The 275,541-nt window shown below is 40.2% G+C and overlaps 4 protein-coding genes across 8 annotated transcripts; 3 read left to right on the forward strand and 1 right to left on the reverse strand.

The window, feature by feature from the left end:
- Positions 1 to 11,390: 11,390 nt before the first annotated feature.
- Positions 11,391 to 125,778, forward strand: FAM110B (family with sequence similarity 110 member B). 5 transcript variants are annotated; one of them, XM_071419776.1, is made up of 4 exons: positions 11,391 to 11,537; positions 41,634 to 41,745; positions 106,517 to 106,583; positions 121,997 to 125,778. In XM_071419776.1, the coding sequence occupies exon 4, from the start codon at positions 122,303 to 122,305 to the stop codon at positions 123,413 to 123,415; it is 1,113 nt and encodes a 370-aa protein (XP_071275877.1). In that variant the 5' UTR covers positions 11,391 to 11,537; positions 41,634 to 41,745; positions 106,517 to 106,583; positions 121,997 to 122,302; the 3' UTR covers positions 123,416 to 125,778. The 5 variants fall into 5 exon arrangements, with proteins under 5 accessions (XP_071275877.1, XP_071275892.1, XP_071275884.1 ...); XM_071419783.1 differs by lacking the exon at positions 11,391 to 11,537 and adding an exon at positions 12,039 to 12,056; XM_071419791.1 differs by lacking the exon at positions 41,634 to 41,745 and having other exon boundaries at positions 11,424 to 11,537.
- Positions 125,779 to 205,229: 79,451 nt separating this feature from the next.
- Positions 205,230 to 218,845, forward strand: UBXN2B (UBX domain protein 2B). The gene is made up of 9 exons (XM_071419813.1): positions 205,230 to 205,386; positions 207,822 to 207,922; positions 209,403 to 209,474; positions 210,968 to 211,127; positions 212,596 to 212,673; positions 214,026 to 214,135; positions 214,610 to 214,747; positions 214,877 to 215,038; positions 217,184 to 218,845. Exons 1-9 carry the CDS (start codon positions 205,261 to 205,263, stop codon positions 217,344 to 217,346), a joined length of 1,110 nt encoding a protein of 369 aa, XP_071275914.1. The 5' UTR covers positions 205,230 to 205,260; the 3' UTR covers positions 217,347 to 218,845.
- Positions 218,846 to 236,519: 17,674 nt separating this feature from the next.
- CYP7A1 (cytochrome P450 family 7 subfamily A member 1) lies at positions 236,520 to 242,601 on the reverse strand. The gene is made up of 6 exons (XM_071449164.1): positions 242,522 to 242,601; positions 240,992 to 241,232; positions 240,024 to 240,637; positions 238,581 to 238,711; positions 237,474 to 237,649; positions 236,520 to 236,819 (listed from the first exon to the last, which is right to left on the reverse strand). Exons 1-6 carry the CDS (start codon positions 242,599 to 242,601, stop codon positions 236,520 to 236,522), a joined length of 1,542 nt encoding a protein of 513 aa, XP_071305265.1.
- Positions 242,602 to 256,492: 13,891 nt separating this feature from the next.
- SDCBP (syndecan binding protein) lies at positions 256,493 to 271,911 on the forward strand. The gene is made up of 9 exons (XM_071419863.1): positions 256,493 to 256,651; positions 261,017 to 261,098; positions 263,964 to 264,042; positions 266,544 to 266,653; positions 266,968 to 267,126; positions 268,127 to 268,302; positions 269,519 to 269,690; positions 270,245 to 270,336; positions 271,197 to 271,911. Exons 2-9 carry the CDS (start codon positions 261,048 to 261,050, stop codon positions 271,249 to 271,251), a joined length of 894 nt encoding a protein of 297 aa, XP_071275964.1. The 5' UTR covers positions 256,493 to 256,651; positions 261,017 to 261,047; the 3' UTR covers positions 271,252 to 271,911.
- Positions 271,912 to 275,541: the final 3,630 nt, after the last annotated feature.

The raw sequence follows: 275,541 nt of genomic DNA on the forward strand, positions 1-275,541 counted from the left end.
AAACTGTTACATCCATATTGCTACACCAGGCGCTGCCTGGGTAAAAGGCACAATGACAACAGTTTCAGCTGTAGAAGTCTGTTTAGCATTAGAAATCTTGCTGGTAATTACAGACGTGACTCCCTTGAGGGCAGAGTCAGTTCATATCGGATTCACTGTATTCCTAGAGATGTTTGTTCTGTTCCTTTCCTCCAGAAAAGCTCAGGTGATATGCCAAGGCAGACCTGGGCTTGTGCAGGAAAATGTACTCTGTAGCCCATTTTGGTCAAGTGGGATTTAGCCCCTTCTTATGAGTGCACTTTATTCAGTTGGAGAGAGTTTGCATTACTCCTCCTACTAGTGACACATGTAATGACAAAAAACCTAATATTAAAATAGGGAATTTTTAAAGTTAGCAAGCATTCTTACACAGGCAATGTTGCAAAATATTTTCAAGTTTTAAAAAACAAAATCATTCAAAATGTCAAGATTGACACCTGGCAAGAAATTTGAGGGAATACACAAAGGGAATACATGCTTTTATTAAAAGTCACCGGAGGCCTAGGAAGATAGTTGTTTATAATACAAAATTTCTTATGAACAGTAGGAATTTGTAGCATAATGTAGGAGAGCAATTCAGACATGGGCAGTTTTTGAGATTGCATTTTGAACATTGGGGATTTTTAGCAAGGGTACACATTGAGTTTAACATGCTCCATATGTACGATACAAGAACAAAAAAAAAAAAAAAAGAAATAATAACATTTTAAAAAAAGAGGAAATCTTAGCTTATTGTCCATCTATTAAAATGTGTTTCATGCTTCTTATGAAGGGGACTAAGCACAATACACTCAACAGCTGTACAATCCTTCCTGCCTGGTATATTTAAATTACTTTCAGCAAAAGGAAGTAGATGTTGCTACAAGTCAAGCTCAACTTTAACAAAAAGGCAAAGGACAGCATGTGTTGCCTCCTCCATCCTTCACTCTGTGGGTACAAAACCAAGTTGTCCCTGGCTGGTTTAATGACCCTGCACAGCAATGCACAGAGTATGAAGGGAAACAGCTTGGCACCTGCAAACCTCATACACGAAAGCCCCAAAATGACAAGGGATTTTACAGAGATTAGATCTCCTTTTTTTTTTTTTTTGGCTTTTTTTGGTTTTTTGTTTGTTTGGTTGGTTTTTTTGGGGGATGTAAGAGCAGTTGCTTTCTGGAGATTTTTGTTACCTAAGGACCTAAGCTTGCTTCTGCATTATTGAAAATACATATTAGAGTACAGCAAACAAGCAATGATTTATTATGGAGTCAAGAGGATTAGCAACATGGCTTTGTCACTTTATTTTATGAATAAAACACATTAATAACAGCTTTGCAAAACCAAGTAAGGTAGAGCATAATATTCTGAGGCAGACAATAAATAAAAGTTGTAAACTTTAGTAGACAAGAATAGTCATTTATGTTTCTCCTTGAAATCAGCTGTATGCAGCCTTCTTAACTATTTTACATATCTCTGAAGAAACTCCATTTAATGTAGAACTCAACCTATTTGAAGCTGAATGCACGTCTTGAATATATGCTTGAATTTAAATCTGCAGCATTAAAAACAAATAAATATTTCTCTAAAGGTTGTTCTCCAAAGAGTGTTCTCTCCATGTTTCTTTAATAGATTATGAATATTAAATGTACCTGGTAAAAAATCAGGAAAATGCTTGTGTGGTAGTTGAAGTCTATTATTGAAAATGTGAACTAAGCACAAATTAAGTTGGAGGCATGCCTGGAAAAGGATGGTTCATGTTTCTGAACTCAGGTTGTGCTTTTTATCTTTATTAAACATTGTAAAATTAGGAGTTATGATTGCAAGTAAAATTCCACATATAGTTTGTGACAATATACCATTAAATATCTCACAATGGTTTTCTTGCAGTTGTGAATTGTATTATGCCTCTTTTAATGGGGTATAAAACACAAGAATCCAATCTTTCTTCACATGCACCAATAGTTCCCATCACTTCATTCACATAAAGTCTCCTTGTTGCTAGTGAAAAATGGCTGATGAGTAAAGTAGGATATATCCCAGTATATGGTACCTTTAATAAAACATCTGTCATTTGAACAACTGGGAATGAGTTCAGGAGAAATTTCTGAAATTTTGTAAAAGATAGAATAAGTAAAAATTTAAAAAAACCCAAAAAAACATTTATTTGAAGAATAAATAAAATTTTTGTTGCAAATTATATTTTCAGATTCTGTAACGTAATTATAATGCCACAGCATATCTTTGCAGTGTTCTGTTTTCATCACAAAGTACCCCAATCTTTTATCAGTATTTTGCACACCCTTTTAAAGATAAATTTAGAAGACATTGGCATTTTTACAAACATCTACAACATATCTGTTTGGTGTGAAATAAATACCTGCATTGCTGCACTCAGCAATCAAGTAAACAATATATAACTCCTTTAGTTAATCTATTAAATAATAAGGTACTACGTGCCTAGCTTTGTGTAGTGCCTTCCAGCCAAGATTCCCTGACAATTTACACACTTTATAATACCATTTTGCAGAGGGCCTGTGAAATGAGGAAATAACAAATATTCATTCTGTTCCTGGAACAGAAGCACAGGATGTTTTCAAAAGTGGCATCTCTGTTCCCAGCTGTGAAAGGCAAACATTTGGAGGCTGTTTAGCACCAGCGGCTGCTCTGGAAGTGGAGCTGAGTGCAGTCCCTACCCTGCCATACCCAGTCTTGGCTCCATCCCTTTTTAAAAGCTTAATGCATGGCTTTTCTGCTGCAACTAAGTCTTATAAACAGCCAAGTACAGAAAAAAGAGGCAGTTGATGCTCCACCTTCTTAATACAATATAAAAATCCTGTTGTTGTTATTTTTTTATGTGGATATACAATGTGTCTCTTCCACAATTAATGCCATTTAAACATGCTCATTTGCATACTTTTCCTGTTATTGGGTTCAGTAAATTGAAAACGTGTGCTGACTGATGTGAAGTTTTCTCTGACAACTCCTCTATGTTAAAATGCTGTTTGGGAGTGATAACAAGACCACCACCACATGGGTGCTGATACTCTGCTTCAGCCATTGACCCATTCTGGAAGCTCTGCATGTCTCTCTCTTCTGTTTTTCTGATGTAAAATATTTCCTTTTGGAAGATACTTCAATGACTTCAAAGATTTGTTCCCTACTAGATTTTACCTGCTCCTGCTTTCGAAGAAAATAATTGGCAGTGTTGAATAAAGCACTCAGGAAAAGTACATACCATCTTATAGCTTATTGGTCTCATTGTCATTTCCAGTCTACAGATAATTATCAAAGGAAAGCAAAAAGTTGAATGAAAATACAGTCATAGGCTTCACTGGAGTCTCTGAAAGAGCCCCATAAGTTCATTCAAATGTCTTCCCTGGAATAAGTCATTTCTTGCTGAAAAACTGCATTGTTCTTACAGGGGTTAATCATAATATTTGTTTTATGGTGTGACTTCATCACCATCCAAACTGCTTCTACACTACACATACCCATCATTCCTCCTGATCTTGCTTTATATTTTAAATACCTTTACAGAATCTTTTTTACTTGCAAACCAGTGTCTCACAATCAATGGGACCTCATTACATATCTGTTTTACCAAAACCACATTTATTTATTGGGGTGCTGAAGTCGTTATTGGTTGTGTATAGTAATTCAGATTGGAGTTTATAAACACTTTCTTCTTTTTTACTGACCTGTTACACTGTGATTCCTTTCATCTTCAATTTTTCTCCTCCTTTTTAGAAATTTTATATTCGTTTTGATCCATTTGTATGTCTTTATTCTCTCTTTTAATAATCCCATTCCTTTTTATCTTTATCAGCTTATTTCTGCTTGCTTTTTCTCCTTGTCATGGTTATTCATTTCTCTCCTCTGTATTTGCACTCATCCCCTTTGCTTCCTTTCAAGCTAACAGATGTAGACTGTATTTACAGACTGGATTTTTTTAAGAATAACATATCAAAGTCAGACTACAAATATTACTTATGCCTGATGTCAGTTATTCACTACCTGTCACTTCCAATGCACACATCACCAAAGAGCCTCCACTGACACTCTGGCCCAAAGTATAAAACCTCTACCATTATATTTCAAAAAATAACAAATCTTTTCATGTCTGAGCTGTCAAAAGAAGCTCTTGGAATAGCCAGCATAGACACAGTCACTACCCCCACACACAATAGAAGGATGATCAAATACCTGCTAGCAGCCAGAGCTGATAACTCTGGGGGGGTGGCAAACCCTTTCTGAGCAGCTCCAATGCAGCAACATGGATTGATTTTTTTCCCCCTTTTTTTTCCCCACAATCTGCCCTTGCCAGGGTATTTGATGCATTCCTCAAAGCAGGGTCTGGGAGTAGCAGTGCCTGGGATGCAGCTGCAGCTCCACTGGAGGAACGCTGTGGGTGAGTGCCAAGGTGGCATTGCACATTTGGGTTTAGACAATGTACAAGGCCACGTTGAGATGCCTGTTGTGCTGCTTGCTGAAACCACCAGTGAAAGAACAAACAAGGCTTGGAAAGTGGGGTGGTTTCATATTCTGCAGAGCTGCTTTAAATAACCCCTCTGTGACACCACACCACAGAGGGACATTGATGCCACTCAGCCTGTGCCCTGGTAGGATCCCACACCAGCTGAGGTGCAGAGGGAGGGAGAGAGCATTGCTGCCAGCTCTAAGCCAAAGGGGAAGTGAAACCTCTCATGCAACTTAAAACCATCAGTCTTCTGGACCCCTCTTGATGAGGACTGGGAAAAAAATGGGAAAGACCTGGTGATTCAGGGCAGCAATTCCTGCAGCTGAAGTTCTTGAGAAAGAGGCATCTGTTCCTTCAAGCAGAGAGCTTTACTGAAGAGGAGAAAAAAACATGCACATAACAGTAAAGGCATACAAGGTTTCATGTGATAACCTCATATTTCAGGTTTTGGCTAAGATTTTTGCTTGTCACATTAATGTGTATCTATAACTGCAAAGTACTTCAGTACAAGCAGACTGCTCTCATACTTATAAAATTCTACAGATACAATAGATACCATGAAATAAACATTTTCAGTAATTTATCTTTATTTTGATATATCACACTTGTTAAAACAAAAGGTTAATGATTTCTACATATAACTCAGTTCATGCTCATCTTTTAATATTCCTTCCTTTTTTCCTTAACTGTTCTCAAGATCCTTGAGCTAACCCTTTCTCTGAGGAAAACAACAAGTAACTAAATTTTCAAAAAAGGCTAAATCAAACTTTCTTTCAAACACCACTTTCTGGATTAATGATTTACCAATCCAAACCCTGTTTAGTCCTTGAGAACTTGGTATGTTGTTTTGCCATTTTCCTCCTGCTATTCTGAGCTAATTCTGTACCTCAAAGAACGCTTAAATAATGGAGAGACCCTGAAATCAGACCTCGCTGCTTTTTGGATTTATTTACACCCAAACATCCACACTGCAACTCACACTCAGCAATTTTTGACCCCTATCAAATTTCCTGGGTCCTGGGATTTAAGGGAGAAAGCCATGCAACAGGCAATGGCTCCTGGAATCACTCTCTCCTAGTGTTTGCTGTGTGCTGTAAGATCTGCTAGATCTTTCTCATCTCCCCTGCTGATCCAGACTTCCCTGATAACATCGCTTCCCATGCTGGCTTGATGAGATGAAGAGAAGAAACACCTGCCCCAGTGTTTGAGAGCTGAGCAACAGCCAGAGTGCTGCAGGCTGATGTGAGCACAGGAGCAGGGTGGGGGCTTTTTCCATGGACGAATTATGATCCACAGTTTAGTGTCATCACATTTGCTATCTATTACTGATTCTCATGTTAGTGCCATTCCCTAATGTGGTCATGAGTGTGTTCCTACATTACTCTGCTACAATACTGAGAAATGTGATGCTCTGTGGTTTTAGTTCCTGTAATGAGAACAAGGCAGTTCTACTCACACACAAAATTTGTAATTATACAAGGCTATATCGTGTTACTGGCAACTAATTAGAATTCTCTGTTGAAATGACATTATTATACATCATTAACATAAAATGTCAAAACTAGCATCATAGTTGCTTTCAAACAAAAAATGAGCCTACTTCTGTAAGTGAAAGCAACAAAATTACAGCAATTTTAGTATCAGTATTTTAATATATATTATAGTTTATGTAGTATGGTCAGAGGTTTTTCCATATAAAAATTACAAAAAAACTTTAAAAATGTCAGTGACTATCAATTTTGTCCTCTGCATTTATTATGCAGATTAAATAAAATTCAAAAAACATTAAACGTCAAAGCGTGCGTGCACCTTTGACATTTGCGGGGGGGGGGGGGTTTGAACTTATAGTATAAGTTCATATTTTGCTCTATATCCTTAGAGCACAGGGTACACACTACAACTAATTTACTCTCTTCCATTACTTCATAAGTGATGTTATTATCATATTGCATACAGTTAAACTGAGACAAGAAATTGAATTCCTTCTGGACAGACAGTAAGTAAAGTGCTGGTGCTGGGATGAGGACACAGGGCTCTTTGGAGCAGGCTGAATATCAGAACATCACATTTATTTCTCATTTACATGCTAGGTTTGAATATTTCTAAATGAGATAATAAGTAGGTTTTTCATCAGGGATCTGTAGGATACATTGGTGAAATCAAGCCACAGATGGGAAGGTACCTACCTGTTCCTTGACAATATTATGATTTTGGTAACATATAAAACTGATGAGAGGGTAACATTCCCTTGGCAGCACACTAAATATGCCACAAGACACATAACCAATGAGTATAATTTGCAAATGTGTATGGAGAATCAGTCTTGACAGTTTTGTTTACAAAGGCAGGCAGCTATTTGCTGATAAGAGATATGACATGCTATTCATCTTGCTGCTACTAAGCCAAAGGGATTGCAACTGTGATAACAAACTGTTAGATTTGATTGTTGGAATGCTTATGCAATGTTAGTAATAAAGGGTGTTTAAAAGCATATCTCATTTGTTCTTGGGCAATCATATGGCATTTCTTATAATAATTTTCCTGGGACTCTTAAAAGGACAAGCTAATTAAAGAAAAGATATCTGTCTGGCTCAGCTTTAATGGGTCTGTGTTCTCTAAGTAGGTGTATGTAGGAAACAGGACCAGACGTGTCTTTATTTCTCTGCTTGCATGGGTTGAGGCAGAATGTCAAGTGACACAGTCATGGCCTCACATCTTTCAGTTCCTTCATTTTGGCTGGCATTACCTCCACACACCTTCCAAAACTGGAAAATAAACAGTCCTAAAGACAGGACAAGGGTAATGGCCGTAAACTGAAAGAGGGTAGGTTTAGATTAGATAAGGAAGAAATTTTTCACTGTGAGGGTGGTGAAACACTGGAACAGGTTCCTATCCCTGAAAATTTTCAAGGCCAGGTTGGACTGGGTTCTGAGCAACCTTGTCTACGGGAAGGCGTCCCTGCTTATGGCAGTGGGGCTGGAACTCAAGGACCTTAAGGGTCTCTTCCAACATTAACCATTATATGATTCCAAGTAGTGCTGAGATCTTCATGAAGCTGAGGAGGAGATTTCTGGCTTGTTTCTCCCTCTTACTGAGCACCAGAAGAATGGGCCCGCATGACTAACACCTTTCCATTGTCATCAGCCCCCTGCTTCACACAGTACTGAGAAAACACTTTTCCAAGCACTCCTAAATACCTGCACCATTTATAGCCTGAGTAACATGTTGCTCACAAGTATTCTTACAAAGCTTATGATCTAAGTAAAAAAACCCCAAACTTATATAATACTATCCAGAGTAAATACAGGACTAGAGAACCCAGCCATGTTTTTTGTGAAATATTGCTCACTGAGCTTTGTTGAATGTGTGCATGCAACTCAGTAATGTGCAGACCAGGGCTGATCCAGCTGTGATGGCTAAAGCAGTGTTTTGTCTGGCCAGCTCACTCCCACCTCAGCAGGCACAGCTGAGGTGACGGCTGGAGAGTCTGAGCAGTCAGACCAGGTTGACCATCAGAGATCATGCACATGCCTCACTAATGGATTTAACCAATGCTGGGTACACTAAAATACTTTGTGAGGAGGGTGAAGGGGTAGCTGCTGCAGGTTACAGTTTGTAACCTGTTGTTGTAACAAGCTGAGCTTGTGGCTGACCCCAGCTCACACCTCCTGGTCGGGAGAGTGGAGAGAATATTTACAAGGATAAATGTCATCCACCCTTACAGGGGTAGGGGCAGCTAGGAAGGCTGCACCACTCTTGAATTGCTATGGCTTATTCAGCCTGAGTGCTGCAGTAATTCAGGCAGCAGTCTGCATTTTTTACTGTATTTGAGCATTACACATAAGTCTACACAAGGAAGACATATCAAAACCCCAAACTTTCCACAGCAGGGATTTTAGAGCTAACAAGTGGAAAATGAGTGGCTTTGTTCTCAGTCATTCTTACAGTTACAGGTGACTTTGTGAATAGCATATACTGTGCCAAACTAGAACTGAAATCCTCTTTGAATGCAAGCAGGCCTTAGGTTTAGCAGCAGCTGTAAGATGGAGACTTACTATTAATGGCAGATTCAAGCAGCGTGAACAATAATGAGGCTCTGTTTAAGGTGGACACAGCTTGTCTGCATTACAACTGGACCTTGAGAACCTTTGTTAATTAACACAATTTTAAGTGGTGTCAGCTGTTTCTGAGTAAACCAATTGATCAGAGCAATAAATGCTTTATTCTTGGTCTTACAAGAATATGGATTTTGGAAGAGAGTTATGATCAATAGGCGGGGTTTTAATTTTTTTATCTCAAAACCTTTCGAAAGTTGTGAAATATTTTAATGGACTGAGAGGATTATTTCATTTTTTAATAATCTGTTATTTGGAAAGCACAAAGAAGAAATCAGCCTGGAATGTGATAATTTTATGTTCATTTCCAGGGGTTCTTGACTTAGTTCCAGACAACACAACTTCTAATGTACAATTTTTACTCCTATTTAGCAGCTTTACTGACCAAGTTTAATTGGATACATGCCTGTTTATAAAATTAGTTTCCTGTCTTAGATATGATTTATAAATCCAGGGTTATAGTGCCTTAAAATACAAAGGTTTGTGTAGGAAGACAATCATTTAATGCAGCCTTAAATGTCATCTTAGGGCCAGGGTGCTGGTTTCATTAAAGGGATCTGGCACGTGACAAAGTCCATGGGCATTTATGATGAGCTCAAGGCTGCAGCTTGCCCTCGACTGGGAGGACCTCTCACCACTGCTTCAATGGGTTGGTCATCTGGCTGGGGCTTCTGTCACTAGTCTTGACAGTGAAAACAAAGATCATATTTTGGTAGCTATATTAAAAGGTGAGGCATTAATTGTATTATTCCATACTTCTTCCTAGAGGCAGCAGCTGCACAGTGTGGCATAATTTAATAAAGCTGTTCATCATCTGATTTCTGGGCATGAAAAGCTTACCAGGTAGTAGTGTAAGGAACAACTCCATAGTTCTTGTTTTGTCAGAAAGGGCAGAACAGAACTGCTATACATGCAGCTAGGCTTTAGCAAATGTCTGCATATTGATCCGAAGTTAAAATATTGATAAGCCACTGTTTTGACTAGGAATTGGGAAATTTTCTGGCCAGAACATGTCATCTAATTTCACATTACAGTTGCATTTACTTATTCCTCCCCTTACTACATACATCCAGCCTAAAGAATGAAGGGCACAATGCACATCCTGTAAAAGTTGGCTGCAAGAGGTGGGATGCCTGTGGACTGGACATGTGACAAATGACTATAGCATTGTGTGGCAGAGGCTCCATTCAGCACACACTGCAGGGCTGATGGTTGGCTTCTGGCCCTAGTGCATAATGCAGCAAACAGATCTCAATAGCACCTAGGATGTATCTTACATCTCTAGCACACTGGCTTTATTAATGTCTTAGGCAGGCTTCTTCATGCTTACTACACTGTTTTACATTTTCAGACTTTTCACCCCCAAGCACATAATTTTTTAATTTTAAGATAAAACAAAAAATTATTCCCCCCACAACACAGCTACAGGAGTAAAGGTTCAAATTCACATACTTTTCATTCCCTTTTTCTGATGCAGCTATGCTAACACATATAGGAAGCAGAAGGTCTGTGTGGGTAATGCAGAAAAGCTCACATGCCATGGGTTCCTCTCCTTCCTCACATACCTCATGGACCATGCAGAAAATTTCTAGCTAATTAGCTAGGGGAACTGATAAATCATCTGCTTCTTTGGAGCACAAAAATGCAACATGGCCTAGTACTAAACCTGAGGAGTGGGCTTAGCATCTAAAGCGCTGTGCTGCTCTGCCCCTCTCAGTCTGGGAAGCAGAACTCTGCATAGTGAGAGCTCCCAGGTGGGATCTTTTAACTGCTGGGGCTTAATGAACATTATGTGAAAAGACCTTTTAAAGGAGGCTGCTTAGAGTTTACTCCTGGTTATAACAACCCTAGGGTAGTCTACTTTTGTTGCTGCCTTCTTAAGAGTCCACTTGTGGCTATACAGTGACTGCTCATTCCACCTCTACGCAAAGGACTAAAGTCTAACTCTGTTTCAGAGAAGGCCTCGTAGAAGGGTATTGCTGTCAGTTTCTTCTAAGTTAGATGCGAATGAGGGGAAACTCTCCCACTTCTACTGTTTTAACTGGCGTGACAAAACTGCATGTGTTAACCTCAGGTACCTGAACTGAATGACTAAATCGGTAAGCTTGGAGGAGATTTATAGGATGAGCACTAAAATATGGTGTAAAAGAAAAAAAAAAAAAGCTTTAAGAAAGGTACGTTAATTGGACATGTAGGTCTATATGTGTGGCTATGTTTGAAAGATCTGTGACCTACCACAGACAATGGGGCAAAAGGTATATCTGAAATTCGTTTTTCAATGCTTCTTGGTTGCTGCCAAGCACAGGATACTAAGACAACAATCTTCGCGATGCCATCTACCCTGAGCAATAAACACCCCCCCCATAATTTACCAGGAGTCACCAGTCAGCTCCTGAGGCATAAACAGGCAGCTGAAGCACCGCGCGTAGGCTGACTTTAGTGCTGGATGCCGAGCAGCGCTTGGCACAGGTGGAGGAGTTTTCATCACAGACCCAAATTAACTCCAGTGAAGTTGGTCCGCGCCTGCCAGTGCCGGAGGAACAATCTCCGCGGGGGAGAAGCGCCCAGCGCGCCGCCTTCCCCTCCCGGCGCCGCTCGGCCGAACAAAGGCGGCAGCGCCGGGTCCCCTTTGTGCGCCGCGGGTCGGGCAAGGGGCGAGCCCAGCGCCCGCCCCGGGCTCCCGGCCCGGCCCGGCCCGGCTCGGTTCGGCAAGGCGTCGGGAGGAAGCGCCGGCTGCGCGGCTGGCGGGCGGCTGCCGGCGGCCTGGGCCCTCCCCGTCTCCTCCCCTCCGCCGCCGATCCCCCGCCCCCTCCGCCCTCTCCTCGCGGCGGCGGCGGCGGTGCCTTTCTCGGCCCCGGCTCCTCGCGGCTCTCCGCGGCTTCGCCTCGCTCCTCTCCGGGGGCTCCCGCGCCGCGCTGCCCAGGACGGTAAGGGCGAGGCGCGGCTCGGCTCGGGGCCGAAAGTGGCTCCGTCCCGCGGCTCCCCCGCTGGCTCGGGGCGGCCCCGGGAGGGGGCGGGCGGGACCCCGCGCTGCCAGCCCCGGCGGGTGTCTGGCCGAGGGGCTGCAGCGGAGCTGGGGCGCCGCGCTGCCCCGGGGGCGGGCGGGGGCTGGCCCCAGCCGGGGGCTGCAGCAGGAGCCGCCCAGCCCTGCCCTGTCCAGCCCAGCCACGCTGCCGGGGGTCGGCGGGCAGCTCCCGGTGGGGACGGAGCGCAGCCCCGTGCGGGGGGTGCCGCGGGCGCTGCCCCACCGGCCGAGCCGGCTGCGCCCCCCGCCTCCGGGGCGGCGGCTCCGACCCCCAGCCCGCGAGCGGGTTCGCGGCGGAGCGGGTAGGGCGGTTTGGCTTGTCTGAAACGCCTCGCTAAATGGCAGGGGAAGGCATATGGCCCAGGAGAAAGCCGCTGGAAGCGATAGCTGTTGGACTCCTCCGAGTTATTTCCCCGAGTCGGTGCGTAGTGGGAACTTCCTCCCGGGATGCCCTTTCGGGGGGATGCGGGGCTGAGCACATGGCTGCCTCCCCTGGGTCTGCCCCGCGTCTGTCACTGCACCGCCTGCCAAGGGGCCTGCTGGCGCCTGCTCTCCTTTCGGAGTGCTAATCTGACCCCAAGAAAACTTTAGCTGGGCGAGGGAAGGAGGCTGCTCCAAGAGGTAATTTACTTTAACGCGTTGGGTTTTTTCCCTGTTCGTCTTCCTTCCCTCGCTCAGGCCAGGCATCTGTGAAAAGGAGGGAAAGCAATGGGATTATCTGTGTCTAGGGGTCCAATACGTATGGCTGCTGATAGTGCAGAGAAGAAGGTTAAAACTTGCAAAGACTTGGCACTGGCAAATTAACATCTCCAGTGAATCGTAGTGTTAACTTTTTAAGCTTGAATTTTATGGTCCTTTGCTTGTTGATTGTTCCTCGTGTTTAAAGTCTCTAGATACTCAGGTATTTAAGGATGAAACATATTCTTTGCACTTGCAATGACAATGTTGTTGTGTTTTGTAAACATCAGGACAACTTTTATCCTTAATGTAGACCCTTTTATCACTCAGCTGTATTGAGCTGTACTAAATACTTGCACTGTTTGTAAATCTGGTGCCGATTTGTTAGGTGGCTTTGCAAAGGTCACTTCAGTTCATCCAATACAGGCATTTTTTGTAAAACGCCTGTATTGATTTAATGTGGTACAGGGTCAGACTTGGCGTTTATAAATTATTTCACATTTGTACTTGTGTGCTATAAGAGCCATGCTTTATAAAGCAGCTATTCCTTAGTTGTTCCTTAAAGCCTACTGGCAGATCTTGGTGTGTGGTGTACAGGAGGTATGCAGCTTTATGGGCATCTAATGGTAAGTGTCCTACTTACTTAAAAATGTTGAGAGCTCTAAAAGGGTCAGTGTAATCCATACCACACGTGTGTTCAACTGACCTAGAATTAACAGGATAAAACACTTTTAAGCGCTTCTGGAGCGAAAGGTCGGATGCTGTTTCCTTGTGCATGGCTAACAATGACTTGCTTTTTCAAGGTGTCCAGTGCCATGCTCCCCAGTTTGGAGGGTGGCAGAACACCTGGAAAGGCTTGGCTTAAGCTGGTGAGACTGGTCATGACAGCGGAAGGCGCCAGCAGCCTGGAGGTGCTCCACGGGGAGATGAACATGATGGTGTTGGCGACCAAGGGAGGTGGATGCAGAGACCACCATGAATCCTTCATGGATGGTGGGCAGCCCTGGCCATGCTGTGGGGCTGCTGGAGCTGACAAAACTGTGTGCCCTCTCAGGGCCCCCATTTCATGTGGGTTGGTAACTTAGCATTGCTATTTCATGCTGCGGTACTGAGTTTCCCCTCTGGCTTTCTTCAGGAGGCAGCAGGCAGTGTGCGCTGCCGTGTAGGTGCAGGCATACTGGGAATGTGGTGCTAAGTGTGATTTACTGCCTCGATGGGACTGATAGCCTGTGCCAGCAAGTTCACTCTGCTGCACAGAAGGCCTGGACTGCCTTCATGCCAGTGCATCCATGTTAAGCAAATTGTATCACAAGCTGAAGTTGAGAGTTAACCATGTTTTCCAGGTTCTTGTGGAGATCATTCACTGTCACTTTGCTGGAGAGGCTCTTTCTGTGTTGTGTTGTAGCAGTTGGCCACCTGCACCCTCCTTGTCTGCCCCTCTTAGGCTTGTGGTAACCATGCTGAAGAGCCAGCTGTTGCTGCATTTGATATAGGTGCAGTTTTCCACTGGATAGGAGATGGTTTTCTCTTAAAGGTTCCTGCTTCTCTTTCAAAATCTGGAGGTCTAAGGTTGATTTACTGAGTCAAATTGTAGGATGCAACTTTGCAAATAAATTTTGATTGCTCAAAGCTACAGAGCTCATTTTGGATAGTGTGCTAGTGTGTAAAGGGAAGGTGTTTCTCAAATGTGCTCTTGTAAGTATGTTTCCCAGTGCTGACTAGTTAAGTTAGATGTCAGTACACTGAATTATCATAGGGTAGATTTTGGCCATTAATTGTAGTGGAATGCAGAGTAAATGAAGGCTTATGTTTACAGCCTGCCCAGAACTAGAGGGTGTATCTTTGAATTCTGGAACATCTCTGGTCTCTCACTGGCTAACAGTATGTCTTGTTTTCTGCTGCTAGATTATGGCTCCCTTCCATAAGGCCTTAAGCACATGTGTTGATCAGCCACAAGTTAATAATTTTGAATTAAACTGGAGGGTAAGTATATGTCAACTACAAAGTGTTTTTCTTTCAAGGAAGCTTTATTTTAGTAGGGCAAGTTCTGAGAAGTTAGAAGAACTAGTTTGTGTTGTCCACAGAGCTAAAGGCCTGTAGGAGTTGGAGGTTTAAATTGAAAGAAAAAAAAAAAAAAAGCTTGGACTGTCTTAAGTGTAAGGTACAATAGCTGCTTGGAAACTGCATTTTAAGGAGAAGGAAAAGCTTGCCAAGTTGGGCTGGGGACCTTGCTGTGAGAATAAGATACTGCAAGTTACCAGAAAACCTAAAAGGAATGAAGTAAAGGAGGGGATTGATTGTTGGAGAGCAGAAACTGCAGGGATAGCATGTGAACTGCCAAAAGCTAGAGGATGAAGAAATTTAAGATGAAGAGAGGGAAAAAAAAAAGAAAAAGAGCAGAAGAGAATTTGGCTATGATGTTGTGAGGAGCAGGCTGTATGAAAAATGCTTGATACCTCTAAAATTAGCGCTTCTTGTTTTAGTTGTTTAGTTTTAGATATGCATGAGGATTTGAATATGGGAGAAAGATAGGGTGCCAAATGGAAATGACTGGAAAAAATGTCTTATGTCTACTCCCAGTCAAACTAAGTCTAAGGGTCTCTGCTTTTGTGCTCTGAAACAGGTGGGGCAGGGCACTGGAGCAAAGTTAAAAAATAGAATTGGGTGTTACTGGTTAGGCTGAAGGTAGCAGTTGTGATAGCAAGACAGCAAAAGATGTATAGTTCCATTTCTTTTACAAAGAGAAGAGAAGGATATCGTCACACCTTTTACTCTGGTCACAATAGAATTTAAGGATTTAGAAAAAATTTGGAATGGAAAAAGTAATTAAGTATATAAAGCTAAGTGGAAAACAGGATAAAGAGCTTCATGTATTTGCCACAATTAGGTCATGGGAGACTAAAGTCATATTATTACTGGCTAAATACTGAATGTCCTAGACAATAGGAGCAGAAGGCTTCAGTTCCATGTATATACACCAAAAATAACTAAATTGGAAGTGTGAGGCTTAGCTAAAGGTGTCTCCTGAAGGGGAAATTATGAGTTTGCCTGCCTGAATAAAGGAATTATTCATGCCCTCCCTGCATCTGTATTAGTGGGGAGCTGGTGTCTTTACTTCACCCTACTGGCTGAAATAACTGTATGAGAAGGACAATTGCTGGTGAGGCAAAGTTGGGAAATGTAGTCAGCACTGAGGTGGGTTGGATTATTGCACAGGAAGAATTGAATGTCTGTGATGACTGAAACAATAGGAATGTCAGGAAGTTGAATAGCTCTAAAAGCAGAGTTATTTACTGAGTGATTATTAACAACACATCTGCTATCAGGTGGCAAGTCATGCCTTAAAACAGGTTTGGAGGAAAAGGCCGGACCAACATAGTCAAACAGGGATGGTTCTTGTTTGATACTGACCATGAAATGGGAGGAAACGTGGTGCTCTGGAAGAGCTCTTCAGTGAAGATAGACAAGTCATTAGGCAAGGCATTAGGGTGACTTTGTGTCAAATACTGTACATAGTTCTGGGCACTTATGTACAGAAAATATTAAATCCTAGTGGAACATGTAGATGGACATCCAAGCTACAAAGATCATGTAGTGTGAACAGTCTGGAGTTAGATGAGAGATCAAATCTTAAACTGCTCCGGCTTTTGTGTCTTAGTAATGGCAGAGATGGGAGATAGCAGCTGCTTAGAAGTTCCCTGGGGCAAATTCTTGGAGGAGAGGAAGGGTCATAAACTGAAGATTCATCTGTGATTTTGGGTTAAAAACTTGATGTACAGAAGGGTAATTTGATGGATGAGTACAAGAATAATGCGCATGGGGAATTTGAAAGGAGTTTCCTTACTGTCAGATTTTGGATGCCTTCCTAGCTGTATGTATCCAGAGTCCCAGCTAAGTATTGAAGTGTGACTGTTCAGGAATGGAGCAGTTCAGGTAACTGAAACTGTTATATTTTATGCTTTGGTGTTCACAGTTAATCAACAGAAATAGTACTTACTTTACTTCAGTAAAGGAGGTGTGATGAGCAGAAGCACTTATTTTTGGGGAGCATGTGTTGTCTAGTCACATGATGGTGGATGGAATATATAGCAAGTAAAAACACTTATCTATGACATTAGTAGCTGTTTTGTTCTCTTTTTAGTGCATAATGGAGTGGAATGAAGCTTAACTCATAAAATATTTAAGATAATCACAAATTAATATATGTGGGACAGAAAATGCATAAATGGACATGCAGGCTGGAGGTCAGGTTGGCTGACTTGCGCCCATAAATAAATAAAAGGGTTCTCCTGTCGAATGAGTGCCTGTGTTTATCCTCTGCCTGATTTCATACGCTCTGGTCTTAGGAGTGTTTCATGGCACTGGCTGCATCCTCTTGCTGGGGACTGTGCTCCTGGGGGTAGGGGGCTCCCTGGGGAGAGGCTTGGGCAGAGCCTTATGGGGTAGATGAAGTGCAGAGCTGTTAAAAACCCATGGTGGGGGCTCTCAGCTGGGGGGACCTGTGCTTGTCTGCAGCTTTGTTTTGCAGTACCTGACCCAGGTGTTGGTGCTGAGCTATGCCAAGGCCAATGCAACCTAACCACTGGGAAGAAATTGGGGTATGAGGTGTGCCAGTTGAGACACATTTCCTCTAGTGACAGCGTTGAAGACTTCACCGTGAAGAGATGTGTGCCCCATTGGAAGTGTAAAGATGGCACGTATGGTTTGAAGGCTATGTTGACTTTGTTTGACCTTTGTCATAGTGTCAGTCTCTCTTGGTTTATAAACTGTCCTGTGGCTGGTCTGTGTATACCCAGTGAAACTTGTGGAAGCTTTGAGATGACTTCAAAAAGAAAAAAAAGAATATGTCACCTGTGTGAATGTATTCTGAGAAGAAGCATGGAAAAAATAAGGTGCTTTGAGTGTGTTTGTATATGAAAGCAAGATGAATATCTTGATATTGCTTTATGACTATTTGTTTTGAATTTATAAGGCGGGTGTCTTACTTCCTTAGAAATAATCCAGTGGTAAACTCCCTTCCAATGTAGTTTATTAAAAATCTGAACTATTGAATTTTAAGTTTGCTATTGAATTTTAAGTTTGCTCTAACTGCCTGTGTATTTTTTGCTTTAGAGAGGAGCTATATAATGAACTCAATGTGTCAGCATGCCCCATAGGAAGTAACTGTGAAAAGATTGTGTTGAGCCATCAGAAGAATAATTAGACAATCCTAGGGAAAATTGAACGCATTGTCCTGGTAGCTTTTAGCATGCATTATTAGGCTGTTTGCTTACTGTTATTTTTCATTTACTGCTATTGCCCTATTATGCAATAAAAGTATAGTTAAAAAAGATGAGATGAGGGCTGTGGTGGGCATTATAACATCTTTCATTTGACAGCCTTCAAGTCCCAGATATTAATGAATGTGGTGGAAAAGTTTTTTCACGTTTACAAGGGAGAGATTAAACCTAAATTCAAAGAGTCTTTAGCAAATCAAAGAGCAAAGCACTTGTCTCTTGATGCTTTGCTGTGTTCTTTAAAAACAAAAATCACTCAAATAATTTCCTGTTACAATTTGAGGTCTTGGAAAAGTCTGCATTAAAAAATGGGAGGAAATGTTTTAAGGCTTTACTGGACAGGGAAGATAATAATTGAGTTGAGTATTGTCTGAGTTGTCTTCTTCATCCAGTGCCTCTCCACAGTACTAGACAAGTCTGTTTTAAGTAACTACCCAAATTCATGAGTGGACCCAGACCTTTGGATTTGTAATGACCTTTGTATGTTGTCTCTCTCTATTTGACAAGTTAATCTGTGAGTGCTACTACTTGGGAGGTCAGGCAACCACAAGGAAGCTGTTCCTCATGTATGCATGTGCATATATAGATATATGCAGTTTGAATTAGGATGGAGGAGAATCATTTAAGTAATGCTTGGTTAGAACACTTTTGAGATGATGGTGATGATGATAATATGAATTTTATTTTACTTTATTTTATATATATAAAACTTAATGTTGCTGTGATATGTTTGTCAATCTGTTATTTGTTTTCCTGTCTAACTCCAGTGGGTTTGGACCATTTTTAAAATCCTGCTTAAGAACCTTTTGTCACTTTTGTCACATGCAGCCACATACTTCAAGATTATATTTTGAAAATTGCATATTTATTACTAACATTTGTAAATTGCTCGTGTAAGTACGATAAGTAATGTGACACGTTCCATGTGCATGTTGTATTTAATTGCATTTAATATTTAGATTCATATTATCTGTGTTGTTTTGCCTTTCTGAGCTGCAATGTTGCTGAATTTTATTACTGTTGGGTTGTTCCAGTGTGTTAGTTTGGGTGTTCAGTGATAATTGCAGTGAGTGTCAATCCTGAATGAATTTAAATGGTAGGCAGTGTGAATGGAACTTCATGGTTTTCTTTTGCTCCATTTGGATAGATGTTGTTTTGTCACTGAAGATCACTTGTGATAGTCTCTCTACATAGTAAAACTTGATACAATATGTAGGGACTTACTGATAAACCAGTTAATTTTATTAATTAATATCTGCTAATCAGAAACTGGAATCGCAGTTCCATGTGTGATTTTTGCAGTGTGTTTGTACAAATGCTTGGGGAGCATTGCAGATGGGAGGGCCTGCTTATTCAGACTTCCTGCAATGCCTTCATGCATGCTTTACTGAAGGATTTCAGGTGTTCTAGTTAATTTTGTCTTTATTTATTGCTGCTTTGCTGTCTTGCACTGTTTTCTGTGCAAGTTTGGGGTTTACTCCTGTTGTAATATTGGGTCCTATTCCCTGCAAATGAAATGATGCTTATTAGGCTGAGCTTCAGAACTTCTAGCTGAAGTGAATCCCCCAAATCTTTGTGTATTTAAAACTACAGATTTCAGGTCTTTCCCCCTTGTGCCCCTTTCTTTCTGTTTGATAGACTATGAGGAAAAAGAGACACTGACTCTAATGAAACATACCGTATAGGAGTACACAATGTTCTCTTTATTTTTGTTTTCCTCTGATCTTTGCTGTAGTCATTTGAGGTGTTCACTTGTGACTAAAATACATTTATTTATTTAAAAAATAAATTTTGATTTTTTTTCTGATGGCCTGTTTCTTATAGCAAGTTTGTGCTAGCACACAAATTTCTTTTAGGACTGAGAACTTTTTTTTCCCCCTGTTTAATTGAAAGATGATCAGTATCATTTCTCTCTTCCTTTCCTCTCAATCTCCCTTAAACCAAAACAAACCCTTCAGTCCTTAAACAAAAGTGTCTTTGTTTTTACATTTGTTTTATGAAATTGCTTGAATCCTTTGGGAAAAACTTTCCTCTCACAGGAAGAGAAGGAAAAAACCCCCCACCCTTCTAAAGCCAAAAAACAGCAAGCTTGCCACCAGACATTACTTTGTTTTGCTATCTGAATAGTGGCAGATTGCATAAAAAAAGCAATTTCTCATCTTAATGAATGAAAAGTGCAATTGCAGAAATGCACACAAATAGACAAATGGTTTTCACTCAGCGAATGTAAAATTAGTAGTATCCAGGGCAGTAATTTGCTGCACACCCTTCTGGAAGCTTCTTCACATTTGGAAGTGGAATTTTAAATGGGTATTTTGTAGTTCTAAGAGGTGGGACTATCAACTGCTCTTTGGCCTTTCTGATTTTATTTTTTGACACTGTTTATTCCTAAAAGTCTCTTGGTTGTACACCTTGGTGCTGTTCTGATGCTGTGGCCCCAGCTGTGGAGCCATCCATCCTGGCACACTAGGCAGTTGTGTGAAACACCATCTCCTGACCTAGAAACCTGGAAACTGGCAGCAAACATGAGTTAAATGAGAGATTGGGCCAGGAAGACAAAGAATTATGTGAAATATCACCCTGCTAGTTTGTCTGCATGGGCTTTATCCAGAATATATACTTAAGAACAGAGTGCTGATGGGCTAGAACAAGATTATTGCAGCAGACTTTCTGCCAAATGTAATAAAAATGCAAAATTGAGTCAGTGGCCTACTATTCTTGATCACCTGTATTATTATGCAGGCTGGAGGGATCAAGGATGAAGAAAAATTTTCTGAGTAAATGCTGCAGGTGAATGAAAAAATGAGGCAGCCTCCCTTAACACCAGGAGGTAAGGGCTTATCTGCTGAAGAGTGAGAAATCAGACACTGGGCTAAAAGCATTGGTACAGGACTGTCCTGGAAGACCCCTTTGTAAGCATTATATGGAGAATTAGGAGTATGGTGGCCTCCCTGGCTTCCACTGGCACCTCACATCTTAAGCAGCTCTTGAATTTTGCTTGACGTTCCCTCTGTTGGTGTCCTGCATTGCTATGTCCCACTTCTGTCCCCAAAGCCCATGCTGTGTCAACTTTATAGCTCATGCTGGGCTTCCATGTGTGTGCAGCTGTGAACAGCTGTGTCCTCATGACTGGCTTAGCCATAGTGTCCTGGTGAAACCTCCATGTCATTTCCTGGGCTTCCTTTTTATATCCTAACCTTGCAAGTACAGCTGCTTGTGCTTCCAGTGCCTGGGAAGAGAACTGTGTGCTCTGCAGTGTCTTGTGGAGTAGCATCCATACCTCTCATAAACAGGCATGTGCAGAGATGATTATATGGATGTTCATCTTATATCTGAAACATTTTTAAGTGCTCATCATGAAGACTAGACCAGAGAATTACAGGCTTTGGAGAGATAGAAGCTGAATTAACTTGTGCTTTGCTGGCTAAGCTGCATTAATGTTTTCATTACTTGCCCTAAAATGCAGTAGGCAAAAGCTGTAGGGAGAGGCCCTGTCCTCCATCTATGCTGAATTCAATAAAATATAGGATTTCTCCTTCTAAACATTCATTATCCAAGAACCTCTATGAATGTATCAAATGATGCTGTTTAGGTTGTTGCAGTCAACTAATTTGATTTCCATATTACTTCTGGGTGACTGTTGCTGAAAAGATTTTTTTACAAGGTGCCTTGCCCCAGTATGAAATCAGATCCTCACACTCCACCTCCTACGTATACATTGCCGGATTGTGTGGGCTGTGCTACTGAGCCAGAGAGCACAGAGGAGTATTTGCCTCCTGTGCTGTTGTTATGGTCAAGGCTAATCAAGTGCTACTAGTGACAGGAGGGCTTGCTTTTCTGATGAATAGCAGGATGGTGTTGTATATTTTGCTCAGAGGGGATCAGCATAGATGCTGAGTAGAGGAGCTGCCCACCTGACAGATCCATGCTCACTCTCTTTGTTCCAGTTTGCTGTGTGCCCAGAACACTTGCCCTGAAAATGCTGTTCCCTGTAGGTGCTGCAGCTGAGCTGGGACAGCAAGGTGAAGACTGGAAGGACAGAGACTGCTATCCAAAAAGTCCTTGCAGTGGAGATGGTTAGTATTGCAGCTCTGCAGGCCAGAGGCTGTCACATGTTGCTGCAGGTTCAAGGCTGAAGGAATTGCTGTGTGAGCTGGGCATGAAGGAAGGAGGCATCTTGTATTATGGTAGTTGGGATACAGGCACTGTCTAATGTGAAGCTGCCTGCTGTGAGGTTCCAGTCTTTCTCCTACGTCTTTCCCATGTCTTGAACTTTTACTAATTTAAAGCTGAACTTCTAATGAGAAGCAAAAAAACCTGTTCCTTAATCAGTGTGATTTGCTTTCATGGAATACTTCATTCAGCTTAGTGCAAATTGTGAAAGCCATGTTTTTATATTTGAGAATTATGTCAGCTGCTCTTGACATTGAACCAGGCAGAAGAGTGCTGACAATCCCCATGAAGTCTGGCTTTAATGAACTGTAATTTAGTACCATAACATACTGAGCTGAAAGAAGCAATAAAATAGTCCTCCGTGTATCCTTTTTGCATTATAGTTCTGGAGTTGCAACTATGTGTTTTCCATAGTTTCCTTAATACCTTTCTCTTCTTAATAGGCAGTATATAGAATGCCAAACTCCTAAAATTCACTTTAAGTGTTATTAGAATAACTCATATGTTGGGGTGGAGATAATGGCCTCTTGTTCTTCTGTAGAGCAGTCACATGGGCACAAGTTCTTTCTTTCTTTCCTTCTTTGAAGTTGTTTTGCAGAGTTTCGCAGAAGTGCAGGGATTTTTCCTAGGCTGGGATTTTTCTCAAGTCAGTGTCAGAACTCACTTTTTCATAATCGCTAAGATTGTGGCAACAAGATAAACTGACAACAAGATAAACAGAACTGAAGTGAGGTATATCTTGTTCACCAAGTTGATCAGCTCTTACAATTTTTTTCAATGATCAACTAACTCATTGACATGGCAGTTAATAGAAGTGTAAATGGGAATGTCAGAAACTCTGTGGTCACTGCCCTGTAAGCTTCACTGGCACCTACAGTGGGTGTTCTCCAAGGGTAAAGAAGAGGCAGAGCTTGGATCTGGAGGAGGGAATTACAATGCTAGAGTATGGCCGAGTTAATTGTGGCTTCTGTGCTTGGCACCTCTAAAGGCTTCTGACAGTGGAAGGAGTGTGCCATTGAGTTGTTGCCCAGTTTCTCTTTTTTTTTAAAATATTGTGATATCTCTGATCACAAATTCACAGACTTTGGGATCTTAAAGTGTAGGAGAACTTTCCTTGATGGGAAATAACAGAACATACCTGCTTATGTGTTCTGAATTACATGATGGTTTTTTTTAACCAATTCTATTCTGACTTGGGAAAAAAGGTGATACGTGCTCATGAAAAGAGATGTATTCTACATGGAAACCATGTACATAATTTTCAGATGATTTAAAAGCACATTTCAAGACAGATCAGAGTTACCTTGATTTATGTATTTGGTCTTCAGCCTGACTGTGTACAAAATGTAAAGTGAAATAAAATTAAGATGTCTGGTTTATTATGTTGTCTACTAATAAAATACATCTAAGTGTTCACAAGGGAAAATTTTATTGGGAAAAAGATTCAAATGAAGTACCGCCTTACTGTCTCTGTTGTTACTTTTCTGTTGTCTTAAATTTTTTTTAGTTGTTTTTTTTTTCCCCTCCTTCTAACAGTGCCTAGGATGTGTATTTGAGCTAACCATTAATGCTTCAATTTTGATGTCTGTTGTACTTTTACCTGTATGCTAATGTATGGAGATGAACAGGCCAGGACATGACCTATATAATACAAGTGCCTTAATTTACTCCTATGTACATTCCAGGGTGTGGATATTCAAGTAAAAAGGGAAAAGATGAGCTGGTACCTGGTACAGTAATTCTAGCTAGAGACTGGTACTTGTGATAGGTGGGTAGTTATCAAAATAGCCACCATCTGATGCCATTTTTTCCCATTCCTGCTGTGAAGGCAGCTCATGGAGACACATGTGCAGCCAGGCAGAGGCCAAGGGCCTGCTTGGGCAGAGTCATTCCTCAGTCCTCCTTTCCATCTTGAAGGCAGGATGCACGTGCTGGGCTTGTCCTGGCGGCAGGGTGCACCTTGCAGCTGTGCTTCCCAATGATCTTGGAAGAGGCAGCTCCTGGAAAGCACAGAGCCTCCCTGCTGTGCCCCAAGTTCAGGCTTCCTGCAGGAGCCCATGGGACATGGCCTGCCCTGCCTCTCTCCTGGATTAGGGCATGGCTGGCCTCTGAGTTGGAACACAGGATCTACCTGGCCATCCCTGCTGGATCATTTGGTGTCTCTAGTTCTGTGACAGGCTCTTAACAGGAGAATGACAGATGATTCCTTGGATGCTGTGCCAGGAATTCAGCCCTGCAGAGCACTCACAGGTCATAGTTGAGATTTTGCATCTTAGATAGAGAGAAATAATAAATCCTTCACATTAAACAGGATCAGAATACACAAAAAACGTTTTCAGGAAAGCATGCACGCGTGAGATGGGGAAAAGGAGTTGATCTGGTTTCTGACATGCTCCATTAACTCTGGGATCTGCAACATTCCTCAACAGTCGAGAAATGTTATGTGGATGTCTGCAGGTGATCTTGAGTCATCTTGGAGACAGAAGACTGAATCCTCCTCTCAATCCCTTGGAATTCATTCTGTAACAGGATGGTGTCCACATGCGTCCACACACAAATAATATTGTTGTTTTTTAAAGTCTTAAATGATCTAATTTTCTAGATGAGCTTTCCATTTATACAGCTGGTTTGGACTGAATCTGGGGAAGCAGTTCCAGTCCATGGTCTGCATCCAAAGGAGAAGCTTCTCTGAGGACTGTTAGCTATGGTAGGAATGTAGTCCTTAGCAGGTGGGCTGGGCTCAAACTCTTGCCCTGCCCTGTGCTTGGAGAGGTTGTCCATGGATTCTGAGCTGCAGCATTGCTCTCCCACATCTTCTGAAGGGTGCTGAACAGGCTGGTGACAAGGCAGACTGAGCTGGGCATCCAGTGAAACGTATTCCCAGGTCCTTCTCCCAGGTTCTCTCCTAAAATATCTGAAATGCTCTTACTTTTATCTTCCTATCAGTCCTCTTAGTTGGATTGTCTGGAAATAGTTACTTTCTTATAGATATTCTTGCTGGTGGTATAAGATAGCTTGGCAGCATCTATGAGAAAACAGTTATATGGGGAAGAGGTTGTTTTGAGATTTTTGTCTTAACTGGAAAAGTACCAAAAGCTGGGAAGTGCAAAATACATGTGTTGTTTTTTTTTTTTTCCCCTGAAATTTCACACCACTTTTCAAAATAAATTCTTCTGCCTTTAAGTGGGTGAGTCCTTTCTCAAAAGTAGTGATTCCCAAATGTTCATATTTGAGCCAAGAATAAAATCTCTTTTTATGCAATCTCTTCAGAGCCTGCCTTTGAGAAAGAAAGAAAGAATTTAGTCTTCTTTTAGAGACTTTATTCTCTTTATAGAACATAATGAGTTTGCTTTTCAAAGGAAAAAATGAGAATTGCAGTGTAGGGGCACTGTAGTATCTTGGCTTGATTTTATGCAGGATAAAGGTGTTTAGTATTTAATACAGTAAACGGTCTAAAAGGATAAGTTATATAATTACCATGAACTTTTAAATAACTATTAGTATTAGTACTTGATTGTCAGTCAAGGCTGTGGCTTTGTAAGTAGGAGAATGGTTGCAGATATAGTCAGAGCTTTTAAAGATATTTTTCCTTTCCTTTTTGTTTATCCTTATTTGCATATCTTAATTATGTCACCATAACTGTTTACAGTTTGAAACTGAAATGTTATTTTATTTCTCCAAGTACCTTTTGGTATCGGCTCAGTGACTTCCATTTTTAGGAGCTTGTTAACTTGCCTCTGACAGTTTCTTCATAGTCAGATATGGCAGCTGATGTCTGAGAGCTTTAGAATAATAATGAATGCCATAGAATTCTTTGTTTGCTTAGTGATGTGATCCTCTAGCTTGATTTCAAATGAACAAGCATCCATATGGTGTATGGGAATAAGTGAGTTGTCCCTTGCTGTGTGATACCTGTTTGTTGCTGGACTGCAGCTGACTCTTCAGGCAATAGAAGAGCCTGGTGGTAGAGTATGAAATGGTATGAAACCACTCCTGATTGCAATCAGCTTGTCCTGTATGCTTGAGGGAAAGGTCAGAAAGTAGCCTCCAGGCATTTCCACTTCACAGTGTTGAATTGTGGTTTTATTATTGTCAATATTTGGCTAATAATAGAGTAGGAGTTGAACCCAGTTTATGGGTATTGTTCACCAAATTCAGTTTTACTCCACTTCAAGAGAAACAGCACCAAATGTAAGCAAAATATCTCTTGCTTTGTTAATATTTAAACTTTTGTAACAAAATGACTTAGGACTGAAAGGAGTAGCTTCAATCTCAGAGGCAAACAGATGCTTCCCAAAGCTGCCACACTGGAAAGTATATTTGTCTCTGGTTCTCTTTTTATTGTACTCTATGCCAAATTTAGAATCACAGGATTTAGAAACCCCTCCCCCATGCACTTTTTTAGTAGTGACCCAACCTTTCTGTGATACAAAATGGATCTGTGGGCTGGAGAATGTTCATTTAGCTCCCAGGTGCACCAGAAGGGCTCCCAGATAGAGACAGCCGGAATTCCTGAGGTGCCAAGCCCAGCTGGAAGGTTCCTCCTGCAGCACCTAATGTAGCAGTACAAAAGTATCAGAAAAGGTTGTGTGAGGCAAAAGCAGATGATATTTAAAGATTAGCCTTGTTCTTTTACTAATTGTTTTGCAGCACCAGATAAATGATAATTTTATTTAATTGTAAGGGGAATTCCATTGTGTTTGAAGGATTCTTCCTCTGCTCCTCAGTTTGTTGAGGCCTTTACCAAGTGTGTAGACTTCATCAGTTAATACAGGAATTTACATAAAGGTGATGCAAAGTTCACAGAGTAGTAGTGTGGTATGGCTGTCAATTTAAACTGTTTAATATGTTCACAGCCAGGGGGTTTTTGGTTTTGGGTTTTTTTTGTCTTTTCTTGAGCTTTTTCTTACTGTCAAGTCAATCCCCAGGAATGATGAGTTGTGCATGTGTCACATCCAGGCTATCATTCTGGCAAAATCACTGACAAGCTGACGTGTGTGTGGTTATTGTTTGCCTTTGGAGAAGGCACCAAAAAACACCACTTCCTAATTCGAAGAGAAACTTTTCTCAGAGAAAACTTGATCTCTTTGTAAGTACTTTTAAATCCTGCCTGTGTATTGCAGGTGCATGCCTGGACCACATGCTGCCTGGTGACTGCTCCTTCTGTGAACACAAGGATTAGAATAAAGTTTCAGCCTTAATCCTGGGTTTCCTGCACTGATTCACTTTACAGCCTTATTCCTGTTTAGTTGCCTGTGTCTTAAAAAGCATGTTTTTATTTATACTTGCTGTCACAAAAAAAAAAAAGACTCTCACTGTGGTATTTTGGTTTTTATTGTTGATGAACTGTGTAAAGATTTATGCCTTCCCCCCACTCAGACTCTTCACAAGGTAGTAATTAGCCATGTGCTATGCAAATTCATGCAGAAAACAAATTGGTTATGTGTTAATTAAAACTAAATGACAGCAATTTTATATTTAGGTTACTTTAAAGTGCCTAAATTATTTTGGATTTGAAGTCTTAAGTGTTTTTCAATGCATGCCTTAGTCCCCTCTTTGTTACTTTCAAACACTATAGTAAATATATATGGTTTCTTATGTACAGAATTATATGCTATAATTTAAAAAAAAAAAGCAAACCAGTGTTTGTCTTCTTTAGGGCTTGACCTGACCTGCAGAATTTTGTGAAATGTGAAAAATAATTGTTCACTTTTTTAGTGGCCTTGCTTTTTGTACTTTTATGATCTTTGCAGTTTTAAATGTGGTGTGCAGAAATTGAACTGCATCTAAGATTTAATATTGGCCAGGACAAGATCTTGCAATGAAATTTGTTCAGCAATATGTTTAATTGACAAGTTGGTAAAAGACTGTTTTCTCGTTATGCAGTCTTTTGTTTATCCTTGAAAGTTTTGCATATAGGGAGCTATTTAAATCAGCTGTCTTTATAACTTAAATCAATAGCAAGCATGCAAGATGGTGTAAGCAACAGGAAAATAAGTTTCTTGGTGTTCTAACTGATTTAAAATAAATATTTTTGAATTGTGTAGTAATGGCATAGGATGGGTTTTTGATTAAAGAAAACATACTAGAAGCATGTGTTTGTGGTGGGTAATTTTTTTTTCTTTTTCAGGTTTTCATGTCTTAATTTGTTTCTGTACCAGCCTATTGCAAAACTGGACCCTGGTGGGTCCTGTGAGGGTTGTGTGAAAATATAAAGTCAAAATTTCAAGGGTTTAAAAACCGCTAAGTCAATAAGATGTTTGACAGGGAGTTAGTTTATATTTGGGGGCTACAAAAGTATAAATCTGTGGCTAAGGTGTACAGGAAAATGTATGGAGGTAAATAAAGTTGCAGGGGGCCACTGGGGAAAATTTCAGATGTTGACAATTTCACTGATGTGTTTCTGTGAAATGATTGCCAGTGTTTCCTCATTCTCAAAAAGGTGCTTAAGTGAAAATTAAGCCTGTTGGGAGGAAGTGCTGATTAACTCTTGTGTCCCATATGATGCAGTCAGGAGCTTGCCCCCCCTGCATGGGGAGGGAAGGGAGGATAGGGAATTCTTCCATCTCTGATCCATATATTTGTAATCTCCTGCTGTTATTTTTTCAGAGGCCTAAAAATATATTGGATTCTGCTTCAGAAAGAAGATTGAATACATGTTATTGTAGGAACAGTCTTTTAGGTAGTTTAGGCAAGAAAGCAGCTGTTGTGTTAAAATGTCTGTATAAGTGTAGAGTCTTCCTTTGAGACAAATAAATTCGTTTTCTATACAATTGAGTGCTGTTGGTTTAGTTTTTTTTTTTCCAATTCTTAATAGAAGCTCAGCAGTAAGCCTTGACCACAGAATAAATTCTTTATCCTGTGTGATTTGTGTGCATTTGTCTTTTAAATCTGTTTAACAAAGTAGTGCAACAAATTTGGGATTAGCAACATGGTAGTTAGCTTTTCTGGAGGAAGCTGGGACAGAAAAATGGGGAAAATAATGTTTTTTGCGTTAGGTATGATGAGCTGACACAAAGATTAGCTGTATTGTGCATTTCTTTTCAAATGGTTCCTGACCTCATGGGTGCAAGGAAGTTGTGATTCAGCTGTAGCAGGATAAATTTGGCAAAGAAAATAAGCATGGGTTTTGTGCTGATTTGTCTATTGGCAGAAAGATATTCTCAGCTCGTAGACTTTCATTTTACCTCTCACAAATTTAAAAATAAGGTTGATTTAGTGCCAAATGTCTTTTGAAACACATGCTCTTGTATTGTATTTTAGTTCTCTTTACCATTTGTAGTGCCTTTATTTTTTCTCTGGATCTGCTCTGTGTGATATGGAGGGCTGTAAATGCAAGTAAATCAGGTACTGCTCTCAAAAGTTTCTGATACGTTATGAAATACACTTTTTAAATTTCAGTAACATGAAATCTGGGCTGTAAAATCCTACTTTTAATCTAGGCTTATTTGGTTAGGCTATGTCAAATCCGCTCCTAAAAATACTCAAGCTTTTTTCTATTATTATTATTATTATTTTCATTCAAGATCAAATCTCTTTGAACTATGTAGACACGCACCTGTGCTCATTTTAATCCCTGTGTAGTTTTCATCAATTATCACAGCAGGCAAGAAGAAAATCAACTTGTAAAATGCTTTTGAAAAGTAAATACATGCAACTTGGGGTTCAGGTTTCTGTTTTAATCAAACATCATCTGTATTCACGTTCTTAAGACAAAGCTGGGTGAGGGAGGAGCACAAAAAGCCTTTTTTTGTTATCACTGTGAAATATCTGAAGTGCTCTGCTGTATGATGGGTGTAATATGTTTGTGTTTGTAGAGGAAGGCTGTGTTGTGTGTGTATATGCTTTTTTTTTTAAGCTGGAGAAAATCTAGGTCAAGAGATTTCATTCTTATTAATAACTTAAAGCTTTATTCCTCAAAAATTATCCTCCATAGCTAGAAAGCTCCTCACTGGGGAAGCACTGTTGCTCTCCAACATGGATGGGAGCATTTTCCTTTCCATCAGGCTGTAAAGATGTTCATCTGAGAATCACAGAGTCATTTAATTTTGAAAAGAACCTCCAAGGTCATTGAGTCCAGCCATTAACCTAGCACTGTCAACTGAGTCCGCCACTAATGTATGTCCCTGAGCACCACATCTACACAGGGGTATGGTCACTCCATCGCTTCTTTGGGCAGACTGTTCCAATGCTTGACAGCTCTTTGGGTGAAGAATTTTTTTCAATTATCCAATCTAAACCTTCCTTCACGCAGCTTGAGGCCATTTCCTCTTGTCCTGCTACTTGGTAGAGGAGACTGACCCTGACCTGGCTACAACCTCTTCTCAGTAGTTGTAAGCAGCAGTAAGGTCCCCCCTGGGCATTCTTTTCTCCAGACCAAACAGCCCCAGCTCCCTCAGCAGCTCCTCATAAGACTTGTGCTCCAGACCCTTCACCAGCATTGTTGGATGTGCTCCAGCACATCCTCCTCTGGATGTGCTCCAGCACCCCAATATCTTCCTTCCCCTGTGTCGTGTTGAGCACCACCGCAGAGCCTCACGGAAGCCTGAGCTTTGTGGGTTTGTCAGTGTGGGGCCAAGCTTGGGGCTGGGAGTCCTTGGCAGTTCCCCTTGCCTGCTGTCCAGCTCCAGGCCGTGTCCCCAGCCTCCTGAGCCATGTGTGACCACACTCTACCCAAAAGAGGTCTTGTGGTATTGATTTGACAAAATGGGCCACATGTTTTTGCTTTCCTGAAAACATACATCCCCATCAGCAAAATAAACAAATGAATATGGAAGCTTGCCAGTTCTTGTTATGGTTCATTGGGCGATGCTAAAACATGAAATCTCTCACTTGGCCTTGTCTAGGTTTCCTCTTCCTCAGCAGCTGCTGCCCTGTGTGTGTAGCTGCACAGCACCAGTGACTTGGCCTGCTATTACATATCTAAACTGGAAACACTGGGAAGAGTGCTGTTAAACTGGAGGAATAGACAAATTCTTGGCTCTTACAGGTTTAAACGGTTGTATTAGAGGTTTAAACAAACTTGGGGAAAATAATTGTCAGAAGCCTTTAATTTTGTCTTAATATTTTGTGTCACCGTAGACCTGAAAGCAAAGGTAGTTAAATTAGGATAATTAATCATGGAATAACATACACAGGAGAATGTAATGAATTTTCCATTAATTTGCAAGTTATGTAAATCAAGATAAGAGTCTTCTTATAAACATTCTGTTTGCAAGCTATGGACAAAAAAAAATTAGGTAAGTTTAGATGCCCTTTGTGTTGGCATTTTGAAGTTGTTTCTTGTTTAGCTCCTTCAAATATTAGGATTTAGAACTTTAGTTTGTGTTTTGATGTCTGGCACTGTATGAAAGAGGGCAGACTTGAGGGAGAAAAGGTAGTTTTTAGTTGAAATGTTCATGTTAAGGATTCCTGTGTTGACTTTCCCTTTCTCCTGTTCCTGCCCAAGACCTTGTGGATATAGGAGGAAACTGTTTATGTGCTGCTACAGGACCCACAAAACTGGGTTTGTGTAACAAGTCAAGAAATATATTTACTATTTTCAAGGGAAGTCTTTCAATATGTGGAGTTGCAGGTCCTAACTTCCTGAAGGGAGATGTACTGAATCCTCAGACATTGTAGTCAGCCCATGTGATTAATATAATTGCATCTTCTTTGTGAATAACTTCTGTAGATGTGAGGCAGACTTTGAAGCAAGTCAGTTGACACCCACACAGAACCAAATTATAACATCCTGATTAAATTGCTATGCACTGTAAATGCTCAAGTATTGTCAATACAAAGAAAGTTTGTTCCCAACAACTCTTAAAGTGTTGAAATTCACTTGAATTTTGCTGGATTAAAAAGCTAACTTGCACAGTTAGGTTATTTGCATGTAAGATGAGCAAAGATTATCACGATCATTAAAAACATAAAACACATGAAAGAATAATGTCAAATGTATTTTAGGAATACCTGTCAAATTCTGTCCACATCACACATATTTTACTTTAACTTTTTTTAGTTAGTGATCAAATGGTGACTTTTAGTACTGCTTTTTCTTGAAAATACAATAAAATAATTCTCTGGTATTAAATAAATACAGAAAACACAATAAAATAATTCTCTGGAAATCATTCAAGCAGATTGAAACATTCTTCTTGAATTGCATCGTATGAAACATTTTCTCAGCAGGGTCTGAGAAAGCGTACTTCTGAAAATGTATCTCTTTTTTTATGATCATAGAGCAGTGGTAGGTGCCACATCTCTGGAAGCATTCAGAGTCAGGTTGAATGTCTGAGCAATCTGATCTAGCTGAAAATGTCTTTGCTCATTGCAGAGAGGTGGCACTGGATGGCCTTTGAAGGTCTCTTCCACTGCAAACTCCTCTGATTCTCTGGTAATAACTGGTCTTTTAAATGCAATGTTTTTACACTGTGTGAATGTAGGAGTAGAAATTATAGTACTGCAATAAAAATTAAGATAGATACCTCTTTAGATGTTGGACTTATTTTCAAAGTTTGTTTCTTCTGTCTATAATGCTTTAGATGACTGATTAATTTTGTGTGCTGCACAAGCATCTCCTTAGATGCCTAATACTGACCTTCAGAATGTTCAAATTGGATGTTTGGGATTTAGTACTTGTTTGGATGCCTGTCTTCCTAAATAACTTGCACAGAATTTTCTGCAGGAACATCATATTGTCAACTTTCACAAGGAAGAATGCTACATCAACACTTTATTAGCCTGTTGGAATCATCAAAATGTGCATCTTTAGGGATATGTGGGTGCCTCCAGTGAAGAATACCTGTTCTGACGTAGAAAGATGTTGCCTTTTTTTTTTTTTGAGTTTTTTATTACTCTAATGACCAGCATAGTTTTCTTAGCTGTGCGTTCTTTTGAGATTCCAAAGGTTAACCAGTGTAAGTGTTAGCAGTCCATCTCATTATTTCAAAAGAATTGCTGGGTAGTTTCAGGATGAGTGACAGGATGGGACAATCTCTCAGTCGCCCTTTGGCTTCAGGGTAGAGCAGCATCCTTGCTGTATGGACTGATGACATGGACTCACCAGCTGCAAGCTCCCATGCACCTTTCCTTTTATGACTGGTGCTTTGGAGTAGCTATCTGCTTTGTGAATTCTGTTTCCATTTTGTAAAGCTGGGGCTTTTTTTTTTTAAATACTCTCTGCTCTTTCCTTCTTCCCTGGACTCAGTGCTGTTGAATGAGGGTCAGAGTTGTCAAAGGAAGACTATGCCTATGGCTGTCCATGGCTTTTTGTCCTGCATCTGGTGACATGATGTGACTGCTTGATCTTTTTAAAGTATAAGAAAAGCGTCAAAGTTCTCTGTTATCTAATGCTAAGCTGAGTTTTGTTTAATTCAGAACAGTATGAGAGTGTAGTCTCTTAAGTTTTACTCCTGTTTTGGCATTCGACAGTCGAGTGGCTCAAATCAAGCTAAAACCCATGGAGGTACTCTGCAACTGTTGCCCCTTTCATTCTTTTCCACAGTGACCTGATACAAGGTTGATAAATGTTTCTAAAAGAAGCAATAAGTGGCTGAGTCCTCAGAAAAGAAGCATAAAGCCTTCTGATTCAAACTGTTGATTTATGCTGCTCTTAGCAGTAGTGGTTGGTTTGGCTGCTTGCCCCTTGCTTGTTTGCCAGCTTCCTGCTACTTGGAGATGAACAGGTCCTGGATTTGCTTTCTTTGGGGTAGGGAAAGGCTTTGCCATTGCACTGAAATTCTGATTAGTAATGATTTGCATAAACAAGAACCAATTTTTTTATAACTAGCTTTAAACAAAGAAAAGTAATCAATTATGGCATCATATGTATTTTTTTCCTTCTGTACAGAATTGCCTCAAAGGGCCTGTCTCTAAGCTGGAGTTGCATCAGTAACTACATTGCTGTTTGCTTCTCTGATTCTCAAAATTATGGTGTGCAGGACAGAGATGTTATGATTAAATACCTCTGATGAAGGTAGGCTTTTGCAGAGCTGGCACATTACACTTAATTCCTGCTTTAGTATCCATCTGCTGAATAATCCTACATGCTGAGTCCATGGCCTGGAGATGGGCTTCACTCCTTGCTGTCCAGAGGGAAAGGCTTTTGGTAGGACATCCCTTTTCCATGGTATGCCAGGAATGATGCAAGGACTCTTTCCACAGCCTCATTAAAGTTAAATCATCGATATCTTATAGCCAGCACTTTTTGCCTGCAAGTGTGATACTCTTTTACTGTTCTATCAATGATGATAGTGTAGTATTGGAGCAGGTCACAAAGGGAAGCAACAAACTCCTTGTACTTTGTTATGGTCCAGTATTGGGTACATTTAATAAACAACAGTAATGGTTGAATGTAATTTCTAAGAAAAGTTTTTAATGTGTGTTCTCTGAGGTGTCTTGACTTGAGCCTTGCTGCATCCCCAGCTTGGTCAGTAGTGTGGGTCCTGGGGTACTCCCTGGTTGTATACTGTGCTGCTTTAAAACCTGGATGTGAGAGCCAAGTCCTCCATCCAGCTTGGCTGGGGACAGGGATTAGGTCTGACTGCTAGAGCAGGCAGCACATCTGTGACTGGCTGACATCTGCATGCCCTTGTACTTGCCTTTTTTTCAATGTTGATATGTTTTCATAAATACTTCCGTACTCGCTGTCTTGTCCTTTGGCAAGTAAGTTTTAGAAATAATGTCTGATTTATATCCTCTTTGTATTTTTGACCCTGTGGCCTGACCCCAAGTCAAAGCTTTGTATATCTTCTCATTCCCAGCAAAGTGGACTGTAGGGTTTTGTTTTGAAGCCCAGCTGTAGATTTAGTATTTCCTATCATGGGTAATGTGTCTGTTTCATGTCTCTTATTACTAACATTTCATTTGTTGATTGATTTAAAGTCAAAACTGAGGTCACCTGTTTGTATCTTTTGCTCCTCCAGCTGTAAAACATCCAAAGAGAAACAATTACAGTTGAATAATCAGGAACCAAGTTATTCTTCCTGGTTGTACTGAGTTGAGAAGAGAGAACTGACAGTCTGAGTAGGAAGCAGGGTAAGCAAGTGGATGTCCTCAAGCAGAGACAGAATAGAGATTAAAGCGAATTCTTGCTGCTCTGGGGTTTTAATAACTTGCTTGGAAAGTCTTTGCTTGGAAACTTGAACGTAGAAATGTGGGCAGGAGAGTCTTTCATGCCAGAGGAAAATTCATCTTTACAGGCTGTAATGTCCATCTGTGTTTCTGTCGTGTGTAACAAATTGATAAATCAATGACTGTTTACCTCAGCTGATTCCTCCTGCTAGTTGTCTCTTACTTTTTATGAAGTGTCTAACTTTTTTTGGCCTAACACTTTGAAGTGTTTTGTTTGAGGTTTTTTTGGTGGGAATTTCTTTTGGGTGGTTAGGGGGTGGGCTGGTGGGGTTTCCTCTGCATTTGCAGCTATCTCATTATTAATAATTGTGCTTGTTCTAGTTCTGAAGCTTATATAATACATTCAGCTCTTGTTGTGTTGGCCAGTGAGCAAACAAAGGTGACCTAAAACTCTTCCAAAATATGTACATGGCTTGGTGTTCTGGAGCCATTTGGCACTTTCTTACTTCCTGATTTCCCGTAGGCCTGATGAAGTGTTGTACTGCCTCTAGTCATTCAGGTACTTTGGAGAACCACTCTTGCAGTTCCCTGGCACCATTCCCTGGCAAAATTGCTTGGGCAGGTTTTGCTTCAGCATCTAACTGTGAGTTGAAAACCTCAAAGCTGCCTTGATCTGATTATTTGATGGAATTGGGTGTCACTTTTATTGCTTTGAATGTTGGTCACTGTCCCAAGGGAGAAGTAACACATCTCATATGGGGGTTCACTACCAGGAAGGGTTAGGATTCTCATATCTCTTGCACAGCTTATCTTATGCAGATCTGCCAAGATGATGGAAAGATTAGAGGCTACAGCAAATTTGTTTTATAGTTTGTATTAAAATCCTACTTCTTCTCCTGTGGCTGGATTTGCAACAAAAACAATAATGAGTCCAAATCTGAAGTCATTAAGGAACATTTGTGTAACTTTGATGTTGCAAAGACTTTTGAAAGTGTCTGTGTATTCCAGACTATCATTCTTAAAATGATAATGGCATCACTACTAAAAGCCGGAGAGAGGTGTCACCCATGTTAGATCTAAAGTCTGTCTCATGCATAGTTTTGCTTATATTTCCATGCTTTTCTTATGCTTAGTAGATTTCCAATTCTGCCCATTAAGTGCTACTGATTTTCAGAAAGTTTGTTTTTTGTTAGAATGCAGGCAGGCAGTGTAACATACGTGTTTCCCCTTTGAGCTGCAAATAATTAATTGCTGTCATGTACATTTGCATCAATGTCTTGTCTTCAGACTTTTCCAAATAGCAGGCAAAGATGGTGATAGCATATGGTTGCTTCTAATGTTTGTTCCAAAGTCAAACCAATTACTTAGCTTGCATCTTATGAACGACAAAGTGGTTATGATTTCATGGGGACTATGAAAAATGAATAAAGCTAAATGGCAAACTGAAAAGCAGCACAGTTCAGAATTTGGCTTATTTTGGGGTTATACCCAGGCTGTCATTCAGAAACCATTATATTTAGGAAATAACTTTGAGACAGAGTATACCGACATCTTCCCTGGATCATCAGTGAGGTCTCAGAGAGTACATTATTTTTTGAAAATTTCAAAATTTACTACTTTAATGATATCCTTTTTAGGAGCTTCAATGGCTTTTTTTCAACTGATAGAGAATTCACCAAAAACTCTTACAAAAGGTCTCTTATTTTGTCTTAATTTCAGTTTCTATTCCCTATTTTATGGTTCTCTGTAATGTTTGCAGTAATAAGGCACTGTGGCATTTTCCTATTCCCTTTCACAGTGAAAACTTAAGAAACCCAATTGTTTTGAATAAATTTCCTGGTCTTATTTACTTAAAATTAATCATGGTACCAGGCCCCTTCTTAAGCCTATCTTCTGGTGTCACTTTGTGCTGGTGTTGGCTGGGACAGAGTAAATTTTCTTCATAGTAGCTGGTCTGGAGACATGTTTTGGATTTGTGCTGAAATCAGTATTGATAATACAGAGATGTTTTTCTTATTCCTAAGCAGAGCTTGAACAGTGTCAAGGCCTTTTCTGCTTCTCACATCACCCCACTCTTGAATCATTATGCTTGCTTTTCATTGTGTGCCTCATTTTCCTTTCCTCTCCTCCTTTGTCATCATGTGCCTCATTTTCCTCTTTTTGCAGCCTTTCTTTGAACTCTTAGTTGGCTGTTGTCACCAAACCCAGGAACATTCACAAGTTTACAGGCTTTCTTCTTTCAAGTCCCTTGGCAAGAGTTGTATATTCACAAAGACTGAGGAGGGTGGGTAGGAAGTGGTTGGTACATTAGCATATAAACACAGTTCATAAATTCCCATAAACAAAGTTCATAAATTCCCAGTTGCAGTTTTTAGTTGGTACCCCTTGAACTGTGCTTTCAGGTTCCCACCTGTACTTATCATCTGCTGCTTTTCTGTGGAGTTTCTTGAAGGAATGGTTTTCTATAAGAATTGTGTTTATCCTCTTGATAGCCACCTGTCTTAGCAGACCTAATTCTGATTGCTTTTTTGTTGTCAGTTTGTTTGGCACCTGACAGTTGTTCCTTAGGTGCACAAAGAAAGTGACAGCATGGAAACCCATCAGGTCCATCCGTGCTGCTGCTTTGTTTAAGTACTGTAATTTCCCTGCCCTTCATTCTCCTCTACAAGAATTCCCTCCTCAAAAAACACACCATCTCTTTTTCTTCATCTTTGGAGCCCTGTTTTAGTAGGCTGCCCACTGATGCTTAAGCACTCTAATTACTCTGTCATGATGTCTATACATATTTCCATTTATTTTTTAACTTTGGAAAAACAAATCCTCTCCTGTAAAACCAGGTAATGGGCTGGCCAGAAAATCTGTTTTTCTGTGTTCTTTTTTTTGGTTCCTATTATATTTTAATAACTGATACAAACTGTAAATTAAACCCTTGGTGTTGGAGAGTAGAAAAGAGAGTAGCTGAGAATGTGGGCAGAAGACTAAGACCTGCTTTTTGTATCTTCTTGTGGATATATTTCTCAAAAACAAAACTATTAGTGTGTTGGACTTGGGGATCTGTTTCTAATTGAAGATTTGTTTCAGTATAATTAACATTTAGGAGATTAGTGCACTTTTATCCTTCTGCAAATGTACTGTGACTTTCCCTGACAGTGGCTAGATAGCTGTGCTGAACCAGTCTCCTAGTGAGATAGTCACGGCTGCAAGAATGGTGGTAGCAAAACCTTGAAAGTTTTAAAGATGTTGCTACCTTCCAGTTGTCCAGTGGATGTAACTCCTGCTTGGGAAAATTAGCAGTATTTTCATCAAACTTTGCAGGGAGTAAGGCTCCTCTTAGTATCTTATAGGTGTCTTACTTTGCAATGAAATTATTAGTCTTGTTGTGAATTGGGATGAATACTTCTAACAGCTGGGCACCAAGTCAGAAAACATGAATGTTTTTCCACCTCAGAAGTAAAACCTTCAGTACTGAAGATACTTTTTACTAGCCAACAAAAGTAATATAGAGTAATAATTAAAGTAGTGGTGTGTGAAGTATGAATGTACTAATTGTGGGAAGCGCCTGACCTGAGATTTTTCTGTGTATCTTTAATTTGATTCCTCCATCTTTTCAGGGGCTTAATACTGAATATGGGAACAGATTGAAACTTAGTTTTATTGTTGATGTAAATGAAAATAAGGCTGTCTGCACGAGTAGAAGCTGCCAGAGTTAGAGGATATGGACCCTTTCTAACAAAACTCCACTAATGTTTCTGAAAATTGTGTTCTCTAAATTGACTATACCTTTTAATTTATGCTTGATGTGAGATTTTTACTTGAAAATTATGGAGAAATGTTAGAGTAGTGAGTCTGTACCTGCTGCCTGTGGAAATGTAGGGTCTGCATTAAAAAGGTTGAATAGTTTTCAACAATACACATTGCTAGATATTCCCTTGTTTCTAATTGCGTACAAAACTGAGGTCTTCTCCACCTCTTCTGCTTTGTTAATTCTCTCAGAGAGGTTTGTCTGCAGAGAGCATTCATATATATTTTTTCTGACACAGAAAGTATATCTTACTTATTTGAGTAGCTGGATTCCTCCAGCTGCCTAGTTTCAGTTCCCTGACTTCTCCCCCGTGACAGAGGTTAAGGTAGCTCCTTATCAAAGCACCAAGTTATCAAATGCTTAATCATATGCTGCTGAGCTTCCACATCAGCTTATTTCTTTCTGAGGAAATCCTACATTTTTAAAGACTTTAGTTTGGATTATGGAAACCTCATGGTAGACTTGAGTCAGGTTTGAAGGTTTAGATTGATGCCTTTGGGATTATTAGAATAAGAGTGCCATTCATTCATTCATTCATTCATTCATGAATCCTTCTAAATTACATTTGGCTTCTCTTCCACAAGATGTATATTTTTTGTAAGTATTAAAACTTTGATTTTATACTTAGCAAGAGAGGAAGAACATAGTAATTGAGGATGAAAAGTCCTTTCAGAAAAAAAAGCCTAAAGACTTGTTGATACTGGACAGCAAAGCAGGAAACTACATGTGTCATAAAAGGCTCCAGTTTGTTGGAAAAGGCTGAAACTCAGGATGTAGTCTATAAATACAAAACAGGTTCATAAAAATATTTTTAAAGTGCAGTTCTGAGCACTTTAGAAAAGCTGACACATAACTGTTCAGCTGTTTAATATAAATATATTTGTGCAGATGCATATACACATTCAATACCATACTTTCATTTTTAAACATGAATATATTCAATTCAGTGATATTTATTTCCCTTATAAGACTGGTAACATTACTAACACCAGATATAAACTTGGGACCATATTTTTTTCAGATTTTTAAACCAGCAATTTAGTGGAGAAGCAAAGCAGAAGGAACTCTAATTTCAGCAGGCAGAAGGGAAGGAATTTGTGAAGCTGAATATTTACCTGCACAAAAAGTCACAACCTTTTTTTCCCTATAGTATTCTGTCACAAGTGTTTGATTTTAAGCAGTATGTCTGGCAGTCTTCTGGGGATTTTGGAGATGTCTTCTATCCTGACCAGTTAATAGCTGTTTAAATTTGTCACTCAACTTGGAAATAAAAGTGTTTGTACTTGAACTTGCTCAGGCTATTGGCCAAGCAACATGGCTGGAACAGATTTACTTGCTGCAGCTAATGACCATGTTCACTTTTTTCCCTTTGACTTGTCAAGTATGAACTTACAGGGATCCTTTTGCTACACAGTTGCTTTGGTTTTTAGACTGAAATGACCATCATTCAGAATTGCTGCTTAAATACAGTAATTTGTATATCAGAATAATTTGTAGTAGTACAAGAGTGTGTCTCTGGCTGATTATCTGTTGTTGTGCTCTGTTGTACTAAACAAGGCAAGGTTGAAAAACATTTTTTTTTTCTTGCCATGCTTTAAGTTTTTTTTATCTTTTACCAAATACCATAATAACACTACTACAGCAGGCTCATAATAGTTGTGTAGCTGTAATGCTGTGTCACTCTGAATATGCTTATGCCTTCATCTTCCTCTTGTTATTTTTTCTAATTCTAAGTATTTACATGCAGATACCAATCTGTCTGAAATCCCCCCATTGTTACTTGTTTCTGTTGCACAACTGTTTCAAAGGCAGTCTCCCAAGATGAGACTTCATCCACCCACCCAACACAAACAAACTCTTATCTTCAGTCTACTATTGTCAAGACCCAAACTCAGTCAGATTTGATGTCTAGACCCCCCCAAAAAAAGCAGGACTGTGAGTGAAGAAAAAGTAATTGATATCTGACTAATATTGCTGCCTGTTTGGTTTGTTAACAGTATGAGACCAAAAATGTTTTTCTTGAACTTGTGCTTAAGCTGTTTCTGCATGTATTTTTGAGGTTTTTGCTAAAGGAGCCCCATGTTTCATCTCATGGTCTGTTACTTGACTGCAGTCCTGTTTCTAGAGTGAATGGCTGATTAGAAAATTAAAGTAATTTGAAACCACTCAGAATTGTTAGCTTAAAGGAAGCTGCTGTGCCATCTGCTTGTGCCAGTAAGGGTGCTGGACCACATACTGTCAAATAAAACCAAACCACAGAAATCTCATGTACCCAAGTACATTTTCTGTGTGATTAGAGCTGGTCTTACCTCAGGTGGCATTTTGAGAAAAAGAATATAAACAGGGATTTAGGTCACAGCTTGTAAACTACCAAATTCTGTATGGTTGTTTTGCATGTAAAAAGCAGTGGTGAAATGCATTCATTTCAGTAAGGCAATGTGGTTATTCTTCCCTTCTGATGGTGGAATTTAAGGATTTTTATTTTTATTTTTTCTAAGCCTAAGACAGTGTTTTGGAGTGGACTTTTGACAAGGACTGCTTTGTCAGCTGGGTGGAGGTCATCTGCAGGGAAGCTAGATGGTGTTTCTTGCCTGCAGGGGCACAGGACTATATGAGTCCCTTAAGATGATGTGTCACACTTGTGCTCTTTGCCCTGAAGCATTTCCCTTGCATGTCTCTGAGCAGTTTCAATGTGGGGAAAATAATGACATGAGAGAAATTCAGAATTAATACCTGTAAATCACCTGTTAAATTTCAGAGCTTGGAGATTATGCTGTTGGGACTGGCAATATAAAGGCTAGAGACCATCTATAGCTGACTGAATGCTTGTCCAGTATTGCTAAACACATCTTTGCAGCCTCTAAGTCTCCAAAAGAAGATGTAGGGTTCTAATTTTGGAAATTTACATTGTTTAAACCAAGGTGCAGCTTTTAAGGACACTGTTCTCTTATCCATTCTAAAACTGTGACTTTGATGATGAAGCTAAATGCCTTCCCTGTTGCTGTGTCTCCAGGCATTGCTGCAGGGAGCCTCTGGGAGTTCCAGGGTGAAGAGATCTGCCTTGATCTGGAGACCTCCTAACAGGCCAGATAGCCTTAGCAGGAGTTCAGAAGTCTTACACCAAGGTAAAGTGATTCATTTTTCAAACAAATTGAATTGTGTGATACAATTCTCAAAATAAATATTTTTCTTCTTGTGAAATAAACACTCAAGTGCATCTCTGAGCTTTCTCCTTCTTTTGTGTGTATAGCTCCTTGCTACCTGATACAAATGTTGTAATAGCAAATTCTGTGGGAGGGGAGAGGAAAACAACATAATATGCACTGTAGGTTAGAGCCAGAAGTAATTCCTTAGATTATTAGGAGGAAGATACATCTACAGTTCTTTGTTGGCAAGGGAACAGGCTGTTTCTGAGCTCTACAGCATGCTCTGTTTTTAGAAACATATCCCACTTCAGAGCTTGCTTTGAGTGGCCACAAAAATATGGAAACACTCTCTGGTATCTTCAGCAATGGGAGAAGATTGAGGTTTGTATCTGATGATTTTCTGTTTATCAGCACTGTGGTAATTTCTTAGCATCCACAAGCCATTTTTGCTTGTACAGGATAAATACTGATGGAAGAAAAGGACATGTGACCCCAAGAACTTTGTTGAACTTACCAATGTTACAGTTACACACATTTAGAGAGATTTGACTATGGTTTTGCTATGGTTTTGTTTGCCAGAGTTTTGAATGTAGTGATGATATATGCAGGATTTTTCCTTTATACTGACAAGATTAATTGAACTAAATGTAGAGAGTTGGCTGAAAAAAGTGAGTAGTAGTGGAAATGTTTCCCACAGATTTATTTAGGATTGAATGTAGGTGCTTCTAAAGTTGTCAGCTACTCCATTTTTAAAAACTACCTGTTGTAAGGTGCTGACTTTGTTGTTGGAAAGCTTCTTAAGTGAATATTTCTTGATTCACCTGAGAAGAATTGCAGATTTTTCTAGTTAATCCTTTATTGATCTTAATTTAAACTGAAATTAGAGCTCTGAACTAGACCTGAGTTCATTGTCCTTCCATCCATGGAGTAACATAAAAATTGCTGTTAAGTTTTCCCATTAGTAGAATCAGTGCTTCAACTCATAACCTTCCCTCAGGGTCTGCTGTACACACTGGGGGTGAGTGCAGTAGGCACAGTTGGGCCCCCACATCCCTTTGCTGCACCATGGCCTCTCTCTTTGCTTCACATTTCTTGGATTTCAGCTGCACTCATGTTTCTCCAGTCCACTAGCAAGGTCATCTTGAACTACTGGGGACATTGTATTCAAACCCTGACAGAGCAGAAAAGCTGCTGCTGATGATTACAGAGTGATTTCAAACTGAAGGCAAAAAACCCATCCAGAAATACTTATCTCTGTAGTGTTTCACTTTGTTACATTTGCCTTAGGAGTACACAAAGCAATACAAGTTGAGATAACCATACGTTGCAAAGACACAGCATTTCTTCTGGGAGTTACTTAAACATTTATTTATTTTTGAAGTGCAATTTTATGCATTGAGAGAGTAAAGACTTCACAGAGGGTATCCTCATAATCCCATGGGGTGCATGGATGTATCTAGGTGGGGTGGTGGTTAAGTTTCAAACACAGCAGTGTTAGTGTAGTGTTGGGTTTTGGTAATGCAAGCATCCATGAGTGAAATGCAGCCTTGAACACTCTCACTGCTTCCAACAAGGCAGTTTGTTCTGTGCCTCTCTGTCTCGTTTCCCTTTGTTGGAGGGGTTTGTTGCTAACTAGAAACACATGATATGAGACAGCCAAATGTTCTGGTGAAAATCAAGGACACTTCATAGCTGTGAAGATTTTATATTTGCCCTAGATTCTTTTTTTTTTTTTTCCTTTTCCTCATTGATGCAGCTGTAACTGTTGTAAATTATATGAATAATTGATCAAGGAGTTCTTGTTACCTCAAATCACGTTATGGTAATTGCTTTTTAGAACTGTTTAGAACTGCTCTTTGTTGAACTACAGAATTGCTCCTATGCTGTTCTGTCTGTGTGGTTTTTATAGCCTTAAAGTTTTCTTCTGCTTCTGACCCTTTGCTCTTCCCATCTTTCCCCTCCTCTGAAAAAATGTCTTGTTTCTGCTTCAGTATATTCCCTGATCTAAGTGAAAAGCAGAGTCCTTTTTAATCAACATGCTTTAAAAGCCCTTCCCAGCCCTGGGAACTGTGCAGTGCACACATCTGGTTTCACATAAGCATGAATTGCTGGCTTCACAAACACGGAGCATGTAGTCCTTGCCACAGAGTTAGCTAAAGTGTTCTGTAACTTGAGACTCTATTTGAAATAAAAACAAAATTGTATAGCTTCTTTACCATGCTAATGGAAAATATTTAATTTGCTTTTTTCAAGCCAACCAAAAGTATGACGCAATGCTGCTCAGGCAGATTTACAGTGCCTTTTCTTCCCTAGAAATCAATACAGCTTGGAGGGGCTGCTCTGGGAGCTGGCTAGCTGACTGCAGTCCAGCTGCATTCAAATGTAAACTTCTGTACCACAAACCAGAACTGGTGAATTTGATTTATTCAGGCATCACTGTATCTCTGAGGTTGTGGTGTTGGGTTTTCTTCTTTGCTTTATTGCCATTAATACTAGATTGGATTTCAAAATAGCAGGTTCAGTGGGCTTGTGATATTTTTTTCATGAAATCATTCAGTGATTTTCTATGTTTCTTGAATTACAGTACTTAGGTCTGTGGTAGTGATATCAGCAACAGCAGATCTACATACATGGCCATGTGTTCCTTTCAGCAGAGTCCTTCCCCCCCCCCCCCCCCCCCCCCACTTAAAAACAAACAAAAGAAAGAGCAGCACCAAAAAGCTCAATGCTCATTCAGTGTGAGCATTAAGGGCTAGCATAAGCATTTTCTACTTTGCACAGAATAAGCCCTGAATATTACATGTTGTTTGATTTCTCTCCTGCTAGAAGAGGTAAAATGCAAGAGTTTTTTGTGAGCCCAAAAAAAGTTTTTAGAGGAGAACCATGGTGTTTTTTCGTAAGTGAAGCCAACACTGCAGATTTTCATTGTACACCAACTATTTTGCCTTTATTTTCTTTCTGATCCTTCACTGTCTCCACTAATAGCTTTGACTTTATTTAAACTCTCCACTGTAAGAAGCTGTTGATTTTCCTCTCCTTATTTTTTTTTCCTTAATGGGATTTCAGTCTTGCTTAAGAGCTTTACTTCTGGCAGAAGGTCTTCTCTTGAACAGCACTTAGGGATCCTTGACACTACTTTTCTCCCTGAATGCTGTGTTTCTTTGGGAAGTCTGTCACTGGTGGTCTGTGTCCTGGTCATACCAGACACAGTTCTACCAGAAGGAAAATCACAATTTGATTGGTAGCTTGCCAAAAGGGCATTTCATCTTCTTTTTTAAGAAGAAAAATTCTACTTCCATTTCTCATGCAACTGTGATCCAGGTTTTTTAATCCTCCAGCCATTTTTCTCTCATATACTTAACAATGTCATGATGAGTAAACAGCTTGAGAAGACAGTGTGGAGGAATTGAGGTCCTTTTTGCAGGGATAGCTCAGGATGTCATGGGTTAGCAAAGAGGTGCAGACACATTTTGGAAATACGTTTGGCCCATTGGTTTTCTGTTTGACCGTTCCAAAGTTCTTGTGAGCAGAAGGGTTTGTCATTATAGTTTTCCTTTTGCCATCTTCCCTGCACTAGCACTGGCAGTCCAGGCTGGAGGATGCCATAAAGACTTCTAAAGCCACACTTTGAATAAAGCTTACATTTACTACAGAATATTTGCTTTGCATGGTTACAGTACAAGCACTGTATTCCTGTGTAAACACTGTAATGAAGTTGTTAAGAAGAAAGGAAACGCTTACAGCATTTGCACTAAAGTTCATGGAGCATGAGATAGCTGTGCTTAGGATGCTGGTACTTTGAAGGGATTAAAAAAAGCTTTTCACAAATAAACACAAAAAAACGTTCTCAGACTAGCAAAACAGTTTGCAAGTGATGAGAAGAACGACACTAATTATTTTATAGAGAATAATCTGACTTGAAATGCCACAGTGGAATCCACTTTATGATCTGACCTTCCTACATATGAATTGAAAAGCAGGAAAAAGTTCAGGGCATGACCTAAAAATGGTAGTCTGAAAGCTTCTTTAGGTATGTTGGGTCTTATTTTTGTCTAGCCTGAAATATAGTTTTTCCTCTTGAGTCAAACCTGAATAAACTGGTTTGGGTGTTCATGTTGTCCTGATGGTTCCAGCTCTGCCAGACATAGCTACTTTATTTTAAGAATTGCTCTTACTTGGAATTTGAGTCCTACTGGAAACAGTATTGTCAGGAGGCTGCAGTCTTGCTGTTAAGAAACTTAAATAAGATAAGGCTAATCCTATTGTATGCTTCTACTTTCAGAGGTAGTGTAGAAACTTGCCTTTCGTAATAAGAGCTCCATACCAATCACTACCTGCTTTATGGGATTCCTCTTCCTTTTTTTTTTCTGAATTGCTGGCTTGGCTAGACATTATTATTCAAAATATTTCACACAGTTGTAGATGGCATTATACTGTGTCAACTTTCAGACTTACAGAAAAATAAACCAGCTCTTGTTTTCTACAAGTCGAAGAAGGTGAGAGAAAATAAATTTACCTATAGTCTCTTTGATTGTGGCAAATTTAGGTTTCTTTTGTACAGGATGTTTAAATTGTTTTATTTATGTATCAGTAGAGATAGAGTAAGGATTAGAATACTGAATACCTGTGAGCTTTTGCTGAGATGATTTATAAGTTTCAAAATCACAAACTCTTTGCACATAGTAAGAATTTTTGTATTGTCATTTTGGATTGGTGCTGAATCAAACTTCATTATCCTGCTTCAGGACGAGGTAGTATTGGCTATTAAAAAAACAAACAACAACAACCAAATCTAATAATTTTCCTCCAGGTGTAGGAGGATAATCTACTTCCAATATTTGTTCTTACCTTGATCTTTTGTAAGATTAAACTGAAAAATTACTTCAGAATGAGGTTATCTTTTGAGTTGTCTAAATCAACCTTAAGTTTCTTAAAACTTGCAGCATAACAGATGATTTGTAGAGAATTAGGCTGCTAGAGTATATGTTCTTGAAATAAGTTGGTTTAGAAAAGGCACACTTTTCAGGCTCTCCTAAAAATTAGTTACTCTGTAAATCATCTAATCTTAGGCAGTGGTTAGATGTCTGTGTGTGGGTAATTAGCAGTTGTCTCTGCTCCTTTTTTCTAAAGGACCTGAAACTTTTATCAGACCAGATAGTTATCAGTAGGTTTTGACTCACTGGGAAGACCTGGATTAAGAGCAGAAACTTTTTGTTGTTAAAACAGCAGCTGACTTGCTGTGTGCCCTTGGGCATGTCCTCTTGACTTCCTTGCACCACCTTACCATTGTATCCACTGCTGTTGTCACCACCATAAAGTTCTTTGTAAGCCTGTGATCAAAATACAGTTGAAGCTGTTTGTTATTCTGAGTGTACTCAACTTAATTTCCTATGCAGTTCTGCATATGGCAGTGTAAAGCACAGTGGAATTATGCAGTTTAGTCTATAAAGAACTTACACAAAATAAAACCACCTTGTGCAACCTGTATTATAGTAAAGCAGATTTGAAAAAAAAAAAACCAAAAAAACCACAGAGTTTTATTTTGGATTTACCAAAGTATAGAAATACTGCTAGTGGGGGATAAAGCTGTTTGGTTAAAAATGGGAATGCTCTGACTATAAAAGTTGAGAGGGGGGGGAAAAAAAAAAATCTGTCCTAGAAGGGCTACGTGGCAGTCTTAATTTGCCTGAGTCTTTAGCAGAGGTTTTCCACTTCTGTTTCTGCCAAGCAAATTAAATTTATGAAGAGAAGCTAAACTCCGGGGGTTGGACTGTTAGTATCTTTTGACAAGGTTAATGTGGTGAAGCAGAATATTGGTAATAATGGGCTGACATTTAACAGTGGACCAGCTGAGAGATCCTTGTGTTCCTACGTAACGTGAAGATTGAGTGTCCTGTAAGCTTATTGTTTTATGTTTTGTACTTGCTTTTGCATGCATGCCAGGACATGCTCTGGGAAGAGGCATAAACTTTTTTCCTTTTTTCTTTCACAAATACATTTCTTTCCTGTCTAGAGCTGGAAAAGAGGAGCACAAGAGGGGTTTTGTTAAATACAGAAAAATCTAATTACAGCTTGATTTAAAGCCACATTTACACAATGGCTGAGGGGTGAGTTCACTTCCACAAAAACAAACTTGTTGGCTTCCTACTGTGCATCGGGGAATGTGAAGATGCATGTCCTGGAGAGCAACTGCCTCCCTCTGCTGGCACCAGCTTTTCTTACGCTGTGCTACAGCTCTGCTACATGATATAAAAATACAGCTGTACTCCTATATGAAAGAATAGTGATGCATGAATTCATGGGTATGTGCTCATCTTAGCGGTTGTGCTGCAGGTAATATATGGGACATCACATGTTCCATGTGATAGGCCTGATGTCTGTTTTCCACGAGCTATAGAAACCTTGTTCCTCTAAAGGAATGGTTTTTTCCTCCAATATGTATCTTGAACAGTTATGTCCCTGGTGGTTCAAGGGGAAAATGCGGGTGAAAATTTTCTTGCCATTGTGGTTTACACTCAGAGCGTATCTCTGGAAAATGCAAGATCTCATTTTGTTTGCCTGCTGAAGTAGCTGAAAATGTGGTTTTCTTTCTTCAACTGGTTCAAGTGTTCTGCTGTTCTTTTAACTCACTTTCTCAGATGACAAGGCCGCACATCTCCACCTTAGTGAAAGTTCATCATTTGTAGTAGGTTTTTCACTTCCAGGGATACCTTTTGCTCAAGGGATACCTTTTGCTCAGGGATACCTTTTGCACCGCTGTCATGGGTGGTTTCATTACAGCAGCTCTTAGTTAAGACTATGGTCTTTCTTTATTCTTCCCTTGTTTCTGGCTGATGACTGCATTTTTAGCAGTTTTTTATTATTGAATTTGCACTTTATGCTGCTACTGCTTCTTCCATTTCTGCTGCTCTAGTTCATAAGAATTAGAATAGCAGAGTTTGGAGACTAAGTATATGCACTGCCACTCTAGAAAAATGAGGCTGAGTGGAGGTAGAAGGTGGCTGGTGGTGAGACTGAAGTTGCTGTGCTGCCCAGCAGCATTGCTGAGCCATGTTTGGAAGCTGCTTAGTGAAGAGATTTGTGTTACTGAGAGTCTGGGGTGAGCGGGTTGGTGTACATGGGAACTCTTGGGGAAGGAGGAACAGGCACAGGGGAGGTGGGGGAAGGAAGGAGTCACTGATATTCACAGACATCAAGGAGAGACAACAGAACTTGCCCAGAAGAAAGCATTGCAGACACACTGGTGGAGAGGCAAAAGTAGAGATGGAGGGCCTAGCATGGACAGCATGTGGATGGAAATTAGTGGAGGGAGATATGGCCCTATGAGCTGTGTCTTTGAAGTGGGGTTAGCATTGTGAAGTCCAGAAAATAAGACGGATGCAGATCTGTAGAGTGCTTGTGAGAGAAGCAATGAAATGATGAAATGAGAGAGTCTGGCAGGGTATTTCTGGCCATGAAAGAATCACCCAAAATTGTTGGTCCCATCAAGAGTTGGCATGCCAACATGTGAAGAAATGTAAAATTGCAAGAGGCAGAGAGAAGAGGGGATGAGATCCTGTAAGATTAATTGTTCTTTCACCACTAGATCTCCTTCTTTCTTTTGTTTGGTGTCAGCTCATTCCACACTTCTCAGAGTATTTCAAACCCAGCCATATTAGTGTGATTCTGGTGAACAGTATCTGAAGTTGATGAAGGAGAAAAAGAGGACCACAAAGCTTGCTGTGATACTGAGAGAGGTCAATGAATGAAACTCACATTTCACAGTGTGTAGCTCTATACAGTTGCACTCCAAAGACTACAAGAAAGTCTCTTTACCATGAAGTCATACCTGGGGAACTCTGTCCTTCTTAAGTCTTAGAATTTTATTCAGTTTACACAAACTTTTATAAACAGCAAATCACCATTTCTTGCTGCTTCTTGAGAGATTTCTGGGCTTTATTTGGTCCTTGCTGGAGTTCTGTTATTCAGCATTTTCCATTTTCTCTGAGAATTAGGTGAAAGTCATCAGCTGCAGAAAGAGAAATAAGTTATCTTTTTCAGCACTGTTTTGTCTGCATTGTGTGTCGGCTTCAAACCTTAAGGTGTCCCTAACTGCTAGGAGGATCCCCTTAGGACTTAGCCCTTTCCATCATATAATGTTGAAGTTAATGAAGTTAGTAGAAGGAAATGAGCATTCATCAAGATAAAAAAGCAGTCAGGTCTCACCTTACGATAGCCTCCAAGCCAATACGGTGAAGAAAATGCTGATGGGAAGGAGAATCTTTGAGCACGTTTATGAATATTCAGAGATCAGAGCCAATGTTTTGTTTGGCTGTCCACAGGAGAATAGTGGTATTCACACTGCAGTACAGTGTCCTGTGAAGTACTCATTGTCACAACCCATGTGGTCCCTGTTCTTTGTCTCCCAGGTGGCTCTGGGAGTCACTGCTGGAAACCACACAGATACCTAAAGGAGTTGTGTGGCTTTTGCATTGTCTCCTGTCAACCAGAAGTTCTGCAGTTGGCTTCTCAAGAGGAGATGACTTGAAGGGCAGAGGTGTATGGATCGCCTCTCACTTTTCTTCCGATTATTTTTTATTGATAAATGCTTTCAAAAAACCAAAGCCAACAATCAACAGCTCAATAATATCCCAGCTGTTAGTCAGTGTTGATATGCAGAAGTGACTTGGTATGAGTTGTAGGCTTTGTTCTTTTGGAAGCTTTTCTTTCAGCTGTGACAATTGTAAAGTTATTCTCCTAGGAGATGCTCAGATCTTCCACCCTCACCCCTAGTAACTGAACTGACTAGGTGTTCCTGCTGTTTCTTCAGTGGATACCTGTTCAGAGATAATGACATTTTCAGCTGTATTAATTACCAGACATACGCCATCAAAACACCAGGTATGTAATCTTATTACTTCCCTGAAAGAGCCATAAAACCTAAAAACAACCAAATTCTGGCCCTTGTAAAACTTCTATAAGGAAGATTAAACTTAAATTTATGAAGAAGCATATTCCAAAAACATGTAGCTTATGAGGGAGGTTGTTTTCTTTGTTCTAATTACATCAGATCTTTTCTCTATTTTAAAGAAATTTAACTCTGCGATGAATCTTATTTTTATTTAACCAGAAGTTTTTCTGGGGGCCCTGTCCAAGTGAGAAAGTTTACAGAATTGAGGCATTGGGTGGGATAACCCTCTGTTGCATCCGCTAGATATGGTTGCATAAGGGACTTGATGTACCAAATGTGGCCAGTAGATCAAAGTCATCAGCTGACTGCTGATCTTGAGTGTTGAGTGTGGATTATTCACTGAAGCCTGGTCAGTGCTGACCAGTAGTGATATGGGGCACTGAGCTGTTCAGAGGGCAGTAGCTACGTGTTTTCTGCACCAAGAACTCCTGCACCTCTCCTTCATGGAGGAAGCAGCTCTCTTTATCTGCAAGGTTGTGAGCTGTAAGTGAATTTCCAGTGGAGGACCTCAGTCCTGGAATTTCACTGCTGTCATTGCCCGTTCTGGAGTTGTCTCCCATCTCCCCAGAAGTTACATCATGGCACCAAATGCAGCTTTTCAAGATAGTCTTTATCCTTCCATAAGGGCAGCTTATGTCATGGTGGTGATAGTGGGTGATCCAGAATTACCTGCTCTGCAATAAAATTAAATGTTTCCACCTAGGCCTGTTTCTTAAAAGTTGTGTTGAATGAAAAGAACCCCTATTTATTTTTTCCAGAGGAACTGGTACTGGGCTTTGTGATCTCTTGAAGTCCGAATAGTACAAAGAATAGAAAATTAATTCTCTGTGAACTCTTTTGCGGCTGATTCTATTTTTCCACTGTTGTCCCTGAGTCCTCCTGCAATGATACAATGTAATGAGAAGAGCTTGTTACTCCCAACAATTAGCAAGTTTCTTATTAATAGACTTAAGTATAAATACTTGTGGTAGATAAATACACAATTTGGAAGCTAAGTCAGCCTTCCCTGATTTGTATGTGTTGACATCTTCAAAATAGTTTTCTGATCTGTAAAGTATTTTCCAGACAGAAACATGTTTTTGCATAGATCTGTTTAATACTGTTTAACCAAAAAAAAAAAAAAAAGTTAAAAAATAATATCCCTGTGTCTCTTTTATTGCTGCTGCCTGTTGCAGCCACAATTTGTAATTTATACTAGGTTAGGTGCTCTAAGCTTTCAAAGAAGGTGAAGTATTTTCTCCTATGTCATATAAACAGTATTTGCTCAGAAGCACCCAAGAGTGAGCCACTCAAATAAAGAAAGACCAAAATACATGACCTCAGCAAAAAACCGGTAATTTCAATGTGATTTAAGTTGTCTTTATCTGGAACTGTTTGGCATTAAAGTGTAATCAGTCCAATTTCCAAGCTTGCTATAATTGCATCAGTTGTAAATGAAGTCTTCTGTTGCCTGTGGATTATTCCTGTAGGGTTTTGTCTTCTGTAGAGCTTTCTGTTTGTCGTCTCTCTTCTCTTTCTGTGTTCTATTAACAAGAACAGGTTCAAAAAAATTAATAAAACTATATAAACAGTGCTTACTTTGTGAGTGTTTCAAGTTGCATCTTAACTCATTTCTACAACAACATCTTTTGCATTGCTCATTCACTTTTTTCACTGCAATAGGCAGCCTGTAATGAAAATGTTGACTCACCTGAATGATGTCTCTGTTTTCTTTATTCTCTAGATCAGATTGCAAGATAATTTTAAATTACAAGTATTAGATCACATTTCCTTGGACACTTGCTTTTGATTATACTAAGTTACTGCACTCACCTATTTAAGTTACAGTCAACATTTTAAATATCAGTGTTAAGGGAAGCAAGAGAAGGTGTCCTAAATGATGTTTGCTCCATATCTTCTTAACTTAGTATTTTGAGTCTCTTCACATTAATGGTACTCCTTGTATTAAAGAACGTTGTATAAAAAAGGCAATTGATTTATCTTGTAACAAAAAGTACAGGTAATCTTGGCAAGGGGGGGAGGGGCAGAAGGGATCTATGAGATGCAGCCTGGATATGCACATAGTGTAGTCTTTCATTATTTTATAGATTGCATGACACCAGCCTTTAATTTTTGAATGCTTTAATTCTAGTGCAAGTACTCAAATGACTCACCAGTTATCTAAAGCATCAGGTAACTATACCCATCTTTAGCTTTGTTCTATCTTCTTATCCTTGTTTCTATCTTCATTTTCTCAGTGGTAGGCTACAGTGAGTTTAATTAATGTTTAGAAAAACAAAAACCCAAAACAATGTGGGAAGTGTTCCCAAGTGTTCTCACGAATGCAGCCTCTGCAGGCTTTCACTTGGGATGGTCAAGACCTACGGAGGATAAGTTCTCCATCTCCTTTCACAGTACCTTCAAACACAACATAACTTGACCCCAACCTGCCAACAGGCTGCACTTCTCAGTTGGAGGTGATACTATTTTTAAGAAGAGATGTCTTCTCTCTGCTACCTGCAGCGGTGCCTTCATTTTGGTGGTTGGTCTTTGCCAAGGCATGACCCTGGCCTTAGCTACATTCCCCCTCCGCTGAGGGATTGCTGTGTGCCACAGAGCGTGGTATTTAACCATGGTGGGGGGTCAGCCCTTCCAGTTAATCCTATCAAAGTGCTGAATTGCAGGGGGTTAGACAAGAAATCAATACTCTTTTTCCATCTGATTGCCTCAAAGACTATGTAAATTAAATCTGTCTGTCTGTAAAAAAAGTTATGTCTACACTACAAGAAATACATTTGGCAAATATGAGCTGCTGCTTGTGTTGCTGCTGGGAAGGATTTTGCCTGGATAATTTTGTTTCCAAAGTAGTTATTGGTAAGTTCCCCTGAGCTTTGTAATAGTGAGATGCAAATAATCTATACAACAATGACAACTCTACTGTTTTCCTCACAAGTTGTGTAGATCTGCCTGCAGCAGGCTTTGCGAGTTGATGAGGTGAGCAAAGATATATTGCCACCTGGGAGGCATCCTTTGTTTTCTGCAGTTCTCTGCCTATTAATACCTTTTATGTGTATTTTTGTTGCCTTTTTCTTCTTTGACATGCTTTTTTGATTTCCTTTTGTTTTGTTGTGTTTAGGCTTTTTCTGACATAATGTACTTCTGAAGTGCAGACATGCATCTCCTTCACCACCAGCAGCTTCTACAGATTTTATTTTTTTAATATCCAGGCCAGATCATTTATCCCCAGTTAGTTAGTTTTGTATTTTTATTTACTTGAGGAAGTTACTGTAAGTTCTACCAAACATTAACTCAGACTCTGCTGCAGTAAGGCTGGAGGAGTGTCATGGGTTGGGAGACATAAGATGTTCTAATATATGATATAATTGGGAGGACTTTAACAAGTCTCTGGTCGTACTCCAATTTTTTTCTTCCACTAGTTTTGGGAATTGAAATAGTAAGAGACCCAAAAAATGATGTGAATACTGCAAAACATGATAGATAATTTTCAGACTTCTCTTTTATGCACTCTTAGGTCTGAGAAAGTAAATTTAAATCCAAGTTCTGAATGAATACAGACTTCTGAAAGAGTTTTTTGCTCCAACGTACAGTGTAGGATTTTAAAAGAGAAATAGTACATCTAATTTGGTTGGGTTTTAGTCTTGTTTTATTGAGGTGATGCAAAACAATAGTAGAAGCTACTTTTTACCTGATGTAATGTACTAGTTTACCATGAAAGTTTATTATATGTGGAGTACCCTAAGAGAAAATGAGCCTTCTAAATTCTTCCCAACATCAATATGTCAAAGCTGTTTCAGTTTGTTTTAAATGAAACAGATATGGAATTATATAAATGGGGGAGTTGTATGTACTCTGAACAGCTTGAATACTGTAAGTGAGATAAATGATTGGATTTTTGCAAGTTAGCTATGCAGATGCTGCAGCCTGTGTGCTGAACTGATCAGCATGAGAACTCAGTCCTGCATGCAGGGTTATCCACATTGCTTCCACTTGGTCCTTCCAAATAGGAATATTCATGCTAGTGAGTGGGATATGATGGAATTGCCAGCAGCAGACAACTGTGTATAGAAATTATGACATTTTTCAAGTTCTGCAATTTTTCATACTTAGGCAGTTTCTGTTAGAGGATACAAATAATGCATACAGTGAAGTCTGTGTTAAACACTTTGACAACTCTGAAATTTGCTAATGTTTCATTTTACTAGTGGCCCTTTTACTGTGGTTATGCTGCTTATGTTTTGACTACAGACTACTGGAATTTGCTTTGAAAATATCAGTGTGTTTTATTTGAGGATTACTTTTGGAGCAGCTTCTTCTATAAATCCTGATTCAGGCAAGAGACTTTCTTGGCTTATGCCAGTAAAGACTGCATTGTTGTAGAACATTCAGGAGATAAATATTTGAGACTGACTGAAATGTCCAATTCTGACTTCACTAAGTTTTGAGTGCTCACCTTTTGATCTTATCTTCCCCTGTTTGTGCCTACTTTCTGTAGGGACAAAAATGTTTCCTGCAATGCTATTAAGGTTATGTTGTATGGGATTACTGATTGCCCATCCTACCTCTGATATGTTTAGGACTTAAAGACTCACTGCTGAGAGCCATCCACTTGATGTAGTGGGAAGTCAATGATCTCAGAAATGCACTGAGCTTCACTCAGTACATTATTAGAAAAGCTGAGTTGTACTTGCTGTATGTTCATGCTCACAAATTGTATATGAGTTTACAGTGAAGACTAGGTTCAGGCCTGTAGCTGTTACCCTGATTTTCCTAATCTTATGTTGATATAAATTCTTGACAAAATAATAAATGCCCACTAATGTGATGTGTGTGCAAGCAGCGTTAAATTACAGTGCCTCTGAGATGAAGGCTGTTACTTATTTCCAATTTGCTTAATTTAAAACTAAAAATTCTAATGCTTGCACTTTTAGAAACTATTTCTGGAAGTGCAGTGGAGTTATATCTGGGACAAGTTCTGAAAGGTTCCATCTGGTTTGGGCACTTCATAAGAATTGCCACCTGAAGAAATTCTGGTAGTTGACACCAGTAGTATTACTGGTGGCTTATGTGAGGCTACTGTGTCATGCAAGTGTGTGCTTCTGGGAAATTGGGCACTTTTATTCCCTCCCAGGACTAGGAAACCAGGATGAAGAAAAGGCCTGCTGCTTTGCCCAAGAAAGGCAGAACAGAAAGTATTAATGTCCCTAGAGTGTGGCAGAATTCCCCTAGTGCACATTTCCTGTCTTCTTCATAGCACTTCTCAGTGCTCATGCTAGTTTTGGTAGGATCATCGCTCTCCCTTTCACCTTAGTTGGAGCACCACGCAGGGAGGGAAGTGTCTGCTCAAATGTTCAGAGAAGGATGGAAAGGAAGGGGTGGGAGCTACTTGGCTTGAGGAATGGCCACTCTTTTGTCTCCATTTATGCTAAGTTTTTATAGCCCTTCTTATGAGACTTTTGTGCTCATTTTGCATTAGAGGATTAGATATTAGCATCAAGCAGTTCTTGGAAGAAGGGTCAGAGGATCTTATCAGCTCAGCAAAATTTAACTTGCTAGGTGTACAAGCTGCCCAAGATGAAAGTATGCTCTTCTTTAGGAACATTATATGGAATAAGAGTCCTGATGACTCTTTCATAAAAGAGCTTTTTGGCTTGCTCTATTAAATAATTAAATCTCTTCCTGGAGAGGCTTTTCATCTGTGCCAGCAAAATGCTTCTGGCTTCTTGTAAGAAGACCGTGAGACTGGGTTCCAGTATGGTGAGGCACAGTTGCTGGTTTTATATGGACACAATTTCTAGAAATTTAATTATAATCTTTCTAAGATTAGAATCTAAATTTATTTTACTTTTGGCTAAAAGGGCTTGACATTTAATAGGCTGTCTTCAAACTCATTAGCCTTGATTTCTGAGGTAACCAAAGCCATTGCATAGTTTTCTTCTGGGATTCATTGTGCTAAATATCTTCAATTCTGGTGTAAAGTAATAAGATCTTAGAGTTGCTCTGAAACCCTGAATTATGGGTGTGGACTGGAGACTTGAAGTCTCAAAGGTTTGCAATCTCTGACCTCCCAGAGAGCTGCCTGGGAGCAAGGAGGATTTTGTGCAAGTGCCTGTATGCATTACTGTCTGCAAAGAACCACTTCATGTTCCAGCAGTCACACCTTGACTTGCTTTCTAGTTGCATCTTGCAGCTCAACATAAACACCTCCTTGCATAGAGAGATGTAAGAGAGTGAAAAACAGTCTTTGAAGAACAAAACAACAATGGGGTTTAGAGAGCCTGATGGGTCTTCATTGTCATCACAGAAGATCAAAGAAAACCTTAGGGCTGCTCTTTCTACTCAGAATTGGAAATAACATTCTTAATTACAGAACTGAGCAGGTCTGACAGAGTTTTTTCTTCAAAGGGAGGAATGCTATACTTCATCTTTCAGCTTTGCACTCTTTGCAGCATAGCATTTTTGAAAAATTACACCTGTCCTCTAATGGAAGACTTCTATTTAAAGTTTTCCCAGGCCAGTCTTATCTCAGCTGGATATACTCAGCATCAGGTTGTGTCACCCATTTCAGCAAGGTAATCATAGTGAGCACACTACCTAATTGAGAAGAGGAAAATGCCACCAGGGTGATGAAGATTATTAATGTGGAGGTGCTGGAAGTTTGCTTACTATATTGCAAGCTCTTTTTTCTGCCTTTCCACTAGGGAAATCAGTATTTCAGGGTTAGGTGATGCTCTCAGGGTCCCTATTTTCCACCAACAACTACAAAAAATGTTTCTCCACTTATGAAGCCCTTTTGTGGCTTGTTCCAGTGTAGTTTTACCCTCCTCTGTCCATGTTTTTAAGCAGTTAACTTTTGCTACCATTACATCTTGTGTTAGGACTTCAATATCTTACTTCAGTCATGGGGGCTGGTTTTGGTTTGGGGTTTTTTGTTTATTTTGGGGGTTTTTTTGTTGTTTTTTTTTTTTTATTGCACTCTTTTTTGTTCTGGTCTGCAAATGTGTCTTTCTCACATTTTTCTGTTTTCTCTTAACCATTTAGAAGCAGAGGCTGTTTTTTCTATAATACATTTTCCAATCTTTGACTTGCTAGGGTCACGATCATTGGTTCTGTGTGAGTCAGTCATGCATTTTATGGGGTCCATGGTCTTGATGCACTGTTTAAAGCTATTTCTGTGCTTATTGTAAACAGTGTGGTCCCTTTCTGTGGTTCACCAACTTTTGTGGCCATCTGGCTGCTCAGCCAGAGGCTGGGAAATGGTGGCTACAAGGGACACATGTTTTGGTCTTGGGAAGGCCTTGGTTGTGCTGGCAGGTGTTACTCCTTTTGAAATGGACAGTTCATACTGAGCCTCTGCTGGTAGCTGTGAGGAAAGGAAGTGGAGAGAAGAGTAAGTAAGGTGGAAATACAAGAGGGCACAAAGCATATCGGTGTAGTATGAGGTGACTGTTGAAATATGGTATAGATTTGAAGAAAACCTTGCACTGAAGGAAAAATGGATGGAACTTGAGGAGGAATGGAAAGTTGACATTGGTATGAAGATGTGTTAGGTGGCATGTTTCAGGGTGAAGTGAAGTCTTTTACATGACCTTTTGTTTGGGACTTGTGTGTTCTTAAGAATAGAGTAGACCTGTGTCATTATTCCACTTTTGGTTTTGTGTCTGAAGTGTAAGTGCTCAGCATAGCAAACGTCTTGCAGGCTTCATTTCAGATCCTTTTATGCCACATGCATCAGCAATGGGATGAAATACACCTCACTGACAGCTGAACTGCTCCTCTCCTGGCTCTCTGAGGTGCCAGTGATGGACTGGTGTCATCATTTCAGTCAGCTAGGGCTGCAGTGAAGATGCTGCTAGCATGTAGGTCTGTGGAGGTGAGGGATGGTAATGTACCTTGGAATGTGGGTGTGGGGGATTTTTTTGTTTGGTTTTACTATGATTCTGAGATAAAAGTGAGTAAGAATGCCATAGAAAATAGTTTGTAGGGATCAATCTTTGTGCCATCCTGCAGCGAGTCTCTGGCATTAATACAGAGACATCTCTGCCTGTTTTTAAGCTTACAGAGGAGTTATGTCTGGGGCCTTTATGGATATAATGAGCATACTTGGGGGAAAAAAAAAAAGCTTGAAGTTCCAGGTTATCTGTCCAACTTCAAAATATGATTGAGAGCATTGACAAATGCACACATGTGGACAGGTAACTGCGTGCTTACCAATCACAGTTGGGGTCGTCCAAGAAATGTCCTCGTGCTACACAAAATGAAAATAAGTTTGTTCACGCTGAGTGCCAACTTCAAGGCATTTGTGACTTCCAGAGAAAAGTTTATGCAGCAAACACTTGGACCATGTTTTATTTTCCTCCATAAATTATGATGATGAGTGATGAGTTTGCCACCAATTGGCAGACTTCCCATATACTTGCTAGGAAAGGAAAGAGCTCAGCAAATAGCTATTGTGAAATCAAAGGTTGTTTTCAGAAGAAAAAGAAAATAATGCTAGATAAATTTATTTGGGAAGGAAAACTGGAATGTAGAAAAAATAGTGGAAGAAAAAATTGTCCCCTTATCTTTTAAATTGTGTGAATGTCAGAAGTACCATCCAAAAATTGTAAACTTTGTTATTATGTAAACATAACCATGGGATGGTTTAATTTCTAAAAGTCTAATGAATGCATCAAGCCAAGTAAAATATTCATTAGAGTAATTGGTTCAGTTCAACCTCTCAAGGCTACAGCTTGGAAATATACACACTATTGCCTTTAGAAATGCAGCATGTTGATTCACCAGCCATTTTACTCAACTCATTTTCATTCCATATGCTTACTATACATTGCAAAATCTAATTAAGTAACTGAGGTAGCAGTTTGCAAGCAGTATTTGATACATTTTTAAGCCAAAGGTTATGTGATATCCCGAGTAAAACCTGTTCAGTTGCAAGACACATCAGAAATTTTTTAGATATTCTTGTATTAAAATAATTGGATATGTAAGTACTTACACAAGTGATAATAATATAGGAAAACGTCATTTGTTCCAAAATAGTAATCTGTTTGTTAATTCCCTTAGATATGCCTAAATGAAGTGTATAATTCATTAATGTGCTAGCTAGACAGTTTTCACTGTAGAAAGCTGGTTTTAGTGTCATATGATGAATTCATCATACCCTCATAGGTTTTCCTCTCTCCTCCCCTCTGTGATGGGCATCTGCCTCGGACCATATGGTTTTGGAAAATTTTAATTGAAATTCTTCTGTCAAGGAGCTGAGCTAGAGAAAGCCTAACTTGCTTATAATTGCTAAAAATGTTGTAGAGACCTTCTGTTTCCATGCGGAGGAGCGGGAGCTTGAAGCTTAGCACAGGCGGGTAGCTTGTGCCAGGGACAGGCTTTCGCTTTCGATGAAAGTCTGCCGAATATTGGCCAACTTGTGTACCTTTCACAATTTCTTCATTTCCAACAGAGACTTGCTGGAATCTCTTGTGACTGTGTCCTCATGAAACCTGTGTTCTCTGGGATCTGATGAGTCTCTTGTGACTGAGTCCTTACGAAACCTCTCTTGGCTTCTCTTGCTGGCGCATCTATAGATGGCTCTGTCCTGTCACAGGTCCAGTGAATGCTCCAGGTGCTCGTGTGCCATCACCACGGGTGGCAGGGCAGGCTGGTGGAGCTCTGCATCGGCCTCCGTTGGAGTTTTAGCCATCTGCCATTGCCAAATGTGGATTCTTGTGAATGACCACTGACCCTAAATGTTAGCCCCTCTCTGCAGTTCCCCATATCTTCCTGACCCAGCATAGCATCACAGTGATTAAAAGCAAGTGTAAAAATTGCCATAGACATCAGCACTCTTCTGGCTGATCTGCAAAGTCAAGCACAGAGGTTTAGTGAGTATTGATTCTGTTGCAGAGACAAATAGGTGTTTCTTGAAATGCAACTTTGCAGCTCTTTGTGGGTCCTTCAACTACTGCTGCTACCATGATGTTTTAAAAAAGAAAGCAACTCCTGGAATAAACAGCCTGCTGCAATGGTGTGTTGAGAGTGTGCTGCCAGGTCAGCCCTTGCTGGGGCTGTGGGTGAATGCCCTTGGAGGCAGCAGCTCTGTGGGAGGAGGCAGAGGCTGGCTGCTGGGAAGCCATGCTGGAGCTGAACAGGGTGAAGCAGCAAGAGCTTGGGGAGCTGCTGGGCAGAGGGGGGACACACATGTAGGCTTAGCAGCCTGCATGGGAGGGAGCCAAAACTGAGAGTCCCATGGCAGCTGAAGCCTGGTTGATTCCTGTTTCAGTTTTTCTGGTCATTTTTTGAAGTGTCATACGTGCCTTTGTGTGGTTTGTGAATGGGGATTAGATTAAAAGAATGGTTTGAGTCTCTTTGACTTTATTTTTTTGTTTGTGTTTATGACATTTTTTTTTTTCTTAGCATTCCAAATAATCAGAGGACTAGGGTAAAGACTTTTATTGGTCTTATTCCCCTGTTGCTGCCTTTGGCAAAATGTCATTAGAAAAATAACATTTTTGATCTGATCATCAAATCATTGTGCATTTTTTTCACATGCCTCTTGAACTCTTCCAATTAGGTTTTTAACCCCTGTATAACTGCCTCTCCTGCCTTTCTTCATTAAGTACATAGTTTCCTGGTTTCAAGGAGTATAGCTGAGAAACTTGAAATATTCCACAGTATTTTAAAGAAACACAGTTTATAAAAATTGATCAGCTTCTTGGATGATGTAATCTAAAAAGAGAGACTTAATAAAACAGCCTTCTTTTATCAAAACACAAAACTTCATTTTGACTGAACATTGAATCAAAGAGTGAAATGTCCCTATTCCTGCACTTCATTTTTATTTCCAGACATATATAGCTTTGAAAATATTATTCTTATAGCAATGAAGTTTACTTCTAACAGAGAGCAACCCTTTATGAGCAATTTTCACTGACAGATTAAGAAGGCTGTGACATAGCTATTTACATATTGCCAGTAAACATGGTCTTGCAGTGTTTCCACATTGAGATCTTGTTCCATTAGTAAAATTTTATATAATACCAAATATAATTTTTGTACTGAAGTAAGTACAATGGCTAGAAAGTGTTTATAGACAGCCTTTAATATCATGCTCTTGGACTGTGCCTGATACTGTATGGTGCTGGTGATAAGAGTAAAGAATTAGGAGAAATGCCAGTGTGGGCGCAGTGGAATTCATTATTGCAGTGGGCTTCAAGATCTTGCTAGTGTGATGTTTATGGGTATGGTTTATGTGTAACTTAGTGAAACATCTTAGAAATGCATTGTAGTTTGTATATGCATAATGCTGTAGCCTTATGATATTTTTGTAATATCAGTCATGAAAAATGTACTGTATCTCACAAGAGAGAGCTGGCACCACAACTGGTTTTTCTGATAGTCAGGCTATTTCCATCTTGTCACTGATGTTTGAAAACCTTTTGGTCAGTGTAGAGCTTAGGTGATTATATGAACCATGTGGGAACAGGAAACATCTGAAGAGTGTTTTTTTCTGTTTGTGCTAAACAGAGTGAGGATTCATTGAAGTGTATTACCAAGGAAGACTAAACAAGCGTCTGTATCTTTTTTTCATGATTATTTACCTGATTTTGTAAAAGCTCCCAGCATCTTTCAAATACACAATGTTCTCTCTTGGATCATAACATGCCTTTGTTTTGTGGACTTATTTATAGAATAAGCATAAGTAAGCATGTAGGACTTGGTTGTGTTAGTTCCCCATGCATCTAAGTAGTCTTTGCTCATGATAAGTATTTCCCAAATGACTTAGGTTGTTTTGTATAATGGCAAAAATTTCCTTGGCATTTGCACCCTAGCCTCGTGAAAGCTTAGCTAGGACTTTATGTGCCAATGCACACAGAAGCCCTCTGATCATCTGGGTGTCCGCCCACGGGTAAATGTAAAGGACAGAGGGGGTCCTGTTGACTTCTGTAGGGCTGCTGTGCACTGAAAGCATGTGTGTGGTGCCTCTCTGATCCGAGGTCCACGTTGTAGCCTGTGCAGTAATGCACAAAAGCTGAGATCTGCTCTGCATGGTGCTGGCAATGTGTACATTCAAAACAAGAATTCCTGCTGGTTGAACAAACATCTTCGTTTTATTGTCTCCTTAAAGCAGACCTAGCAAACTGCGAGTGGTCAGCTTCTCAAAGGGCACACCTAAACAGATCCTGCTTTTCAGAGATGGAGACAAACCCCCTCGTAGGTGAATCACTCAGCAAAACAACAACACCACCGCAAACACCCAGCCAGGGATTTGATGGTGACGCACCCAGACAAGCAGCAGTCCCAGACGCTGATGCTGCGGGCTGCAAGGCCGTGTTTGCGCGGGTGCCCGGGCAGCCCTGCGCTCCCTGGGCAGCGCTGCGCTCCCTCGGCAGCCCTGTGCTCGGCGAAGGGCTATAATTAGATTAGCAGCCTGCTCAGCAGCGGTGCCAGCCTGCGAGCCTCAGCGAGCATGTGCTGGATTCTGCATGTGCCTCCCGCTTATTGGCGGCCGGGGTTGCTGCCTGCCGGTTTGATAGGTTTCCCCAGTAATCTTTATGCTGCATTACAGACATAGATACAGAGAGGTACTGCGTGCATGCAACGGGAGAGGTGCTCAGCTTGTAGCGTAAAAGAAAGCCCACAGATGAAAGGCACTGGTCTTTGTTGCAAAGCATCAGTACTTAAGGACTGCTAGCCTGGGAGCGGAGAGGTCAGTGAAGGAGTTTTACTTGGTGGTAATTACTTTCAGGTCTTTATCTCTCCGGTAAAACAGTCATGCATGAAATGAATACTGTTAATCATGTCATCTGTTTAATTTGATCTTGCTTTCATTAATGTCATGTATAGTCCGGTGGGAGAGCCGTCAGATTACAAAACATATCATTGGAGTGGGTTCAGTTCAAAAATAGAGAGCATTTCTATGAGAATACTGCTTTCATCTGAAATTTTGAGCCTGTGCATGAGAGTGATTTTACTGGTTGCCTTTTGTTATGCTAATAGAAATATTTCTTTTATTGGAATGTTTTCTGCCGAGCAATTGAATTAGAGCATTTATAACTATTAGCATATGAAGATAAATCTGTAAATATTTATCAGTTTAAAGAATAATTTTGTGAAGTATTCTTTAATATGATCACAGCAATAACTATCTTGATGGTTCTCTTGCAACAAGGTAGAGGGATGGAGGAGTATTATGCTATTGTTCTTTCAACAAAGATGCTGGAGCCTTCATGTTTGGGTGGATTCTTTGTTTCATCTACTGGCTTTTATTTTAAGTGGCTTTCAAAATGAAACTGAAGCTATTCAGCCTGGTAGATTTCAATATATCTTTTGCTTGCACATACATGTATTTTGTATGTATTTATTGTTCTCAAAGGCTGAATTTTGGCCCATAGCCTTGTTTATTGTGAGAACTGCCTTCAGCAGTAGAAAGAAACAAGATATATATATGCCAATCTTTTAATCTGTGATTCTGACACTATTACAGTATTTGTCATAGTGTCATACTCATTTAAGTTTTTTCATACTTGACCTACGCATCAATTGATCACAACTTTTCCTATAAAAAGCATGCATAATTAATGAAAACATTCTACAGTGAAAGCTGTTCAGAACAAAAGAAAGCTAGCATAAAGTATTAAAAAAAAGTCTCATAATGTAGGCATGACTCATTTGATGAGTTCTGAATATTAAGGCTGACTGGTGAGACTCCAGAGTTTAATGCCCTTGTCTGTGTCAAACTCCAGAGCCCACATGAACTTGTATATTAAGTCACCAGTCATCTGGCTGGCTGGCTGCCACCATGCGTCCGAGGTACGAGTAGATTGTCTCAGCCAGGATCAGAAAGGTGTTAAGAACAGGAGCTATTTTGGTATTAGTCTTCATTCTTCCCTCTGCACTTATCCTTGAACAGGTTTTTTTCTGCTGTATAAACCAAAGTATAATTTAGGTTGTTCCCTTTTAAAGTATGTGTTGTGAAACTGTGTTACCTTCTGAGTAGATACCCTCAAATGTGAGCATTTATTCAGTTACCAATGTTATATGGCAGTGGGTACAGCAAAGACACATTCTTGATTATTTGTGATTGTATATTCAGACAGAAGAGTATTTGGGAGGTTTAATCACAGCTGGTACATAACAGTTGGTTTGAAGTTTTGCTGTTGACTAAAACAGGTAACTTGGTATCTATTTTAGTCAAGAGCAGGCTGTTTTTTCATATTCCAGGAGCTGTTTTTGAAATTGTTTTCCTTTAGGCAGACTTGGAAAATGGCATTTTTACATTGTGACAGTTAAACCTGGACAAGGAGGACTCAGGATGTGAAGGCATGTTATTTTTGAGCTGTTCCATATTCCCTCATTGCCCCAAGTTACCAATCAAAAGTGTTTTAAAGGTGCTCTCAGCTGATTTATGGCTTCTGCCTTTTTTTATAATTTATCTATGTTTTTATAACCTTTGCAGTGGCATCCCATGAAGGAGTAACTGAAATCAATGTTAGTAATAATTAAGTGTAGAAGGTAAATATCCTCATCTGAATCACATGTTTACCATATCCAGACGAGTGGGTTTATGAGAGAGGAGAGGCTGATGTTTTCTACTCCATGTATTAGGCTATTCTCATTTGTAAGCAGCATAAAGTATGTCTGGAAAAACACTGTAAAAGTTATTGTATTTTTGGTGGTGGATACAGGTAATACCACCACCCACTGGAACTGAAGTGATGCACCAGCAGCTATTCAGCTATTTCGCCTCCAGAAAGAGCTGTGATGATCTATGCAAACCTCACAAGAAAACGTGACAGAAGTGAAACTAGAACTGGTGACCTTGTGATTGAACTTTGCAATAGCTTAGCAGCCAGGAATATGCTACTTTGTTATTGCTTCATTTTGTAACAACCTCATTTTTCTTCTTGGTAAACTAAGAAAACAAGTAGAAGCAACAGTTTGTGATTGCTCTCTAAAAAGTTGACATCCTTGTTGCTATAAGCATATTTTAACTATAACCAGTGTATTGCTCCAGGAAATTTAACACACTTCAGATTATTATCAATGAGATATTGTATTCAAGCTTTGTCAGGGATTTTCTTGATGTAAAAGTTTTTAATTACTCTTTTGTTAGGAGATGTATTCATTGCAAGTTTGTTACGTACCTCTATGAGCTGTTGTCATTTCCGATGTGTTGCCTGTAATTAAATCTCAAAGTCCTTTGTTATGTGAAAAGGAAACTTTTTTCCCCAACAGGAATACAGTATGTATGTGTATATACAGATGTGTGGTAAAGACACAAAAGTATGCTGTGAAAATCAAGATCTCAAGTATTTAATTTATATATGCAGGTAAACATGTATAAATACATATATATTTTCTACCATATAACTCTAACATATGTTTGTGTAGAAAACACTTTCAACGTCATACCAGTATTGTCATAATAATCCAATAGAAATACTCTTGGAAGAGTAATGTTAGAATTACCAGATTTGGCTGCTGGCTGGAGATGGGATATATATGTAGTAAACTGAGTGGCTGTAATAAACACTGCTGCACTAGCTCTTCCCTTTTAAGATATTATGTCCTTGTACTGCTATGCATATAAGTAAATTTTGCATTACTTAAACCCTTACCAAGTCTAAAGGGGAAAGATGATACTTAAGGTTAATGCATTTTTTTTGTAGCCTGCTAGCAATGAAAGAGATACTCCAGAAAAAGTCGTAAGGATTTAAAGTATTACCACAGTGTTTATTTTGCAGGATTTGTACTTACATGCCTTACAGTTTTTAAGTCGAGTAGCAGCCAGTGATATATGCATAAAGGTTTATATTGGAATAAGAAAAGTGACATTGTGCCCTAAAGCTCCTTTTTGCTTTTCCTCTGTTTTTGGAGCCAACTCCAGTTATTACTTTGCTGATGAAATGACTGTCTGCTTAAATGGTTGGGACATTCAATAGCCCATCTCTAAATGCTTATTATAACACTTTGAGAGCTCACAGGAAATCAATAGCCTGTTTTCTGTATTTTGTTGAGTGAAGATCATTTCATTCTTCAAATATGAAGACTACTGGGCTGGGTGAAGATGCAGGATGAGTCCTCCTGGTGCATCAGCTTGGAATGGCCTTATTGTTGTGACACTCTTCCCTCACTGATGCAGCAGCACTGTTTAATGGGCTCCAAAATGTTCCTTGTATGCAGACAGCTGTTGCTCCAGTTCAGGGACATGTGGCCTCCCATGCCCTGGGACTGGGCACAGGGGAGCTGGTGTCAGGGAATGTCTGCCCTGCCCTGCCTTCCCCTCCTCCAGGGCTCTTTGCCTAGCACAAGTTACCCTGGGGACCAACCATGTGGATTTAGAAACTGGGTAAATGAAATATGTCTAGCTTTGGGCAGCTGTGTGTCAGACATTTGCAATGTTAAGAGTAGAACTGTGTTTTATGAAGCAGGAAGTGAAAGTGGCTCTTTTTTGCAGTTCTCACAATGGTATGGTGAATTAAAAGCAAAATGGATATTATTTTTTTTTACACTTAATCTCCTGTTGTGATTAATTTAAATTGTTCTTAAATATATTACCTGCAGTATTAAGTGTGACTTGATAGATTAAATGCAGAATACAGCCAGCAAATAGTAATCCTGGATGCTATTGTCTGCATAATCCTGGTAATGAGATTCCTGTCTTAGTTTCACGTTATCTTTCATGGATGTGCTTTGGCCACCTGTAGACACAAATATTTGCTGCATCTTTCCATGAAGCACCTGGGGCCTCCAAACCCAATCCTCACTTTGTATATATGTCAAATTTAAACATTATTGTCCGTTCCATAACAGATATTATTTGGGTTTGTGCCCTGTTGTGTAGCTGTTACATATTTCTGTAGTATATTGGTTTATTAGTTGAAACAATTTTTATACATTGATGATGATCCTATGGCCATCTACTTATTTGCCTGCTTATCTGTTGGGTATTGTAGAATAATTTTACTGTATCACCAATACTTTCCTGAATGTGTGTAATAGAAAAACCCCAATGAATGGCAAAGAAGGCTATTAATTTTTTTTAAGAGAGCTTAATATTATGAAAGTTGGTAGACTAAACCAAAGGCTATTTTACTTCCTGATTAGGAAGTCTATAAAAACAATGCTGTAAGAAAGTGATGCAATGTGTGAAAAGACTTGTGCATGTTATTAGTGCTGTTTAACTGGAGAGAAATGTGGATACCTAGATATGCACATTTTCACAAGTTTGTTAACATTTGGCTCTTTCATCTATTTTGGGTTCTCTTGAGTCCATGGATGTAAGTAGGTTTTTTTAAGGTCTGGTTTTGTATATAATGTTACTGAAGGAGAGATGTTAATACAATGTGGTGTGTTGGCTTATGATATAAAAGCACAATATGATACAGTGTCTATGCCAAAATGTTTCCTGCCTGGATAATCTAGGCAGAAAAAGGCTAGAGTGGAAGGGAGAAATGGAGACAATAAAGATGAATTATCTTTTATGTGACCACAAACTGTGGAGTTGCAAGGTAGACTGAACAGTCTGTGCTTTAGGATTATAAACCATCACTGCAAATGTCTTTACAAAGAGTGAAAAATATAAGATCGGTGTAACTATTCCTGTCTGTATAGCACAAACTTCCCAGGGTAAGGATGATTTCCTTCTGTCTCAATGTCATAATTGTCATTGGATATTTTGGGCATTGCAGTCATCTGGAAATGAGTGTGCAGCTTTGTATTTCTACTGTGACATTACAACAGCAGTCTAGTCAGAAGATGTATGAGGGATGTGATAAATTATATCCCTTCCTCTTCCATTATTGTTACATCAGCCCTACTGTAATCCATGGTTCTGTGCCATGTGGTGTCCCCTATTTTCCTTTACTATATTGTGTAAAGGAGTGCAGAGGTTGCTATTTTGGCCCCTAGCTCTCCAGGGAGTGGGTAAAGTCTGGCAGGATTTGTGCAATTACTGTAAATTTTCTGTGAAACACAGGTACCATGGAGGGTGCAGCAGAAGAGGACCTCCAAATATGATGATGTCATTACCCTCCAGTGTTCTGCTGCTTCTTGTTTCTCTTCACCACAATTCTCCTCTCCTTGCTGCCACCACCTTTCTAAATTTGTCTGCTCCATTTTCCCATTTAAATCTAATCTTCTCTTTTCCCCACTTTCTCCAGTCCCTCTTTCTGCGCTTCAGTTTTTACCTGTCATTCAACCTTAGGCTCTTTGACATCTTTGCAGCCACCCCCCCTGTTTGGGAGGTGAATATCTGTGCTGCTTTCTGCTGGGGTTGTTTAATTTCTTCCCAGTGGCTGGTATGGGGCTGTGTTTTGGATTTGTGCTAAACAGAGTTGATAATACAGAGATGTTTTTGTTACCACTGAGCAGGGCTTGCACAGAGCCAAGGCCTTTCCTGCTTTTTGTGCTGCCCCACTGGTGAGGGGGCTGGGGGTGCTTGGGAGGGTGGGAGGAGGCACAGCCAGGACAGGTGACCCCAGCTGACCAAAGGGATATTCCAGACTATGTGGCATCATGCTCAGTATAGAAAGTGGGGGAAGAAGGGGGAAGGGTGGATGTTTGGAGTGATGGTGTTTGTCTTCCCAAGTCACTGTTGGCTGAACATCTGCCTGCCCATGGGAAGCAGCAAAGTAATTCCTTGGTTTGTTTTCCCTATTTAACTGTCCTTAACTCATGAGTTTTCTAGCTTTTAGCCTTCCTATTCTCTCCCTGATCCTGCTGGTTGGGAGAGTAAGAAAGAGGTTGCTGACAGGAGTTAAGCCACAACAATATCCAAAAATATCACTTATGCAGAGGTGCCCAAGGACGGCACACAGGTGAAGAATGTAAGTTCTCTTACCAAAGAGCCTTGATTTTTTAAAGTTATTATGTATTTATTTGTTGGAGCAAGATGTCCTTGGCTCCTGCTTAGAAAGCTCATTCTGACAAATATAAATTGGGCCCCTGACCTTTTCAAATCTGACATATCTGCTTTTTTTCTCTCAGCCAGTTACCTCTTTACTGAAAGCAAGCATCTCTGTTCATCTTCCTGTCATCTCTAGATCAGGCCTTTCTCGAGTGATTTATGAGCTTTGCTGACCACTTTCTGCAAACAGGGCTCCTTTCTTGTCATGCCTTCATGCAGGTACCTCACACCAGCTGTTTCTGTAAAGCTTGACCCAAAGAGCTGCTTCTGCTCCTCCTTCTCTTCAGACGCATCTCAGACAGTTGTGGCACGTTTCTGACCTGAATTTTGACAGCTTCACTGGTGCCTCCAGGGCTCCAAGATGTGTGGGTACTTAACTGCCTTAAAGTCACATTTATTTTGCTCTTCTTCTTTTGCTGGCACTTGGCATGTTTGCCACACTGGGTGCCTAAAGGATCCTGCCACAGGCTGTCCACTGGGAGAAGGTTTTTCAGACTGCCTTCATTAAATCCTCACAGAAAAACAGCCAAGCAGATGATGCTCCTATCCTGTGCTAAAGTATGCAGGATTTGGGCTCTTCATCTGTAGTGTGACTTGATGAGAGCTATGGTATGTGTAGAAAAACTGGGATGCTTTTTTACTATCAACTCTGATTTTGAGCTCCCTAGAGAGACAGAGTTTTTGCAAGTATTTTCTCTTTCCTTATGCCACAAAACAACTTACACTTTCATATTTTATTTCAGCATGAAGTACTGAACCCTAAATTTGCAACTCTGAAGCCTAAATTTGCAACAAAACCATGTCTATAACTAACTCTTAAAACACATCCATTCTTAGAAAACATTACACATACAAATTCCATCTGGTGATGAATTACCATTGATTTTTTTATAACTACTCTTACTTCTGTGGAAAATAGTCCTGGAAGCATTAAGATCCTTAGGATCTTACACAGTGCTTTTTTTTATTTCCCCTGATTTTCACTAAAATTAATTATGGAATTTTCAGAGTGTATCAATACCTGATTGGGGGAGTAAAGAACATGGAGCCTTCTCAGTGGTTTCCCATGACAGGACCAGAAGCAGTGGGCACAAATTGAAATACAGGCAATTCCATAGCAAATGCTTTTATACTCTGAGGATAGTCAAAAGCTGGCAGAAGTTACATGAAGAGGTGGTGAAGTCTTCACCCTTGGAGATTTTCAGAACCCAGCTGAGATGTGGTCCTGGGCAGCCTGTTGCAGGTGGCCCTGTTGTCAACAAGGGCTTGAACTAGACAGGTTCCAGAGGTGCCGTCCAGCCTCAGCTGTTCTGGGATTCTGTAACTAGAAGTCTCCAAACAGCAGACCAAGCAGGCCTTGCAACTCTAGGCAACTTTTTTTTTAAATATATATATTAATTTTGCAATCCAAATAGTATAACATCTTATAGCTGTGTATACCCTAGGTATGAGTGTACATGTATAGGTATGTGTACATCTACCTATTTCTGTCTCCAGTGTAAACATACTTGGACAAGCTGGAGAATATCAGAGATGGAAAAGGCAGGAGTAGAATGTTTAAATATTTATTTTTTTTTAAATAATCTAATGTCATTTCACACATGCTTTATGCAATCATTGAAGGTTTTATTCCCTTCCCCATATATATCTGCTACGTCTGTATAGTAAAAAAATGCTGGATAAAATTGCTTTAAAGAAAGCTATTTTTATTAGATCACTTCTCTTGGGCACTACTTATACATAATTGCATCTTTGTTCTGGTGCACATGGAGTGGAAGTGGACACAAATCATCTAGGAGGAGATCTGGAGGAGACAAAGCAGAGAGCAAAAGGCTCTGGGTCAGAAGAGGGAGGTTCACCCTCATCTGGACTCCTCTTTCTCAAAAAGGTAGCTCCAAATTAAGCAGCAAACACATAAAAATTGGCCTGAGTTTGTGTCTATATAGAGTACTCAATACTTTGGATTTTTTCACTTTTTAGAGTCCTACATGTGCTTAATTATGGGTTTGCTGGTATATAGCCCTATTTCTGCAGCCCACAGCTGTGTCTGGGTGTCTTAGCATGTTCTTTAAAACTAGGAAGCTGGACAAGGCTGCTAAAATTACATGTAGTCTCTTGGCATAGAGGTGATCCTGGGGGGTAGTGTTGAAGGAAGCTGTCTGAGAGCATCCTTTGTAGCATGAATTGGATACCTTGTGGTGAAAAGGAGACACTTGCACAGTTCTTCATCATGTCCCTTCAAAGCTGTGAATCTTGCCTTATAGTATTAATGCATTTTCTTTCTCCTTTCCAACCCACATCAAAGTCAATCTTCCTTCCCCTTCTTTAAATGATGACCATTATGTTGTTTGGGGTGGAAGAGATTTTATTTGTTTATAACTTGGCCAAGATAGGTGACAAAGCATTCAGACTTGAGGTTTTATATATAAAGTTGTAAAAAACATTATCTTTCTTCCCATAAGCATTTGGATTTTTATTTAAGTAAATTGCAATGCCAAGTTCTCTCTTCTGACTTCTTGTGGTCAAATATGGTGTGGGGTTTAGTTTTTCCTGCTTGTTCATAGGTCTTGAAATAACTTCTTAAAATGCACTTGCAGAAATAACAACAGTAATAATAAAACCTATTTTGAAAATGAAAGAAAACCAAACTCTGGTACTAAGAGCTTGCTTAGCTCCGTGTTTAACCACCAGTTTCAATCACAGCTGCTAGAAAGTTTGGAAGTCTTTTTTTGCTGTTGAATTTTCAAAAATTAATCTGATAAACCTTTTTATGAACTGTACCATTCATTTTGGTTTAGCAGTTATGCCTTTTACACTTGAATAGATTACTTTCTTGGGCCAGTGCAGTTGTCTTCTGAAAATCATTTAGAGGTATCCACTGGTAGTGAAGTTGTCTTGTCAGGTATCACAAACATGCAGGAAGAATGAATGGGTTTGCACTGACAGCTCCAGTCTCTCTTCCCTGCTTTTCTTTACCTCCTTGCCTGTGTGTTTTTGATCATCCCTTCCTCTCTCTGTCCTCCAGCCCCTTTTTTTCCCAAATCTGTAGTGCTCATATTTGCTGTGATTTTCAATTTCAAGGACTGTTAGGCCATCTGAAGCAAGAAAAAGTCGTGTTCATATTTTAAAGTGTAAAACTCTCTTTTCATTTCCTTTTCATGATATATCTGGAAAAGTTCACATGTATGTGACATTCTTCAGTAGAAGTGGGACTGAAGCTGCCTGTGATTGAAGCTGTCCTGCAAGTCAGAGGCTGCCAGCAGTGAACAGGCACAGGCTGTCAGCAGTGTGACCACTGCCTTCTTGCATGGCTCTTCCCTTCCAAACTCCACAGGGAAGAGACAAAGGAATTGTCAGAAGTTCCTGTTCAGCTACTTGGAGCATTTCCATGGTGTTCCCTGAGGAAGGGTTTGCTTGGAGTTTACTGGGTTTTCTTTAGGAGCTTGGTATCAGACCTCCATAATGGGATTAGCAACAGTGCCTTCAGCATGCATCAGGGTGTGACTTTCCTGCTTTTCCTCACAGCTGGAAAGGAGGTTTCATTAAGTGTAAAGGTGTTGGATGAGCTCTGTTTTTAGGATGTTTCTTCCTGGGGCCTGCCAGTTTGAGGGTTCTGTCACACCAAGCCCAGTGGTGGTGAAACAACTGCAAGTTCCACCAAGCTAACCTTGCACCAGGGGCTTTTGTGTTGAGCACTGTGACAGAGGTGGGACTTCTTGAGATTTGGTTTCTTTCAGCCAGAGGTACCAATCAAAACATGACTCTGTACTTTGCACTACTGCACCAGTGCCCTTGCTCTGCTATGGAAAAATTTGGAAGCTCTGAGTGTTTTTGTGAAGAGGAGAGAAACCCAGCTATGGTGATGCCTTTGGGGACTCCATTTGAGTTTTGTCTTCAAAATGAAATTGTTTATTGCATTTAGAAAATAAGTAACTAGGACTAAGAAGCAGGTGGATAAGGTCAATTTTTATTACTTTATTTCAATTTTTACTGGTTTATTTCAATTTTTTACGCTTGTGGGAGAAGTCAGGTGGCCCAGATACTAATGCAGAACTGATACAGCCTCAAAAAAAGTAATTGCATTTTTCCTTCTCAAAGAGAAAAACCATACTAAGTGTAATTTTGTTTCAGTCCCTATTGTATCTAGCATGATTTTAGCTTGGTTTTGGAATCCAGGGAGATTTCCTTATTTCACATAAGCTGTCACCTGAGGTGATTCGTACTTCTTTAAATGTACTCTCCCTTGAAACTGAAGTCCTTAAATAGTCTACCTAAGTTTTGAATGCTTGTATTGCCTTTGATATAGTTAGATTAAAACTTTTATTTCTCTATAGATGTGGGGTTTGTCTGTATAATTTTTAAGTACATGAAAACAGGGTTAGCATTAATGTCCCTTTTAAGTTGTCCTCTGCTCAGCTGGAATCTTTAATTTGCTTTCAGAGCCTTTTAAACCCCTGAAGTGTCCAATATTTCTTGTCAATAAAGGTCACTTACCTTGTGTAGGAAGTGCAATTTCTGTCAAGTTAGTCTGCTGAGAGCCTTGTACCTTAAGGAGCTTTTGTGATGATCTTTCCAGACAAAGCAGCACTTAAACCACTTTCATAATTTCTCCATAAGGGGAAAATTCTGCAATCCTCTTGAATCAGAAATATCTTTTTCTTCCTGTCTTAAACATGTTAATCTTCTATAATAGTAATAATAATTATGAAAAATGGAGATGTAAACAAAAGCAGTCGTTGCCAGATACCATAGCGGTGAAGTAAAAACTGACCAATCCTTCCTACCCCTATTTTATTTCTTCCAAGGCCCTCACAAGCAGGGAAAGCCCATATATTGAAGATTTCCCTAGTATACCAGGATGTAGTGTACTAGGAAGATCCTGTTGCCACATGTGTGAGATGCAGGCTTCTCTATCTGCCCGTGCTATAAATCTGCCATCCGTGTGTCTCATCCTACTACTGAGGTACTCTGCTGTCACTTTCCTAGCCTGGATGAAAGCAGCCTTGTCCCACTTACATCAATTTTGAATATTGCTTGAAAAAACATTTGCCAGAGCCTGTGGCTTTGATCATATCACCTGGCTTTACATCTTTTGTTGGTTCCTTCTTCTCTGTTGTACCCAATATTGAAACTCTTGGTAAGATATTCTAACATTATCCATCATCTTCGACTTATTACCAAAATTTTTGGTTTGTTGTCTCCATAATGCCATCTTAAGTCACCTTATTGTTACACTTTCAAACAGTAATTTTTGTGCTTTGTTTTACATCCTTTGTTTTTTACATCCTTTTGTTTTACATCCTTTTCACTTGGGAAGAGCTAATACTGTTTAAATAAATTCAGTGTGCTCCACTGTTCTTTTAATTTACCTAGTATCAACAGGCAATCTTGCAAAATGAGTATAGTAACATTTGAATTAAGACCTAGGAAAAGATCTTTTCAGAAGGACCTATGTTTGTGTTTGCATTGCATCTGCAGAGTCATATCTGCTGGGAAGAGTTTTCTGTGAAGATGATAGGCAAAGGTTTGTAATGCAACAGAAAATTGCTGTGGTGTCACTGATTACAGAGAACAAGTCTAGTCTAGTGGCATTTCTAGGTGAATGGTTTTGTCTGCAGTGAGAAATACCATCAGTTACAAAAGTAAATTGTCCTGGGAAGGAAGATAAAGTGTAGCCTTAATACAAGATAAAGGAAATCTTAAAGAATAATGAAACAAAATACAATTTGTTATGGAGCTATTTGGTATTGAAGGTACTGAAGAATCTCAGTATGTGTTTTCTGGAGCTTCCCAAAATGGTTTGTGCATGTCTGGTGGCTGTGGGAGCAAAGGGAGACGTGTCATTTTGGAAGACTTGAGGGTTGCACTGTGGCCTAGCAGAGGGGATGCAACCTACCTTTAGGAGCCAGGAATTGCAATAATTATTGCACTTCTCTTCCACTGACTGAGTGCTTTTCTTTATGTACAAAACAGAAGTAACATGGTCAAACCCATGTCATGGTTCCAAGCATTAATCAACTCTCTTTAATACTGTTCTGGAAAACCAGTGGGGGTTTTATTGTTGGCCTCAGGTTTGGTGGTGGGGTTTTTTAAAAGATGCCTGAAAGTCTTAAGGCCAGTTTTGTTTGCCAGATTATTTAAAACTGTGCTGCATGCACTGGCTCCCAGTGGAGGCAATTGGCAATGGTACTGTGAGGCCACTCTGTTCACAAAAAGAGAACAATTACCAAAGGGAAAAAGAAAACCACCCACCACTAAAGAACCCTCAACCAAACTTACTTATTGAGGTCTTTGCCTCTGTTTCCAGTGTTCATCTGGAAAAACACCTGGAAGTACAGAGCTATTAAAATCAATGGGGCACTGATGAAAGGACTCAAAAAAGCTTCTGAACATTTACTGCTACCTGATGTTTAGGAGAGATTTGCTAACAGTGGTTTTTTTTAAGAATTAAGAAAGTATTATTTGGTTTTGTTATACCGAGAATTATGAGCGTAAAGAATGTAACAGGTCCCTCAGAGGTGCCAAGTGAGTTGTTTGTGAAATGCCATCACAGAGGTCCACTTGGTAGCACCACACTTTCATAAGTGAAAGTTGCTGGTGATAAATTAGGGCAGATAAATTTTCAAACAGAACTGAGTACTAGTGTAAAAGAGGGAACAAACATAGTAAAATTAAGGAATTTCCTGGATTGAAGTAAGTACAGGAAACAAGATGCATGTTGAAATTCAGATGGACTCTAAGCCTTTCTCTGTCTTAGAAACATGGTGGCCTATTTCTTCTGGGTTTACCACAGAGGCAACATTTTGTTGAAGTTATTTCAGTGTAAAGGTAACACATGAGAGAAGATCACAATTGCTTCCAAGGATCACAGAAAATGAACAAAACCGCAGGGGCCGGGCAATTCCCTACTCTAGCCTGGACTGCAGTGGGAGAAGCTGGAACAAGCAGGGGTTCTGAATGGCCCTTACAGCCCCTCACCTTGGGGACAGATCACCTCCAGGGTAGAATCCCTTTGACTGGGCTAAGCCAATCCTGTTCCACAGTGCCAGTGCTGTCAGTGAAGAGAAATGGGCAGGTGTGGGTATGGCTTCTCCAACCAGCTTGGGTGGTGGGGGGGTCCTTCTCCCCTTCCAGCTCTGGAAAGGACAGGATGCACGGCTTTTATGTGGCTGCAGCTTGTTGACTGCACTGCTGTACTTGGAAAGCTATTTCTGAACCTAACTCCTTTAGTGGTTACAAATGGTTTAATTTCCAGCATAAATTTTCACTTTTAGTTAGCAGTGTTTCCTATACTGATAATGTCAAACTTTTTGCCCTGCAGTGTGGTGTGGGGTTTTTTTCCCCTCCATATGTACACTCCTGTGGAGTGAAGCACTTTTTAAAAATAAGATGTTTTTCAAAAAATAAAATGTTTTTTTCCAGCATAGTTTGTATAGATTGTATGCATCTAGTAGCAGTTTACAAAAGAGTGATGGAAGAATCTTTGTTCCACATCAAAATCTGTGTGTGCTCACATGTATATATCTGTATCTAAATAGAAAGTTTTAAAATCTGAAAGCATTTGGCATGACAATGGTGTGTGATCACATAGGCCAAAGGTTTTGTGCAATTTGGCCAGTGCTTCCCACCGAAACTGATAACAGGTGTGGGAATTGCCTGCAATGGTCACTGCCTGTACAATTCGTGGTTTGGGAAGAAACCTGGTCTCTACCACAGGAGGGCAGGTTCAGGGACAGCTTTTCAATCTCAATTGCTTTTCAAGGCAGCCGTGGTTTGTCCGTGTGGTAACTGAGGAAAGGATGTAGCTGGAATCTTCGCCATTTCAAATCATCCCGTAACCGGCACGTGGGTGCTTGGCTGTGCCTCTCTGTGGTTCAGGGGCCTTTGGAATGTGTAAGAAAGCAGGAGGGACATGCTGCTGTTGGGGCTGGGGCCATCCTGGGGCTGAGCTGGTGTGTTCCTCATGTGTCTGTTTGCATGTTGAGAGGTGGGTGTGCCAGTCCATTGACTGAAATCTCATAAGGTTCCGTGCTAGTTGCTAAGCAACTGCAAAACACTTCAAAATGGGATTTTTTTTCCCTTACCCACAGACTGTTTTGCGGCAGGTAGAGGAGAGGGGGAGTGAGGAGCACTGTGGGGTGGCTGCCCAGAAGCCCCTCTCCTTCCTTCCGTGTCTGATGGCCAAGGAGATGGAGAAGGACCCAATCTTGTACTGTGCTCCCCTTGCAAATTCACAACTCTTCCACCCTGTTACAGCAGTTTCATTTTTTTGCCATGTACATAAAGATTGCTCTCAACAAGAAAAGATGCTGTATTTTAAACATTCCTCTGACAAACAGTGAAATTTTCCAGTAAAACTTTGGTGTTTTAAGGAAGACAATTGTGAAGGAAAGGGGCATAACATGATAGGTATGATGATAATGATGATGATCCTTTAAGAGTAAATGCTCTCAGTGTAGTCATCATAGAAAATAACTTAAGGTTTTACACAACCCCATCAGTTCCCACACTATAGAAACAACCAGGTGTGTGAATTGTTTTGGCAGTTGGCATCCCACCTATTAAGTCATAAGTTCTACAGTTGGTATTCCAAATTATTTCCTATAAATGATGTCTTATGTGTGAGGATTATGTTCAAGTGATTGCAGCTTGAAATTGGCTGGTGTCTCATGCATTTTTATCACCAAAATACAATGTCCTCGTTGGCAGTAGCTTAGTTTTGCTATTTGATTTATTTTCAAGCACCTTACTTTTACAAGTCATGTATTGTTTTTTTGGCAGAAAGGCAGCTGCTTGGCATTCAGAGCCACTAGTTTGCAGTAACAGTTGTTGATTCTGGTCTTTATTGGTTTTTCTTTCCAATTAAGATGCAGCTGTTATGACTTCTGGAGTGAGGGAGGATTATTTTATCTAATGATATAAATAGAAAAATCCTAAAGTAAGGATCTGTCCTTCAAAACAGCTGGGAAAAGACCAGGTTGTGAGGCCTCAATGTTTAGTGAGAAGTACCCCGGGCTGTGATTTTTGTGACAAACTGCGTAAAAAGATCTGGTGTTTCTTTTCTCATGTAAATGGAAGGGAATTAATGATTTGGAGAAGATTATCCTAAAGGATTTTTCACACTGCATCTTTTACAACATAATAGGGGAATGTACAATTGCTAATGCCTTTGAACTTGGTTTTTTTGTGACATTTGGAGCACTTGCAGATATAGTGCTTTTGTACTTTTTAGGGAGTGAAAATAAGATTGTGGTGTTTTTAACTTTTTTTGCTCAGGTATGTGTTCAGTGTTGTATATGAAAAATCCCTGAGCCTCCTTTTGTTTTAGCTGTAGCCTAAAAGCTGTAATCAGCAGAAGAGGAAGCCACACACACAAATCATTGCAGTGTATTGCAGACTGGACAATTGTGTTAAATAAGCCATTTAAAGTTAGGAAGTCAAGCAGGCTGAAGGTGAACAATGATTTGAGCTTTATGTGTAATTTCACTTTGGTGCCTCATTCATGCATATTTGTTTTTTGAAATGACTGTGGTACAGCCATTCCCCAAACTCCACCCATGTAGCAGAGTCACTCATACCTGAGTGCATCCCCACTGCAAATCACACAAGTTAAACTGTTGCACTGTATATACATACACGAGAGATTGTGTGTATGTGCATATATATGTATATATGCCACTACACACATACATATAGTATATGTTGACTGTTGTTCTCCTTTATAGCTTCCAGATGTAATTTTTTGGAAAGCTGGAGGTGGAGTGGGATGGGAATCCCATGGTACTCTCTCCATTACTGTTGTTTTATGGAGCAAAGGAAGACGAGGAGCAATTGTGGGCTCTTATAAGTCTTCTTGGAAGGATTTGTATAGTGTCTTTGGACACTGTTTCTTCCTTTTCCTCCAGCTTTCTGAATGGAATATAAATTATATCATGTTGTTTCAGTAGTTTAATCAAATATGCTTAGGCATTACCTCTCAACTATAAATGGCACTATCATATAGAAGAATAAAAACTAGTCAGCCAGGCCAAAAGCAGGGAAGATGGATATTTGATATATTCTCACACTAACAAAGGGAGTAAACATTCTTATTAATTTTCATAACAAAAGTGTATCTAACTTGATGAATTATTGAACTGAGATCAACTAAGAATATCAGTGCTATTGGCAAGTGATATTGTAAACCAATAAATCAAGCTCCTATTGACACAACCATAAATCAATGACTTTTATTTTCCTCTTTCATTTCAACACAACAAGAGTCAGAAATAAGTTCATATAATCTCAATATTTTTAAAATTTTTCTTTTTATAGACAGAAAAACCACAGGAATGCCCCAAGGATGTTGTTACAGTAGTCTTATGATACAAAAAATAGACAATTAAATACTATCTCTTTATAGAAAGTATCCAAAAACAAGTCTTCAGGATTTTAATTCAAATTCTTGATGCTGTTTGAATAAAGACCATTGCATGAAGAGTTGTTGGGTGGATGTGGCTCCTTGTCCACATGGGATCCTGTAGTGGCCCTTGTTGGTGAGGGTTGGCTGTACACAGAGCATTTATGGTGATGGTTTTCTTTGGGAAATACAAAGAAACTCATGTGTATAACAAATGTGGGTGAATGTAGGACAGATACTCTGGTCTGTGTGGATGTGATGACCGTGAAGATGATGTCTTTTGAACACTGAACTTTACATGAGAATGTTTTAAACTTGAGTATTCTCAGTTTGAAGATTGCCTGATCAAGGATGGCAGGTTGACTTTTAGGGCATCCAGTGCCATTTAACATGCCCCAGGGTATCAGAGACAGCACGTTGGGCAGGATCCTGGTGTGTAAGGAGCTCTGAGAGTGAGATGTTGTTGTGTTTTAAATAGTGTTGTGACAAGGAAAGAATGTCTTCTGTTTGTGAGCAGCCTGCAGAAGTAAAACCAGAGGTGGGGTGTTAAAACTTTGTATGCCTAGGAAATGAAACTATGACTACCCTTAGCAAGTCCTGAGAGCTGATTTTTTTTGCTGATGTTGGTGATACTATTTCTGTTATTTATTCCTGCTTGATAAAACAAATTCTTAACAATACTCTAAATAGGTGTAGGAATAGTGAATAGTAATAGTAAATATCATCCTAATAGGAATAGTATAAATAATCATAAAGTTAAAAGAACTAAATACAAACAAAGGAAAAAGCCTGATAAAACCCCAACCCCCCAAAAAGCAAGAGTTTTTATAACTTGCTTGGTCACTAACTTGATTATAGTGGCTGTATAAAAAGTGGTCCATTTTGGTAGTACATTGTGTTACCATGGTAACATTGACATACTAATTTAGAAACCCTTCAGGCTAGCTTTGAGAACACGAACATTGCACTAGTATACCAAAACATGAAAAGACTTATTGTGAAAGTAACTGCTAAATGTTTAGGATGAGCCCTTTAGATACATGTGGACTTTTTTCCTCCCCTCAAAATTTCTATTAGGATCCAGATTTGCTTATACTGTTAAAAATATCTGAACCAGATTTATCTTAATGGTTTTACAGCATTTCTCATTAAATGCTTTTGTTTTCTTCCTGGAATTGGACCTTGGGGTCCCATTGTGAAGGCCATGTTAGGTGCAGCTCCTTTGTCCCCCAGCTGCAGGGGGCTGTTATTAGGGGTACTTGCTTCATTCTCTTGGTACATGGACTGTAAATTGCACTTTGAGTCCTGGGGGTTACCAGGTCCTGCAATCATCTTACTTGTGTGTGGTCACAGATTTTTTCCAGTGGCATTGAATTGTGTCTGCTGGACCAGTGAGTTTGCTGCCATTTAACTGCGTATTAGAAAAAGAATAGTTATGTTGAAGTGCTATGTAGCTTGTACTATGATATTCAATTTATAAACAACCCAAAAAGTTGCCAGAAGTAGGGATCGTGCCTGTTACACTTCCTGTTGTGGGTGACTTCCTATGTGGTAGAGAAATTTGTAGGCTCAGTTCCTTGAACCTGTGCTCATAACACCCTCAAAGGCTGCCATGAGCCCTTGTTTCTGGCTGAGGTTGGCAGAACCTGGAGTTATGTGGGATTAGCAAGGCCTGAACATGCCTGGGGTGCTGCTAAGCTATGGTCTGGTTCATTACAGGGGATTTTTGGCAACAATTCTTCCCTCAGAGTGGAAAGTACCATGTTTTTTCTGTTTCAAATCAATATATACATGCACACAACTGGATTTGTGAGTTCTTTTACCCAACTCAGTTAAATTAAGCAAAACAATTCTTAGCATGGGAAATAAGCATTATTTATTAGATCTCGGATGAACTGATTCTGCAGTCTAAACTAAAGTCTAACTAAAGACTTTTGCATGAAAATAAGTGACAAAAAGATTGGAATATCAAGAAATAGAGTTAGAACAGAATTGGCTAAACAGTAATCTCCTTTACCAAGTCTGCTTTATGGCAACTTGCTGTACTTGTTGTTTCATGATAATTTCTTAAATCCCTTTTTGGGAGTGGAGGTAGGTTTTAATCTTAATTTTTAAGCAATACTGAATTGGCAGATCTGGAAATCAGCAGGCAGGATTAGGTTGTAACACCAGCTTGGGTAAAATGAGAATGTTCTGGATTCTGAGCTTTTATTTAAAAAAAAAAAAAAGGAAAAAAAGTGAAAGGTGATTTGAGCCCTTCTGGTCAGAAGGATTACTGTTAAATCTGCGAGCAGAATGCAGCTGACAGATTCTCAGGAGTCTCTGTGCTACAGAGATGGTTCACGTGCCACACCAGCCCAAGAGGTGTTGACTCTGGAGCAGAACAGCATCAGCCTGTATCTGCTGTTCTCACCTGAACATGCTGGGAGTGCTCCTGTGTGCAGGGCTCCTCTGCAGCTCCTGCACCCCAAACCAAAACAAGGTGGTGCTGCATTCGTGCCAGGATTTCAGGCTTTCCCATCGTGATTAATGCTGTGCAGGTATGAATTTATAAGGAGTAACCAGTGCTGTGAACAGGGCATGTCATATGTATTTCACAAAGTAGTTAAAATTAAAATTTTTAAAGAAAAACTGAACCAAGCTAACGGAGGTCATGTGTGTTTCTCACAGTTATAAATCTACTCACAATTGAGCTCAGCTACAAATTATGCTTTTCCTCCCTGTCGTCCCTACCTCCTTTTGAGGAGATGACATTAATTTTTTCCTGGATCACTTCTTTATCTTGATTTTGCTGTCCCTCTACAAGCAGTTGCACCAGTGTAACCCAAGGTTTTTTCAGAGGCGAGAGAAAGGTCTTGCTGCCACACAAGAGGCAGGCAAAGCCATGTTCCCAGTGCAGTACAGATCCCAGCAGCCTTATTAAATTTCAGAGAGTGCCTGCAGCCATCCTCATCACCAAGCCTTTTCTCTTGGTAGCCTGTCCCTGCCAGACACATGGTCTTCAGCATCCTGGGGATGTGCTGCTGGGCCAAAATGGTCTCCTTTTAGGTCAGAGAGGTAACTTACCAGTGCAGGAATGGTACCTAAGGAAGCTGGTCTCAGACTGGGATGGGCTCCTGACCAGATCTCATGGGGAGGTTGGGGCACACATCTGTGGGACCTTTCCAAGACACTGGAGGTAGCATGGAGAGGGAGGAGCGCTTCTCATCAGCATGGGTGACAGGTAGAGCATGTCTTAAGGCTGAGTTTGTGTGCTGGGTGGGGAGTGCAAGCTGGAGCTGCTGAGACCACAGCTGTGTGTTCCAGCCTGGCTCTGCTCCCCCTTCCTGCAGCCTGCTGGCCCAGCCAGAGGCCGTGGCGTGGGGGAGCACGTGGCAGCTCGTGCTGCTGAGTTATCCCAGCTGCGCTTCAGCTGCTCCCTTTCCCCTGCAAGAGTAAATAAATATTTAGAGTTTGAATTACATTATCAAGCAAGAACAATTTCCTTTTTGCATGTGCTTTTTTCATGTGCTTTGCTCCTTAGAGCTCGCTAGCAGCAGCAATGACATTGGGGAATTATCTAGAGACAAAAAAAAAAATTGTAAGTCTGTCTGGATTTAGCTACTAAAAATACATTTTGACAACAGTCATTTAGTTTAAGAATTTGTGTCCTGCCTGAGCACCCTGTTTTGTTTGTCCAGTTCTATATCCCTTTGCTACTAAATGTTTTTTTTTTCTGGATGTCTGAGAGGTTTTCTCACCTTCAGTTGCTAGAAAATCAGTATCTTATAGTTTTTCAAGCTTGAAATAGATTAGGGTGATTATTTTATAACCATAATTTAATTGATTTCAGAGGGCTTCTGGGGAAGTGGGGGGTACAGTGGTGGTGGTTTCCTTCTTTTTTTTTTCTTTTATTGTGTTGAGTCCTTGGGTTTGGTTTGGGGATTTTTGTTTGGGTTGTGGTTTTGGTTTGGGAGGGGTTTGGGTTTTGGAGGGTTAGTTATTTTATTTGTTTGTCTTGTTTTGTTTTCTCTAAAGTGTACTATTTGCCTACTTGCCAGATGAGGAAAAAATGCAGGGAGGCAAAGCTGAATCCCTCCAACAGCAGCAGCCACCCGCTGCCATGCTGCGGTACAGAATGTGAAAGCAGAGGCTGCTTTGTTTCTTTCCATGCCCCAGATCCAAACACCCACTTCCAGCATCCTGATGCAGGCTGTTTGTGGCCAGTTTGTGGACTGGCAGTACAGGACAGCCTTGTCCTCTCCTCATTCCTTCACCTGGAAGGAAGACGTGGGTGCATCACCACCTGGCTCTTGACATTTAAGTTTTGTGCTAGTGCAGTACAGACTGGTTGGATTTGTAGGAGAGTGTTCCAGACTTCTTTTCCAAGCACATTGAATGGAGATTTTTTTTTTGTTGTATGCTCTTTTGTGACAGTGTTCACAGGGTTTCTTGGATGAGGGGAGAGACGAGAATGTTGACTCCATGTTCAGAAGGCTTGATTTGTTATTTTATTTTTTATATATATATATATATATATATATATATATATATATATATATATATATATTACATGATAACTATACTAAAAAGAAATAGAAGGAAAGGTTTCCTCTCAGAAGGCTGGCTAAGAATAGAAAGGAATGAAAAACAAAGGTCTGTGGCTCAGACAGAGAGAGCCAGCTCTGCCGTGAGCAGTCACTAAATCCAAACATCCACACGAGACCACCTGTTGCATTCCACAGCAGCACCCAACCACCGTTTACATTTTGTCTCTGAGGCCTCTTAGCATCTCAGAAGAAAAAATCCTAAAGAAAAGGATTTTCACAAAAGATGTCTGCGACACTCTTCTTCAAAAGCTGCATGCTTCATCCTCACTCCAGGATTATTTTTGTTTGGTTTGCCCTACCTTCCCTGAACACCTTAGAAGTTGTTACTTCCTTGTGCACTCAGCAATGCTTCCCATCAGAAAAGAGGTGGCTTGCAGGGCTGGTCATTCAATTTTTGTTCCCAGTTCCAAGCTTTTATTTGCCTATATATTAATATTTGCCATGCCTGATGAGACTGGGCTGTGCTCCTGGTGTCAATGACACAAGTTGCACGTTTTCTCACAGTCTAGCAAAGGGATAGACAACAGAGCTGTTGTCACAACTGGAATTAACACACCATATGGTCCTTACATCACCTCTCTTTTCTATATTTGTCTATTGCAGAAAAATTATTGAAAACAATCCTCCATTTCCAAACTCAAGTCTTCAAACTGTTTCTTTTTCTTCCTCAGCTTCAGTATTTTGTTTGCAGAGGCACTGTTGCTGTTCTTAGACTAGCAAATGAAAAAAACTCCTCAGGTGCTAAAAATAACCTTGCTGTAACTCTGTAAAGAATTATTTTCTGCAATTTCTTACTTTTTAAGCAGCAATGTTATTTAGTATTCCCAGTAGGTGGGCATCTCTGTCATGTCTGTTTTTCTCTAATACAGCAATATAATCTCTGATCCATGGGTCTGTTACTGTTGTCTTCTCCTCTGTTTGCAACTTCCTATTGCTTTATTAAAGAAGTCAGCCTAAGCTTATATAACTTTAATTCTGGGTTGTCTGGTTTTTTTCCTTCAAAATAGGTTCTATTTCATTTCTGTCAGTATTTTAGGATTTCCAGTCAAAATTACTTCAGCAAAATAATCTGATGGGGAGTGTGATAAAACAGGATTTATCTGTGCATTTCTTTAGAAACTTGGTCCTGCTTTGTCTCTCCAAAAGGCTTAATTTTTGTCCTTTCTAAACTAAACTAATCATACAAAGAGGATTCAGATGGTGTATGAATGATATTTGAATTATGAAGAGCTGAAAATACGTGTCTGGACAAATATTCAAAGTTCAAAAGAACCTAAAGAGGTCAGAAACATAAAACAAAACGCAAAACTGCAATTAACTTAACAGAAGTGTATCCCAAGTGAAACTATTGCATGTTGTGGAGAAACTTCAAAAAGGGTAATGCCATAAAATACTTGGGAATAATACCAGGAAGGGCCTGAAATACAGTGGGATGGAGCCTCACAACGTTTAGCCATATAAAGATGCTCAACTGCAGGGGGGAGTAGTGGCTCTGAAGGTTTGATTCTCACCCCACTGAAGTTGGATCCCTGTTGATGTTGGTTAGCATTGCATCAAACTCTGTTTCTCCTGTGTGGACACCTCATCTAGGCAGTCAGTTGTAGATGCTTTATACCTTGGGGGATACTGTCAACAAAATTTGAAGTATTTCAGGAGAGAAAAGAGAAAATATGTGAAATGAAATTGAGGGCGAAATAAAATTGAAGTACAAAAGAAACTTTCAATATAGGTGATGTAAGAATAATCAGGAATTAACAGAGAAAAATGTAAAAGTGCTCATTTTGTAGATGCATATATCCAGAGAATGGACTGCTATAGAAACTGGGAAAAGGCTCTACCACCTGTGGTTTCTAGTTCTAGGTCTTACAAGCCATTAGCTGAGAGGTGGTACAGAATAATCTTCAATTGGTAGGATTGCAGAAAAGATCAGTCCCTTTTCCTAACAGCTATAATTCCTAATTGCTTATTAGTCTTTTAGATGTGTGAAAGTTATAAGAACAATGCCTGTCTCTGATTCTCCTGCAAATCTCCCACCAGTGAAAAAAAAATTGTACCCGTGAATGAACTTTACTGTTTCTCTAAAAACCTGTTAACTAAATTAGGCAATATGAACTTTACTTATTGTGACAGATCTGCTTTCTGTTGTCATAATACAGAGATGATACTGACTTTTCTTCCTTTTATAATTTTATTCTCAGCTCTTCCATGTAACCTGTCTCCATCTACATAAAGTGGGAGGGGTTCTTTCCCCCAAGTTGGATCTATTCTGGCACATCCTCTTTTTCTATTCTTTAAAACTGAGAATCAAATAATTTTTTAGGTTGGAAAGGACATACAGTGTCACCAAGTTCAACCCTTAACCCAGCACTGCTAAGGCCACCATTAAATCATGTCCCTAAGCACCACATCTCCACGTTTTACGTAACTCCACTCAACCCTTTCCATGGGTAGACTGTTCCAGTGCTTTCCATGCAAATTTTTCTCCTAGTGTCCAATCTCAACCTTCCATGTCACAACTTGAGGCCATTTGCTCTTGTCCTATTGCTTGTTACCTGGGAGAAGAGACTGACCCCACCTCACTACAAGATCTTTTCAGGTGGTTGTAGAGAGGGATAAGGTCTCACTCCCTTGAGCCTCCTTTTCTCCAGGATGAACAGCTCTCTCAGCTGCTCCTCATAATACTTGTGCTCCACACCCTTCACCAGCTCCTTTGCCCTTCTCTAGACATGCTCCAACATCTCAATGTTTTACTTGTAGTGAAGGGCCCCAAAACTGGACACAGGATTCAAAATTCAGCCTCACTAGTGCAGAGTACAGGAGATCACTGTTCTTGTCTTGCTGGCCACACTATTTCATCCTAAAACATCAGTAAACATGGGTAAAACATCAGTAACCCATGCATTTATCCAAAACTCATTAAAACAATGTTCCTCCTCCTACTAGAGCCTGTCCAGATTGGTTTTCCCCTTTGGGAGTCTTTTGCCGTGCCCAGTGACAAGCTTGGCTGCTGTATTTGCTAGTGGGTACTCAGTAAGTGTTGCTTCTCTGGTAGATCCCTCTGTTAATCTTTGTCTACACCTATAACCACTGGGCAAAGTTCCTTCCAGGTTACCTTCCTTTGGACTGCTCATGCTGCTTGTGCTTGAGGATGTCCACAGGGGCGTGTTGCAGTTTTGAACCTGTAGGATAAGAGTTAGGGGCAAGCTAAAATATCTCATATTGCTGCCCATTAAGCTTTTCCCCTTTGGATTCATGTGTAGTTAAACACCACAGCTGAGCAGGAACCATTCTTCTGTACTGTTGCCGCCGCTTGGGGCGTGGCGTCCCAGGTCGAAGACGGTTCAGTGGCGGCGCCTCTGCCACATGGGCCAAGCACATGCCTACACCAATGTGGTGGACAGTAACTGGCATTTATTAACGGTTAGGGAGGGTCTTTTATAACAGGGGGTAACGGTCAGTTAACAGTAAAAGGGGAGGGGTTCTGCGTGACCTCGCGATATCTCGAGACCTCGCGATATTTCCCCACACTGTACAAACAGTTGTTGTGTAATAAACTACTGGAATGCTCTTCCCAGGGGGGTGGTAGAATCACCATCTCTGGATGTCTTTACAAAAAGACTGGACCTGGCACTTGGTGCTATAATCTAGTTGAGGTGTTCGGGCATGGGTTGGACTCGATGATCTTAGAGGTCTCTTCCAACCTCATTGTTCTGTGATTCTGTGTTGTGCAAAGTGTATAATTTTTATTTTTTTTCAAGAACTACAGGAGAATAAACACAAATGTTGAGTCCAACAACTAGAAAGCGGTTTGAGTAGGTGTTGTTACAAAGGTGCAGTTGCAGCTTGCCCTGCCTCCTGCTCCAACCCTCCAGCAAATAGCAGAGCCCCAAGGGAAGAGAGCTGGAGCTTGCTCCCTTTCACCTTCCACTACCATGGCACCTGGCTACATTTCCCCCCTTCCTGCAGCAGGCAGCCACTTCCTCAAGGAGTTTTACTCTCCTGAATGTGGCGGGGTTGGCTCATTTGCAGCAAGGTGGGTGCTCTGCTGGTGTGAGAGCCTCAGTGCCCCAGGTGCCGCATTTATCATCGCCGGGCTCTGGCCTCGGCGCCGGCTCCCCCCAGCATTTGTCAGTGCTGAGTCGAGGCGCTGGCGCGGCAGCCAGCAGCCTCCAGCAGAGATAATTCTTATCGTGTGCGCTGCTGGCTCAGCTCTGCTTTGCCTCACATGGTGACAATTTCTGCCTGCCATCGGTCCCCCATTTGGATCCAGTCATGCAGGCAGCAAACACGGTCAAAGGATGTGTGTCGGTGCAGTTTTAGTGTTTGTGTCCTCAGTCTCCATCAGCAAACTTCGGGGAAGTGAACACTTCTTCCCAGTCACTTTGCCCCTTTCCTAGCATATTTGGCATTCAGTGACTTCTGTGCTGACCCTGTTCTTTAAATTTAAATTAAATTTAAACAAGACATTGGGACTTGTCTTGTTTGAGACGCAGGTCAGCAGGAGAACAGTCAAGTGTGGAAGAACACACCGTCGCTGTTCACTGGGGTCAGAGCACCACAAGTGACCTAAATTTGAAATGCTCCATACTCCGTGGCTGATCCAGCATCCTCAGGCTGCAGCCTGTCTGCTTACTGCAGTTGCTGATGAAGAAGTGATTTTTTTTTTTTTGTTCAGGAGCAAGATTTCCACCAATTTAATCTACTAAAATTTGGAGTTTGGAAATCTGGGGCAAAATCGAGGGGAAAACAGAAAGCAAGAGAAAGAAATGCAGAAAAAGACAAGTTGTAATTGAGAAACTTGAGTGAAACATAACATTTTGGTCATACAGAGGGGTGTGTTTTGGCAGTCCAATTTGTTAATTTTCTAGAACAGGCATGAAATCACTGTATTTATGTATATAGGAATTAATAATAGCTTACAAAAGCAACACATTAGCTTTTTTTGGGTGGGAGGAGAAACCAAGAGCTGCCTGAAGGCGAAACATATTTAATTCCCTTTTTTAACTTCTTTTTGTTTTAGTTTTTTTGAGAGAGCTCCTTTTTCTTTGTGTGCAGTGCTATTGCCCACACTGGTGCTGGAGGAGAGCATCTGTGCAGTCTGCATAAATTGATTCGGAGGGTGGCTGACCGTGCTTGGTACTTCCTTCAGGTCACGGCTGCCACGGTTTGGTTTGCCAGGGTCCTTTATGCGTGCATGAGCACAGGCAAACACATCCAAGATGTGGGAGTGCGAGTTTGAGGAGAGCTTGGCATCAGCCCCCACACACGCCGGCTGTGGTGCCTGCTCACAGAAAAACACAGCCCAGAAAAAGCCAGGGAGGTTTTCCTCTGTGAGGTGAAGCTTGTAGGAGCACGCCTGGCATTGCTTTTGTTGTTAAAAGCAGATATGTTTTTGCTGGTTTGCTTCTAGGCCACTTAATGCTCCTGACTTCTTTCCTGACCCCCAGTGATGGCACCAGTACCACAGGAAGGGAATCCTGTCGTTCCCTCTTGGGCAAGGGACAAGCCCTGGGTCAGTGGTGGTGACCCAGGAATACTTTAGACAACTAATGTGAAAAATCTGGGGGGTTTTGGTGGGGGTTTTGAACACAACAGGAGAGAGGGTTTGGGCTGGATCCCCTCCCACCCCTTTTTTTCCTTAATTATGAGACGTTTCTGAGTGATTGTGCTGGTTGAACCATCCAGAGGAAAACAGCAGCATTCCTGCAGGCAGGGGCTTGCAAGAATTTATACTGGGTTTTCGCTGACACCTATTTTTATATCAGAGATGGCAAAAACATACTGACATATCTAGTCTATCTGCTTGTGAATATATTTCATTTCCATATGCATCCAGCCTTGCAGTGTGTTTGATAAGCTGGGTTACTTGTTTTAGCTCATCTGTGCTTCTCCCTTCCCCTGGACCTAATCCAGAAAATGTCTTGAAAGAGAAGGTTTTGTGGGGGGGAGGAGGAGATTTAATTTGCATCATGAGGAAAATATGAAGAGTTTTCACAAGATATGATGACTATATTTGATATCCTGTAGCTTTTGTTAGTCTAGAAGTGATGGTTTTTTTTCTCCTCTCTCTGAATCTGAGTGATCTGGGAGGATGATGATCATCTATTCTTCAGTATTTTGATCTAGGCTACCCAGGGCAGTGGTGGGATCACCATTCCTGGTACTCTGGTGTGTAGATGTGGCACGTGGAGATATGACTTAGTGATAAACATGGTGGTGCTGGGTTAAAGGTTGGCTCAGTGATCTTAGAGGCCTTTTCCAACCTTAATGATTCTATAATCCTAATTATCTCTTCAGGTTTTAAGCTTTCTCCTGCAACACTGGTATTAATGGTGACATTTGACATTTCAGTTACTTGTTTTCTGCTGCTGATGAATGAAAGTATATAATTGAATTCAAGTGTGGGGGAAAAAAGGAGTTTGATAAGGATTAGTAAGGTAGTGTAAAAAAATTCATGATCTGATATAGAAGTTTTCACTATCAGCATGGTATATATTTATCTTTTCAGTGCATGCATGACATCACATTAAAAAGGTGTAACATTGAGAGAACGTGGTGCTTCACTGTGAAAATGCAGCACTTTCAGATTTATTTAGCAATTTTGTCTGGTTCTTACTCCAAGTTACTGTGCTTTTATGTACTTCAAGAGAAATGCAAATATGTATGCATGTAGATCTTACATATTTACTGACATAAATTTCTTCAGAAAGAGCAGTAGTTCACTTTGTGAACTGTGGAAATTAGGTAAATGTTCATACTTGTTAAATTTTATTTTTCGCTACTGAGAAGTAAACAAAAAAGATTTACCCAAAGATTGTGCCCAAAAATCAGAATACTCTATGTTTGTGCTGAAGTCCTGGAGCAATTACAAGAAACAAAGAGAATCTAAGAAGAAGGAATATGCAGTTATTTATTTTAAATACTGCCCAAATTGGTGGTTTTGACAGAGATTTCTTGTTGAGTATTGCCTCCCATACATTTTACAAGATAAAGCTTAAAATCCTGATTTTTTGATCTACCTATTCATTCCTGTTTTATCGTATCCTTTTGTTTTTATCCATGTATTTTAATCCAGAACTCATAATGAAATTCAGGCTTTCAGAACAGTTCACAAAATCAGCAATTTAATGCATGGTTTGTCACTTTTACTTTTGTAACAGCTGTAAGATAAATAAAATAATGAGATATTTACAGCACAAGGTCAGGCAGTTTTTGTGATAGCAGCTTTTCATATAAGATTACAGCTAAAAAGAGGGGAAGTGCTGAGTTACATAATTGACTAAGGTTTGACACTTAGAATTTGTGTTATAACAGCACTTCATAGGCTATAGATGGGGCCGTTTCCGTTTCAAGTTCTGTTGTAAATCTGACTTTACAAGGCTTTAATGTTCTGTAGGCTAATAAAAATCACTCTAGGATTGAATGTGTGAAATAAAAAAAAATTGTGTTTTTAATATTTTTTAATGCTCAGGGTATTTTGCCATCTTTGATTGTTTTTTGCCAAGATTGCATTGCTCTTGGATTTTTGAATAAATCTTAAAGCTTACCTTCATGTCTGAGGGAGGAGGGGCAAGAAAGAAAAGGAAAAAAATAAAAAGGCATCCCCAAAATAGAAGTCTTGCATTTGCACAGTAAAGTTTAAGGTATCAATGTGAGCTTTTGGCGCTGGAGAAAAGGGCATAAATATTGAGCATGAAATATAGTGTAATAATAAGTGATAGCATTTTCACACGGTTGAAGTATAAGCCTTCCAGGAGCTACAGAGGATAAACTGTAAGCCCCAGAAAGTCAGCTTTTCTGGAAGACTACCCCTGTGCACTGCACATGTCTCCTTGTTTGAAATATCTGGGGTGCTGAGGAGGAGAGGAAATTGTCTGACCTGAAATTTTGAGGGTTTATGTAGCTTTTGCATGGTATTGTTTGAAGGATTCACCTGCTTGGCAAATACTATGAAAATGCCAGCAGTTAGGAATTGTGATTAAAAATATCCATCTCGATTCCACGTAAGCAGCAGTGGCTCCCAGGAGGAGTTAGCCCTCAGCCAGACATGCTGCACTTTGCCATTTAGGCAATCCTGGTGCAGGGCTGCCGTAACAACCTGCCCCAGAAACCTCCTCCCTTCCCTTGGTGCTAGTGATGCGAGAACAGTGAAAACTGTAGGTCAGGAGTACTGTGTTAACATTTCCCTCAATCCCCATGCTACTTTGTCATTTATGCCAGTTGTATTCAGTACTGGAGCTGTTGTTTCTGGCTGCCTTGTCTCATCTAGAAGGAGAGGACTGTCACACGCAAGGGTGACACCAGCCCGACCATGACCTGCAAGGCTTTCAATGGCCTCATCTGGGGGAGGGAAATCCATGCAAAAGGATAAGCTTAGGGCCAGGAGGGCCTGGGAGCAAACACCTACAAATTTCTCACATCCCTACTCCTTTCCCTGTGCCCATGGGCTTCAAGTCATTGGTTTCCTCAGTGAGTATGATAAGATTTCATCAGTGTTTGGTGACACTAGCATGCTGCCCTTCTTCACCACGCTGTGGTGTCCCAAGTACCTCTGGCATTGCTGTTCCAGCTGGTTTCCATGCACAGGGCGTGTTGCATTTTGTTGCTGTTGGGTGAAGGAGAGAGAACTGGACAAGCTGTTGACTCTGCCCACCACATAAACTGTGCTGCAGAGACCCAAGGGAGCCCCAGCAGCCACAAAACCTGCAGCACACAGTGTATGCTTTGGGCAAGGGCACACTGCTGTTTTGTCTGTAATTCAGCCCCTGGGAGGGACCCCATGGGCTGGGCTGTGCTCTTTTGGGCTGGCAGAGATAACCAGGCTTGCATTGCACGGGTGCACGAGAGACCTGCCAGGGATAAAAGGGGAAATCAGTGTAGGAGAAAAGGAGCTCCAAAAGATAGTGTGTCCTGTCACCTTGGTCCCTGGCAAGGTGGCCAGCTGTCAGCTCCTCCCAGACGGCTCCAACACGGGCTTAAATGAAGTTTAAGACTGCTGGCTGTTTATCTAACATCGTTCATTGTTCTGTACAGGCAATTGCAGAAATTAAGGATTCATATATGGGGGTAAAAAAAAATGGTTTCTTCAGATTTTTATGTATTATCTTCATTTTGCGTATGTGAGAAGCTATGGTCCACAGCTTTCCTCACAGTTAGGCAAGAAAGTAACTTTTCTTTATGTTAGCCACTGTGCTTCAGGGTAAAGAGGGAGAGATTGAAAATTTAGGGGAGTTGTGAAACTGTCTCCATCAGATATACTCTGTGGTAAAAAACAAAGGCTTTTTATTAGTATTATTTTTCCTATAGCTAGATCTTCCCATGAACATTTTTGTGTGCTGTATTCTTTACTCGTGTTTTCTGACTTAGGCTTAAAACTTCCAGGCAGCTGGGGACTTCCTTTCCCTAGTTCTTGTCCACAAGGAATTACTGGACAGGAAGAGAGAGAAGTTCCTGCAAGAAGTAAGGCAAGGACAGGAGCTTCAGGTGAGCACATCAGAACTCCTCCTAGAGAAAGAGAATTAAGGTATCTTTGGTGGTATGAATGCTTTATTTGCCTCAGTTTGCATCCTTTGAATTCATATCGTACTGAAGTCATGCTCTATCATGACAGTTGTTCCAGTGCCCAATATTTTGAGCACACACAATAGCAAAATCCTTTTAAAATGATGATACCTGGTTGGAGTATATCTGATTGTGTGTTAGAACTGTTAGACGTAGGAGGTTTTGTTTTAGGAAGTGTAAAATAATGTGCCTGCAGGCAGCTGTGCAGCTTTGGTGTGAGGAGGACTGTGCTGGATGGTTTCAGAGGTGTAAAACAAAAAAAAAGTGCACTCATTTTAACCTTCTGTAGTTTCATTTCAAAGTATGGAATCTCTTTATATAACTTTATGCAGTTTCTATTCCTAGTGAGGGCTTAGTTAAGGGACAGAAGCACAGACAAGTCTGAGCACAGATCGGTTGTTTGCTTTGCTTTTATGTGCTTTGGTGTCAGCAGTGCGTGGTGAATTGGCAGCACAGCAAGTCCTGTGATAAGAGTGAATGTCTGGGCCTTAGACTGTCCCTGTGCTCCACCTTGAAATCTTCTGGGTATCTCCTGCTCTGAATGGGATTGAACATAGCATGAGGGGTGTGTTCTTACAGATAGTGAGAAAGCATCTGATCAGTTACTCTTCTTGAGAGGTGCTGATTTGAAGGGAAAGGACAGGGGCAGAAGCTGCTCTGTGTTGGCATCGTGGTGCAAGTGGCTGCTTGTGGGTACCACCTCTGCTTGTGTTGTGGAGGTCCCAGGACAGATAAAGCCAGGTTTAGGCACACACATCTTTTTAATTACATAACCCTTTGGGGGTGGCTTTGTATTCTCATCTACTACCAGATCAGAAAATAGGAGTAGTCTTACTAAGCCTTTTGCCACATGTTTGTTGAGGTTGTGGAAGCACACAGTGAGGGTTTTGTATTATGTAGAAAGCAAGTTCTTCCTTGGAGATCTGCTTATTTTTACTTTTGAGTGTGTAGATTTAAGTGAAGATCATGTATTCACACACAGTTGTGCTATTTAAGTTAATGTGGGGTGACTCAGTGTGTATTCACTGCTGCGAGCCCACAGCAACTGCGACAGAACATTTTATTGTCTGAAGACAATGCTAATAATGATAGCATTAAAACAGCATTGGAATTTCACAAGACAATATTCTGTTCCCAGAACTGCCAAGGGACAAAGAGATTTGCCATTGTCAGACAGGGGAACAGGAGCTAGCCTGCAGTGCAAACAGTGCCCTCCACTTCCCCTGGGCTGGGCTGGGGTGTCCTGCCCCTCTCTGCTCATGCTTCCAGGAACCTGCTCCAGAGTTTGTCACAGCTGTGAGCACCCCTGCAAAGCAAGCACTGCAGCAGCTGGCTCGGCTGAGAGCTGCTGTAACACAGCCCCTTCCCAGGATGATCCTACTCTAAGCTGCTTTCATCCAACAGGTGAGCTATCTTGGCCAGCTGAAAGGGCTGCAGGCACTTCTTTGGCTGCCCCCCACCTATCTCTGCTCTGGTGCTTGGTCCCACCAGGTATGCAGTTTGCTGAAGGAGAACCTGGGATAGGTGTAGTGTTTTGCAGTTAATACATTGTGGCTGCTATGGCATTCCCATAAATCACAAAGCAGTAATTCAGAAATGATGCAGTTTATATTGGTTGTGCATTTCTTTGTGGAGGGGTTGTAGGATGAAACCAATGCAACTGTGGTGACAAACAGAGGGCAGCTGTGCTGTCTTTGTAGCTGAAGTATAGGTTATAAGTGCAAATAAGTTGTTCATTATGAAATGAAAAAGCATTATATATGTATATTATTAATCCTTAGCACCACTTCTTACTGTGTGAAAACAATAATAGTTTCCTTATCAAAAGGATTGTTAATAATGCTTGGATCCTGAAAGCAAAGATGCAGAGGTGGGAGCTGTGTGTATTTATTCTTTCATAGAAAATATTTAAAGCAAAACATTTCTACCCTCATAAGTACTCCTTTGCAGCAGGTTCCTGGTTTGCTGGTGTAATAGTCAGATTGGATAATGACAGCATAGACAATAAGATGAGAAAATTAACTGAAGCAGAGACTGTTGGCAGTGCAGAGACGCTGCCTGGAAACCTCACCAACTGTGAACCACATTTGTAGTATCATCCAGTGGGGGCAGCATCTGCAGTGCAAAGCCATTTGGAGGCTCACTGGTGGTGAGCACAAAGTTTGCTATCTGCATTAGTAACTAGCAGATAAGATAACTGTGAATCTGTCTTGCACTGAACATCCTTAAGGTGAGAATCCACTGAGTACTTGCTTCTTTAATGACTCCCAGCAGCATTTCCCAGGAGCCACGTGACAAAGTACCAGAGGGTTGGGCTTTGATTTCAGTAGCTTCATTATGGAGTTGTGCTTATCTCTTAAAATGGATCCTTTCAAAATGTAGTTTGTGTTTGGTGGGGATAGTGAAGAAAAAGAGCTGATTTAAGGAAAATTGAATGGGGGAAGTGTCACATGCTTTGCAGTGTTGAGATTCCAGGCATCCTTGCTGTGAAAAATGGGAGTTTAATTACCCAAGTTTTGTGTGGGTTTGCTGAGTTGCTTTAGTTTGTTTGTCCTCTGTCAGTCTCTAATAATGCTATTATTTACTTTCACTAAACAGAAAAAATTAATTCAGTGATCTCTGTTGCTCAGTGTTCGCTGGCAGTACTGGTACTGAGTTGTATGGCTGCAAATATTGGTATGTTCTTGCCTGTACTGTTGGCAGAAGCAGTGGGGAGAGTCAAACAGCCTAACTCAATATTGCTTACATATCTTCTATTTCCTTTTGACAAAATCATTGCACGGTTCTGCCTCAACATGGCCTTCTTTGAGCTGCAAGGACCAGATGACATCATTGTTGAACTGTCTAGTTCAGTCCATGTGATATGTACCTTAGAACTTTATGGAGCACTTTTGGCAGTTTCCCTGCCTAATACATGTTTTGGGGCATCATCTCCTTTGATTAGACAATTTCTAAATAGCAGCATTTGTTACACCCGTCACTTGATTTTTGTCCCAGTATATCATGTGTGTCCCTGTGTATCCCTGCATATCTGTATCACCAATACAGGGAATTTGGGGCATGTTTTCAGCATGACAACCAGACTTGCACAGAATGGCACAGCCCATCAGCCCTCTGCTTAGCCTCTACTCACAGTTAAATGCTGGCATTAGCAGCTTTTTATCCTTCTCACCCCCTTTCCTGGACCGATTCCTTAATGCTGTACACAAAGCAGTCCTGCACAGCACTGCATGTTAAGTCACTGCCTTGCTGAATAAATTGCAGGTGCCTGCTGCTAAAAAGGAAGAGATGATGTTTTTCTTTCTCTGTGTGGTTCTTGTTCTCTTCCTCATGTTTTCTTGATTTTCTCAAGTCATCCTGTTTTGTTTGCTGTTGGCAAGTAAATCACCTAGAGATGCAAAAAGCAAAAGAGCAGAGGGAATGCCCAGTGCATACTAAGAAGCAAATATTCCAGTCTATCAAGCATGGAGGAATGGAAAGAGGTGGATATAGATGGTGATGAATTGAAACATGTACTTATTCATTACTCTGTCTTCCATGTCTGGATCATCTGCTGCTGGGGAGAGGGTGAGACAAAGAAACTCTTGACTTTTGGCACCACTGCATTGAGGTGGCAAGATGAGATCAGAGAATTGTATAGGCTGGAGGGGACTTGCAGAGGTCACCTAGCCCATCCTGCTGACCAACCTGAATCCCATCTGATCAGGTTGCTCAAGGCCACGCACAGGACACTTTTCATTATCTCCAAGGATGAAAGTCCAGCAGACTCTCTGGACTTCTGTTTCAGTGATTCACTTCCCTGAAAATAAAAAGTTTTCTCCCCCATATAAGGCTGTAATATCCCATGTTGCAGCTCTGGTTGATGCTCCCCTTCCTCCCTGTGTACCTTTGAGGACAGTCTGTGTCCCCTCCCATCAGGCAGTGGCAGGTAGTGGGTAGGTCTCCCTGTAGCCCTCTCTTTTCATGACTGAGCAAACACAGTGCACTCACCCTCTCCTCCTGTGCTCCAGCTCCTCAGCTGGCTGTGGCACTGGGCAGCCTGTGCTGCTCCTGGCAGGAAAAACTATTTTCTGTGCTGCATCCCATGAGTACCCCGAGACTGGTTTCTCTTTTCATGTCAACTGACCTTAATTTCTTTCCTTTTTCAAACTTTTTGCATGACATCTCCAAAACAGTTGCATTTTCAAGCTATAGCTTTCATCATAGTATGGTATGATGTCACCAAACTCTATGTATGATAGTAGAAAAGAAAAAAGCAACTGTTAAGTCTTAGCTCAGTTGCTTTTATCTCTCATCATGTTAATTTTTACAACTATACCCATCCAGCAAGACTTGATCCTAGCTTTTTTTCTTGAAGCACTTAAAACGTGTTGTCCAGTGTGAAATTAAATATATTGCAGTCAAATGCAAACATCCAACCCAAAAAGGCAGATGCTACTCCAGTCCAGTATCTATGTGTAAGTCATATTATGTTAGCAAATGAAGCAGAAAAATGGCTCTTAAATAGTTTCTTCTGCTGCTTCCCTTTTTTTTTTTATATTAGGTTGCCCCTGGTATTTCAAGAGTTTCTATCCATTTGCTGTATACTCTCACAGCAAATCCAAACAGTTTAGCAGGGCAAAAAACATTTAGAGACTGGCTCAGTGCCCAGAGCCTGCTTTTAACCTCTGCAAAGGCCCTTGTCTTTCACTGAGTGTGGTGTAGATATCCAACATTTCCTAGCTATGGGAGAAAAAAGAAAATTTCAAGATAGAATTTCTGAATCTCAGTGAATCGGGTGTAACAACTACTGGCCTAAAAGAAGACATCAGATTGTAAAGATCCTAAGAAGCAGGATCAGGCATGCTAAAACACTCAGGTTAATGAGCAGACAGCTATGGCATTTGATGAATTCTCATGTAATTTTGAAAGATATCCACTATCTCCCAGCTGAAAATTCACACAGAGTTATTCTGTATATATATTCTAAAAACGTTATGACCATTAAATATTGTCTAATATATGTATAAATTTGCATGGCTAATTTAGACTTGGGACGATTCATTTTCCTCTTACAAGTATTTGAGAATTCTTCTAGAGTAATCCACCAACTCATCAAGGAACTATTGAGTATAAGTTAAAGCAAATAGTATGTCAAGAGATTGACAACTTGATTTTATGTTGTTATTTCTCACTGACTGAAGAAATTGGATCTGTCTCTCCGTCCCTAAAATAAAGTAATCCCCACACAATATTGAAGCACTCATGAAGAGCTGTTGCTCATAGAATGATGCTCCTCTTGGAACTTGAAATAATGTGCATCCCTTTACAAGGTGCATGAATAAAATATTAGACAGGTAGAGTTTGTGACCTAGTTAAAAGTTATGTGCATGATCTCTTCTCCTTGGTTGAACTGAGGAGTCATCTGGAGTGGGGGATATCTTTATGTACAACAAACTTTATCTGGGTTTTTGGTTTTGTTTCTTTTAGTGAAAGGGTCGTTTATGAATATGTGCTCTTTTGATTTGGGGCTGAGCTTAAAATAGCTAGACATCCGAAAACTTAATATGCACAGTGAAATTTAATTAGGCAACTGCATAAAATCAAAGGGATTCTTTTGTAGACAGGAAGCAAGAATCCCCTTTTGGTACTTTCAGCACACATGCAGCTAAGTCCTGTTTTCATCTCCTCCTCTTCAGCAAGAGGTGTTAATAATAGGTGTGTATGATCTGCTGCCAAGGGTGATGGGCCAGGGATGTGAGCAGGAATGGACTATATTCCTTCCACTTGCATGGTGCCTGCTTCATGTAGCAAAAGTGCACAAAGTCTGATATTCCAAAAGGCAGTCTTCAACTTTGTACATTCCAATTTGATTTGCTAAGTTTGGTCTCCACAGACACCAAGCACCTATTTCGTGGTCACAGTTTGACTTTTGGATGCTAAGTACCTCTTGAAAGTATACACAGGATTTCTGAATTTAGGCTTAATTAAGCATTTCCACAAAAGATACAAGTCTAGCTTTTTCAGTGCCTGAATTCATCATTCTTTTTTTGGTAAAAATTACAAAAAAAGTAAATCTGCTTATAAAAACCTTTTTATGTCTATAATGTGGATTAACTGTTGGGAAAGATAGTAAGATTCAAATGTGCTCCAGTTACATTTCTCCAAATTAAGTTATTTATTTCAAAAGTTGTTTTCTTTTTTGGTAGATTAGGCGATACCAAATAAAATTATAATTGTTTAAAAATCTGTTCAATGTTAACTCTCAGAATGGGAGGCCACCTGCAATATTTGTGAATCATAATTATGTGAGACTCATTTAAAAAAAAGCCAACAAAACACAGAATCACAGAATGGACTAGGTTGGAAAAAACCTTTGAGAACAACACAAAAAACCACCATGGAAGTGAAGAAACAGAGAATTCCATTAAGGGAAACACCAGGTCCACTTTCTGAGCAAGATCACTGACACATCTAAGTATGAATATTTCATATAAACCATCACACTTTTCAAATCACCTTTTGCTGGCAGTTACCAAAACCAGCAAAATTTCCCAATGTTTCATTCAGGCAGAGGTCGGTGATGAATTGAATTTCATTCTCTTAAACATTTCCATTTCTTTTTTGTAGCTATGTCACTGCCTTGATTGTTTGGGGTTTGTTTTGTTTCCCCTCTATTACATTTTTTTTTCAAAAAAGCTGTGAGATTAATATTTTTTGATTTTTGTAAAGGAGTATGTTTAGGAGGTGTTTTTTTTGTTTGTTTTTTTTTTTTTTTTTTAATTTTTTTTTTAACCTAATGGGAAACATGTTGGAAGTAAGCTTTTCTGTGTCATGCAACTTATGGTTCCCACCTCCTGGTGTATTTAATGCACTGTGTGCTCCTCAGCAGAGCATGGGCAGCAGCTTCAAGCTCCCTCTCCACTCATTTACAGCTTGGCCAGCTTGGGCACAGAGCATTCCTCTCTGTTTGTCTGCACATGTTGGTGTGTGGTGTCCTAATTAAGATTTGTTGTCACCCAGGTAGTTCAAATAAAGTTTCATGTGTGGTTTTCACTTTTCCTGTTGTGGTATTTCATGATTTTTAGTGTTCAAGGGCAAGACTTCTCCCAACCTGTATGAAGGCAAAAAGGAGAGCAGCTATAGAAAGTATATTTAGGTATAAATTTTTTAGCTTTTCATAAGATGCATTTAGTTGGCATGATGTGTCTATCTGAAAATTGTTTCATAATAATTTAATCCCATTTTTCTTTCATTTCAGTTTCCATCAGCAAGGCAAAACAGTCTTGGCCTTAATTATTGTTCATTAAGATTCATATCTCTGAGATTAAACTGAGATAAGCTTTGGCAATTCTCAGGTTGTGGTTGTCTAAAGAAGAGCCAGTCTGAGGAATAAAACTCCCTGTTTTTCAGCAAGTAAAAATAGGAAAAATCAGCTACAATCCCTGAATCCTCACTACAGTGCCTGCATGCTTACCCCAGGCACGGGGCACACCATGCTTCTGAGTTAAGAGATGCTGAAGAAGATACATCCTTGACAATGCCTTTGAGAATTTGTTATGAGATGTGTCCCTCTGCTGATAATATCCAGGGACAGATGTCTCTTCCATTCTTCAGATGTATCTCAAATAAGAAATCCAGATGTTAGGCTGGCCTCCTTCTCCATTTTAAAATCCTCACTGGGCTCTTGCTTATGTGGCAAACACTTTGGTCATTCCTTCCTTTGGGGTTTTTAAATTTTGAATGTGCAATGCCAGTCACAGGACTCTGAGATTTGTTTTTCTCATATCATGGGTGCTTTTTATTGTAAGAATATTCAACTGGCAAGGGACCAGCTAAAGGGATCACTGGTGGAACAAGGTGGAGTTTTCTGTAGTTTTGTGTGTTATGTTCACATTTCAATGAGTCTTAGTTCTAAAGGTCTCAACCTCATTGTGAAGATCTTATTTAATGAGTCTTCTAAATGTGTTGTAATACTGGAGTGGCCTGGCACCACAAATGGCAGGAGAGTTTCTGTTCTGCCAGTACCCAGCCTGGGTGTGGCTGTCCCCAAGTCAGTCAGTCTGTCTTGAAAAGGAGCATCACTCCTGCCTGAACAATTTGCATATCCTTTTGCTTACCAAATGGTTAAAAAAATACATTTCTAAAAAATGGTAAAAATGTTTAGAATTTATCTAGTTACAAACTTAACTTTAGATGCACAAATCTCCTCATATTGGTTGTTAAAATTTTCCACTTGACCTTGATTTCAGCAGCAGATAAGTGATTTCCCGTTGAAATTAGGATAATGAGCCATTGCAGTATGCCAGCTGCCCAGCCATTGTGGACTGTTTTTCTAGGCATTCCAGGAGGATTTTTTTGGAAAGAAATTTGAATGAGTGTGGGATTTTATAGCGAAAAAAGCTACAGAGAAATGTCAGTTCAGAGGAGAAAGTGGTAGCTCACACCCATGTAATTAAAGAAGTTAATATTTTTTACAGTCTGAGTCTAGTCCAGAGTTTCTTATCTTGGTTTGGTTTGGGTGCTCCCTGTCTAGGTGAGGCATTTTCTGCCCTTACAGAGGAGATTAAATCTTAGCTGAAGCTCAGAAGGGAAACCAGCTTTGTGTATGCCACTCAGTGTCATGATTTTTGTGATTTTGAGAAGTCTGATATTGGCTGTCCTTATGTTGTTTTGGATCTCAGATGGTTTAGAGTATTTTTTTGTTATTTTTTTTCTCTTTCTTTTTTTCCTCTCTTTTTTTTCAGAGAACTGAAAAGATAAGGACAGTTGCTTTAAATATTCATGTTGAGGCCATTTGCACCTGTCTAGTAGGAGCCAGTGACCAATCAGTTCTTTGCACATATCTCAGCTACTGTGTGTTTGGCACTAGATCAGCATATCTATTATTGATTTTTAAGAGAAGCACTGTGGAGGCACCTAATGTTCCTAAGAGGAAGTATTGCAGAGATCAATCTTTCCTGTTGGAGTGAACCAGGCTGGATGGGGCTTTGAGCCAGCTTGGTCCAGTGGAAGGTGTCCCTGGCCATGGTGGGGATGTTAGAACCAAATGATCTTTAAGGTCCCTTCGAACCCAGGGGTTAATCTATTGTATAAATCTGCTTGCATAGGCCTTGTTAAGTTGCTTAAAGGGAAAAAAAAGATCTAAGATTGTCAGTGAGGAAGGAATGGAATGGTGACTGCACACCATGGCAGCTGTGCCCCACGGTGCCTGCCTGCAGGAAGCAGGTCTGTCCATCACCAGGAAGAAGCACTGAGCTCTCAGTGGTAACAAACATTTTCAAACTCTACTGTGCACCCAGTGTAAAGCTGTGCAGCAACATATCCTGCTGTATTTTCATCTGAGTCATACAACTGCAGGAGAAATGAAATCCTGAGCCTCCAGGTCCAGGAAGAAGGCAAGAAAGAATTAAAAAGCACCTAAGAATCAACTACAGTCATTGTCAGACATAAGTTGCCTTCTTGGAGGCCAAGCATTTTGTATTGGTTTATCACAAGTAGGTTGGTTCTTCCACTGCAGGGCTGGCCTGGCATTCTACTGTAAATGCCATGGAAGGAGTGGGACAAGCAGAGTCTGTTCATTTCTTGTCTATTTATCATCTTGGTTTCATATTTTCATGGAGAAAAACAAGTGCATGTAACTTGTTGGTGGCCTTTCTGGGTTCTTCTGCATTGGAACTGGGCCATACAGGGAGGTAGCTGGAGTAACTAAAATTTGGTGACAGGGGTCTGGCATGGTGCTTGCTAAACACATAAGAATTGCACTTGCGTGAGTAATTAGAACTTGGAAAATATTCATGTGAGACCTCTTATGCTAAACAGTATATTCAATTGTGAAAGGAGAATCTGGTGCTTTTAGCTATCCTGATAAGTCCTTGCTCATAAATTCTACTGAAATTTATGCTATATTCTTCATTTTCTCTACTTTTTCTTGCAGTTCTGCGTTAATGTTTAAAAATATTCACTGTGGTGTATGTGGCCCTTCTCAGCTGTGTTAAGGGTGCTGTGTTGATTAAGAGATTTGTCTGAGATGTGTTGCTGAAGGGCACTGTTTTGGACTGATAAAGTGCTACTGGACATCTATTACCAGAGCAGTTCATCTGCTCAAACAGGGCAATTAGTACAGAGTTCTGCCTTGGGCTGCTCATCCCGCATCTGCCAGTGCTGCCTGAGGATTTGCTGTCCTGCTGCAGAGACATGAGTCCTCACAGAGGGTTGTCCACACTGCTGCTGCACAGTCCCATGCATGAGACTATTGTTGTTATGTTGAAGAATTTACACAGTCTGTAACTTAGTTCAGAACTTGGTCTGCCTCCACATTACTCTGTAAGCTTTAACCATTGACAGTTTTGTCAGTGCACTCTGCTGTTGCAGGCACTGAATAGCATCGTTGGGGTTTTATTCCATGGCGTGAATGATGAAACCAGTCATGCACTGAAAGCTCCACAGAACATTTATCTGTTTGAGTTTTGTATGTATATCTCCTTCAGTCATTTCTGTCCTGTGTGCAGAGCCAAGCTCAGTAAAGCCTGTGTGGTGTGTGCTTTCCTGGTGGTTTCACAATTTAACAGAGACCCTCTTGGGAAATCCTTGAGACCTGGAGCCGTGTATTTACTGTGGCACCAGAGGATTCCAGCAACTCACTGTACAATAACTACTGCAGTATTAATACTTCCACTTTTTATTACTGCGACCTCTTTAGAACATAAAATAGGCTATACAATCTTAACCTAGTGTACACTGGTGTTCACTAAACAACAATGTATTTCATAGTTCACACTGACATTCGTATCATAAATGTGTCTGTTTGAATTACTACTATTGGAACAAACCACATGTATGTTAGTCATTATGTCTATATACTTGTATTGTTTAAAAAGTAAAAGTGTATTCTTGTTGGTACAGAAAGATGAGAACTCCTTTGTGCATGCACTTATGTGATAACTGTGTTCTGGAGCTCTCTTAAAAGCCATTATGGTATTGGGTCTTCCTTAGCTTGGCATTTCTCCCCTTCTGCTGGTTGTCACCAGCCTCACAGCAGAAAGGAAAACTGCTTCTCCCCTTCCTCCATTACTGCTTTTTTTTCCACATAAAAAGATGTATAGAAAGCTGCATCCCACAGCACAGGTGTTTTCCTCCCTAAGAAATACACTGACTTATTTCTCCCTTACCTATTGCATATACAAATGCTTAATTACAGGAAAATTATCTCAAAATTTTAAAATTATGTGCTTTTCTGTCAGTCTATTGTGAGGATATTTGCAATCATTTTTAGCAGGGGACACAAAATATAAAGGTTTGGGTTTTTTTCTGTGTGGACTTTAATAACTGATTTAAAACTCCAAAAAGTAGGTAATAATTTTGTGTAGAAAAAGGAGAAGATGTTGCATATGAAATGAAAGATGTATTGATTGACTAGATGGGAGTAGTGTTTTGTAAAGACAATACCATGGTTTTAAAAAGCATTGTCTAAAATAAATATTTTAGAAAAGGGAAAGTGACTAAGAAAAAAAAGCAAAATTTTTGCATATAGACATATAAAAATTAAATAGTAGATTTTTTGTGCTTTTTTGTTGTTAGCTTGGAACATATCCTGTCATCCCTCCCAGCAAGGGAGGTGTGGAGGGTTTTTGAGCACACAAATATTTTGCTCTTTGGCCTTAACTTTGAGTATGGATAAATAGACCATCACTGTAGATTCCATATTTTCATGTCAAAATCAACTAGCAGCTGCCCTGAAATAACACTAACATTTACATATTGATATTTTCCCCTCAGTTACTTGTAAAGTAGCTGACATTGATTCCATACCCTACTAAATTTTTATCACAGAAACAGAGTTGTGTTTTTTTCTTTGCAGTATTTTCTCTCTCCTTTATTTGGAAATAGCCAAAACCACAACAAAAGGGATCGTTTATCTATAACAGGAACTTAAAAGGCACAATTTTTTTTTTGTCCTTCATCAGTGAATTAAAAACTGCATTTTGACATTTTGGCCCTGTTTGCATTTATTCATTGATCCCCAGCACAGATGCATTTCATCTCACACATCAGATACTGCATCAAGGCAAGCTTGTGTTCTGAGACTTCCCTAATGACCTATTAATTATTGTTGTTATTATTACACAGCTCACAGGCTTCAGCCACGTTGATGTCATCATTTATCTCACCTTTCATGTGAAATAGTCCCAATTGCTGCTGTGGCTGTCTTGCACTTCTTCCCCTCCCTTCTCCTAGCATGGGCTGGCCTTGGTGTCCTGTTTCCATGACCTTCAACACTGACGTACATGCACCTGCAGTGTTACTGCTATGTTGTGTTTTGGGGTTTTTTAATGCCTTTTTCATATAATCTTTTTTGTCTTTTTTTTTTTCAGAGTCCTCTGGAGCATTACATTCCCCTGTTTGGAGTGTGGACAAGGGTTTGGCATTCTGCTTTTACAGGTACCTTTTTGAATTAAAATGCACATTTTTTTCCCTCAGGGGTTGATAAAAGGAAAGCTGTTCCAGAATGATTTTACTATGTCCTCCTCTGCTATCTTGTTGTGATAATGAGTTTCTCTTCCTCCCCCTTTACTAGTCCATTGGATTGGCAGATTCATTAGTGCGAGTATATTGTTGAATGCCATTTCAGAAAGATTGAGGCTTTCTCTTCTCTTGCTGGCCTCAGTCACACAGCCATGGATGTGTTGCAGAATCCTTTTTGGAAGTACTCCAGTAGTTCCAGGCTTTTTCTCACCCTTTATTTCCAACCTGTACTTTGGTTACGGTCCCTCCATTCAGTAAATTTGTTTTACCTTTTACAATGGAGACCTCCAGTGCAAGTAAACACTTCTTGCCTTAGTCCTCCAGAGCTTTCTATTTTTTTTTGTTACTTACCTGACTCCTTTTTGGAAGTATTCCAGTAGTTCCAGGCTTTTTACCATCCTTTATTCCCAGACTGTACTTTGGTTACTGTTTTTCCATTCAGTAGATTACGCTAGCTTTTTGTAACAGAGACCTTCGGTGCAAACGAGCACTGGTAGGCTCAGCACTTCAGAGCTTTCTGTTACTTATTTGGTTATTACTACTGCTTTCCAAATACTGAGTCACACAGAATCAGAGAATGGGTGAGGTTTGGAAGGGACCATAGTGGGTCATCTGGTCCAACCTCCCTGCTTAAGCAGCATCATGGTAAAGTACATGGTACAGAATTTTGTCCAGACAGTTCTTGAATATGTCTAGTGAGGGAGACTCTACATTCTTTCTGGGCAATCTGTTCTAGTGCTTGGTAAAGAAGTTCTGCTGGTAAAGAAGTTCTTCCTCATATTCAGGTGGAACTTCCTGTGGATCAGATTCTGCCTGTTGCCTCTTGTTCTGTTGCTTCGCACCTCTGAGAAGAGCCTGGATCCATCCTCTTGGCACCCTCCCTTCAGATACTGATAGACATTGATGAGATCCCCTCTCAGTCATCTCTTCTCGAGGCTGAACAGGCCCAACTCCCTCAGCCTTTCCTCATAAGAGAGATGCTCTACTCCCTTAATCATCTTTATTGCCCTTTGCTGGAGCTGCTCCAGGAGCTCCATGTCTCTCTTGTCCTGAGGAGCCCAGAACTGACACAGCACTCCAGATGTGGCCTCATCAGGGCTGAGGAGAGGGGCAGGATCACCTCCCTCAACCTGCTGGCAATGTCATTCCTAATGCAGCCCAGGACACCTTTGGCCTTCTTGGCCACCAGCTCTGCAGAGCTGCTTTCCAGCAGGTCGGTCCCCAGCCTGAGCTGGTGCATGCAGTTGTTCCTCCCCAGGTGCAGGGCCCTGCATTTGCCCTTGTTAAAGTTCAGAAGATTCTTCTCTGCCCATCTCTCCAGACTGTTGAGGTCCCTCTGAAGGACTACACAGCTCTCTGCAGAACTGACCACTGCTCCCAGCTTGGTGTCATCAGTGAAGCTGCTGAGGAGGCATCTGCCTCTTCATCCCAGCCACTGATGAACAAGTTAAGCAGTACTGAGCCCAGTACAGAACTCTGGGGGACACCAATGATGACAGGCCCCTGACTAGACCCTGTGCCCCTGAAAATGACCCTTGGGGTCTGCTGTTTAGCCTCTTCTTAATCCACCTCACTGTCCAGGCATCCAGCCCACACTTCCAGAGTTTGCCTGTGAGGATGTTGTGAGACAGGGTCAAAAGCCTTACTGAAGTCAAGGTCATCAATATCCACTGCTCTCCCTCCATGCATCCAGGTAGTTGTTTCATCACAGAAAGCAATCAAGTTGGTCAAGCATTATTTACTTTTAGTGAGGTATTAAACTGATACTAGTGAGGTAATAAACTGGTACTCCTGAGCACCTTCTTGTTATCCATGTGGCTAGAGATGGCCTCCAGAATGAGCCCCTCCATCACCTTTCCAGGGAGGAAGGTGAGGGTGGTAGTTCCCTGTATCCTCTTTTCTGCCCATTTTGAAAGCTGGGGTGCTTTTTTCCAGTCCTCAGGCACAAGTCCATCCACAACACTGAGCTTGACCTCAAGGCCTGAGCAGAAGATGATCATTAAAGCTTAAAAATCTTTATTTTTGTCACTAAAGCTCCAAAACAAAAGGTGTCAGGAATCCAGTGTCAGGAATAATGGAAAGAGTAACTTCATCCTTGGTGAGTACAAGTAAACCAGCTGAAACCCATGAGGAGAGGACTGGACAGGAGGTGACCATGTGGCACTTCGTAGCCATGGTTGTAAAATTCTTGAAAGATTGATAAGGTATTTCATTGTAGCAAAGAAAAAAAAATCAGTAATCAATGTCTGATGTGTCATGTGTCAAATTAGCAACACACTTCACAAATACTTAGTTTTAATTCTGCTCAGTAAAAGGCATTTCGTGTTCATCTGTTTCCAACCAGCATATTTGGCTCCAGAATATAAATTTGCATTGTGTGGGGTCTTAAATTAACAATTATCACTGCTGTTTTATTTCAAGACAAAATGTTAAGTCTGAGAGTACACATGGCTAATTTAAGGGTAAAAATCTGTTCCCAGAATGTGAAAATCATCTCAGAAGCCATTTCTATCAGCTGAGGAATTGGGAACTTGAAATTCCAGATACATAGTATGAAATTAAGGCAGCAAAAGCATTTTAGCTGTGACTGACACGAGGAACATTCAAAGATCTGTGTTAATTTTTGTGATCACAAGTTAACCTACACTAATTTTACAGTCACATTTCATATTTTTACCTCCTTCATGTCATGCTGCATGGGATTTATTTCTGCCATCTTAGAAATGGGATTTAATGTTTTGTGTTCATACAGATGCTCCAGTAGGTCTGTGGTTTTGTTGGAAATATATTGCTCATTTTGTCAACAGAAAAAATTGGATTTGTGATTTATGATGAAAGCAGCATTCAGTCCTGGCTGGGGTGACACAACCAGCCCTCCCTTTACATTAACTTTTAAAGAATGCCTTGAAACCAGTCCAGATCAGTGATGAGCTGGAACTGGGACTGAGGGACACCTTCAGTGGAGGGACTCAGCTCCCCAGCAGTTGGGGATGGTGTGCTGGCAGAGCAGCTTGGCAGGAGAGGTTACCTTTATGAAGCAGGCATGGGCAGATGAAAAAAGAGACACCATGTGTCCTCATTTGAGGTTTGGCACCTTGGTTTCCACATCCCATTATTTGTCTGGTTTAGGCATCTTAACTCTGCCATGCAGGGTTAAGTAGTTTCAGTCAACTACTAGAAAACTTTGCTGATACTCATCTCTTAAAAAAAGATAAAGCAGTAGATACAAGACTGGCATACCTCTATCCACTTTCTGAGTTTGGGATGAATTTCTTACGTTACTTTGGGCAGCCAATATCAATCCTGTATTAACTTCCAGTTGGGAGATTTACTTTTGTTTACAGAAGAGGGGAGATCTATAAGTGTGGCTGTGTATCACATATCTTAGAGGAGAATGGATATGTAGTAATCTTAGGGTAGTCTGATACTCTCAGGGAGGGCAGGAATGGAGGAGTGGTTTAAGCAGACTTTCCAAGCAATAGTCTGTGACACCTGTGAGGACAGGGTGGAGAGCATCCCTAGTTCAGGCATCGCAGGGACAAGCCTGTTGTGTATCTGGTCATGCAATCAGCATGTGAAAGGGGTCTGAAGCATTGCCAAAAAGAAGAACTGGATTTACTGAGGAGTCTGCAGCAAACCTCAGCACTCATTCAATTGACTGGTCAGTATTTCTGGTTGCTGGATTTACTCCACTATGCATTTTCATCCTGAAAGTGCACGGTGCTCTGAGCCTGGCATCCCTCTGTGATATGTTCCTGCCAACCACCCAGTGCCAACTCCTTTGCCCTCAGCCTTCTGAGCTCAGCAGAGAGTGTGCCCCAGGCACAGAGGCTGCAGGAGAGAGAAGATGTATCTCTCTGCTGCAAACCAAATGGTCTGGGTTAGCAGGAGCTTTGCTTCAGGAGCAGCTTCACTGAGAGCATCACCTTTCTCCACAATGCCCTTATGCCAGCTCTGTTCCTTCTGCAGGATGGAGGAGCTGCGAGAGGAGATGAGGAAGAGAGCTTGAGCTGTCTCTTCCTTTTTCCTATAATCCTTCTCTGTCCTTGTAATCTACTCCTGCTTCCCAACTCACTCTTCAGTGCTTCTTCCTCTATTCCCAACACCTTCTCCTCTCTTTGCCTGGCTAATAGCATTTCTCTTTACTTCTCTGTGTCTTGTCATTTCTCACTTTTCTTATGTCTGTCTCCACACTCACAATTCCAGGTTTTGGGTTTCTTTAGTTTGTTTGTTTTGTTTCTTTCTTTTTGCAGAGTCCCTGCACTGCCTTCCTCTCTCCATTTAATTAAATGTAGTGGTCATGACTTGATATAGCTTTTGTTTTCTTTAAGATGGTGAGGATTTTATGGTTTCTTAAAATCAGAGTCAGGAAGAATTTCCAGCATCATCATCATCATAACTTCACCTAACCCCTCAGATAGGCAAAAACCATTCAAAAGAATCTGGAGATTCTGATTTCTAAAATGAGGCTTTTCAAGAATATTGTTTTAGTGAAGATCATTAAATTAATCAGTAATACAAAGCCCCACTTTGAGTGTCAAATTTGCATATTAAACAAAAGTTTGGATGCTCATTGACAAGTTGTTGTGAGAGACAGGGTCAAACGCCTTACTGGCCTTTCTGGAGCTGGATGTTCATCTCCAGTTAAATAGGTTGTGAACAGTTTGTGAAGATCTGTAGCTTAACATGTGGACTCTGTGGCATCCATTTCCCATACAGCAGCCAAGAAGAAAATATACTCAGTGTATTCTAACAGCAAACACCTCAACAGCTGTAGTCAATGCTGGTATAGTCTGAGTGGTTACACACACAAATGTGTGACCATGCACAAGTGTAGCACTTGTGTTTAGTTTTACAGCTGTAATCATTAATTGCAACATCATCATAACAATGAAGACCTAGATTGCCTTGTGTTCCAGTGCCAAAACTGGTATGTTCAACCATCTGCTTGAAGAACTCTGTAATATACAGATACATCTTCAAGACATAATGCTATGCATGCCTTCAGTTTTTTTTCTTGACTTCTAACAACATGTACCTTTAGACATGAGGTTGGAGAAACGGAGAATGAACTATCCTGTGGTATGGGAAAATATTCTCTTATCTAGAGAGAAATATAATTTTACCATTCAAAAATGAAAGAAATGATTCATGGAGTTGCTCTGAGGGTTGCAGTGCCCTAGAACACTGCTGTAAATCATGTATGGTTTATTTTTGCTGTTTTTTTTTTTTTCCAAATGTAATTTTAAAAATACTAGATTTGTTTTTCCTTAGTCAAAACTTTTATAGTGTGTTTATTTAAGAAAAAAAAATATGCAATATTTCATGTGTGTAGAGCTTAGAAATGAAATGCTTAGAAATGGTTAACTCAGGGCAATTCATTTGTAGACATTATTTTTAAATAGCCATTCTGACCTTACTGCAGTAATATCTCATGTTACAGAAAAGGCTGTTTAATGCAAAGAGTTTTGACAAACAAGACCCCACAGCTAATCAGAAGAGCAGCTCAAAGTCTGCAATTGTCAGAATTAGGCCGCTCTATTGTATCCCCCTGGCTGAACATTATCATTTTTCTGATGGTACTGGTTTTACTATGCTCATTTTTAATTGTGCCTACTGTACTGCCTCTCAAAGGTGGCCTTGTAAGTTTTTAATCTCAGTAGCAGACATTAATTAGCTTTATTTTAATATTTATTTCTAAAGATTAAATGCTTGTGTTCCTGTATAGAATTTATTAAAAAGAATTTTCCATGTAACAAGCTGTTAAAGTAAGAAAATATTTAAATATAAATAATTAGGTGGCTTTCTGGGTTCTTGCTTTTAAAATCTTGACAAGTATTATAAGAAATATTCTGTATGCTTAGGCACTGTTTCTTTCAAATGTGTTTTCACAACATGTAAGAAACTTCAGGAAGGTGCTATTAAGCTTTGTTTTGAAACTTTGAAAATAGGTATTTTCAAAAGATTCTTTTACTATATACATCTCTAAAGGAAAGGAAATTTTAAGTATGGTGTCTTTTTCTATTTATAATAGCTCTTTATGGTTTCTGTTTTTTTCACTGCATAAATTATTGGAATTGTTTTTCTTTTCTGGGCTGTATTTGTTTACTTTGGGTCTTCATGTATTTGAACATTTCTGGAGTTTTGCAGGATGAGTAATTGCAAGGGAGTGTCTAACTGAAGCTGTTTTCATTGTGAGTTTATGGTTATTTCTCACATAAAATCTCTTCATACCTATGATATTATGCTCCTTTAATGGATTTCTCATTGTAAACAGTTTTAGAGAACTTTCATCAATAACCAAGAGTCTAAACATGGCAGCTTGATATTTCAGGGCCTTGGGCCTTTTTATGACAGTTGGGTAAATTCTTGCCATTCCCACATGAAGAAGCTGGCAGCAGTGTTTATGTACATAAAATCAGAGATTACTGAACTCTTTTGTGAAATGAGTGATTGGATCAAATCCCCAGTCCCCAAACTGGGGTGAGTTTCTGACCTCCTGAGGAAGAACTGACTTGGTCTTCCTATTTCAGCTGAAATGTCCTACTTGCTAGAAATTACTTAATTGCACTGGAGCAGGATTAGTAACCCAATTTCGTTGTCAAGTACCATATATGGTCTTTTTCTGCTCTTTTCTTTATTTAAAGAAACCTTGCTAGTACTTTTTGTTTGTTTGTTTGTTTTGAAGTGGAAGTCTTTGAAAGCAAGTGTTGGAAAAGGATCTGTCTCTACCTACTGAATCACAAAATTGTTAGGGTTGGAAGGCACCTCTGGAGATCACCTCATATCCAACCCACCTGCCCAGTCAGGGTCACCTGGAGCAGGTGACACAGGAAGGTGTCCAGGTGGATTTTGAATGTCTCCAGAGAGGGAAACTCCACAACCTCCCTGAGCCTGTTCCAGTGCTCTGCCACCCTCAGTGTAAGGAAGTTCTTCCTCTGTGGAACTTCCTCTGTTTTTGTTTCTGGCCATTGCTCCTTATCCTGTCACTGGCACCACTGGAAAGAGTCTGGCACCCTGGACAGCCACATTTGAGATATTTGTACAATACAAGGTGTAGCCTGGTACTTTGAGTATCTGCCCTGGAAGGCTGCTTCCAGTCTGGACTCCAAATCCAATGGAGGAGGAAGTGTTTTCTTTGTCACCCTCCCCAGCTTTGACTGTGTTTTGAGGTCTGGCAGCTACGTGCTGGGTGAGACAGTGTGGATGACCAAGGTGAGGAGGTCCCTGGTTTTTCTACAGTTTGGGGAATATCATTAGGCTTAGTTGCTTGCATGTCTTTTAGAAGAAATAAGAACTTCACTTATGCTAGGTGGCATGGGTGCTCAGGACATGCCCATGGGGTCTCTTTCCCTGAACATGCTTTCTATCCTACATGCTCATGATCATTCCAGATTTTTCACAGTTCCCTTCCATAGATGTGAAACAGGGGAGATGGGCAGCCATAGAAGTCACATGGGAGATGAGGAAAGTGTCCAGGTTTTGACTTGGTTTGATGTTCAGGACATAGCTGAGGCCTTGTAGCCAGGCAGAAGAGTTCACAAGTGATTCTCAGTGTATTAGTTGAGGGAGAAAAGTACTGGCAGAGGAACACGTGCTTTGTGGTGAGATCCAAGCTTAAATATAATCTACCCAAGATTTTATGAGTACCGCTGTCACATAAATGGTGAGCACAGACTCTGTTTCCCCACAGAAAATGCCATTTAGGTGTGTGTGTTTCAGTGCTGATGAGTTTTGAAGGCTCAGCTTGATGTTGCCATGCAGCAGTAGCCAGAAAGGAGATGAACCTACAGAAGTCTTCTGGTCATGGGTCCTTACGTCTTTGACTACAAGGCTGTGTTGGTAGGCACACTGCACATTTAATATAAACATTCATTTTGAAAATCTATACTTGCACTTTATCCATTTAAATCTGGTTTGATTTCTTAGTATTTCCAAGATAAAAAGTTCTTCTAAGAAAAAATGGTTTATGTTTTAGGGCTTACCCCCCATAGTGTAATTAAGGCCAAGTCTATCCCATAGCTACACTGCTATGCTGCAGTAGAGTGCTTTAACATTCATACAAGTTTTCAAACATTTAAAGGATTTGGGACTATGTTTAATTTATCCCAGTGTGACAAATGGTTCAGAATTGGCATTTTGAAAATACTGCTATCAAGATGTATGTTCTGTAGGTGAGTTAATAGCTGTAATTTTTTTGGTGAGGGATGCTGCAGAAGTTACTGAGCTGTTTCCTAGCTGCCTGATTACTGATGAGACTTGAGCTTCTGCTGTTGAGGGCCAGACTTGGCAGTGTTATTGGGGGTACCACATGGGTGATGGAGCCTGAGAATCCTGCTAGTGAGGTGATGTGTCTGTAGTAAAACTAGAAGGAGGAGGGTGTTTTGCAGATGTATCTCCACATTTTTGCAGATAGATTTTTATTTCCTTCTTTGCAAGTGCATATGATTTCTATGGAACTTACTGCCATAAGATTTTGGTGGCTTAAAATATGTCTCACTCTGAAAGTGGGCTTGTTAAGAATTACCATGGACTTGAGATGAGAACTAAAATGAAAAGTTTTCAATTTAAAACATTTTTGCTGAGCTTCATAATTGAAATAATTTTTTTTCTTCTGTCTCCCTCTGTTTTTTCCCCACTTTGCAGCAGTGACCCCCCAATTGACTTTTTCCCCCCACACATTGGAAGTACTACTACCAGGAAAAAAAGGTGGTTTACCAGGATGCCAAATCCAAACATGGCCATGAAAGACATCCTCCAGGAGCAAGAAGATGAGATGCTAGCTTTTCCTATCAGTAGAAAAAAAGGGAGGGTGTAGTGCAGATAGCACTGCTCCTTCCATCAGAGCAGAGCAGGAGTTACTGCATCTTGCAGAAGTAGGAGAGAAGTAAAAACCTCCCTTTTTCCAGAGAAGAGGGACCAAGCAGGTGGGACTTGGTACAGCAGGGACCTATATCAGGTTTGATGAACCTCTGAAATGTAACTGAACACCAGAGCCAAGTATCCTGTATTGAAAAAGGGGATTATGTTGATCTCTAAAAGTGCATAAAAGATCCTAGGAAAACTGTGTAGGCTCAGGACACCACAGGATAAACTGGGAATTGTGGCCTTATTGTAAGGAGGAGGCTTTAAATTTAAAACATGATGGTTATGGAGAGATGTGGAATTAAAAGTATAAAAACAGTTTAGATTTGAGACCATTGACACTGGCTGATGAACAAGCAGTAAGAGTGTTTCCTAAAACTTTGTGAAGTGTTTAGAGCACCATTCCCATAAAATGCACACTGAAATAGAAATATTCACATAAGGCTACAAATGTAGTAAAACGTTATATTCCTTATGAGAATTTTTAGCCCCTTCTTTGGTTTGTTGGGGTTTTTTTTTTGTTTGTTTTGTTTTGTTTTGTTTTGTTTTGTTGTTTAAATGACAGCTGAAATTACTGCAAAGGGCACAATGCTGTCTAAGCAACACAGGCATCCGAAGAAAAACCAGAACTGATTTCCACTACAGCTTTTACAACCACAGCCTGTAGTATTGCTCTAAATAATAAGACATTTTATTTTGGTTTGTACTGTCTCATTGGAAGATAGGGGAATTTCATTTCTGGGCTTTCTTCTACATTTATGCAGCCTGTTGAAAGAAATCAGAGTTTTCATTGTTGTGAGATATCTATAGGGCAGTATTTAACCCAGAAGCATCACTGAGAGTGGATTACTGCTACTGGGTAGGAGATGTAACAGTGATGGATTTCAGAACTAAAAAGAAGCAAAATACTTTCTAAAGTTTTTTCTTTCAAAGAGGCATCTCTATCTAGCTCCCAGTGAGACCTAGGCATACATTACAGGGTTAGTATGTAAGTATAGCTGCTAGGTTGCTTTCCTGCTTTCCAGATGTTTATACCTCCATGGATTTTCCAGCAGCTATTTCAACTTAGCAGTGTTAGCATTTCTGGTTATGGCAATGTCTTGCTTTAAGCCTCATCATTTTCACTGCACATTGAAATAGAAAGAGTGCTCAGTGGTGACACTGTTTTATTTATGGAGAGTTTTGTCTTAAAAGCCTTTGATGTAAGAGCCAAGCAGAATTAACAAAAATATATCAGCCTGTATTATGCTGATATGCAAGCTATTGCAAACAAGGCTAGTTGTAGTTTGGGTTTTTTTGGTTGGAAGTAACACATCAGCAGTGAAAAGTGACCGCCGAGGTTACTACCTTCCCATTTGGTGGGAATTTCTCTTGCCTACATAATTCTGCCACCCTTAGTTTCAGGTCACTGTAGTTCACATTATTCATGACCTTTTGAAGGTTTAAATGTATACTTGAACAGATGCCTGTTGCTCTTGCTGTTCACTGTACCGTGTTTTAGGGAGGAACAGAGCCTGAAAACAGGCACTTTCATTTGTATTTTGAGTGATGGTAGATCTGAAAGACTATTTCATCTCCTCATGCTTTATCTTGACAGTTAATATTATGTGAGACCAAGACTACACAGCATACACATCTTTATCTAAAATTGGCTTAAAAAATGAAATACTGCTGCCATTCTGGATATGGATGACCTTTTATCAATTTCAGCCAAGTTTACTTAGGCTTTGCCTGTTTTTTTTTAAACTTAGTAGCATATATATGTGAGGTTTACAATGGCAATTATCCACAGAATAACTTGTATCAGTTTTAGGCATACATATTAGTATAACTTAGCACACAGACCTGTAGCCAGTGATTCTCAGTGAAGCTCTCATTTGTAGGCTTTGCAGTGACTGTTAAATAAACAGTATCTTCATTATGGGGCCTGCAGCTCTGAAGTGCACCCAGGTATTAGGGGAACCTGAGATTTTCCATCTGTGTCCTGTGTTCCTGTGTAAGTTTTGTTGTGTGATCTCTTTGAGTCCTGTTGCTGCCACTTGATTATTTATACTGGAATTTATGTCATGTTATGGTGCATCTTGAGGCCGTGGTAGTTATATTTTATCACCTGGAAAATAAAATTGACACAGGCCTTTAAATATCAAGGAAGGCAGAGTAAAGGCTGTCAGCCTTCATTATATTTATCCACTGTACATCATCCTCCCTTCTGTGCAATCCCTTCATCCGCTGTCCCAGAGGGATGAATTAGGAGAATGAGCTTCATTGTAACTTTGTCAGGTGAAGCAATGTCCTCACCAAAGTCAAGGACAGAAATTTCACTCGTTTCATTTGGACCACATTTTCACATGGCTTTTTTGCTGCTTTTTCTGTAGCTTGAATACTGCTAAAATATGTCATGCCTTTCTGTGGATACTTTTAGACAAAGACTGGGTGAAACGTGGCCAAATGCGTAGGAGCTACAGGACACCACAGAACGGAGGAGGGAAGTGTGTCATTTACTGTCAGTTGACACCATTCAGTCTGTGTTTAGAATGCAGTTTTAGGTATGAGAGGAAAAAATGAACTCTGTTATTGCACAATGCTATTGTATTCATAATAGTGCTAGAAATAAATACTTGCCACAATGGGGTTTGTTCATAAATTTCTCATACATTTCAAGAAACTGCATATTCAGAATATATGGACCTAGGATTCCAAAGTTTCTGCATAGTTTATCTCTTCCTTACCGCCTCGGTTTTAAAGTAAGGAAAGAATATGTTACAGGAGATTTATTCGTAGTTAATGTTACTTGTATAGCTATTGCTGCTCTGGGCTGTGTTGTGTTCCCCTAAATCATGCAGATAGAGCATTGGTTATTTAAATATGAATATCTGACAAGCATATTATGGACTCAAGAGTGATTAAATTGTGATGCCTAGAATGAATTAAGTGCTTTGAATCTCTGCCTCTGCCACAAAGGAATCCTGAATTGAAGTGTCTGGCTGAAAATGCAGCTTTAAAAACCCAAAATTTTGTGCATTTTGTATTCTACTCAGAAGGTGTGCAGTAGTTGTGGGATATTAGAGGAGCTCAGTAAGACCTTTCAGAAAGGTTTTATTAATGTATACATGGTGTTAAATAGAACTATGTTTGAATGCATCTGTAAGATTTTTGTCTTTGTTTTTCTTGAAATAATTTCTTAAGTCTAGTAGTTTTGTAAGGAAGAGCAGTAATGGAAATCCAGAGTAAATCCTGAAAAAGACCGTTCAGTCCATAGAAGGATTACAGCTATACAGCAGACCACTGGATGTAAACAGAGAGAAAGGAACATTTCTTGAGTCCCTAGATATATTTCACATGTTTTCTGGGAGTGGGTGAAGAAAACCTGTTTGCCCCTGAGTTTCTTCAGGATGTTACTGGTACTAGAGATGTACCCAACAGGGAAAGGGAATTCAGATGCCTAAGCCATGAGTTTCTTTGGAGTTCAAGCCAGAAAAAAAGCCACTTCTATGCCCTGGTTGCTGCAATGATGATCTTCACAACTGGAATCTGAGTCTTCCTGAGACATCACTGTACTGCTGCTCTCAGCCTCCTATTAACAATAAAATTAATAAGTAGCAAGGTTCTGTAGTGTTGCTGTGGTGTTTCAGGTGCCCATGGACAGAAGAGAAGCTGGTAAAAATTGAACTCGTTTTCCCAGTTAGCAGTAGGAACAGCCTGCAGCCATCACCAGCACAGGCAGAAGTTTCATTAGATTTTACATTCATCCACCTCTCTTTCATCACACTTTCTTTTTTTACTGTATCTGGTTAGTAATTTTTATCTCTCTGAGATGAGAATACTGAATAAGATTTCTGGTGATACTTTAATGCGGCACTTCAGTGAAATGGAGCAATTTAAACGATACACAAAAAGTTGATTCCTTTTCATAGCTGTATGTTCCTTAATTTATAGCAGCAGCCCCACAGGTACAAAGCCTCCATGGCTGGCCACAAAACCACTTGGCTGTTACCCCCCAGGCTCCCTGTGCTGGCTCAGGTGGACATTTCTGTCCTGGCTCCTCACCAGGTCTTTGCTTTTCTTTCTAGACATGCCTGAAGCACACTGCCAGTTGCAGCATATTTCCATGGACTCCGGGGCACCTGGCTCCATATGTGCTTGCAAACAAACACACTTGTTCTCTCAGATGAACATGCGTGCATGGTGGGATTTACTTTTCTTCTTTTTTTTCCTTTTTAAGTGTGGTGCTGAAGCCAGTGTGGATGCTCAGCCTACTGGGCAATGCTTGTTGACATTGATGAAAGCTATCCAAAGTGAGGAAGTTGTTAAATGCTGGGAAAAGACTTCCAAAAGCAGCCTTGAGCTGGAGGCCTTGGTTCCCATGGCTCTGATCTGTAGCGGTGTGCGGAGCCACTTACCAGAGGAGAATGGAGTTGGCAGCTGTCCTCAGGGGCAGGACATGGTCACCTTTAATGACAGTGGTCTAGCAGGAGAGTTCTCTTGCTTGCTCAAGTAGTATTAACTCAGTTGGGTGACAGTGTTAAGTACTGAGATTGTTTGTGGGGTTTTCATCCTCTTGACAAAACCCCTGCTCTCACACAGATTTGATTTCTGCACACAAGTATTAAATATACACATCAATGGGGTATTTATACAGACACTTAGCCATCCAGCTCTGAGCTGGCAATGTGGAAAGATTTGCTTTGTGTGTACGGAAGAGAAATGTGTGTGCAGATGCAAGTTGGAATTGCCTTCTGCGCATTTGGAAGTTTCATACTTAATTTCAAAACAGTACCAATAAATATGTTGATTCAAATGAGGAAAGCTTTTTCTCTTTCAGGGAGACTTAGTTTAAATTCAGGAAGTCAAACAGCTGAGGAGTTAGCACTAGGATTTATAAAACAACATTGAAAGAGAAGCTTAATTACCGTTTCCCTACCCTTTCAATTGCATTGAATCTGTGTCTGGTTTATCACCCACCTAAATATGTTAGTTTGTATTAGAAGAATGCTTGTGACAGTGAGCCCTCAGGAGAAAGCTCAGCTTTTTCCTATAATCTCATTATAGCATTTGTATGTTTTATTTGCTCGCTTTGACCTTGGATAATATGTAGAAAGTATTTAATGTATATATATCACATGATTCTGGTCATCAGTGATTGAGGTTGTTTTGTTTTTACTGTTAATGTAACTTCAGCTGGAATTTCAAGTTGTGTATTGATGGATGAGAACACATAGGATGACAGCAACATGAAAGCAAATCATCCCAGGGAAGGATGCTGCTCTGTGTTCTTTAAGATAGAGTGAAGATGGAGCAGCTGCTTTTCTTTTTCTCCCTGAAGATCACAGTGATAATAGAAATGGGATATTAAAGAGGGCAGCATAGATTAATGGGGCAGTAATAAAACAAATGAGACCCATTAGTGAAATCACTGCTTGAAAAGTAGATTCCATGGTAAGTGCCCTTCAGTGCCTCATTTAGGAAAAATTGTTTCAGCACTTGTAATATCATCCATGGTGTTGGATTTTAGACTGTTTTGACAATCTCAGTGATAAAACCCTAAAATAATTTAGATGAAGAGAAATTTTATTTGTACTTACTGCTTGGTAGAAAACCTGAGTTATTATATCTATCTACATGTTGAAGACAAGTTCTTCTTTTGCAAACCCAGTCACAATGGTTTTTCATGTTCCCAAAATCTTAAAATCATAAAAAACCAAAGACATTTTTTGTTGTTCTGTTAAGCCTGTAAGGTGATCATGAGAGCTAGAAAGGCCTTCTTTTATTGCTGGAGCACCAGTGCTATGGATACCAATGTTCAAACAGAAAGGAACTGGAATTGGTGGATTTAGTGACATCTCCTGGCTTTATGTGTTGATTCTATATTTGATTAGCAATGAAGGATGTGCACTGCACTTAAAACTCTTCATGTCTCTGTTTGCTCTCTGCTTTTCAGACCAGATTGTTTTCTGCACAATTTAATGAGCAAGGAAAATACACTTGATTGCTGAGATTTATACCCCCTTATATTTTTCTAACCCCCTTATATTTTTCTATAAGGAGAAAAATATTTGGGGGTTAGAGATAAAACATGTTCACAAATCTACTTAACTAAGCCAAATACATTAATATGAAGTCCTTTTTTACTGGAAGATGTGTGGCTTCAACTCTCTGAATTGTCTCATTCTGCTTCCCTTTCTCCCTCTAGAAATGTATGGCTGTATTGTGATGAGGCTTAGTTTTTTTGGAAATTTTTTTTCCCCCCAGTGTAATTTTGTTAAATCGAAGCTCAGAGTGTAAATATCAAACGATTCACATCTTGTGAGATGCAGAGGGGTGCTGGGCAGGAGCGGGCAGGGGCTCCGTGCGCGCTGCCTGCCCGAGCGGGCGGCGGAGGCAGAGGAGGGCCGGGAGGCGGCTGTTGCTATCGCTCTGATGTCAGGCGCTCCCGCTAACGTGTGGTTGGTTATTCTGCCTTTCAGATCGCTGCCGCTCGCTCCTGGAGCGCAGGGGGGACGGCCAGACTCCCACATCTTTCAGCGAGAAGAAAGGAGCCAGCGGAGCGGACTAATACGGACTTGTGTCGGGTGCCCTTGCCCTACAAAGGCTGCCTTCAAAAGAGAAACGCAGTGCTATTTAATGAGCTGTGAGATGAGGCACTGCTGCTAACGCTCAGATCCCAGGATTCATCGGCTATTCATTGTGCTTAATGTACATGTTTCTGCACCGTGCATTTAGGAGATCCCAGAGAAGAATCCAAAACGGCTGCGGGGGAAAGACCACCAAACATGCCTACAGAAACATTACCGACAGGTAGCATGGTGAAGCCGGTCAGCCCTGCCGTGACTTTCACATCTGCTGTTCCTCTCCGCATCCTGAACAAAGGACCCGACTATTTTCGCAGGCAGGCGGAGCCTAATCCAAAAAGACTGAGTGCAGTGGAGAGGCTCGAAGCCGACAAGGCGAAATACGTCAAGAGCCAGGAGGTCATCAATGCCAAGCAGGAGCCTGTGAAGCCGGCAGTGCTGGCGAAGCCGCCGGTCTGTCCGGCGGCCAAGCGAGCGCTGGGGAGCCCCACCTTGAAAGTCTTCAGCAACAATGCAAAGACTGAGAGTGGAGTCCAGAGAGAAAATCTGAAACTTGAGATTTTGAAGAACATCATCAACAGCTCTGAAGGCTCCAGCTCAGGCTCAGGGCATAAGCACGGTCCCCGAAATTGGCCACCCCACAGGGCCGATTCGACAGAGCTGAACCGACACTCATTCGCCGAATCCTTGAAGGTTTACCCCACGCAGGGCCGGAGCAGCCCCCAGGAGAGCAGCTCCAATGTCAGCAGAAGGCTCCTAGATCAGTCAGCAGAGACTTTCTTGCATGTCTCTCACAGCTCTTCAGACATTAGGAAAGTAACTAGTGCAAAGCCCTTAAAAGCAATACCCTGCAGTAGTTCAGCTCCACCTCTGCCTCCAAAGCCCAAAATTGCTGCCATTGCCACCCTGAAATCCCCAGAGATTGAGGCAGTGGAGTCTGGATGCGGAGTTAGCAGAAGGCCCTCCCTACAGCGGTCAAAATCAGACTTAAGCGACAGATACTTTCGCGTTGACGCAGACGTTGAACGATTCTTTAACTACTGCGGACTGGATCCTGAAGAGCTTGAAAACCTTGGGATGGAAAACTTTGCAAGGGCTAACTCTGATATTATATCCCTCAACTTTCGCAGTGCAAGCATGATTAGCTCAGACTGTGAACAGTCTCAGGACAGCAACAGTGACCTTAGAAATGATGACAGTGCCAATGACCGTGTGCCATATGGCATTTCTGCCATTGAAAGGAATGCCAGAATCATCAAGTGGTTGTATAGCATCAAGCAAGCTAGAGAGTCACAGAAAGTGTCCCATGTGTGAGAGAGAAATCCACCGTAGAAAAAAGCAAGGACTGTATCTTTGTCTGTGAATATTCAGTTTGTGAAGGGTTGTGAAGTCTACTTGAAGTCTTGTACCCTTCTCAAATCTCTTTGTGTTGCTTGTTGTGCAATGTTTCCAAGTTGCATGCCTGTCAACATGTGAGCTGACCTGGCTTCCACTTGAACAGTAACTAACTACAAAGCCTGGCTGAGCATACACATTATCTGCCAAAAGTTTAAGACAAGAATCTGATTAGGGCTTCAGTATAATCAAAGTGTTTACATGGAAAGATTATATGACTTCTTTGGTATTTATGTGGTTCCTCGTGGATTTTATATATGTCACTTTTTGTCTTAATACAGATATTGTCAACTGACTTTACTCATTTCCAAGTTGAAACAGAATCCCTTTGGGGGGAAGAAAAGTGGAATTGGCCGAAATAGGAGGTTTAGGCATACAACGATAGGCAAAGCAGCCTTATCTCTTGTAGAAAGTGCATTATTGGCACACGAAAGCTGTTTCTAAAAGGCAAAGAATGCTATGTTCTTAAATTATGTATCGTTGTTAAACTATATATCCCTACTTGTAGTAAGGCACTGTTCAGTAAAAAGTTTATTTTTCCTAGGTAAGCTCCCTCTGTTTTACAGCAGAAGTAGTCTAGTGAATCTGCTTGACCTCTCATAAACTAAACGAGACTTTCATTTGGGTTGGTGTAAGCATTTTAATGATTTTGTATTATACCAGTTGGAAAAGCTTAAAAAGGTTGGAGTCAACAGATTAAAATGGCGCAGGTGCAGGATTTTGTGGGTTTGATTTTTACTCAAAGATTCCTGGTCTTAAACTTTTGACAGGAATAATTAGATCCTATAGCTGATATTGAATGCCTTTATTAGTCAAAACACATCATGACTACGAACTCCATGCTGTCTTAATTTTTTTTGTAGATCTATTTGAAGAGTTAATGAACAAAAATGGAAACACACAGCCATATCAATATAACGCCTCCTATTCAGAAGTAAATACACTCAGTAGCTGAACTATATCTGAAAAAATGTGATTATGTTGTCTTGCATATGTTATATCTTAAGGCTGTGAAAGTTTGTTCCAGCTCTAGGAAAGTGTAGAAACATGACAGTATGTAGCTTTTCCTTTCTCTTTTTTTTATCTCCTTAAGATGGTTAGTGCTGCGAATCAACCTGTTACAAATCTTTCAACAATCTGTCTTCCCAGTGGTTTAATTAACTGTCACTTCAACTGACCGTGGTGGTATAGTAGTGGAGAAGTTGAAAGTACAGTGGTCTGCTTCATTATTATTGTATTCATGCTTTGAAGTAAATTGCAGCACTACCTTATACTACATCAGCTAATAGGAAACTTTTTTATTGTGTAAATGCTGTAAGACTTTGTATATACTTCAGTTGTTACAAAATCTTTAAAAGGAAGAGTGTTATGCTAATAAATAGCTCCTGGTGCAGGTATGGTAGGGTTTTTTTGTTCTTATTTTCACCCCTCCCATTCTTAAAACTGTATCAGGAACTCAATTGCTGTGTGTTCTAGTGCTGTAGAAGGTCTTGGTTAAATAATAGTTCCAGTAAAAGGTTTCTTTTACTAAAGTGCTTTTCAGATTATAATTTTTTATAAAATAACTATAGCAGCATGATCTGTCTGAAGAACTAGAAGAGATTTTCAAGACTCCTAAAATAGCTTGCTTCTTCCTTACCTAGCAATGTTACTGTTCCCGTTTATAGCATCTGTTCGTAATGAATCACCGCAGTCTTCTGAATTATTCTTCAGTAGTGCTTATTTATATATTTGAATATTAAAGATGTTTTACAAAGTCGGGTTCTCTCTTTTCTCTGAGAAGCCTGTAGCCCAGCTTATAACAGACAGCTACAGTTAATGCAGGCAAGACTGGAAGTGGAGCCATGCAGTCATTTGTTTCCTATGGAATTATCCTACATCCAGTTTTATATAATTGTTCTCTAAATGTTTGTTTATGGAGGGAGGGAAGCACACATTCAGTTTCAGCACACATTCAGCTTCAGGAGGCTACTCTGTGATTTTTACAGTTGACTTCACAACCTAAGACTTACAACATTCCTAGCTCAGACAAAAAAAAAAAAAAAGAGGAGCTCTGTATTTCAGCTACAGGCCCGTTTGTGACATTTTAAGCTCCATGGGTTTCAGTTGGCATTGACATCACAAGGGTTTTTCAAGCATATTTTTCCAATAGTAAGTTCTACTCAGTTCAGTGACTGTTTTGCCAAGAAAAATAATGCTTGAGGGATTAAAGCCAAGTGTAATGCAGCTGTATAGCAATGAAATAAAGAAGTTAAAACCGAAATAAAAAATCCACCCACATTGTTCTTTCTCAAGTGTTTTAAGAATGATGATAAACATGCTATCTCAAGTGTTGTCAGCCAAAAACAGTAATAAAGAAGCTTTTATAACTAGAAAATGGATTAGAGCATATGCTAGTATTCTGAATTTGTTTCCCAAGGTTTGTTGGGAAGCCATAAGCTCTTAAGAAATCAAATTAATTTCCTTTTAATCACAAAAGGGGTTGTAAGCTATCTGTAAGAGGGTGTTTCCTCACCCAAAAACAGTGTGCACGTGGATAAGATTCTACAGGGCCTAGACCTTCACAGTCAGCTGGACTTGCAATTCTGGTGAGGTTGCAGTAATAGAAATCATGGGATTGCAGAATGTTCACAAGGCTTTAAACAAGCAGGTAACAATTGCCTTTATTTGTCACTTTATTGCCGTTTATGCAGATATTATTTAATTATTAGTCATCCCAGGACAATGGTCTTGTTTTTACCTGTACGTTTGCATAAAATCCAAATCATTGGTGTCTGATTGGTTTTGTATTCAAATGGGAATAACCATTCTATACAATATATTATATATTATCTGTTTTTGCAGACAGGTCATCCTGTCATGTCAAGAGTGCATTCTGCCTTAGGAGATTCCTGAGTGCTGAATGCTGAATTCACAAAGAGTTGTAACCAGCTGAAATGCTTCATCAGGGACCTGTTCTGGTCCTGTTCCTCCTGTGTCCAGCAGGCATTTACTCAGGTGCAAAGTGCACAGCAGGTGTTCACAGCTAAACAACAGCTCTTGTTGCAGCTCTGGAGGGAAATGCAAGCCCATCCTGTGAAAGCTGATAGTGACAGTACTGGCCTCAGCAGTGAAGAAAAATGCAGTGTGTCTTCAGTGATTGGTGTGAGCTCATACACACACACATACACACAGACAGAAGAAACCACCACAGAGATTTATGGTGGTTCTGTTACTTTGACTTGCCAGAGAGGGAAGGGAAGAGGAAAATGGTGTGACCAATTACACTTTGAAAGCTACCTACAGCTTTGCACAGAGGTAAACCATTTATCTGAGTCAAAGAGGTGGGCATCAAAGTAAAGCTGGTCTTTCAATCACTTCATATTATATAGTAACAATGTCATGAAAGATGAGAGATAAAACATCTGTGCCACAAATTTACATTCAACAAATACAAGTACTGAAATTGTCTTTTTTTAATGAATACTGTTTCTGCAAAGGAGAGCTCTGTGCTGTGAGTGTATGCACCATCTGAGTGACCGAGGGCTTTTGAAGGGGAAACACAGAATGATGATGCTTTTGGCTGTAATTCAAAAATCAAAAGGCACGCTCAGACAACAGAGCCAATCGGTATTGCTGACTTATCTCTTTTTACAGCAGTTTATCCATCCGTGGAGGCCATACGCACTTGATTCTAGTCATTGAATGAAAAACAAAGAGCTTAATGGAGCTCTGCAGTACAGAGCTGAATAATTGCAGTCTGCAGGAGAACGGGAAGGGAACTTAACCTTAAAAACAGTCTTCCTAATACCTATTGATTATGGGGTGATAATGTTTAGTACATTATATTCAGAGCTCATTTGTTTATAGGAAACATTTTATTGAGCAAAGTAGTCTAACAAATCTGGGAGGTTCCATTTTTCCAAGGCCATAAAACTCTTGTTCATTGTGATTAATGCTGCTACACCAGTAACTGAACACATTAAGTTTAGAATATAAGAGCATCTGGAGTTTTGTTCCCATGAGCAGTAAGGGTCCATTGCCTATTTTAATATAAATGTGGATATAAATGTGCTATACAGGAGAATAAATTGGTCAAGATGTTTTGTCCTGAATTATAAGATAGCTCTATATTAAAATCCTTGTTACCATGGCTTAAATATTCACTGATATTCTGAATTCATTTGACATTCCTTGCTGTCAGCAGAAAGACTCCAATAATCTGCCCTTTGAAATATGTCATCCATAGCTTAATGGGAAAGGCCATTAAAATTGTCTGTTCAGTGTAAGGACTTTTATCTCCTGATGATGGCATCTATTAAGCGAACCTCTAAATAAGCACATTGCAGTCAGAAGTATTAACCCATAAATGCCTTTTATTTTTCTCCCTGAAAGCCCAAATGGTGATCAATAGCTGAGTTTTACCATTTGTTACAGTCACTACATTATTGCTAAATACTCAGTTGATGTCCCTTGGTCTGCAGTGCAATCTAAAGTGGAGACACCTGGTAGGTATGAGCAGCCTTCAAGCATATTCTACATTTGATTACCTAGGAACTTGGTTGTGGCTGCCCATCAAAACTGATTAATAATAAGCAGTGACTTTAAAAAAAAAACATGAAAAACAATCATTTATAATCAAAAAAGTAGTCTCTTGAATGTCATTCTTCTAAATCTAAAGTAATTTGCATGATGATCTTATGACAAGAGTAAGAGAGTGCTAGTATCTCTGCTATTACTGTTTCTTGCTTTTGGCACAGCAAGTCGTCTCCACCTTCTTGGTGTCTTGCCCTTTCTTGAGTTTTCCCAGCTTTCTTCTTTTCTGTCTTCCTTCCCTTGTGATGTCTGACTTTTACATCATCTCTCCTTTGAAACTTACGACCAAGGTCATCATACTCTCCTCATTTAACCTCCTTTCAGAGCAACTTTCCCACAACTTGTTCTGTCTTTTATAACCGCTGTATTCATGACAGCCTGTTCCCAAGAGAGTAACTCTGTGGCTACAGTTGAGCTGCCATGTCCTGAAAAGCTGGTAATCTTTTTAATGGATTATTTTAAATTTTCTGGGGTGTCATGTTATTTGCAGGCAAGATGAAACAGCGAGAGGTGCTTCTTCAGGAAGATGCAGGGAGTGAAAACACTCATGAATTGCAGGATGTCAAACATATCTCAGAAGTATCAATCTCTTGGTCCAAAACTGTCTGTTCTTTTTTCTCTGTCATATCTCACTCAATGCAGAGTCCTGCTATTTCTTTGTCTCCATATAAAATGCTGCCTTGAGGACAGCAGTATGCAAAGGTGATACAATTTCCAGTGAGCAGAATGCTACAGGTCCACTATCCAAGAAATATTTATTTTTTTGCCTTCTGCTGTTTGGTAACAGGGTACCTGTGTGTCTTGCACCTTTGGCATCCAGACCACTTGTGCTTTGTGTGCAGTTCTCAGGCAGCTGGTGAGAGAGCACTGCCTAAAAGGACTTGTAAACAAAAGGACAGTGGAAGATCCAGGAGGGACAAAGTCTCTCCTCACCCTGACTATTGTGGAAGACTTTCAGCTGTGGTAAGAGAAGGTTTAGAAGCTGGAGTCCCCAAACTGCCATCTCATGCAGCCCTGGGCCTAAAGGTCTGAGACTTTAATCCTGTGTATGAGAGAAGGGTACCTGAGTGTCTGGGTCCAGACAGGATAAATCAGTGTGTGGAAGCAGAAGGCACTTGCTGAACCATGGTACTGTTTCACTAAATGCTTGCTATTCATGTCTTAAAACATGAAGACAAAAAGGAACATGGTTGAAATTTGGAGAACAGCTGTGTATGCAAATGCTTTTAGACGAGATTCGGAGGTGGGCAGATAGTTTTGCTTTTTAAGAAAGGAAGCTTTTAAAAGATCTCTTAATAAATGATCTGCTTTTCAAGTATATTAATTTTTTATTAAGTCTGTCTTGCCATTCTGAACTGTAAAAGCTTTGCTACTCTCAGCACACAGCATTTAGAAATGTACCAACGATGATTTGGAGTGACTTAAAGTAACAGGATGCTTAGCTGAATGTGAACCTTATTTTACTAAAATTTTGGATAGTGGGGGTTTTGTTCTTAATTTTAAAATGATTGTAGGGGGCAATAGAAAACTAACAGAGTCTTATTTATTAACCTCCTGCAAATAAGACTGGGAAGTACAGATGAATGTGTCTGCATGAAAATTACAATATTAGGTTTTGGCAAGACTTCATTTTCTTCATTGTTTTGCATACCTCACAGCATATCAGCTTACACAAAACTAGCACAAAACTCAATCATCCCATCTGAAAATGCTTTCTGTAAACTTATGGGTTTGTGTCCACCTGGTGTCTTTTCTACAAAACAGACACTGAGGTGCTGGAGCATTTCTTGAGAAGGGCAATGGAGCTGGTGAAGAGTGTGGAGCACAAGTCTCGTGAGGAGCAGCTGAGGGAGCTGGGATTGTTTAGCCTGGAGAAAAGGAGGCTTAGGGGGAGACCTTATTGCTCTCTAGGACTACCTGAAAGGAGGTTGTAGCCAGGTGGGAGTCAGTACCTTCTCCTAAGTAACAAGTGACAGAATAAGGGGGAAAGGCATTGTGTGGTAGAGTCAGTCATTGTGTGGAGGTATTTAAAAGATATGAACACGTGGCACTCAGGGACATAGGTTTTGTTCTTGTGTGGTGAACTTGGCAGTGCTTGGCAGTGCATTTGGTGATCCTAAAGGTCTTTTCCAACCTAACAGATTTTGTGATTGTTTTGTGTTTAATGATGCTGAACAACGAGCTTTCAAAATGCTTTCAGTTTCCCTTGGTTTTATTTCGAGAATGTTCATCCTCCTCTTCCTCTCCTACAGACCGAGTGAAAATAGGAGCTTTTAATCAGTCTGTATATTCTGTGGTATTGAATTAAGGAAATAGAGAACAGGCATGGAGCCATAGCATAAAACAATTTTTAGCTGGGTTTTTTTTTAATGAAATTGCAAGTTTGGTGGTTTTTTTCCTCCAAGATGCTGTACAGTCAAACAGAACCAAAGAAGTTAATAAAGTGTGGTGTGTGTGCGTGTGTGTGTGTGTGTGTGTGTGTGTGTGTTTGCACTTACAAAGTGCAAAAATATATCACAGGGCTAGTAGCAATAGGACAAGGTATAATGGGTTTAAGCTGAAAGAAGGTAGAGTCAGACTAGATATTTGGAAGAAATTTTTTGCTATGAGTGTGCTAAAATACTGGAACAGGTTGCCCAGAGAGGCAGTGGATGCCCCACGCCTGGAGGCATTCAAGGTCAGGTTGGACTAGGCTGTGAGCAACCTGGTCTAGTTGAAGATGTCCCTGCTCATTGCAGGGGGATTGGACTAGATGGCCTTTAAAGGTCTCTTCTAACCCAAGTCATTCCATGATTCTGGGTTTTCCCCTCAGGAAACCTTAAAACTTGTTTGGCGTAAGGAAATCTTGAAACATCTCTGGACACTTCATCTGGGAAGAGCATGGAAAAATGAATACCCAAATTCTAGCCTCATTAAAGTCAATGGGAACTTTACTACTGATCTTTAGTAGGGCAGACAGCATTTCACCCACTGTGAGAACTTAATATTTTGGCCTGTTTGGGGATGGAGGTTTCTTTCTCTGCATTGTGAATATCATGCAATAATTTTCTACCACTTTCTCACCTATTATTCTGCCATCTCAAAAAGTACAAGAGGGAAATCCCTCCAGAAACTGCAGGTAGGAGCCATGGGAGGAGTGGAACCTTGCAGAGACGAGGCAAAGAAGAGCTTTGGTGAAGCACAGAGGTTTGGTGAAGCACAGTATTGGTGTGGGGAGAAGGTTGGGACCTACCCGCCCAGCACAGGGTGTGTCTCTACACATATGTAGCACATATTTGTTCTCTGAATTTTTACTGAACAGCTAATGAGCAGATAATGGAAAACCTACAAACTAATGAGTCATCATGAATATTCATATCAAGCCTCAGGGGTGCCCCTGCTGCTCATCTCTAACCACCAATGAGGTCTTACAGGAGCAGTGTACGACCAGTGCTATTTGAAAACAAATTTGCCCTACTCCAAACCACATTAATATAGTCAGCTGTGATGTCAAAAACCTTTATGGGCTGTTATTTATTTGAGAGATTATTTATGAATTTTTTGGGATGGACCCTGCTCCTTGGAGGTCACCATGGAAAAGTGTTTACTTCTGTCATTGTCCTATTTCCAGCTCTGCTACACAAGAGCAAGCAAGCAGAGCTCTTCAGGGCCCTGTTCTGGCTCTTCCCCCACCATGTGCAGGTCATCCACATGCTGTCATCGCTCAGAGACATGGATGGTGTGATACTCAAAGGCAGCTGTGGTGTGAAATTGAAGATTTTTCTCGTGGGCTCATTCCCACACCAGTTCCACACAGACCTGATGCTCAGGGTCGTGCTGTGTTCAGGGGGTGCTGAGTGAGCAGATGTGTAATGCCATGAAATTGTGGAATGTGCTGAAAACTTATGGAAAGGGGTTTCCTGACCATGTTTTGCTGACTAAAAAATGGCATTTCCATGGTTGAAATCTTGGCAGAGCACTCATTCAGTAGGTACTGGGCAAAGGTCAGTGGTCTGATGGGCTTGCTGAAGGGCAGAGCTTGTTTGACTTCAGGAGCATGGAAGTCCTGCAGCTGCATCAGCCCCTTCTGTGATGCAGCAGAACATGCTTGGTTTGGGGAAGACAGAGTGCACTGGAAGGAGGGATTAGCTCTACAAAGCCATGCCACCAGCCAGGCTTAGGCAATTAATTATGTTTTAATACAGTATTTTAAAGAATAATTTATAGGCTCACATTAACATGCAGTAAATCTAATCCCTTGCCTAAATATGTTTGTGAATAGTGGTATGTTTTGGGGTTTTTTTATTAAGTTAAAGAAGTAGTTCAGTATGAACCCCTGGCAATTATTGACATACAGCACCTTATTTTTACTGGGCCAGATGAGACCAGGTCATGTAGATAATAATATAGGGTTGTTAGTAGGTTATGAATAGCTGAGTTATGAAGATGAACTTCTTCAGAAAAATATTATTAAAAATAAAACATAGAGACGATTTTCATGACTGATGCTGACTATTGCATGTGTCTTTCCCAACAGCTACAAGTAAGTTGTAAGGCTCCAAAAATGTAGATTGACTTGCTGTCTTTAAAACCATTAAATGAGAAAGCAGGAAAGAGAGCATGAATTTTGAGAGCAGCCTTGATGTTAGTGTATCCTGATCATGTCAGGTCTGGCATGGAGGGACAGCAAGGGCTGAGTTGGCTGCTTTAGCACATGGACTGCAGGAGAGTAGAAGGGAGAACAGAAATGTGACCTGAAAATAATATTAACTATGACAATCTGACCATAAGATCTTCCTCATGAGCAGTGTGCAGGAGCAGAGCTTGTCACCAGGTTTAAATGCCAGGCGTTTCAGAGCAGGGATGTGGAACAGTTTCGCTGCCCAGGGCTCCCAAAGGATCTGACTGGCCAAGGCCACCGGTGCCAGCTTTTTAGTTTTTATTACTGCTTTCACAATACATCCCTACAGACTCATTTGTAATGCGTCTCTCATTCCTCTAAGTGGGGAGTGCCAAGATAAGAATACTGGAGGTCTTTGTACTCTCAGCAGTGAAGCACAGCAGAGATGAGAGCAATAGGAAAGGCCCAGGAGTCCAGGATATTTTTCCTTCAGAAACCGCCCCCTTTGGGGGAGGCACTGCAACAGTGGAGGCAGGAGCTGCAGCCCTTAAAGGTTTTGGAAAGGAATTGTCCACCTCATTGAACAAGGTGCTAAATCCAGGCACCCTCAGAGTTTCTGCTGAAAACAAACTGCAGCTGTTGTCAGTCCTGCCCCACACGCCACCACATTTTTGTTGCTACAAATAAGCAGCATTTCTACAATGATTTAGTAGGTGTGGGGAGAAATGACACACTCAGGCTCACATGTCCCTTCCCACCATGGTGTAGGAAGTTATACTTCTGCAGTGCTCCTTGTCTCTGTGTTTGCCCTGCATTTCACCACTGCTGTTTCTTTCCCAGCCCCATGTTTTTACATCAGGAAACTGAACATCTCAGTTCTACTCAGGAGCTGAACATCCTTTCTCCTGGACCTTATTATTCTGACATTGAGTGGTGAAACCAGAAGCCAAGGCTGCAGCTGTTTGGCTTATCCTTGAAATTTTTCTGACAACAACCTGGGTCCCCACTTTATTTATGACCAGCCATATGAAACTGTTTCATGAAGCATATCACTAAAATTTTAGTTTTCCTGTTGCTTTTTTCTTACTATGAGATAAGGCCATTTTTCTTCCTTGCTGATGTTTTCAGTCTTTCAGCTTCCTCAGGTTGAAGCATTTGTTTCTTTATGCAATAGTTTCTACATTCTTTAAGAGACAGTCTATTTTTTAGCACTATGATACATGTAACTCTGCTAAGCTATTGCATGCATGTAGTTACTCCATTGCATAAATATGCATTTGTGACCAGGATGAAGGAACAGTAAGTTCATGGAAAATTTTAAAAATAAATTTTTGAGGAGCAGTTTGGAGCAGTTCCAGTCTATCTGAGCACTGCAGATGTAATGCAGGCTGCCTGCATTTGCAATGCACAGTAAAAATTATCAGAAGATTCTGATTAGTAAATGGAATGTGTAATGTGTTCCCAACAGACTGTTTTCCCACAAGAAATAACTCATTTTGAGCCCTGCTTATTTTTCAAAAGTGCATAATAGAGCTGACATTGAGAAAATTTTATGCGGAACAGGGGAAATAAAAAAGCCACCTTCAAGTTATAGGAACTCCAAATCAAATAATTCGGTTGAAACAGTTCTGCATTATTTCTAGCAAAGAATTTGATTGACAAGTGAGCCATGAAAGAGCAGCAAACCTCTGCTCCCAGGGATGTGTGGACTTAGTGGAAGGGCCCTGCTGCTGCCCTCAGCCCACCTCAATGCTGTCCCAACCCACTGCTCAGAGCCTGCTGCTCACAAGTGGAGCAGGCTCCATCTTTAAGATGAGTTAGTTTATTGTCTGAGTTGCTGCTCTAAGATGGCAGCTGCTTTACCAAGTTCTCTTTGCCCTGCTTCCTAAAGACTTGTCTCCTTCTAAAAACATGAGCAGCCCTTGCACCACCACGAATTGTTTAAGGTGCACTCTAAGAGCGCACACCTGGCACGGTGTGAAGGTGTTTTCACAACATCACATCACAACTGGTGATGGACAGCCAAGGAGCTGGTGTCCTGTGATGTACCAGCTCACATCTGGCAACTCATGTCTAAACTGGGTGGATCTTTGGGGTCTGGAGAATTCACATCAAAATCAATATGTCCCATGGTCAAGTCACCTCTGCTCTGAGACCCTATACTTCTGTACCACAAAGGCTGATGTTTTCTGCTCTTTGTGAGCTTTTAAAATTATTTGAAAATTGAATTTTGAGATCTCAGTCTTTTCTGGAGAGAATTCTTCCCTGAGACAGGGTTGCTTTTGTCAGCACATCTGCCAGTTGTTGTTTCAGACTAATCTGTAAGGTGAAGCAGGCATTAATGGCAGTTGCAGTCTCTCCTTTTTCCAGTTCTTTCCAAAAAAATCTGAAAAACACAGGGATGTGTTATCTGTAGGAAAACGTAGGAATAAAACCTCCCTTTCTGAGGTTTTCCAAGAGTGTTCACAAAAAGGGTCTGTGCACATACCAAATATTCTAAAATATGTACATTTGTCACATGTAAACCGCTGAAAACTAAAATTAACAGGGGCTACAGATTTTTCTTTATGCAGATTAGGTTACAGACTGCAAAACAGCTGCAAGTTGGCAACCACTGAGAGGTAGGATTGGATTGGCTGCCTTCTCAAAGTGCCACCTCAGAAGGAAAACGTGAGAAACAAAATGCTGCATTTCAGCTTGGCACTCAGCCCCGGTCAGAATTTAAACAGGAGGCTTCTTTGGAGTCCTTGGATGCTCAGTGAAATGTCTCTGACAATTCAGTATGTGCACAGAGATAACATGTCAGCGTATCAAAATACAACAGGACCCAATATTTTTCCAACTTCTCTCCTGGTAACCTTGCTCTAAAGAGGGTTATTGTCTTTCCTTTGTTTTGGAAACTTTGTCCATTATCTCTTTCACCTAATCTGTTTTCTTTCAATGTGTTTAAAATGCATCATATACATTTTCATTTGTAGTCAAATTTCTCAGCTGCTAGCAGTGATTCTTGACATGTACTCTGCATTTTCACTTTGATTTTGAGACCTTCCTAACAATAAACTTTAAAAACCACCAGATCCAGATCATTATTTCTAAGGATGCCACACTGATATAAATGCAACCCTCTGTAGCTGAAAAATACCAGTGACATTCCTCTGTTCGTCTAATCCTTGACTTCAAGACATCATCAGATCAAAGCCAACCACTCAGCCAGTGTATGCTGGGTTTTCTTCATTTCCAAAAGAAACACCACAACTTGCAGAGCAGAAAATCCCCTGTATCCTTCTATAAAATCCTTCGGAATGAGACACGCTTATGACTATGAAAGGAGGGGAAAAGCAGATAAAATTCTGACCTCCTGTAGAAATGAAATTCCTGTTATTTCTCTCACTGAGGCTCTGATTTCACCCAAGAATTACAACTGTGACTTCTTTTAAAAAGTAACTTGTCTCCTTAAACAGTTTTTTTTTTATAAATGCAGCACGATCACCCAAGGTATGGATTTGTGCTAGTGGAAAGAGACAGTGTTGTGAAATGCAGCCTCTAGAAATTAATTCCCCCTGAGTCAGTTTTGTTACATTTAGTTTGGGGTTTTTTTCCCCTTTTAAACAGACTCATCAATTTTTAGGCCAGATGAGATCACTTTAATTGTTTTGCCTTTCCCTCTAATACCAATTATATCCAGGCATGAATTATTTCCCATTCGAATTACACAGTATTTCAGTTGAGAAATCCTATTTTGATTTGAACAAATGCAGTGATGGAGAACCCACAACAGCTTTTACTAAATCATTTCAGTGGTTAATAACCCCGTGCTTAGATAAATTGTAATCTCCTTTGCAGTCTGAATTTGTCCAGCTTCAAAGAGCAGCCCCAAGGTAGTGCTGTACATTTGCTGCTAAGGTTGAAGAGCCCACTACCACAGCTCTGCTCACTGCACAGAGATTGTGAGTGTGTCTGCCTTTAACTTTTTCTTGGGTACATTAAACAGCTGTCAGATGAAGAAATTTTCATCCTACCTGTCCTAGCAGAAGTGACTAGCACAGCCAAGATAAGCCTGCATGCACCTAGGATGTAGTGTTAATGATACTCTCTTGTCTCTGTGCAGTCTTTGCACGTGTTGGAGTTTCACAGTCTATGTCTGAAGTTACCCCTCCCTGCCTGACCAGAGCCCTGCCCCTTCCTGCCATCCTCAAGGGAGAGAGTTACCCAACCTGCTAGCACAACACCCCATGCCATTTCTCCCTAACCCACTTCAGCTGCAATGATCCATGTTAAAGAAACCATTCACAAACCATCAGGAAAAAAGCAACACATTGCCCCAGGTGTTAAGGCTAACCCAGATCCCAGTGACAGAACCGGGTTGGGGAGCGACTGCATCAGCAGCTGCCCTGGGTCACCTGCACATTCCATTGAACAGCCTTTCTTAGGAACCCCTTTTTCTGGAATATTTACACCTAAATGAGTACCCAGCTGTGCACTGTCCCTTCAATACACGTGGCCTTGTATTGGCTGATGGTTAAGCTCACCAGACATCACTCTGAGCAGGCACCTTGCTGTGCTAGAGTGTGCAGCATTTGTCAGGCTCTTTGCTTGCTCTGGCATGACCAAAACAATTTTGCCTCATTTTCAGATTTCCTTAATTCTTTTATCTGTTACAAAAAAGCCAATGGCTCTTCAAAGTTCTCAAGCAATTGCAGTTCTCAAGATTGATGATCTATTACTGATAATGTTTTATAGTTTTCTCTTTCAGTGAATTATTATTGTAAGCCCTTGCCAAATTTTAATGAGGAATCCTGCTGACACAATTGTGGGAACTTCTGAGGGTTACAGACATCTCAATGTTGTCTTCAGAGATCACGAAAAGAGAGCTGCAGTGTTCATCAGTCTCCATTCACCACGTGGAGCAGTTACCTTCTCCTGGTGACTCCCTTTTCTCTCCCATTCCCTCAGAAATGGTGCCCCAGTGTCGTGGGGCCTGGAGCACAAGCTTCAGGAGGACTCATGTCTCCTCTAGCAACTGATTCTTACAACAGGCACCATGAAGTGTCACCACAGTGGAAATGTTAGTACAGCTGTGTCTTCACTATCCTTTTGACGTCACACGTGAAGCTTCCTGTCAGGTTCCTTAGAAATATGTAAATTAAAAAAAAAAGAAGTTATTTTCAGCAGAAGAGAGATGAAACATGGTGCTACATGTGTGTAAGTGTCCAGTTGGGAGCCCAGGGTGGGGCTCCCATCATTTCTCAGACAGCCTGACCTCTGCATGTTGGCTTATTCCTGCTGAACTGTATTTGACTTGAAAGAGTGAAAATGATGATTTTGCTTCTCACTAGTCTAGTTCATATATCAGTCAACAATTGTTGGCTTTGCCAAGGGTGACTCTTGCTCTATTAATCCACAAGCTTGCTCTCCAGAGTCCTTCACTGTGGCCTCACCCCAGCCTGCCAACTTCTGGGTCTACTCAGGGCCTCTTACCCACACACAGCACAGAAATAATATTAACAGCATCCACTTAAATCAACAAGACAGCTTTAGGACTATGCTTACAACTGTTAAGCCAAAGCATAAATACTTCTGGAAATCTCAAAAATGTAAATTTAGAGTGGGAAACTGCTTGAAAATTCACCTGTCACAGGTACTACTGCAGCTCCACTGCCATAAACATGAAGTAGCTTTTGTTTTAACTTAGTCGGATTCCTAATGAAATATTTTGTGACCGCTTTTGTTTTCAAATTTACTATGCTTTAGTTCAGTAATTGGTTTATGACTGTAATTACTAGTCTTTCAGGCAACACTTATTAAAAACAAATTAGGTTTCTGCAAACTCTGGTGATTTAATGATCATATAGATCCATATAAATCACACTTAATTAAGCTCTTTATCACTTAGGTTTTTCACAGACAATGTATTTACAGCATTGCAATAACAGGCAATATTCCTACCTTTCCACACCAATTTAGTCATATTAAAACAAAAACGGGTTTGTAGCAACAGAAGCTGAAAACCAGAATTTATTTAAGTAGTCTGCTGCACACTAACAATGATATGATGGTGTAAGCTGATAGTGTTTATCTAGAGAGGGAGAAAAACCCCTAGAAATATAAGCATAATCTGAAAAACGCTATTTTCAAAAAGGGAAAATAAAACAGGCCAAGTTAAAACTCTTTGAATATATGTTTCCTTTCCAAGTCTTATCAGAGTTGTTACAGGGTATAATTCTGGCTGCACTAAAATGAAAAAAACCCAAAACAAAAAACCAAACACCTAAGCCAGTTAAGAGTGCAAGTATTCCTTAAGATGTCCAAGCTGAAATGTGGAAATAAATATAGTCTGGATTTGTTTTCTTCTTCACAAGATGCACTCTCTAATAAATTTCTCTTTAATAGCTATTACCACTTCCATTAAAGATTTTTGTAATAAAACAGGTACAGAATGTCTCCTGACTTGGAGGAGTCTCTGAGTGGTAAAGTTAAAAACCAAAATGTGCCATTGGTCTTCAGGAGTTTTGTCATGAATTAGGATCCTTCAGGGGCAACTCCACTAAAACTTCCAGGCCAAGATTCAACAGTTGCAAGTTTTGATCTTCAAAAAGGTATAATTCAAAATAGAGATGTTTTTTAATGCTTATGGAAAAAAGAAAATCATCCCTCAACCAAACCACTTGCACAGACCATTTCCATTTTTGCTTTCATATTTACTATGACTGGAGAAATCCACCAGTTAACAATTATTAACTTGAACTTATTGCACTAGAAAGTAGTCAGGAGCTGCTTCCCCCTCCCCCTGCACACATGAAGGCCATGCCAGGTGAGAGGTACCTGCCTGTGCTCTGGATGGTGACCCATGGCACCATGAAGGGACTGGCAGGTGAGATGTCCATCTGCAGCCCAGCACTGGCTGACCAGCACCTCCAGGGCCTGAGATAAAATCATACTAATAATAAATATTGATTTCAGGCTGAAGTGACTAACATCACTAGTAATTTATTAAAGCTGGCTGCTGTGGGCATGAATATTTTCGTGCTGCTGGCATAAAGTAATGACTCAATGTATCAACATTTCCTCATAGAATCATGACACAGTTCCAACAGATACATGTGTATTATTGCATTATACAATACATTTTTGGAAATTTCTGTCCCATTAGTTTAGTGACTTTAATGACTGCTTTTGTGAGATGCTTCAATCCTGACTGGCATAGAGCACCTCCAATGTGAGATGTAGCATGTTATCATCTCATGTTTTTGTTTCTTCATCAATAATTTTTCAAGTGGGTCCCCTGTTCCCAAACACCCACCAACCCATTTCTTGCTGTGGTATATTGATAATCTGAGTATATTTATGAAGAGATTAGGAGCCATGCTTTCTTAATATTTATGAATTCATTTGCATTTCTCTAGCCCTGAAAAACTCATTAAATAAAACAATGAGGTGGATGTTGGAGCCAGTTTGAAAAAGAAAAAGATTTTGTGAAATACTATATTTTAAATGTTATTTTAGCAGGTGGGAGCATCATACTTATAATGGCCAAAAAAAAAAAAAAAAGGGAAAAGATCATTAGATCATTAAAAAGAAAAAAAAGTCCTACCTCAAATGTTACCAAAATGTCACATCACATAAAAACACTTTCAAAGAGGAAGATATGTTCTTTCCTGGTGCACCAGTTCCATAATATTGTGACATTTACATTCTAATGATAACTAAACTTTGATCTTTGGGAAATTTTTGAGCAAAGAGCCTGATTTGCTGTGATTTTGTCACCTCCCTGAGGGAACTAGATGCAGCCTGCAAACCTCCCAGGAGTTATACAAACAGAAAATAAGAAAGTAAAATATTGGGAAAGAAGGCTGTTTGGATTATGTGTGCACAGAGAAGTCATGAGGATTAACCAGGTTGAACACTGAGGTTTGGTTAAGGATAGATACACAAAACCCATGCAAACACTCCCCTGCACTTAGGAGGACAGGGAGCTAAAGACATAAACTTGAACCCATCTATCTTTTACTGACACTGGGTCTTGAGAAGCTGGGAGGTAATGGGCTAAAGGGATTGCAGAGCTTCAGCTTTACTCCTAATCCATGTCACAGAATTAAAACTAACAAGGGGACGAAATCCTGTAAAAACCCTCCTTGGGGGGGAGTAAAGGACATCATTCTGCATACAGCTAGGTAGGCTACAGCTGGTGCTGCTCTCTGAGCAGGGTGGAGGCTGTGCAGCCTCCTTACTTTTGCAGGGCACACTGTCACATGTCCTGATAGAAATATCTACTTTAACAATTAGGCTTGGACTTGACCCAAGGTGCAGAAGAGGTTTGCACTTCTGGTGAAATACTGGCATCTGGATGCTGCTGAAGGCAAATCCTCATTGTACACTGCAGCCATTCTTCGCTCTCTTTCCCCTCAGAGCCTGGAAGAAAACTTTTTCTTCACAGTGTTTTTCTTTCAAAACACCAGCAGCTACTGAGTTTTTAGGAATTGCTTTATTTCCTTTGGTGTGCTGGGAAACTGGCTGCCTTTAGTGTGAGTAAAAGGGAAAAGAGCAATTTTACCTGGGTTTGTACCTCGCTGGATCCTGCAGGGCACATCATGCAACTCAGTGATATATTGGAGTGAGCAGATTCCTTGCAACAGGGAGATAGAAAAAAAAAGAAAATAAGTGGTACACAATGCCAGGCAACCAAAGATGTTTTGCTTCTGTAATCATCTGTAATCATACCCCTATCCTGGGCAATGTTGTGCTTCTCCAAATTGAAGAAGCCTTTAGGTTCATTGAGGTCTCCCAAAGACAAGCACCTTCTGCCCCAAAGTAATTTTCACCAACTGCCCTTCAAAATAATACAAAATAATATATGGGGCAGAATCAATTAGCTCTTAAGGATTAGAATCTGAGCTACATGAAATAAATTCAACTACTTTCTCCTGGATGGAATTTTTGCTGTAAGGAAATCTTCTTAGCATCAGAGTGGTCAAGATAAAAGTGTGTGGTGTGGTTTTTCAGAGGCAAATTATCAAGCAATGTATATTCTGTGTCTTCGAGTCATTCAGTGATACCACCAATATTAACCTTTCTGCTGGAACTGGTGCATAGCAAAATATCTCCAATGAGGGAAATATGGGGCTTACTGCTAAAATTTTTGCATAAGCTTTTCATACAATAATTCTGAATTTCAAATAATATAATGTTACATTGAATTTAAAAAAATGCAATTCTCCCATCTGAAAATGAAAAGTGTCTTTTGTGATTGACATATAGTGTTTAATGGTTAGCATACAGAGTTCTCATATGCAGGGAAATATCTGTGGAAGAAAATACAAACTTTGCAAATTGTTCTTGGTTTGCCTAGTTAATAACACTCAATTTTTTACATTTAATTACAGTAGATTGCAATTCATTATTTCAAACAGATTTAAAACCTAATAAGCATCAGACTGCAGAGCAAATACTCTTCCTTTGTGTGCATAACCACTTCCAGCTTCTCAACCTTTTGTAATATAAGTACAAGAAAAAGAATTTAAAATATGTACATAAAGGGAGATACACTAGAACATTGTGTCTGTTCATTGGAGGTGGATAGTCAACATGACAAGAAAAATTAAACTGGGATTTAGAGACGCTTTTTTTACCTTGTAGAATGAAGAGCTTTCACGATTTTACTTTAATTACCTTCTTGTTCAGTTTTTCCTTTGTTGTCTAAAATATCAATGAGATTTCTTCTATTTTCTGTTGTTATGAATCTCTTGAGCAAAATTGCTGCCTTCAAATAAGAGCAGAATAGAAACTGGAGACAAAGGCACAGAAATATTTAGGCAACAGATTACATTAAAGAAAAAAAAAGGGAGAGATAGAGAAAGAAAGTATATCTTACTGAAGCAAAATTTATAATATTTTCATTTCTTCCTACTGCAGAAAGTTTCTGACCTCCTCCAGGATATTTTACCAAAACTGCTGTGAAGGCAGCAAGGTAGAAGATGGATGGAGGGACTGCAGTGCTCTGCCCTTCTGCCCCTGCTGAGCTCTGCTACAAGACAAGGCCAACTCAGCTCTGTCCTCTTCCAGTCCCTTTATCCACTTCTTACTCCTGCCTTGTCTGAAGTGAGACTTCTAAGCTGTCTTGGAAGGAAAAGAGCTAGAAGAAACACACTGAGAAAACCAGCTGGCTAGCCCTGGGAATTAGGTATATTCAGGTCACTGCAGCTCACACAATGTGGCAGCTGAAATGAAGCAGCATCATAAGATCCATAAAATCATACAATCATTCATGTTGGAAAAGACCTCTAAAATCCTTGACTCCAACCATAAACCCAGCACTGCCAAGTAACCACTAAATCATGTCCCTAAGTGCCATAACTACACATCTTCTAAATACCTCCAGGGATGGTGACACATCAAAGGAAAGCCTTTTTCTAAAGCAAAGAAGGCTGAATTAACCAAAGCTTGGTAGAATGAGGATAAGATTAATAGCAGTGTACCATTTCTAGAATTACAGTGTTGGCAGAAAGATATTTGTTTAAAAGAATTCTTTCTTTAAAGAAATACACTACATTATTATCATGACTGTAATAAACCCAAAAGATTTCAATCATAATTTTGTCTGGGAAACTAACTGTGAAATGACAAAATCCCCACAACTATGCTTTTGGTATGTGAAAGAGAACACATCTAAATGAATCCTCACATCCTTTCACAGTTATATTGATGAATAACTATGTCCTAGAAAACAAAAGTAGGATTTCCAAAGACTGGAAAGCAGAGAAACTGAACTACTGCTCCTTCAAGCACCTTCTACTCTGCACCAGTGATTGAGAAGAAAGTGGGATGGAGACCATTGAGGACTTAAGACATCAGAGCTGAAGACAGATTAGTTCTTCTTTTCCAAAAGGTTGTTTAGGAGAGGCAGACAGCCTTATTTCCAAAAAAACCATGTGGTCCAAGTGGCTATGGACCATCCGTCCATGCCAGCATGTGTTCTAACTTAAACAAGGAGAGGTCAGCCTTGGGCACAGGTACCAAACCTACCAGATTGCTGTCAAATGAGCATAAACCTCTCAGAGCAGAAGTGCCATGGCACAGCTGTAAACCTGCTTGAAAGGCTTCACACTAAAGCCAGCACCCAGCTGTGAAAAGTTTTTGTTCTTAAGAAAGAGCACTGCTCTGCCAGCCCACTGAGCTCACAGAGAGCCTCTGATCAGCTGGAGCTAAGATACTTGTTAAGAGACAGCTTAAGTTAGTCAAGACCTGGTACAGATATGTGAAAAAAATGTAAGGTGAGGTCTTTTTAATCTCTCATGTATATTTTTACATTGTGCTTCTACTAAAGGGGAGAAGGGTGTAAGAACTGCAAAGTTTCTTCAGCATAGATAAACCCCGAGAATTTGAGACACCTTCATGATATTTAGTATGAATGCAAATGTCTCTTCCCAGGTCTTTGTGTTCCCTTTTCCAGGTTTTTAATGGGTTTGACCTTGGGGTCCCTTACTCTAGTGTAGAAAATAATGGGTGTTAGTTGGGTTATTCTGAGCCCCAGGAAAGTATTATGGTCACTTGCAGCAGTCCTTGCCATCCCTGTGAGCAGTGAGCTGCCCTTAATAGCACAGCATCCAGCTTCAGGATGTGTCCATAGGCACTATTTCACCAGCATGTTGTTCTGGGGAGAGACTTTCACCTGGGACACCTTCAGTTTGGGTTCAAACCCTAGGTGTGTGACAGAGATTATTTTGTGGATGTGAAGCCACTCATTGTCTCTGTGCTTTGTATCTTAAATGGGGAGGACCATGTTTCACCTGTAGGAGGCTGAGGTAGTAATTTGCTGAGGTTTTAGAGGATGAGAGAACTGCATCAGTGCTTAGAAGATTTAGCAGAGTCACATCTGTATAATGTCTAAGAGATTTTCATTGGGTGGATATTGTGTTGGGGTTTTAAATGGAGGTGGAGTACGGTGTGTCTCCGCAAGCTCAGAAGAGGTCTCACTCCCACTGCAAGGTCCGAGCAGAGCTCTCAGTTCAGGAGGAAATCCTTTATCTTGCTTTCTTCTCTGCCTAGAGATGGCTTAAAGACAGTACAGAATATTTTTCCTAAGGTAAAAAATGCTTCTGCAGAAGACTAGGTTTTAAAAGGTTGTTTCTTATCAATTGAATTCTGAGTTGAAATTGAATAGTGGCTGCCTTAGACCAGTATATGGCTTGTAAAGTGAAGGCCTGACAGACAAAATACACACCTCCTTCTATCTTGTATTTATTCTTCTTTATGGCCCAGTCAAGACAGGAAACATTACATGTACTATTACATTATAAATTTACTTGTGAATTACTTTCCCAGGGAAGGTTGGTGTGAGCTGAATGTCCCCTTCCTCTCACTAAGGCTCCCAATCTTTATAAATGACAGACTTATAAATGACAGTCTCTTTCTGTAGAGGTGTCCAAGAGCCATTGCCTGCAGCTCCCTGCTCTGCTGACAGCCTCAGGGAGCAGCATGTCTGGGTGAGCATGGATGTCTCTCCCCAGCTGTGTCACCTGTGCCCACATCCTTGCATGGCACTGACTGCTCTGGCTCTCTTCCCCACCCTGTGGGAGGGCAGACAGCATTTTAGGAATGAATGTGCAATACCAGACAAGAAAGAGGGAGAATGGCCAAAGCCAGGTCTTCCTCAGAGGTCTGTATTTCTTCACAGCACCTGAGTTGCATGGGAAGATGTAGATCTCCAAGCTACTCTCTGCAAACAACTTCTGTGATGAATTTAGACCCTCTGTGCCTCTTGCTTGCCAGAAATTCTTGTGAGAATACACCAGACATGAAGAAAGGCAGAGAAACAGCCACAGCTGGAGCCTGGCCAGCCCAGCTGGCATGGTGGTGTGTGTGAAGCCCCTGGAGCCTGTCCAGGGACAGGATGGTGGGGGAAGCTGCTGGCAGAACGACCTGCTTTCCTTCTCCCACACATGACAACAGCCAGGTCATGGTAAAAGGGGGAGCCAGACTTGGAACAAAAACAGTGGGCTGCACTCATGAGAACTACTGCAGCACTGAACAGCTGGAGACCACTGATGCTTATCTCTAGGGGAAACATGGCTGTTTCCATTCTGCCCTTCATGTTGCCACACTGTTTGCAAGGAAGGGCAACCCCTTCTGAAGATAAACCACTGAGCAGCTGAGCCAGAAGAGCTGTACCACGATTCAAAAGGCTTTGGCCTGTTTGTGTATTACACCACACCTTCCCTGTAAATGTGGGCTGTCATAATGGCAGCAGTGGAGCTCCTTTTTGTCAATGATCTGCTGAGAAGCCCCTCGGTGTGATGTGTGCTCAGGTAAATTGTGCTGATTAGCTTTTCAAGGGGGGCTAATGAAAATCACATTAGCACTATTTAACAAAAAGGTAAATAAGGAAATCTTTTGGAACTGGGAAAATATTTGGCATCAGTCGTGTTTCTGTGAACAAACCTTTTTAGAGTGGCTGCTGATGCCACTGTCTATAAAGAGCCATGCATGCAGGCTAGGAGTAAAAACTGTAAAAGCTGATGTTGCTAAAACGTGTACCATAAACATTTTCTTTTACAACTGAAGAACTTGTGGTAATCACACTTTCAGGATTATACAAAAGGAATTATATCATTTTCAGGGCTATGAGTATACAGATCAGACAATTTAGCAAAGACACCCAATTTCTAATCTAAAGGCTTCATCAAGTATTTTCATTACTAACACCAACTGTAATGCTTTCTGGAATACATATATACAGACAATTACCATAACAGCTTGTCCTGAATTGAGACATTTTGTAATCTGCTGGCTTCAACTCGTATCATGATAAGAGCAAGACACACAAGTGTTCCTTTGAAAATGTGAGCAGTTCTCTATCTTTCTGTATAACTGAAGGCTAAGCCTGCAAGGATTTTTAGAATAACTCCAGGGAGGAAGTTTCTAGGAAAAGAACTCATTGTACCCAGAGATGGCTCTTGCTATGCTTGTAGGAGTACATCCTGCAGGCAGCTTCTCAGCAAGAAAGAATAATTCTAATTAGAAATGTGGGGAGGCATTGGGCTAGAATGAAAGTCAAGAAACTTTGAAAAAGATATGCATTTTATAAGAAAACCTTCTACAGTATGTAAATGTCCAGACACTTCATTAAACAAAATCTGTTGAATATCAATAATAGAACTGGCTGGTGTCCCTTGATTGTACTATAGCCTTTGCTATAGCCTTCACATCCAGTGTTACCTTCTTTTTCCAATTAACTACAGATTTTTACGATTAACTACAGCATTTATTGGATCCCATAACAGTAACTTCTTTCCTTAAGCTGCTCTTTTCCAAGGTCAGAAGGAAAATGCCTTCTCTCCACCTTCAGCATTGCACTGTTGGCATGGAATATCAGTCAGGGATAGGTTCTTTCATTTTTCCTCGCATGAATCCCAGTCATTACCAAATGCAGCAGTCCTGACTGGGAGCAGAGGGGTGGGATGGGAAACCTGTTTCCAGGTTTCTGCTATTCCACAGCAACTACTCTGTTGAAGTTGGGAATCCTCCAAATTCCCTTCATCTATGTCTCAACATTATTCCTGCATATTCTCAGATGAAGAAAAATACACCACATCTTCATACGTCTAGATAATAAGAATTGGTTTCAATCATGACAGAGCTAAAATTGCCAATGTAGATAGTAACTTCAACTGCAATTTAAATGCTGGACTCAAAAAAGAGAATTCAAACAGTCTTTTTATCTACTATCTTGGGATGCTGTAGGAGGGCAAGAGAAACCATACAGCTGGAGTATGTGGTTTTTCTCTGCACTCAAAAATCCTTTTATTGAAGAGGGAGGAAAAAGGTGGAATTTCAAAATCTTTGTATCTGATGAGAGAAATTTTTTTGTGCCTAATCTGGAAAGAAAAACAATCCATTGCTATGGTAAAGGGTTTCTTCTGTACGTCTGCCAAGGTCATTGAATGCATAAATCCAGGGAGAGTACAGACTTTGAAAGCAGCTCAGCTGTTTCCCCAGAGCAGCTCTCTTAGGACTCAGAAGGGTGAGAGAGTTTTCTTGACATTGCAAAACTGTTAAATACAACTGAAAATGTTTTTCCTACATTTGGCAGTTTGAGATCTCAACAACATGTAATGGATCTACTGATACCCAAGAGATTGTTATGGACAACAAGTCAGTATGCCCACGTTTCTTTCCCAAGGTCTCCTTCCTTCAGGGATCCCACTGTGAGGTTTCTGTGTCGGAGTCTTTCAACAACTGGGCTTGTTTTCAGGTTCTTTGAATTCAGGTCAGTCTGTTCTCTGTTTTTTTCCATTTCTGCTTTGCAAGGCAGTGCAACTGAGCAATTCAGAGCATGTGCATGGGTTAAGCCCCTCAAAAGTCCCTTCCTCCAGCCAACACCCTTCTCCTGAAGTAACCCATATGATTTCAGAGGTTTTACTGGAATTGAAGAACATCAAGGTGTCAAAACATAAACGCTCAGTGAAAAAGAAAGTTCTGTTTCAATGTCCCCAGGTTGCCTCCTGTGTACAACTGCCTAAGTGCCTCTTGGTACATCTGGCTACCTGCTACAGACTCCTGAATCCCAAGTAAACATGTGGAGATGAGAGACGTGGTGTCACAGCATGGGCTTTCAGCACTGTGGTGGGAAGCCTGAGTCTTTCAGCTCCATATCCTGAGAAACATAGAAGTCCTGGCCTTGCTCCATTGGTGGGGCTCTCAGGCTTTCCAAGTTGTTTGTTCTGGGAGAAACTGGAGAATATCCAGTGGAAGGTTAACAGGAGAGTGAAAGTCCAGCAGGATAAATCCTTTAATGAAAGGCTGGACTTCTTTAGTCTGGTGAAGAGAAGGCTGGAGGGAATCCAATAGGAGCCTACAGATTTTCAGAATCACAGAAATATGTAATGGTTTGGGTTGCAAGGGACCTTAAAGATCATCCAGTTCCAACCACCCTGCCATAGGCAGGGACAGCTTCCACTAGTCCCAATCTTATCTGGTCTTGAACACTTCCAGGGATGGGGCATCCACAGGTGCTCTGGGCAACCTGTTGCACTGCCTCGCCATCCTCACAGTAAAGAATTTCTTCTTAACATCTAGTCTAAATCTACTCTCAGTTTGAAGCCATTCCCCTTTGTCCTGTCACTACATGATCTTGTAAATAGTCCCTCTCCATATTTCTTGTAAGTTCCATTCGGGCACTGGAAGACCACAATGAGGTCACCCTGAAGCCTTTTCCAGGCTGAGCAATTCCAATTGTCGTAGCCCTTCTTCATCAGAGGGGTGCTCCATCCCTCTAATCATCTCGGTGGCCCCTCCTCTGGACTTGCTCCAACAGGTCCATGTCCTTCCTGTGCTGGGGACCCCAGAGCTGGATGCAGCACTGCAGGTGTGCTCTCACCAGAGTGGAGTAGAGGGGCAGAACCCCTCCCTGTCCCTGCTGCCCATGCTGCTTTGGATGCAGCCCAGGATACATTTGGCTTTCTGGGCTGTGAGTGCCATTGCTGGGCCATGTCCAGCCTCTCACCCACCAACACCCCCAAGTCCTTCTTGCAGAGCTGCTCTGGATCTGTTCATCCCCAGCCTGTGCTGAGAGAGGGGGCTGCCCTGAGCTGGGTTCAGCACCAGCACCTGGTCTTGTTAAACCTCATGGGGGTTCACTTCTTGAACTTGTCCACACTTGCACAGTGTGAACTGCACCACTCAGCTCAGTGTCATCTGCACATTTGCTGAGGGTGCACTTGGTCCCTTCATCTATGTCAATAATAATGAAGATAATAAATAACACAGGGTATTTAATATAACCAGTGTGGCAAAGGTTATACAAATCCTTGGTAGTGGCAGACCATGTGATGAAGGGCAATAGCCACAAGCTCTGTGCTCAGTGGTTCAGCACAGGCACTAGACAAGACCTCTTTACTGAGGTGACAGTGCAGCACCAAAGCATGATATCCATTGAGGTTGCAGAATCTCCATCCTTTGAGCTTTTTGATATTTAGAAGTATTAGACAAAGCCATGAATTCATGCAGTGTTGATGATAAACATACTTTTAGCAGTAGTTTGAACTAGACAGCTCCATATGGTGCCTTCTGACCTACACTTCCATGAATCTATGGTGATTTGAAAGCTTCTAGGAGTCCTGCTCTTCAGATAAGCAAGATCACAGGCAGGAACAGCTTATTTATCTTTCAGAAACAGATAAACAATCTGCACTTTTCCTCCCAGGACAGCTGTACTTTTTCCCTCTCCTTCCTCAGGTTGCCCACTTGCTGAATTTCCTGTCTGTGAGAACTTCAGAGAGGTTTAAACTTTGTTCAGTGTTGAGATGGCAAGAATTTCACATCTGTGGGTTTCCATGGAACCACATTAAGGATGTTGTCACCATGAGTAAATCACTGTCATAGCCAGGCTGGCACATGCAGATAGAGACCTGAGATCACCAGCACAAACCTGCCCCAATATTCATTGAACTCTTTCAGTAGCTGGGCCAGCACTTCCAGGCATCTCCCCTCCCAAATACCTGAGGTAGGATTGTTCTTAGCTTCAGTGTATCATGCTCCATCCAAGAGGGAAATTGGAGCCTTGATATCTGTCTCCCCTTTTGGTGCTGCACATGGGCTTGTCCCCCAGAATCAGGCTTGCCATTAAAAGTATTTGCAATAATCTCTGCAAAGTTGCCAGAAAACCTTGCTGCTGCCTACACTTTACCTCAAACAAATTGAAAGGTTTTTCTGTGATTTTTTTAAACCACTCAGCAGCATCAGCAGCACAGTCTGAACCTGTAAAATAGCTCCACTGAGCACATCAGCTGAGTCACTGCTTTTTACCATAAACCCCTCGCAGCAGAACCTGGAGAAATCAATAACACCAAGCAGCTTAGTAAAAGTGCTGAGGTTTTGCAAGGTTCTTATATAGAAACACACCAAGTGTTCACAGCAGGAAAAGCACCTCAGCTCATTAATGCTGGAAAAAAGCCTTTAATTCACCACACACACAGAGGTGCCACCTCTGTGATGAGAGAAGGTGATGGCTGAAGAAATACAGGAAGGACGTGGAATCAGTGACACCACCAGAGGGGGAAAAGATCAGTTTTATAACTGAGCCTTGGAATGCTGTTAATTGCATTTTGTATTCATTTCAATTCTGAGCACAGAGCCTGCATAAATACATGGATCCAGAACAGAGGCAAAAGATGAGGTCTTACACTGTAATGCTGAGCTGTCTGAGGGCAGGAGCACCACAGGAAAGCTGAATGCCCTCTCCCTTAGCAAGTCACCCTGTAAATCCTCCTATTTCTGGGAGACTGTGTTCCCATTATCCTCTGCTGAAGGGATAACAAGATGCCAAATCCCACAAGAGTAGGGGAGGCTGTGCTATTCTCACCATCCATGCAGAGAGAACTCTCAGCCTGCAGCTTTGCCAGTGGCAAGAGTCAGGTCTCAGGAGAAGAGCCTGTTCCAGTCCCCTTGGACACACACACATCCACACATACATGTACATCCTAGCTTGCATTCTGCATTCTACAAATCTCTTCTAAGAAACTTGCCTCTAAGTATTGGCCAGGCTCCTTTGATAACTCTGTGAAAGTCTTTGCATACTGCAGTGATTTTTGTCTTGCTTGCTCTAAGGTTTGGAAGACCTGCTGGACATTTCACCAGAGTAAATATATTGAAGCATAACACTAGCTATCCACTACACATTTCTTCACTCTAGAGACAAATTTATATGAAAATGGCAAAGTGTCTCTTTCTTTTGACAATTTTTTCCATCTTGCATCAACACAGCATTTGAGTTCACTTTTCCCATCTTCTCTGTTTTAACTTTAATCTGTGAAAAGGTAGAGACTCCATCCAGAAGAGTAAGACTTTCCACAGTCAGTAAGCAGATGTTCTTTGTTTGAACTCATATCTCAGCACACACTCATCTCTTATCTGCTAATATCTTGTGATTATAATCACAAGGTTCTTCTAATTATTACAATATTTCCTTCATTCAGTTATGAAACTGGTCCATGGGAACTTGAGTGCATTCCATAGGGCATTTGATCTCTCTGACATTTCAAAGTCCGTGATTTCTGCAGTAGCAGTGATGACCTCCCCTTTGAAAACTTTTAGGGCCAAAGAAAGAAATTACAGCTGTGCAGGAAAACCAGATACACCCAGTTTAAAGAAGTGTAACCAGACAGGTTACAACCTAGGTGTCCCTAGGGTGAGCTAAGGCATTGTCTCCTTCAAAGAGGCCCCTGGAACACTATCACAGCACCCCAGGGGCCACTGCTCTGTCTTTCTTCACTTTTCACATCTCAGGTCAGCTGCTAAGACCTGAGGAATATGAGCAGGGCACCTTATGCATACACTGGCCATGGTAGTATTTTTTTGCTAGAGTTGAGCTGACCTTTTGTGTTTGACATTTTTGGTTTGAAAGAAAACAATGGTATTTGCCTTATATGACATGTAGACTTTCTAAAACCATTCAGCTTCCCTATTGTCTGGTGGTATTGAATCCATGCTCTGCAAAATACAACTTCTCTGCTGCTGAGAATGAACCTGTAAATGGCAAAGAAAAGCCTGATGGAATAATAAGGGGTAGTGTGAAGCAGAAGCATCCACAAGGCTTCTCTGGATCTGAATTACTTTCCTTACTAGCAAACACTGATATTTTATTTATTTGTTCTGTGATAATTACAAGGAGAAGTCAAAGAGCAGAAAAAAGACTGAGATATATGCAGCAAGACAGGAAGAGTACACACATCCCATCCTACAAAAAATCTCCATTTAAGTAAAAGGTTTATTTTCACTTTTTTTTTGGTGCAGCTACCATAACAAACACATAAGCCAAAATACACCTGGAGTTACTCATCACAGTCTCTTATATTCAAATTATTTATCTACAAAGAAACAGGTAAAAAAACACCTTCTCCTGTAGAAAAAGAAGCTGCACCCAAAAAGGTCTCTTACCTCTCACCTCCAGTGTCCCCCAGCATGATGGAAACACCAAACCTGACACCTTCAGTTTCACAGCCTGTGACTTCAAATTCTTTCCAAAGTAAGCAACCTTTCTAAAATTTTAAATTGCTTCCTACAACTAAGGGAGCCACTTCTTGGCACAAGCTGGGGAGATTCCACTGCTCCTGCCGTATAACACATTGCTGCACAGGGGTTGTGGCTATGAGAAGATGCACTTGGTCCAATTTCTTTGTACCAAGATACTTTTCACCTTTACAAGCTAGACTGGACAAAGATTGAGGGTCCACACCAAGGGAACCCAGTCTGAGGAGGCTCACAAGTGGCCAGACCAACCAACTGAGCCCTTCTTTTATTGCCCTACAAAAAGCTGTGTGAAAAACTGCTTAGCACAAGGTGAACAATGCAGTGAAGGTATTACTGAAAATAACACTTTAGAGACTTATTACTGGGCTAAAAGAGGACATCCAGTGATTTATCCTACCTAGGGATCAAGAGACAGCAGGGTGAGGCTCCTCCAATATTAGATGTGTTAAATCTAATGGTGATAGGAATACCTAAATTAAATGTGCTTGTAACTTGGACAGCATTTCTACAGATCAGTATCTCACTAGGTTGTAATGACTAACATCTTCAGAGCATTGGCACAATAGGGTAGAGAATCCTTAGCAATTCACTTCATAAAGTCAGCTGTCCTGGGATAATAATTTTTCACTGTGTATGTTCTTGCAGTCTTCCATTCTGCAGAAGGAAGAGTGCAGCTCTTAATCTTCTCTGCAGTTTTCTCCACTATTTCCTCATTTTTGCTTTAAAAGCACTCTCATATTCTTCTTCCCCTGCCCTCCACATATATTTTCTCCTTTGTTGTACTGCAAGAAAAGCAAACTTGCAGTACAAAGGAGGTCTGTTGCTTTGAGGTTTTTAATGGCAAACCTTTCAACAAGTAGATGAGGCATCTGATGGTCTGTAGGCCTTCAAAGCTGCTCACAGGTAGGAAGCACTGTTAAGTTCCCGCCAATCCACACTTGTGCTGACTGACTGAACTAAGTTTCTTCTCTATTATTGTATATTTGCCTTTGGAGAACAATCTCCAGGAGGCTTCTGCACTTGCCCTCTGAGCCCCAGTACCTCATGCCAGTGCAGGGTGTGCTCCTGTTAGAGACTCAGGGCTGTTTGCTGCTGTCACAGGGACACCACAGGGCTGGGGTGAGGCTCCAGGCACACACTGCAAGTCACTCCTCACAGGCAATACCAGGACTGGCTGCAGACCACAGGGCTACAAGTGGCTAAAACACAGCCCACACCCCAGGGTAATGGTGAAACTGTTGTGACTTTCTCCCAAGTACCAATTCTGACCTCATCAGCAATCCTGAAGGAGGGAGTGAGGCTCCTGAGAACACACTCATCTCTGTCTCTCTACTGCCAGTGCTGGGTATGTGCCCACGAAATCACAGAAATGTAAGCACACTGTAATGCTTGCAGAACATCTTAGGCCTTGGGATGATGGTTTGAACTGGATTTTCGAGCCAGGACCAGACTACAGTTATCTGCACTCTGAAGTATGTCTAGCTTTTAACCTACTGATTGAACCGTGGAGAATTCCCTGAAGGGATGGATTGCTGATCTCACAGCCCTGGTTGAGGACAAAAGCAGGGCAAATATGTTTGGACAGTTGTCCTTGCTAGTTCTTTTTTCAAAGGAGGTTTTGAGCTGTTGTCTTGGTTTTGAAAGACAGGTGTCTGCTAAGGAAGACAGGAGCCTCCCCTGAAATGGAAAATGTAAATCCCCTCCCTCCGAATTGCTATACATTTTAAATGAAGGGGCTCTCAGGCAAAAATATGGGAGAAGGAATAACAGTTCTTTATTAGGGAAGAAAATAAAAAGATAAAATAAACAATGCAGTAAGCCAAAACAGCACTGGCAGAGTCAGAACACAACCTGACACCCTGTTGGTCAGGGTGTTGGTAGCAGTCCCATTGGAATTGTGGCTGCAGTCCTCCTGGAGTGTCAGGTGTGGTTCTGTTGGAGCAGTGATCCTGTAGAGAGGGTGTAGTCTTCCTCTGAAGATCCAGTGGAAGAGGCAGCTGTTCCTCTGGGAAATCCAGTGGAGAAGCTGTGCTGGTGTTCCAGAACCTCAAGACTACATCCAGGTAGGAATGCTTGGCTCCTCCCTCTGGGCGGAGCATCTCACAATGGGATGCTGTAGTTCTTATCAGTCGTGCAGTGACATTCAGTAGCCTGTTATCAGCAGATATCTCCCCAGAGGGAAGGATGGTTGTGGAAGAGATAAGGAAAACTGCCCACTTAACAGACGACAGCTGCCATACAGATGGCAAACAGAATACAATTTGTTTGGCAATCCAGCACAGCTACCAACACGCACAATTTTTTGATGCATTCATGGAACACTGTGTACTGAAATTTTGTCTAAAGCGAATCTATTCTTTTGGTGGGAAGGTTCTCCATCTGTCAAGCCTTTCCTTCCAAGTCAGGGTGAGTCCTTGGTAGTTGGAGGTTTGTCTTGGTTTAGGGCAAATTTGGGAGAAAAATATTTAAAGGGTTTTTTTTAGAAAGTAGATTTAAGTGGTTATTTTTAACTGCTTTTGGAAAATATTTTTTTTAAGAAAAGTGAAAAAAACCCTATTTATTTAATAGCTAAAGTATTTACTAGTACAAAAAAAATGAACAATATTAAACAATAGAACTTCTTGCTGCTCTTAAGAGATTATAAACTCAGAAAGTCCACCAGTGGAAGAGGAGATGGCTCTGTCCATACAGCCAGTCCAGCACTATGCTGAACATGCCCAAAATGTGGAACATCTCCATCTTTCCATGTATGTCCTGACACTGATTAAACCATTTTCCATTGACTGAGTAATACTTCTCACAAAAGAGTGATCTCAGTTGGCATCAAATTAATTTGATTCAGAAACTTGGTAGGAAATTTCCCAGTGCAGTTACCAGACTCTAAACTGTTCTTTACTTAGTGACAGTGGGATAATCACAAAGGTGTTTAAGAATTGTATTTGATTTTCTATTCCTATCTTACATTAGAACTTTGTTTACTTGTATTTATCTATATGTGCCAAATACCTGAAAATAGATAGTGGACACTGGTATCCCTAAATTGCATCTGTACAATTCATGCAAGATTGTGACCACTGTGCCCAGACAAATTTTTTCTACCAAGACTGGAGCACCACTTGTAAGTAAAACTGTAAAGTTTGGAGCCATCAGTACAGAACTTAAATGAGACTGGGTTGGGAAAAAAGAATTTAAATGAAAAGAAAATGAACTCTTTGTTTATTCCTGAGGGAAAGAAATGTTTATTTCAGATCCAATGAAATATTCTATTAAAAAAGACTTAATTGTGGAGGGACAATGTAAACAGGTTTTTTTTAGTAAATTAAATGTTCAGCAAACCAATCATCATTTTTCCAATAGTCACTTAAAAACAGAGTATACAGAAATGGTGATAGGAATACCTAAATTAAATGTGCTTGTAACTTGGATTGTATTTCTACAGATCAGTACCTCACTAGGGAAGAAAACAACCAAACAATAATAGTATAAAATGAAACTGACAAAGAGTAGAGATTTTCAGTTTCACCAGCATTTATTTTCCCAGAAAATTGCTTTAAAATAGAAAAATTCTAGAAACTAAAAGTGTATTCATTATGAAATGATTTTGCATTAACTTGATAAACAACAAAATAATGGCAGGAAGACTTTTCTGCCCTTTGAGGAACACACTCTTTATTGAGTTTAAAATTATAATAAACCATTGAGAGCCTACTGAGCTAGGTAATAAATGTAGCACAGCAATTTAAGAGTTCATTTCTGTGGCTCTATAATAGTTTCCAGAGGTTTTTTTTTATCTTAGTAGGGTTTTTATGGTTGTGCAATCGCAGTAATTGAAAGTAGATTAAAAAAATTATTCTCCTCCAGACCTTTCCAGGAGAAAAAAAAGAGATGAAATCTGTATGATGTTTCATCTGGGAAAATATGGAAATATAATTTTCATATAACATAATGGTTAGTATGCCTGTACCTGCAATCTCATTATTACAGAGAATATGTATAAAATTTAAATTAAACTGGACATGCTCTCCTGGTTTGTACACCCATTCCCACCAGCGCAGGCAGTGCAGAGCAGAGTTACACCTGGCACCCATGTGAGCAGAGAGGTGGGGTTTCACCAGCACAGCTTCACCAGTGGTGTGAAGTATTAATGCTCCCTGGGGCAGCATCAGCCCCACTGCAATGAAGGAGAAGCTGTGCTGGTGCCAAGACCTCTCCCAAGCCATGGCAAGGTACAGCCCAGCCTTTGCAATGGGAGCGTGCAAGGGAAACGCTTGAGGCTGGGAGCTCATGCTCTGAAGAATGTGCAGAAGATTCTCATGCTGAATACAGGAGAAGAAATAATAATCATGTGAGGGAGCTAAAGAGTAAAAAATTTCACAAGGGAAAGTGATAACCAGGAGGCTGGAGGTAGGCAGGGCAGCTCTGGGAAGCTCATGTGCAATGAGGTGTGTTTGTGGGTCCTACCAGGTTTGGGTGGGAGAAAGGTGGCAATGCCATAGGCAGAAGGTGCACCCCTCTTTTTTCCAGGTTTGACCAAAGACACTGGACTTTGAAGAAAGTGGGAGTTCAGAGCCTGAATTTGTAAATCTGTCAAGATGAGAAGAAAAGTGGATTTTGGCAGAGGAAGTAGAGATATCATCTCAAGCAAGATATGTAGCAAGTGAGAGAAGGCAGACTTAGTATCCTCACAGACACAAGAGGTCAGAATTATGTGGAAAAACTAGAACATGAGCCTTAGATAACACAAAAGCTTGAGGAAAAAAAGGAAACATCTCCCTGGAGCTAGGTAGCCACAGTACTTAAGTCAGAAAGGCTGAAGGGGAGAGAGCCTGTAGTGCTGTGATATTGCACACCTGTGGTGGGAGAGCAGCACACGAGCCAGAAAGGCAAGGATGCTGCAGGTGAAAGATCTGCAGAGGAATGGGATGGGAAGGTGGGAAATCTCACCTTTCTTATGTGGGAATTTGATTAAATGTTCCAAGTCCTTCTGCTCTTCAGCTATGCTGGAGAAGGATTTATACGCTGCCATGTCTCAGAAATGCATAGTGGCATTAATGAAAAATGATCTCCAGTGTGCTGTGTCCTGCTATGAACGTGCAGGAACCTCACAGCAAGCCCAGTGTCTTGGCAATCTTTGAAAACAACACAAAGAAAGTACTTTAAACCAAATGAGTTTGTAATGCTGTGCGAGGATTAGCCAAATTTCACTCATGTTCTGTAAATAAAAATCCTGTTATCTGAGCCACAGTGACCTCTGAAATCAAGGAGACAGGGATATTGACACAGCCACAGGAAAAATTCTCTGATGCTACATATGCATGAAGGGACTCCGGCTGTATCAGCATTGTGAGCCCGGATAATGGACTCTCGTGGCACAACAGAGCAGGGGTCACTCTCGGGGAGCAGGATGGGGATGGAGTTGCCATCTGCACATTCCTGATTCTCTTCATGGTAATCGGCCCATTTTTCAAAACATACTTTGCATGCAAACGCAAGTGCTTAGCATTTATATTAGCAACATATGTGTCATTGTTTGAGCTGCAAGCTCATTAGCACCTCGATGTGACAGTGCCACCTGAACAGAATGAGGCTTGCAGAGATTAAAAGGTACAGGAAAATGGCTGAGGGCAAAGTAGACAGTGGCAAACAATAATATCTAAAAGCAGGGAGAGTCATACTTTTCATTTACCACGCATTTTGATCGATGGCTCTAACAACCTCCCATTTAAAGGCTCACAAAGAACAGTCATGTCCTAAAGGCAATGGCTGTAAGCACAAACAGAAAGAGTCTGGACTACACTTGGATCAAAAAATCAAAGTAGGGAAAGAGAAGGACAAGAAGACTGTTGAATCATTGGAGCAGCGCTGACATTTACATGTGACAAGAAGGTGGGAGAGGTACTATAAAAAAATGCAACTACTACTGTAAAAGATGATTATTAAAATATCCAAGGGCACAGATTGCATCTATAATAGTAGCACTTATGACTGAAAATCATGAAGGATCAGGATGGATGCTGCTAACAGACTAAGATGGATGTGAGGTAAACTGCCTGGGCAACATCTTTAACACTTAATTGCAATAGAAAGTCTGGCTTTGTAGAGAATCCTCATCTGTTAAATAGAAAATGATTTATTAAAGTGACTTTCTCTCTCTGTGAGGGTCCTCAGAAGGGAGCTGAGGATGATTTAAGTACTTAGATGTATGCTCAAGCCACCAAGAAAGGAAAAAACCAGTGCCAGGACTGATGCTGGTTTCTGGAGCAGAGGGCTGCTTTTGTGCTAAAAATCTGGCTGGATTTTGTCTGCTCTGTTTAAGAAAAGCATAATAGAGGGGTTTTGAATTAGATATGAAAAGGTGAAAAAGGATTTCTACTCAAATTAACATTACACAACCCGATGTGAGGCAGAGCTGTGAGGTAGATCTCCTTACACTTCTCCTTCTGCTGAGCACATGAAAACAGTTTTAGTCTCTGCAGATCCATTTTGCTAAAAGACAGGCTAGAGTTTAGTCACTGTTGCAGACAAGGAAACCCAAACCAGCTGCATCTGAAACAGATTAGGAAAAAACATCTTGTAAATAAATATTCTCCTCCCCACATCCCAAGCCCCTGCTCTTCAGAGTAGGTAATTTCCTTCAGTCTTGCTTACAGTCCAGAAACTTTTACTGACTTCCTAATTGCAAGAAACTTTACACAGTTGGGGAAACCTCTTTCTTTCCATTGCCTTTGAGGTCTGGCTGCATTTCTGTGCTTCCTCCCCTGCTCAGGAGTGTCCAGCCCCTCTGCATGGCACTCTCCCTGATGCAGCATCTGTCCCTGAGTAGCCCAGTCCTGGACCCACAAACATTCCCTGCTGCTGCCTTTTCTTCCTCCCTGCCAGGGCTCTGACTGTCTCAAGTGCAGCAATCCAGACTAATCTTGTAGCAAAATAGATGCCTACAGCATAAATGGGGAGCACACAAGTAAAAGCCATCATGCCCTTACCATGTTTCAGTTGATATGAGAAGTTAAACCAACACAGAAACTCAATTATCAGAAGGATAATCAAGATGAGCCCTTTTCTGCCTCATCATTGGGATAACATATAACTATATATGGAATATAATATATTACACAAATCAGGGAGTCCACTGGATGCTTCAATCTGTGAACAAAATTAATTGAAGAACAAGTAAAATTATATACCAAACACATGTGCCTATGGCAATGGGGCTGAACCAGAGGAGCAGCAGTGCCAGAGAGTGGTAACAGGAGTTGGTGCTCATCTTGTGGAGACACTAATCCTGACATTACTAATAAAGGACAGTACTGCAACGTGGAATAATAAAGGGTGAATATAAACATGAAAAAACAACAGTGAGAACAGATGGCATTTAATACACAAGGGGGGAATTAACACAAAATCAGTTTGGATACTGAACTGTGGCTACAACTAAGCTGGTTTCTGAGCTCAGCTAAACCTGAGCTGATTGCTGCCTGGTACCTCAAGTACCCAAACACAACATCAAAACCAGCTTGGCATTGGCCTATTCCTCCTCCTCCAGGCAAGAACAATGTTCATTACTTCAGGCACACAGGCCTAAGTGCATAAACACACACAGAGAAGAAAGTTGCTTTGATTAAGGCACCTCCTTTCATTTTCCCACATATCATGGGGAGAATGCTACAGTCATCTTCTGCATGACTGTAGCATTCCAACCAGACTGTAATTCCAGCTTAGTGGCCATCACCACAGGTATTTGTTGACATTTCTCCACCTTTTGTGTGCTGACAGGTTGCTTTGCAGTTGCATGGATAACTAGATCATCTCAAGCTGCCTTTGGAAAGGTTGGAACCTGTGAAGTCTGATTGAGTTTGATATTGTTATAAGCTTGGCTGTACAGTCAGTGTATCACAACACCACTGAATTTAGATGCAATATGGAAATGAAGATGCACCATAATAATCAAGCCATCTTATATCCCACTATGGCTTATTTATTTTTTCTTTACTCATGAAATCTTTGTGTTTTATGCTTAGCTCCCTTTTCCATAACATTTAATCAATTTTTGTTTTATTTTTCTTTTTGTAGGTCTCATCTGGGTGTCACTTAAACTGAAACCAATTAAGAAACATCTGCAGACAACAGAACAGTGTCAAGTGTGAACAATGAAATTTCTCCTAAGAGAAGAGAGAGAGTAGAGCATGTTCTCAGCAAGACTGGGAAAGCTCTGTCCAAACAAAAACCATGTTTATGTCCTCACTGTAACTCCAGTGTGTTGCAACCTGTCTCTCAAGAGCACTGTAAACCAAGACAGAGTTGGCCCAGACATTGCAATCAGCAATACTAATTAAATTTCAAACACCATCATCAGCTGGTCTGGTTTAGGTATAGTGTTCTTATAAGACATAGGAACATAAAGCAATGATTGCTTGCTTATGAAGAAGATATTTTACTTTAAACTGATTTTTTTTCTTTTTTTTTAATTCTCAAGATCTCACTAGAGAGCCTTGTAAAGGTTATATGGAGACATTTTGCCTATCTCTACCCAATTTCATTTCTTTTATGCTTCATCTGAAGTCACTGGAATTGTCATGTTTCTTTATGGGATAATTATAATGTCCCTGTAAGGTTTTATTACTTTAACATGCTGGTATATATTCTCAACCCTAACTCTAGTTTAATATGTATTTTTAAATAATTAATATGTAGCCTAGACAAGCATGTGGTGCAGCAGAGAAATTAGAAGTCAGGAGTGTCTCTGAGGGAAAGATGTACCCTGTCCACATTACTATCCTTCCCATAGGAATAGCCAAGAGGGGTTAGACTCAAAAAAAAAAAAATGGAACCATCACATTGCTGGTTCCTTCCTGCTGGTAAAACAGACTTTTACATAGTATTGTCAACCTGAAGAAGCAAAAAAATATATGAGAGGCTTCCACATCACGATCATGTGGTTGAAAATAAATATGGGGAAAAGGGCTAGAGATTTTTGTGTTTGCAAGTGTGAGAATAAGAAAGTGGTTTTGCCTTTTTTTCTTTATGCAGGATGAACTTCTTACATGTCTAAGGGAAAAAAAAAAGTGATTTGGTAAGGCTAACACTGATGGTATCTGAAAACACCATGAGAGCATCCAACCCAGCCCTGAAACACCCATCTCTGTACTGCTGATGTTCCAGGCATTACAGCCAAGGGGACAGCACAGATGAATTGCCAATGTCTCAATGCAGTCTGGAGTGGTGCATTTTGCAATAGACCCTGCAAAAGCCATGGTATTACCCATTACTTCCTGTAGCTGGATGCATGCTGGGCTCAGGGCAGATCCAGGAGCTGCAGTGTTGACCTGCCTGGAGGGAGCTGACTGAGACCATCATCTGTGGCTCACAGTGAACAGGGTGTCCAGCTTTTTTCCTGATCAGAGATGGGAAGCCTTTACAGTTTGTTTTGCAAAAATAATGTTTCCCTTTTCTTTACCAGAAGCAACAGATGCTGGCATGGCAGGCTGGTACTCCACAGGCTGATTTTTCCTCAGGCAATGATACTTGAGCTCCTGGTCCCACTGGTGTGGCCACAAAACAAGTCCTTAATTATAACAGAAAGCAAAACCAATAGTAGTTATTATTTAAAGATAAAGTAAGATGAAGAAAGACAAGTGCCACAGATGAAGCAAATACCTGACTTAAATATCTCAGAATTGCCTTGCAACACTTTCCAGCAGGGGAAACAGCCTTTATTACACCACCAGTTAACAGGGGCATGATCAATGACAAAAGAGTTTGTCACCTTTCACTAAATTTACCACAAGACCTCTGATATTTCTTCAGAGAAAGAAAATTTGGATTGGTTCAGTAACAACTGATTGAACTGAGCAATTTTCACATGGGGCATCTGCACATGGGCCAGACACTATGAAATCTGCACAGTAACACCCAGAAACAAATGGAAGGATGCTTTATGAACTAAGTAAATGCCAGGGAATAAAATTAATAGCTAATTTCATTTTTTTTTCTATTTCCCCCCTTTTTCTTTGCCTTGTAGCCATTGGAAATGCCCATCCATACAGACATTCATTTTAATCAAATCTTCTTCCTTTTCTGTTCTGACATATCTCCTTATGTCTCCTCTCTGGCAATCTTGTCATCTCTGCAGCAAGTTCTTTAAAGCAGTTTCTAATTTTATCTTGATCTGTGAATTTTTTGAAGATTCTCTGTTTGAAAAAGACTGGAATAAAAAATAGGCTGAACTGAATAAATAGTTATTCTAACATTTTGATGTCTCATGGGTTCAGAACGCGGGGGTAGGAGGAGGTTCTGACAAACGGCAAATGCATTAAAACTCCCTTGCTGTTTTCCTTCTGAAACACAGGGCTTCAGGTCATGCAACCTCCTTAACCTAGGTCAGCTCCATCACAGACATCTGATGCAGGCCTTGTGATGCACCACTCCAAGAAAGAGAAGAAACAGGGCAGGAGGAGATGAGTAAGAGGGATTGGGTCATAAGCTTCTGCTCCATGCAGCTGGAGACACAGGAACGATGGAAATGTCTGCAGAGGAATAAGCCGTGATTGTAGCAACAAGGCATGTCCTGCTGATGGAAATGTCTGCAGAGGAATAAGCCGTGATTGTAGCCACAAGACATGTCCTGCTTTGCTGTGAGAGTGTTGAGGAAATAGTTTGATTGCTTTTTGCCAGCATATATCTGCCTTTAGATTAAGAACGATGCCTATCTGTATTTACAAAAATGCTCTGAAAGCCTTGGTTAGAAAACACTGCAAAAATAGTGATGCTCCTTAAATTCTTAAGAATGTGCATTGGATCAGTGGTTAATATTTGTGTTGTCTTATCAATAATAAATTTAAATCGGTAATTGGTCAGTTATTTTGCTAAAGCTGCTTGGTGGTGGGCTTGCTATGTGTTTTTTTAAACTTAGGAGGTGCCCACTCAAAAGGTAAGTCTTCACTGATTGACACAGAATACTGTGCACAATGTAGTGCATTTAACATGAGGGAAAAATCTTATAATTAGTTTTTGTGGAACTTGGTTGACATTGAGCTGAAACTCATATACTCCAAAGGTTCCTCTCAAATCCTGCAAAGCTATTTAACAAAATTACTCCACTATTTCTCAAGATAATCAGATAGAGTTTTAGATTATTTTCAGGATAAGTTATTTCCTTTTTTCATATCTGAATCATTTTTTCCCAAAGTTAGTAGTTGTCTTCACTTCCAGTGTTTTCCCCAAACACCTTTCAATGTCGTCTGTGGGAGCAGTCACAAAGCAATAGAAGAATGCCAAATATATTGATTACAGAGTAAAATAGTTACCCTGGCAACTAAAAATCCCAGGAAAGCTCTTTAAACTTCCTTCCGTTCTCATGTGACTTCTTTTTATATACTTTTTTCCTTGGATGGTTTGAGAAATCATGGATATAAAAGTATTTGATCTGAATATATGGCAATGGAAAAAAGGTGATTCATGCCTGGATTATTTATTCCACCAGGAATATAACTACCCACATTACTGCCTTAGTAATCCATCACTTGCATAACAGGCAGGCAATTTTTGTAACTTGGGGGGCAGAGTAAACCTCTCCCACTGATTTCTAAATCTATATTCGGATGTGACCTAAGGAAAGAAATTAAAGGACTAGAATTTAAGCCTGAATTTCCTTAAATTCCAAGGCAAGCAAGATGAACAGTGTGAAAGAATTAGAATTTATGTGGAGGTCAAAAGTTTGCTCTGCTCTGTACAGAGCAAAGGAAATTATTGTTCTCTCTCCACGTGTGATTTTGAATGAATGGTGACTAGGTGTGGCAATAGTGACCAAACCAGAGGAGCAGCAGAGTCCAGAGCTGGTGGTAGTGGGCTCATGTGGTTGCTCAGGCTCATTCTAGGCACAGCCTGATGGTGCCAGGATCTTTAAAAGCAAGTGCAATTGAAAAGACACAGGAAGATTAGTTGGGAGGAAATTTAGAGGCTCCTTTCTCTTACTCCTCCTTGGTTTAACCCCAGACACACAGAAGAGTCCTTGCTTATTGTTCAAGTAGCCCTCATGAACAGGCTCAGCTTCTCAGCCTTTTAATATTTCGAGGGAATTGCCCTCGCAGGCATTAAGCAGATGCTTGTTGATCCATTCATTTGTAAGCAGGAACAGTAACTGGACTATGAGGAAAGGGGAAAACATGGAACAATGATTACATTAAGGTTTGGGGGTTAGTTAGAAGAAGGGTGTCTAAGCCAGCAATTCAGAAAACAGGCCACTACCATTCAGGCTTTGATATGCTGATTTTTTCTTCTCTGAACAAATGGTGGTAGGTTGTTTTTAGGGGTTTTTTTTTGGTGGTTTTTTTTTTTCTTTTGTCCTCTATACTGGCTTTCCAAATAAAAATGGTTTTGAAAAGCTGCAATTACAGAGGTTACAAATAACAAGCAGCAACACAGCTGGCACTGGAACATTTCCAGAACATAATCACCTGTCGTGCCATGATGAGGGCCCATTATATCCAGTGGGGTGCAACAGATCTCTTGTTAAAAATCTCATCTCTTAATGGAGCAGGTCTTCGATTGTCTGAGCTCCAGCCTGCTTGCCTATGTCAGTTTGTGTTAAGGAGGTATGTTATTCCTTTGAATGATGGCTTTTTATCTGTCCCAGACTTGTATTGTTAATAGAAGACTGAAGAAAATGTGATTAAGTTACATGGAACCATAAATTAGCTTGCAGTGAAAAGAAATGACATAATCAAAACTTTCCAGTAAACATAATCCTAAGAACTGAGTCTGGTATAAAGTATGAGGAAACAGAGAGTGGTTAACTTTTACGGGTGGAATATTACTTCAGTGGAACAAAAGGCAGCTCTCTAACTCCCTTTATTTGAACAGATGTTTGCCTTGTGCTGTCCCTTGTATTCTCAGGGCTTTTTTGTCAGTCTTGAGAGGGAAAACTTTGCTAATGCCCTTTTAATACCCAGTTTCCTTTAATTATTTTTTTTTCCTGATTGAAAAATGCAAACCTCTCTAGAAAGACATCAGCATTTGTCTCACATACAGGAATCACTGTCACTTTTATAAGCAGTTCTCTGCTGAGATACAGAAAGATGAGAGTGAGCACTAGCATTTTGACATGTACCAGTCACAGGACCTAATGGTAACATTAAATTGACATACTTCTTAGGGAAAGGAGGGAATCCTCAAAGGAAATATGGTTCCACTTTTCTGTAACTGTCATCACTTTCCTTTGCATGGCACTGATTTGGGGAAGTTGGATCAAAACAGTGTAGTCAGCCTTAAGATTGCATCCCATCCTGACTGATTTTGCTGCACGAGTAGGGCAGAGCATGCATCTGATTGCACTCAGTCATCTGCAGCTATAACAGAGCCCAGACTGCTGTTCAGACCTCTGTCTATCTATCTATCTATCTATCTATCTATCTATCTATCTATCTATCATTTATTTATCATCTATCTATCATTTATCATCTATCTATCATATGTCTATCATCTATCTATCTATCATTTATCATCTATCTATCTATCTATCATTTATCATCTATCTATCTATCTATCTATCTATCTATCTATCTGTCTATCTATCTATCTGCCACGACTCCCAAGGGAGCATTCTCCAGTTAAAATGAAAAGATGAAGACTGTTCATCAATAAATACCAGAAGTTTGTGAGATTTTTCCCATTTATGCTTGGCAGCAGCCAAACTTATTGCACTAATCCACTTACTGGGGATTTTTAATCCTGTCAGCTCTGAAGATTGGTGTGGTCTCAAAAGCCAGGTGAGCTTAGCTTCCCTGCAGCACGGGCAGGTCTCCTGATGCCACAGATATCCCCCACTGCAGGAAACCATGCCAGATGTGTCTGCCAAAGGCTGAGCTCCCTGAGCAGCTCTGCCCCTCCTGGCCTCTGCCCTGCTGTGCTGGCTCCTGCCCTGGGTGAGCTGTGCCAGCCATGCTGGCAGATGGGGCTCAGCTGCAGGGACAAGCAGCAGGCACCAGGGATAAAGGGTTGGCTGCCAAAGGTCCTTCCCCACACACTTGGCTCTGCAGGATTTGTGGAACTACAGCAGCTCCCTCAGCCTCTGTGTGACTTCCCAAAGCTTGGGCCAGGAAGGATTTGCATCAAGATACCCTGGTGCAGCAGGAACCCACAGCTCTGTGTATGCACTTAGGTTGGGTTTTGTGCTTCATCACTCGCTTCCCTTTTTTTCCTCTTATCTCTGTGAATTACTAAGAGGCCTCTGTGTGATCAAAGCTGACCTTTTGGGCACTGTATCCTATGGGACATTCACAGCAGCAGCTGGGACTGCCACATGTCCCATGGTGTGGTTGTTTAAAGAGAAGCACCTCCAGGGTAGTTATGGGGAAGAGATGCTCCTGCCATTCAAATGTGCCTGTGCAGGGGGTGTGCATGTATAGGAGTTGTTCTTATTCCTCACTCCCTGGAAATTAACAGCACTTCTTATGCCATGATGGATGAGGTGTTGAGCACAGGCTGTGGTTTATTGGATGGGAAGGGATATCACTGACCCAAAAACCTCCTTCTATGCTCCCAGGCCTCCTCACTGAGATGCTAGACACAGGCTATTCTTCCATTTTTTGAGTGTTTGTCTTTTAATTTTTTCTGATCTTTCTCTTCCTTTCTCTGCACCCAGAAATGATCTGTACTTTTTATATGAACAGGACAAGTTTCCTTCATTGCCTGATTTGAGGCCCTGAAATGGATGCTGCTACTGAAACCCCGGGAAGAAGACAGGCTTGGGAGATGGTGGTTATTATTGAGGGCCACAGTTAATTACAGGTGCCAAAATAAGAGTGTGGAGGGGAGCAAAAGGTGAAAGGAGGGAGCACTCAAAGCAGCATAATCAACAGGTGTGTCTTGTTATCAGCAGTGCTATAGCCAGCAGAGTTATTAGAAAAGCCCTAGAGTTTTTGAGTTGTTTTACTCTATTACTTCCTAATAAAGTAATATTAAAAAAAAGTTAATTGTTTTCACATGAGAAATTTAAAGGTTAGTGTAGTCACTGTTTCCATGATTTTTCCTCTCTGATTTTGAGAGTGTCTGTTCCATGTGGACACATTTATGCACAAACAAGCTAAGCTCTTATCTTATACAGCCAGAAAGAAACACAAAGGCTACAGTTAGCATACAGACTATTTGTAAACTGGGCTCCTACACTGACACAAATAATGTCTAGGATGAGCAGAAAGGCTCCTAATTTTTTTTTATTTTTGAGTACTTAATTTTTTTCCCACTTTCATCAGCTGATCTAACAAAATATATTGATTCCTCCAAATAAATATTGCCTCAGTAATACCAGACCAAGCACCTGAACTTGGTCCCCATCTCCAAATATGGCACTTGCATTTTTCTGCGACAAACAATGTCATTAATTTGCAAATAGTTCATGCAAATTAAGCTCATGCATACATTGATCATTCCCAGTAGATGTCCCAGTCTTGATGCTGTAGGAGAGATACATAGAGAAAAAGCAAGGCACTGTCCCTCTGTTTATGTTGTGCCGCTGTACAGAAAGTGAACAATATTCAAGAAGCCAGAAACAGAGAGCTCTAAACTGAACAAATGTCTCATTAAGTTTGGTCTGGAACAGTCAAATAGCCAGATGAGCCCTGTAGAAACTGGTCCTGCATCTTTACATTTGGCACAATGCCCTTAAACATGGCTGACAATGCAACAGGTTTATGCAGGGCTAGATTTGGCATCTCTCACAGCATAACATTGTGCCAAAAATGATTGTCTCAAATTCTGGATCAATTGGTCCTCCTAGTGATTCTGACATATCCCAGAAGGCCTTCCTTCTCTTCATGCTTTTATAGGATAGAAAATATGTATGTATGTTGTATATACACATCTGCAGTGTTAGACACGTACACGTAATTGCCTTACCAATCTGTATAAATATTGAAAAAACAGGACTTGCTATGCAATATTTGCTTTTCTCAAGGAAGTAGCTAGAAGTAGTTTTATTATTTTATTTTTGATTGTAAACAAAAAGCCCATAAATTATATCTATACACCCTTAAGGTAAAAAACAAATTAAAGATTCTAATGAAATCAGTGCTTGATTCTTTTTCTAGTCTACTTAATTGAAAGCTCAGACATGCCTAATAGTTTGTATAAAACACTAATGCAGATGATTTCCTCTACTTTGATGAGTTACAAATCCTTCCAGCAGAAATTTCTGGTTAACACAGAGTCTATTATCCATTTGGTTTTCCAGTCATGTTTCAGTCTTGTGAAGATTTAACATCCTTGAATAGCTTTGTTTTGCAAGACTCAGACCTTTGACTTCAGCTCTGCTGTCTGACTCACATACATATATAAGCTGCTGACTACAAGAGAGGTAGAAGACTTGTATGGCCTTGGATTTGAGTAATTTAATTGTAACTCTTTGATACATGAAAGGAACAGCTGGGAAATAGCATTTTGCATATTACTGGCTCTCTGCAATAAGAGCACCTCCATGCAGTTATGTGCTGCCCTTGTGATCTCACACAATCTCAGAGATTGTGTAATCTCAGAGATTTGTACTCTCAGAGATTGCACCATGCACACCTCCTCCAGCTACATGGGCTGCTCATGCCAGCACTTAAACAACAGCAGTAGCAAAAGGAAGAGAGAAACATGTGGAAGTTGCTGAAAAAACTGTGTTTTCTGACAGGTGAAATGAGCTCCCTCAACTCTGCTATTTATCTATCTTTTTATTTCATGAAAGAAGGTGAAAGAGCAGGAGATTAAAAGAGGAAACTGGAACTGAAAAACAACTGTTTAAAAAATAAACCCAGATGAAGGTTTGAAAATTAGGAATGTTACCAAATCTAGGAATATCAGCCAATATTTCTGTTGAGTGACTAACAATTTTGAATTCCTCACTTTTCAGATCCCAGACGCAGCATTCCTGTGCCCTCAGCATCAGACATCTGGAAATATGACCTGTCTGTCATCAACTTCCTTGAGAATTCAGAATTGTTACTTGCTTTTCAGAAGCATTATTCTGTGTGAATGTACCCCACAGAAGGTAAGTATTTGTCTTTTCATTCTCTTTTACATTACTTTTTATGCTTCCATGATTATTTAGTCCCAGGCTGCCAATCCACTCTATCAAATGGACTCTTCAATTGCAGTTTAGCACAGGAGTATGCTTTAGGATGGAATAAACTAAGGGATTACTCAAGTAAAGGTAACTGAGTAACTTCATTTACAGAGGAAGTGTCCTCCCATGTGTTTTCCTCTGTGTTACAGGTGGGTGGCAGATTAGATTCAAAAATTAGAGTTAGCCCTTGTTTCAGTTGTGGTTACCCAAGTGTATCTGCTGTCAGGGTAATTCATGCTTTAGCTGAATCCATTATTGGATTCCAAAATATGTTCACTGCACAGAAACCAGCCCAGCTCCTTCTGCCACTTCAGTCTGACAGATGTTCAAAACCCCCTGAAGATTATGCTTGTGGAGAAAGAATACATGTGAGTAAAACCAATGGTAAAATCCTAGCTTCATAAAAATAAATAGAAATTGTCCTATTGCCAACCATGGAACTAAGACATCACACTAAGTGGCTTTGTACAGAGCATTTCTCTTTCTCAAAATAGCATTTATGCATGGAAGCCTCCACAGTGAAGCTGATTTATAATCTGGTCAGGATCTGTGTACGGGTGTGTACATTCATATGTTGCCATGAAAATTTTCTACCAGCCAACCAACCCTCCAGAGCAGACTGGGAGCTGGCAGAGGAGCTAATTAGCCGCTAGTCTCTTCTAACTAAGGGAAATCTGCTGGCTTGATTAATGCCTGTTTACCAATTGTTGCCGTTATTTCAGCTGTAATCTCAGAAAAGGGTTTGCTGAGGATGACTCTCCTGGAAATCTGTTTTTCAGTTTTGCTGTGCTACAAACTTTGTCTCGTTCTTCATTTCCTGAGCCAGTTCCCTGGACTTCCACAAATGGTAGACATAGTCATGAGTATGTAGTAATTAACACAGTGTCAGTGCAGCACCATCCTCTTTCATAGCCCTATTCCTCTGTAGATTTAAAACTGCATTTGGAAGGAGGCATCACTATCACTGTTTAACAAATTGGATCTGGATGTTGAGGTTAGCCCCAAAGCTTCCACCTTAGTTAAAATCTTCCACTGGGATGAATAAGGACTAACTTAACTAACAACACTTTTGGCAAAGAATATCCCATTCAGTTTGCTGTTCTGAGACCTGTCAGCTTCTAAATGGTATCTTGTCTTTCTAAAATGAAAAAAGTAAGAGCTATTACTATCTTCTGAAGAATTTCAAGTGTCCTTTAAATGACAGAAGTGTTTGTCCACCTGCACCATCCCTCTTACTGCACTGATTCCCATTGCTGAGGAGACTGAGGTTGTGGCTCCTTGGGAAAATCAGATTGTGTGAAAATGCATCCCGTCTTACTTTGCTGGGAGCAGTGCTCCTCAGTTCTCCCTGTGAGATCACTCTGGGGGCAGGAGACAGTACTGAGCTGAGCCTGCCAAGTGTTTTTTGACTTATACTCATTGGCCAGGGCTCCCACCAGACCCCTGGTGCAGTCAAAGATAACCAGAGCACAGCTCACTCTCAATTCTCATTGAGAATTGGTGGGAAGGAGGCCACCAAGAAAGGCTGGCAGAGGAGCAACTTCTGAGACTCAGAATCCCCCAAGTCCCCATAAAAGCAGTGCAAAAGGGTGTTTCTCAGCCTGTGCAGTTGGCTCTGGCTTATCTTCTTCATAATGCCAGTGCTGATCTTTAGCATTTTTGTATTAAATGATGCCTTTATGTTTCAGCATTTAAGACTGGCCACACCAAAGCAGCCAAGAGCTTCACCTGGTTCACTCTATAGTTAGCAGCAACTTGTAGCAGATGGGTTGGGAGGATACTGGAGCAAAGCAAAGACAGCAATACCTCCCATGGCACTCCCTCAGCACCGCCCCCACCAATCTGTGGGTCAAGGGTTCCCCGTCCCAAAAGTGGTGTCCCTGCATTTGTGCATGTGTACAGATTAACAGGACCCTGTGCATTAACAGTGCCCCCACTGCTGCCACCATCCTTCTACCAGAACATGACCCAGTGTGCTCAGCAGCAGCTTGCAGCCTCTTGCTTATATCCTGCCTGCTCAGAATGGAGCAAAGAGCAGGGACTGGAGCATGTGTTCGAACAGGCTCTGAACTATGATGCTCAGGTCTAGATTTGTAGCTGATTTTTTCCTGGAACTGGCCATGTTCTGACTCAGTGTTCTGGTTTGGTCTAAAGCTATGGTTTATGTCTGACCCTGAGCCCAGAGCCTGCCTGAATAGGATCTGTTGTTCTCTTTAGAGGCTATTTCAGATAGCAGTGCTCCCAAAGGAGTGACTTTGTGCCTTTTGAAGTAGCTCTCCCTCCCAGTGAATACTTTCATCCCAAATAACCCCAGAAACAGTCAAGTGAAAGGCCCTTTCTTGCAGGAAACTCAACTCAGACTGAAGATGGAGCTCAGTATTTGTGCACTTATGCTGTATTTTGCACAAGTTTGCAATATACAGGTGTAGGACATTCAAGCACCCAAGAAGTTGGCAAACTCTACCTTGCCTCCAAGCACAATAGTAGGAGAGGGGAAGGAGGAAAAGGCTGAGAGGAGCACAACTGGCCATGGGATCTGATTCAGTGCCAGCCTCCTCAGCAGGCCAGTGGGGTAGCTCACACCTCTTGGGAATCAAAATACATCCCTTGTGTATCATTATTCCAGAGACGTTTCACAAATTTTACCTTTGTATGCCATTGGATAGCAAAGCCTGGGAGACTGAGCTGAGGCAAGATCCAGCCTCACAGGCCAGTCCCTGTGCATGTGGTGTACGTGCTGCTGCCCACAAAGCACTGATTAAAGGAGCTGGGTGCCCATTTCAGCTTTGAGAAGTGCAAGTAATTCTCTGCAGTGAATGAATTATGACCTTTTCAATGAGAAAATTACCAGGCTCCATTACCTTCATTTCTGTCCCCTTCTCATCTGTTGACACACAGGTGTTCTGGAAGCAGCTCCTCTCCCAATGACACAAGAGTAGTTAATTTGCTCAAGTTGATGTTTTCATTTAAAAAACAGTTATTTCTATTGCCATTCCTTACCAATCCAAACAAATAAGGAAAATAAAATTAGTGCTCTGAGAATCTAAACATTTCTTTGTCAACACAGCAGAAAAGAATGCTTGACAAAGCCTAAGGCAAATGATTAAATTCTTTATCTATCACACCAAGGAAAGCAGTGCTGCTCCTCTTGGTAATAAACCTATATTTGTTGTCCCTGAAGGAGAAGGTGAAAAATAAATTAATGACTAGAAGACATAAAATTTTACTTGTTGCATGGTTTTATTTCAGGATAAAAATAGCTCCTTTGGGTTTGGTAATATATATGCCTAAAGTGTCAATGGTCATATTTATCACACAAATTTGAGAAAATTATGAATTCCTGCACTTAAACCAATAGCATTTCCCTGGGAAGCATGGATGCTGACAAATTTTACAAAAACAAGTGCTGTTGACATAATTCTCCTTTTCATCCTTTGTGTCTATCAAATCTATTATATTAGGGTTTCCTACATATGAGTTATTTTTAAAAGAATAATTTCCTTTGTAATTTTAAAATTAGCCCCCAACTTGAGATGTTAGAAACTCATTGTTAAAATGTCCTGGAGACCATGTTGGCATGAGCAAGAAGATGATTAATCACAGGTTGCCACGAAAAAAATCAGATTGTGTATCAAAGGCACTACCTTGGAGGAGAAAGTGTTATTGACAGAATTGAAGCAATGCAATCACAGTTGGGGAAAATCACAGATCTTTATAACTTTTATTCTCTTGCCATAGGTCACATTAGCAGAGGTGAATGTGAATAATTTAGATTTCTTGTGCACTAGGATAGGAAATATTAGGATTTAGAATTGTTATTTTATGGTACAATAATTCATGGGCAGGGAACACAAACATGTTGAAGCATATTTATTTGTGATAATGGTAAATAAGAGATTGGAAAAATATTGAAGATGGACATCAGTGGTGGCAAAAAACTTAAGCCACGAGTGCTGAAGAAATGGTGTTACAGGAGAAGGGATCCTTCCAAAAGCATCACTGACTGTGCTTGAAGCTGATACAGGGTTTAGAAATTAATCTTTATTGAAAGAGAGAAATATGTGACAATGAGCCAAACTGTGAGTTTTCATCTTCATGTTCTGCCAGAGTCATGATTAAAGAAGTCAGAGTATTTGGTTGTAGTATTAGCCTTACACTTTTAATCATTAAAAAAACACAGAATAAAAAGCTAACTAGTCAATTCCCTCTGCTTTTAACTTCTCTGAGGCATTGTTTGGCTTCAGGAGACCCTGCTGTGGTTTTTATCCCAACAACAGCACCGAGCTGTAGGCAGAGTAGTGCATGGAGCAGGTCTTGTCAGAGTCTACCTCTGCAAGCCCACTCCTGCCTGCTGTGCCAGGAGGCACAGCTCTCTTTTGCTCTGCCACAAAAATCAGTCTTCTGTTTTTAATGTCATCCCTGGGCAACACTTGTTTATATTTCAGAAAGAAGAAAACAAAATCTAATAAACCTACAGAGTATCTGGCAAGTACAAACCCTGAAACAACCAAGAGGCAGGGGGAGCACGAGACATTGTTGCAGTTCAGAGGTGAGGTCAAGTGTGAGAGTGATGTGGAGGAAATTGTGGAGTATTTGTTGGCACTGGCAAAGCCCTTGGCTGCCTTTTTTGCTGGATGAATTCCTAAATCCACTCATCTGTTTTGCAAAAGACAAGGCAACACTTCTAGAGTTAATCATAACCAATTTATGTTTCCAAAAGTGTCAAAATGTGATATAGAGAGAGTATTTTCTTGACTAGCCTGTGCTGTTGAATACAATGGCTTATTATTACTGTTTTCATTACATTGTGAATATTGCCTTATATGAATGGAATGAATAACACCTTCCCTATTGAATTAAGTTATTCAAGATTGCATTTGTACTTGTTGAAGCCATCACTTTTCTTTCCTGGGTTACCTCAGCTCTGAGGAAAAGGTGAATAGATTCCTAAGAGATGGTTGCTTAATTGTGAATTAATCCACCTGCTGGGTATTCTAAGTACAGTGTCTGGCATCTTTGCTGTGGCATCAAGCTTGCCATTGCCTCCACAGCTGCACCAGCTCATAGGCTCAGTCCCAGAATTTTGATATCTGCTCAGATGGCACACAGTCTTTGAGACAGTGTATAATGTGAAGACATTATTTATGAGGACTTCTGTCAAATGAATTTCTAAAAAAGTTATCTTCATTGTCTAAAAGAGATTTATTAAAACTATCTGCATGGTAAGCTTGTATCATATAAAAGAAGAACCATTTGCACATTGCCTGTAAGATTTCAAAGCAGGTACACCCATTCTGCAGCATTAACCTGGTCTCTTGGGACATATTTAGAAGGAGAATTCTCAGATAAAAATTCTCAGAGTAGGATACTTTAACACATGCCAGAGTTTCACAGTATTGCTCCTTAGCTTCCTCACAGACACGCCTGTGTTGTCATTACGCTCTGGGAAAGTTGGCTAGTAAACTTTCTGGTGGTCTGGACTGTAACAAGAACACCACTACCCAGCCTCTGGCAAGAGGTTGTCTCTGACTCTTAATAAACTAACCACGTGCTGTGGAGTTAGAAACAATTGTTTTCTGTAATATTTTTATGAGCAAATTAAAAAAATCATCACTTGGCAGTGTAGGAAAAGCTACACTTTAGTGCAGGAAGACAAGCTGTAATTAATTGGATGCTTATAGCCAAACTCTTCCAGGGAGAGGCTGTGAAGCCTCCATTCTTGGAAATATCCAAACTACCCTAGGTACTTGCTCTAGCTGATCATGTTTAAGCAAATGGTTTGGATTTTACAGTCTCCAGAGGTCCCATCTAACCTCAACTACTCTCTGAGAAACCAAAGAGGTACTAAAAAAAACAAGAGTGCATTGATCACCCTAAAATATATTATTATATCATAAGGTTAAAGAACTATAGCACCATTTTCTGGTATTGGAAAATACAGAGAAACTGCTTGAGGAACAGTAAAGAGATTGAAAAGAAACACATATTTAAAGTCCTTTAAAATAGTAAGGACAGGGTCTTCCAAAGGCTTAACAACACAGTGTTCATTAGCTCATGGTTCAACCTGAGATAATTTCACTCCTTTGCATAATTATTTGTGCTCTTCCACACCCCAGCAGTGTGCACAGCACAGTCCACCTTCTGCTTTTTTCACCCGTAAGCAAAATTGTAGCATGTACAAATGTACACATGCACATTTGCTCATGTTCATGACAGATTCTCAGAGACTGCAGGAACTCACCACATCCCCTCTCCAGGTAGAGACAGCTCAGCTAGACAATCTAACACCCTCCACAGCTATTTCTTCTATAGGATGGCTTGAAAGGTACCCACACTGCCCCGTGTGGTCCCCAGGCTTTCCTTGCAGGGCTCGGGCACACCAGCTTCCTCCATGCTGGCTTGATTTCATTCTTTCAAGACAAAACCACCCCTCAAGTGGGGCAGCTCTGGACAGCTTTTAAACTTCAAAGGTTTTTTGCAGATTTTTGCACACTACCAGCTCTCAGAGCTGGAAATCATGCTGAAAAACTTGGGAATCAGTGATGAGAGCATTTCAATTTAAACATAATATATTATAAACCACATTATTCTGTGTCACTGGAGACATAATAGTTTTGTCCCTCCATTTTGTCTCTCAGTTTCTATCCTTCTTAATGTATGTATATCCCAAAGCCTTGCATTAAAATAATTTGTTTGTCTTTTGAAAGGGAACCTTCCAATGCATGTCTGATAAAGCCATCAAAAGCCTCTGTTATTATGTGCTATAATGGTCCACAGGAGTGTTTGATTAGAGCATTTTCCTTGTCACACTGACAAGCTATGAGATATTATCTGCCTCCAGAGGCTAAACGGAAGACTTGAGGGATAAAAAGGTCTATTGCTATTACATGCATAATCTTGTGACTGAAAATGCCACCTGGGATTAAGAGAGCTCTTTGGATGCATGGAATGAGATATTATATGTAAATTAGTTTTGTTTACCAACACTGCTGTGTTGTAATTATTTTATCCAGCTACACTTAAACTTTAGAATGAACTAGGGAATACTCCAACTGTGATTTGATTGCTTTCTCGTTTGTATCAAATGTTGTTTTCTTTATAATGGGAAGAAAGAACTGATGTAGTTAACGAGGTAAAGACACTTTTAACACAGGAAGCTCAGTAGTGATATTAAACATTAACATTACATCAAACCTCCAGGCCTTGACATCCTCTAGGACTACTCACCTATCTCCAGTGCAATGGTCAGTAGGACAGCTTCTCCCTGTAAGAAAATAGCCCCAGCAGTCCAAGTCCACTTGGAAAAAAGAAACTGATCCTGCTCTCTGCTAAACTTTGTCAGTGCCATGTAATATATTTTTATAGGTTTTGCACTAGGAAAAAATAGAAACATTAGAACTGTGTGGTGCAATGGAAAAATATTCCTGAATATACCTGGTCAAATGCATATAAGGAGAGGAAAATAAAAAGGACAAATTATGGCCCTGTGGGTGCTAGAACACAGGATGTTGGTGTGCTTCTTCATTTAATTGTGTCAACAGTGATGCAATTGCTGTCAATCTTAGGCAATACACTCCAAATATAAATTTATAGATCTATTTATATGATAGATGTACTGCTCTAAGAAAATGCTGCTTTTCTTGGTGGTAGAACAGTTGTTATGGTGACTCCTTCCCCCATTTAATACAGGAAACAGAGCAGCAAAATAAAAATAATTCCATTTATGGAATTTATAAGAAACCCACTCTGATGCTGTAACTCTAGAGAGAAATCTTTTGGAATATTTAATCTTTATTTTATAGCATTTGACCTTTCATTCTGGAACTTGCAATTTCATGAAAAGATTTAGTAATAGGAAATAAATGGAGGAAATGCATTTTTCTATGGTATACGATGTAACATTTGTTCATTTATAATATTTGTACAGTATTGTGGTCACTGAATGTACAAGTACCTTTTGCAGGTTAGGTACCTACTGAGTAAAGGTTACGTAAGGTTCTGTTTGGAAGACCTCATTAGGAAATAAGATGGATGCTTTTTTTCTCTTGGATGATTCAATTTTTAACAACACTTTGTAGTTTTCCTACGGGTGTTAACTACAGTCATAGTGCTATTATGTTAAACAACATTTCTGTAATTTCTTGATTGTACCTATATATTTCATAATATTGAAGCAGCAGAATTTCCAAGAGGCCTCTTTTTTTTCAGTTTCTGCTTAGCTCAAAGTTGTTTCTAAAGCTAATTTGGAGATTAAATACTCCATGACCATATGAATTACTTAGCATTTTATGCCAGCTCTGAATTTTGAACACATTTACTCCAAACTACCTGATAAGCATTGGATTTCCACTTTATAACTTAAGAGTTGAGGCAATCAGGTGTGCAGGTTGAACCCAGATTGAGGTTATGTCCACAGCCAGTGCAGATGTGATTTTGTAAAAGCTCACTCTATCTACAAGAATTTGAGCATGTCTTATGTTGGTCAAAGCTTCCAGGTGGACATCAAGGATAAGCAGCTCTGTAAAGTGCTTGATCCCTATCCAGTGGAGATAATGATCCTCTCAAGGTATCTTCTGCGATGCTAAAGAAGAATTTGTGCACAGAGCAGATATACAGAATGCAGAACTTGGGCTGAAGCAGTCATTGCCAGGAAGGGACAGCAGAAGCTGATTGACAAAAGGGCTCTGGGAGGGAATCTGGGAAATTATCAATTGCAAATATTTAGAACAGGAAAAAAGAAACACACAGAAAAAGGGAAAATACCTTAAGTACATACATGTCAGGATGCAGCTGGGGTTGTGCTCAGAGAAGAATTGAGGGAATGCCAACTGGCAAAAGTGAAACTGGTCACAGGAAATGCACAACTCAATAACATTTTTTATTTGAAAACACTAAATGGTATCTGTGGTGAAGTGTTGCATTTTAATTACTATGAGAGGATGACTTCCCCAAGTGCAGTGTTATCTTTCTATCAGCCTCCTATAAGAAAGAAGCAACATCACAGCAGACAAGAATTGATAAAGTTTATTAGGACTAGACTACCAGTGTAACCTTTAAATGAGTAATTTATCACCCTTACAAGGCCTGATTTTTATTATCCTCACCTGCAGCTGAAGATGAATTACTTTCCCAGTCTGGGAGCCAGCAGCCACAGAGCATCCCCCTTTATCCCCCCCTATCAGCAGCAAGTCATTTGCCTAACAAGCAGGTCCCATGCCACAGCAGGTTCACACCTGAGAGCACAGTAGAGCTACCTGCAGCACTTGGACTGCAGAGGGGCACCAAGGTGCCCACAGTGCTGGTGATGGCAGCCCACTGCATCTGTTTTCATGCTGAAGGAGCCAATTTGAACTAAAGTCCCCACACCCTATAAACTGTAACTACCTCCAGGCAGAATTCCTGCTTCTCCCAGGTGCCTTCTCTTTTTTATTCCTAAAGCCTCATCAGCTTAATTAAACATGTTTGGAAACCAAGTTACACCAAGGAGTGACATCCTTTGCATGGAATCCCTGAGCTCAGCTCTAGTGCTGCCCAGAGCAGGAGCAAGAGCAAGAGCACAGCTTATAAAGGTTTGCAGAGGCCAAGCAGAAGAAGAGCAAAAGCCAGACAAACAAACCACAAGCCAATCTAAGAGGATCCACTTTAGATCAAACTGATGACTGGTCAGTTTAGGTTCAAAATGTAACCAGAAAGCCTGCTGGGATTTTTTTTTAAGACTTATAAAAGAGAGAAGGGCAACAAACCTGGTGAAGGTTTGGAGCACAGATCTTATGAGGAGCAGCTAAGGGAGCTGGGGGTTGTTTAGCCTGGAGAAAAGGAGACTCAAGGGGTACATTATCACCCTCTACAACTTCCTGAGAGGAGGTTGTAGCCAGGTGGAGGTCAGCCTCTTCTCTCAGGTAATGATACAGCAATAGGAAATGGTCTCAAATTGTGCAAGGGAAGGTTTAGATTGGATATTAAGAAAAACTTCTTTACCTAAAGGGGTGGTCAGACAATGGAACACACTTCACAGGGAAGTGGTGGAGTTACTGTCCCTGGGGATATTTAAAATATGTGTTGATGTGGTACGTAGGGCATGGTTAAGTTGTGGCCTTGTCAATAATACATTAATGGATGCACTCAATTATCTTAAAGGTCTTTTCCAACCTAAACAAATCTATGATTCTATTGTAAATATAAATCATGCAACTGTGAATTTGGGAAGGCTGATTTTATTCTGGTTTTAATAACTTTGAACATAATTTTTGTAAAGCCCCTCAGCTGATACATAATAATCTATAGGGGGCGGGTTAAAATAGAGACATTCAGAAGAAAATATCTTAAAATTTTTCACATAAGGGCATGCAATTCAGTCACTGTTTAATTTTCAAGTCACACACTCGTAATTACTATTTTGCAAACATTTAACTTTCATTCACAAAAAGTTTGATCTCTTAGGAATGTTGGGAAGCAGGAAAAGACGATTAGGTCATTCTGCTGTTTGATCATAAAATGTTGATTTGAAGAAAGAAAAAACAGATGCTTCTGAAACACAAGGAAATGAATCTTGCTATATGCCCATTCCATCCACTCCATTCACTGCCACTCATTCTGGCAAGATATCCAATCTATGAATTTGCAGGACCAAAGAAACAAACCCCCAACCCAACATGAGATAAGGAATGCCCAAGCACATTCTTAATATAAACCCCATGAAAAAAAAATTAGCTACTCTCTGGTTTTGATGTGATTGTGTAGTCCTAAGGCAGATACAGCAGAGACTACTCACAAAGCTGAAGAAAAGGAGGGTTTGAAAATCATCTGACTGATATAAGTAGTTTTATTTTAATAATTGCTGTTGGAACAGACCACTCAAAATGGCTGCTATGATTTCAAATAACTCAATCAGTAAAAGCCAAATAGGATAGCTTAGAATGCAAATACCACCAGCCACACAACTGGAGTAGATGGGTATCACAGTGGTATTAATAAAGGAATTGTAAAGTATCACTAATAAAGGAATTATAAGGTGTAAGAGGGTAAAGCAGAAAAAACACCAAGTGATGTCCTGGATGAGAAAAGCAAGGCCTTTTAAGGATAAAAAAGAATACGGAAAATTTCCTTCAGTGTTTACTGCAGTGGTAAACTAGGCAAGCACTATTGCAGGATTTACCTGTGCTAAACGAAAATGAACCCTCGGGAGTCTACGTTCCACTTTATGGAAGCAAAAAGACAACATTTAAAAAGAGCACATCTAGCACTCACTGCAGCATAAAACCATGTCCCAGCACATTGCCATACTAGTTATACATCAAGCCAGGGGAAAATGAAATTCAACCTTTCTTCCTTCCTTCTGTGTTGCTGCCAAGGGACAAAAATATACCATAGGATAAAGCCCTCTCTGCCAGCCCCAGACAGTTACAGCATAACATACAATTAACTTTCACAGCTGGTCACAGGCTTTGTCAGAAGCCTGGGGAAAACAAAAAATCCTCTGTGTTGAACTTGATTGTGAATGTACTTATTAAACATATCTCATTAAATCCATCTGAGTTACACTTGCTGCTAGCTGGGTTAGCTGGCTGATGGTGTGCTTATAGGACCACATGGGAACAGTACAACATGATCTACCTCGTCAATAAAACCCCTTAACTTCCATGGTCTAAATTACTTTTGTCGTTACACTGTATGCAGACACAGCAAGATCACTGAAATTGTGCTTTTTTCCTAACTTTGGCTTCAATCCTGCCCACAATTGCACACATGCTCACAATTTACCAATGAGATTTATTCTACTGCAATATTTGGACCCCACCTGTTAACTCTCTATGGCCATAGCTATCATTGTATTACATGCACTCATATGCATGGATGTCAAAAACTCTATTTCTGTGACAGTTGTCCCTTTTTTGACACAGGAAAACATGGAGGGATCAGGGAGTTCTCACTTACAGCTCAGAAAGACTAGAGCAGAGGTTTTTTGACCATCAGACTGTAACCCAATGACTTTAATTCATCTGACAAAGACTTTCTCCCCTTGTACTACTTGCATTAATGCTTTAGATATTTGCCACATGCCTCAGAGGTTTGTGAACCACTCTTTTATCTGATCTCAAAATAAAATGGTACTTTTTTTGCACCATACTAAATTCATATTTGGCTACCAGCTTGGAACCAGTCTGGTAGGTGTGTTGGATTTGGAGCATTTGGAGTTATCTGAATTCATCCAAATTGGTTTAATTTCCATAGAGAGGCCCAAACCCAAGTTTTTTAAAGGGATGATCACCTAACATTAATTTGGTTTCTACTTATTGCAGCTATAAACCTAGTCTAGCAGAATTGATAGCTCTTAAGAATTACAAATAATGTAGTTCCTCTAGCTACATGGATCTGTTTATTTAAATTAAAATGAAAAGTCCTGATCCTTATCAAGTTCTACCATAAGATAAAGTGAGGGGTATTGGATGAGGTGAATCAATCCAAATTTAATAATTTCACTTGTATTCTTGTTACTATTTCCAAACGATCCCCTGGCTGGTATAATGGCTTAGTGAAATGAATGGAATGGTATTTTTTCTAGGTGTGTCCAGAGACAGATTGGTATTTTGTGTTCAACAACTCTGTGTGAGCCATGTATGTTTTTATTCATAATTCACAGCATGATGTTGCTGCTAGCAAGGAATAGCAGCTCTCCTGAGGCTACTTTGACATATGTAAATTCCTATGAGAAGGCTGTGAATCTAATGGATAAAGTGTGTATTTCACTACAATTCCTCTTTAGATTTTCTCAAGGTTCACCTGTTTTCCCTATACTTATTACTAGGAAATGTTAGATCAGATCTTAATTGTTCTTGATCACAGTTCTTTTCTAAAGCAGATTTTCATGGAAGCCAAAACAGTGAGGAAAACATAAACACAATCATCTGAAAGTGATCCATGGATTAGCTTTGTTAGGAAAAAGAAGCTATCCCAGTGTGTATATCCATCCATTTAATCATGAGCACTATAAAATTCCTTTCAAAAACTGGCATTACAGAAGTGGTAGCCTGTTTGCTACAAAAGCATTTACCTCTGTTTCTACATCTGTTTGCACTTGCAAAAACGTTCAGCCTAAGAGCTGGGCATTGGAGACAGTATTAAACCATTTAAATAGCCAGCAAGGAGAAAAAAAGCTATTCTAAATTTCACTGTAGATGTTGAGTGTAACACCAGCCACTCTTAAAAATATACATTTATAGATCATAAAAAATGAAAACCTCTCTTCTAGAAAGAAGGAGTGTCCACAGGCACAGAAACTGAAATCATATTTACTCTTAAACACCAGAAGAGTCTCCAGAATGTACTTGGCATTGACTGATTTGCACTTTTTCTCACAGCTCTCGGGCATCATGTGGGAGATAGTATAAGGCAAGGACCACTCCCAACATGCAGCTCGCCTATTTTACCTGATAGTTGAGTATTACATGGGATATTTGGTTCCAGCTGCCACCACTACCATGGAAGGGGTCCAGAGAATTTTAGTTTACTACTGTAAGAACATATCCTTAAGGAACCCTTGCTCAGCGAATGGAGCAAAATTAGCTTTGCTCATAGGCTCTTTGTACATGAGAGAAACCTTTAGTTTACACTTCAGCATTTATACAAAAAACCCTTATTTCATTGCAGCGTGTTTGACTTAGGTAGAGAGATATAATCTTTCCATAGCCTTGGGACTTCGGTGAAAGCATCTGCTTATCTACTTTGTTGGCATGTTTCATCTCTGTGGAAAACCCTGGTAGAGGAGACAAGTTTTTTTTCTCTTTTGATTAGGAAGCTGTGTTAGATGTAAAGCTAACTTGATGCATCGTTTTTGCCATGACTTTAAAAACCAACCAAACAAAAGGGCCTGGCAGATTGTAACGTGCTGATTCATAGACAACAAGGCCATATGAACCATAAGGTTCACCACAATGTTCATGAACTACAGGCTTCTGTCAGGATCCCATTACCCTGCAAAAGTCTCATCTTTAGTCTCCCGAAACTGGATATTCAGTCATGTAGAAAATCAGCTTCCCTTCATGCCCATTTGCAATTTATATAATTTGGGGAAAGCTCATTTCTGCATTTCAACAAATACATTTTATGGTTCAGTTTCTAGGTTCCATTGTCAAAATGATGTTCCTGCATGTGGAAAGGAATAAACTCAGGCACTTCTAGGATGCCTAGCTGTACCTGAAGTACCCAGCTCACGTACAGAGAGCTAGCTGTGCTGTACAGATAGATAACTGCTTTCTGCCTACACTGACATATGGCTCTGAACTTCTAGGTCCTGGACCTGAGGACTGCTCTAATCTCACTGAGCATTTTGCTTGTAATTTTTTCTCCCTAGTGAAAGACACTCAGAAAGGAAACTATTCATTGTTTTCAGTGGCTACTTCCTTCCCCAAAACTGCTTTTAGTCCATGTGGCATCTTCTCTGACCTGTACAGCTTTATCTGTCCCAAATTAAGCTTCTGAATGCTTCATTCCTTCTTCTGTCATCAGAACACTTATCTCCGCCTGGAATAGGAGACTTCAGATAAAAGTTGCCATGTGCTCCCAGGTCATATTAATTATTCACCATGATAAGTGCTTTTAAAAGAGAGGGAGAAAAAAAAAACATATTCTATACACTTTTTTTTTTAAATTGTATTCTAGAGGTATATATCTTTCCCCAGAACAGTTCTTTGCCAGATTTTTAATTATAAGAGCCTCTGCCTTCCAAAGAGCAGGACAAGCTCTGCAAAGATAAATTAGTTCCTCAGGAAGTCTGAGAGAATATAAAAGAGAGTGTCCCTCAGAGACCATAGTGAAGGTAAAAAGGAGCTTGTAATAGCACCATGTCCTAATGGAGTCCTTCTGCCAGGCAGGAATAACTCCACAGGAAATATTATAGATCACACTCAGGAAAGGACTCATGTGGCCTGAAACTGAACTTCCTCACATGATATCAGAATGTGTTCCCATTGCCTTCACTGCAGCACTACCTACTCTCAGTGAATTTAAACACAGCCTAAGCAGTGAAAGTATTTTTTTAAAAAAGCTAACCCCTTTTCCCCAGATCTCCAAACAAACAGCCAAACATTTACCAAGTGGAAAACGTGTTGAAGACTTTGGCAACAGAGAAACTCTAGAAGCTGTGTGGCAGGAATGCTCAGAGTTTTGTATTAATTTTGCCTGCTGAATGCCATTCATCAGTCAACATCACTGAGAATGCTTGCTTTAAGTCATGGTTACTCTGCAAGTCCTTTCCAGAAGAGCAAGCAGTCAGCTAAACCTAGCTGTCTTGGAAAAGTTGGGGGTTTTTTTGAATAATGCATGTCCATAGGTCCTCACACACAAAAGAATGCCAAAGTGTAATTTAATGATACACAACCTCTAGCAGTGACATAAAGCTACTTCAAGAGTGAAAGACTGATGGTAGTTCGTGTGGTACTGCACAGCTGCAGTATTTGGAGACAGAGAATTCATGGCTGACACAGAAAGGTGAAGCTACTTCAGAAACTAGCGAGGAGATTTTTTAATGTCAGTGCTGCTCTGACAGAAACGCAGCATTTGGAGTCTGGTCTTGAATATTCAGCATGTAGCAAGCTGAAGGGAGTTCAATTTATTCAATGTAATAAGGAGAAGTGAAAACTCAGTTTATCAAAGTAGTTTTAGCAACTGATGCTGGAAATCCTGCCAGCTGTGATATTTTAAATTTCATTGGAAAACTTGAAAATGCCACTGCCCAATCTAAGCAGTACCACCACTGCCAGTAATGCTGAACACTTCCTTTGAGTGCTCTGCCATGATGCTGTGAACTGTCTGAGAAGGCACAAAGGAAATTTTATGCATCACCACAGATGGATTGTCATATTTTGCCAATCATATGTTTTTTCAGCCACCAGAGCAACCTCAGCAGTACCTTGACACATCACTCTCTGTCCTCAACTTCCTTCCAAAAACCTCATCAAGGACCTTTGTGGAAGGGAATCTGTGAAAGCTGCTAGGATTCGGAAGGCATGCCTGGACCCTGTATTTTGTGTGTAGTCACCTTCCAGGCTGCTGCAACCTCCCCTGATGGATGGAGCCATAGAACTGCTACCAACACACTCTCTCCACAGTCACACTGGTGGCCTCCTTCCTTGCCATCTGGGACAGGACACTCAGCTTTGAAGCTGGAGGTGAGATAGTAACTCTGAAGTCAGCGAGACCTGCAATAAAGCAAGAGAGGCAACAAAAAGAGATAGTTGCTTCAGAAATACCTATGGAGCAGGTAGAACACATGACTGGGAGTCTGGAGTAGGAGGAAGGGTGGAAGTCTATGAAGCTGTATGGGGAAGTTTCCTATGGGAGGAGCTGTGTTGGGACTGGCCATCTGGGTTTGTGTCTGCTGTGGGGTGACACACCAGGCATAGCCTCCTCACCCTTTAACTGTCTGACAGAAATGCCTCTCTGAGTGAACCTACCCCACTCTTCACTCAGTGCGACCAGTCCTTCCAAGGCACTTTTAGGACACCCTGTGAACAAACATTGCATCTCATAATTTATGATGGGATATTTGGAAGAAGGAAAGGTGATATCAAATTTGGACTTCCTTTCCAGTCTGAAATGATTCTTGTGATTCAATTCTCACATATTTTGTAGGTTTACAATAACATTGCAATCCTTGGCCAACTCCAGTGCTGGGTAGTGGTGAATGTAAAATAAAGAGGCAAAGGAAAAAGAAAGAGCACTGCAAGCTGGTGTTATATGACTTATAACATCAAAAATCACAGATATACAACTCTTGGTGTTCTTCAGGAAAAAGAAAAGTTTTGATTTGATTAAAAAAAGTTTATGTGATTTATATTTAATGCATTCATAATAATAATACACATCATAGTATCAACAACTATCAACAATAAAGCTGACAGCATGGGAGGACTAGGAAATGAAAAGGCACCATAAATGAATGGAAGGAAAGCATCCCTAAGAGCATATATACAGCTTGTGCTATCTCTTGCATCAAGACACTCCCTTTCAGAGATCAGATGAAGAGTTACAGGGTAATTTTAGATGGCTAAAGCAAAAATAAAGTCTTATTGAGAGTAAAGAGCCATAGAATGCTTTGGCCTTGTATCTAGTGAAACCATTAAGATAAAACCATTTTTTCCCTCTACAATGAAGAATATATCCACATGTGGACATGACTCAACAACAGTGACAGTTGCCTTGAATGCATGGAATAAGAGTCAGAAAAAGAAGGTGAACTAACTCTGGAAGATTCAATGGCTATGATTTTTAAAAGTTGTGCTGGAGAAGCTGAAGTCCATATTCAGTAGAGGGAAACCAGAGACTCATGGCAAAGAGATTATATTAGAAATACTTTGCTTTGATGACCTCTCTGTAACATGAGAGACATTCACATCCCCTGAAACATGGCTGAGCTGTCATCACCTTCACCCTTTCAAAAGCAATACAGTAATATCAACAGCCTGGTGTTCTGTGTCAAGCTCTTCTGAGAGGCTCTGAGACTGATGACTTCATGTGAATTTATCAAATTTTGGAGTCTGCTCCAAGCTGGTCTGGAAGGCAGAGCACACAGGAAAAGAGGAAATTCAAGCAGATAATATTCATCTGATCATTTCCCTTAGGATATTTTGTGGCTCAGCTTTTCATGGGAAAGTTTTCTTTTCAAATTAAACTATATTATCTATACTTCATACCACAAAACCAGAACTGCTTCCCAAGTGTCTCGAAGGCTCAAGGGCCAATGTACTTTACGTGTTTGCCATCCAATCCATTGCCCAAAAAGGAATTAAAGTACTGTCTTTCAGCCACATAAAGACACATTATGGCAGAAATGAGAATCTGATGTAAATCTCTTAAATGCTGGATTTACTTTCAGCCATAGTAAGTATTTCAGCAAAACTACAGTCAAGATTTCTCATATTTATTGAGGTATGGAGTCCTTTTAGTTGACATTGAAATGTGCTTTTAGTGGAGGTTAAACATTGGGCAGCACTGCAGATACTCAAGTTGTGCTTAGATCATTCACTGACACTGTGTGTGATCCACCAGACTGCCATTGAATTCCTGCAGTGTGGAAGCATAATACTCTTCCTGACCATCAGCACTGCAGACCACCCATATCATTTTAATTCAGTGTGACTGTCCTACTGCTTTGTGCAGCATCCACTCACCTATCTATTCTTTAGTCCCTTGCCCTATCCACCCACTAGGAAGAAATTCTTTCAGACTGTTACATTTTTGAATATGTTTTCAAAACAGTAGCAATGTATGCTGTGCACACCTCATCTTTGTTCAGAATATTTTATGATCATTATTTCAAAAACCAGCTCTGCACATCCCACAACACAGGGCTCTAAGGTTCACAACTAAGTCACAAAAGTTATAGGCAAGAGACTTGCAGGGAAAGGATTGGTTTTGTTTACTTCTTTCAAGGACAGCAATACAGAATTTTAAAATTTGTATGTAGTTGTTTTACTAGAGAATATGATTTTTAAAATCTGAATTACAGATTTATACATTCTATCTACAAAGCACATACTTTTTTGTGTTTGGGAATAACAATTTTTTCTTATGTCTTGAGAATAAATTGTGTATGGTTTCAAGTCCTTTCATGTTGTCAGAACAGTATTTGGGTACCAATGTAAAGAAGAATCAGGTCTTACAGGAATCCGATTTTCAGAATCCCTGCTTGATTTTCCATAATATGTTTCAACAGAAGAATACAAAAATTAATCAGTACCTGAAAGATATTTATTTCCTAATATCTATTAGGATAGGGTGAGAGCATAAATCCTTTCTTACCATTTTCCCCAAGTACAAAATCTGAGAATTTGATTTAAGCATTAAATATATTCTTCTGACCTAATGGTATGAGAACTGAAATCACTGTAGATGATATGCCAATGTTCACCATTTCAAATGTCATGCCAGTTATATAATGCAATGTTTTCCCACGGTATCCATCAGGAAATGCACACTAATGTTAGAATCATAAGTATTTTTAATAGCGCCTGAAAGCATAAAATTTACCAGTCACTAATCAGCATGAAATCTATTCACTGGGCATCTGTTTATATCAGTTGAACCTAGATAGTAGATATTTGATTATTCTTGTCAGCCAATAAACATGAGAATTTAAAAATTCTCAGCAAGAAAGCAAGAGGAGAGAAATGGTGCTTTTCTGGCATTTTTTTATTGCTAGGGAAACCATTTCCTTTTGCAGCAGGCTACAATACTTATTATATTTCTAGTGTTTATTACATTTGCTCCAATACAGTTCATTTCATTGTGTGGTGGCAGAAAGACTTTAAAGTCTCATCTCTACTAATGTATACTTTGTAAATCACTGCCTGGTAACTGATTTTGTTTCTCTAAATTTCATAACACAACCTGCATATATTTTTTTTCTGATAGGTGATATTGTTCATAGGTTGAAGTTTTTGCCACATTTGTTTACATAATTTTCACTGTCTGAGAACTAAATTACATACCAAATTTTTATATAATACATGCAGTACAGTGAGGAATGAGTCCTTTTTTATCATTGTTGCTTCCAAGCAACAATAACTTACACATCTATGTATCATGCCAAGTAGGACACTGCAGTGGGATAAGGTAGCAGATTATATGACCTGGAACAATCTAACTGAATGTCTTTGCACTGCATGGTCAGGACTATAATGTTAAACAGGAGAGGGCATAGAAGTGAATTCAGAAACCAAAGCCCTGAGTGCCTGTATTACTTAATTGCCAGCCTGCTCTGTTTTAGCCTGTTTCAACCGGGTCTCTCCTTGAAAAACCTACTCTAGAGTAGTAGAATGCTAAGTACTGTGGATACAAGCAAGTCAGTGACACTTGGCCTCTTTCATACACCCATTTACATGCAGCTGGCAGTACATCTACATCACAAAAAGGAGAGACTTGCAGAGGAACTCAGAGTCATGGGAACCCAGATGTCTGAGTGGGTCAATGCAGCACTGCTGCCCAGCATTGCTGTGGATTGTCCCAGCAGGTGGCCAGATGCAGCCCAGATGTGTAGGGTGGCAGGGCTGACTGCACTGTGAGATAAATTCTGGTCCTAAGGTGACTCATTACAAGTCACTGCCTGATACCTTGTAAGCCACGGTGACTGTTGTTGGAGCATAGTAATTTGCCAGAGAAAAAAGGATCATCTTCTATTGGTTAATTAGTATGGAAATCATGAGGAACCTTTTGCAAAAGCTAGACTTCCTAACAATATCTACTTGACGTTTTGATTCATTTCTACTGCTGATCTTTCTATTCAGTATCTTGAATGTTGCTTAGAAAATCCCATGATATCATTTCCTTTAATCAAGACTTTTTCTTTTTTAGCCTGGAATAAAAGGAAGGGATAAGCCTGGTACTTTTTCTCCCCTCAAAGATTTGACACTTGCACTCTTTGTTAGTCCTACCTTCAATAACTGCATTGATATTTTTGGACATGACAGGCAACATGATTGTGACTAGCAAGTGGTGATTTAATCATATTGGCTTCCACAAGTGTTTTCTGTCTCCTAATGTTGTTTGCCTACAGAGCTAATGATAACATTTTCTTCAGTCAGCTCAGCTAAGCCTGCTCTGTTGCACATAGCCCTGTTCAGTATGTAACCACATGACATATTCTTGGAACTGAGTAGAATAGGCTGTTGTATGGGCTTTTAAGGCTCTGCTGCCTTTGATGAATCTCAATATAAAAATCTCCATGAAGAGGCAAAAAAGTCATCCATTCTCTTCCTTCTAGTTTTGTAACATAATAAAATTCACCAAACATAGCCTTAAATTTATAAAATAAAATATTGCTAAAATGTCAAGGTTCAGTCCTACCTGGACTCTAACCTCAGTCTAGCAAGATAAATTTGTCTAGTAGAATAAATAATCATAATATTTGAAAAAGAAATCCAAGTAATCATATCTGAAAGGTCACTTACAGCAGCAGGGTTCATTTGGTGCTTCATGGGAGAAATCCCTCTGACTTACCACATTTCACAAAGGAAACACTGGCAGTACTGTCTGATGAAGCACTTAGAGCTGAAATATTTATGCACTGTATGTACCTAGGGAAAAGTGAGACTGCAGACATTTCTTTCCCACAATATTTGCATGACCCAACCCTTAACTCAACAACAACAACCCATCAACACAAAACATTGTGCAAGGCCTCAAACCCTATCTCAACCCAGCCACAAGAGATGGCATGGCTGGACCACCTGAAAAATTTCATTATACTGTCTTCAAAGCTATACTATTTATAATGTAGGTAGGACATATCCTCCCTACATTCTGCAAAAGTAGCACATACCTCCAGTGGTTGAATTTTCAAGGGCAGACATGAAATCACACCTGCTGCTGAGGGTTTGCATGACATGGGATCCAAAATCCCTTAATGCTTGGAAAATGCCATTCACTGTACTTTAACCTGATATATTTATTTCTCAAATGTAGCACAGACAATAGCATAGCCAGACCTCCAGATCTGGCATTTTAAAAAGTTTTCTCTCTGTCACGTGGCTATTTACTTCAGCTCCACGAGCTCCCAGTGCCTTGGGGATGCAGTCCAGCACCTTGTTACTTAAGTGAGGAGATAAAAAATGTTCCTGTATTTCATTTCCATGCATGGATATTTTCTCAAAGGAAAATCCAAGCCTCACATCACTGTGCAATGTCCTGAGTCCTTCCCTCTTTAAAAAAACTTCCCCATGCAAAAGAAACACAAAAATTCATTCCCTTCCCAAGGACTGCTTGCCAAAACTCTCACCTTTGGAGCATAGCTGGCTGTAATGGCTACCAGTGGCCCCTTTTGACTATGATGGTGTGTGGATGCTGAGGTTTGCCCAGCACTTTTAGAGAAAGCCTAACACTGCTGATAGAGCTGTTATAAAAGGAGGACATGGGGCTGTAAAACTGGTTGGTTTTTTTCCAGCAGGAAAACAAATGAGTATATCAACATTAGGCTAGTACTAGCACCAGATGCAGGTGAGAGAGAAAATATTAAGGAGACCACCACACCAGTATAGTACAGTCAGTACAGTCACACCAGTACTACCGTTGATGAAGTGGCTTCTTCTTGTCTGTGATTTCCTGAAGGTGTAGCTGCTCAGGACTTATAAAATTCTCTTGTTAAATTTAAAGGACCTTAGGTCAAGCACATTGTAGTGTAGAATGCATTTCCTGTATTGATGGCAAATAAATCATGTTGCTTTTTGACATTTTTCCTGCTCGATAAGCCGTTGTGTCTTACAGAGTGTGTGAGGTTTGTCAGGTTGGTGCAGTCTGAATCAAAGAGCAATTTTAACTCAAATGCCAGTTTTGTGCAAAAGCCTTCCTTCAAAGGAGACTCATTCCCTTTATATTCTCCACCACCCTGAGGGGGTCTGTTTATGTACTGAAATATTTGTAGATTATAGAAAGGTCCTGTTATTTGGATTTAAACATTTTCTTTTAATACTTAATGTGTATTTATACAGTTCCAGGTTTTTGTATCTTTCAACCACTTGGATTGGTCTTTTGAAGTCTGGTGGGAAGCATATTTGTCACTAACTCAGAACAAAGGGAAGCAGATACACAGCACTTTTCCAGCCTTGTGTTCTACAGCCCACTTATGTTGTCTGGACAAAAGCACGAAGTCCAATAAATTTAAGATTGCACAAAAAACCACACTGAGCTTCCATTATTTTTTCCTTTCTCATGTAATATTGCCTAGGATTAATTCTTTTAATTAGAGTATAACCTCCTAAGTGACACATATTTTGCATAATCTTACTTCATTCCCAGATGTTTTTCTTCTGCAGCAATATATTACTTATCCAGTGAATTTTGTGTCTTCCTACCACCTGTTCAAACTAAATTTTAAAATGAAATAGCAAAACCAACTAACTGTATATTAAATATATTTGCCGCCAAGTCAACTGCAAAAGTATCTGAGGTGTTCCTAAAGGGTTCCCCTCATTTTCCCACACCTACCTTCCTTTATCATTCCAAGGTATTATCCTGGGGTATATATTATAGTTAATTATACTTGGGTTTTTCCTCTTTTCATATGATAAATTTATCCAGACATAACTTGTTTTACTTGTTGTTGAATCTAAAGCGAATGAAGTAACAAATTTAGCTTTACTGTTAATAAAGAGAAATTGGATTATAGATTCTTTAGATGCTCTGCCCAAATTTTCACTTGGTAAAACATGCTGTGAAACAGCCTTTTGGAACTTGGTAATTTCCTCTCATCCTCAAATTTATTACAGCTGTATATTTTCATCAGCAAAGCAAATTAAGAATAGGTTATGCTGGTTTAAACAGAAATATTAATGTGATGTATAAATTAATTCACTGCATTCCACAGTGCTAAATGCAAATAATTTCATCAGTCACTTCCTGTCTAATTAAAAAAATAAATTAGAATCTTCTCAAAATTGTGCTATATGTCACTTTTAAATAGATTCTTATACATTATATTGCACCAGAGCCATAATTCAGCTTTCATGTTACATCATTTTGTGTCTCTGACCAATGGCTTAGAAAATTCTACTTTCTTTCAGCAGAAATATCTGCCTCCAAATTGTATCATAGTGCAACCTTCAAGATGCATAGCAAGGGCAAGAAAATTGTCAATGTACTCAGCTTCATAACCTCTTTCAGAAACTTCTTTGACATCAAATATGGTATTTGCAGATATAAGCATGACTTCAACTGCTCTCAGACTCAGACTAAATTCTTGAGTTTTGAGCCCCTCTTAGGGACATATTGTCTTGTTTTAAGTCACAAAAATGTCTCCCCCCTTTCCTCATCTCCAATTCATCACACTTACTGCCACTATATATATATATATATTTACCTATTTTTGCATATCTCTAGACCAGTCCATGGATAGAACACCACTCAGCAACACCAGCTAAGGACTCTCCTAGTTAGCATATTTCCACCTTGACTGCCCATGCATTTGGGGACCCAAGTGGTGGAAAATGGTTGTGGTGCCTTATTGTGAAGAAAAAAAATTCAATGAAAACTGAAATGACATTTCTGTCATTCTGAAATGACATTTTTTCACCATTTCACTCCTGCTAAGACACTCATAGAGAATCATAGAATCATACAATATTAAGGGTTGGAAGCGACCTTAAGAATTCTCTAGTTCCAATCCCTTGCTGGCATGGGCTATGACTCTTGGAATTGACCTCAAAGCAAATGTAGTGAGGTCATTCTTGTTCCAGCTGCAGAATCACCTCGTAGCTGCACAAGATGCTACAGTGCTAAGGCCAGAGCATGAGCATCACCTGCATATCCATACCACAGCTTGCATGTATGTTTTATTAGTGAACTAATGCTAACATTTTCCAAAGTAAAACTAGCTGGTGACAGCATAATGGAGGATGGGAGGCTACCTGTAGCCCTAGAGATAGACAGTAACTCCCAAAGTTTCAGCTCTGCATTATACAGAATCTACATTACATAGCAGAAAAGAACAGTCCAATATTCAACAGTGCTTTGGTGTTTGCTCTGTCAAAGTCAATGCAATGTAGAGCAGACTAAAATGCTCATCAACATTCTCTCATCTTTACCTGAAAAGAAATTGCCTACTCTCAAATGATACCCCGGGTTTCAGGATGTCACTCAATATGACAAAATAAAACTCTGTCCTGGGGAAAATCAATAGGTGTTCTGTGAATGATTTTAAAATAAATATCTCTTTGGTGGAACTGAGAAGCTTTTTGCTGTGATATTGAAACACCATGTAAGACACCCCAGAATACTAAAGTATAATGAAACAGAAAGTCGCTCCTAAATGTAGTCTTTCCTTCTATTTTGGGGACAATGTATTTTATGAAAGATGCACTTCTGGATGCTAGTGAAGAATATGGTCCTTTGTGTCATTTTAACATCTTGCACAAATCTCAGTAGACAGACTCTATAATCCAACAATCACAATCAATGCCTTGTTACCCCGTTGAGCAGAAAAAGGGTTCTTTGACAGGATGATTTGGTGTTATACATGCTAATGTGAGCCATAGCATCTGCAGAATAGCTCATGAATACCCCCAGTACTGCTCAGCACTCTAGTCAGAGATGTGTTTTACTTAGCTATAGTGCCAAGATGCCGTTTCATTAACCTTATTTCTCTTTCTTTTCTGTAAGGCATAATTCTGTTGTAGCATAGACTCGCCAGGATATGTCATGGATACCAAGTAGAGTAAATAGTATTAACATAATATGCACAGTCTGTGCTTCCAATTTCCATGCTTCACACAGGAAGATGTGTAATGACTAAAGTCTGACAGTTTAATTTATTCAGCCCTATGAGACTGGTTTGTTAAAAAAGCTTTCAATTTCAGATTCATTTTCCTTTCCTTAAACCATGAAGAAGGAAGTAATTTACTTCTATCCTGCCTTAATTTTTAACTGACCTATAATGCATACGGTTAATAGAAAAGCTCAGATTTTTCAAATGTCAACAGGAACTCTGTCTGTAGTCTATATTTAAAATTCTGACCACTTCTTAGTATTGACCTCATGCCATGGTCTCTCAAAGTCAAAGAACAAATGAGTTAAATGTATATTCAGAAAAAGAACAAAGTTAGAAACACTATATTAGAAGTGAGTTCCAGGATGCAAAGAGGTAGTTTGTTATTACAGGAAGGAAGCTGTTTCATCCCCAATTTCAGCAAAGCTAAACAAAAGAGAACCTGTACTGTGTCAGAAGTTGATGGAAATAAAGTCATTGCAAAAAACCTGGCAAATATTAGTGCATGCTTCTGGAATGAAACTTTTTCAGAGAGACCTTTCCTAAAACCTCAATTCAAGTCTCCTTCACAGGTTTGCACTGTAATCCTAAGCAAATCCCTTATGAACAGATTCTTTAAAGTATTTAAATGCCAAATCCTGTTAAACATTCTTTTCTGTGTCTGTAGCCACTTGGGTAACTTGGAAAAAATCAGCCTCTCTGTCATAAAATTCTATTGTGGAGAGGATAGACATGCTGACTTTGCTCAGAGGTGTTGTGGAAGTAAATAAAGTACACATTCAACTGATAACTTTGGTAAACTAAGATAAAAAGAATGCTTCCTTGTAAATCTCAATTCTCAACATTCACAGAATTCAGATTTTGAATTTTGCTTTCTATAGTCTTCAGTGGTTGATTTTTGGCAAACTTCACCTTCAGTTGCCATGGAAGATACAATAATTGACTATGTCAGGACAGTTAACCTGCAGAGATCACATTACAGCCTGAAGGCTCTCCAACTTCTTCCACATATGAAAAAGTTTTGGACTCTGCTATCAGTATAATTGTTCTGATGACTGAACTGCTCCTGGTTACATTATGTCTCTTTCAACACTCTTATTTTTAACCCTTTCCAAGGTTTCATAACCTACATAAAAACACCCAACTTTCTAACTTGAACTTTTTGTAAGGTTACAATATCCACTCAAAGGTGGGTAATCTAAGTAATGTTTCTTCATTTTTGTCACTGACTAAAAATTCACATGAACAGCTATCTCCGTGTGGTTGACAAGTAGCAACTCATCAAATCACAGATCACAATTGTGAACCCTGTAATCCACATTTCACCTTAAACCAGAAGTTTCCACACAATCAAACCTCCAGATTCCAATACAAATTCCACACAGTGGCCTCCTTGGTTTAGCACTGAAAGGAACTTCTGATGAGTGAAATGATCCAGAAGTTCAACAATGTAATCCAATACTCCACTCATATTCAGAAGCAGAGGGATTTTGAAAATTCAGAGTATATTTAGACAAGCAATTTGAGCTAAATGTCATTGCCAATAAGAGAAATTTAGTAAAGTCCCTCAATGGCTTAAAATGTGCTTATTTTGAATTACTTAATCCAACAATATTCTGCTGAGCAATTCACTGTATTTTTCCCCTTTTCTTCCACAATAAAAATCGGTTCATTTGTTTCCTTACACAAATGCAGCATCTAATTGCCTCACAGATTGTGCCATGCCAGAGATGTCACTACAAAAGAAATCTCTCAGTTGATCAAAGATCTTTATCTTGTTATTGTTTCTCTCCTGGAAGAGGATTGCTGATAGAGATCACCCATACCATTTGTTCTGGCTCTGCTAGACTAATGTCAGCACATCTGAAAGTGCTACACCTTGCTAGTATTTTTGACTCCTGTGCCAATGCCAGCTACTTGGTGAAGCTAACAATACTGAATGTAATTCTACAGTCACAAGAGTTAAGCAACGTAATTGTTAACAAATCAACAGCTCCTAATAGTGACCAAATTTGAAAAGTTTTGATAGCAAATTGAATAAAATTCAGTAGAGTAAGAAACTGATACCATGTAACACCAAGTAATTTCAAAAAGAACCAAAATGCCCTAAAGCCTACTTGTGCAGACACCTGTGAGATTTGGAGTCTGTAAAATATTCCATGCGGAAGAGTCTTTCCAGGGAGTTTGGCTCCATCATAACTGTGTGACCTTGAAATATCCATCTTGGGAAGATTTCACCTTTACTAGTGCATCATCATGTAGAATTACACAGTAAAATGAAAATGAGGGGTGTTGAAGACCCTTTTGTTTTAAAGTGCTTTTCACTTAAATACAAAACAAGTCAGAGAGAAAAATCAAGGTTTATATAAACACACTAGAGGAAACTCCCAACAACCTGTTTTTTGAAGACAGACAGACTGATGGACATTTTGTGGCTCCTAAATAGCGAATCACAACAGAAGTATGAATTAACTCCTCAGAAATTCTCTAAATAATCTAAGTCCTGCTAATGTTGCTTTTCAGTGCTGTAGCAACCAGCAGTTTTTTCCCTAACTCGTGGTGAATGGGAGGATACCCAGGATCACCAGGATGCACACAAACCTCCCTCACTGTCAAATCTGGGACCATTCTTACCTTACTCTTTCACTAGCTCTACCATAATTTGTTTATATGATTTCACATCAGTTTGAAATGTAGTGCCTCAGCAAGGCACATAACAAGAGAGTGCCTTGACTCAGGCAAGAGACTTTACTAGTGAGGAACTTGGAGAAGCTCAAGAGTACTTTCTTAGTTATCTGCAGGGAAAACCTAAACAGCAGGGCTGCAGAACTACCTAACCCTCCCCTCTTATAAATCCAGTTGAGCTGAAATTTCTCACTACAGGGATTTTTTGACTCCACAATGCCAGATTGTCACAGCTGATATGTTAGTGAGGAAAGGGCCTTGGTTTTAACAAAAATTTGTTTCTAAAAATATTTTGGGGAAAACCAGTAAATTTTGAATCTGTCAAAATATCTATTAGCATATTATTAATTGGGATACTACAAATCTACTAAGCTACTTATTTGGAAACTCAAGATACTTCAAGCTATGTAAAATAAATAATGAAGAAATCCTTTTTAAAAAAAGTGACCTATATAATTTTGTTCACAAATATATTTCAAGATTTCAGTTCTTCATCTCAGTTTGAGCAAGGGCCAAACCTGAAATTAAAAAAGTAAATTAATGAAAGAAAAACATTTTACTTCCAAAAATAAGTAGCAGTTGACTCACAGCTACTCTAGTTAACAGAATTCTGCAATCATCAATCTACCAATTTATGCCACAAGAAGTGACCTTTCCTGAACTCCTTTGCTTTTGCCTTGTACAGAGCACTTCAAAGACTCAGCAGAGATGTCTCTTTTTCCAGGATTCTTTCCTTATAGACATTTTTCAGGTGCTGTCTTTTTCCAAAGTTCACATGCACAAATGGCACAGGTGGTGTTCATCACCTCTCAGCTTGAAAGGTGTGGCAGGTTCTAGGACTTCACCATGGGCTGCCCCCACTAATGCAGATTAATGGGAGGGTGATTTGTAGATCCAGATTTCTGTCATTTGTCTCTAAGAGCCTAGAAGATACTGTTGTTGCTGAGAAGTAGCAGCCAACAGCTGTCTCTTGTTATTCACCTCCTTTAATTCTTCTTTCCCTCCTCATTGCTTCCATTTACTCTTTCAGCAATGAGGGAAGATTAAAGAACTGCCAAAGATGAGAAATGCAAAATTCAGAAATGAAAGGAAAGGCTGCATGGACAGGATGCCTGTAGATGACTTTCTAGAACTTACATTGATTTAAAGGTCAGAAGCTTAAGTGAATGGGGATGAAGTATTGCCCATATTTCCAGGTACAGTCTTAATTTCACTCTCAAAAAAAAAAAAAAATCAAGTCAAACTGTGTTCTAAGATGTAACAAATGACAAAAGAAACAAAGACCAAAGGAGTAAGCATCCCTTAGAGATAAGAACACAGTTGAATGTGGGGATTTTTTACTAGATGTGTCTTTCTGAGCATTACTCTGCAACTAGGCTCCTTATTTAAATAGAAAAACAACAACAAAAGACAGAATTGTGGTGGTTCCCAAAAGAACTGGGGACTAAATCAAATATTATAACACACAGTGCAAATAATGGGAAAGTAAGCATGAGAACTGTGTGTAATTCTACTTAAAAGAAACAGAAATTTAACAAATCAAATTTAACAATTACCACTAGTAAATTAAAGAACAAATTAGTATTTCCTGGGATTAAATTCCTTATAATGTATTACCTGAACTTCAACTGATGTTTCCTAAAATTTTGCCTTAAATTATGGTAAAGTTCTGCTCTTACAGACAGGAGGAAAAAAAACAAAACAAGGACAACTGATGTTTTCTCCAACAGCATAACTATGGGACACTTGTATTAGGAGGACTTTCTGGGAAATATGTTTTTCTTTGAATAAGTTAGAGGGTAAATTATCCCATTTCAGATAAGAAGTTGAAGTGGTAGGGATGTTATTCTATGCAGAGAGTTTTCTCTGCACATTCTTTTTCAATTGCCTGCCATACAATGCAACATTTCAGGCAGATCTCTTTATGTTTGCAGTAATACAAAGGTATTCATGCAGGTGAGAACCATATTGAAGGTAAAGAAACCATCTCAACTTGACCTATAGTTCACTAGTAGCATTTTGTCAAAACTGAGAATTTCCATGACTGCCATGTAACATGTTTTTAACCTGTTTGCCTGAACCAGCAGAGGAACAGAATGCTGTATAGTGTCTTTTTGTTCTCTGTGTATACAGAACGTAGACCTGTGTGGCACTGGTACACAGCTACGGCTTTTAGCCTTCACAGCAATAAGATGTCAATATTGAAAATTAGAAAGTGACGTGGTGATGGTATCAGCTGGAAGGAAAAGTCTTGAAATGTTGGCTTTAAAGCTGATCCCGCAGATCCTGCTTACTTGTTGTATCAGCACCACCTGCTGGTACCTCTTTTCCATTGTAATGCTGGCAGAAAGTTTTCCCTTAACATTTCATTTAAGCTCTAAAAATATTTGGGGAGGCGTCAGAAAGAAAGATTGTTGTTCCCTAATCTCTTTGGAGACCCCACTGAACAATTTATACTGATGTTAGTTCATCTAAGGAGAACAGAGAAAGAGGTTTACTCAAATGTCTTAAATCCTAACTTAGGCAAACACTGCTCTGAAACCAATAGAAAGGATCCAGGGAGTTGACTCCTGGTTTGCATAATTTTTTCACATGTTATCTAGCTCATCATATTTTGGAACTGAAACAAAACTGGATTCATCAGCACAGTGAATGATTCTGAACAGATGTGTACACACAGTATGATTCACCTCTTGAGACATTTCTAAGGGAGGATTCATCTCACCTAACACAGTAACATCCAGGAGTATGTTTCCAATCCAGCTGAGTGCATCTTTTATTTTTAGCTGACAAAATATATCACTATTTTTACATTATTTTGAACTCGAATTCTCCTTCCTTTTTGCTAGATAGTCAGATCTACCAAATAGATGCCCAGTGAAGTGGAGATACCTTATTCATGCATTGCAAAAGGGAAACATAAGGATAATGAAGCCTGTTCATTCTTCTGGGAGGCAGTCAGCTGTACATTCAGCTCTGGACAAGACTCAGCAAATGATGTCCATGATCCAAGTGAGGGATCAAAATAGGTGTCTATCATACATGGCATGGGAGATGGGCCATTGCAGTGCAAGTATACTGGGGACATAAAAATGCTAATGGCACTTACAGGAGAGGCTGGAGGTTCTAAAATGGCCTTAGGGAGGACACAAAGGAAGAAGCTGATATTTTGGCTTGGAACTGGAGAAAAGATATAATGGGAGGAGATACACAGGGAGAAATGGAAATAAGGAATGCAGGATATAGATTTGTAGGTATTTGGCTTCCTTAGTTCTGTTGTACTGTTCAATATGTCTATTTTTCCAGCTTCCCTCACAGGAGAAGCAGTGGAAGGTCTTTTGCAGACCCACCGCCTGTAGGCTTGCTCTCACATCGATGTAAATATGTCCTCACTGCTTTTCCTCATCAAGATGCTTTCCTACTGCAGTCTCATAAATCTAGTTTGCAGTGGTTGCTGCACTACAGACCAATTGTCAAACCTCTGAAAGTTTCATCTTTGCCTGTACTATGTCTCTGCATCCATTATTTCCCCTGAGGGAGGCAAGGGCATGGCTACTGGAGCATCAAAATGAAATAAACATATATTAGCACTGGCAGAATGAATTTAAATATCCTGATATCAGAGCATCTGCAGGAAAAGCAGAAAGGCTTGATCTCAAAATAGCCTTAAAAATACAATAAAATATCTACTTTACTTTTTATTTCTTATGTATTGCATACAGAAGGTTTGTCTGATGTCCTTAAAGCCCTCTTGTGTGTTCTTGAATCCTTTGCTCATGGTGTGAACTGCAAGGTTAAGGTTGTCAGGGATCCTAATGACCTCTACCTTCTTTTCAAAGATACTGAAATGACCAGCCTCATTTGTCCACTGTAACTGGAACCAGTTCAGTTCTGGTCTTATGTGCTACACCTGAAGCCATAGTTTTGGAGTTTTTGTTTGTTGGTTTTGATGGGTGTTTTTTTTTTTTGTTTGCTTGGGTTTGTTTATTTTTCCTTGCTTCTCTCCTGCCTTAATCTTTCATTTTTTTCTACTGTTTAGGCTTTGACAGAAAACTTTGCCATGTTCAATTCTCATCAAGTAAAAGCCAAACACTTGTCATTTATAGATCCTGTAACTGAATGATACATTATTAAATCTTTTCATCATCCTAGATAAATAAAACCAGCAAAATGCTGTCTGTGATGAAACATTTGGAGACAACCAAAGTGAGCAGGGAAATGAAGACACTGTTGCTCTTTTGCAGTTATTGTAATACAAAGCTTGTAACAAAATCCAATATAAATTGTGGAGTTAGGCCAAAGCAATTCTAGGTTGAAATGATGATGAAATAGCAGAACATTAGACCTCAATAGCAACAAAAAGCCCATTTTAACATACTGAGTTTAAGAAATGTAGTGCTTTAGAAATTAGAAATACATGTTGATTTTTAACAGACTATGCTCTATTTATTTTGGAGTTTGGTGGTGATTTTATTTTTTTAATACAAATGTGAATCTCTCAGCCCCTAAGAAATTTCCTTTAATTTATCATACAATGTTATCAGTTGCAAAACAGCTGGTACATTGTGACCATAGGCCTTGACAACCCATTGTGTTTAACCAAGCCCTTTCTTGTTCCTAAATTATTTTCTGTGGGAAATTTCCCTCTAACACAGTTTACTTCACAACCACAAAGCACAGATGCTCTCCTCCTTACTGCATTTCTCTCTTTCAGTTCATGGAACTGAAACTCATGGAGAAGTAATAGCATCAGTGAATTCGCTGCTGCCCACTAGTCACAAAACCAGTTATAAAGGACTATGCATTTTTGGCAAAAAAAAAGCAAATTAATTTAAATGCAAATGCTATGTCAGCACTTACTCATTTGCCTCTTGGGTAAGAGAGATACAAGTTCACTAATCATGAAAATATTATAGCTCACTGGGACTTCAGAAGTGCATTTAAAAGTTTTTGTCTTACTTATCTGCATTCTCCACACTCTGGCATGGAGAATTTTTCACTTTATGGATGTGCTTTTTATTTACTATTTTTTTAACTTGTGTTTTTATGTTTATTTCTGGACAGCACTGACACTGTAGTGAAATTTTGGGGAAAAAAAGACCTGACTACCAAAAAGAAGGTTGTAAATGCTGCTAGTTTTAGCCTCTAGGAGGAAAATATCTAGGATAGTTGAAGCATATTTTAGACATAAAAAAAGATACAGTATCAAATTTTATTAAAGAACTAGAGCTGCCAGGTAGTAATTAACTGTTTTAAATCTACAGCTCTGTGAGAAAACATTGGTCACAAGAATAATGTTATGCAAATTAAAATGGATGCTTGCGTTGCACAAATTTAAATTTCCAGATATCTGTGACAATATAAATTCCACTGAGAAAATAATTATGTGCTGATCTATATTCAGGTGATATCCTGAAATGTTGTTGACAGCCTTAAGCAGAGGAGGCAATCACAGAGAAAGACAGACAAGAATAACGCCAATGTTTAGGGAGGATATGCCTGTCAAAATATGGAACACCGAATTATAAAAAACAGATTTTATAATAAAGTTATTTGGCTTTTAAAGTGATTACAGTTTAGACATCCTCTCTGCTAATTCAGTCTGCATCACCACAGAACATTTTGACTTAGACAGAAGCTGCACACCACATATCAACCCAAGGAAGGCTGAATGAAATAAAGTGACTAAAGCTTTGCACTTGGCATAGTCCTCACATGAATGCTTCAAGTACAGGAGCTAGCTGAGGGAAGATCTATTTCTATTCAGGTTCCATTTTTTCCTACATCAAGCAAAGAGTTCTTTGCAAGCATACGTCATCAGCATTTAAAGTTCTGAATGTGGGAGCTGCATGAAATGTATTTTATATGCAATGTTATATAAATATGTATACATAGAATATATCTTCTCAGTGGTGCCATTCTTCTTTGTCAAGGACACAATATAGTTCTGTAGGAAAAACCCAATCATTCATATCTACATACTCCATAAGAACAATATTGTCACCAGTGTAGAGACCAGTGTCACCAGTGTCACCATTCACCCTTGAGATGCATCTGGGTACCAGATCATATGCTTTTTTCTGTGCTGTTTGTGGACTGGGACAGAATGTTCTGTCTGCATTCTCACTGAGAGTTTGGCTGACTGTGAAGGCATGAAGTGCAGAGTTTAATAGTCCAGCTTAAACAGTTCTATGGGATGCCAGCTCCACTAGTCACCATTACCAGTGTTTCTGGACTGTAATCCAGCGTCAACAGGGTCTAGAGAGATTGATTAGAAGGCAGCAGGTGTTTGAGCTGAACAGCCCTAGAGAAAACTGAGGATAGTTGGCTGGCTACAGCTACAGCTTTACAGTACTGCAATTCAGCTTTCTGGTCACAGTCAAGAGTTCTTCATCCTGTCTAGGCTGGAGTTAATTTTCCATAAATGCTGTGTTTTGGATTTGTGACTGAAAACCAGTGTTGGTAACACAGTGGCGCTTTGAGCACCTTTGAGCAGGGCTTATACACACCAAGGCCTTTTCTGCTTCCCACCCTGCCCCACCAGTGAGCAGGCTGGAGGTACACAAGGAGTTTGGAAGGCACACAGACAAATCAGCTGAACATGAATGACTGCAGGGACACCCCATAAAATATGGCATCATGCTAAGTTTTAAGGAAAAGGAGCTGTTTTAAGGAAAAGAGAAGACACTCCCAAGATGGAAGTTCTGTCTGGACAAGAGCCATCAGGAGTGAAGTCAGCAGAACTGAGCAGTAACTGGGGGAAGAGAAGGATCCAGAGGAGGGCTACAAAGCTGGTGAAGAGTCTGGAGCACAAGTCCTGTGAGAATTAGCTGAGGGCGCTGGGGTTGTCTAGACTGAAGAAAAGAACTCTCATGGATGACCTTATCACTCTCTGTAACTCCCTGAAAGGAGGTTGTACCCAGGAGGGAATTGGCCACTTCTCCCCAGCAACAGGATGACACCACATAGTCTTAAGCTGAGGCAGGGAAGGTTTAAGGTGGACATTAGGAAGAATTTATTCACAGAAAGAAGGATAAGACATTGGAATGGGCTACCCAGGGAGGTGGCGGAGGGCTGGATGTGACACTCTGTGCCATGATCTAGTTGACATGGTGGTGTATGGTCACAGGTTGGACAAGATGATTTCAGAGGTCTGTTCCAGCCCATTTGGTTGTGTGGTAGGTAATTTCGGCAGTGGGCAACCACCAACTCTTTGAGTAAAATGGACCCCAGACTCAAATGGAGGGAAGAACTGCACCTGCAGACTAAGTAGAATGAGAAGCAAGACATAAAACCAGCAAGCAGGGCTTTAACTACGGATAGACAAGCTATGCAATTCGCCAAGAATGGATGCTAACGGCTTTGTTCGCTGAGGTGCACAAGCACGGTAAAGTTCTGACGATGGGAGGCACCGGCCTGCGGCGGGCCCGGGGCCGGTACGGCGGGCCCGGCGCGGCCTCTCCCGTTGCCATGGCGGCCGCCCCGGCGGCGCTGGCCCCGCCCCGCCCGGCCTTGGCCACCGCCTCCACAAGATGGCGGACGGCGGGGCAGCGCCCGCGCAGCCGGACGGGGATGTGCCCGCGGCTCCGGCCGCCGGCGCCCGCAGGGACCGGCAGCCCCGGAGCAGCGGCCGCCCGCCCAGCGCCCGGGATTTGCAGGTGAGAGGGCGGAGGTGCCGCCCTGCTCCCGGGGCGGGGCGGGGTCGGGCCGGGCCGGGCGGAGCGCTGCGTCCCCTCGGGGCCGCCCCAGGCCTTCCCTCGGGCCGGCGCTGAGGGCAGCGGGCGGTGTGCGGGGTCCCCGCGGGACTGCCCCGACGTCCCCTCTGCACCCACTCGGCTTTGCTTCCTTCAGCTCCCACGCCCCTTTGGGGCTGGGAAGGGGAGGACGCCTCTGGAGGAGCACTGGGCCCTTTAGGAAAAGGTGTGTGCTCAGTTCTAGGGAACGGGAAGGGCTCTCCCGACATTTCACTAGCTGGGTTTTAAATGTCCTTGAAGTTATTGAAGTGCCATTGCATTTCCTGATTATTTGATAGGAATGTCTTCTCCCGTATGAAAATGTCAGTCTCTGCAGATGTGGTGTAAGACTAAGGACAAGATCTTTTCCCAGGTGTATGTGGGAAAAGTAGAGTGTGATCACAAATGTAATTCAGCATCAGTACTTAAATTTACAAACCCTTTATCAGTATTACAAACCTTAATTTTAGCTTAATTTTAGCAGTATTCCTTTTTTTTTTTTTTTTACACGTGATTTGACACTTTTTGAAGGTTCAAAATCTTATAGCCAGAAACTGGTAAACAGGTGAAACTTAATAACTGGAACTGTCCCTGTTCTATTTAATTACACATAATTGACAGACAAAGATGCGTATAGTTTTTTTCTTGGTTACTATTTGGAATTTTCATAGGTTCCTCTTAAGATTAATTTTGCTGCAATCATAGGATGCTTTGAGTTGGAAAGGATCCTAAAGATCATACGGTTCCAGCTCCTGTGCTATGGGCAGGGACACCTTTCACTAGACTGTGTTGCTCAGAGCTCCATCCAACCTGGCCTTCAACACTCCCAGGGATGAGGCATCCACAACTTCTCTGGGAAATCTTTTCTGATGCCTCACTACCCTCTGAGTAAAGAATTTCTTCCTACTATCTAATCTAAATCTCTCCTCTTGTAGTTTAAAACCATTCTGCCTTGCCCTATCACTATCTGCCCATGTAGAAAGTTGCTCTCCTGCTTTTTTTTCTTAGCCCCCTCTAAGTACAAAAGGCCCCAGTGAGATCTCTCTGGAGCCTCCTCTTCTCCTGTGTTATTGTTGTGTTATTCCCTGGGATTGCTATTTTTTGCTACAATATGTAACAGTAACAAAGTCTGTGTCGATACTTCTGGTTATAAGGTTTTAGTCAGCTGAAGCAGACTGGCGTTTTGGCTGGATACTTTTTGATAAAGTGTTAAACCCCACGGAAGTACCCTCCTGAGTCTGTACTTGATTTGTGGCGCCACCATACGAGATGGGGCATGAGGAAAGCACAGAAACCTGGCCATGCCCTTCCATGCTCTCTCAGCATCCCTCAATCCTTGCATTAGGGATAGTAAGTCTGTGACTTACCCATCAGCTTTACATATCTGAAAGGTATTTTCTTCTATCCTCAGATGAAATAGAGGTCTTCAGCAGATTTTTTTTGGGCTCTCTTTTCTCAATTTAATTTTCTTAATGGATATAATGCCTCATATTTATCTTTTCCCTGCAGAAAATACCTCATAATATTATAAAAACAACAAAAATTAATATGGGATTAATACCCTGTGTTTGTAGCAGTGTGTTTTCAAGGACAGATGATGTTTCATTTTATTTTAATGTGTATCCCCTCTGCATAAAAATGTAATGAAATTGTAGCCTAGTACCTTTTCTATGTCAATCACATAATGTGAGCAGAATGGCTTGGGGACAAAACTAAGGATGATTTGACAAAGTAGAGTCTTATTCAGGACAAAAGAAAGATTGCTGAAATGACATTGCAGGTCCCTTACATACATTTCTAAAAATGAGCTTGCCAGTGATATGGCAGCATTTCAAGAATCTTTGGGAAAAAGTTGTTGGGGTTTGTGTAAGTTTTTGTGAAGTGATGCCTTGAATTCAAGCCAGCAAGGCTGAATTTGTTCTTCATCCCAGTACAAGCTTATTTGAATTATGTTTTTTACATTTCTATGTAAAATGTTTGTAAAATTTATTGTTTGCTTCCATCAGAGGGTTAGATTGCTGCTTTGTTTCAATTTGTTACCATTAATGAGCTGATGCTTAATATCTCTTTGGGTATTTACCCTCATGGCTGAATCTAATACAGATTTTATGTAGCTGGTGAAGCAGTGGAAACTAAAGGACAGCACAGTGCAAGATCCAAGTCATAATGGCATTTAAGCATTGTGTAGTTTGATTTTTTTATATAAAGCACAAGGGAAGTGGAATTTTAGTTGGGGTTCCTCATGTTGATATTTCTACTTTTCTGGAGAGATGGATATTTCACATTAATTTTTGTCTTATTTCTTATTATATGTACTTCTTGAGTTACAGACTTACAAAAAAGAGTTTTGTTTCCTCCAGCTGGCCTTGGCAGAGTTATATGAAGATGAAGCTAAAAGACAGTCATTGTGTTCTGACAAGCCAACAGCTACAAAGACCAGTAACCCAAAGGTATCACAGAGGTAAGATGTGGGGTTTTTTTCAGAAATGTGTGGTTAGGTGTTTTGTTAGCTCACAAAACTTTGTCATTCCTGCTTGATCCCTCCTCGTATTAAAAGCAATCTACAGTAATTAATAATCAAAAATTGTGAATCCCTGCAATAATGCATTGTCTGTCTTCTCAGAATGCTTTTAAAATTTATTTAGGAGCTTTTTTACCAATTGGTATTCCAGGTATTCCAAAACACTTTAAATCTATTTCATGTGAGATGCTATAAGCAAAATGCTGTGTTGCTCTTTTTTTACACAGATGTAATTTGGAAATTTGCTGTATCAGAAAATTACTGCAGTTCTTTGTTTCTTCAAAATTCAGTAAACTAGCAGCTTGTGTGAAACTTGGCAAGTGAACTGCTTTCAGTATTGTATTTATGGCAGTGCCTGATGAGACAAATAGTGATTCTAAAAATTATTAGGAAGTTCCTATGGGGTGACAGAAATAAGAAGAAGTTCTTAATGAATTTGTCTGGGTTGGGCAGGTGGAAGGATAGATGCATATTTCAGTCCAGCTTTTCCTAGAATAGTACTAAACTGCAGTGTTTGCAGTTCACATAACATTTGAAGATTCAGCATAGTCTTGGATGTTTTTTATAAAATTATCTTGCCAGTTTTTAATTAATTAAATAAAATAATTTAAAGAAGATAAATATTTATAAAACTACTGACAGTGATGCCATAGCAAATATGTGGCTTGTTTTTGAATCACTGCTGCCAGTATGGATCTCAGTGTTAAAGGAGGTCAAGCAACAGAAAAGATTTAGTCACCAGTTATGCTTCAAGTTCACTGCAAATGCAGAAATCTCTTCAGGAAGAGAGACAGAATATGGGACACTTGGAAGTATAGGGGGTTTTGATGGGTTTTTTTGTATGTTTCGGTGAACGCACCTAAGCTGACGAACCAGCTACACAGAACTAAGTTTACAAACAAATAGAGCAAACAGCTCAATTTCCCAGTACATCTCATGAAGTTAAAACTCCCCACTCCCAAGCAAAGGAGAAGCTGCAGTACCAAATCTCAAACACTTCAGTGTGATAGTTGGCAAGTATTTGTTATTTGCTGGTATTCATACTGGAATCTGTGTGAGATGGAAGAGATGAATTAGTAGACTTCAGTTTGCTCTCAGATGAGAGCAGTGCATTAATTGCATGGAAACAGTGCTGCTCTTCTATGGTAGAAAAAATAATTCAGTTGGAATAGACCTATAGTGACCATCCAGTGCAACTGTTAATGCAAAATGACTGCCATATGTGTGCTCTTTCCTCCTTGTTCACTGAGAAGCATTTATGGCTGTGTACTTCAGCAAAACATAAACCCAGGCAACCAAACAAAACTCCCAAAAACACAACTCAATATTCTTAGTTTTTGAAAAAGAAGTAGTTTCAGAAGTTAGATATGAAGTTTATGTGCCAGTCATCTTCAAATATTTTCTTTTATTCTCTTGGCAGTCTTAAGCTGGATTCTCTTAAAAGATTGAGAAAACCAGAGAGAAGCATGAGCGATGACAAAGAAAACCAAAGGTATTTTTAAAACAAAACAGTTTAATAATTGTGAAAGTAATTGGGGTTTGTGTCACATTCACACTTTTCTCCCTCATGTTCTTTCAAAATGCATGTGAGCTAGATCTGTTCTGCAAAGAGCTAGGGGACTTACTAGAGTGTTAGCTGTACACTATTGTTGTAAAATTATATTTAGCAGAATCTGGCTGGAGTGATGTAGGACCTGTAGATGGCTTAACCTGTATGGTCATAAAGGTTGTAACTTACACTTGTGCTCAAAAACTTTTTGTCATTCTGAATATCCTGAATTTTTCTGTGTATCTATTGCTCAAATATTTGAGCACTTCCTTTCTTGAATACAAATTCTGATAAGAATTCCTGTTTCATATCCTTACCACTATCATTCTTTTAAATCTAATAATTATAGATTTTCCATATAAATGGTGGTTGGGGGAATAAAGACAAATTTATGTATAAAGGAGACATGTCACTCAGGGATTGACAGTTATGTGGCATTATAAAAACAGTATGATTGTACAGTAACCTCATACCAAATACTCTCTTCTGGTAATTGTAAAATATGATGGAATCGACACATTGTGAAGGCATTGGTCTGAGAAATAGTTTCACATGGATTGACTTGCCTTCCCCCAAATGGTTAAATGTAAAAGTTGAGGAAAGTGGAAAGCAGTTATTAGTTATTAATGCTTCCTGTAATCAAAGGCAAAACAATCAGGTTTGCTAGATTTTGATTTATTTACAGATTTTTTTACATCTATTCCAATGGTATTTAGAGATTGTAGTGCCTTTCTCTAGATAATTCTTGAGGAATATCTTGATCTTCATCATCCAACAGATACAGTTTTGAACAGAACTATTTGTAGTTTAGCATTTTGTCTTCAAGAGCTAGTAATGGTGCTGTGAAGGAAAAAAATCCCACAAATTAGCTTTCACAACATTTTCTGCAGGTTTTAAAATGCCTTGGAAGTTAATAATATTTATTTTAAAATTTCTATTTCTGATACTGTTGGGAATGAATGTATGCTAGATCTTTGAATTAAAAAATTAAATTGTGGCACTGTTCAGGTTTTCCAAGAACAGTTTTACAACTTTTTCTGCTAAGGTGGCATTAGCTGTGAATTTATATTCTGTCCAATCCAGGCACAGTCCCATGCACAGGACACCCCTGAGGAAATCAGTCTTTCTGGGAGCAGGTGACAGCCACATAAGATGCCCAGCTCCATCAGGACTGTGTTCACTTAAAACTTGTGGCCTTGCCCTCTGATCTTTGGAATCTGTTCCAGGAGGCACCTTGGTTCTTTGTTAGTCAAATGTCTTTAGTATAGCGCTGCTTGGATTATTGAGGAGGTTGGAACCAAATGAAGCATTTATTAGAATGAAAAGGATTTGTGCCAAATTTGCCTCTTTGTTATTTTTTTTTTCTTTTGATGGAAAGAGAAAAATTGTGCTTGTTATTTAAGGCATTGTTGCTTATTTGCATTACTATTCTAAAGATTTTATTCAGGTGACTCAGAATATAGAGGATTACAGATTTCTGCGGCTTCTACAAACCCAAGTAAAATTGTTGCTGAACTCTTCAAGGAAGCAAAAGAACATGGGGCTGTCCCATTAGATGAAGCCTCAAGAGCATCTGGTGATTTCAGTAAAGCCAAGGTAAAAGTTAAGAAATGTGTTGATCTCTCTTTACATTTGTGTTTCTGAAATTCATCAAACCACAGGAGAGCAAGTGCCTCCTTCTGTGATTTACAAATAGCAGATTTGCTCAAAATAGTTTTTTATTGTCTGTTTTCAAACAGCTTGCTCTAGAAAATAAAGGACCACACTATTTCAGTGGGAATCATTAGAAATCATCATGAACTGGAATTATATGCTTTGTTTTTAATTACAATTGATTAAATAAGAAACCGGACTAAATTTGCATCCCAAATCTTACCTACAGAATTGCTCCTAGAGAGTTGTGGTCACCAGTTCAGCATCCAGGTGCAGGCTGGTGACAAGGTATCCGTAGAGGGACCAGTGCTGTTCAATATCTTCATCAGTAACACAGACAGTGGGGTCAAGTGCACCCTCAACAAGTCTGCAGGTGACACCAGGCTGAGTGTTGCAGCTGATCTGCCTGGTCTTGGATGCCATCCAGAGGGATCTGGACAAGCTTAAGAAATGGGCTCATGGGAACCTCATGAGATTCAACGATGCCAGATGCAGGATTCTGCATCTGCCTCTGGGCAACCCCCAGTATCAGCACAGGCTGGAGCTTGAAAGGATCAAGAACAATTCTGGGGAAGGACATGGGGGTAGTGGTAGATGAAAAGTTGGACATGACCCAGCAATGTGCACTCACAGCCCAGAAAGCCAGACATGTCCTGGGCTGCATCAAAAGAAGCATGGGCACCAGGGTGAGGAAGGGGATGTTGCCCCTCTACTCCACTCTGGTGAGAGCACACACCTGGAGTGATTCATCCAGCTCTGGGATCCGCAGCACAGGAAGGACATGAACCTGTTAGAGAAGTCCAGAGGAAAGCCACGAAAATAATCAGAGGAATGGAGCATTTCTCCTGTGAGGAAGGGCTGAGAGAGTTGGGATTGTTGCCTTGAAAAGACAAGGGTCTGGGAAGACCTCATTGCAGCCTTCTAATACTTAAAGGCAGCCTATAAGAAAGATGGGGATAGACTTTTTAGCAGGCCCTGTTTTGGTAGGACAAGGGGTAAAGGTTTTAAACTAAAAGAGGGTAGATTCACACTAGGTATTAGAGAGACATTTTTTACAGTAAGTGTGTTAAGACACTGGAACAGATGCTCAGGGAGGTAGTGCATGCTCCATTCCTGGAAACATTCAAGTTTGTGACCTTTAAAGGTCTCTTCCAACCTGAAGTATTCTATGATTCTTATGTTTGAAAAAGTGTACAGAACAGAAGCTGAAATGTGTCACAAAGCTTTCTTAGTCTGACTGTGGCTGCTAGATATAATTTTCCACTTAGAAAATACATGATAGAACAGTATTTGCTTTTTATCTCAGAAGCAAGCTTTTTTTTCTCTTTTTTTTTTTTTTTGCACCTAGGTAAGAATTTTGATAAACTGTTTTAGATAATTATTTTATAAGCTTTTCTTTTTACTTTTTTAGTCATTTTCTGGTGGTGGATACAGATTGGGTGACTCATCACAAAAGCACTCTGAATACATATATGGAGAAAATCAGGATGTAAGTAAAATTCATAGCAGAAAACAGAACCTCCAACAGAGGCCTGCTTAATCATGTTTACAGCTTGAAATGCCACAATTACTGAAACTATGTTTATGAGGAGAAAATAATATCTAAATATTAGCTACGTGTTCAGTAGAAATTGTTGAAGTTTCTGAAGAGATGTTTGTTGGATACCCCTAAGGCCTCCATTATGGAGCTGTCAGATGTAAATTACTTTGAAATTCTTAGCACACCTCCTTTTCAGTGTTGCTCTTTCCAGGTGTTGTCCTGGATTCTCTTAGCTGTGCTAACATTTTAATGCTTTTAGGAATTGATTCTTGTTATGGCTTGCAAAGCAGCCCATTTCAAACTGGAGGTTTTCTAGAGAAGGGGAAGCAGCAGGCTTGAGGCCTTTCTTTCCTATCACTTAAAAAGCAGGATGTGAAGGAGAGGGTGAGGAGAAAAGAAGTTCTCTGCATTTTGTTATTTTTGTTAATGGCTAAAGCAAATTTTCAGCTTGTCTAGAAACAGCTACTAAGGCCAAAGGATGTGGTCCTGGCTAGGGGGTGCTGTTGTGCCACACAGGGAGCCTTTTGGTCTCCAGCAATCCTTCTACTCCAAGTAACAGCCAGCTGTACCCAGCCAGACTCTTGTTGGAGTGGACTTTCCATAATTGGGAACATAAATAGCTTTATAAGGGAAGGCCAGTTATACTGGCTGGGGAAGCCTAGTTTTGCTGGATGACAAAGCACTTAGAAGGAAGAGAGGATGCAGGTTTTGAAGCTGGAAGGCCCTGGCTGGACTTTTCATGTAGGATGTGGCAAAATAAGACAGGAGCAAAGGAGGCTGGTTTCCAGGATTCTTCGCTTTTGAGCTGAATGGAGCTACTTTCAGCTTTGTTGGAGCTCAGCATGTAATAATTTGAGGGAAGTGTAGGTTTTGCTGTAACTGATGTATCAGCAGTAATTTGTAATTTTATTGGTTTATTTCTTAATTTCTCAATAAAAATGTTTAGTGCTTTTGGAAATAACTGGAACATGATGAATATCACTACACCCTCACTGTATCATACTTTATGTCATGGATAGCAGATTAAGAGATTATTTTTCCCAAGGTAGGAGAATGGTCTAGAAGAAGACAGTAGTTTCTAACTACCAGGCTTTTTCAAAAATATTCTAACAATGACAGTTACAGTGCGGTACATTCTAACAATACAGTGAGGTATTGTTCTTATTTTGTCATTTGCCTTCTTGTTTGTGGTCTTGTACAAAATTTGTTTAGTGTAGATCAAAATTTCTATAACTAGTCTGTATGAAATTGTGCTGCCTTTTTTGTCTTTCTTTACTTTTTAAACTTGTTTTACTTCATAGGTTCAAATTTTGCTGAAACTGTGGAGGAATGGATTCAGTTTAGATGATGGCGAGTTGAGATCCTATTCAGATCCAACAAATGCTCAGTTTCTTGAGTCAGTTAAAAGAGGGTAAGTTAAAATGACAACTTTTTTGAGGTATGTGTTTGAAGTGAAGTGGACAAAAATCCTTTCTCCACACACTTATCAAAAGCTCCAGATTTCTTCTTTGCCTGAACCCATAAAATATAGTCTGTATTTGTCACCAGATGCATGGGGCACTTAAAAATTTGCAATACTTTGGTTCTTTTGGTGGTTTAACTCTGAATGATACTTGCTACAACAGCTTTTATATTCACAATTTTTTCCTAGCTCATTCTGTGATTCAGCTGTCAGTATATTCTAAGTTTTGACTGTTAGTTCACTGATTTTTTTTTCTTCTTTTAGGGTGAAATCAATTCATAAACCAATTGAATGTGACTTTGAAAGTATACATAATATTAGTATTGACTCATACTGTGTGTGTACTTTTTGGATGATTTCTTTTTGCAGTTCAGAATGTAATTGAAAGTGTAATTATTGTCATGTATTATTTTTGTAATTCAGGGAAATTCCTTTGGAACTGCAGCGACTTGTTCATGGTGGCCAGGTAAATTTGGATATGGAAGATCACCAAGAACAGGAATATGTGAAGCCCAGACTGCGATTCAAAGCTTTCAGTGGTGAAGGGCAGAAGCTTGGAAGGTGAAAAAAGCTAGATCTGTTCTGTGCTCTGTATTCATATACTGTTTCATTCCTATGACTGAAAATTTCAGACTACTTTGTCATGGTTCCATTAGTAACATCTGCTTTGGTTTTTTTCCAATCCTATAGCCTTACACCTGAAATAGTCAGCACACCTTCTTCCCCAGAGGAGGAGGAGAAATCCATTCTTAATGCACCTGTTCTGATTGATGATTCCATGCCAGCAACTAAAATTCAAATTAGATTAGCAGATGGAAGCCGGTTAATACAAAGATTTAATCAAACACACAGGTAAATTGATTCTGCATCAATGCAGGTAACAGTAACTATTTCAATAAGTTTGTGTTTTGTTGTTAAATGAGTCTCATCAAAACATCAAAAAGGGGGAAATACCAGTCTTGCTGAAATACATCATTCTGTGTCACTTTCATTACATGGTTATATGATGAACTGACTGTCAGAAATTCTGTACTTGGAAACACAATATATTTGATAACTGCAACGTCTGTTCAAACTTTTATAACCAATGATGTCCTTTGTTTTTTTAGGACATAGTTGAGCCATAATTGTTCCCAGGACAACTGAAATCAGTATAGCCCCACTATGTAGTCATCCCAGCCCTGGGCCCTCCTTGGGAGGATCAGGTGGATGACTTGGGAAACACTGTGAAAGCTCTTTATTGCAAAGTGTGAAGTATGGTCTCAATTGGAATATAGTCCACACTATGGGCAGAGAAATCCTGTGGCCCATAATCAAGAATTCCAGCTTTCTACCTTGTTATACTTAAGGTTATTACAAACATGACATGGGCTGTAAGTGTACACTGCAGCCCACATGCAGGAGGATATATAGACACTTCATGCTCATTTGCAATTCCAGCATGTAGGTTGGATATAGTACTGAGAGCTAACTTCTGTTTTGGATGGTCATCTCCTCAGAATTGGCAGTGTGTGAACTTGATGGTGGTTTTAGATTTGTTAGTAGCTTTGCTGATTAGAGCTTGGCACCAGTTTTATTGATGTTGGGGCAGTGCCACTAACAGTGTTAGCCAACCCCATGATGTTATGTTAGTGCAGGGTTCTGCAAAGCTCTACTCTCCACTGCTGAGAGATCTTTGGGCAGAGGACAGAGATTTGGGCAGCAGTTCTACCCATGCTTTAGCACTGTGAAAGCCAGCCTTAATTTGAAATCTGCACAATTGTGTTAGAACATGGCTGCAGCTTGAATCCTGACTTGGAGGTGGTGTTAGCATGGACCCATTTCCATGTTAATATTGTTACATGGAGAGCTCATCTGTTTCCTTTTTTCCTTCTGGCACAGAATAAGGACAAAGTGTAGCTTTTTTTACCTGACAGTATACACAGACCACAGTGAGGATATTTTAGCTGAGATTCCAGTAGGGAGGAAGATACAACAGTACTTTTTGACAGTTTAGACCTGATAATATATGCTGAGAGTGCACGCCCAGATCCTTTCTTCACAGCATGTGCTGAGAAGTGACTGAGACAAACCGTGGGGCTTATTGGGAGCCTCTGTAGCTGAGTTGTGTGTTCTTTGCATGGAAGGGTAGAAGTGGTAAACTTGCCAGTAACATCTGTAACAACCTAGATTGTGTTGACAGGAACTTGTTTAATTATTATTAACTTTTTCTTGACTGTGAATCTTTATCGTTATCTTCAGCAGCTGATTTTGATCATATATATGGCAAAGTGCATTATTTATGTCAAAGGCCTTGAAGACTGATAGAAAGCAGAAATCACTACTTATTTGGCTACAGTAAACTTGCCAATTTATTAATTACAAAAGATCTTCACAGAATTATTCTCAGCTTAATGTCTTTATAGAAAACCCTCAAATTTCAGGATTTTATCTCTAAAATACTATTTTTTATCCATGTCTTAAAAAATTAAATTCTTCTTGTTATACTGTTTATGTGACTGTTTTATTAACTATTGTTCAGAAGTTCACTACCAAGTGAAAATAGGGGAAAGCTCTTGCTATTGAAGTGCATTAATAATTCCTGTCTGCTTCCTCTTCACTGTGACTATATATTTTAAGATTCTTTCTTCTTTCTAACAACTTCACTTTTTTGGAATATACTAATTAATAATGAAACTTTTGACAGTGATATTGAGATTAGTTGACTTCCTGTGTTAGGTATCAGTTTGCAATATACTTCAATGTTAAAAATTTTGTTTCTGTTATTTGAGGAAACAAGCAACATTCACTATCATTTTTCAGGGGATTTTTTAATGCAAGAACCAAAAAATTGTGAGCTATAATCATTACATCTGGATCAGAGAGAAATATGAAATCTAGAACTTACCTAGTGGTTTAGTCTGCTTAATGGTTTTGTGTTCTCTGATCATGTTAATGTTCAGAGATGTATGTCAGATGTAATCATACAAAGTTTTCATGTCCATCTCTTTTTCACAGGATTAAGCATATTCGAGATTTCATTATCCAGTCCCGTCCAGCTTTTGCAACAACAGATTTTGTTCTTGTGACTACCTTTCCAAATAAAGAGCTAACAGATGAAAGCCTGACACTACAAGAAGCAGATATACTTAACACTGTGATTCTTCAGCAATTAAAGTGATCTTGTGATTGTTGTACAACATAGGGATCCTGCTGTACTGTCATACAATATGTTTCCAACAGATGAAAGAAAGGAGGTATCAATGTCTTTTTATTTCCTCTTTTCCAGGGATCATATTTTTGGATTTCATGTCTTCCAGCTATAACATATCTAACTTTTTAATTTTAATTTCTCAATATTATTCAGGTTATTTTCAGTGTTAAAATTAAGGTTCTGTATGTTAATATGTTTCAAACCACATCTTATACTAAATGTGAAATGAGATAGGACTTTGTGACTCAGTTTTTTGAGGGGGGTGGGGAAAGGAGCATTTTTCTGAAGGGGACAGTATCTTTCATAGAGTTGGTAAGATTTGCACTATGGAAATGTTCTATGCTGCATTGACAAACAGCCATTTGAAAACTTAGACTGTAGGTTATGTTTACCTTAAAAACTGTATTAATATTAAGGTGTTCTTTTTAATAGGTTTACAGATAATTAATGCCCTAATATAATTTTTGTACGTTCTATTTGTAGTGTTTCATGGTGTAGTATAATATTTATATTACAGTTTTTATGTCATTTTCCTTGTATTGTTGCTCGTATGAGTGAATCAGTTCAGGAGATGCAAACCTCAGCTGTTGCAGACTATAATAGAATGTTCTTATTTGTATTCTAGTTGTACTACTTGTGATGAAAATAAATATGAATTTTTTTCTTCTTGAAGTTAAAGAAATGTGAGAGACCACTGTTATCTGGGAAAATTATGTGCTTTAGAGGAGGTCTCTGGTATTATGAATCTGAGTATGCAGTTGGACCCTGTGCAACAACATGATACATTACACAAACAGTTACTTAACCCCAAACAAAAATACACTGAGGTGCACAAACACAGAACTGGTCTACTTCTGTGCATGCAAGTGACAGCATAAACATGCTAATTGGTCACGTATTTTTGACCCAAATTTCAGTTGTTTATATTTGGAATTTTGGCCAAAGGTATTTTGTAGTATTCACTAGGGATTTGGTTGTACAGCTTTCACTGTGCTTGTTTGGAAGCTGTATAATTAAACCCCTTCATCTTTGAAATTACATATTTTATAAAAAAACCTGCCCCAACATTGCACTAAGCAGGTAGGAGTCTTATGTTGGGGGAAACTGGCTGCTGTGCTTTAGTAGTATGCAGTTTTTTAGTATTTTTGGATTTATATCAGATGAGTGGATCACACTGAAGGAGAGTAGGTGGGCTGTATCTCTTGTACCAATATGTGTTGAAAATTGCTGTTTTCCATGTTTATTTTGTTCTGAAAATATCAATACTTGTTTATTTATGTTAAGGTTATAATTGCTTAGTATGTTCTTACGTTTTTACCTCAAAGTAGATATTTGACTGAGTAGATTTTAAACATGCAGTTGTATTTGAAGTATTTTGTTTTGCAGTCTGAATATCTGCATGATTTTAATCATAATTCATTTCATGTGCTAAGTAATTAAAGCTTTATGTTTAAGCTCGCAGACAAGGCTTCTTGTGTTATTCCAAATTTACATTGTGATAGAGTGGTGATTGTGTTGTGTGCCAAATATTTAAGCCTAAACATAAAGGAATTGTCATGTACTGTGCATGTATTTTATATCCAATATACTAAAAATTCTCTATGTAAATGCAAGGCCAAAGTTCGTGATGTCAATTTGGGCAGTCTGTGGTTTGGGCATATTTTGGTTCAGGATACAGGTAAAGTTACATTGCTTATTACTTCTGAAGACCATTATTGATTAAGCAGTGATGTATGAAGAAAAGGGGTTAACTAAGGGGTTTTTCCCTTTTATGCCAAAACCTGTAAGTCCATATTATCACAGTCTCTTTGTTTCAAATATCTGTTCAATTTCAGTGTTTAATGGCAGCTGAGAGTAACTGGGAGTCCCAGAAGTTAACAATATTTTGTCAAGCACTAAGAAAATGTATCAATGCTTATGTTTAAATATTTCATGCTTCTCAGTACTTGAAAGCCTATGGAATCTTCCACCTCATTATTTTATGTCATAACTTTTATTATATAAATTGTCACTTATAGCTAATATCTTGGCATTTTTGGCACAAAACTGTTCTGTGAGTGCAGACCTATGTGCATATGTAGCTAAGACTGGCTACAAGGGAGAAAGAGCTTGGTAGAGGATGATGATCTTTCTCTCACAGTAAGGCTGCTAAGTTTGGGCGTTCCATTTAGTTTCCCTTAAATACAGGTAATAATCCCATTGCTTGCTCTTGTAGCAGCCTATGAAAGGCTCAAGCTTCACCTCTGCTTGACTTTCCTAGAAATCCTTTAGCACACAAGAGCCAAATAATCAAAACCTGAATGTTTTCCTTAAAGAAAACTCCTCAGTAATAATTGATTCTGGATAAACACAGCCTTCTTAGTCTTTGGGTTTTGGTTTTTTCCTCAGCAGTCCACTGAGATGTTTGCAAGCATTGTGCTTTAATTAAACTACTGGACACACTTGTATAATTAGCATATATTAGCAGTTATCCCACGCTGTTCTTGCTCTTTGGTGAAAATCTGTCCAATATTAAATGAAGCAAGGAAGAGCACACAAGTACTCTGAGGAGCTATTTGCTAGCTCCCTGCTTAGTTGCTTGCACTAAGTTACAGGTCCCATGGTCTTTAAATTGTCTTATGCTGTGCAGGGAGAAGAGACATAGATGCATCTCCCCCTTGCTCATGCTGCTTAAAGCTGGCAGGCCTCAGCGTAGGCATGTGCTGCTCTCTGGGCAGGTGAGACAGCAGCAAGAGTCTGGGGGAAATGCTGAATCAATGGCCTGCCACAAGCAGTCAGCTTCTGGGGTTTCTGTAGGATGAGTATAATTGGAATCAGTCCTGAAAACAATAAAAGTAGGGTTGCTTCTATTTAGCCTGGAAAGCACTGGCCCTGGAATGGGGTTAGATGAAAACAGTGCAGCAGAACCATCTACACCAATTTGAGGTTTACAGAATTGACTTTGTGACTGGGAGATGATTTTAATCCCTGTGTTTGTTATTAGTGAGTTTGATCAAATTTGTGTTTATGATGCTGGTTCTGCTTCTTAACGACCTCTCTTTTGAGAGAGCATTTCCACTGAGTCTTTGGTCCTAAGTTAAATTTCTTATCTTAAAAAAGCTCTAAACTGGTAACTTACAAGGAAGAAAACAGGGATGAGGTGATTTAAAGTGGGCAGTTACTTCACAGGGAGGAAAGCATAACACTAATTAGAAGCTTGTACAAAGCTGGCAATTCAACTCAGGTATTCTCAAAGGGAAATTCAAACACATTTTTCAATAGCTGAACTACTGGAATGAAGCAGCCTTAAAAATCAACTTTGTTGTTGTTGTTGTTATTTTGTTTGTTTTATTTGTTTAAATCTTATTGTTATGCTGGCCTTCTGTAAGATTTGCTTTAATTATACCAAATTTATTTAGGTTTGGTACTGATGTAAAATAAAGTAAAAAAATATGGCTTAGTTTTTGAAAAGCAACTTGCTTTGCCTTTGTCTAGTCATAATTAATAATTTCTGATGTATGTTTCATATTCAATGGGCTGGAGATGCTATGTATATCACTGTATGTATTCAAAATTTCCATTACAAGCCTTCCAAAAAAAGTCTGCTGAATATCAAAGAACTCAGATACTAGAACTGAACTTCTTACACTTCTTAGTTGTAATTCTCCTTTAGTAATGGTCTTTTTCTGCCCATAATATAAGAGCTCCCTGGCAGCATATCTGAAGGTTAAAGTAAAGAAACTATGTTCAAAAATTTTTTCATCTAAAACTGAGAAATGAGGAGAGTTCTTTTCTGTTCACTGGGAGCTGTCTGCTCTGGAGTTAAATATGTGATCTACAAGCTATGTGGTTTAGCTCTTTTTCAGGGATATGAGAAGGTAGTTTTGTTATTCCACACCGCATTAAGATAAATCAAGAGAGAAATTCTTAACTGTATTAAAATTAAATTTTTAAAAATCCTTCAAGGAATTATTCTGGGAGAGCAACTATTTTGCATTTATAAACCTTTTCCAGTCCAAATTAATTTGGTGAGCTCTTAGACCATTTAAATACTAACAAGAATTCACAAATGGGAATAACCATGAATCACTTGTCTAATCTGATGTTTCTAGCTGAAGTTTGAATAGAAGGGATTGTTTATTCAGGGCCATAATATTGGTATTTGTTTTTTAGAATTTGTAGTGTCTTACTAGGTGCTGATATAAGGATTTTTATTGTCTGTTCTAGAAAAAGAAAAACCAAAACCATTTATAGTGTTTACTAGCTCTAACCTTACCACTACCAAGTAACTGCACTTTGAGGACAAAGTAAATTTTCTGATTTCCAAATTAAATTTTCATTTTTGTGAACTTTTCTATGACAATAGCTTTCTACAGTTTTGCACCAATGGAAACCTTAGGACTTCAGTGCTTGCCTTGTGTAAACCACTGACAAATTTCCATTTCAAAGCAAAGAATTAATTTCTGTTTATCTTATAACTGTTCCTAATCAAATTACACTGTCATCATTAATCAAATGTTCACAATGTAAATTTCCTTACAGTCTCTCATGACAATTTAGTCTTTTTTAAACTAGATTTTGCCAACCAATACCTCAACCTGAATGTGAAAGTGTAAGTACTAGTTTTTCTGAAAGCTTGCAGTTACTAGAGAAAAACATAGATAACTATCTATTTGCATTTGAAGTCCTCTTTACTTAGCAAACTGATTCTTGGTATAAGACACCGAGAAATTTTCAATAGAGAAGACTTTGTCTCCAAATGCAGAAAAGTGTTACCACTCTTTGTCCATGAATGAGTATCTCAATACATGTTAATAGTAGTTTCCATTTCTTTATGTATCACATTTTAGTATTGGTTCTCTTGTTTTGATATTGTTTTCCCATGTATGCTTTCACCTCTTTGAACTATAAAATTATATTCTGCATATTGTTATTAATGTGTGACTTCCCATAGCAGCCTTCACATCCTGTAGACTAAAAGGAATCATTGAAAGCAGAGGAAGGAGCATAAGTGGATATAGGCAAATGGTTGTGTCAAAAAGTTTTTTATTAAATTATTTTCTCCTGCTCTTATAGTCTAATAATTTGTTTCATTTTCTAAGGCCAATTCCTGAAAACTGTATTTCATGGAAACAGACACAGACCTTAAACCAGGTAGCAACTGCTTGCTAACCTTGGTCACTACATAAAAAAATTGTAAGCCAGTATTTGCTTGCTGAAAGGACTAAAGCGGAGAGATCAGACAATTAGACTTTAAAAGGATTTGCACAGGGTTCAGGCTCACTTTTTCCTCCCCCTCACTCTTAAATCCTAAGACTTGAAAAGTTTGGATAAACCACACACACCTTGCCACCATAGGACTCAATAATATGTAAGGTTGACTCAGCTAGTATGTTCTGTATTCCTGTTGTCACAGAGGCCTTTGGAATCCAGTTCTGTCTGGGTTTTGTGTGTTTGTAATAGTATCTCATGGCCCAAGTTAAGAAAGAAGCTTAAGTCATGTATGTTATAAGGATATGGAGTAAGTCATAGTGTCACCAAATAAATAAATGTGAGAAAACTAGAACCTTGAAAGAATTATGGAGGAACTTTGACTATTCATCTTTCTTCTCTAACTTACACTGGCCTCTCCCACACAGAGGTTTTAATTTATTTACTCATCTAAACATTATTTTGTGCATGTATAGAAAGTCTCTTTAAATTCTGTCTTCCTATGCAATTCCTATTGGCCTGCCTGTAGGCACCCATGAGAATAATGAACTTTATGTTCAATGCTTTCATCCTAGGTTTTTTTGTGGCTGATTTCATGTCTCTCAGCATGATTGCAGTTCTGAAAAATAGTGTCAGCCTTGTTGTAGTTGCAATCTTCAGGCCCTACTGCAATAAAACTTGGAAACAATAAAAAATCAGATTCATGACTGTGTTATTGTTCCCATCAACTGTAGCTCCTACTGCTTTGACTGATATCCAGTATCAGAACATGTCGACCTGGCAAGGTCTGTTTGCCTTCGCTGTCTCTGTGGGTGCTATTTCCCAACTGACTGCGCAAGCAGAGAAGGTAGAGCTGACCCAAAGTCAGTGATTTCCAAATGGCCTTTACTCATAGTCAAGGCCACCAATAAACACACATTTTATTTTATGAGTTTTCTTAGAACAGTAGCCTTTCCAAGCTCAGAGAGTGCTGCTGGCTTTGTACAAGCACACTAACCACTTATTAAGTGCTTTTCAAATAGTGAGATGTCTTTATTATTAAGAAAGCTACATTTACCTAATAGACTTACTAAGAAGATGGTCAGAAAGATAAAGTGCCTCTCCTATGGGGAAAGATAGAGAACTGGGATTATTAAGCCTGGAAAAGAGAAGGCTCTGGGGTGACCTAATTGCATCCCAGGCACAGGACCAAGCTGCCCAGAGAAGTAATGGATGCCCCATTCCTGGAAGTGGTCAAGGCCAGGTTGGATGGGGATTTATGGAAGATGTCCTTGCCCATGGCAGGTGGTTTGGAATCTAGATGATTTTTAAGCTCTCTTCCAACCTATACCTTTCTATGATTCCATAATACTCTAGATGAACAAATCAGTCTCTTTCCTGTCGTGTAACAATAGTGATAGTCAATAATATGGATTTTTGTAATATAGTCACTGAACTTGAGATTCTGTAGCATTGTTATAGAAAGCTTGTTCACAGTTATAAGGATATTTAATTCCTGCAACTCAGAGTTTAAAAAACCCATAACTATATAATTAAGGTCCTGGCAAATGACTAGGGGGAGTTTCTTTCTCCTCTCTTTATCTTCATGTTCTGAGGGAGGAATAGATTATCATTCATATCAGGTATTTCTCCTAGAAAACTTTCAACAGATGTGAGTGACAATGAAAGACACTGCTTTCTTACTCCAGCTATCTTAGCACCCACAGAGCTTTCAGTCTATACTTCCCATGAAGGCAGCTGCCCACCTCTGATAAATGATAAATGTCATTCCTTTTTTTTTTCCTATTCTTGCCTTCTTAAACACCTGCCACTGAAACTGAGGGAATCCTCTGACAACAAAGTTTACTTCTGTACTGTCAGGATCTCATCTGTTATGTTGCACCTCATCCATTTTATTTGGTCTTCTGTAGCTAATTCTTCTGTTCAAGTAATGACATGCTTGTGTGGCTGATATTTATATTCCAGTTTATATTCCAAGGATTCACCTTCTTTCTGAGAACTATATTTTTGTCCATATTTAAGAAATTATTTGGAAGAAATATATTAAAATAGAAGAAAACAACTCTTCCTTAACTCAGTAATGAAAGATTGTCACTTTTCATTCAGACATGACTAATGGATTCTGCTTTTTACACTCTGCACTTTTTTCCCCCATAGCTAAGCTAAATTTTTCATATCAAAGACCTTGATTATCTTTTGACTTTTTTGACTAAGTGGACAATTATCATGCTTAACTTAAGTTCAGAGCACTTTGGCAGTATTACCACCCCAGTTTTACCCCAGTAATTGTGGTTTTAGCCATCATTGCAGCTGATCTGTCAACCCGTGACATGCTAAAAACTGCAGATAGTGCAGCCTGGGAGAACTTCCCTTTTCTATTGTTTTTCTTTTATTTTTTGTTGTTCCTCTGTGTTCTAAAGCAGAACAGATGGAATTGCTGTAGAAGTCAGCAGGAATTTGTTCTCATCCTGTGATCTAATGGGTTTTATAGATAAGGAAGTTAAAAGACAAACAAAACAAAGCAAATCTTGAGCAGCAAGTGACTTCTTATGACCTTCATCTGAGCACTGCATCAGAGGTTAAACAAGGCCAAGTGCAGGGTCAGGTAACTGCATGAGGGCAACCCTTGGTACCAACCCAGGCTGGGGAATGAAGGCATTGGGGGCAGCTCTGTAGAGAAGGACTTGAGGGGTGCTGGTGGATGAAAAGCTAGGCATGATCCAGCAATGTGCATTCACAGCCCAGAAACCCAGACATGTCCTGGGCTGCATCAAAAGAAGAGGTGATTCTGCCCCTCCACTCTGCTCTCACGAGACCTCACCTGGAAGTGCTGTGTCCAGCTCTGGGGTCCTCAGCACAGGAATGAGGAGTGAGTTCAAAGAAGGGCCACAAAAGTAAAGAGACAGCACCTCTCCTATGAAGGCAGTCTGAGAGAGTTGGGGTTGTTCACCCTGGAGAAGACAAGGTTCCAGGAAGACCTTCTTGCAGTCTTTCAGTACTTAAAGGGGGCCTGTAAGAAAGATGGGGACAGACTTTTAGCATGGCCTGTTGCAACAGAACAAGGGGTAAAGTTTTTAAACTCAAAGAGGAGACTAGAGATAAACAAATTTTTTTATGGTCTGGGTGGTGAGACACCAGAACTGGACACCCAGACAAGTGGTAGATGCCCCATCCCTGGAAACATTCAAGGTCAGCTTGGACTGGGCTTTGATGTAGTTGAAAATGCCCCTGCTCATTGCAGAGGGGGGGTCTGGGCTTTCCAACCCAAACTGTTCTATGAGTCTATGAATTGCCTGGCAGAGGAAAAAGGCAGATGTGGTGCACATGTCAAATGGGAAGATAAAGGTGTGTGGACCTGTTGGGACCCCTGTCACCAGTGACAACTCTTTGAAGAAGGATTTCTTTCCCTTTATTTCACAAATGTTGGGAATAGGCATTAAGAAAGGGAATGACCACAAAGACTAAAACATAATCTTTGCTCTTAGAATCATGACTTTATGAACTTTTTAAATATGACTTAGTTTTTTATTGTATACTAGTGAGAATTCTCACCAAGAAGAATTTTCCAGTTTTCTTTTGAATTATTCTTTTGAATTCTATGATTAATGAATGTAATTTCTTTCAGAGTCGGGGGGGAAGAAGTAACAATGGAAGTAGATTTGACATGCATCTATGAGCTGAGAAAGACAGGATTTTTTTACCTTCTGTTTTTTACCTTCTGTTATTTTACCTTCTGAGACTGTTTTCTTTTGCTCTCTGCATAAGCAAGTAAATGAAAAAATTTTCCATGCAGCAAAGAATGTAAATGTGTAGAAGTGTATCAAAATAAATAGAAAACAAAAAATGTAGTATTATAAGATACCAGTCAGTGACTTGGATTTGACAGTGATTAGGAATTTGGAAATTGGTCTTTTCTGTTATATTTTAAAGTAGAAAACCAAGATGCAGCACTGCACCTGAATATTTATTGTAAATGGTTTGTGCAACATCCATCTCACCAACTGCTTTGTGCCTTATGGCTGTGATAGTCATGAGACACTGCATACCAAAATTTAATGTCAGCAGACAGAAACATCTCTCTAGTCTGATGGATCTGTATTTGTGCATACAGCAATAGATGGAAAATCATTTTTGGAATCTGCTCAGACACATCTGTTCATTCCAGTTAATAGAAATATACAAAGTTACTTTCTGTCCTTATTCTAAATGTTATAGAGGACAATTTCAAGAGCAATACACCATGATTTCTTTTCCTGTGGTGAAAGTTTTAGATTAAGCTCCTTCTGAGTGCTTAGTGTCTTGGGGAACTTTTACTGTGTAAGAACTCCAAAGAATTGGTTGGTAAATGTTTTTGAAAGTAAATGCTGTATGAGTTCTTCATAGGTTTCAATACATGAGTGCCTGGTAGCAGAAAGTTAACAGTTCTATCAGTAAGATTGAAAAGAATTTTTAGTTACTAAGGAAGTTATGAAAATAATTAATTCCAGAAAGAATTGGGTTATAGCCATTTAGTAGATTTGACCTAAGTCCAATATGTCAGAGTTTTCAGCAAACCAAAACATTTTGACAGCCAGTATAGATCAATTTAATAAAATCATATGTTTTCCATCTTTTAATCTTTTCACTTGAAGTAATTTTGAAATGAAAGCTTTTTAAATGGAAGAAAGCCAGGAATGTGTCATTTTGAATAGAACAGAAGGAAATAATTAATTTTCTTATTTCCAATTGAAATTTGTATTTCAGGAAATATGAACCCTGTATATCTGGTTTTAGTGGCTACAATTTGCATTTTTCCCTCAGAAATTGTTGGCCAAACTATTTTTCAGATAGGTGCAATCTTGACTTGCCTAGTTTATGCAAAAATTGCATGATACAATTCCTGAACCAAAAACACTGTCTCTCCAGGACCTCCTTTCAGAGTACAATCAAGAGCAGAAATCTCCAGGGCAGTTTTATTATTTACATGCTCAATAGCTTTTTTTCCTGTTGATATAAAAATTTGCTTTTGAAAGCTGATGACCAAAACTGAATTCAGAGCTTGCATTTCTTTGATGGTCCTCAAAACTCTGAGAATGGGATTCAGTTCAAAGGTTAGGGCACTTAAATGCAGGTATCTACTTGTGCCCATTTATGTATGGGCAAAATGCCCAGCTCCCATTCTGTTCAGTAGATGTTTAGGGCTTGATCAGGCAGCTATCCCACAGACAGATTCCTGGAGCTTTTCAGTTTCTGAAGACACCATGAGGTCAACAGAGTTGACACCTGACTTTTGGGGCTGTAAGTCTGTATGAAGGGAGCCTAGAGATACACGGGTTACTGCAGGGTATTTCAATGTCTCTACTTCCTGTGTGGGGACAAATGAGTCAAACCCCTTGTGAGTGCCATCATGTCGATTTAGACATTTATTTGGTTTACCCTAAAGTAACACCACATACTTTGGCAGCTGCTGGTGTTCAGCTGCCTGCATGTGCTGGCCAGATCTCCACTGTCTGTATGAATTTTGAAACTTAATTCATGTTTCATAACCTGTGAACTGACTCTTATTTTGGGTGTCTGTCACTCTCAAAACAGGACTTAAAATATTTTTTTAGTCTTATTTTCCTGTAGTCTTTGGCGGCACAAACAATATTTTTCAGACTACAGTATAGTTTCATATGTGGCACCCATTATTTCCCTTTCTTTCTCGTATTCTTACCACATACTCATTACCAAAATCACTATTACACTGAAATTGGGAACTAGAAATAAAGTCTCTTAGGTTATGAAAAAAACTTGCCCCAAAAATATTAGAATTATTCCCCAGATAAGCATAAGAAGCAGTAAAATCTTGTATTCCTTTAGCTACCTCTTGTTATCCAGCATATTTTTGACAATACATAAATTGTAATAGTGGCTGCATGTGTGTCTTATTTGTCAGGCTCCAGATACATTATACTCTGTATGGCTCAGTGGCAGTCCCCTGCACAAGGTTCAAGGCTGATTGATGGTACACTTTGATGTACTGATCTTTAGCAATAGCTGTAGTAGTGGAACACCTTAATAAACGCTGTTCGAGGCCACTTTCAAGGCTGGACATTATCACCTAATTACTTTGATCAGAGTGGTGGCAAATATTTGCATAGTACATGCATGTGGACTCAGCCTGTTGTATTTTATTTACAGAGTAACTTTTTGGAATAGGGTCTGTCTGAGATCTACTCTGAAAATGGAGATCCACGGTTTCCACAGAGCCATGCTCTTGCAGACCTCTTCTTCTCATCTTCTGACTCCATCCAACTGTATCTCCTCAGAGCCACCCTGTCATGCCCTCCCTTAACCTTTTGTTCCTCCCTAACTATTGTTACCTAATGCAAGCTTATTTCTGTGCTGTTCATGTTCTGTTCCTTTCTTGCTTCACAGCTTGATGAATGCACATTAAAAAAATCACATTTTGGAGCACTGCTTTGAAGTGCTATTCTGGCTCCCCATCAACTGAGTTTATACCTGCTTCATTCAAGTGATGCTGCTTCACAATGTCTTCAGTTGGGCTCAAGACTCAAAATCAGAACCCCATCCTCGTTCTCCCTTGGTCACCCATCAGCAATCTCTGTCACTGTCTGTGTCCTCCTTCAAATGTTGTCTTGCCTTCTGCAAAACTGCTGATAAGATATAGCCTTCCATAGCCATTCTCCTAACAAAACATTCACCCAAGTGTTTCCTCCTTGTGCCGCAGTAATTTTCCAGTGCTGTCCTCTCCTCTCCTGCTACATCCATTGGTATTTTTGCCACAAAGAGCATTTATCCGTGCTGTCATCCCTCCTCCATTGCTACCTTATCCTGAATTCTTTATAGTACCAAATATAAACTTTTTTTGCTTCCAAGGACCTTAATCCTCATGTCTCTATCATCTGTATTAACTGCCCAGCTCTAGTGTTTTAGACCTGACCAGATCAAGATGCTTTGGTGTCACTGATACACTTGACCTTAACTGACCTCTTGGTCTCTCCAGACACCAGCTGTCCTTCTGGCAATGCTGCCTCATTCATTCCTTGCCCTCTTCTAGATGGGTGGTTTCACCTTGTCTCTTCCTTAGATTGTGACATCCCTGGGAGAAGCATGGTGGTTTTGTTCTGTGTTTGTACAATTCTTATACCAAGTCCTTATCTGGGTGGAAATTATATTAGTAATAAAAAAGGATTGTAAAATATACTTAGCAGCGAAGGCTGAGGAATAAGAAAGTAATTGCTACCATTTAGCTTTAGAAATCATTAATGGGGCAAGATGGTGCTGGCCTTCATCCCTCACCTCTGCTCTGCCTGTGCCACAAACATCAGCAGGGAGCTGGGGTCCTCTGAATTGCAGCCAGGCAACTCTCTTGTGGCCCTGCAGTGCCTTCACTAGGAACTTCATCTGCAGACACCTCTGCAGTGTGGTGTATGTCTTATATCTGCATCCAGCACCCCTATTCTCTGGCTATGGTTTCTGCAAATTCACAGGATTATTAAATCAACGGGTTTTAGGGACAGTCCTCTGACTGTAATTTCTTTCCAGACACAGGAGAATCTCTTCTAAGTCCAGACATAGAACTTCAATGGACAGCAGCTGTTTTGGTCTGTTTAGCCAAGTTTGCTGTGTCTAAATAACACATGTAAGCAGCTAATGTACCAAGAGTATGAGGCACAGTGAACACAACTCATGTGATTGCATCATTAATGGCTCTCCCTGTTGTTTTTAACATCAGCTTTTCATTCTTATAAGGGCATTATCCCTTGTTCCAAGAAGAAACAAAATAGCCATGAAATTCTCCGTTCAATGTGGAGGATGTATTTTTAGGGAGTGTTCCCTTAACTATTTACCTTTCCAAGGTTTTGCTTACTTGGGCGGAGCAGTCAAGCTGAAATGTTGCATGAAGGAGAGAAGTCTTTCCCTCAGCCTGAGGAGTGATTATCATTATAGAAGAGCAGAGCTAAGGTCACTGCAGGTCATCAAGGCCCAGTTCCCCTCTCACCCAGTGATTCAACCCTTGGGCCAATCTCCCTCACCCTGTGCCTCAAACCAGACATGGAAGCTCTCGGCAAGGGAGGAACAGAGCTTTTTTCACAGGCACAAAATGTTTGTATCTGCCTCCAATTCCCTTGCAGGATCTGGCTTACCTTTAGAGTCCAGGTGTCCATATGGAACACGGGCTGAGATGAGGTGGGGTCTGGTGCTGTTGTCTCTCCAAACCCAGTGAGAGGCGAGTCTGGCTGGAGCAGCTGACAGAGCACAGGCACATCCCGGGGCAGACAGCAGGGACTGACTCTGTGCTCCTGCCGGCCAGCACTGTGCACAGGGTGCTTACTGCAGCTAACACAAACAGAGAGGCCTCCCAAAGCCCTCCAGAGCCCAACACAAAGCCAGCTGATTTTTTGAAAGCTGCTGAGCACCTTTGAGAGCAAGTCTGTTCCTTAGGAACCTTGCACAAGCATCCCAAGAAAGCTCTGCTTGTTCTTGCCCTGGGTAAAGGGGACCTCCTTCCACACCTAGGGTGAAGTGACTTCTAGCTTGACTTCTTCCAGCCTATGGTATTTAATGTTCGTCCTCTGGGTGTTTTTATGTCTCAAGTCTGAAATTACTGGGGGCCTTTTCCAATCCTTCTCCAGTCGCCGTTACACAAATGTTACTGAGAAATAATTACACGGCCAGTTCGCACTAAAGAGTTCTCAAAACAGCAGAGATTCAGCCAGCCAAGGTGTGTTAATCTTTCAAAACTTCTATGGGATCCTGCTATCTGATGAGACAAATTTTAGTAATTACTGTTATCTTTAAAAAGATAATTGGAACCAACCCACAGGATCTTATTTATAGGTGATTTAAATATAACAAACTGTTCATTTAAAAAATCTATGTCTCTTTAGTGAATTGTTCTGAAGTGACCTCTCTCTCCCTTCATGACTCACAGGTCACTGAAGATCATTTGATTTGAAATGTGTCTCCCACAGAGTTGTCTGTCTTGGCAGAAAACAAATTAAAGTAAACAAGAGTTAGCAAGGTGGGTATTTACACTGATAGCACTCCTGTTAATAGTATGTAACCTTTTTGTTATTTAATTCTAAGTTTATTAGGAGGCAATCACTGCTTTTACCACCAAAACCCCTGTATGCAGCAAAACATGAGCATGATCAAGTCTCATCTGCCTGTTCTTTAACTGTGTGGAGCTGGTGGTGTAAATGAGAGGAGACAATAGAACCATAGAATCATAGAATAATTTGGGTGGGAAGGTCATCTAGTCTAATTCCCTACAATGAGCAGGAGCATCAGAAGATCATGGTCCAATCTTCAGCCTGTTGACTTTCAGATAGAGCACTCTGAAAGTCAACAGGCAGTCACACAGTTCATAAATGGCAAATACCTATTTATGGTGCCACAGTTCTCTGTTTAGACCAAGACCATGAACAAATTGAAGCACACTATCATCAGCTAAGCAATAGTTATCTCTAAAATGTATTTCATGACTTCAGAAAAATTATCCCATGATTTTTCCTCTTTTTGCTTCCTCTTTTATTTCATCAGAAACTTGCATAAGAGGTCTCATAATAGAAGTACCAGTTTATCCTGATATTCTTCCAGTAAGATAAAAAAAAAAAATTGAAGAAGGGTTGAAAAATCTATGCTCAAAACCACTGTTGACATGTTGAAGAGTGGCTGCCTGAACTCAGCTCTGTTACAACAGCTGCGGCCAGCATGGTTTCAGAACTGTAAAACTGTCTTGTTTTCTGACATGGTGTCATGTTTCATTAGTAGTCACCATGTCACTTCCAAGATCTCCAGGATCAGTAAAGATTTCTTTTAGCCTGAAAAAACTCTAGAACATTTTCAGTGCCTAGGTTCAATCTGCTCACCCAAAATGCTCCTTCTGCTGGCTTATGAGCCATGTGGTCTCTCTCAGCCGACTTGTGCCTTGCTCCTAATCCCCAAATCACTGTTCAGAGGCATCTGACCACCCAATGTCCAGCTCATCTGGGTCCAAAAAAATCTGAACATTTAATCTCCCTGGTGTGCCTAATCTATGTTACACTTATGTGTTCCTCAAGAGTTATCCCTCACTCTTACTCACCCTATACAGGACAACCACAAGCATAGAGTTGTCGCCTGGGGGTGTGAGAGAGACTGAACTCACTAACTTCCTCAGGGACTGCAATCCCAAACTGAAATTGAATCTTCTCTCAACTAAGAGAGCACTTGGCTCTAAGGGCACTGTCAGGAAGTCATGCAAATCATCCTGTTTTGTCTGTTACTTTTTTTTTTTTTTGGAGAAAACACGCTACAAATTCCCTGAGAAAATGCCTGAGCTATCCTAATGGTTAGGGTGCCCACCTGGAGGCTGAGGTTGTGGCTCCTCTTCTGCCCCTACCTCTTCATGCATTTTAAATAGTAAGTATATAATGTGAAATACACAGCCCACAGTAGAGGCTGCCTGCTTGTTACCAGCCTGGATCTGTCCAAAATATTTCTAATTGCTCCTATGGTTTTAGTATTATTTTTCTTTGTTTTCCTGTCTTAATACAAGTCCTGCTTTTAGGAGAGGCAGCAGAAAGAATTGCCCTGGTATAACCTTGTGGTGTTTGTGACCCTGGCAAGGCAGATGAGTATTGATTGCTGAAGTATTTGATTACATTAGCTGAGGCATAGTGCCACAGACCTTGTACTTTCTTTTCTCCCCTCACTTGCATCTGTGCAACCCCCTTAACAGGGGTTTAACTGAGGTTAGAAAATTAGCAGCTACAGCAGTAAATAGAAATACTTGTAAATAGAAATATATATTAATACTTGTAAATAGAAATATATATTAAGGAAAGAAAAAAAAGGAAATCCATATCCATGCTATTCAAACAGTTCATCTGTGTCTTTTGTCACAAAGTGGAAGCATACTTAGGGGCTTATACTGGGACTTTTCATCTGCATAACATGAGGTCAATATAAAAAAGAAGAGTCCCCTGCAGACATGTTTTATCATCCTCAGGCTACAGGAGTCCTGAGCTGAGCAGAAAGGGCTGGTTGACCCTGTTCTATACACACTGCACATCAATCTATAGGTTATGTGGTCCAGCCATCCATGGAGAGCTGCTATCCCAGCAAGAGAGGACTGGCCCAGGCTGAGTGGTGAGGACCATGGTGCCACAGGAGTTTGGGCAGGAGCTCCTGAGCCACCCTTGCAGGGCCCTGTCTGGTGACAGTGCTGGTTTCCACCACTTTGTGGTTCTGCACTTTAGTCATTATTTTCTCCACAGTGTTCAGAACTGGACTTTAATCTGTGGATTGATCCTCTGATATTTTTACCTTCCCCTGAGTTCTCTATTGTAAGTATTCCTTGGTGTGTGAGCCAGCTCAGGCAGGACACAGGAGCAACCAAAACAGCATGCATGAAATGGAGAGAAAATTTGGTTTTGTTGAAACCAAACCACAAGTTTTCTTGCTTTTACCCTTCTGATTCTCTCCCTGATCCTAATGCTGGGGGAGTGAGTGACTGGCTGTTTGGTGCTTGGTTGTTGTCTGGGTTTAAATAGTGATGCCAGTGGGGGGATTCCCAAAGCAGCACCCAGGCAGAGGCACACAGGCAGGGATGCAGGCACCATGGAGCTCTCTGAGTGTTAGGGGATCACCAAACCTTCTCTTTTTCCCTCTATATCAGGGATTCATGCAGGTGTAGTTTACTACTGCTTGATTGTTCTCACATCAGGACAGGAATCTCACCCATGCTCAACAGGATACCTCTAAATCTGTCTCAGGACTATGTTATCTGAACACAGGTGTTGTCCAGCAGGAGGCTAAACAATAACTGGTATGATGTACATGGTTTTTGACACCTCGGCTTGCAAGCCATTTGACCAGGTTCACAATCTTCCTCACCAATCTTCCATTACTCTCCCACTCTTGGGAAGCTGAAAGATCAGCTTGAGGAGCTACTGAATACTTCAATTTCTCATTGACCAAAGGAACTCACAAGAACCCCTTAAACCACAGCCAGAAAAGTCTGGAGCAGTTGGTTTGAAGCAGACAATGGGATGTAAAAGAGGCATAATTTTTGAAGCAATCTAGAATTAGCTTAGCAGTTTTCTTACCTCTTTTCTGTTGTTGTTTTCCATGTTAAATTCCTTTTCTTCAAGGAAGTGTATTTTTCTTAAAATATTGCATAGCCTTGCTGCCCTCAAAAATTGCTGTTTCAAGCAGGATTTATTTAAGAAAGAAGGAGCAGATACTCTAATGATAAAAACAAGTACCAGGGCACATGTCAGGCTTGCATTAACTCTCCAAATTAGCTTACATTGAATATGTTATAATTTATATGAATCATACAAAATATAATTGGCAGAAGTCTGGAAACAAGCTGTACTGGATACTACCCTTACCAAGAGAACCAAAGTAATAATTCAACCCCTTTGCATTATACATAATTGTTTAATATTATACATGGTGCAAGAAATTGGTGTTCTCTGTTCTCCTTTGAAAATGCAAAAAGATTAAATAAAATTACAAAGACAACACACAGATAATGAATGTGTGTTGCACACAAAATAAAGTGTTATGCACATGCTGCATAATCTTTTTATTAACCTTTGAATATTTAGCACAGTGGATAGTGAGAGGAAAAAAGAATAGAAAATTCAAAGTAATTGTAGAACTCAATCAAAAAATCCTTATAAAGGAAGAGTTCTATCATCTAAGCTGGATATCATGCCAGAATGTGAAATCTGAAAATATCAAGTAGTCCTGTATCTCATCTTTTGAGTTAAGGACAAAAGGTCAGACCTAAGTTCTTGGAAAAAAGCAGGACAAAAACAATATTTTAAGTCCATTTGATCTTTTCATCAGCAAATGATAAGAAAGCCATCTCTTTCAGACCAAACAAATTTCATTAAAAAATGGACTTTTGTGACATATGCACATACATCTACCACTTGCAGCAGAAAAGCACAGGGATGTTAGAGAGGACTAAATTATATTAACCCTGAAACTATTGTTCTTATGGACATGCCACCACTGAAAATAAAATGTGTGGGCATACTACTACCTATGGTAACTTTAATGGAATTAGACTAGGAAGACCTAAAGAGGCTTATGGAAATATGGAGTTTAGGCAATGAGGCTAAATGCAGCCAGAACCACTGGTGAATATATGGTAGATATTTATTTATTTATCTCCATATTGGTATTTGAGTTGGCTAGTTTAAAACTGGTTTGGGTGGCTTTGGATGAGTGCATAAACCCTAATGTTAAGATGTTAAAACAACAAACAGTCTAGAGATGCATTTGGTTCAGCCAATATAATTTATTTTAACACAGTTAGCACTTTCTAAAAATAAGTATCTTACAAAGATTATAATACAAGTTTTGAGGTTTCACTTGAACGTGAATATTTCTGTAGGTTTTTTTCAAGTCTTCTTCCAGTTTTTCATAAAACCATAAATGTAATTCCCCAGGAAACTCTCCCCTCCCCACTGTGAATATGCCTTTATACAACAAAAACTTTATTTCACCTGTGAGGAGGCCTAGCCCCCCACCCAACATTTCAATTATAGAAAAGATTATATTTTAACTGTAGTACAATCTTGAAATTATTATGAATTAGCTCATGAAATTCTACCTGTGGGAAAGTATTTGCTGACAGAAAAAAAAAACTGGCTGCTGGACACACACAATGGAAAATCTTAACTTGCCTTTCAAAATGGTTGGTAAAAAGGGAGACATTTGCATCAAAATAGAGCATTAAACCCACTGTAGGTGGTAGCAAACTGGTGCCCAATTTTCATTAAAATGGTGAATTAGCATCTTCACATAGATTTTCACCCAAGACTTGAAGCATTTCATTTGCATATATACATAAAATGTATATAAAGCATATGTTATACAGTGTATTTAGTACTGTTAGTATATACAGTGTATTTATGTACTACTAGTACATAGTGTATATGCATAATACAAAACACATATTCATAAGCACTTCAGCCTGTACCTGAAATCAATGTCATTGGATGGCTGCAAAATACCCAGTCCTGCACGGGATTGATCTAGAGAGGGACACTTCACATTACTGTCCACAAGCTCTATCTCAAAGTATGAAAAAATCAGAGCCAAAAATTGTTTGATCTCATGGACAGCAAACAGCCTGCCCGGGCACTTTGCTATGCCTGTCCCAAAAGGCATGTAGTAGTGCTTCAGCTTCCGGCCGTTCCGGTAGAAGTCGGTCTTCTCCTCTCCCTTCTCGTTCAGGAAGCGATCGTATTTGAATGTCTGCAATTAAACACACAAAAGGGTTCCTTGGTATTTGGATACCTCCAAAAGCCAGATAAAGCTGCTAAGAGACAAAATGCAGGCTGGGAAAGGGATGTCTCCAGCAATAAGCATTGTACAGTACCACCATCCCCCATGGGGCTGTCTTAGAAAGAGTAGCCTCTGAGAAGTTCTGTTATGTGGGACAGGATCCCAGGTTCTTTGCTGATAACTCCCCTTTTCTTTCCTGACCTCTAAAAATAAGGATTGTAACATGCATTCTTGTTCAAGTGGCAGAAGGAGAAAGGAGAACTGGAAGAAATCTAATTCTCTGCCTTTGGAAAACTATTATCCTTATCCTTCTTCAAAGACCCTCATCATGGTGATCTTCCCTCACTGAGGAAGACAGTAAGTAAAGGGCTGTCTGAGGCTGATAGCACACCTTTTGGTAACACTCAAACATGTTTTGCAGATAATGCTTTATTTATTTATTTATTTATTTATTTATTTATTTATTTATTGTTTCCTGTTATCACATCTTCAGGTGTAAGAATGGATTGTCTGGGGTACAGCAGAGAACCAGCCATGGGGCACCTCAATAAGTGCTTTATCCAAAGGCCTGTTAGCTTCTGCCAGAGCACCAAGTTTAATGCAATTTGCAAAAAAAATGCTTACCAAGGGATCAGCATAGATTTCTGGATCGAAATGCAGCAGCTGAGGATAAAGAGCTACAATGTCATCTTTGCGAATGTTGTAAAAGTCGTTCTCAAAGTGCAAGGTGAAATCCTCCTTGGCCACTCGGAAAGTCATGGATGCACTGGAGAGCCTCATTGCCTCCTTGATGATGCTGTCTGTTGGGAAAGGACAAGGAATGATTGCCATGGAAACAGTGTATTCACATACTGGGGGCAGGTCATGGATTTTGAACTATTTCAGAGCCATTATCAAACCCTGAATTTATTAGAAGAAATATGTTAATATTAACTTTCTAAATGCCTAAAAAACTATCTTTATAATTTCTTTTCAGCATTTCTATCACTTCTGCAGATACCACAGAGAGCCTAATCTGCTTTCCCCACTATAAGAGAATGCTTATAATGGACGAAACAGAATGTTCAAAAGTGAGACATATTTTCACTCTGCTATAAAGACCAAACCAGTGAAAACTGAAAATATAACAAGAAAAAGAAACAGTACAGTGAGTAGAATTTTCTAAAGCTTTAAGAGGTCCTGTATAGAAACCCATACTCAGAATAAAAGTAATATGGGAAGTTTTCGTTTCAATATTAGCTGACTTTCTTTTTAAGTAACAGTAGTTAAAAAGCAGCATTATAACAACTCTCTGTAAGTTCTGAAAAATTATAATTTGAAAAATATTGAGAGGAAATAGAAGTAATGGTATTCTTATCATTGCTTCACATGATAAGAATAGGGATTTAAGTTTTGGCAACAGCTTTTTATTTGATTTAAAGACATAATCAAACAAAATATTGTTCAGAATTATCCATGTGTCTATGTTATGTAGCAGTGTAGGATTATTGAGATATGCCATTACCCATGAAAAAATGCTGTTCATGTGAATTTTGATAGTCTCACCACCTGGGACATTGGGAAGCCTGGTTGTGTTGGCTACTGCTAAGGAACATATAGTTTCCTGTTCTACTGTTTCTTTGTTAATTCCATAGGAATTCTATAGCAAGCATTTATATGGTAATAAACAGAAGACCATGGAAATTGTAGTGTGATTTCTGCATAAAATAATCCTGCATGAAATAGTCATACCTAGTATTGGCATATTATCCAGCTGTTTCCGGTTCAAGGAAATAGGTTTGCCATCTAAGCTGATACTCTCTTCAGCACTTTCCAAAACACTTTGCACTTCTTTGGTAGCTGCTCTCATTGCTTCTGGACTCCTAAGATCAAAAGAGAAAAGGTATAACATAAATTTAAAAATTCTTTAAGAAGTGGTTTTGCTATTAACTTTCTTTCTGACCAAAATTTATTTTGTTGACCGACAAGTACAACCTTCTAAAATAAAAATGTTGCAGCAAAATGCTGCAGTTCCATTTTTTCCTGTCTTGGCAAAGGTATGAGAACTTCAAAGGAAAAAGAAAAGAAAAATAAAGGAATCCCAAGTATTTGATTTTGTCTGCAATGACAAGTGGGACAGAACTGATGTGTGTAATTCAGGTAACAAACAGTAACGGCACTAAAAAGCAATGCCAAAAATAAGAAAAAAACCAGCCAGTTGTAGATTAGGAAATAGCCCCACTGCAGGTAGAAAGTTTAGGAACAGGATTATAGATCAGTTTTATAACATCATTTATTCTGGCTGATGTGACAATATTGTGTCTAGCTGAAAAGAATCTTCCTAATACTAAGAGCCCACATAGTATCCTTCACCATCTAGCCTTTCTTTCAGACATGGAATATATGAGCTTTGGTGAAATATATAACCACAATAAAAGAGGGTGCAATTGTGTCTTGACGAAGACACAATCAGGGTGTTAAAAGACTCCAAGTCCAGGAAATCTAAAGCAAATGCATTCTTGGAGCAAAAAATACTAAATAACTTCAAAAAATAGCATTGGCAAGTAGATATGATAAGTTAAAAGTGTTAGGAATTTATACACATACTTTAGAGTTAGTTATGCTGAAGCAGATAATCCAGAAAGGGCCTACTCTAAAATGGACGTTTGATAGCATTATCTGAGCTGTGCACTTCTCTCACAAGCAGCAAGCTCAGCAGGTGCAATCTACAGTAGAGCTTCAGTGGGATCTATAATTTAATATAAATTATTTTCTATTAAGTATCTGTGAAAACAATAATAAACCTCATTTTGCCTGCACTAGTGAGATGGTCTAAAAATGTCTAGTTATATTTGTAGCCTTTAATACAATTAATGTTTTGACTGCAACTAGCACTTTTAATGTCATATCATACAGATTTACTCCAAAGCTTTCTTGACAAAGTGTAGCATTGCCCTGGAGTGCTGTTTCTTAACAAAAAAAAAGCTTCTAAAGAATTGCTCTGTGCTACCACACTTGTTCTCAGACGGGTGAAGGGCTTTTCTGTGGAAGTCCTGAACAACACAGCACTTTGTTGCAAACAGTGTGTTTTATCACTGATGAGGTATCGAGGAGTGGAATTGGCCTGTATTAATGAATCGGCTCCTGAAAGATAAATATTTTTCTTGTTTGGGAGCAACAAGTATTGGGACTTACTTAAGAAGATAGAACAAGGTCCAAAAGGTGGCAGGAATGGTGTTTGCTTGAGAGGCCCAGAGCACTGCCACGTGGGTCTTGGCCTTCTCCATGTCATCGAAGGTTGACAGGGTGTCGTTCAGGAACATGCGCAGGGTGACAAGCTCAGAGAGGTTGTCCCTTTTCAGGAGGTTCTTGTGCAGGAGGGCCTCTCCCAGCTTCTCACGTGCACTGTAGGCACTCTTGAACAGGTGGATAGGCAGCCCCGCCACGAGGGCTGGGAAAATCTTATCGAATTCCTTGAAGTTTTCAAGGGCATTTAGGATATGAGCTCTCTCAGTTTCCTGCTTTGATGATAGGTTTTTGTCATTATTTGAATTAAATTCTTTACCAAAAAGTGTTAAAAAGCCAGACTCAAACATCACTTGGCAACAGAAGGTATAAAGTCCTTCTGTCACCCAGGTATTAGACTGAAGCTTAGGTGCTCTTGACTGCAGCATGACATACTGGAGGTTTTCCATCATTGCTTCAATGAGGGCATCTAGGGCATTGCCTTGAAGGGTTCTAATGAAAGTCTGATGAAAATTTTCAGTGGTGTTTCCCTCCGCTGGGTCAATGCTACCATGCCCAAAAGCCTGTCACAAAATAAATTGTATGCATGATAAGTAAGGCCTGTCATTACCTGGGTGATAAAGTCTAACAGAAACAAAAGCCAAAGTATAACTTCATAGCTTACTAGAGGGAAGGATAACAATGTAATAAAATAATGTACAGTCTTAGAATAATGTATAGTCTTAGAACAATCCAAATCACAGCAAATTTCTTTTCCATTTAGGAAGAGGAAAAAAAAGACCTCCATATTTTATACCAGTAAAAGTGCAGAAATGTGAAACCAATCCATAACTATCCAAAGGCATAGTTATGTTTACAGGGATTAACTGAGTATGTCAGCAGATACTTTGCATGTTAGATAGTAAAACCAGGAATACCTTGGCAGAAGTAGCAAAGTGGAACTTTTTCCAGTCCAAGTGTTTTCCCTGGCGCATCAATGCATGGTATGAAAAAGGGTCAGTGAGGAAATGAATGTATTTCCCTGCTACATGGCAAGTGAAGATGTGGCCGTGCTTCTTCTGCTTTTCTTTGAGGAATTCAAGGGGGTTGGCACCAAACTTCAAGGCACAGCCCAGGTAAGGAAGGAACCCATTCTCAAGTGGTGGCTCACCTTGCCGCCTACAAAACACAAACAAAAGCTCCATTTAAAATTATGTATAAAGATCTCTTCTCCAGGACTATCAGGTATGTAAAATACTGATGTTAGGCTTTGTGTAATGTGAAAAAAAAAAAAGAAGAAAAAAATCCCAAATAAGTAGTTTATTTACAGATATTTTTCTCCCCTTTAAGAGCTAAGCTATGTAAGAAAGAACAACTTTAACTATTGATAGACATAATAATACACATAATAAACCAGGTTGATTATGTAATATTTCTTTTCCCTGGATCAGATATATATTTTTCACCTGTATTTTTCATATGTATATTTTTCATCAAATGTAAAATTATTGCCATTAGCTAAAACACAGTTATGAAATTGTCACATTAATAAATAATCCATCACACTAATATTATCTCATACATTTTTGGACAATTTTTTCCACAATTTACTTTGAATACCAAGCAAAGAAACTTTTTAGCATAGAAAGGTTGTTATTATTGGCATATCCCATTAATAGACCAGATCTTTCTAAAAATATGGGAATTTTGCTATGATTCTCAGTAAGCATAAGAGCTAGTGTTTCAGACAATGTGTCATCAAGCACATGCTGTAAATCAAGCTAAGATACTTAAAGTGAAGCATATGTTTAAATTATTTTCTTTTTTAAGTAGAAACAGCTTTCCTGCATAAGGACATTATGACTGCTGAAATAACTTTCATATAATATTTCAGCTTTTGCAGTAAATGAAGTTAATTATTTTCAACTTTTTTTTTCAATTAAACTTTTTAAAATAAAACTAGAAAATGACTGTGGAAATTAAAAAATAAGAAGAGTTAAGCAAATTACTCACTCCTTATATAAATGTGTCAGTAGGATAAATGCTTTTAAGGAATATACCTCATACATAAATATTACCTGTATTAAATTGTGTTACTAGATATAAAAATCTTTGTAAGTAGATATTAAACAATAATTACATATAAGTAGGTATTCTCTGTGATTACAATACAGGTGAAATTACAGCCCAGAACATTAGGAAATCAGGACATACATATTCATATTTTAATTACCTTACTGATGCATAGATTTGTATCTACAGCTACCTCTAGGCATCAATACACTATTATTGCAGAGTTCATACACAAAAATTTGATTGGGGCAAAAATCTCTCAAAAGACCAAACTACAGCATTGTCTATGCTGTCCTGCATATGTCTGACCACAGTTCTCTTAGTGATGTGCAGAGGATATTTGACACAAATAAAGGCCACACACACTGAAATGCTTTTACAGAAAGAGTCCTTACCTTCTCCTCCTCCCTAGAAGAAACCAAGACACACAACAAAGTATTACTGCCGTTCCCCAGATCCAGGATGCCAGGAACATTTCTGGTAATGTCCAAAAGCTTCCAAGTGGAAAATGGGTAACTATCAGGATGGCAGGAGAGGTGACTGAGAATGAAACAGAAGACAGGTCACAATTTATATACAATGGGTACACTACTGTATCTAATGGCACTGAGTCAACCTAGCAAGGTATTGATTAACCATTTCTGGAGAGAGCTTGTTCCCTCTCTTCTCTGTCACCTTTCTGCAGAAAGCTTTGCCAGATTGATGCAGACAGTTGCAGATCTGGCCTTGAGCTAATGTCACGTAGCAGAAGCAGTTCCAAAGTAACCAAACAGCTGTAATAGTTGATAATTTCAAGGTTAGCCAGGTGTATTTTGATGAATCCTGCAGATTTACCAATTGCAGTTTATAGTTCAAGTTTAGCAATATATGAAATGGTTACTGACCGGTGTCCAGGAGATTCAGACTGTGCTAGCTGGTGGCTGCAGCCCGTGCTGCCCTTCAGCTGCCAGCCTGTTCCCCCTCCCTGCTCCTTGTGGGCTGCCCTGGCTCTGGAGTGCCACTGCAAGAGGGAGCGGCGGGGTTCAGCTGCTGGGCAAAGGGATGGCTGCGGAGGTGGACTTACTTCCTCTAACAACATTTGTCTGGAAGAAAGGGTAAAAATGGTCTTTCACAGACTCATAGAGTGAATCAAAGAAGAAAAGGAAAGTAGATCTAGACAACCGCACTGGTTTCAGTTTTTTTTTTCATTGTCCTTGGACCACCTTTTATTTTCCCACTAAATATTTTCTTCTTTCTGTTGTTGACTTATGAGAATTCAAATTTTGGCTTGCTCCTAGAACTGGCATCAAGCCATCAAGGAGGCAGCTCAGGTACAGTGATGTTCCATTAGTCATCCAAGGCTAATATGTTTCTAAGAGAGAAACTGAAGGGTTTTTCAGACTTACTTTTGTACAAATTTTTGTTGGTGTCCCTACAGTTATGTGATAAAACAGTAAAGATGTGGACATCTTGCTGTTGCAATTGAACACTACAGTGAAGGCATTGACACTCAAATCTGGCAGGTGGAACTATTGTCCTGGCTTCAAACCAGGGCAGGCAGTGAGGCATGGGATAACTGTGCACATGTCATTACATTTGAGTCAAATTTTAAATTACTATACTGTAGAAATTAACCTTATTTGCAGCATCAAGGTTTGCCCTCACTTAATCTAAAAATCACTCCTTTTGCATGTCAGCTCCAGTCCTCTATCCAATTTTCATTTAAGCACAGGTGCTTAATTTATTTTCCCATAAAAAGTTCTTCTTCACCAGCTGAATTTAGCTTGATATTATATAATTGCTTTATAAAAACCTTGCTTTTCCATTTCCTGCCTGTTTGCTTTATTGAAAAATTCAGTTCTGGGCATCATCTTTGATTTCATCCTGTGACTTCTTCATCCTAAAAATAATAATAATTTTATTATATTGGTGTCTAATTCTCTTTGGATGTGTGGTTGAAACAACACTGAAAAAGTCAGAAGTTACTGTCAGTTTTGTGTCCAACAACCAGGAATAACATTTAACCAGCAACAGTTGCCTGTGTCCCCTCATCATATCTTGTGTTGCACTAGGTAGAGCTGCATCACAGTTGCCTCTTCCCTCTGTGCTTTGGGTTGTTGTGCTGCAAAGTGATGACAGCATCATTTATAAATGGCATCCTGATGCCAGCAAACAGCAGCAGTAACTTCTCTAAAGCTGCCCACCTTCTTTCACTTTCTGCTTTGTATATATATAATAGTTCTAAAAGTATAACCAGGTGTAGGCAGAGCACAGGAGCTGCTTGGCAACCTAGCTGAAATAATTGCTTTTTCTCTCAGGAAAGTCTTATATAGGCCAATCTACAGTCCCAAAGCCAGCCTGTACTACAACAGGCTGCAGGCTGTGACTTATGTCCTTGTGATAAAAGGCAAGCAGGAGTCTTGTCTGCCCCAGATACTCCACCAAATTTAGCAGATGAAAAGTGTGAATCTCCTTCCATTAATATTAGTGGGCATTAGGCTTTCCTGATTTTTCAGCAGCACCGTGGAGTGCCCTGATGTTCTGGGTGTGGTATTTTGGTGTTCTTCAGACAAATACACTATTTCCCACAGACAAAGCTGAGGCAGTTGCCAGTCTGTACAGCAGGGATTAAAGGCACCATGTGGTCCTACTGATTGACAGAGAGTACATTTTCTGCAACCCTTTGTGTGTTGTGTATGAGCTTGACTGCCTTTCCCCACCCCAAGGGGATAACCCACAAGAGTTATGGGTGCAGTCAGAAAAAATATACTGACCTGGCTCGGTGAAGAAAACTCCTTGTGTAAATGGTAAGAAGAATATTAATGTGAAAAACTGTCACAACTTGGGCTCAAGACTCAACTCAGGCCAGTGACAGCATCAGGAATAAAACACTGCATATGTTTGAATGTATAAGCCTTTGTCACTGCAGGTTTGAGCATGGGCGTTCATCAAAAACTCAGCAAGGTATCAAATAGTAGTTAGAAAATGCAAAACCTTTTAAGAACTGTCATAGGACCTTCTGGTCAAGCCCTAATGAACACTGAGCTAGAACCAGTTCAGAAAGAGCAGCTCAAGAGCACGTGGATGCAGGCACGCTGACATTCCACCCAGTACCGCGCATTTAGCAGCCGCTTCCAGCCCAGCCTGGCTGCCCGCACGGGCTCCGAGGGCAGCCGTGTCTGCACAAGGTCTGCTCGTGTCTTCAGGGCCAGGAACTGTGGTGAGACTGCTGCATGGTTAGATTGCACCACTTTCCCCCAGAGGGCACTTTTCACCCAGATACACCCACTGGCTGTGGGCAGAGGCTGCCAGGAGCGCTCTTATCTATCACCGCTGCTCCAGCTGGCAAAGTTGAGCTGTGGCCTCCATGGAGCCAGTACCCTTCCAATAAAACAGCTCATTTCTGTGGTGATTCCTGAAGCCTAAGAGAAGCCTTTAGGCTTGTTTCCTCCTGCTGCTCCAAAACTGCTCACTATCTAAACCTGAACTTCATCTCGTATGCTGTAGCTACATGGCTTTCATTAGTCACAACCTACACATGGTATTTAAATGAGTAGAAAATAATAGATAGACCAAGCTGAGGGGAATAACGTTTTTCCAGGGTTACTAATGGCTTCATAATCTGGGAGCACTAATGTGCAGAAGGGTGTGCTGGACTTAGGAGAGGCTGCTGATTATGTTTGGCAATAAATAGCAGATTTCCACATAAATTTCCGCACAGCCAACTCTATAACTTGTTCATTCATGGGAAGTAAAAAAGAGATACACTCTACAAAGAAAGGATTGACTTTTTTTCCCCATGCACGTGTTGTGAGAACTGGTTTATTTTCTTCCATCAATAGATAAAAATCCCTGAAACCACACAAACCAAGCATTTTGCCCAGGGGTGGGAAGGCAGCCCTGCAGTTCACAGAACATGAGCAGGCTAACATGCTACAGCCAGAAGATGCAATTGCAGCTAGGAAACACGTCTACAGCTGTGAAACTTGTAAAAGAGATCTCAGAAAGGTGGAGCAATACAAAAGGAAAGCCTAAATAAGAAGTTGCACGGTCAAGCTGCTTGTAGCTCAGAACCTTTGCAGCCAAAAAATAGCTGATAAATAATTATATGTCACCACCTACTGGTAAACCTCCTTGTGTGGCACTTGTGTTTTACAACAGCCACTGAACTTGGCAAGTCAATATTTGTTTCCTGTTTCTAAACACCAAAAATGGTACTTCTTCCATGAGTCTATATATTTTTCTTTGCATTTACATCAGGTATCACTTTAATGAAGATATGGAGATATGCTGGGTAAGATCACTGAGGTTTCTGAGGGCCAAGCTGAAAACCTGGCTTTTTTGGGATCACTGAAAATGCTAAACAGAAGAAGAAATAAGGCTCTACTCCTCACCAGCCACAAGAAACATCTATTTTTCAAGAGGAATGATGGCTGTCAGCACACAGGATCGTGTACTGGGGACAGTCCAGAAATTGAAGGTCCTTGTGCAGCATCAGTGTTGACTTGGCAGAGCCATCATATGTCTGCAAGCTGAAAGGCATCAGCAACGCTCTGGGCACAGGCAAGAGAACACTGGCTGCCGTGTCCCCTCACAACAACAGACCTGACACACCATGGCACAACATTGCCCAGCCTGCCCCCATAAACCAGCTGCTGTTACCAAGTGATCATGTCAGAAATGCAGTGTCTTCCCCAGAGAGACTGTAATTCCAGATATAATTCCAACAGATCCCTAGCTGGATTCACCTTTTTCCCCTAGTTTTCCTGGGTCAATAGAATAGATAGAAGTCTTGTATACCTAAATTATAATAGACTATCTAAAAGAATATGAGTAAAATTATACTAAAGACACTGTAAAGAATAATGTCATAGTTTAATTATTTAATGATCTACACAACCTAAAATAAATTCATGCTATTACAATATCACTCCACAGCTCTATTTTAGCAACTGTCATGGTTGTTAAGAGGGCAGACTTTGCCTACATTATACTCTACCTTCTGCAGAATTTGTGAGTCATCTGACTCTAGCAAAATAGCATGTTCCTGTTTCCTTAAAAAAATTAAAAATAAAATTTTTAAAAAATCATCATCACCATCATCTTTTTTTTTTTCTTCCTGCTGATTGTATGTCAACTGTAGAGGTACAACTCTTTTGTAATCTGATATCATTGTATACATTACAATACTTATATATTCGATATATTTGACCCTGTCATTTTTTTCATGATGAAGCACTCTGCACAGACAATGCCTTGTATTTACATTAGGATAACCAACATTGATGGGCTATAAAATTAGACAGGCTTGGGAACTCGCATCCTGTTTCAGAACAATTGCCCTGAGCATTTAAATAATAGTTAGGACAGATATTTCCTCTAATGACCAAATTAATATTTCCATATTTATCTCAGAGTATCTTCTGAATGTGCTTATGTATCAGATAAGCAACTTGATTTACTTGCACCATATCAGTTTATTTTCTCTCTGGGATTTTCATTGTTTTTTAGGAATGTCAGTTGAAAGTTCAGTAACCTTCCTATCAGACCTGGGATTTACAATGCCACAATCTTCCCTTTAATATCAAGCATTAGAAACTAAAACTCAATCAGAAACACCATCCTTCACTTGAATTTTAATAGAAAAAAAAGGAAAGGGAACTATTAAACATATGATTAAAGTAACAATTGAGAATATTAAGATTTATGAAAGTTACCTTTTTCTAGTATTGCTGAGGAGAAGCTGTAAAGAGAGCAATTATGAAAGTGGAGACAAAAGAGAACTCATATGGGAACCCAAGCAGGAAAAGGAAATGGCTGTAAAATAAACCACGAGGAGTTATTACCACTCATCCAGTGCAGCAAACTGCATCTTCTTAAAGCAATTTTTTCTTTTTTAAAACTCTGGAGTTGAGTTGTATAGTATCATTTCATAACAAAACAGAAGCTTCTAAATTATCCTGTTACATCTAAATGCGCAGTTGCAGGTGCTCAAAACACTTAACAGGGAGAAATCAAATCTCAGATGTGATTACAAAAATGATGCAGCTCACTGCTACCAAATAATTATTTGAAGAAAGGTAGTTAGGTAGCAAGCCAGGAGAAGATTGCAGCAATCCAATTGTCTGGGTGAACACTACAAGCTGTTCTGGGCTCCTCCAGCAGATGGAGCAGGGAATGCAATGGCATCATCTGCCTCTCTTTGCTTCCCTTAGCTTTTCTTCTGCTGATGCTCTTTTCCTTCCTTCCTTCCTTCCTTCCTTCCTTCCTTCCTTCCTTCCTTCCTTCCTTCCTTCCTTCCTTCCTTCCTTCCTTCCTTCCTTCCTTCCTTCCTTCCTTCCTTCCTTCCTTCCTTCCTTCCTTCCTTCCTTCCTTCCCTCTCCCCCTTTTAAAGAGGTGCACTGCCCTGTAGCTTCATAGTTGCTCTTTAACTATCAGCCCTCCATTATGTAAAGGGGGCGTTCAAGAAGTATTGAAAGGGACATTTTGCACAAACATGTAGTGATCAAACAAGTGGTACAGGCTTTAAAACAAAAGAAAGTAGATTTAGATTAGATATGAGGAAGACAAATCTTTACTGTGAGGATAGTGAGGCACTGGAATAGGTTGCCCAGAGATGCTGTGGACTTTTCATCCCTGGAAGTGTTCAAGACCAGGGTGCATGGGACTCTGAGCAACCCAGTGGAAGGTGTTCCTGCCCATGGCAGCGGGGTTGGAACTAGATGGTCTTTTCCATCTAGTTCATTTCCAATCCAAACTATTCTATGATTATATGATTCACTGCCTGAGTTTGGCATCCATTAAGTGTAGCACTTACTTAATGTCCCCTCTTTCATTAGACTCAGAATTCACTCTACATCTGCATTTAGAAGCCATGGAGACTCAGTGACACCCGTACCTATTCTGTAAGAAGGGTGGCATCTTAAGAACCTCTCTATTGTCTCCATCTTCTCTATGCAAGTGCTGGTATTACTCTGGTCCCGCAGTCTGGATTTTGGTCACTTTGGCAAACCTCACATCAGTTTGCTGCGGGGTTGGCTTCATGCTCCTTTTCTTCCTGAAGTGATCACCTGTGCAAGGACAACATCCATTGCTCCTGGGTGAAAGGAAATCAGAAGGCTCACCACCTTACTGGCAAGAGGCAATATGCCTGGCAGCCAGCTTGGCACCTGAAGTCACAGTGGGGACTTTTTATTTCAGCTATGGCCTCTACAGTTCTAAGGGAGACAGAGGCTGATAGCTGTTGGAAACCACCAGCAACTTCCCCTTGATGGTGATTTCAGCAGCTATTAGGCCACTTTGGGATTTTAGAAGTCTCCAAAAGTTTGGGGAAAATGGAGAAGCTGGATTGACAGTGCAGCTGGAAAGGATCCACAGCCTGAAAATGGTGGGTGTCATCAGCACAGCTTTCTTTGAACAGTTTTTCTTTGGTTTCAGAATATTTTTGCTTTTCTTTTGCATATACACATGAACACAGGAATCATCCTCTGAGAGCATCCCTGGTGGATTTATGCAAGCCTGTTGCCTAGGTATAGAAAATTTTGCCAAGAATGGTTGTATATAAATATGGTTTTTAATGGAGATCTGAGCTTCACTGGACTGTGAAAAATGCAAGGAAGTAGAAGTGTGGGGCACACAGTTATGCAACTGCGCCACATTTTACTCTTCCAAGGGAAAATACACATTCTTCTACTACTAGATTTAATTAAAGATTTCTTTTTCCTATAACTATATTCTACTTTTTATAGTACAATATTTATTGGAAGATACAAGCCAAGATTGAAGAGTGAGTGCCTTTCTATATTACAGAAGAAATCTGCCAAAGCTTTCTTCATTTTCTTTGGTTTTCTTTCTTTTTTTTTTTTTTTCTTTTTGGAGAAAGCAAACTGTGGCAGTGAACAATGTCTTCATTGTGCAAAAGAAAGGAAAAATAAGGCATGGTGGTGTCACAGACATAATATGAAACCAACTTCAGAGTGTAAGGCTGTTCAACTGTCCAGATAGATTAAAAAGATATGAATATGGGACTAAATAAACTGTCCAAAGCACAGCCCACTGGTTTTACATGTGAATCAGCCTTCTGGCCTAGGAAAACTGAATTGCAACTGAATACAGATTACTAATTTGGAAAAGTAATATTATTTTTCACTACCAGCCTTGCTGCAACATTGCATTTTAGGTATTTATTTCTATATGTTTTTATATTATTTTTGACTTAAATAGGCAAAGATCAGAGCTCTACCTCTTACAGCTTTGCTTTGCAGTTTTAAAGACAAACTACAGGTAGAAAGACAAAAATTAAAACAGAAAAACACAAAAAGAACAGGGTAACAGGAAGAAAGAAGCTGATGGAAGAGGGGTGACAGGTAGATGTTGCAAAGAACAGGAAAATAAAGACACAACACAAGGTAAAAGATAGAAGCATTTAAACAGCTGGTTAGTTTACAAATGGAGACAATTATTGCTTTTTTAACAGGTAGACAAACATTGGTGCTCCAGTAGTTATATAGCTCAAGACTGGTCTCATAAGTTAAACAGGTTTGCTGTGGTCAGAAATGCAGTGGCAGGCTGCCAAAAACCACTCCTGAGCTAGGGGAAGCATTTGACTTGCTGAGTCAGCGTGGAGACAGCTCCCCAGAAAAGTAAGGGCACTGTGCCAACACCAACACATGCCTTTGGATGAGCCATCTCCTGATTGCTCACAGCAACTCAAGTTCCCATGACGGTCTCCCCCAAAATTTTTGGCTCGGTCCAAAGACTTCCAGTGGTGACAGACATAAAAGACGAAATTCTAATTATAACTGTTCAGCAGTGGTAATTTGTGACTGAGGAATGATCTGGCATGGAGGGCAAGGAGGGGTTAAACTGGCTGAAAGCAGGAATGCCAGAGCCAGAACAGACTCCTTCCAAGGGAGCGAAGTTTCCCTTGGTGATAAGAAACAGTCTCAGCTTTGTCTTGTAGCCATCCTGGAATGAGAGTGCTCAGGGAGCCAAGCTCAGGGGCAAACTCTGAACAGTAGAGCTGGGTGAAGGGTGGATCCACAGGCTGAGGTGCCCCATGCAAATAATCTTGGATTTGGTGCTGTGTACATAAGGCATCTGTTTGTGATGCATCTTTGCAGATCCCCGTAGAAGCGCATATTGTGATGGGGACTCTGCCCAATGCATTGTTCATTCGCTGCTTTTGTAATGAAGCACAAGGGTGTGTTTAATTCACCTCGAAGGTACCAGAAAAATTCTCCAACAGGTGACACCAGTGAGCCTTGCTGGAGCAGCTGCTCTTGGCCTCTGCTCTCGTTTGCTTCTTCCAGAGGTTACGGCCCCAATAGCCAGAGCAGAGCAAAAGGAGTGTTCACCTCTGTCCCACCACCCCATCCCAGAGGCAAATGTCTGCTCAAATTTATCCTTGGAGGCATTTTAAGACAAAGAGCCAGGCTCCCACTGAGGCATCAGACCTCATGATTCCTCATGCTGTACTTACCACAAGCACTTGTGCCCAGGTTATGTTGGATGGTTGGACCAGAAATCTGGTATAGTAGAAGGTATTCCTATCTATGGCAGGAGTTTGGAATTATATGATCTTTAAGGTCTCTTCCTACCCAAACTCTTCTGTGATTCTATGATTCTATGAGGGCAGAGGGATCTGTTCTTTTGTCTTGCTTCATGCTTCATCTAGACTATGGAACACCACCTATATTAGATGACGGCCTTGGCCTGAACTAGACTATATCTAACATGAAGGTATAAAATGTGAATTCAGAGATACCAAGAGAAAGGAAAAGACATTGAATCCCTGGAAAAACAGTTAAACACAAAATATTACAGCTACTGTGAAATATACACCTTATTTCCGCTATGTCTACGTAGTCTTTACAACATGAAAACAAAGAATATAGATTTTTAAACCCTGAATTGTGTATGTCAGAGGTAGGAAAGAACTGTTCAGGTTATTTAAGTCCTTTCCAGCAAAATCCCACTTGTGGATAAGACACAGGAAGAGTACAGTCACTCCTCCCGCTTGCCTGCATAGAGTTCAAATCCACCCCTTCCTTGGCTTTCTTTCCTGTCTCCTGTCTCCTAGGACTGGCTCAGGATCATGAAGGAGCTTGTTGTCTGCAGGACCTCTTCTTCATCTGTTGCAAAGGCTACAAGGTGTCTAATGAATGAGGAGGACAGAGGAACATATTGCTCACACCCTAGACTGTCAGGCAGTGGAGTTGGATGCTGCTGTCCGGCAGTGACAAATAACTCCTCTCTTCAGACTCTCCACAAAGCAGTTCCTGTGTTTTGCTCATTTTCTATCTGCCCCACAGAGGCTCTAGGTCTAATCTGCAGAAATGTTGGGCACACACAATCATGAGTGAAGTCAGGAAGGTGGGGATTTAACAAAATATCTCCTGTATTACCACAAACATGAGACATGAGTTTGTAGAACTGAGAGCTCAGAATAATGCATTATGAGCATATTCAACTTGAGTGCCTGAATGCCTTGTCTGTACCCCAGGAATTATGATGGAAAATAATTGAGCAACTGTTTGCACAGCACTTAGAGCATTACTTAGTAAGGATGGGGACAACATTAGTATTTCCATCTTTAGAGTGGATTTTGAATAGTAGACAGGAAATCAGGCATGAAACTGCCAACTGAACAGTGGAAAATAACTCACTGAGTGCCATCCACCCCATGGGTGTTATGCTCTTAAAAGTAATATGCAATAATATGAAAGTAATATGTTATAATGCCTTTAAAAGGCAAGATCAAAAAATATGAACAGGGAATGAGGAAAAAAGTGACCTAGCAGTATCTAATGCTAAGTACATTACTGGGGCAAAGCTCCTGTAATGTAATCTCTTCTGCATAACAGGGGTTTATGCTGAAAAATCTTATTTCCACATGGAAAGTACAAAAATTCTGGTATGTGAAATCTAGAGGTACAGCTCAGTGCAATGCAGCCACAGTTAATTAAGCCACTTTGTGGTAAGTTTGTTCTAGAAGTACAAACAACATGTTTGGACACTCCTTTCAGCTGGCTTAGAGCAGGACCTGTTAACTCCCTCATAACTACCCCAGGTATGGAACCACCTTAATACAATTATTCTGTTTCCAGTGCTTACAGGGTGCTATCTTGCACAATTGGTACATGTTTTGAGCAACCACTAATCGTGGAGTGGGTGGGGAGCTTCCTTACAAACAAAAGCACAACCTGTTTTCAGCTTCAAAGGAGAAATGTGAATTTTTCAGTAATAATTATGTATTATTTTGTAAAGATTTTTTTCAACAACTGAGACTGATACCAATCAGTGGGTGGTTTCTATTATTCTTTGGAAATTGGCACTAGGCCAGCAAAAAACCCACAAACAGTACACTGATGATGGAAAGTTATCACACTTGCCCATGGGTATTCTAACTTAAACAAGCAAGCTCTAATAACTTGGCTATTTGTTCTACTTCTTTCAAACAACAGATGCACATACCTTAGGAACTAATCTTGGGCAATTCACCTCTGGCTCCTTAGAGCTCCCCAGTCTCAGTGGACTTCTTAGAAAGATATGGCTTGGCCCTTCTTCTGTCTTCCTCCAAACTCCAGGACACAGAAGTATCTCCCTTGTCCCAGGTGCTCAGTTCATGTCACAGAATGACTGAGACACATGCTACCCCCTTACAAAATTTGCTTTCCTTGGGAAAGAAACGAAACTAGACCAGCAGCTGGAATTGTCTTTGGTTTGTTTGTTTAAAGGATGATGACCCTGAGACATGCCAAACTGCACTGGTTGCACAGATTAGACATACCGATTTTTCATCAATTATCTTTCTGGTCTATTATGTTTTGTTCCTACATTTAAATGAACAATTTCTCAAAAGTGTTCTCTTTCTCTCTCCAACAGCTGTTCTTAAGCAAGAAGAAACAGCTTTATGCAGATTTTCAAAATCTTTATTGAAATCATGTTTCACAATATACTGGGAGATGGGGATGATAAGATTCACTTTTGATACCAAGATGGATGTCCTGCAGGTGGACGTGGTGCCAGAGCTACTGCCCATAACCTGGACTTTGCTTGCTCTTAGATTATGTATCTGCAATAGTACACACATGGTATGCTCAACGAGAAATAGACCACATGGAACCAAGTTTTTGGGCTAGGACATCTTCATAAAGAAAATGAACATCCACTACAGTCTTGTGGGTAAAATCAGGGAGGGTGCATTGACAGTGCAAGTCACTGGAAAAGACTGCTCCCTGGATAGCAGCAGGCTGTCTTGAAAGACCACAAAGAGATAGAGTAATGCAGAAAACAGCAAATAACAGCCTAGCTTTCTGGAGAGAAGAAAGGTCTTTGCAATTAGAGGAGCATTCAACATCAAACCAAAAGAAAACATCATCCTTCAGCTGTCAGCACTGGCACTCAGCAGAATTGCACTGGAAAACTCTCAATCATTCTACAGGGCGGGTCCAGGGCTTCACTGCACTGAGCTCATTTCAGGATGAAGAGTGGCACACTTTGTCTGAGCACAGTTTTAAAACTTTCACTGCACTTATGTTAAAATCTCCTTTGGCTATGTAGAAAATGTAGCACTTCTAAAGCAGTAATCATCAGTCATTATTAAACTAGAGCTACATTCCCTCCCTTCCTCCTGGCCCAGAAAACATGTAATACAGGATTTTTGTGAACTTATACCCTAAACCCAAGATTTCACTTCATATATATTTAATAAGCCATAGTTGCATGACTCAGCAGCCAATGGTTCAGGTAGTGGCATGCAGGAAGGTTCCAGGTCTGGCTGATTGTTGGATATAGAAACAGAAGCCTCCTGAGCAGCCAAAGAGTTGCTGTTCCTCTGCATTCAGCACTGCTGTGGCTGCTACCCCAGACCCTTGGCGCTCGCCAAAGATGCTGGCAACTGGAGAGAATCAAGAACTGGAAAGTACACTGCAACAACAACAGAAAAATATATATTGCAACAAAATTTCTGTTTAGCTTAACTAAGGTTATGGTTGTGCAGACAGCTCAAATGATGAAACAGCCTGTTAGAGCCAGAGTGAAGCGAAACAACCTTCCCTCTCATTCCCATATCTCCTTCTTCCTGCTTCCTCTTTTCTCCTGTTTCCAGCCACACACTCCCTTGCTCTGGCTCATGCTTGTGCTTGAGAGAGCCTTTTATTGCTAGTATGGCTCACTAACCAGCAGAAAAGCATCCATGTGTTTTGATTTCTGCTGGAGCAATGAGTAAGCTTTCTCTCAGAAGAGCTGGGCAAATGCTGGGGCTGGCTGAGGGCAGGAGAAAGAGACTCTAGGTGGGAACAAACCTCCTTCCTGGTGGGTGCTGGAGGACTGCTCAACTCCTCTACTGGACACTCTTCTTCAGTGAAGAGAAGCTCTAGGGCACTCACAGCAAATTCAATTATCTGTGTGATGAACAATATTTGACAACAGGCAAAGAATTGTAATGAAGAAGGGAAGACTAAAAAATTGATGCTAGAGAAGTGCATACTCTAAATAAGGCAAAGACAGGTAACTATGGTAATTGACTTATGAAAGTCTCTTTACGAGCTTGTTCTGGGGTTTCTCTGTTGCTGGTACACTTTACATTGTGGTTTCTTCAGGGGAGCCTCTCCAGGATAAAAGCTCTGCTTGTGACACCTGCCTGTAGGAGAAGGCTCAGGCAGGTGTTGCACCGTGGGACAGGTGATGTGGTCACTCCAGCTCTGATGTGTCACAGTTTGCCCATCCACGGCAGACATACAAAACAAGGCACACACGAGGCCGTTAGTGGAGTGTGCTTTATTACAGCAGAAAAAAAAAAGTAGGAAAATGAGCAGAAAATCGTACTTTTTCTCCATGAAGACAGCAGCTATCAACCAATAAAGGCACACGAATGTGTCTAAGACCCTACAAAAACAAAGAAATCTCAGGGAGACGCTCAGATGGGACCTCATCGCTCTCTACAGTCCCTTGACTGGAGGTTATGCTGAGGTGGGGGCCGGACTCTGCCGTGACTGCAGTGAGGAGACCAGAGCAAATGGCCTTAAACTGAAACAGGGAAGACTCAGGTATTATAAAAATTGTTTCACTGTAAGAGTGGTCAGGCACTGAACTAGGTTGTCCAGGGAGGTGATGGAGTCACCATCCCTGGAGGCGTTAAGAGGAGTCTGGATCTGGCGCCCGGTGATGTGGTTTACTGGTTACAGCGGTAATGCCAGGTAGACGGATGGACTGGATGACGTTGAAGATCTCTTCTAACCTTGATGATGCCAAGATTCTGAGTGAAACAAGCGGCCAGAGGGGACCGAGGCCACTGCCACCTCGTTCGCCCCCTCTCTGCCCCACAGCCGCCGGCAGCCCAACCCAGCCATGGCCCCGGCCCCGGCCCCGGCCCCTTCCCCGCCGCCGCCGGAGCATGCGCGGGGCCGGGCCAGTTCCGCCGCCGCCCCCGCTCCGCTCCGTTCCTAGCGGCGCTGCCGGGATTCAGGGGAGCCGCTCCCCTGCCGCTCCTCTCCGTACTGCGGGCCCCGACGGACGGCAGCCAACAACCCCCTGGGCCAGAGGTAAGCGAGGGGCCGGCGGGCGGGGCCACCTCCCCGCGGTCCTTTGTGCGCTCCTTGGGGCGGACGGGCGGGGGGCTGCGGGCCGGGCATGGCGGAGCGGGGAGGGGGCGGCCGGCGCCGGGGCGGCCCCGCTGTGCCGCTTGCGAGGGCGGTGTGGGTGCCCGCCCCAGCCGCGGAACCGTGTCGCGCTCCTGCGGGGCCGCCGCTCCCCGCAGCCGGCCGGGGGAAGGCTTCAGCCGGGCTTGGGGCGCTGCCGGCCCGAGGGGCTCCTCCGGCCGCGGACAGGGAAAGCAGCGCCTGGATAAGGCCCTGTGTGACTGCCTGTGCCCGGCCCTGGGGTTTGGGAGCGCCTTCTGGCCCCTCCTTGGGGCTCCGCGGCCACTGCACGGCGGAGGCTCGGGCATTTGTATTGAGTTCTCTTGTGACGGGCTGAAAGGTGCTGCAGCAATGGACTGACACGACGGGCCTTTTCAGGCAGGCGAGCCCTGCTTCAGGTCTGAAATGGAGGCAGCAGGTTTCGGAGCTGAGCGCATAATGAGGGCAATTGCTCCCAGGCTAATTAGATGTGTATCAGAAGGGAAATACTGAGTTATTAGTGGAGAACGCGTCTTACGAAACCGTTTCTCGGTTCGTGATGTCTCAGCCTGACCTTCGGGAAGTGTTGTTTGTCCTCGATCTGCTCTAAAGATGAATTTCGGGGCTCATAAGCTTCTAATTTCTGGAAGTGGGAACCAGTTCCACTGTAGGTTCGAGCATTGTGGCCTGCTGTACTTTTTCCACGGGCTACAGGAGGAAGACATATGGGGGGGGCGGTTTTTGTTTTGTTTTTTTCCCCTCCCACAGTTTTGGCTGCTGGTGCTTTCAAAGACAGCAGTCACTACAGGCTGACCAGATTGGGGTTTCGCAGGACCATCCTGCTGTGTTTTGTTCATGCTTTCCGAGCTGAGCAATGCGTCGAGAAGCCCGTCTCCTCCCAGCCAGGCCACCGAAAGCAGCTCGGGATCACTCCCACCTTGGAGACTTCCTGCTGGCAGGCTCAGGGTGTCACGAGTGACGCCGTTCATACCTCTCCCATCGGTGGCCCGGTACTTCCCTTTGGCAAACAGGATCTCTCCTTAGTGGGACGTGCTGGCAGGGGCAGTCAGACTTCCCAGCCAAGTGTACTGAAGAGAGGGGCGAGGTCTTTACTGCCAGGTTCTGCGGGTCACCAGCTGAGTTACAGCTCCTGCCCCATGCATTTCCTTTTCATTTCTACGTCCCTAAACACTTCCTCTCCTCACAGTATGGAAATGATCAGTAATTCTGATGTTGGTATAGATTTTTAAGAGAGGAGAGGCGGTTGTAGTGACTCACGTTTTGTGGTATCCACTCCCTAGTGCCTAAAGCCGTTACAGCACCAGCTGAAATTCATGTTTATACTGTGAATAACATTGCACAGAAATCGTGGACAAGTTCTTCCTGCAATTACTGGTGGTCCCTGACAGTGGCAATTATTACTTAACAATCCTTTTTTAAACTAAATGCAATATTCTTGTGGTTCTCACATTATCTAACGTGGGGTATTTGTGTTACCATATGCAAAGTTATCAGCTCACTCAATACAGTTACAGTGGTGACTGTTCCTCTGGCTATTTAGTTGGAAAACCAAAACTGGGAACTGGTGAGTTTATGGCGAGGGAGCCAGCCTAGTCAGCCAGCCTTTGTGACAAACACTTGGGTTTGTTAACCCTTGGCTGGAGATGGAAGGCTGAGGAGGTGGTCAAGGGGCATGATAAACTTCTGGAGTGTTGTCTTATGTAATCTGAATACTAGTATTTGTTTAGCTTTGCTAATGCTTTTGCTAATGCAGAAAGCACTGAGCTCCTCTTTATAAACTAGCGGAAGATTGGGGTTTTCTGGTAATCAAGTAACTGTGTGCAGAGACTGACTGGTCTGAGGAGGAGAAGTAAAGCTGGCCAGGGTGTTCCATGGAAGTTGGTCACTGGGGCAGGGGACCTGGCACTGCCTGTGCTGTGCTCTGCCGCTCTGTGGATGCCAAGATCATCACCTGCAAAGTGCTGCTGGTGTGCCTCTCCTCACCCTGCCATGGGGTGACTCCTTTGGGAACACACTGTCCTTGGCCTGCCCTCCCCTGCTGCCAGGGGTGTGCTGACTCTGAACATGTGCCAGTGCTGGGACCAGCTCCTGAACCTACCAGGGCTGCTGTAGCACAGAAGGAGATGCTGAGTCCGATGCTGTGTATGCCTTGACTGGTGTCAGCAGCAGAATGGAGCATCCAGGAGCCACTTTCCTGACCAAAGGCTTTGGCTTACATTTGCTATTGCCCATTTTGGATGAGCAGAAGCATTTCATTGTTTCAGGTTGATACTGGATTAAAACAGAACTTCAAACTGACCTTAAATGCATGTGTTATAGTTTCCAGGCTTTAACTATGTTTGGTAGAGTTGCAACAATTAATCAAAAAAGTCAGTGGCAATTAATTATTGTAATATAACAGACCACGTGTTTACAGTTTAGATCTCTGTCACATTTAGAGCATGCTTTTTTTGAAGTTTTAATTGCAGTTTGACATGATACTGGAGCTGTTGGGCACTGCTGAGCAAACATAAAAGCTGTTGATGAATTTAGTGTAACATGAAGAGATGTCTATTGTGTTACTGCAGTATCACATTAGGCATCTGTGTGTGCGGTGTTCATTTAGAAATAGACTGTGTCTGCACTTAAAGAAGCAATTTCTCAAGGATTTATGCAATGGTCACTTCTAGTCTGAAATTTTTGCTAAGTTGCTACTTTAATAAGAACCTCTTTTCTTTGAATGAGAAAATGAATCCCCAAAACAAAAACCTTTAGTAAAACTTCTGTATTAACTATGTTTTCAGTACCTTCTGTGACTTGCTAAACTGCATCCACATTTTGTTGTCTTCTGGTTATGTCCCACTCCATCCCTCTCACTAAAATGTTCCCATGGACTGATGTGGAATGTTTTATTGTGGGTTTCAAAAGTTCAGCTGATCTCAGTGAGAGTCTGAGTTAAGCAGCTCTAGAAAAATGGGATTTCCTGAAGCCTCAGGTGACTCGCTCTAGGAGAGCTGGATGTCAGCATGGTGAGCATGGTGCCTTAGAGTACCATGTGAAGTGGTTTAGGTTTTTTTTGGTTTTGCTTAGGGTTTGGGGGTTTTTCCCTTTTTTTTTTTTTTTTTTTAATTACTTCCTCATAAGTTGTCACAGGGGCTCTCTGAACATCACATGACAGCCAGCCTGGAATTCCTGTGTTTTGAAACTTGCCACTGACTGAATCTTCCTAGTTTTTACAGGTCTCTTGCTGCAATTAATATGTTGTGAATGGAAGCCAAGGTCTGTCTAGAGGCCTCTTGCTGGATCTCATGATTTAGCTCCAGCCTAAAACTGAGCACCACAAAATTGCTTGCTGATTCCCCCTGCCCAGCATGTTGGGGGGAGACAATCAGAAGAGTCAAGTGAGAAGTCATGGGTTGATGTAATTAGATAGTTTAATGTGACAGAAAAGGAAGAAAAAAAATTAAATAGTTGGAATATATAAAATGAGTGATGCACACTGCCACTGCTCACCCCTTGCTGATCAATGCCCATGCCTTTGGCCAGGTTTTCCCCCAGTTTATATACTGAGCATGATGCCACATGGTATCCTTTTGGCCAGTTTGATTCAGCTGTCCTGGCTGTGTCCCCTCCCAGCTCTTTGTGCCTCTCCAGACTTCTCACTGGCAGGGCATGGGAAACTGAAAAGCCCTTGACTTAGTATAAACACTTTTTAGCAACAACTGAAACAACTAGTGTGTTATTAATATTCTCATCCTAAATCCAAAACACAGCCCTAGGAAGAACATTAGCTCTATCCCAGCCAAAAGCAGGTCAGTGGAATATTAGAAGTGTTGAAAGTGTTTAAATATTTTAGACAACAGAGCGGAAGCTTCCACAGTTGAATGTAAAATGCTGTCCCTGTTGGGACAAGAGTGGTTAGGTTTTTCCTCCTAACCCTCATTGTAATTGCATCTTGGCCTCCTAAAGTCTTTCTTTGCTTCCTGCAAAATGTTTTGCTCTGTGTAGGTTTTCTCTTCATTGAGACCTAAACTTTGACAGTGCTAAGTATATTAAATAAAGCCTATTAGCCAAAGGCTGCTGTTGATAACAGATTAAATGGGTAGTCTTAATGGAATTCATCTGTAGTGCCAGATATCTTTACTGCTGACTGGCAGGTCACAGAACACTTGTTTAGCACTTAGTCTGCTTAATTTATTTAAAAGAAAAAAAATTAAGGAGTTAAACTCAGTAAATATCTGAAAGCTAATCCTCTTGTTTGTTTGCTTTCCCATTTGATTTTTTTTCTAGTCTGCCCTTTGGTCAGTAGGACTTCATCAAAATGTCTCTCTATCCTTCCCTAGAAGATCTGAAGGTGGACAAAGTTATTCAGGTATGGTGGACTTAAAAAAGATGAGTTTTGATGACAATAAGTTATCTGATATTTAATCCAGGAAAGGAGAGACTTATTGTAGCTGAGAACTTGTTGGAAAAGACAACCTGTTTACTTTGTAGCTTTATCTAATATGATTAATGCCTGTTTTACCACCTGGATATATATATATTTTGCTTTATCTATTCATTTGTGTTCATTTGTCTTTAATACGTTTGGGTTTTTTGAAGTATAGATACATGGTCTTAAGTAGACAAATATAGTCAGTGTCTTCACTGATAACTAAACTAATAAATCTGCTGCATCTCATTCCCAGTGTCCAAATCTGTGGCAGAAAGTTTTTGTGGTCATTGGAGTAAAAAAACAAACCAAAAAAGCAGCACTGGCTGTCTTAATGCCATCTGGAATCAGACTTGTCCTGTGGCTATTTCATTTCACTGTAGTGACCAGTTCTTACAGTACATCCAAGATTATCACCTTTGTGCAAAACCCTTTATTTGTAAGAATATTGGTAGTTTTATTATTAGACATGATGAGGACTAAAAAATAATCTGTGAAACAAAATAATGAAAAACACTTGAATGGATTAACAAGTCTATGAGAAGTTTGATGTGGATGTATTTCACAAGGAGTTTCCTTACTTTCTTAAACATTTTACCTCTTCCTGAACTTAACCTGCATTCCCTCCTGGTTTAAACAACAGCAAGAAGTTATAGTGTGTTTTAAGGTGGCTGATACTTCTGTCCTTGCTGTTTTCATTGGGAAGCCATCAAGCAAACTACTAGAAGAGCTTCTTAACTCTCCTGTGCTATCCCAAAATGCAGAGCCCTGTCTCATCTGTGTTTGTATGTGTGGGGTGGGGCTTTTGCAGTTGTGGGTGCTATGTTTGGTTTGCTCCTTGTTGTGTCCTCCCACTCCATTCTTCTTATGTAACCACAGTCCTTTATCTACAGTCTGGTAAAGCTGAACCAAAAATTGAGTAGCCTGGAGCCAAGAACAGGCTCCTTTGGCCTTTTATAGACCAACTGCTAGAGCTTATATATTACAGTTGAAAATTTTCATAAATGTAATCAGTAAGCCATTCCATTTTCACTGATACTTTTCATAGAATTACTGAATAGTTTGGATAAAAATCCTCTGCAACAAGCGGGGACATATTCAATTCCATCACTTTGCTCAGAGCCTAAAATGTCCCAACCTGACCTTAAATGTCTTCAAGGATGGGGCATCTAGAACCTCTCTGGACAGCCTATTCCAGTGCTTCACCACCCTCATTTTGAAAAACTTGTTTCTCATATCAGGTCTAAATCTAAATCTAACTCTCTGTTAGTTTAAAACCTGTATCCCTTGTCCTGTTGCAACAGGCCCTGCTAAAAGGTTTTGTCAGCATCTTTCTTAATAAGCCCCCTTTAGTATTGGAAGCCTGCTGTAGGTTTCTTTTCTCCAGGCTCAACAGCCCCAGCTCTGGCAGCCTTTTCTCATAGGAGAGGTGTTCATCTTCTGATTGCTTCTGTGATCAGAAGTTTCATGTCTTTCCTGCTCCAGAAGTTTCATGTCTTTCCTGTGCTGGGGGTCCCAGAGCTGGACACAGCACTCCAGGTGGGGTCTCACAAGGACCGAGTAGAGAGGCAGAATCACCTCCCTTGACCTGCTGGCATCAAAGGCTAAATTATTTCCTTCTCCCAAAGAATGCATTATAAAAATGCTGTCTCTTTAAATAAGTCTGAGGCCATTCTTAGGAGAAGAGGGGGCAGAGTGCTGAAAGATGTCTGTATCTGCAATGAGTGACTAAGATTCAAATGACTGCTGGCTAAAACAAACAGACTTGTTACATTAAATATTATTCTAACCTGCTCTTTTTGTCCATCATTTGAGTTGGAGCCTGTGCTTCTAAATACACGTGATATTGCTAAATAATGACTCATTCTTGCTGTGAAACCTGTTTTTAAAGACAACTTCCTGGAGTGAACAGGACTGAGAAGTTTTCTATTTTTAAGCGTTTCCTTAACATCATGAAGTAATTGGACTGTCATGTTGTATTAGAAAATTTATGTGTCCCGTTCAGGGTAACGTTTCAGTATGCATTGAGTACTTCCTCCCCCTGCCTTTGACATTCAACCTCAGGAAGGTTACTGGAATAGCTATTTCCATCATGCTTAAGAGGCCTCTCTAAGGCTGTATTCTTCACTGGTCATGAACACACAAGACAAAAAAATAGAGCTGAGGTATTGAGAAGGAAGGAAACTGACTCACAAATGTAAGAGAACTTAATAAAGTAAGCCAGTCAGCAATACAGAAACAAAGCTTAATGTGTTCACTGTAGTGGCTGTAGAAAAATCATCTTGGAAGGTCTGATTCTTTCAGAAGACATACTAGTAGCACTGGATTGTGTGGAACTTGACACCTGAAAAGAACTATGGATCTCACTAATAATGTCTGTAAATGGTGTGAAGAAGTAAAACTGCTGCTCTCTAGCTGAAAAAAGTAATTGTGAAACACTCTGCTAAAGGTCACATCTTAAAACTTATTTGTAAGCTTTTTTGGACAAAGGTAATGTTTCCTTTAAGGCTTTTTAACTTGCTTGATGATGTAAATAGAACAGGTTGACAGGAAAGCTTTCTGCATTATCACTGTAGCTTTGTCTCTGAGGAAGATACGAGTTGGTCTGCCAAAGTAGTTCTGATACTATTACAGCATGTTGTATTGAAGCTATTTATTTCACATAAAAAGTTTGACTTCATTACTTCAAGATGAATAGTAATTAGCATGTACAAGAGAAAAAGAAAATAATGAGTCTCCTGCCTGCATAATTAAGATTTATTTTTTCTTATGCAAGATAACATATGTGAGTTTCTTTGCTTTTAGGCTCAGACTGCCTTTTCTTCAAATCCAGCTAATCCAGCAATCTTGTCTGAAGCTTCTGCTCCAATTCCTTGTGATGGAGGTAAGCTCATGTACTACATAGTGTCCTATGGATAATGTTGTGGAAAGCAGTTTTGAAATCTTAAAGTTAACAGTACAGTCAAAAATAGCTATAAATATGTTACCCTATTTACAAAGGGAAATAAATGTTACCCTGTTTACATTTCCATTTTGGAAATGCTAACACCCACTTTGGTAAGGTGCTATAGGAGTCAAAAAACAGTGTTTGCTTATAAAAGGAAGTTGTGGCAAGCAGTCACCCTTCTCTTTTTGCAACCTTTTCCAAGTGAGCCTACCATAACAAGATTTGATGTTGATGCCTTTGGGCTCTGTAACTCTTACCTCAGATACTTAGTTGTCCTTATTTATCACATATGTATTTGTAAGCTTTAGAGGACAGCGTGAGTTAGTCTTTCCTCTTACACTGAGTTTGCTTTGGGACAAAGACAAATCTCTGTCAACAAGTGCCCAGGAAGCTGGCACTTCATCTTGTTGTGCAACCAACATAAAGCTTGCAGCAAATTTTGGAATTGGACGTGTGGTGGGAAATCCGTCAGATCTAAAGCTGAATGATTTGTACTTGTACTTTCTCCTTCTTTTCTTCCATGTGTATGTACATCCACAAAGGTGCACAGGTATGTTTGAGGTTAGAGCTCTGCTTTAGAAAACTTAAGTCTAAAAGGCCTAAAGCCTTGTAACTAGCAAGACCAGCAGCAGTGCTGGAATGGTGGTCAGGAACGCTGCTCGATCAGAGCAGGATGGAACTTTGTCTCCAGTTCTTCTCTGGGTGCTTCTGTATCTAAGATGACTTTAAGGCAGATGTTTGCATAGCTCACCAGAGTTGCCTCTGGTAGATCCTATCTGGATTACGTACTTACATGGCCTAACCTCACCACACCAGATTTGAATTTGCTTCAGCAGTCTTGGCAGCTCTGCTGTCCGTAGTTTGAATTCTCCTACATGTGTTTAGCAAGCAGGAGCCAAAACATAATTTTGACATCAGTTTGTGTGTGAATTGCTCTGGAATTGTGTGACTGGAGAATGTTTAATCATTCAATATATCCCAAATGAAAGAAGGCCTTAGATCACCTATAGGATGTGCCAGACCCACTAGAAATGCTTCTGTTCTGACAGAAACGGGAGACTATACAACATCAAGAGTTTTGTGTTCTGCTATGTGTTCCATTATTTGGAGCACTCTGTTTTAAATGAGAATTTAATTCAGGCAGCAAAGATGCATCTGGTGTAGTAAAGAATGAAATAGAAGAATTGTGTAGCTGCAGAAATCTTGTGCTGTGTTGTGCATAATCCTAGGGGCTTGCTTGAAAAAGCAAGCAAAAATAGAAAATTTATTCATCCAAAGCTTTTTAATCAATATTGATGAAGCTATAACCTTCTGGATTAGTCCAGAAATATGATCAGACTGCTCTCATGCAAAGCAGCATATTAAAGAGCAAAAAAATCTCTTGTTTATACTGGCATTCACTTTGCATTGACCTTTGCTCCTTCCCAGAAAAGTTACTTTCTGTTGCTGGTCAGACATGGATTCTTAATATAGCTGGTTTTATACATTTTTACCCATAAATGAACACTAGAAACCCTTGTGTACTGGGGAGTCTGGTTGCTTCTGAAGCCCTTCTTTCCACTGCCTCTCTTTCCAGGCAGCTTTTTCTGTCCCTACCCATTTAGTGAGAATGTCAGGAGAACTCTTACGAGTTCTCATATCTGGCACTTGTTGTATGGCACCAGTTAATGATCTGTGGAATGTCAAGAGCAATATCAAGGTTATTTCCAGAATTGTTCAGCTCAAGGTCTGTGAAATCTGTCAGTTCAACTTCCTTTCCTCCCACTCCTTGTGCCTCTCTTTGCTTGGGTGTAGAGGGTTGTTTTAAAGGCTGTGTGTGTTTTGTCTTGTTGAGAGGCATGTATAAAGCCCCTCCAGTTTGAAGTGGTGACAAACTGACAGCTGCTTTCTCATGAAGACTCACAGCAGACTGTAGTGTGAACCTTAGAACCAGGAGGTTTCTGCAGAAACCTTCCCATGCCTCAGATCTGGAATATCCTTGGCGTGAATGCCTCTTGCTGGTTTTGAACTTGGTAGAAGGTCCCTGTGTGTGTTCTTCAGCACACCTGGTTTGGGGGTGGGGAAGGGAGCAGTTCTCCACTAATTGCCCGGAAATTCTGGAGTTGAAGGGCGTGTCCTTATGCAATGCAGCACAGTGTTGGTTTTGCAACATCACCGTGTGTCTATTGTTGTTTGTGTTGTAAAGGGTGAATAGAGTAACTGAAACTGAAAGTTCTCCTCTAAGTTCTTTCTCTCGGAAGTGCTGCTTGGCTGGTTACTGTTCTGAACCAAGCCAGAATAACAGTTCTGATTCAAGTGGGTCTTCTGCCATAATTTTCCAGTTAAATAATTACAAAAGCACTAGAGTTGTTGAAGTAATTGTGCATGTGAAAGCAGTTAACTGCTCCTTCTTTTAAACCAGCTGTTGTATTGATTTTTGTTTTGTTTTTCTCCTGTAGGCTTGTACCCCAGATTGTATCCAGAACTTTCTCAGTATATGGGCCTGAGCCTCAATGAGGAAGAGGTGCAGAGAAACTTAGCAGTGGCAGCAGCTGCTCAGCCACAGGGTGTAGGTACCAGTCATGCATATTCTAGAAAACAAAAGTGTAAAGACTAAATGTGTATCTAGCATTCTAGAGAGCAGATTATTATTTGCCCTAAGTACCATACTTGACTGAGAGGTGAATTATTTAAGTTGCAGTGCCTATTTCAGTCTGTTCTGAAACTGAGAAGTCCATTTCCAATTTTGGGAGGGGGTGGGGGAGATTTGGTGTTGTGGCTTATTTTGTGTGTTGTTTGTTTTAAATATCACTTCATACAAACTGACATATAGCTGTTCTTAAAAGTTGAAACTAAGTTGTCTGGCTGTTTTGTTTTAATCAGCAACTGGTAACACGACCTTCTACTAATTACATGGTAGCTCCGGTGACTGGAAATGATATTGGAATTCGCAGAGCAGAAATTAAGCAAGGCATCCGTGAAGCAATTTTGTGTAAAGATCAAGATGGCAAAATTGGACTTCGCCTTAAGTCTGTTGATAATGTAAGTGTAGAAGTTGCTTTTACCTCTAGAGATCTTACTGCTGGACTATATTAGTAGTAAAGTTAGGATGTGGTCACAAAATAGTCTTCTGTAAAACAATTTCTTATCTGTTACCAGAATATTAAAGTCCTTCATTAGACTTGTGATTAGATTTCCAGTTAGATTCCCAGCTCTCTGGACTAGAAGCTGAATTTACAGTTGCAGTTTAATGCCCTGTGTTTTGTAAGATCTGAAAAATACATAAAATATTTTTTGTTTCACTTTAGAGTGTGAACTTGTCCTTGCATAGTTGCTGTGATACTTATTATCAGCTCAGGACTGCTTGTCTTTACCTTTGTGCAAATACTGTGCAGTACTTAATGTTCAGCAGTATGTACTCACTGCCCACAGTTTAGAACTATCTCCTTTTTTGTAAAAGGTGCTTAAACCATTTAAGCCATTTAATCTGAATGTTTTAGAAAATTTGAACTACAGGAGCATATAGGGTTAAAATACTTCTCTGTAGTTCTTCTAATGCAGAAAATGGGCTTTTCTTAGAGTAGCATGGGGTGGTGTTTTTTTTTAACACCCCTCTCTTCCAAGGTATTATTTATAATTTGCTTTGATATGCTTTACTTTGTTTTTAGGTGTAGTTTCACTAGAAATAGTTTTGTAACACCTGTTGGAACAGACAAGTATTTAACCCTTTGCTTAAGACTTTAATGTTACACTCATATTTTTTTATATTTTTAGTATTTAGAGATCTAGATAGATTTGCTTGTTTTTCAACTTTGTTCTTGCATTGAGTGTCTGTCAGACTTTTAAATACATCTAGAAACAGACTGAAATTTCAAAATTGCCTCTTATAAAGAGATAATTAGCAGGTCCTTTTGTCTTGTCTGTTTGGCTGATATTGTGTAGAATGTGAAACTTTAGGGGCTGTGTGTTCTGTGACTGGTCTTCATCTTTAAGCAAGAACTTCCCTTTCTCCTCCCCTCCCTTTTTTCCCCCTCTTTTGTAGGGTATATTTGTCCAGTTAGTTCAGGCAAACTCTCCAGCATCCCTTGCTGGTCTGCGGTTCGGGGACCAAGTTCTGCAGATCAATGGCGAAAACTGCGCAGGATGGAGTTCTGATAAAGCACACAAAGTTCTGAAACAGGCTTCTGCAGAAAGGATTTCAATGATCATTCGGGACAGGTAAAGCCAGCTGCAGATATGGATTTGCCATAATCCATCACTGAGTAATTCTGAGGGATATGGGTCTCCTCTTGCTTGTGCAAAATCTGTTTGCTTGTGCAAAATCTGCTTGCTTGTGCAAAATCTGCTTGTCCACATGCTTCAGTAGTAAAGATCTTCAGAAATGTTCCCTTTTGTGGGGAGCAATCAAAATGGTTCCTAAATTGTAAACTTCCTGGGCCTGATGAGGCATAACATTTTTCCAAGATAAACTAGTGAGTGAGAGATGGCAAAAGTTAAATTTAAACTCTGAAGAGTTCTGTGCTTTTTTTCAGATACAATTTTTTAATTTAGTTTAAGTGAAAGTCAACAATAAAAGTAACAAAATGTTTGCTGTATTAATTAATAGATTTGCATTTTATGTAGCATGATAGCTTTTCTTGTGAACTCTGTTGACTACATAGGAATTAATGCCAATTTTACTAAAAGCATGCTTGATGACCCAATATGTTTTTAAATAATGATCTTGTAGCTAACTGTATGTAGTAACCACAGGTCAGATTCAACATAAGGCTTGTAGGCTGCAAGAAGACAGATGATATTTCATGTGACTAAGTGTATGCCTCAAAGCTTTTTCCATGTTCTTCCTGCTTAAGAACCAAGCCTGACTCAGTGGAGGGCAGCTGCTTTGATTGGGGCAGTTTCTTCAAACACTGAATTAAAATACTGTGCCAGTAGATTCCCTGCTCTGTCTACCACTTCTGTGCCCAACATGGCACCCTCTTCCTCTGCCTTTTTAAGACACAAATTAAAGGTTTATTGTCCCCAAAGCAGTTGAAATGTTTTTGGGGAAGCCTTGTGCTCTCAGAATCCTGTAGTCTACCTACAGTTGTTAAAACTGCCTGCGCTATTTTACTGACCTTGTAATGTTTGTAGAGAACTTTAGTGGATGTTTGTTTGGTTGGGGTGGTGGGTAGATGTTGTATGGGATTTTTGTATTATTATAATCCAGATGGTGAAATATCTGTAGAACAGGGAAAACATGTAAGGTTTATAAACAAGTGTATTTTAATACAACAATATTAACAAAATGAAGTTAAACCAAACAAATTTTCATTATAGAAAATATGAGTCCCTTACAGTACAATTACTTTTTATCAGCTAAAGATGCTAAAATAGAATGTGTTTTTTCCTATGGTTTAGTAGACTGAAGATTTTTATTTAAAATGTCTCTTAGACCTTTTGAACGAATTATTACCATGCATAAGGACAGCACAGGACACGTTGGTTTCATATTCAAGAATGGAAAAATAACCTCAATAGTGAAAGACAGTTCTGCTGCAAGAAATGGACTTCTGACAGAGCACAACATCTGTGAAATTAATGGCCAGAATGTAATTGGGTTGAAGGTAAAATAACTACTATGTGTGGGGTGTGGATAGCTGTGAGCTTTTTATGTTTGTATAGTGTGTTTTGGAGAGACAGAAAATGTTATAATATATTGTTTAGTGTTCATAAAATAAAAACTTCAGTCATGATGTAACTTGACTGGAGAGACACAGATGTTTTAGGCCTCTGTGCAGTTTTGTATTGGTTGTTAGGGCAGCTCATTCTCATTCTCTCTGCTTCTACTTGGCAAGGCTGGCCCTCTCTTTTTATCTGTAGTCCAACCTTGCTGGCAAAACAAAGAGGGGTAAACTTCCTCCTTTCAATCTGCATCAAATTTTAGCAGGAATTGTGTATGACATCTGTGTCCCTTTTCTAGTCAGTTCATGCAAGATACTCATAACCAAACATCTATGAAGTGGCATTGCAGTTTCAGTGATTTGTCCTGAAGTGCTCCAGACAAGGAGTTGGGGTGGTCTCAAAGCCATGTGAAATGGGTCTAGAAAAAGCTCTTGAACTGCTGCTTTCTTAGTCAGCTTGAGTTGTGTTACTCATGTGACTTCTTGTTTACTGACAGGACTCACAGGTTGCAGACATCTTGGCAACAGCTGGAAACGTAGTGACCATCACTGTCATGCCTTCCAGTATTTATGACTATATAATAAAGAGGTAGGTAATACAAAGCAGCCACAGTGTTATTTATAATCCAGTGGACAGTGACTAGAAAGTGTACTCATGATAAGACCTAATTACAAACTTTACTTAAGACTGGAGGAGGGGTGGGGATGCCTGAAAATTTATTTAATCTGATGTTGTGGTCAAATTGGTGTGTGTTGGTACTGTTTTTAACCTATTCTACATTTGTGATGATCCTTTGCCTTTTCCTCTCTGGAAAAAGCCTTTTCTAAACTTCTTTTGACTAAGCCTGAATTTCTAAGAGCTGAATACTACAAATATTTGTTACCTTTTAACTAAAATGTTGTTTGTACTGCAAGTAATTCCTGTGGCTTAAAAGTGATTCTGGGCAGGATAGTTTTGGGTTTCTTCCTAATCCTTTGGAAGCAATGGCTTTCTACAACTGAATCTGTCCTGCATAAATACTTTTTGAAGTTCGTAGACATTAATAGTGCTTCAGGTGTAACTGAGTCTTTTTTTCGGGTAAAGGAAAAGGATATGCCCTTGGCTTGGTATCCTCTTTCTACAAAGCAGTTTTCAGTCTAACAGCCACCTTTCCCTCTGCTCTCCTTCCCTTGTGCTTGTACTCTGCTTGCACACATGCCCATACCCTGAAAGATACCAACCACACAGCTCAGGTGCTAATAGAAGCATTGAGTATTGTGGGCTTCTCTTCAATCTCAGGGTGCAGTTTTGTGCAGCTGTCTGTAGCAACTTATCCAAAAAAAGTGGAGTGAAAGTCCAGCTTTGGGTTTGTATTGAAGGACTGGTAGTGACAAAGCTACTGTGAGCAGAGGCTTGAGTGGTCTTCTATAGTTGTCTTACAAACCTGAATGCCTTTTCCTTCTCCTTAGGATGGCAACTAGCATCATGAAGAGCCTGATGGATCACTCTGTTCCTGAAGTCTAAACTTGCACCATGGATGTGTGTGTACATATATATAATGATGATTCCACTAAACTTGGGCTATTATACTCAGTGATCTCTTTCTTCTGCACATGAGCCTTTCTGGAGGCTGAGAGAAGATATGCTGCATCAAGCATTTGCATCTATAATGGCTGGGAATGTCACCGTTCAACATATCTCGTGTATTCACACACTGTAAAACTTGCAGCCTTACATGCTTGACAATGTGAAATTCCAATTGTGTTATGACTTCTTTTTGTAGGTCTTTTATTTAGCTTACTACTACTATAAGCCATTGCAACTAAAGGAACCAGGTATCACTTGCAAAGCTACATGTTGTTACCCAGGGCAATGCTGTGCTTTGTATGTCTAAGACAAATGAGTATTTTTACTGCTTTTTGTTTGCAAGAGTAGATTTGAAATAGCATATTAGAAGTAGGGCTAGTACTAGTTAATTTTTTGTTCTAGTAAATACTGTTTACACAAAAATGCCACTTAGCTGAATATAGCTCAAGGCATCAGTAAGCATTAATTGAAGTAGTGTACAGATACTCAAATCTTTTTATTACTTGTTATATGAATTGTAACGAATATGCTTCTCTCTCGCCTTAACCATGTTATTTTAAGGATTTAGACATAACCAAATAAATGACCAAAACTTTACATCCTGTGTGTGTACCTACTTAAGGTAAAACAGGCTTATTTTGTTGAGGTCAGTTTCAGCCAACAACTAAGATAGGAAATGCAGTGTAAAATATTTTAAAAATCTTACTCCTTTTTAACACTGAAATGTTTTAGAAGGGGTAACTCTGGACTACTTTAAGTAAGATGTGTTGAATGGAAAAAAAATTTCACTGTGAGGGTGGTGAGGCACTGGAACAGGTTGCTCAGAGAAGCTGTAGATGCCCCATCCCTCAAAGTGTTTAAGGCCAGGCTGGATGTGACCCCAGCAGCCTGGTCAAGTGGAAGGTGTCCCTGCCCATGGCTGGGAGCTGGGAACTAGGTGATCTTTAAATCCCTACTAACCCAAGCCCTCTTATGATTCTAACTCTCTTTCCACCTTAAGCTTAACATATGGAATAGCAGCCAGCTGTTATACTAATTGTAGAGTTGCAATTTCACTGTAAAATTGCCTACAGCTTCTTGGGTGTACTGGGCCTGGCTGCGTTACTGAAGGTAATGAAGTAGGAGTTCAATTTAATTTTCTTGTAGGAGAAGGTGTGGGGCTGTGTTAGAGGCCTGTGACCAAAGCAGGGCTGATAACACCGCAGGGTGTTTCCTGAGTTGTATGTGCACTGAGTTGTATGTGTTATCAGCCAGATTGCTGGAACTACTGGGGCAATCCAGTGGAAAAAACAGTGGTAGACTGTCAGTCTTTTGTCAAGGCTTTTCCTGCTCCTCAGTCTGTCCCCTGTTCCCAGAGGGAGAGAGGGAGCACAGCTGAGGCCACTGATCCAAACTGACCAAAGGAAAATTCAACACCACTATGCTCAGCAATAATTAGGGGGGAATCTTTCCAAGGCAGTTGTTGGTCTGGGCATCAGTCTGCTGTGGGAATAGGGGTATGATTACCTTTGCATCACTTCTTTTTTCTTCCCCACTTTCTATTCCCTTTGCTTAGTTCTCCTATCCATTGCAATCCATAAATTCTTGTAGCTTTTGCACTTTTGAGTCTCTTGCCTCTCTTGCTGTGGCATGGGGTGAGCGAGTAGCTGATCATTGGGTTCAGCCCACCACAACAGGTCAGGAGCGTGTTCAACTGAGACTTGAAGTTTAATGATTGCCTTTTTACTATTTTTCCCCCTCTGCTCTGTTCCAGGTTACAGCTATGAAATCTAGGATTACTGAACTTCAGTTTCCCTCATAGTTGGCAGCAGCATGAAGTCAAAGCAAAGAACTTGAGTTCAGTAGAGGTATTATTTTGTAAAGATATATTTAGGGAATCACTTTAGCTATTCCTTCAGAATTTACTTGGATCAAGAATTGGTCTGGGGGTGGTGGTGGCATCCCAATTCTTTCTTTCTTTGTCCATTTAAGGGACATATGCAAAAGATTTTAAGAGATCACACCAAAAAGAAAAGCAAACATTTCAGAGCTTGGCAGTCTGCAATAAACAAAGTCTCATCTACCACTTCCTCATTAACATGCGTAGCTAATTGTAGCTTTTCCTGGGTTGGGAGACCTGCTCTTCCAGGAAGGACTGAAGTTCAGCAGTGAAGAAGTGTCTTGGTATGTAGCTTGCTGTTTCTCAAATGAATTTCTCTGTTATGGTAACCCAGAGAAAACCATTACAGCACTTCAGGCTGGAGAGGTGATCAAATTTATCCTGCAAGCCAATTTAATGGTACTGTTTGGTTACTAAATGATGGTCTCTGGAACCACTGTGGCAAGCCTACACTGGCAGTAATTGGTGGCTTCATGTAGCATTGGTATAATTCAGCCTCATGGGCCTAGCCCTGTGCCTGCAGTTATCTCTAAGGGCTTTGCCAAGCTCCTTTGCTTAGCTGTGAAATCCCTGGAGCCCAGACACTGATCTCTGCTTCTAACCAGTTTTAACTTAGGAGCAGATGAGTCAGCAAGGGCTGATTATAGATGTAATTGGGTTTTAAAACTCTGTTTACAGCTTAACAAGTGGCATTTGGTTACTTAAATCTTGTGACTCCCTAATAAACGAATCATGCTAAAACTAATACTGAAAAAAAAAAAGAGTAAACCAAGACAACAATATGTTGGGGGAATGTAAGATGACAATACTTATATTTTTTGTTATCAGCCAGATTGCTGGAACTACTGGGGCAATCCACTGGAAAAAACAGTGGTAGACTGTCAGTACAAGAACTTCCAGCTATAGCAGATAGCAACCAGAAGTAAAAGGATAATCAAGAAGTTCATTTTTTAAGGCAGAAATTAGCTAGCACTGAAGAGTAACTTATGATTAAATGCATATACATAAATTCAGAGAAACTGGAAGGAAGTATCCAGTCAACAGGGCTAACTTGATTTTTCCCCTTTAAAAAGCTATGGTTGCTTTAGGCAATGGAGCAGGGTGAGGGCTCTGTTTTGTGAGCATGCTTTACAGCACAAAGTAACCTCAGCTGCACTCAACAGCTATGCATACCATGCATCCCTATTTAATCAAAAGAGTATAATCTCTCAGTGAGTTTGACCCTGAAGCTTCTGCTTCTTTCTCAGTTCTGAGTTATTTTCACCTGGTTTAGCTCAGCAGGAGGCCCCCTAGTGACAAAGGACAATCCTGAATTCACCCAAGCCATTTCCAGGCAAGTGTACAAAAATCACATGTTTGCATACACACAGATATGTTTGGGAAATAAATAAATTTAAAGATGAAGAAGCAGGGCAGACACCAGACATTCTCCTGCAAGATTAAGACTGGTACAGCAGGCATGCATGGTATGGCTTAGCCTTTCACCATGTATGGCTTCACCACACACACTCATTGAATACATAAAAATAGTTATCTGCTAAGCCAAGAGAGAGTGAAATAAATACCACTTTGGTTTAATAGCCTTACCTTACTGAAAAATAAGCTCTCACTCTGGCATACTAGAATAGAAGACTGGGGGAATGAGAGAACAGCACCTAACCACAAGCTGATTGTTTCACAATACCAAGAAACAGCTGTGTCTTGGATAGGCATTGGGTGTCCAAACCCAAGGCAGGGTATCTGACTGAACACAGTTCAGTAGAACTTCCCCTGGACACAGTGCCATGACACCTCAACAGCAGCAGAGAAATAAATAGATCCTCAGTCATACTCAGGCAGCATTACAAATGCAAATGCTTATTGCTATAAATAAACCATTAAATACTTCATTTAAATAATTTAAATATTTCAAGTCTTTCACTTCAGAACAGCTCCTCCCAGGAAAAGATACCCTGAAGTCCTACAGAGAAAGTAATCCTTGCGCAACACTGCTTTTGTTCCTGGGTTAAGACAGCTGAGGGATTGGATAAACCCAGGAACTGTAGCTCTGTTTAAATGCCATACTGAAATTCCATCCCAAAGGAGATTTGAGTTAAAGAAGGTTGGGAACACTAAACAAAACATGAAAATGCTGACGATTACTGAAAGAAAAGGATAGTAATAAAAATGAGGAAAAGAAGGAGTGATAGTCTTTTATGCTCCAACTTCAGGCACAGGATTAGGGGAATATTTATCCCAACACATGTATGTGTATCTGGTCTGTTAGAAGATCAATTTTATGCTTGTCTTCTTTTCAGACCAATACATTAGTGCTGGTTTTGAGTAAGAAAAAGCAAGAGAGAATTTGT

This window comes from Agelaius tricolor, unplaced genomic scaffold (genome assembly GCF_023055355.1).
Source record: "Agelaius tricolor isolate 1412-34295 unplaced genomic scaffold, bAgeTri1.0.p SCAF_2, whole genome shotgun sequence".
Classification (NCBI taxonomy): Eukaryota; Metazoa; Chordata; class Aves; order Passeriformes; family Icteridae; genus Agelaius; species Agelaius tricolor.

Excerpts from the sequence above, each read along its gene's own strand:
- FAM110B (XM_071419776.1), top strand. The coding sequence starts at position 122,303 with ATGCCTACAGAAACATTACCGACAGGTAGCATGGTGAAGCCGGTCAGC.
- UBXN2B (XM_071419813.1), top strand. The coding sequence starts at position 205,261 with ATGGCGGACGGCGGGGCAGCGCCCGCGCAGCCGGACGGGGATGTGCCC. Across the intron at positions 207,923-209,402 it reads AACCCAAAGGTATCACAGAG|TCTTAAGCTGGATTCTCTTA; the intron begins GTAAGATGTGGG and ends TTCTCTTGGCAG. Across the intron at positions 214,748-214,876 it reads GAAGGGCAGAAGCTTGGAAG|CCTTACACCTGAAATAGTCA; the intron begins GTGAAAAAAGCT and ends CCAATCCTATAG.
- CYP7A1 (XM_071449164.1), bottom strand. The coding sequence starts at position 242,601 with ATGTTCCTGGCATCCTGGATCTGGGGAACGGCAGTAATACTTTGTTGT. Across the intron at positions 241,233-242,521 it reads CTTCTAGGGAGGAGGAGAAG|GCGGCAAGGTGAGCCACCAC; the intron begins GTAAGGACTCTT and ends TGTGTTTTGTAG. Across the intron at positions 240,638-240,991 it reads ACTTTGCTACTTCTGCCAAG|GCTTTTGGGCATGGTAGCAT; the intron begins GTATTCCTGGTT and ends ATTTTGTGACAG.
- SDCBP (XM_071419863.1), top strand. The coding sequence starts at position 261,048 with ATGTCTCTCTATCCTTCCCTAGAAGATCTGAAGGTGGACAAAGTTATT. Across the intron at positions 268,303-269,518 it reads TCAATGATCATTCGGGACAG|ACCTTTTGAACGAATTATTA; the intron begins GTAAAGCCAGCT and ends AATGTCTCTTAG. Across the intron at positions 269,691-270,244 it reads AGAATGTAATTGGGTTGAAG|GACTCACAGGTTGCAGACAT; the intron begins GTAAAATAACTA and ends GTTTACTGACAG.